Below are 288358 nucleotides of genomic sequence, written 5' to 3'. Positions count from 1 at the left end.
TATTAAGTCTAGACTGGACCTTGCAGAAGAGTAAACATATACCAGCCAACACATTCCCGGAAAGTAGAAAGCAAAACAAGGACCAGAAGCATGGATGCAAAAAAATTAGTAGAATTTAAGGCTTGAATTCAAGATTAAGTTTAAGGATAGAAGGGAGGAAAGACATATACTGTGTATGTGACAAGGTATTAAAAGATGTGGGGGAGGAACAAACTTTCTTCTACACTCAAGGTTCTTCTGGCTGGTCTAATAATCAGATAGACATGAGACAGATTAGCAAGAGAAAATAACCAAATTTAATCATACATATGTATGGGAACCTTACATATATAAGAGAGTCAGGGACCCCACATGCCTAAGAGGTTCAGAGATGGAAAGGGTGACTGAAATGGATAACACATTTGAGCTAGGGATGAGGTAATGCACCTGGAGGGGGACTGCTTAAGAGGGGCTTTGCAGGGTGATAAGAAGGGCAGATGTTTAGCAAATACAAGTTTTACCTGCCACATAGATGGGTTAAAAAGGTTATTGCTGATAATCACTTATTACAGGCAAGGCCCCTAATTCAAGTTGTCTAAGGAGTTAATGGGACAGGGAAAAGTTTCTCTTGAGCCTGTATTCCACTGAGGCACATCTTGGGGTGACTCATTCTGGACCCCACAAAGACAAAAAGAAGTGCTAACAGAACATGTCTCTGCAGAATAATACTCTTCTACGTGTCTTTCGTTACATGTGTAATCACTGCTCACTAAATTATACTTCTCTCTCTTATCAACCACACCTAATTGTTATGCCAAGTTTTGTTGATTTTATCTCTTTACTATTTCTACATCTCATCTATCTTTTTGTTGTGGATTTCTCCACGGCCACAACGCTAATCCAAGCTACTTGACACGCCTCATGGGAGTGACTACAGCAATTTCCTCTCCCCACTCTGGGTCTCTGCCTTCCACATGGGAGAAGGAGTGGCTTATTAAGTGGCATCCATGTCCATGCTACTCTTCTGTTTCAAACTGTAGGAGCATTTGTCTCTACTTGTAGGGTATTGAAAGTGTGGAAATAATGAACATGGTCATCAGTAGCAGAAAGAAAAAAAGACTGCTATATATTTTCACTATAGAGGCCTATGGAGCTGACATCACTGAAAAAACACCTACTTGCATCAATATGAAAAGATCATAAAAAAATAAATGGGACTAAAACTAAGTTGCTGAAGAACACATATCATATATATGTATACACACACACACAAATATATATATATATAATGTATCTATATATTTATAGTTTGAAAGTATATTTATTCATGAAAAAGGTTCAAGTCAAGTTGAGGAAGAATCAGAACTCATCATTTCCTGAAGAGTACTTTTATTCTTTTTAAAAGCTTTTCAATTAAAAAAAAAATAAAGTAAATGTGACAAAATGTTAACAGTCATTAAATATGAACATTAGATATATAGATGTCATTGTTTTCTATTGTTGTTTGAACTATTTAACAATTAAAAATAAAACAAGAACTGACAGACATAACTCTGAAATGTTATTTTCTTCTGTTGTTTCCACAAAATTTAATCAGTCCGGTAATATCAAATGAGGAGGGAAGGAAAAGAGAATTCCTTGTAGGAATATTAAAATAGTACAAATATTTTTGTGGGAACTTTGTCAATGTCATAAAACACATTTCTAAGTGTATATGCTTAGTTCAATAGTTCTCAGAAGTTTTGGTCTTGGAACCACTTTACAATCTTAAAAATTATTGAGTTCACCAAAACTCTTCTGTTGATGTCTTCCTAGAACTCATATACTGATATTTAACCCATCAGAAATTAAAACTGAGAAGTATTAAAAATAGAGGAATACACAAGCACACATTCTATTAGTCACCAGAATAATGATGTCAATGTAAGTTCATAGCCTCTGGAAGACTCCACTGGACACTGCTAAGAGCATAGAAGTGAAAAACAAATGCTGCCCCAGTGTGATTAGGAACACCTTTCACCTTGTGGAGTCCCTGAAAAGATCTGTGTCCCTAGGTATCTGTAGACTTCATATTGATATCCAGTGACCTTGAGAAAATCCGCCATTTGTGCATCATATTGAATGTACAGGGATATTACTAGAACATTCTTCACAGAAGGGGAAATATGAAAAAAGTGACTAAAATAGTCATCAATATGGGAACGGATCGATAAATGTTGGTATATTCCAATTAGAATCTTATGCAGCACTTAAAATGTGCACATTATAGCTTAATGTATCAGTATGAAGAATTTAAGAGTTTCGAGGAGATAATATCAAGATGAAAAATGTAAATTTCAGAAGAGTATTACTTGGACTAAAGGTTTGTGTCCCTCCAACATTTATATGTGAAATCCTCACCCCCACTGTGATGGTATTAGGAGGTGGGGCCTTTGGGAGTCATGAGGTCATGAGGTCATGAGGATGAATGTAATTAGTGTCTTATAAAAAAGACTACAGAGAGCTCCCTTGTGCCTTCTGTCTTGTCAAGACACGGCAAGAAAGTAACCATTTATAGCCCAGAAAGTGGTCTCTCATCAGACATGGAATCTGCCAGCATTTAATCTTGGACTTCCCAGACTCCAGAATGTGGGAAATAAATTTCTGTGTTTCGTGAGTCACCCACTCTATGGTATTGTTACAGCAGTCAAAATGGACTAAGACAGGCATCTACAATATGTTGCCTTTTATTTAAAATTGGACCACATAATCCTGTATATAGCATGTATTTATGGATATATATGCATATGTGTGTGTGTGTGTGTTTGAATGAAATCTTTGTGTATATATAAAACAGGACCGAAGGGGTCCATTTGCCTGCATGCATCAGAGCTCAATAAGACACACAAGAACTTGCAGCCAAGAAGGTAAGGGTTCATTATTTGAGAAGATGGTGCCAGGCTTAGAGTCACAGTTGAGCTAATGGCTTCCAGGGGATGGATTATATAGGGGAGAAAATCATTAATCATGGTGACTAAAGGAGTTAGGTTCTGGTCTCTACTAATTGGCTGATGCTAGCGTAGGGAGTAACTGATTATTGCATTTGGTCCAGATGTAAGCCATGGCTTCTTTCTGTCTGATTTTTCAAGGATTTGTCCTGTGGGATAGTTCTGCTTTCCTGGGTCCGAAGCTGAAACACAGCTGAAGCCAAGATGTTATTTTTAGTGGATTGAAAACTCTGTCTCTGTGGTCAATAGACCTGAGACCTTGTTTCTAAGACTGTTGGATGCTGACAAGAACTATATTGTTCTGAAGGCTTAACAATTAAGCAAGAGGGAGGGGGGTGAGTCAAGGTGTTGGGCGAGGCCAGTTTGAGTTGAAGGAAAAGAACAAAAAGAAAAGGTCAGACTGAAGAAAACAAGGTTTCTGCATGGTTACACACACACACACACACACACACACACACACACACACACGGATACATATAAATTAGCTTTGTGTTTACCAGGTTGGGAGAGAACAAACAATTGTAGAAAACAAACTAAACAAAAGGTTATTTAAAGATATTATTTTCTCTTCAAATTTTGAAAAGAGAAAAAAGAAAAACCTATGAATTTGCCAATAGGAACTGTGTATTTATTACTGGAAAAGAGTTTAAGAAAAAATTTTTGTGATAAAGAATTTTGTGGTGTCAGGTAAATACTTACTGTATCTCTTCATACTATCAGAACACATTTTTTCAATATATACATTATTATAGTGAAAAATTAATCCAAATTGTTTTCTAAAACTCATTTAAAATTTTAGTTCTGATGCAATAAATCTGTAACTCCTCATTTAAAAAAAAAAAAAAATCCATAGGATGCTTTTAGTGAGGTTGAATACCACTGATCAAGTTTACCATGTTATGCTGTTGATATTAACAACATTTACCTTAAAAGTAACCTTTGCCTGTTTAGCCAGTGAACTGCTAATCTGAGCAAATCCGATTAGTTCCATCCAGTGTTAGATTCAATTTGGGGAAGACAGCCATTGCTCTGAGTAGGCAGAACTGCTTCTCTCCTACACTTAACTTCTTTCAATCATTCTTTATAGGTTCAGGGGCAAACTTAATCATGTTAATGCAATCAATCTTAAAATTAATAGCAAGAGTGACCAGAGCCTCCACTGTAGAATAGGTCAGATCCCCTTATGCAACATTCATTTCACTGTTCATCAGTGCTCCTCACCTGTCACATGTTTAGACAAAGATGAATGTTACTGATACCATTACAATCCAGCAACAAAACTTCCAGCTAATGGAGGGGCATATGCATAAATAGCATCAGTCTAAAATATGCCTGATAGGAGAGGTAAAAGGTCAATCAGATATGAAAGACTTTCTAAACTCTTTGTGGTTTTTTTTTTCCGGCATGGGAAAAAACAAAAACAAAACCAAAAAAACAACAGCCCAAATCTCAGTTCTACATGAAAACCAATCTTTCTATTTGTCAGGAACACGGAGAGGAGTTGTAAGCATTTTTCAGACATCCATTTTAGGAACTCAGTCCATCTTTGACAGACTAATTGCTTGTTCACTGAGGAGAAATCCCAACAACAGATAATGATCCCCTCTAGTTAAACAATCCCTCTTCTGGTGATGTCATTTATGCTGGTGCTGAAAGTTGCTTCTGAAAAATGTTTTGCACTTAAAAGGCACTTCCTCTGTGATGGAAACATCGATTTGTCCCCCTAGTCCCCATTAAAAATAGTAAAATAAATACACAGTAAAAGACCTTTACGGAGTGAGTGGTACAATTTTCCTATCTATGCAGCTAGTCAATTTCAGAACCTTGGTTGCTTTATTTATATTTTCTGCTTGAACTGTGCATCATTAAACATCATGGCCTATCACTGCAACCAGAGAAATGTTTTTCTCGGGTTTTTGGCATTCTGTGTTGGGATATTTGCTTTCAAAAATATTATAAAACAAAAAACAAGTCAGCTTGCAGGACACAGTTAGGTAAGTAACCCATGTGGTTTCTGATACTTCCATGTGTTTAATGTAAAGAAAATCCATTAGTGTAACAGTGGTATAACTTCAGTAATTAATTGGAGTAAATATATGCTCCACTTTGTGGTCAGATTTCACTTAGAATTTCATGAAGTCACATTTTCAGAAAACTTCACATTGCAAACTTCTGGAAAGACAGTAACCAGGAAGACAAAGTGTCCAGAATCCATGTGCCATTTGGATCTCTTGAAAGATCTTGGGAAAGTTATTGTCAGGGAAGAGAAGACTAAGAATGGACAGGTTTGTTGGCGCCATGCAACTGAAACATGATCGTGTGTTGTTTCAGGTGGCAGAGCCAGCACCAGTGGATGCATATGACAGAAAAGTAATTTTTACATCAATGTAGCCAAGAACTTCCTTTATGTGAAAGATGGAATTATTGATGACATTGTGAACTCACTGCTCCTCATTTTTGTTATGAAGCTAGAAAAAGATCTTTGAGATATGCATTTGATGCCTTCATGCATTGGAATGTTGAACATTTTATCTATATCTATTTGGATTTTGAGGACTGATTTTTCCTACCTGTAACAGAGGCCAAGTGAAGTAGTCTTTGATACAATCTTCATAACAGTTTCCTAAGAGAAGGGTTTGGTGTGACCTGATGAGTAAAGACGCCTTTAGCCTTTCTCAGAGATCCAGTGGAAACACTGACATCACGTTGATCAAAATTGAATTCTTAACCTAAATGCCATGTAATGGCTATTACTAGATACCAAATGGTAGTTAGGGGTTATACTGAGTGACACCAATTTCAGCATCTTGGCTGTTTCATATATATCCACAAGAGTAAATACAGACAGACAAAAAGCAAGACAGTGATCCTAAAAGAGATTGTGAAAAAATTAATGCTTTAGTATTAATTACTAAATTAATTAATGCTTTAGTATTAACCTAGATATTTGTTTTCGGAAGAAATCCTCCCATTATATAGATAGGACTATAAATAGTATTAGACGAATTCACAACCGTAGTTTAATATTTTAACACCTTTCTCTTAGTAATTGATTTAACAACTAGTAGACCAAAAGTAAAATCATATAAGATTTGATCAATGCTATCAACTACCTTGATCAAACTGCAAAAACACATTCTTTTCATGTGCATGTGTACCATTCAAGACAGAACATATAAGAGCCACTAATTGTCTTATTAAATACAAATATTTATGCTTAGATTAGAAAAAAATAAATGTTTTGAATCAATTGTCTATGTTTACATCTTACAAAACTGGGTATAAAAAAGAAATTTAAACCCAAAGTACATATCTAAAAGTAATTAATTGAAATAGGAGTAGAATTAAATAAAATAGAAAACATGAAAAGTTAGAGAAAATTAATTAGGTTTTTGAAAAGATGGCATTGCTAAACTTGTAACAAGAGTTCTTAGGAAAATAAGAGACAAAAGCATATTAACCCATATCTGATATTTGAGATATGATGTCATTACAGATAATATAGATACTAAGACTATAATAAAGAATGCTATGAACAAATTTATTCCAATAAATTTGAAATCTTAGATGAGGTGGAAAAATTCCCTTAAAAGTCTTATTAAAGAAATTTTCAGGCAGAGATAGTTTCTACCTGTAAATTTTATCAAGCATTTAAGAAAAAAACAATGTCAATCTCACACAAATTCTTTCAGAAAGTAGAGAAAGAAAACCTTCCCAATTTGTTTGATAAAACCAGCATAACTCAGATGTCAAACCTTAACAAGGAAAAGAAAAAAGAAATCACAGACTACCACATTTTTGAACTGAGACCCAAGGCGTTCTTTAACAACATTAACAAATTAAACTGAGCGATATTCAAAAAGAATATACATAACCAAGTGGTTTAATTCAAGGTTATAAGAAATATAAGGTTATTTTAACATTTGAAAACTATGAACTTAATTCACCATATAAATAGTATATAGGAGAAAAAAATCATATTATCTTAATTGATGCAGAAAGAGCATTTGAAAAAATTTAATACCATTCATGGGTTTAAAAAGTAACCCAGCAAACAGAACAGAAGGGAACATTTTCAATCTGACAAAGGTCATAATCAAAACTCAAATGTAACATTGCACCTGAGGGTGAAATATTGAACATTTTCTTAGTGGAGATTGGGAATAATGAATGGATGTCTGGTCTTACCACATCTTTTTAACAATGTAATTGAGATTCTAGCCAGTGCAATAATATGAGAGAAATAAGTAAAAGATATTGGAAAGGAAAAGGTAAAATTTATTACTTAGATTTTAATGGTGGTTTATATAAAAAATATTGAAAATGTATAGAATAACTGCAAGACCTCTTATGAGAGTTTATCAAGGTCACAGTAGACAAGATTTTTATAAAAAAATTTATTTTTAATATCTGTATAGTAGTAGCAAGGAGTTGAAAAACAAAAATTTAAAAATCCACTTTCAGTCACATCAAAAATCATCAAATCCTTGGGAATAAATCTAACAATATGTACAACCTTTAAAAACAAATAAAGTAAAACATAACTGAAAAAAATGAGTGAAAGAGTAAACAAATGGAGACCTACATAAACTGTATGAATTGGAAGATATCCATTTTCAACAAAATTGATGTATATATTTATAATAATTCAATCAAAATTCAACAGTGTTTATTTGCAGGCTTTAGAAACCTAATTCTGAATTTTACATGGACATGCAAAGGAACTTGGATGGTCAAACAATTTTGTAGATAAAGGATAGGGTTGGTGGACACACACGTGATTTTGAAACTAATGATGAAGTTATTGTAATCAAGACTTTGTGATATTGACATATAAATATACAAATCAGTAGGGCAGACTAGAGAATCTAGAAATACTCCTACTTATATTAGGTCAATTGATTTTTAATCAAGACTCCAAGCCAATTCAATGAGGAAAGGAAACTTTTTCCCCCCCAAGACTGGATATCTGGAGGGGAGGCTGGAAAATATTCATGTGGGGAAAAATGATCTTTATCCCTGTCTTACTTGATGCACATGAGAATAATACAAACCAGATAATTGACTAACACATAACATCTAGTACTATACATTTCTAGAAAGAAACATAAAAGATTATCATCATGAACTTGAAGTTGACAATGACTTCTTGAACAATATACAAAAATAAAGGACTAACAGTGATAAGAGAAAAAAAGGCAAATTGGACCTCATCTAAATGAAAAACTTCTGTTTATCAAAAGATAACAGAGCCAATTACTTACTATAAGAAGATACTGGGAGAAGTATAGATTTTCTCAATAAATGTCTGACGAAGGACCTGAATACAAAATATATAAACACTTCTACAGATTAATAATACAAAAAGACAGGCAATACAATAAGAATAGCAAAATATGTGAATGGACACTTCTAAAACTGAAAATATATGTGATCAATAAATATATGAAAAGATCTGAAAGTAATTAGACAATTATAAATTAAAACTATAGTGAGATACTACTCTATTTAGCCACTTCTTTCGCCTTTATTTTTTTTAAATATGTTTTATTGATTTTTTTTTTTTTTTTTTTAGAGACAGAGGAAGAGAGAGCTATAGAAACGTCATCAATGTGAGAAACATCTATCGGCTGCCTCCTGCATGCCCCCTACTGGGGATGGAGCCCTCAACCCTGGCATGTACCTTGACCTGAAATCAAACTGGGACTTCTCAGTCCATGGGACTGATGCTCAATCCACTGAGCCACACTGGCTGGGCTTCTTTTGCTTTAGAAAGGCTAAAATTAAAATCAAGCAATACTAAATGTTTGGAGAGAATGTGGAACAACTGGAATTCTTAGAAATTGTTGGTGAGGTACAGCTATGTTAGAAAACAGTTTGGAGCCCTGGCCAGTTTGGCTCAGCGGTTAGAGCGTCGGCCTGCGGTCCGGAGAGACCCGGGTTCGGTTCCCGCTAAGGGCACGTACTTTGGTTGCAGTTTGTCCCCGGCCCTGGTTGGTCGTGCGGGTGGCAGCCACTCGATGTGTCCCTTTCACGTCGATGTTTCTCTCTCTCTCTCTTCCTCTCTCTCCCTCCCACTCTATCTGTACAAAAGATGGAAAAATGTCCTCGGGTGAGGATTAAAAAAAAAAGAAAACAGTTTGGAAATACACATTTCTCATATGATTCACCATTTTTAGTTGCAGATATTTACTCAAGAGAAATAAAAACGTATGTCTGCACTTAGACTTGTACCCGGGTTTGACGGTGCCGCTTCAAAATAGCACAAAACTGGAAACAGCCTAATGCTTTTCAGTGGGAGAATGAATACACAAGTTGTTGTCCGTTTACACAATGGAATTCTATTCAGCAGGAAAAATGTTTCTACATTCAATACATGTAAAAATATGAATGAAAGTCAGATATTACATTGACAGAAAGAAATCTGTACATTGATATAAAAAAGTACATACGGTGTGGTTACTTTTATATGTGCTCAGGAACCAGAAATAAGCCTATGGTGAGAGACACCAGAACCACAGTCATTTAAGGAGTGGGCTGGAGTTTGACTGAAAGTGTCATGAAGAGTGTAATAAAAATATTTGCTATCTTGATTAGGATGAGTATATATATTTATTGAAAATCTTCAAATTGTCTGCTTGAACTTAGTGCATTCCTACTGAATGTAAACAACCCCAGTGTTAATGGTTAGGTAGATGTGAATGAAAGCCAGAGGAGGTAAAAGGGCAAGAGATGGGGTTAGCTCAGACTAGGACATTAGGAATGGATCTGGGGTGCACTCAGGTCAGGGATGAAGTTTCAAGGTAAAACTGGCAGGGATTGTTCATAGATTTGGACAGAAGGTGTGAGCTATAAAGAGGGTTCAGTGATGCTTCTGTGATTTTGGTAAAGGCAACCAGGTGGATAGTATTACTTATTCTAGAGACTGAAGGCTAGGGAAAGAACACTGTTAGAGAGTGGCTGTGCATGCTAAATCATGCAAGGTGTGCAGAGTTCTGTTTTGTCCACGTTCGTTTTGCAATGCCTTTTGAAGGCGCAAGCAGAGAGATCAGGCAGGCACTTTCATATATCAATCTGGCCTTCATTGAAAAGATCAATGCACAGATCAGTGCTGGGTATATTCATTTGGAGTCATTAGCATAGAGATTGCATTTAAAGCCATGCACCTTTGAGATACAGAGGTATCAGTTATGCATTGTGTAGTTTGCAGAGGTATACGTTTAATTTCCTCAGTATAACTAGGTTGAAATTCTCTGAAAGTGGAGATAGTGGTTTTGTTTTTTTAAATCTTTACAGTGGAGTATCTTGCAAAGAAAAAGTATTCTCTAAATGCTTATTCAATGTATTGACAAGTTAACAAATAAATGAAAACAGGATATTTACTCTTGAATTAGAAAAATAAAAGACATATCAAAAACAAAATAATTGACTGGTATAGCACCAAACAAAACTTATGCAAAATATTTCCCAATATTTTATTGCAATATATGAAAGGTTATAGGAATTGTAATAACATCATGGTTTGGGTTCTGGCTGTGCCATTTGAAAAGGGTGACTCTGGGCAAATTGCTTAATGACCTAGTTTTCTCTTCTTTAAAATTAAGATAATCATCGTATGTATGTTGTGGTCATGAGAAATGTAAATGCTAGTCATTACTGACGTTTTAAAAAAAATTATTATCACAATGGAATACTCAATGTCCCATTTCTTTTTCTTTTCTTTTTTTTTTTTTTTTGGTACGTGCCCCTAGCGGGAACCGAACCCAGGACTCTCTGGTCTGCAGGCCGACGCTCAACCACTGAGCCAAACTGGACAGGGCACGATGTTCTATTTCTATCAGACTTTATTTTCACAGTAATCTTGTGAAGTCATTAATCTCAAACTGACTATCAGGCTGCCTTGAATTTTAATCTGTACTAGCAAATGGAAAAGCCCAGTAAGAGTGCATTTTAAGAGGAAGAATTTAACATGACCTCTGAGAGCCCATGTGGAGTTGATTCTAGAAGCCATTTCTCCTGTGAAACGCCACAAACCATGTTATGCAGGAGATTGTCTACCTGTCAGACTGGCCTTGGATTATAGACCGAATGCTCCAAGCATTGCATTGCATTCTCCTAAGAGTGGATCATAAAGGGATTTTTCATTTGCCTTTGTTCTTAGCTGAAGGTACAAAGGTAGCCTGGCAACACCTGCGACCTGTGTCTGCCAAAGTGGAAGACGAATGAAGCCGGAAAGCGGCCACGCCTGACTGCCTAGAGAGGCAGTCAGCAAGCCGGGTCTCAGCCAGGACTCCAGGCATGCATCCGTGATCCCTACTGAGTCACTTCCCCCAGCCCAGGTGGGAGATGGCTCTGGGTTTGTACAGCTGGCTTAGATCACACAGGCATGGGGCTACCATAGGATGAATCATGAAGACAGATGCCAAAGCAGCTGCTGCAGCCTGGTGGGCCAGACCACATCCCACCACCATGGGACTCCATGAAACACAGTTAGTTAGGGGTGACAGTTTCCCCTAGAACTTGTGTACCCTGTGTGCTTCTCAGAGATCTTTCAGCAACACACAGCTGAGTCAAGTAGAAATGCATGGGATTCATGTTAGTAGACCTGAATGGGAATCCTTGCTCTATGCTTTTTAAACTTCTGACCTTGTACAATGTTCTTTTCCTCCTGGTCCTGTTCAGTACCTTATTGTAAAATTGGAGAATATTATTACTTATTTGCCAGATAGAATTTGAAGATCATGTGAATCCAATTATAGAAGGTATAGCGTGCAGCTTGGCACACATTAGGCATTCACCATCAGTTAATCCCACTCTGCTCATCGTCGCTGTGGTCTAAATCAAAGCTGCCTAACAGACATACAGTATAAATTATATTTATATGTAATTTAAAATTTTCTCATAGTCACATTTACAAAGTACAATGAAACAAAATTAGTTTCAATAATATATTTTATTTAATATAACAAACATAATATTATTGTATCAAGCGTTAATATAGAATTATTACTAAATTTTCTGTTTTTGTTTATATTTAAATTAAATTATATTAAAATTCACGTTTCAGCCAAACTTGCCTCATTTTAGGAGCTAGCAGTCGCATGGGGCTGGGGTATTGGTCAATGAGAGCCTAGAGGAGTATTAGTTGTGAGGGACCAATGGGCAGAAGCAGAGAGAATAAACTTAGATTGGCTGAGACTTACAGCCACTAAGATAAGAAAAATGAAATGGACTTATCAAAAATGGTGTTGAATCTGGTACCTGGAGAATAAAGTTATCATTTTGTAGAAATAGGGAAGTAGGGAGAGATTTTGAGTGACAGATGGATTAGAGTAAAAGTTCAATCATATCCATGCTGAGCTGGAGATGCTATCGAGAGACCTCTGCAGAGATGCCTAGAAAGTAGATGATTATGTCCACAGGGAGCTCGGGCAAGAGGGATCCTTTTCAGTAAAGGTGTGGATGTCAAGGATGTGGATGAGTTCTCTTAGAGAGACGGTTAGAAGGACGAATACACAGTGGGAATTGAGGAACTCTGGTTGCCAGTAACAGTAATAGAACTCAGTCCAAAAGAGACATGAGTAGACAGAAAAGCAGGACCCAGCGGATGTAATTAACATCACTGAGTTGGTGACTTTCCGAGAGGTGGAGAAATGGTGGGTCCTTGCTCCTGGAAGGAGAGCAGAGGGAGTGCCGTGAGGAACCGCTCACAGTGTCTCCCACAGCAGCATCGCCTCCATCTGTCTCTGCTACCCTGTCCTCGTGCTCCCCAGCATCATCTCAGCTCTACTTCGGTCTGCTCCAGCTTCACATTCATCAAAAACAAAACAAAACAAAACCAAAAAAACGGCCCTGTCACTACTTTCCCTCTTGCTTGTCTTGCACATAATGTTAATGACCTGGTTTCTTCATCTGACTAGTTCATTCATTGCACTTACACTTATTCAGTCTCTTCTTCCTGGAGCTCAGTACTGGGGTACAGGAATAACCAAGGTCCCTCTTTTTTCTCTAGGAGGTGGAGGTGGTGGCTTAAGCAACATTACCTGTCACTGCCAATTCCAAACCAGTGTATGTAAAAGGCACAAACTTTACTTTAATTATGACAAAAGGGGTTCATTTTCTATCTGGGAAGTTGCCCGGAAGAGTAGAAGTTACTCTCTGTTTCTCACAGTGTGATACACTCCGGCACTTGCCTGCTCACTCTCTATGCAAGTTAACTGATACTGGCTCTTATACTTAGCAATGATGTTTCCTTTCAATATATTATTTTGCAATAAACATATTTTAAGTTAAAAATGTAAACTTATTGTTAAGAATAAAGTGCATAATAGTTCTGGCAATTTAAGAAGATGGCAAATATCATCATGTCTACAGTTTGAAAAGCCCTGAATTACAGAAAGACAAAAGAATATGTATCATCTGTATCAATGAAGCTTCATGATATAGATTAAATTCTGGCAGCATCCGTGTCAAGAACTGAGAAGTGAGATGTTACCTGACTAGCAAGTGAACAAGTCAGCCTCCCGGAGTCACAGTTGTGGGGAAGACAGTTCATTACTCACTCACAGCAGGAGACAGAGCATGGGTGTTTGCACCAGCTTCCCTAAACCCATTTCCCTTTGGGTGATGTGGAGAGGAACCAATGATATATGCAAATGTGGTGGGCTGCATTTTCAAGAAAGAGCCTAATGCTTGGCACTTAATCTTTAGTAATGGGCAGAAGGCATTCTTGCCTATGTTCTCGAGTGACATGTCAACTGTATTTTGCTGGACTTAAGCATGCTTGCTCTTTGCTTCAGAGGAAGACAGGTTATCTCTGTTCTCAGTAAACAGACGTTCATGCACAGATAGCCCAGAACAAAGGGCTGTGGGTGCCTTGCTTCACAAGACACAGAGAAATTTGGCAGCCCCATAGAGAATTGTCTCACAACAATCTTCATATATGAGGAAAAAAATGTCATAAAAAGCCATTTTGATCAATGTGATATATGGCATATTGCAGATACTGACACATTCGTTTACAAGCTGGAAAACCATTCAAAAACTCTCTTTTAGGGGCAGGGACACATATTTATGGAAACCAGCCATTAATTAGACTGGACATGAGTCCTTTTATTAAAATGAGCATGACTGGAACAACCAGAGGTGTACAAAGCTCATGAACAACGAGAGGTGAACAGAACTCATGCACTCAATGGCCACCCACTAACTAAGGCAACTTATTCCCAATAAGACTTGCCTATTTTCTAATATATACCGGGAAAAAACACAATCATAAATCTGATAGGTTTCTGAGTAACTATATATATGATGATGGCATTCTAGGGTTCTACTCTATGCTGTAATAGCACCATGTGCTGGCAAAGGTGGGAGTTTCGCAAGTTTGATAAAAACAATGTAAAGATGTCTCTAGCCAAGCACAGTCTAAAACGATTCTGCAAATCACCCTGAGAGTTTTGTCTTTTGTTTTTTCTTTAAATACGTGTTACATGTGCCACATGTGTCTGTAAAGTCTGTTTCTTTTGATGAACAACAACACCTCAGAACCTTTTGATTGATACATTTTATAATATTAAATAACTTTAGTATAGGTTGAAATCCTGTTTCATAATACAAAATTTATTAGTAGTGTACGTCTACGTTTTCAGGCCAAAATAGAACCTATCTTTGAAAACAGAAATCACTAGGTAGATTAAATACAGAGGGGCTAAGGTGGCAGAAATGCAATAAATACCACACATTTTATGTGACTTTACTTTTCCCATGTTAAACAAAGTCCTCACAGGCTAGTTTTGGGGGAACACTATCTACGAAAAACAAATATGAATGATCTATTTAACCAAGACTGGCTGGTTATAAATAGATGTAAGTTCTTTTTCAAGACAGTTGTTTTCTAGTGGTACTTTAGAATGGATGAGGCTTCAGCACTGGAGAAATGGAATTACCTCTCAGTACGAGAGCATAGAGCTGAGCACCTTTCAGCTCATCAGAGATGATGTATTTTTAGAATTTAAATTGTATATATTTAAATTACAAAATCATTTCACCTCAGTTTTATATAAATATTTTATTGCATTCACACCACACCTTCTGTTAAGTTTTGATACAGTATTTAAAAATTATTTTTTTGGTTTCCTGTTTTTCTCTACTTCTCACCTACTCACATTTTTCTCCTATCATGTAACTATCCTGAATGTACTCTTGTATTTTCATGGGTCAGTCAGATAATACTAAACATCCTTTTGAAGGGTCTTCTCATTATTTTATAGAAACATCACAATACATATTTTTAATGCATATTGTTAGGCTGCTTCCCATGGAGGTGATAGTCACATTTCCTTCAGCAATGAACTCCAGTAACATTTTCTCTTTTCTCCCATTAACTGGTAGTTTGTTTTCTCTGTGAGGCTGAATATTATCACAATGGCAACCAAATACACAGAAAAGAACTTACCACTTTCAGCATTAAGAGAGGGTTTTCACCTTTTATGATATTTGTCCGCAGCCTGAACACCAGCAACTATGATGACGACAATCTACACATAAATTATAACAAATAATACTAGATTGAACCACCTGAATTGCCCATATTCAATCATTTTTCACCTAGAGAATGGCCATTTCACATGGTTCAACCTCACACTTCTAGGGTATTTTCTAAGGCTTACCTTCATATCACCGAATTTTAATCTTGATAATAACTAGATTCACTGGTAATGTGCTCTGTGCCAGACACACTGCTTAATGCATTTTCTCATCTATTCTTTACAACAGTTCATTGACTCAGTTCAAAGGGAGACCTAGTGTCCTCACCGGCTTGATAGCAGGTTCTGTTCATGCCCCAGGCATGGCATCCATTTCTTCTGATCGTTATTTCATTTTCAAGTTCTATCTTGTTCCAGGTATTGTTTATTGTTTTGTCCCCTTCTCTCCTTTCTTCTTCATCTAGTCACATTATTCCCCTGCAACAGAAACTATCCCGCAGAAATGTTTTAGTCAAAAAAAGTGGTACCTCACTTCTCCCACATGGCAGGATTTCAGAAGTCATGATATGATGATGATCCATGTGTACTTGGAGGAAAAAAGAGTTTACCCACTGATAACACCAAACTTTGGGTTTGAAAACCATTGTCCAGGAAACTTACCCACTGTTGAAACTTCCATGCAAACTATGAAAAAGGTAAATGAGCACCACTAGCTATTTTCTGTTGAGATTAAACTCAATAGTAATGAGATTAAACTCATCTAAACAACAAAATATAATCAAGACAGATTTGAAAAATTCTTATTTAAATACAATTAAGGAAAGCAAATAAATGTCAAACGAATGGCATGTGAATAGCACAACCTGTCATGGGTGAATAGAAATAACTGAAAAGCAATAATAACATATAATCAGGATGTCAACAAAGATAAATGCCATTTCTACAGGTGAGAAGGAGCAAGATGACAGGTGGCAAGTATCCAAGTGCCTAAATGCCATTTGGCAATGAGTTCTTTTTGACGTCTTTACAGAGGATCAGGGTTAAATTCTGTTCAATGCATTTTATGAACTTTTAAAATAACATGGGTTAATCAGTGAGCATACTTTATCTTGTGTTCCAATTTTTTCTAAATATCATATATTCCCAAGTGATTTGCACTTTCTAAATTACTAGGGAAACCATGTAGTCTATTTTTTGTGTGTGTCTCATGATGAGAGATGCATAGCAATGATTAAGAAATGTTGATGCCACCGGGCCAGTGTGGCTCAGTGGATTGAGCATCCTCTCATGGACTGAGTGGTCCTGGTTCCATACCTGGTCAGGGCACATGCCTGGGTTGTGGGCTTGATCCCTGGTAGGTGGCATGCAGGAGTTAGCATATTGATGCTTCTCTCTAACATTGATGTTTCTATCTCTCTTTCTCCTTTTCTAAAAATCAATAAAATCATATTAAAAAGAAAAAGAAAGGTTGATGATGTTAGGCATTGTCACAGTGGACCTTGGAGAAAAAAAGGTATTATAGTGCAAAATGTGCATACTAACAGTCTGACTTTGCAGCTGAGAGCAGTATATACAATAATTACTTAGAAATTCAGTTTCTTGGCCCAGACTGCCTGGGTTTATAACCCTTTCACTAGCCCAATCATATTGAGCAGTAACTCAACTTCACCGCATCTCATTTCTCTGATCTAGAAAAGATAACTAATGATAATAACTTCTATGGTGAGATTTGAAGGCATTAACATTTATAAAAGACTTAGAAAAATCTTTGGTATGCAGTAAATACTCCATAAATGTTAATTGTTATAACTATTTTTTGTGATTATAATTGTTTAAATAAGAAACAACAACTCAAGATTTACCAACACACCCATATCCCAAGCCTAGATAGAAATTAGGGTAGTGATAAAGAGAGTAGACCTTTCTTTCATCAGACAGACTGGAGCTCAAACTCTGACTTCTCCCCTCTCATTCAGAGTTCTAGCAGGGAAAAGATGATCCATACACTCTAAGGATTGAGGAGTGTTTAATAAAGAGACTTTTAAAAAGATTAATCAGGCTTAGGGCAAGCCATAGACATAAAGTGAACTCCAGTGGGAACATTTAAGGTCCTAGCTGAAGGGGCAAATGGGAAAAGTGGTTATTGGAACCATAGATAGATAGTCAGATAGATAGATAGATAGATAGATAGATAGATAGATAGATAGATAGATAGATAGATGAATATCTGAAAACTTTCTTGCAAAAGCACTGCCAACTCTGTCTTAAGACCTCACTCTCCTCCCTACTCCAAACTCATGCTTCCCATTTCCTGTTATTGTCTCCCATCGAGAACCCAGCCATAATAAGCCAGAGAGCAAGGCAGCCCTTTCGTAAAGTCCATATAGATCCTCTTTCCAGAGCAGAGAACAAAACAGAAAAAGATGGAGAACTGACCAACAAGGATAGTCTACCAAAAACATTGTTTACCTCTCAAAACGTCACCTGCACGTATTCTGAGTTACATCAGCTGCATCAGCCTTGAAGTCCTGTCTCTGAGGATGACCACATGCTAGTCTAGACTATTAGTCTAGTCCTCGAACGTAGTCTTTGACCTTTTTTAGAGATTTTTTAGCTTCATTAGTGATTAGAATTAGAATCTTACTTTTTTTCCTCCCAATGATGGCTGCAGTAGATTTTAAACTTGTTTCTAATTTAGTGCCCCTCTTTAGACACATAAATGGGCTATGTGACTCTGTGCAGTTTCCCGCTTTGCACAGGGAAAAGGGCCTCTTTGGCTCTGTGTTCAGACATGTGACATGCTTTGGCCAAAGGGATATTATCCAATGGGATATACGCAGAGGCTTGAATGACTCTTGTGTAATTCTGCTTACTTGTTCTCCCTTGTGCCTCAGTCTCGAGTATGTGTCTGGGCTAACCACCTGAAGGATGAGCAACATGTGGAATGGGGTTGAACTGACCATGTCATCCAGCCGAGATTAACCTTGCTCAGTTACCTGCCATCTGATCCCCGCTATTTGAGTGCATCCAGCCCAAATCAGCAGAGATGCCTAGATAGCCACTCAGATGTGTGGACAATAAAGTCATATGGTTGTAGACGGCAAGGATTTTGTGGTTCGTTTTTATGCAGTGGTCGCTTGGTAATAGACACTTGACATTATGAATTATGCAAAGTAGATGTTCATTTGTTTATGCAAGTCATCCTAAACCATGTTGAACTATAGTGTCCCCAAAACACTTGGCATTTTGTAAACCTTAAAGGAAAGAGTTCTTGTTTTAGCTGATGGAGTTGCCTGTAGGATTCTTAATATCTTTGGCCTAATTGACCACACTGAAATAATATATGTTATTTCACAGTGCACACTGTGACAGTCTTTGTTTTCTAGGGCACAGACAAGAATACAAGGACCCCTAATGTCATGAATCTGTATAAAAAGCCATCATATTTTTAGAAGCTACAGTACTTAATTGTTAGGTATGTTTTGCGTATTTTGGTATCTGGAACAAATACACTGTTAATTATCAATTAATTACCCACATATTGTTAATAATCATGTAGGGAGTTAAGTCTTAGGTATAAAATACAAGCTGGAAAAACACAATTATATTCAACTTGTAGGTACCAAAAAACAACAACAACAATAGCAACAACAAAAACTAAGGACTGCAGGGTGTTTCTATAATTAAAGAATGTTTTCAATTAATGTTCTAAATAGACTTGTTTTGCTCAAGTGCCATTTTTGAAAGCGTGGTAAGATTACTCTTAAATATGGAATTTCAGTTTTATATAAAAACCTCACATCATGTTTATTCCTGGCCTGTGAAAAAGAGAAGCAATTCCTCTACTTTGTAGAAGAGGGCAAAGATAAAAGTTTTAAGGAAATAGTAAGAAAGATTGTCTTGTTATTTTCAAGAATGGTCATTCTTTGCATTAGTTGCTAACTTCCTTCCTCATGGAAATAGCCATCCCCGTGAGACAGTTTAAGCACAGGTATTTGCCAACCCCAGAAGAAAGACTTATTTTTTTCTTTACAGTCTTCCAGGGTTGTGCCTTGAAAGTGTCTGATCCTCTGCTCACTCTAGGCTTTTCAAGTCAAGAATTTAGGGAGGTCTCAGTTCAGTGATGCCGTCTTCTGCCCTGGCCCACCCTTCCTTGCGGTCAAATTAAATCAAACCTGAAAGAAGACAATTCCTTTCTCCTTCCACAGGTGCACAGGTGTGCCTATGGGAATCAAACTGCTTACTGAAGGCAGGGGAAATGACTCCAAGTCAGAGGCCGGGAATGATCGCTGCTGCTCCGTCCTGTGGTCCTCATGCTCAAGGATGAAACGAAACAATCACAATGAAAGCGGCTGCAGTCCCTGGAGTCGGAGTGCTCCCCCAAAACTCTGGCTACCAGAGTGCAGAGAGCAAGTTCTCTCCAACATCCACTCCAGGGGCTCACACTGCATTGGCTGCTGCTAATGGCCCCTTGGACAGGTGTCCTAACAAAGAGGTCAGGTATTTCTGAGACATGTTATTCTTCTCCCTAAAAATGTTATGTGCTGCAATTGACTTTTTATTTGGTTTCTACAACCATACTTCCTGGGTTTGAATTCTGGCTTTGTTACAACTGGACAGCAGGGGAGTCATTCCACCTGTCTGTGTGTTAGCTTCCTCATCTGCTAAATGAGAATAGTAAAAGCGCGGACCTCAAAGTGTCGTGAGGCTTAGAATTGTTACTGTGTTTAAAGCAACAAGGAGAGGGCCCGGTACCTCGTCAGTGTTACAGATATGGTAACTGTTATTACAATTAATTTTTTTAATCCTCACCTGAGGACATTTTTTTGCATTTATCTTCAGATAGAGTGGGAGGGAGAGAGGGAGAAACATCAACATGAGAGGGACACATCGAGTGTTTGCCACCCACATGACCCCAACCGGGGCCGGGGACAAACTGCAACCGAGGTACTTGCCCTTAGCGGGAACCACACCTGGGACTCGGGTCTGCGGGCCCTGCTCTAACCTCTGAGCCAAACCGGCCAGGGCTATTACAATTAATTTTAACAAATGGTTTTATTGTTGTTACATTTGTACTCATTTGCTGACAATAAATGAGAAAGTCATTGTGGATTTTGGAATCTATTTTCTCATCTTGAAGGTGAGGTGTGGTATCATATACAGCTTTGTCATTCTAAGATGTACAAATATACATAGAATGGTTTTATACTATATTTAACAGTTCCAAAGTATTTGTATAATATAACGTGCAATCATCAACTTAATTAGTTATAACTAATATATATATATATATATATATATATATATATATATATAGTATTTTAGTCAGCCACATATATTTGTTGAGTACCTATTACATGTCAGACATTGTGTTAGTTGCTGGGGATCCACAAATCAAAAAACAAGTACGTTTTACTTGTGGCAAGTTGATTCCAGTATTTTGTCCCCTTGGTCTACAGCTGTCTAAACTACTTCATATAATATTCAACAGGTAAATACGGCACTAGAAACCAGGGTCCCAATTCTAGCAGTATGCTTAAGTTATTTGGGGGTAATTTAATATGTGGCTTAATGAAGTTTTATAGACATTCCCAAATGCAAAACTCAGAGTCTTAGGTGTCCCATTAAATTGCTAAATATTGTTGTGGGTTTTTTTTTTTTTCTTTCTTTTTGGCTATAATGGCCACCCCACCCCCATAACTTCTAAACCAGGAGAGCCAAGTTTATGCTTGCCAAGAGCTCTTTAGAAATACTAAATCAAGAAGCAGAGAACTCCAGGTGCAAATATCCAACATGCAAGCCATTTTATAAAAAAGTCATGTTCCAACTTCAGGATATAGTTACTGTGATACAGAAAAAAATAATCCGTGGGCTTTTTTAAAGATAAATTTATAAACCTGAGTTGGAAATTACTCATATTATTTCTAGGTATAAAATGGAGAAAAGGCATAAGCCAAGTTTGAGCTTATTTTAATTCTTCGCTGGCTGCTTTGAGGGTAAGGAGAGTGCGAGGAAGTTTCTCTTTAAAACTGAGTGTAGTACTCTGATTTCTCTTCAGATCCTACAAATCTTTCACCTTTTAAAACTGAGTTTGAAGTATTACTGGTCTCTAAGAGGTATGTGGTTAAACTATACAGTATTGTTGATGTTTGATAGTTTTGGACTTCCCAAAAGAGCAATTTTATGTAGTTCAAGCTAATATTCTATGTTAATATTTTACAAGGAAAGTCTATTCAACGTCTATAGTCTTGGGTATGTTCTATATCTGCGCTGCTCAATATGCTAATCACTAGCCTGAAGTGAAATGTGGCCAGGGTAGGGTCAGGTAAATTTGTAATTCTATTTTATTTCAATGAATGGAAGTTTAAATACTTACACAAGACAGCAAAGTGTGAAGATATAAATCAGAGAACTATCCACTATGGACTAGAAAGTTTAGTCAAAACAATGAACTGAGGTATCTACTTCTTACAATAACCTTGTAAAAACTATTCCCATTTTATAGACAAGGAAACGAAGACAGAGAGGCAATTTGTCTCTTGCTCTGGCTTATCCACATGTGGGCAGTGGCATAGAGATATTCGGCTTCAGGTCAGCAGCAGTCAGGTCACTGAAGGTAAAGCAAGGAACAATCAGTTAACATGAGGGATGTGTCTTGATCTGAACCTTTGAGAAGTTACTGAAGTGGCAATTTCTGAAATGACTTTGAAGACATCATAGGCAGAATAAGGTCCGTAGGTCCCCCAAAGTGTCTGTATTTTAGTGCCCAGAATCTGTGAATATGTTGCCTTATTTATGGGAAAGGGACTTTGTAGAGGTGATTAAGTTAAGGATTTGACCTGGGAGATCATCCAGGTAGGCCCAATATAATCACAAGTCCTTATAAGTAGAAGAAGGAGGAGGAGTTAACCAAGGAGATGAAAGCAAGAGAAAGACTCATTCTTATGTCGCAGGTGTTGAAAATGGGGCCACAAAGGAAGGATATGGACAGCCTCTAGCGGCTGGAAAAGGCAGGCAATGGATCCTCTCCCAGGACCTCCAAGGTACATAGCCCTGCTCATACCTTGATGTTCTCTCAATGAGATAGTTCTGCTTCTGACCCCCATACCTATAAGGTAATACATTTGTGTTGTTTTAAGCCGTTAAGTTTGGCATAATTTGTTCCAACAGCCATAGGGAGCTAGTGCAGAAGGGAACTAGACTAGAAATGGGAAAATGAAGTATAGGTAGTTTTAATAAAAAGATAAAAGCTGCACATGGTCTGAACTTAACAGTGACAATGGAGAGAAAAAGATAAATATGAGACACAAGAAAATCCGAATCAATAGAAATGGAATCAACAGCAGGGTTTAGACAAAGAGATGGACCCAAGTCCTTAAGGCTTTTCTCTTAAAGAAACGTTCTTTCTTAAAAATAATCTCTATAATATGGTGATTTAATATGGCACAATATGTTGAGAGAGAAGCTGGGACTTAGATACCTGTCTGACATTAATTCATAAAGGTCTTTAAAATCTCAGAGAGCCCATACTTGGTCCATCTTACCCACTCTTGGCTTTATTCTGCATGCCCCAATATAAAGTAGCAGCTGCTGGCTGCATTGACATTGTTGTAGTATAAAAATTATGGGAGATGTAATTTTTTACATTACTTAGCAACACATTTCTGTCCAGGTGTTTTAGAAACTCAGGCCATAATTATTTTTACGCAAGAATAGGTGAGAAGTTCAGTCAAGGAAACCAGATTGCCTTTTGTTGAGTCTGTCAGGAGAGAGAGACTGGTGTGGTGGAAAGACCCCAAGCTTTGCAGAAAATGCTGAACTTGCATGCTGATTCCACTGTGTAGTTGTTATGAGACATTGTCAAAGAATTTTGAAGCTCCCTGAACCTCATTTTTGTCATTTGTCCAGATCAGGTAGAATTACACCCCTCTTGTAGGATTGTTACATGGAATAAATGAGTTGATAAATGCAATACGATGGCCTGGAGTGGATGCTTAGTAAATGTTATGTATATAAGGAGAATCTGGAAAAGGGTAAAATTAAGTTTCTGGTCAGATTTCTTTTCTATCATAAACAATGAAAATAGTTTTTATTAATCAAAATATATTTCAGACAATACACTTAAAATAAATAAAGCTTGTCATAAGATAGGTGGGCATTTCCTGGCTGGTGTGGCTCAATGGATTGAGCCTTGTCCCATGGCCTGAGAGGTCTTGGTTCGATTCCTGGGTCGTGGGCTCGATCCCCACTAGGAAGCATGCAGCAGGCATTCAATCATTCTCTCTCACATTGATGTTTCTGTCTCTCTCTCCCTTCTTGCTCTAAAAAAATCAATAAAACATACTTTTTAAAAAGGCAATCTCTTCTATTTAAAATAAAAATAAAAAAGATAGATGGGAATAATATCTAGAACGTAGAAATAATGATCAAAGTTGGGTTAATATATAGATGGCAAAAATAACTCATATCTAGCATTTCGTCTGTTTTCCCTACTAGGATAATATATTTGATATTTCATAATGTTACTGCCTTTTTATAAACTAATTAATTTATAGTAGAATATAGTGAGAATAATTGGAGAAAGGGGATTTAATACAGGATATAAGGAAGGAAAGAAGGAAGGAAGGAAGGAAGGAAGGAAGGAAGGGAGGGAGGGAGGGAGGAAGAGGGGAGGGAGGGAGGAAAGAAGGTTTTAAACAAGAGTAAAGAGAAGGGTGGGAGAAAGAAAGGAGAAAAGAAAAATAAAGAAGACAATGTAAGGAAGAGAAGTGGGAGGAAAAAAAACAAAGAATTCTGGCAGAAAGTAATGGAAAAGTTTATACAGGAAGAAATATTATAAAAAAACAGAGACAAGAAATTCATACTTATTTACAGCACCTCTTTACCATGCTTGGAATGAAATAACTCATATAATGTGCTAATTAATTAATCTGCTCATTTATTCATAGAATTGATATTTATTAGAAGTTCACTAGATGCCAGGAATATAGAAGTGAATAAGATGGACTTAATTTTCATAATCATAGACTTTACAGCAAAAAGAATCATCACAGACCTAAACTTAACTTATTTAATCCTCAGGACCACCTAATTATAAAGTTGGTATCACTATTATTAGTTTGATGTAAAAAATATTTTTTTTGCCTTTATTGATTTTAGAGAGAGAGGAAGGAAGAGGGAGAGAGAGATAACATTGATGAGAGAGAACATCGATTGGCTGCCTCCTGCATGCCCCCCACTGGGAATCGAACCAATGACCTCTTGGTGCATGGGTCAATGCTCAACCACTGAGCCACATCGACCAGGCTATTATTTGTTTTTTACAGATGTGGAACCGTGGTTGTGGTTACCTAGCAGTAACAGACCAAGAACCCAACCCTGGTGTGTTTGACTGCAGGTTCACATTCTGTTTTCATATGAGGCCATGTCAACTGGGAACAATAGGAACCAAGGAGGTGTGTGTGTGTGTGTAAGAGATTTTGAAAGTTTATCCTATTTTTTTATCCTCACCCGAGGACATTTTTGCATCTATCTTTAGATAGAGCAGGAGGGAAAGAGGGGGGAAGAGAGAGAGAGAAAAACATTGATGTGAGAGAGACACACCGACTGGCTGCCACCCACAGACCGCAACCATGGTACGTGCTCTTAGCGGGAACCAAACCCAGGACTCTCTGGTCTGTGGGCCAATGCTCTAACCGCTGAGCCAAACCAACCCGGTAGGTGAAAGTTTATTTATTTTTAAAAAATAATGTGAAAAAGCCATGTAGACATTTTTTATGATTCTTGCATTATTAGCTGCCATTTCTACTTTTCTTAAGGAAAGATATATCACAAGGACTGGTTTGAAGGGCACTCAGTATACATATGCTTAATTATATATATATATATATATATATATATATATATATATATATATATATATATATAATTGTATTATATATAGTAGTTTGTAAAATAAAATGTACTGCTCAAACCCAAATATTTGTCCTTCTTTCTACACTGGCTGCACTTACAGAATACTCAATTAATCACACACATATACACGGTGCACACACTCTGTACTAGTCATTATGCTGGATGAAACTAACACAAAAATTAAAAGGCTAAGAGACTAACTTCAAGGAGCTTCACAAAAGATGGCAGACAGGATGTAAAAACATGATTACAGGCAAATTTGTAGTTAATTCTAGCACAATATGCTATCAAGGAATCATAAGGACTACAAGGAGATTATTACCACAGATTTTTCTGCATTAAAGGAAGAACAACAGAGTAAGAAGAAAAAGCAAAGAAATGACAGAATGCCCACTCTGTCTGGCAGTGAGCCTCATTGAGGGGAGACAGTGAGAGCATGTGGATCCTGGTTTTGAAGAACCTGGCACGCAGTGCTAAGGATGGTGGGTTTCCTTCTGCAAAGCATGCAATGAGAATCCCTAGAATGCTTTAAATGGTGAGATGGCATGAACAATTCATATACTACTGATCATTTCCACTTAAAATATAGTGTATTGAGAACATGTGCTTTTTAGTTTCTGAAATCACACTAAAATTATAATAAAAATATTCCTTTAAAAAAGCAATACACACATCAAGTCAAAGAGGATAGGAAGGGAGCATCAAGAACAATATTTGGGGCACTGCAAAGTAGATGGGTCTGTAGTTACTGTCACAGCAGAATATAGCTATCTGACTGTGTGCACATCAGTGGAAGATCCACAGATCCCATTGACTGTCAGTGAGAGAGCTAAGAACTGGCTGATTTACATCACAACTCTCCCCATGACACTGGGATTAAGGAGGAAATTAGGACAAAAACAGGAGACTTGTTTGAAAGTCTGATCAAGAAGACATGTTCTTTCCCAAAGCTCCAAATTCAGCCCAGTATCCCTCCCCCTTTCTTGCAGAAAGCAGGACTTTTATTCTTGGGGGAGAATAAAGTAGCTGGCCCATGTACTAGGATACACCAGATACAGTTTTGGGTGGGACACGATACTGCATAGAGGGGATTTAAGTGAAAAGTTTATATGTACGCAATAACTTAAAGGCCCCCATATAAGGATTCTGGAATAGTCAGCAAGATTTATACCATCTAGTCAGAAAAATGGAATAGTTATTGTGTATATGGCCAGCCTAATAGAAAATTATAAGAATCCCAATCAACACAAAACAAAACAATAAACAAACACAAAGAGCCAGATAGTCCAACAGCTTCTTCACTCTGCAACCAAGACAGGAACTGAAAAATGCCACCATGTGCTCAGAGCTTCCTACAGCTGGATACTAGCCAACTCTCAAAGCCAAAAGGCAGACAAATGTCTCCAGATACTTTAGGAAAACTTCTGTGCAAAGTGGTCCTCAATTTCTGCTCTTTCCTTCTCCCATAGAAACAGAACTTAAATTCACAGACTATTTCCCTGGCAGCTAAGAGTAACCAGGTATTAAGTGAAATATACATTAAAGTGATGTATGTAGCATCTACCTAACTTGTTTCAAAGGAATGTGTCTCACTGGAATTTCTCTCACTTCCTTTTCTGCATGCTGGAGCTCAGATTGCCCTGGTGCATATGAAGAAGCTTCAAGTGTGCAGACAAGGGCAAGATCCAGGTAACAGCAAAGCAAAACAGTGGAAGGAACCAGGGTCACTGAGTGACTCCTTGGAACAAAGCTATGCCACCAACCCATATTTCTCACTTTACTATTATTTATTTCTATTCTTTGTTCTTTTAGCCACAGTCTTTTAGGGTTTTTGTGTTTTAGTGTCTGGTACTTTACCTTAGTTACTATAGTCTCAAATATAAAAGAAAGACAATCAATCAAATTTAAAGCAAGCAAGCAAGTAAGAAATAGAGTCTGTGAAGATTGGTGAAAAATACAACTAAACCTCTTCTTCATCCACAGAGAGATAAGAAATGACATTAAAGTGAGGAATATTCAGAGAACAGATATAAGCTATTAGAAATCAAATATATGAAAACTGAAATAATTAACTGAAAAGTTTAAAAAAAATGTACCCTTCCTTACCCACAAAGATTAATAGAGTTGGAATATAAAATTGAAGGAATCTCTTAGAAAGTATGGCAAGCAGAACTAATAATGAAAATAATTGAAGGAATAAAAAAAATCAGTTCAGAAAGTTCAACGTACAAATAACAGGAATTCTGAGAGAATAGAGGAAAAAAAAGGAGAGCAATTCATTAGAGAAATTATATCAAACCTAAAGAGCCCAGTCGGTGTCCTGAAAATGTATATATCAAGTCACAGCATTGCAAAAATTCAGAAATTAAATGCTTCAAGCATTCCAAATGAATTTTGCAGAGCAACTTTGCAAGCTAGAAGACAATGAAGGGATATGTTCATAGCGGAGGGGAAAAATTATTTCCTATCTTGAATTCTATACCCAGCCAAACAAGCAATGCACTCAAAGGATACAATTGAAACTCTTTATAATTTAATCTTTAACAATTAGCGTTCATGTGACTTTTCTGAAGAAGCTACAAGAGGAATTTGTTCACCAAAAAAATACAATAAATTAAAAAAGAGAAAGATATAAGCGAGAGTACATTAATGCAAGTGAGATATGGATACAAAGGGAAACTTAGAGAGAGTTATATAAAAGGAGATCTCACGAGAAGAGCTATTTAACTAGTTCTGATGGGAGAAAGTCAGAAAACTCCAGGTTAATCTTCTTCCAGAAGATCTAGTAGAATCTTTGATGTGTTTGAGTGTATTGTGAGGAGCATCAAATGAAAAAGAGAGAATTTAACTGCAAGTCCAAGAAAATATAAGCATATTATAAAATAAAGCATATTATAGCTTCAGGGATAACAAAAACACTGTGTAAGAAATGAAAATACGCTCATTAACTGCCTTGCTTCACTTTAAACACATATAATAATAATGTGAACAGTATTCAGTCAAGCAAGTTGTAGTGTGAGTTTACAGAGAATCTGTTGACATGAGGATGTATGTGCAGTGTGGGTGGAGAGGGCCATGCTATGCAGGGACTCTCTCTAAACTTCATGTTTCTTAGTGAAAAATAATGATGACAAAATAGAAAATCAAGAGGCACCACCATAACCATGTTATGAAAATATTTAGAAGTAGGCACCAAAGAATCAAAAAGAATTGAAAGGGATTATTCTTCACAAGATAGAAATGGATTAAAAGAGGTAAGATCGAGAAACAACTGTTTTGTTATTGTTGTTACTGTTTGCTTATTTTTAAAAACAAAGTTTGTTGGGATGTACAAGTTTAGCACTTTAATATGAATTAAACGTACAAAAAAGTAAATTATGAAAGAACTGTTGGTAAAGTAGATAGGAAGGTACTCCTGAGGAGACTGGACATTTAGACTTAGACTCAGTATAGGACACAGGGAGAGAGGAGGGTGTTTGATGTGCAGAAAGATGAAGGCATGCTATTACAAGATTTATGTGTATCACAGAACTACATAAGAAATATCAAGAAGGTTCAAATATACAAAAATATAGATTTTCAAAAAGTTGAACACACAGGGAATTGCTGGGACAATAAGAAAGAACCTACAACTTGAAATTTTATGTCATTTTTTATTTCCAAGCACTTTGAAAAAAGGGTTCTGAATTAATTTGTATAGAAACCCTGTAAGCCTGGCAGGGTTAGAATGATTACACCAATTTTACGTCTGAGCAAACTGTGGATAAGACAGCTGAAGTCATCATTGGGTTAGGCAGCACAGAATAGATCGTTAGTAGTATCTACGCTCATCACTAAGGATTCTGCTTACAGCATATGCTTTATATATAAAATTATTTTTTCTAAGCTTTTTCTTTGTTTGCATTGTGATGCTGTAATAAAATAAGAAACACACATTTGGTCTTTATCCCAAGTTCTTGGTACAAAATTCCTAAATCCCTTGGAATTTCCTGGGTGATAGGAGCATCTCTTGATCTAATGAGGTAACTCTTGGTGGGCTACTGGAGAGCTTCAGAATGGGACTGGACACAAGAATACAACCAACAATGAGAGAATTTCTTAACCTATCTGAATCTAAATTACCTCACTTATTAAATAGAACTATGGTCATGACCTCATTGATTGCTAAATAATTTAAAAATATAATGTATGGAGAGAATTTAGCAATGTCTGGCTCATTATAAAAACCCAGTTAATACTAGCTGTTGATAATTATAGAATTGAAATACATAAAATATATTTATGAGTAAATAATAAATAAATTGATTAATGAAAGGTAGTAGGCTTAGTACACTAGAATAGCATTAGGTGCAGTGACAGAAGAGAAATAATTCCTTGAGGAGAGCATGGCAATGCCTTACCTGTCTCGCATACGCCACAAGAAAGCATCCCACGAGCTCTGTAAGCAATTAATCACACTCTTCCGTACCAAAATCTTCATTCTGACATTGTATGACTTACCATATTAGCATCCTTATGTATGTGTCATATAATGTACGTATGTATATAATTATGCATGTGCCATAATTATGCATATACATAATTACACACATATATACATAATTATGTATATACCATAATCATGTGTTCCTTGACCCTCTAGAAGGCAGAGATTGAGTTGTTTCCATTTTCAGATTCTCAAACCTTGAGAAGTTTCTGACATCAAGTAGGCACTAATATTGTTAATATTTATTAGTGAATGAGTGAGGGACACATGCCAGGCTTTCTTATAATCTGTTTTTTATTTGACATGTATTAAATAGATACAAAACCCTGAGAGGATGGGTCAATATTCAACTTATATTTAATGGTGATGTTAGGTGAGACATTTCCAGTCTCACAGAGCTGATCATTGTAGATAAAACCAAGTAAATATAATAATCATTGTAATTCAAATATTTCTCAGTAGTGAGATAAAACGTGGCTGTTCTAATGGGAGTGGAATATGGTTAAGGTATGCTTAGCACCAAGTATCTTCATTGATTCTTTGTATCTAGGATACAGAACTACAACTTCCCTCACAGCAAGAGGGCAAATGTGCAACAAATACAACTTAACACTGAATTTTGTCACTTGTTCAAGAGAGCTGGTACAATGCCCAACTTTTTAAACAATAGTTTTACTTCCTTAAAACAAGATTCTGGCTATTTATTTATATTGGAAATTGATTAAGTCCTTGATTGTACTTGTGCCTAGAATACAGCTTATTTTTAGAATAGGCCAGGAAGGAACAATTTGAACACGTGCTTGCATTTTAAGTGTTTACTTTTCATAGAAACAGGTACAATCTATGATATTACATCTGGCAATGTAATAAAGCCAGAAAGATGCTATGGAAAATGACTAGGCTTTGTACTGATAAAAATATACCCAGTTGCACATGTCCCTATTATCACTAAATTAATCCGAATTTTCACTTAGAGCTATAGACAGAATAGTGCTAGAATTTAAGTGTGTCATAATTTAACTTCCCCACATCCAGACATATAGATTTAGTTCATAGAGTTTATATTAAATTTAGAAATTAGAAATCTGGTATAATTTTAGTTTCTTAAATACTGTTATGCAAACTAATATGTAAATATGTATAATATATATTTTATCCATTAATGTAGAAATAACTTCTTCCCCAAAATATGTATGAAGTCATATATATGTAGTTATAAGAAGCCAGTAACTTTTAATGTCTGAAGTAATTATAATGGGTAAACTATATTTTATACTACGTCAGAATTTTTACATACATTATCTTATTTAATCTCCTAAGAATCCCTCAAAAAAGTGGGCATTTTGAATTTTGTGAATGAGGTAACTGAAGCTCAGAGAAATGATTTTACTCAGCCAGCTTCAGTGACAGGACCCACATATCAATTTGTCTTATTCTTTTTTTTTTTTCTCTCCTTGATTGGTCTTTACTTCTTTAAATTTTTATATTTTTATTAATTTATTTTTGTTACAGATGTTTCTCCCTTTTTTCCCCATTGACACCCTCCTCCCCGTCCCTCCACCCCTTCTCCAGCTTTGCTGTCCGTATCCATTGGTTATGTGTACATGCATATAAGTTCTGTGGTTTATCTCTTCCCTCTCCCCACCATCCCCTCATCTGAGGGATGTCAGTCTGTACCCTAGTTCCACATCTCTGGATCTACCCTATTCCTCAGACTGTTATGTTCATTATATTCCACAAATAAGTGAGATCATGTGATATTTGTCTTTCTCTGCTTGGCTTGTTCAGCTTAGGATAATAATTTCCAGGTCCCTCCATGTCATCTCAAAGGATAAGAGATTTTTCTTACAGCTGCATAGTACTCCATTGGGTACATTAACCACAACTTTTTAATTTTTTATTTATTTATTTTTAATTAATTAATTTATTTTTGTTACAGATATTTCTCCTTTTTTGCCCACTGATGCCTCCCTCTCCAACACTCCGCACCCTGTCCCCAGCTTTGTTGTCCATGTCCATTGTTCATGCATACATGCATATAAGTTCTGTGATTTATCTATCCCCCCACCCTTTTCTGGGTATTGTCAGCCTGTACCCCACTTCCACATCTCTGGGACTACCCCATTCCTCAGACTGTTATGTTCATTATATTCCACAAATAAGTGAGATCATGTGACATTTGTCTTTCTCTGCTTGGTTTGTTTCACTTAGGATAATACTCTCCAGGTCCCTTTATGTCTTCTCAAAGGATAAGAGATCTTTTTTTCTTACAGCTGCATAGTACTCCATTGTGTATATGTACCACAGATTTTTTGTCCATTTGTCTACTGATGGACATTTGAGCTGTTTCTAGATCTTAGCTATTGTAAATGCTGCTGCTATGAACATGGGGTACATATATTCTTTCTGGTTGGTGTTTCAGGTTTCTTAGGGTATATTCCTAGAAGTGGGATCACTGGGTCAAATGGAAGTTCAATTTTTAATTTTTTGAGGAAACACTATATAGTTTTCCATAGGAGCTGCACCAGTCTGCATTCCCACCAGCAGTGTACTATAGTCCCCTTTTCTCCACACCCTCGCCAACACTTGTTTGCTGATTTGTTGAGGGCGGCCATTCTGACAGGTGTGAGGTGATACCTCATTGTTTTTTAATTTGATTCTCTCTGATGATTAGTGATGTTGAGCATTTCTTCATATGTCTTTTAGCCTTTTGTATGTCCTGTTTGGAGAGGTGTCTATTTAGTTTCTCTGCCCATTTTTTAATTGGGTTCTTTGTCTTCCTTTTGTTGAGCTCTATGAGCACTCTCTATATATTGCAAATTAACCCCTATCTGATATATCATTGGCAATGATGCTCTCCCATACAGTGGGTTGCATTTCCATTTTGATGGTTGTTTCTAGGAGATCTATCCAGTGATGTCAGTGGGTGTTGAAGTCCCCTGCTATGATTGTATTGCAGTCGATTTCTCTTTTGAAGTCCTCCAGAAAATTTTTAATATATTTTTGTGCTCCTATATTGGGTGCATATATGTTTACCAAGGTTATATCTTCCTGTTGAATAGATCCTTTCAATATTATGTAGTGGCCTTCTTTGTCTCTAGTTATGGCCTTCATTTTGAAGTCTATTTTATCATATATGAGTATTGCTACCCCAGCTTTTTTTTTCTTTCCGTTTGCTTGGAAAATTATTTTCCATCCCTTCATTTTCAACCTATGTGAGTCTTTCGTTGTGAGGTGGGTCTCTTGTAAACAAGAGATGAGTCATGCTTTCTTATCTGATCATCTACTCTGTGTCTTTTTATTGGAGCATTCAATCCATTTACATTTATGGTGATTATTGATATGTACTATTGCCATTTTTTTTTTTAGTGTGGTAATATTTTTCTTTCTATTTCTTCTACTAATGACAGCAGTTGTTTTAACATTTCTTGCAGCGCTGGTTTGGTGCTAATGTATTCCCTTAGCCTTTATTTTTGTCTGTGAAGCTCTTTTTTTTTTTTTCAAATCTTTATTGTTGGATGTAAAATGTATTACAGATGTTCCACATTTTTCCCCCATTGATCCCCTCCTCCCCACTCCCACCCCCCTCCCACCTTTTCCCACACTATTGTCTGTGTCCATTGGTTATGCATATAAGTTCTTTGATTTATTTCTTCCCATCCCCCCAATCCCTTTCCCTTTGAGGTTTGTCAGTCTAGCAATGAATTTTTGCTTCTTAATCCCTTCACCTTTTTCACCCATTCCCCCAACCCCCTTCCCAACTGGCAACCAACAAAATGTTCTCTGTATCTATGAGAATGTTTCTGTTCTTCCTGTTCATTTTGTTTGTAGATTCCATTGTTGATAGATATGTATTCATTGCCATTTTGTGTGTTCATATATTTTATCTTTTTCTTCAAAAAGACCCTTCATCATTTCATATAATAACGGTTTGGTAGTGATGAACTCCTTTAACTTTTTCTTGTCTGGGAAAGTTTTTATATGTCCATCAATTCTAAATGACAGCTTTGCAGGATAGAGTAATTTTGGTTGTAGGTTCTTGCTTTTCATCATTCTGAATATTTCTTGCCACTCCCTTCTGGCCTGCAAAGTTTCTTTTGAGAAATCAGCTGACAGCCTAATGGGAACTCCCTTGTAGGTAACTAGCTGCCTTTCTCTTGCTGCTTTTAATATTCTCTCTTTGTCTTGAGCCTTTTGCATTTTGATGATGATGTGTCTTGGTGTGGGCCTCTTGGGGTTCATCTTGTTTGGGACTCTCTGTGCTTCCTGGACTTGTATGTCTGTTTCCTTCACCAAGTTAGGAAAGTTTTCTGCCATTATTGTTTCAAACAGGTTTTCGATTTCTTGTTCTCTCTCTTCTCCTTCGGGCACCCCCAAGATGCGAATGTTGGCACGCTTGAAGTTGTCCCAGAGGCTCCTTACACTATCCTCATTTTTGGGGATTCTTTTTTCTTTTTGCTATTCTGATTGGGGATTTTTTGCTTCCTTATATTCCAAATCGATGGTTTGCTCCTTGGATTTACATACTCTATTATTGAAGCTGTGTAAATTATTCTTTATTTCAGTTAATGCCTCTTTTAATTCTAACTGTGTATCCATGATTTCTAACTGGTCCTTTTTTATGCTCTTGAGGCCCTCCCTAAGTTCACTGAGGTTCTCACTAAGTTCACTGAGCATCCTTATAAGCAGTATTTTGAATTCAGTGTCTGTTAGGTTGCTTATCTCCCTTTCACTTAGTTCTTTTATTGGGGTTTTGTTCTGTTCTTTCATTTGGGACCTGTTTCTTTGTATCCTCATTTTGGCTGCCTCCCTGTGTTTGTTTCTGTGTATTACTTAATGAGAGGTATGGGGCTCTCAGAGACCCGATGCTGCTCGTTTGAAAGAATTTAGGAAAAACCTGAAGCAGGATCCAAGACCGGCCAATCCTATGGTTAAGCAAGTGGCAACAGCTTGGGTGGGTTTGAAAGTTGTGTGGGGCGGGGCGGGGCCTCAGGGAGTCAGCAGGGCGGGGCTACCAGTGTGAGCCAGGTTGCTGGAGTCCCAGATATGGCTTCTGTCTGCCGCCCCCGGGAAGGGCTCACCAAAGGAACAAAGGCCTCTGACAGCACGTTTGTCCCCGAGGAAGCCCCCTCTCCAGCCCTCGCTCCAGTGCCAAACAGCTCAGTTCTTCCCTGTATGTCTCTGGTGCCCCTCGAGCTGCCTCCCCTCCGAGCTTACAGGGAGAGAGTCCGATAAGTCCGTGCGCGGGCCCTTTAGGGAGCTGCCTGGGGCTTCAGCCAGGTCAGCTTCCCTGAGCCTCAGTTTCCACTGGTTTTTCCAGCCAGAAGTGATGGGGATTCTCTTCCTGGCACTGGAACCCTGAACGGGGCACCTGGTGTGGGACGGGGACCCCTCAGTCCTCAGGAAGGACCTTCCCAACCGCGGGAGCCTCCTGATTTTTATCCACCATGCTTGGGTGTGGGACCAGCCCGTCTCGCCGCCGCCGCGCCGCCGCCGTGACTCCACCACCCCTCGCGCCGCCTGTCCTACCAGTCTGGATGTAGCTGCTTTTTTTTTTTTTTAATTCCGTAGTTGTACGACTTCCATTCAGCTTGATTTCAAGCGGTTTTGAATGGTGGTTGTTCTGTAGTTTAGTTGCAACTTTGATGTGGTTGTGGGAGGACGTGATACCGCGTTTACCTACGCCGCCATCTTGACCGGAAGTCTTGTCTGTGAAGCTCTTTATTTGACCTTCTATTTTGAATGATAGCTTTGCTGGGTAGAGTAGTCTTAGAGTTAGATTTTTGTTTTTCATGACCTCAATTACTTCATGCCATTTTCTTCTGGCCTGTATTGTTTCTGTTGAGAAGTCAGTTGAGAGCCTTAAGGGGTTTCCTTTGTAGGTAACCTGTTGCTTATCTCTTGCTGCCTTTAGGATTTTCTCTTTGTCTTTTATTTTGACATTTTATTCTTATTATGTTTTTGTACATACCCCTAGTGGGAACCAAACCCAGGACTCTGGTGCATAGTTCAATGCTCCAATTACTGAGCCAAACCAGCCAGGGAAGTTTTGGCATTTTAATTACTATGTGTCTTTGTGTGGGCCTGTTTGAGTTCTTCTTACTTAGAGCTCTATGTCCTTCTTGAACTTGAATGCCTCTTCCTTCACTAAATCAGGGAAATTTTCTGTCACTGTTTCTTCAAATATATTCTTTAACACTTGCTCATTTTCTTCTTCTTCGGGACTTTTGTGATGTAAATATTATTACATTTCCAGTTGTCCCACAGTTCTCTTAAGCTGTCTTCCTGTTTTTTAAATGTTTTTTCTTTTTGGTTTTCTGATGGGTTGATTTTTTTCTACCCTGTCTTCTAATTCACTGATCTGGTCCTCAGCTTCCTCTACTCTGCTGTTTAGTTCTTCCAATGTGTTCTTTATTTCTGCTATGTCATTCTTCATTTCATCTTGGTGGTTTTTAATTTCCAATTGGTTGATTTTCAATGTTTCTATGTCTTTACTCATGGTGTTGATGTGCTTACTCATGCTGTTGAGCTTCCTCAAGATCATGGCTCTGAATTCTAGCTCTGTTAACTTGCTTAATTGCATTTCATTTATCTCATTTTCGGTAGAAGTCTCTTGTTCTTTCATTTGGGATTTGTTTCTTTGTTTCACCATTTTGGCTATCTCAGTGGGTTTTGGAGCCTGCCAATTTTTTCCTGTGCTTGTTGTTGCTCTGCTATTTGTGGCTACCTCTATCAGGTTGGGATGAGTGTGGGCATACCCACGTTAAACACCAATGTCAAGTCTGCCTTTCCTGGGTAGAGTTGCAAGCCCAGGAATGGTTCAGTTATCCTCTAGCTTTTTGCCTGGAGGCTATTAGTTCAGGTTACTTGAAGAGTCTTGGGTTCTCAGTTGAATAAAAACTTCCTCAGGTGTTCAGTGTAAGGGAATTTTCCGAGGTTGGGGCAGATGCTGGTTGTTAATAAGCCTCAATTTGCATTTCAATGGCCCACAGGATGGGGTTAAATATCCAAGAAAGTGGCTGCTGCCTCTCCCCCAAAACCCTGGGAAGGAGAAAGTTGGCCACAGTCAACAGTCATTGCTGCAACTCAGCAAAAGCTCTTGGCACCTTTCAAATTTTGAATGTCCCCACACAGTTCCAGTCCAGTCTACCCTCCCTCTGCCAGAGCCCAAAGTGAATGGCTGTGGCTATTTTAGTGCTCTGTCCCAGCCCTCTGTGCTGTGCAGCGGGCTGTGGAGTTTAACCTCAAGGGTGCTGCTCACAGCTAAGACTGCTGCTGTCCATGGGCTCCCACCCCCCATCTCATGCCTCTGCAATCCTACCAGGATTGATTCAGTGCCCCTGGTTATATGGTCCTCACAAACTGCTTTACTGTTGCTTTTTCCTGATGATTTGTCTTTATTTTAGTTGTAATTTCAGTTTGGTCCTGGGAGGTGGTTTGTGTAGCTTCCATTCACTCTGCCGCCATTTTGGAATTTTCAATTTGTCTGATTTTTAAGCCAGTTTTAATGTTTTGTTTGCTTCTTTCTTTGTTTTCCCATTGTACTGTAGAGTTGGTGATAATACAGGTATTGAAATCCATAGATACCACTTTATGTATCTTCCTCTCACTTCTGAGCTTTACGTCTCCCCATTTCTTTTTCTTTATTGATTTTTAGAAAGAAAAAAAAGGGAGAAGGAGAGATAGATAGAAATATTGATGAGAGAGAATATCAACTGGCTGCCTCCTGTATGCCCCCCTCAGGGGCTCTTGCCCACAACCTGGGTATGTGCCCTGACTGGGAATAGAACCGGTGACCTCTTGGTCCATGGGTCACAACACTCAACCAGTGAGCCACACCGGCCAGGCATACCTCTCCCCATTTTTAGAGAAAACAAAACAAGAGGGATAGGAGAGGAGGGAAGAAGGGAGAAGAAAGACACCATATTTGCAGGTGTGACAGGAACAGGTTGAAGTTTGAGGTTTCATCTACTTTTTCTTTTCCTGGCCACCCTTTCTCAGTAGTGTCACTAGAGACATTAAACATGAAAAGAGTCAGAAGAGTGGAAAGATGAGAAAAAAGCTGGGAAAGAAGAAGAAGAATGAAAGTAGAATTAAGAAGTAAATAATAATTTGGAGTAATTAAGTACTTCAGATTAACAAAGTCTATTTTCTTCCTGATTTATATTTGCAGTGTCTTTTAGAATGTCAATAGATGCCATACTATGGACACCGAGTGAAAGATCTCCAAGGTCTCTACCTTTTGCAACAAATAAAATAAAGCAACAATTTTTGGCCCAAGTAAAGCTAAACTTTCTGACAGAAAATAGAATAGGGCATTTAGTTGATCTGCAGATAGTTGTTTCCAATAACAGTGTGCTGAGTTGTTTTATTTGTTAACGTAGTATAATCTTCTAATTACAGAATATATTACCCAGCAGCCTCAGAGACTTAGCATACTCGCTGAACCTAGCCTTGGTGTGAGCCAGTCTGTTCCTCCCCGCAAGCTGCTTCAGGTAATTTCCTTTCCAACCACAAGACACAAGTGTTAACTCTCACTCGGACTCTGGCCAGAACTTAGTTCTACCCTGAGTGCGTTTTGGAATAATTTTTCTCTGCACCCACTGAGACAAAACTTGGGTGCTCAGCTCCCATGATATTAACTGGAAGAATTTCAAGGTGTTGATGCTTTTCCATTTAGAAGAACAAGATACTCAGTCAAACAGAGAAAGACAAATACCATCCAACTTTACTTAGATGTGGAATCTAAAATACAAAATAAACAAACAAACAAAACAGACACACATTTGTTGATACCAACAGCAAACTGATGGTGGCCAGATGAGAGGTGGTTGGGGGAATGAGCAAAAAGGTAAAAGAGATTAAGAAATATAAATGACTAGTTATAAAATTAGACATGGGATGTAAAATACTTCATAGAGTCTATAGTCAGTAATATTGTAATAACTATGTGTGGTGTTGGGTGAATTATTGGGGTAATCATCTTATAAGGAATATTAATATCTAATTACTATGTTGTGTACTTGATACTAATATAATATTGTATGTTATCTATCATTAAAAAATAAATTTAAAAAATAAAATAAAGTGCAAAACACTTGGAAAAATCATAAATCATGAGTGAAATGTAGGAGTTGGATCAGGCAACACCAGGGATCTCAGGCCACCATTTCACTGAAAATCAGATGAATCTGAATGCAAATTGGTGGAGGTCAATCCAGAAGCTGATCTGGCAGGACAAAAACAATGTGATCCTGTCTCAAGTATTTAAAATTGTGAGGCATGAGAGGCGAATTGGACATGGCATAATACTTTTATTTGGGAGAAGTGGCAGAATGTCAAGGAAAGTCTGATCTTGTTAAGCATTTCCTTTGTCATTCTACAGCTGATGATTGTCCTCATTAAAATCATCAGTGTGATTATGTGTCTGCTCTTCTCTGAGATCCAACATTTTGCTCACTTGACCTCTGTAGAGAAGATTTAGAGATAGCATCTATTTAAAAAAACACACCAAAAAACATGGTTTTATTCATTTGCTGACTTGCAGGTTTAACCTTGGTCTACTCCCAAATGCTTACAAATATGTTTACTAATATCATGCTAGCATTAAAACTTGTTTTTAGAATATTATAGAAAATTAGATGATGATGATTAAATTAAAGAAAACAGAAACCTTGCCCTGGCCGGTTTGGCTCAGCGGTTAGAGCGTCGGCCTGCGGTCCTGAGAGACCCGGGTTCGGTTCCCGCTAAGGGCACGTACCTCGGTTGCAGTTTGTCCCCGGCCCTGGTCGGTTGTGTGGGTGGCAGCCACTCAATGTGTCCCTTTCACATCGATGTTTCTCTCTCTCTCTCTGTTCCTCTCTCTCCCCCCCAACTCTACCTGAACAAAAATTGGAAAAAATGTCCTCGGGTGAGGATAAAAAAAAATAGAAAACAGAAACCTGAAATGTACAGAACCTGCCCTGTGCGGTCTGTTTGCCCTGCCACTCCAATTGTGCCTCCCTGCAGCAAGCCTGGCCAGCCCTCGTGGCCGGTGTGCGGAACAAGCTGACCAGTGCCAGGCAAGGGCAAAGCTGCTGACTTGGTGATGGCCTGTCAGAGTTCTCTTTAGAAACTGCCCAGGGCGTGTGCTTAGATAAGAAACAAAACCCAATAATATATACTGTCCACTACTTTACAGTGTCCAAAGATATTTTCAGGGGTAATTTTAACCCAGTGGGTCACTGTTGGATAGCTATTTCATTTATTCTTACACAGAAAATCAGGTATTGGGGGGCAGATATTAATAAAATAATTGAAAATAGAAGAGTATCATCATATGTATTTTCTTCCTTTTTTTCCAATGCCTTTCTCACTAGGTTTTATATAGACATCTATCTACATATGTCTCTCTGTGTGTATAAATTAGATTTATTATACAAATTGGCTCCTGCAATCATGCAGGCAATCTGCAAGCTGGAGACCCAGGAGAGTCACTGGTGTCAATTTCGGCTCAAGTCCAGAAGCCTGAGAACCAGTTGCATCTATGGTGTAAGTCTGTCCAGAATTAATTTAAGCAACTACATGATATTGTTACTTCGGCATCCATTTTGATTGGCCAGGAAGCTTGCATTGACTTTAAACAGACAGTAGCCTTTTATGCAAGTGGAGGCCTTAGGTAGCAACCTGAAGAATCACAAACAAGTGTAAATTCCTGTTATGACTTCCCCAGTGGTCCTTGTGATAAACAGTCTTCTCTGCCTCCTAGCGCCTGCATGTCTATGTGCCCCTTAGATAAGACTCCTGTGGAGCTCACCAGAACCCCATTCTTTTGGTTTAATCTAACCATCCTTAGCCAGGGAACCCCAAAGCACTCCCATGAACCCTAATAAAGGTCTAGGTCCTGTGTTTATCTGTCTACACTCTGGGTTAACCTCCCCATGTGGCCCCTCAAAGCATGCAAGATACATCATCCTCTAGTACCTATGAGAATAAACTTTTCGATTTCAATTTCTCTTGAGGTCTGTTTTTGAACTGGCACTCACCATTCAGCACCCTGTACTCTACTTAACAAGTGTTACTTTGACAAATTCATAACAAGTCCCAATACAAAGGCAGAAGAAAATCTGAATCCAGCAAAAGGAATTAGGCGGAGAGAATTTAATCTAATTTTCCTATGTTTTTTGTTTGTTTGTTTGTTTGTTTTTAAATTAGGCCTTCCTACCTTGGAAGGACCACCTGCTTTATTCAATCCACCAATTTACAGGTTAATCTCTTCTAGAACACCCTCACAGAGAGACCCAGAAATAATGTTTAACTAGATCTGGGTACTCTGTAGGGCAGTCAACTTGGTATGTAAAATTAACAATCACAGAAGCTTTAGACAGGATTCTATCACATTTTAGGTAATCTCAGAGTTCTTCTATTAAACATTAGCAACTCAATAGACATCAAAGAGGATCAATACCAGCACCAAGGATAACCCTTCCTTTAACCTATACTACAGACCAATAGTTCTCAAACTTGTTCTCTTCAGTAACGAGATGATTTTGTCCACGGGAGGCCAGTGCTATATACATTGCCCATGAGGACTGAGGGTCCAGAGAAAGAAGGCACACGGTCATGCCCCTCAGTCATCTCACTCAAGCATGTGTATGAGCACACAGGGAGGGAAACTCTGCTAAAATCTATTATTATTATATTTAGAGTACATGAATATTAATAAACAGATTTTTTTCCTATTATTGGGAATTACGGTTCAGTCATACCTCACAACTTAACACCATTCTGTCTTGCAGCTAGGGTTGGGAATCACTGAATACTCTCAATTTTTATAAATTCATGGTGCAACTGCACCTTCATTATAGATACTGTAAGAGTGAATGGAAAAAACACAGCAGGGTTGGGTCATGTTTTAGAACAGTGAATACCAGGATTGAACCATTCCTAATCGATCAGTCCCTAGTGCTACAGCTGGGTATCATTCTACTGTGGTCAGATCTGCAGCATGACTCTGCACTCAATGTTAAGGTCCTCAAAGACATACCTACTAGCCGGCTTCATGAACTTAGCAAGTTATTGAAACATTCTCAACCTCAGTTTCCTGTTCTGAAAGTGAGGCTGCTTGGATCTTTAGAGAGATTGGTTAGCAAAAAAAGAGATGGTCTATGTAAAATCTTCACTGTGGTCCTTAGCATAGCTAGCTCTACTTTTGGCCTAGACATTTACCTGTAAGAATGTGTTCAGTGGCATGATATATAAGGTGTGATCAATGATGAATGATTGTAAGGAATTAGACTAGGAGGCTAGAAGGAAACATCTATGATGTGCCAACACTTGTGCAAGCTTACTTTACACATGTCATCAAATCTAGCCCTGATCACAACTCTCCCCAATAGATTTTCTTTTTTTATTTTATTTTGTAATGAAGACACTGAGGCCCAGGAAATTCAACTAACAAACAGGCCAGGCAAAAATGTGGCAGGGGTGGGATTTGAACCCAGATTTGTCCAATGTGCTCTCATCTTCATGGTAAGAAAATAAAGCAGTTTCATTTGGCTATTGCAAGGGACCTTCTGGCAATACACAGATGGGCTGCCATAAGAATGGATTATTATTATTATTATTATTATTATTATTTTCTACTCTGGACTTACATCCATGAAAAGCAGCAAAAAACTCTTAGGACAGAAGTCACAGAAGACGATTAGAATCACATATTTAATGAATATGGTTTTAAAGAAATGCTTACATTAGAAATGAATGCTAAAAGAAAGAACTTCCTGTTGCACACAGAAATGGCAATAATGCTGCAAATCGAGTACAGGTCAGTAGGAGAACCAGTGTTGACTTAAAACAGTTCACATAAATCAGCAGCTGGTGGTGTTACTCTGCCTTCGGAGCACAACACATGGGAGAAGGCAAGCCTTTCTTCATCCCTGAGTCCATAAAGGACCTTGATTAAGTGTGAGTAAAGGGAAGTACAATGCTAATGAAATGTAAACAGACGGACTATTTTTATTCTGTTTCGGTGAGGTGAGGTGGGATTGACAAGGCTCAATCCCAACCCCAATCTTGCTCCCTTTTTCCTGAAGGCTCAAGAAATGAAAAGATGGTTTTGTTGACACACCAACCTCCCCCCCCACCTCTGCAGTGGCTGGTGCAAGAAGGAAATGAGGGGTGGTGTGTACACCCAGTGTAAACACTCTGGTTCCCAGGAGTCCCTAGGGTTAGGAGTTAATGCATTTCTAACTTTAAAATAGACTTAGTCACCGTATTTCAAATGATCTGCATTGTGGTGCCTATAAAAACCTCATCTTCTTGGGTCTTCATCTCCTCTCTCATTAGCTTCCTGTAGTATATTTTAACTCCATACATGATTTAGGGAACATTTCTGATCAACACCATTTTCTGTCTAGGGAATTTTGTCAAATGGAATAGAAATCACATTTATTCCAGAAGAGTCATTGCAGGGGAGAGGCTCGAGTTGTAGATCGTCTTCTTCCTTACTCCACATTCTGGATGTTACATGGTAATGAGATACTGCACATTTGTTTGGATCAAATCCCATAAAATCTTCCATGTTCAATTATAGAATCCAGAGATGCTTTTAATTTGTAATGTGCTAAGAACAGTTTTTATAGCTTGATTAGCTTTGTACTTTTGATTTCACATTTCTTATTTTTCCTGCTTTGTGAGTATTAATTAAAACCATTCATTCCCATTGCAAATAAATACCAGAAAAGAGGCAGACTGAATGTCAGGGGTGCCGACTTAAACACTCTCTCCTTTTGTATGCTATGGAAAACTGCTAATTTCCATAAGAAATTTAATTATTTTCTCTACAGTCATCCAAAGAGGTGAAACTAGATGGAATAAAGTTCATTCAGATAATTTAGCTATTGTACTAATAATTCGATTAAAATGAACACAAAACAAAAATCTAGCTTTTAACTTACTGATGGTGAGATTTAATTTTTCTGTTTGAGAGCAATCATATTCAAGAGGCAGGTCTAACATACCTTTGTGACAGGAAAATTAAAGGCATGGAAAGCTCCCATAATTTTCTCCTTAGTTTTTAAAAGACCACTATAACTCAGAAAGCATCCACTTTATATTCAAGTAGAATGCTAATGGCTTATCGTTTCAGAGATTAAGAATGGTTCAAAGAAATATTACTCCCAGTTCTCCATTTGTGTGTCAAGGGAGACAGAAAAATAAATTTATTCTAAAATAAGCAAACTTACTTACATCTTTCCCCCATATGCCTCAGTCATGTAACATTTGCTTTAGAATAAAGGATGCTGTGTCACCAAATTGCTTACATCTTAAAATATTAAAATATTCTCTTCGGACTTACAAAAGACTGCAAAGTGTAAAATGCTTATTTATTGCCATTATGTTGTAGCCTAAGAATTAACATAAAACATCTTGGTGGGGGAGGAGAGATGGGGTTTGTGCTAGAATGTATACTCACTTGCATCAATACTCACTGCCCGATGATGTCATCCAGCTTCATGGCTTTAAATGGCATCTATATGATGACAACTCTCAAATTAATATCTCTAGCCTAGACCTTTTCCTTGAACTCCAGACTCATATATCCAACTGCCTACTCGACATCACCACTTGGATAACTAATAGGTATATCAAATTTAACATGTTGAAACTGATTTCACCCCTTAAACTTGCTTTTCCCACAGTTCTTTCCATCTCAATAAATGGGAACTCTAGCTCTCCAACTACACAGATAAAAAATCTTGGCTTCCTCAACTCTTTCTTTTCCTTCCGTCACCACACTTAATTTAGCAGCAAATCCTGCTGGCTATCTTGAAAGTAAATTCAGAACCCATCAATGTCTCAACACCTCCTCCATAACCACCTTACCTTGGTCCAAGACTTCATCATCTCTTGCATGCCTTACTGCAAAACCATCTTGCCTGTGTGTTCAGCTTTCACCCTTGGTTTATTCTCATAAAAAAAAGAGCCAACGTGGCTCTCTTAAAACATTTGCCTCTACTTAAGAGAACCAGGGTAAGTCTCCGACTTTACAAGGATAAGAGCTCAATGTGTAATAACATGCATGTAAAGCTCATGTATAACATGAATAGATCAAATGCACCATTGAACATTTCTGTTACTGTCTCCACAGGAGTTGTTTTCCATGAGCCATTGAGCTGAACATTTTGACCTCTTGGCAACATCATATTTCCCAAGCCACAGCACACCTAGAGAAAGAGTGTGAAGGATCTTTTATATTCATTGCTAAGAACTGTAGATCCCCTTGTAGTTCATCTAGAGTCACATCAGCAGCATAAATTAAATCAATGCCACTGAATTAGCACTGGTCTGTGTACAGGAAAGCTCTGCATGCTGATTCTGAAAACCTGGATTCTCCCTGCTCGCCCACTTAACGTCTGGGTACAGAACAAAGGTCACACAACTCACCTGCATCTTGAATTTCACACTAGAAAAATAGAGACAAAGTCTAAGATTCTAAGTATTGTTCTGAAACAAACAAACAAAATATATATATGTGTATATTGCTTGAGAAGATTAGGGAAGGCAAAGAGTGATTGGAGGTGATCTATATAGGACAATGTACCGTTTGAAATCATCTATATTTATTAGGAAAACCAAGTAAAGTCAAGACATTAAATTATTAAGGTTTACTGTTTATTATGTCTAAACTCAACTCATCAGCATAGTCACCTGGTTCTTTCTTTCTTTTTTTTTCTAGTGTATCTTTTTTATTATTTTATTTTTAAAATTAATTAATTTATTTTTGTTACAGGTGTTTCTCCTTTTCTCCCCACTGAGTCCCCCCTTTCCCTCCCTCCCCACCCTGTCCCCAACTTTGTTGTCCATGTCCATTGTTCATACATACATGCATATAAGTTCTGTGGTTTATCTCTCCCACCCACCCCCTCTTCAGGGGATTGTCAGTCTGTACCCCACTTCAACATCTCTGGGACTACCCCATTCCTCAACCAGTTTGGCTCAGCGGTTGGAGCATCAGCCTGTGGACTAGAGAGTCCTAGGTTCGGTTCCCGCTAGGGGCACATACCAAAAAAAAAAAAAAAAAAAAAAGACCCAGCCCCAAAACCTGGATCTTTCTTCATCTACCAATGTATCTTAAAACATTTTACTGCATTAGCAATAACTGATATTTATTTGCTTCTTAAAGCAAGGACTCAATGCCCATCTTATTTCCCAAAAAATGATCAGTGTCCACCTGTGGTCTTAGAAAAGATTTATATAAAAAAGGAGCATGTGTGTGCTTTTACAACTCTTGCCCTCTATGCCTTGGGATGCAGAAATCAGAAGATACTATGAAAGGCAGGACTCATTGTGTGGTACTTTGGGAACCTCTTGAGCCAAAAAGGCTCCAGACTACCATTCCTTTCCTTTTAGCCTTATGATTAATAGAACCTATCTCAAAATTTCAAAATCAACATAGTCTTAAGTGAATGTGCTGAGCAGTAAAAGACAATGATCTCCATGGCATTTTCTCATAAGAGAACTTAATAGCAAATGATTGAGTCACTTGAATTGTTGACCCAATTTCTACATCAGGGCTTGATAATCATGAGGAATTGCTCATTCACTTAATCCAGCCATTTGATATTATGGCTCTACTTTATCATTACTGTCAGTGCACATACATTTTATATAAAGTACCATAGAAAAGGGAACAGAAGTACAGGAAGAAGTCTGAGTGTTATAGCCAAGGGGCAGGGTCTTCTCATTACTTGTCCAATCCCTGAGAGATACAGTCAGCCCATCAGAGATACAAACGCAACATTACTGCACCGAAGGCCAGCCTGCTTCATCAACAATGCTTATGACAATGACAGGACTTTGCACTTGACCCCTCCCCCTAACTGGTCCCAGTTGGTCCACTGTGACGAACTCCATCAGGGCCAAAGTTCTTTGGTTATAACACACAGGTTCTTCCACAGTGATGACAAGGTGCGCTGAGAATCACGTTCTGAAGGAACCAGCATCTGGTGGTGGTTTTAGTGGTTTCGGTCTCCAGATAGAGCCATGATTTCTGCTTATAGGAGAATCCTGATCAAGACTGAATTGTATGACTATGCATCTTGGAGAATAAAATTGACTTGGGGAAGAAAAGGCTATTCGTGCTGAGTCTTGACAAAGCTGTTGAGTTGTGTTAGTTGGTAATGAAACGATACATGATTTAATATACACCCCAGACCAATAAAATAGAACATGTTAATTATGTTGCTGATCATTAGGTCTTTAAATCTTGTGGCCATGAAGTGTAAGAGCCTGACATTAATTTGGTGACTGATTATATTAAATAAAAGGCTAGATTCTGGAGCCTGAATACCTGAGTTCAAATGTTGCCTCCACCACCTACTAGCTTCATGACCTTGACCATATATTAAATCTCCTGTCTCTCTGTTCTCTCACCCCAAAAATGTGAAGAAATAATAGGCTGTAATTTCATAGACTTGTTGTGAAAACTAAAGAAGGTCATGAAAAATACTTAGAACTATGCGTGGGGTGTCCCTGATAACTGTTCATATTAGTATTATGTATGTGCATCTTTCATAAACAAAACATATATTTTAAAAGTGTAATTACATCTTAGAATTGCTATTGTACATTGACCTGCCTCTAAATCTGTCATCAGCAGAGAAGCACTGGCCAGCTGAGGATGAATTCCTGCTTAATGACAGATCCCTGCTCCACAGGATACACTTGCTCTTTACCAGAAGAGCAACTGGTGGCAGTGGCCTGGGTCAGCCAGGATCTGAAGTCCACACCATCTTGGGTTCTCAGGAGCAGAAGCAGGCACTCTTCTTGGTTGTTCTGGGCCCAGCATCTGTTCACGGAGAGGGAGTGATGTGTGAGATACATAACTCAGCACTGAGAGCAGATGAGAGATTCCCCAGAGAAGTTTTAAAAACCTATTTTTTTTGGAGTCAGGCCTTCTAAACCTGACTTCATTTTTCCAGCTGCATCGAAAAGGGTGTGTGCAGGTTTGTTTCTCTTCAGACCTTCGCCCTTTTCCTGGGCGTAGCAGTCGGGCCAGAGCTCACATTCTTCACCCTGCCTTGCAAAGGCGTGTTCGGGGGAGAATTATTTTTCTTTTCCTCTTTACTGGGTCTTTTCTTTCTATTTTTTATCAGTAAGTTCTCTTCCCAGGGCCTCCTTTAAGATGGCAAATTGAGTTAAATTTTAGGAGCCGTGATGACATGCTTTCAAAGGAGCAACAAAATGCCTGGGGCAGAATTTTGGTCAGACCTTACTAGAGAACACCAAATCAACTTACCAAGAGACTGGACATTTTACTCTGTTGTGTACATGTACCACAGCTTTTTAATCCATTCGTCTACTGATGGACATTTGGGCTGTTTCCAGATCTTAGCTATTGTAAATAGTGCTGCTATGAACATGGAGGTACATATATTCTTTCTGATTGGTGTTTCAGGCTTCTTAGGGTATATTCCTAGAAGTGGGATCACTGGTCAAACGCCAATTCAATTTCTAATTTTTTGAGGTAACACCATAGTGTTTTCCATAGTGGCTGCACCGGTCTGCATTCCCACCAGCAGTGTACTAGAAGTACTATGCAGCTGTAAGAAAGAAAGATCTCTTATCCTTTGTGACGACATGGAGGGATATGGAGAGTATTATCTTAAGCAAAACAAGCCAAGCTGAGAAAGACAAATATCACATGATCTCATTTATTTGTGGAATATAATGAACATAACAGTCTGAGGAACAGGGTAGACCCAGAGAGGTGGAAGTAGGGTACAGACTGACAACCCTCAGAAGGGGGATGGGAGGGAAGAGATAAACCACAGAACTTATATGCATGTACGCATAACCAATGGACATGGACAACAAAGTTCGGGATGGGGTAAAAGGGGATGGGGAGGAGGGTGTCAATGGGGAAAAAAGGAGAAACATCTGTAACAAAAATAAATTAAAAAAAACCAAAACTTGACATTAAAATTTTTCTAACATCAAGCTAGGAAAACCATCATAACTACAGAGGAAATCTACAGTCTTTTGAATGTAAAAATTAACCGTTAATTTCATGCAGTCAAGTTTCTAAGATCTTTCTTCAGCAATAAGAAAACACAAAACACATGGAAAGAGAATAAATACTGTGATAAGATAAATGGTAATTCTTTAATAAAAAACAACTCATAATCACCCTTTTTTCTTTAAAAAGCAAAACAAGAAGATAATATTTTAGGACTCTTTTTCAAAAAATCTCTTTGTTAAAAGGCCAATTTTGTGTAAATGTCTGTTAATATGAGCTTTTATCATGCAAAATCCCAAAGTGCCGTTGGTCCATTATCTACAAGCTAGAAATAAAAATCTCATGTCACTGATATCAAACATCTGTTTTTAGAGAACTGCACTGTAAAACTCCAAGATTTCTATTGCCTTGTATTTTAAACAATCTTAAAATCTCTTGTATGACATAACATTTATTCATTCTTCAAATGTTCCATGACTGACCATTAAGTACTCTTTAGTCAATGTCCTGCTTGGAGTTGGAGAAACACATGTTTGTGACCTTCAAAAATTGAGAGACTGAAAGAAAAGAACCATTCTCAGAACACTTTTAACTTAAATATTTAATAATCTCTGCTATATCAGTAACTTGTTGTAGGTGGGGTTAATATACAATTCCTTTTAGTCTCTTTGGTGCCTACTACAGTATTTGAAAATAACAAATGCTTACTTCATGTTGATTAGCACAGTGTTAAAGAAATTATTTGACAAACTTTATTCAGGCATCTGTGGAGCCAATTTTCCCTGCTTCAAAGTGAAAACTCCAGCAGATTCCATGAGTTTGTCTCAAAGCAGTAGTGAGACTGTCGAGTCAAAGGTAAGAATTAAAGCTTGAATTTAACAGAGGGTTAAGTATCTCTTTTCCCAGGTCAGAACGGATTCACTCTGAACCAGAGACCACAGGTGACAGACACCTCCATTTTCTTTTCTCTGTTCATTCCTGGTTTCCTTGCTAATTGCCATTTGCTCCTGCCGACATCTCTCTACGTAAGTGTCTGTGTTGAGGGAACAGAGCAGAGATGTAAGGGTGCTGAGCTCACCTGGCCATGTTACAACATCTGTGGGCCACGGCCATTTGTAATGCTGTCTGTCATCATTCCCCATGGCACTGTCTGGGACCTTTGGCAGTGTCTCTGCAAAGCACTTCTGTACTGTAGATTTCTTTTCAAGTCCTGACTTCTGAGGTACACCTCCAACTGCTTTCTGCTGCTTCTTCCTCATCTTCTTAGAGGATCCACAGACAAGATACAGAGATTTCCATAGCAGCTTCCTCAGGAGTGGAGCCTTCATCTGACATCAGATGAACAAGAAAGGCACTTCTGCCTTATCACTGTAGAGAAGGAAAGACTTTTTCTCTACCGTCTTCAGCTTTGTGGCTGGGGTCTGTGAATTAAACCAACCAAGGAGAGGTTAATAAGAGAAAAATAGCACTAAAATATTTTGATGTTGACATTTTTATGTGGTACAAGAGGTTTGGTAAGAAGAAGGAAACACTCCAAAGAAGAGATTATACCTGAGAGCTTACGTATTATTTTAATATAAAGACATGATAAGACAAAATAACGAGTTTGGACAAGAGTCAGAATATTATGGGTGACTAAGTAATATATGGGGAAAGCAAATAGAAGATAGGGACTAATTTGTAAGGTTTATTTGTAAAGACTCATGTCAGTAACCATTCCCTGTCTCTGATAATAAGAATGTTTTTCTCTTTCTGGTACAGTGAAGACACATATCTCATGGGAAATTTATACTCTGCTTTTAAGAAGTAACAGGGAAAGCAGAAAACCTTCTTACAGCTGCTATTTCTCACTTGCCTTCAACTCAAAATAATATGTCAAATTCATGTATTTTCGGGGAGTATGTTTTATTCCTGTTCAACAGACTCCCAAGGGGCAGGCATCCCAGAACCACAGCACTCTCTTGGGATGGCCTCCCAAACTGTGAATCTGTGTGTTTCTCTTGTGAATTTTCATTTCTGGGTGAATCTTGAGTTTATGAGTTAGAACTGTGTCCACAGTGTGTTTTAATTTTCTCATAAGATCCTTGCTATGACTTTGGTGTTTCCTCATACGGGAAATGCATTTTGGAGCTCTGATAGCTTCTTTAGAAATCTCCCCTCCCCAACAACTCCCCCCCCCATCTGGCACACACATATACACACACCGAGTGTGGAGTTAGAAAGTCACAGGAAGGCTCTTCTCCATTGCAAAGGGAAAGTGCTCACAAAACATCAATAGAAATTCCAAAGAAATCTCTCTGCTGATGGCCATATCCTTTTCATACCCTTTACCACTCTGAGGGGTGCAGAAGGTGGCAGGTCAGTTTCTGCCTCATACTCATTATCTTGTCAGGAGAACATCATTTTGTGCCCTGCACATACTGAGAGAGAAGGTTCAGAGCTAAGATTCCGGCTGTGGAACCAGAATTCACCAGTTCCCTGGTTGGCCTCCTCGATGTCCCTGTGCATGCAGTGAGCAGTTTGGCCTTGTATAACTGTAAGGAAGAGTTATCCTAAATAACAATTATTGCTTGCAACATGTTCTAGTGTGACAAGGGAGAATAATATCAATTAGTTGTTCATGCCCCTGAAAATAGTGATTATAAAAACTGTTTTGAGCTTGATGATAACAGTCTATGGAGGAACAATAGAAGCAGTCCGTCCCATCTGTTCATAGGCTGGCTAAGAATCTTTCATCCAGAACAGGGTAGACTAACCATAGTCTGTGAGCCAAATCTGACCTATCACCAGTATATGTAAATAAAGTTTCATTGGCACACACATACGCATGCTTATTTGTTTATCTATTGTCTACAGAGGCTTTAGTGCTAGAATTGCAGAATTGAGTAGTTGCAACGAAAATTATATGACCTAAAATATTTGCTATCTAGGCCTATGAAGGAAATGTTTGTAACCTCTGATTTTAAAGGACTCCCAAGTCAATTACTATGTTAAATACACAGAAAGCACATCCATATGAATGGTTCTGCTTCCAGATAATAAAATAAGAAAAAAAATCCCTATTTTAATTTTTTTGTTTGTTTGTTTAGATAGAGTTGGAGGGAGAGAGAGAGAGAGAGAAACATCGATGTGAAAGGGACACATCGAGTGGTCTCCACCCACACGACCCAATCAGGGGACAAACTGCAACCGAGGTAAGTGCCTTCGGCAGGAACCGAACCCGGGTCTCTCCAGACCACAGGCCAACGCTTTAACCTCTGAGCCAAACAGGCCAGGGCCCTGTTTTAATTTAACTGTATTTTTTTGCTGAGAAACATGGAATCTTGCTGCTGCTTCTGACCTGGAATCTGTTTCACTTGATTTTTCTTGGGTTGCAGTGTTTCTGGATTGCTTTGGGTAGTAACTCATTTTCTTTTAACTATGGGTATATTTTCCATTATTCATTTATTTAACAAATATTGTTTGAAGGCTTGTCACAGGGCAGACACCAAGCTAAGAGTTAGTGATATAGCATGAAGTGCACCAAGTGACTTGCTCAGTCATGTGTCTTGGGACCTGGTGGAGAGGAGATCAGTGATTGGGCAGTTACAGGACCCTGGTTACAGTTACAGATCCCAGGACAGAGTTAAGCACAGGATGTTACAGAGCTGATGGAAGTGGTACCTGATGCAATTGTGTGGGCCTGTAGGGGAGGCATCCAGAAAAGCCCACGAGAAGAAATGTGCCAAAGATGAGAACTGATGGCTTGGAAGAAGTCAGGAAGCTGTGGGGGAATTAGGAAAAGAAAAGCTATTTTCAGGCAGAAGAAACAGAAAAGCTCAGAACCTGAAGAAAGGTATGCCTTGTGAATTTGAAAACTAGAATAATCAGTGCTCCCCAAATATCCCATTTCATTTAATGGAACACACAGAAAATGATAACATTTATATGCCATTGTATTAATCAGGGTTCTTCAGAGAATCAGAACCAATAGAATGTGTATAGAGAGAGCAATATATTGTTATGAGGGAATTGACTCATGTGATTATGGAGTCTGGCAAGCCAGAAATGTGCAAGAGAGACCAGCAAACTGGAGACCCGGGAGAACTGGTATTCCAGCCTGAGTCTGAAGGCTGTCTTCTATAGGACCAGGAAGAGTTGATATTGCATTTGTTACTGCACTGAAGGGATCCATTTGCCTGAGCACATCAAAGCCCAACAAGACACAAATAGGATTTTACAGCCAAGAAAATAAGGATTTATTATGGCCCACACCTGGAGTCACAAGTGAGCTGATGCTCAAAGACCTGGATCTCTGATGGCCTCTAAGGGGTGGGTTATATACGGGGGAAACCATTAATCATGGTGACTAAGGGAGTTAGGGTCGTGGTCTCTACTGATTGGTAGGTGCCAGGGTAGAGGATATTTGATCAGGGCATCTGGTCCTTATGTCAGCCATGGCATCACTTCTTCTGGTTTTGCTGCTTTTCTGAGTCTGGAGTTGAATCACAACTGAAGCCTAGATATTATCTTTAGTTTAATTGCAATTCTATCTCTGTGGTCACTAGACTCAAGGCCCTCACTGTCTCAAAGGTTTAATGATGAAGAGATTGGACATTGAAGGGAGAAGAAAGGAGGTAAGTCAGGTGCTGGACGAGGCCACTTTAAATAGAATGGGAACAGGAGAAAAAGGTCAGATTACAAAAAAAGGGTTTCTATGCTGCTACACAAATAAGTCCAAAGGCACTCGCCTGGAGAGTTCTTTCTTACTAGGAAGAAGCCAGTACTTTGGTCTATGCAAACCTTCAACTGATTGGATGAGGCCCACCCACATTGTGGAGAGTAATCTGCTTTACTTAAATTTTAGTTATTCAAATGTTAATCTCATCTGAAAAACACCCTCACAGAAATACTCAGGGTGATATTTTACCAAATATCCGATTACCTTGTAGCCCAGCCAAGTTAACATTTAAAATTAACCATTGTAGTCAACATGAAGCAAATAAAAGAGATTGTTTGTAGCCCAATTTACTAGCCTGAGTATTAGATCACCCCATGTTGTGAGAGCATCTGTATTTCAGCACATCTGTAATTCTCTTGTCACATCACAAAAGGCCTTGTAAGCTGTGTTGAATGATCTGGACTATATTAAGAGAAAATTGAAGGCTCATTGAAGGGATTTGTTGTTTGAACTTTCCTGACCTGTTTAGTCTGAGGTTGAAGAGGGAAGTATGACTATAAGTACACTAAGTTAAAGAAAGACACACAACCACCAAGAAAAAGCATTTAAAAAAATATTTAGCACATCAGCCCTGGCCAGTTTGGCTCAGCAGTTGGAGCATTGGCCTGTGAACCAGAGAGTCCCAGGTTCAGTTCCCTCTAGGGGCACATACAAAAAAACAAAAAAAAAGATTTAGCACATCAGTAGAGTCGCTGTGTGCTTTGCCTATCTTATTTATGCTTCACCACACTGCCTTCCTAGAGATAAAAGGAAACAAAATTGTATTTATTGTCAACTGCATGCTTTCCACTTAGAAGTTATTATCTTATTAAACCTCAGTATCACCCAGTCATAGAGACATTCTGATTCCCATATTCAGAGATGAGAAAGAAGACTCAGAAAGTTCATTCTATTTCCAGAGCTACAAAGCTGGAAAGTTGCAGAACCAGAATCTAAAGGTGTGGCTGCGTTGACCAGGTAGAGAGGAAGGTGAGTGTCCAGGGATGGAAAGCAACACTATCCAGGACCAGTGGTGAAAGTCCAGGGAAGGGTGAAAAGTTGAACTTCAGATCGGTATGTTCTACACTGTAGACCAGGTATGGATAGGTATTGCATGATAGCTCGATTTCATGTTCAAATAAATTTGCAAAATGGGAAAAAGGGCGATTAAATTTACCTTTTTTAAAATTTTAAGACCCCTGTGAGAATCCTTATGCATCTTTGAGTCTTTAATAAATTCAGTTTATCGTGTTCTAAATACTGGTATAACCACTAAGTACTAGCGTAGCTCCTGATAAGGTAATGATTCCCTGGACACATTTGAAAGAAAAGCTGCTATGAAGCATAGAGAGACAATGCAGTCTGATCTGCCACTCAATGACCCTGGGGGTCAGGGAAAGTGAGACTTTGTTTGGTCACCTTATGATAGTTTTCTCATGAATAATAAAAAAGAAAGCATTGCATTTTTGTTTTTCACATTCTTTTTCTAGCATTTTAATATGACATTTTTCAAATATTTTAAATTATTATTTTAAAAAATGTCGTTACCCACAGTATCCACATTACCAACCCCTTAGATTCTACAATTATATTTTTCCACACTTGCTTTATTTTATAGCTGTCCATGTATCTGCCCCTCAATCTATTCATGAAAACTTTTATTTGCTTTCAGGGTTAGGAAAGGCAGAGATGACAATGTATTCCTGTTTGGTTATGTTAATTTTTTTCCTTTTTATTGAATTTATTAGGGTGACATTGGTTAACTGATTATGTTACATTTGAGGTGCTTGTAGAATACTCATATGTTGAAAATCAGATATGAAAAGGGTTGGTCTACATAGAGATAGAGACTAGGGGACTGCATTAGATAAAAACACTGAGAAGACAGTTGGAAACAGACCATAGGACAAGTCCAAGTTTACAGATGAGTACAGAGGAAAAGTTAAAGAATTAAATTAATCAAGTTAAGCTGGATGCTACTAATAAACCATTGGTGGTTTAACAATACGTGTAAAATTCTTATTCATGACATGCAGGCCACAGAGAGACTCTGCTTGACGAGGACTCTCAGCAAGATCTCCTTTCTGTGTGTGGACTTGTCCTCCTTTAAGTCATCAGTAAAATCTTCATTTGACTTTTAGAACACGAAAGATAGTAAGAATTGCAGATGAGTGATTTTTATTGACAAGGTCTGGAAGTGGCTGGCATAACTTCCACTCACTCCTAGTGTCAAGACTCAGTCACATGGCCTGCCACAGAAGGGCTGACAGTTGTGACTCATATGTGAGCCCAGGAAGAAGACATGCACTTGGATATTCTGGAGTTCAAGCAATATCTGTCACAAGAAAGAATGGTCAGAGAGGAAAGAGGACAAAAACTGGGTCACAGCACAATTCTGGCCCTGGAGGAAGTCATAGTTCAGTCTGGGAAGAAGACAGAAAAATGCCTGATGACCATACAGTGTGAGCCAGCAGTTACTGGGGTGCATCCAGGCTGCCAAGGCCTCCCAGAGGAGAGGGGCACACAGGGCTCTGGAAAGGGTAAGGTTTGAGCTTGGTCTTGAAATACAAGTAGAAGCTTCACTAGGCCTCCTATGCTCTTCAGAAAATAAAACAAACATGCAATCAGAGACCTAGTTCAGGAACTATATGTGTGCCATTTGTGCAAAGAGAATTTTTTTTAGAGAGTTTGTCCTTTACCAGAACTTACTGGAGAAGAGCAAGACTGATGTGAAGCAAGACAAGCAAAAAAGTCAGCCTTTCCTTACCTAATCCCCAACAGTAAACAAGCTGGGTGTTTGTGTTAGTTGCCTTCCAGCCACACAACCACCATAATTTGGGACCTTGGTCATGAATGTATAAAGCGGTCATGGTTTTGAAAGAGGGCTGCACAAATTCAGTCCAAAAGAAAAGACGCCCACACAGCATGCAGAGGAACAAAGAAAGTGCATGGTGATTGGCCGAAGCACTTTGTGGACAGAGGTCTCCATTGCTTAGAGGGGATGAAGTAACACAGGGGACTCAAGAGAAAACTGGGCATAAAAAAAAAAAAAAAAGACCAAAGTTATGGAAACAGTAGAAGAACCAGGAAAGCATTTGAAAGTGCTTTCTGAGTGAAATAGGAGAGGTGGTGGGATTGGAATCCTCGGGCTCTCCCTCCCCAAAGAGGTGATGAGAGGCGCTAAGGCAGGCCAGCCAGGACGCTGGGGCCACGTGCTCTGAACTGACTGCGTATAAGCCCACCTTTGACCTCTGTGCTGAGAATCAGGTGTCCCAAAGAGGGAGGCCTTCCTCATGATTGCTCTCAAATTCAAGGGGATTGAACAAATGGAAATTTTTCTTGGCATTCTCTAATATTTTCTCACTTTCTGGCAGATTTTTCCACCAGAGGAGCAGAGAGGGAAGAGAGCAGAGGAGGTTTTACATGCGTTTGGGTTTTGCAGATGCCTACTTACCCAGGACCTCTGCTCAAAAGTCATCCAGCACCGGAGCTACTGATGGGGTTACCTTTAAGTGAGGTTATTTTCACTGGGAAAGAGGAAGCTTCACATCTGGACCCAGATCTTTGTGTGTATGTGTGTGTGTTTAATTGTGTGTGTTCTCTAAATAGTTTATTAAATACAGATGAAGCCCAGCCAGTGTGGCTCAGTAGATTGAGTGATATCCGATGCACCTAGAGGTCACCAGTTGGATTCCTGGTCAGGGCACATGACCTGGTTGTGGCTCAATCCCCAGTAGGGAGCATGCAGGAGGCAGTGGATCAATGTTTTTCTCTCAGCCATTTCCTATCTCTCCCTCCCTTTCTAAAAATAAAAAATAAAAACACAGATGCTTCTCCAGTTATAGTGGGGTTACATCATGATAAACCCATCTTAAATGAAACATATCATATGTGGAAAAGCATTAAATGCACCTAACCTACCACATATCATAGCTTAGCCTAGACTATCTTGAGCATACTCAGAACAGTTACATTACATTGTGCAAAATCACCTAGTACAAGGAAAACACTGTACAGTATTTACCCTTGTGGTCGAGAGGCTGACTGGGAGCTGCTGCTGCCCAGCATCATGAGACTATCACACCAAATATCACTAGCCCGGGAAAAGATCAACACTCAAAATTCAAAGTACAGTTTCTACTGAATGCATATCACTTTCATGCCATCATAAAGTTCGACCATTGTGAGTGAGAGACTGTCATAGTTGGTGATGGAAAAAGAAATATTTGCTGATCATATTTATTGCCTAAGGGTTTTTCAGAGAAGAAATGAATATAGCTGCTAAACAAATATATACACAAACCGAATGTGACAGTTTTTTCCTCTTTAGTTTTAAAAACTGTGTTAGTCATCCAAACACAGAGCGACTCTGTCTTTTTTTCCTTCTTCCCATGAGAACCTTGAGGACTAAATCAAACATCTTGCTCCAAGAATTACGGTATATGGTCAAATAGCCCTCAGATAGAGGGGGTGGCAGTTATGAAACTTGATCCCCATTGGCATTAGGGTAACCGTTTGCAGAAATGCAAGGGATAAATCTTGGGCAGAACCAATGTGCTCAAGTCTGTACATCAGCAACAGAAGCCTAACCTCTGGAGCAGTAAAGGTTGATACTCTATGACTATGACGGATGTTACCAATTACCTTGGAAGGGTCCTGGCTTCTTTGGTTGGGAATCAGTGGTGCTTTTTATTTTCCAATGTGTTTCAGATCACTTCCTATAGAAAGACCACAAGTGGGATAATTATGGAAATAGACACTGTTTTAGAGCTGGAAGGGATCCTAGAAATAATGTGAGCTTTGTTTTTCACTTTACAGAAGGTCACTGAAGTCCAGAAAGGAGTTCTGCTCCACCCAGTATCACTGAGCTTGTTTATGGCCCAGCCAGGGACAAAGGGTATTGTACTGATGCCCAGTGCAGACCTGTTTCTATTGAGTATCTATTCTTGGACCAGTAATGACTCCTATTCACCAAAGGGAAAAAAGTCCAAATGTTGATACAGGGCTCTTTAAGGTCTGCTGAAATCTGTCTCCTTCTTTAACATTATTTCCCCTTGCTCTGCCTTCCCATTTCCACCGCCTCTTTCTCCAAGTACATTTAACTTCAGCCACTCCCAACTTCCCACAAACCCTATGAGTGAGTTGTTGCCCTGACCTGCAACACATACTGAATTCTTCTCTGTTCAGCTTTTAATACTCAGCTGACATCTTTCCTCCACCATGAAGCCTTCCTTACTTGCTTCCTGCTTCATGCTAAGTTACTTCTTTCCGTATTCTCGATTCATGGGTCTCAAAGCAGCTACTTGCTAGTAACAGTGAAATAATTTTTAAAAGTTGTTAGTCTCCCTCATCAAAGACCAAGGTCTTGTCTCACTCACTGTTTTATTTTCTCCTCAATCCTCCCGACCCCCAGAATTTGGCACAGGCCCTGATACACGACACCATCTCAGTAAATGCTAAAGGACAAAATGAATGCGCAAGCCAACTGGATCCTAAATTGACAAAGAAGGAGTGTTATTCCCTAAGACATTTTTATAACCTATAAGCCATAATGATCATAGAGGCAGTTCCTGTGGCCTGAGTAACTGATTGTACAAATCTTAGGCTAATACAACCAAATCATAAGTTTTGGTGTCTTATTTTGTGTTTAGGAGCATAGACTTTGGAACCAAACTTCCTTGGTTGAAAGCCCAGTTCTGCTGTGTACTAACTAGTGTGTGATACTTCACAGGTTATTTATCTTTTATGGGTCTCAGATGCCTTTCTGTAAATTGACAATTATAATAGTATCTAATTCTCAGTGTATAATATATATATATATATATATATATATATATATATATATACATTTACTTAGAACAAACAATTGCCAAGTGCTACATAAAAACTGAGTTTTTCTTCTTTTCCCCTTTCTTTCTTAATATAGCAAAACCTATTACTAAGTTTAATAAGTGAGAGGAAGAAGAAGCCAAAAATGCAAGAAAATACAAATGCCATAGACTAGTGATTAGGAAGTTTGTTATGGGTTGAGTGCAGAAACTGAAAGATGTACTCTTTTGGGGGCATCTTCAATATGGTCGTTACTGGACGCACCCATTCACGACACTTGGTAAGACCCTGAGAAGTAGACATTATTATTATCATTTCACAAATCATACAGTAGGATCGGAGAAGAAATTTGTCCAAGGTTATGTAGCTGGTAAAATTTAGAGCTGAGATTTATTACGGGGTTAATGGTGAAGATGTAGTCTCTGGAGCCAGACCCCTGAGTTCAAAGCTATGTCCAACACCCATGGCTATGTGACCCTGGGCAATTTACTTAATTTTTCAATCTCTGTTTTCTCCCCTGTATAATGGGTATAATAATAACCTGTGTATCGTGAGTTGTTAGGTGATTACATAAAATAATACATGCAAAGTGTTAGGAACAGAGACATTTCTGTATGGCTTTTTTCTACTCCAATACAGCAAGGCACCATTGTTCAAATGGATCTTTTGATGAGGTTACTCAGAGTTCCTGAGAAGCTGCCTTTTTGTATTTCTTCTCTATAAAGAGATGAACGATTATATGAAACTTATAAATAATAAAAAATAAATTAAATAAAGAAGAAAGGAGCCCTGGCCAGTTTGGCTCAGAGGTTAGAGCGTCGGCCTGCGGTCCGGAGGAACCCGGGTTCGGTTCCCGCTAAGGGCACGTACTTCGGTTGCAGTTTGTCCCCGGCCCTGGTTGGTCGTGCGGGTGGCAGCCACTCGATGTGTCCCTTCACATCGATGTTTCTCTCTCTCTCTCTCTCCCTTCCTCTCTCTCCCTCCCACTCTATCTGTACAAAAAATGGAAAAAATATCCTCGGGTGAGGATAAAAAATAAAATAAATTAAAAAAAAAAAGAAGAAAGGAAACAGATTTTCATCCCCTGGACTTAAAACAAAACTCAAAACCACCCCTTCTCAAAAAGCTGGGATTGGCTAAACTTGTGAATGTATTGATGACTCTCAGATATAACATTAAATGGGAATGTGTGTTTTGGAATACATGATTACTTAATGGCCAAAAAAAAGTCTTTTTGGTTTACATGGGACTCTGGTTCTCTTTGATGGACAGGAGAAGGCATTTTGAATTACTATGTAAAGGTTATTTGTTCTTAAAACCATGTCCATTTAATTTGCTAGATAGTGAAGATCAAAGGGTGGCTACCATATACAGGAGAGTCTTTCATGGGTCTGTTAAATGACCAGCATTTAACAATAACCTAAGCCACATGCTTATTATGCACATAGAGCAGCAACTGTTGAAATTGACTTTTACTAGGGGTAAGCCATCTGGCTCTATGGATCAACAGGTGCAGAAGAGAACACAGAGCCCAATTCCAATGTGCACATAACTGTCTCTGTAGTATACACTCAATTCAACCAAAGCAGAGGAAGGGCTTCAGGAACAGATCATTTCCATTCCCACTACCCACCTCACTGAACTTGATTTATGACACATACAGAACTCCAAAGCATTCTATAAAGGATAACATAATTGCTTTTAATTAGTGCTTATTAAGGCTTCTGCTTGGAACAACTTCAGCAACACAATAAATAACTATAGTATTAGATTATAACCCAAATAATGAAACATTTATAAATTCATATTGATATAAATTTGTAACTGACTAAATAAGTGAAGGAGAAGTGAAAACTCTGTCTTACAGGATATTTTTAATAAGTAACTATGGAAAGATTGAAAAGATTAGAAAATCACTATTAGAGTGCCAAAGTACTAATTTCCACAAACAAGAACCAAGAATAAACTCTGAAATGAATGCACAGAACTTTAAGCAGAAACAGGAATATTTGCATAATCTCAAAATCTCTCCTTCAACATATTTAGTAATTATAGTGGGAAAAGTGTATGTGCACAGTAGAGAATCCCAGCAGACACCATCCTAAGTAGCCAAGGTTAACATCATTTTGACTACATACCAACATCATTAACTTCTTATTATAATGCACTGAGAAGGACACATCACCTCTGCAGTATCCTTTTCAATAATATACAACCTCAATCAAATGATAAGAAAACAACAAATAAACCCATATTGAGGGACATTCCACAGCATAGCTTAATGGTGTTCTTCAAAAGTATCAGGTATTGAAAGACAAGAAGGACAAAGGACATGATGGCTTGCAGGGAATGTGACAACTAACACAATATTAGATCTTGGACTAGATCCTGGAAAAAAAAAAAGAGGACATAAGTTAAAAAAAGAAACAACTGATAAAATATAAATGAATGCTGTGCTTTAGTTCATAGTATTGTCCCAAATTAATTTCTTAGTTTTGATAAGTTCTATGGTCATGTAAGTTGTTAATATGAGAGGAACTGTGTGTAAAGTACATGGGATTCTCTATACTATTTTTGAAACTCTCCTGTAAAAATAAAGTGATCTAAAAAATAAGTTAAAATAAAAGTTTTCTGAGCGGGACTATTTTTTTATGTAAAGCACTTGTATTCCTTGTTGCTAGCCTGGATATCAGAGAGACCATAGTCTTAACTACTGTACAACTGCTATGGGAAGAATTATGCTGTGCCCTCCAAATTTATAATCACTGAAGTAAAAAACCATGTTGACTCCCAAAGCTGGCCAGGTGTTCTTTTGTACTGCCCTAGCGAAGATTGCTTTCTACACGAGGCAAAATATATTTTAGTCCGCTGGTTTTTTAGAGAAAGAACCCACTCAAGTAAATATTGGAGCTGTAGATAAAATGGAGTGGTATAGAGAACAGCTTCATGTTTGTAAATGCGCTCAAATTGGGCAATGGTAGAGGAAGACTTCAGAGTTCCCCGAGAACCGTGCCAGAGTTTGATTTAGCATTTCCCAGAGAACCTTCAACTTACAAGATGTCAAGAAGAAGGGGTTCCATGACAAATAAGTTTGTAAAACCCCTACAAATTATATTTGTATATTGGCATATTGGTAATGGCAAGCTATGGGGGGTTTTGCTCCCAAAAACACAAAGAGAAACACAAAACTATTTAACATTGCACAAACTACTAAATCCTAATCATCTGAAAGAATGAACTTTTCTTATGCTACTTGTTAACCTTGCGAAGGGCTGGTATTGCACAAAGTTTAAAGATGCTATTCTATTGCATAGGTTCTCTCTAAAAGCTCTACAGTCAAACAAATAACATTAAAAATGAAAAGGTCAGTGGTGAAGAGTACTGTCCTTTCTTTTTTCCTACTCCTTGGAATTAAAAAAAAAGTAAAGATTTTAATATCCTGTAGAAAAGGAAGCTGGAGATCAAGTATACAGGGAGATGGTAAGCAGCAAAATGAAATTTCATGGTCTGGGAGCATTTACTACACTGTTGAGAAATCTAACTTCTTTGTTTTTGCCCTAAGTAGTAAGCCTTATAACCCTCTTAACATTCTATAGTCACAAATTGGACAGGATAGTGCAATTTAGTACATGGGAACCATGTATGGATTGGAATATTTTACGAAGCTAACTAACCTGAAATTAATAGCTCTTCCCCTAAAATTTGGGGTTAAAATGTACCACTTTCAGGATTCTGAACACTGTCATTATTGCTGTTCTATTTTGCTTGTCTTTCCTTATTCAAAGTGACACAAAGTATGCACACTTCATATAGTTAATATACATGTAATATATATAGTGACCTAAACATAAACTACTATTTCATGTATATGTATGAGCACATTGCTTAGGCTAAAAACAGTATTTTGTCTAAAACAAAAGCCATGTGCACCTAAGCTGACAAAAGGAAGATTTTATTTGCTTTATTTCTAATCTTTTTCGAGTGGTGAAAATATGACTATTTATGATCCCAATGAAAGTCTCTAAGTTTTCTGGCATTTTAGAGTTTATTTTAAGCTTTTCTTAAATTTCATCCATTTGGAAAGCGTAGAAATAAATAAAAGTTATTAATAATGGGAGATTGTCATGGCAACAATTTTTTCCAGCTACCCTGCTCTTATACAACTATTAACCTGTAGTCTCTATTTATTATTCAAGAGAAATAAAGTTTTGGTAGGAAAAAATTGCCTGTCATCAAAAAGAACAAGATCCTCTATGTAAATTGAAATTACTTGACTAAGATGAAAATAGCTTTCCTGTCCCTAAAAGATTACAATTTGCATTTTTTATATTTTCTTCTTGGTTGTTTTATATTCTTATGGGGTATAAATCAATGAGAACAAAATTTACCATCTTGGCTGAGGGATTAGCTTGAGATTTGCAACAGAGTCAGTTTGTGCATCAAAATTTGTGCTTCTGCTTCCATAGTTTTTGCTGGAAAGTGGCCACACTATCAGGAGTGTTTCCCAGCCTGCAGTGCATTGAGGCGGGACCAAGTGTTTAATTCTTTTATATGGAATACGAGAGAGGGTAATGTGTTTCATTTCCATGCCAATGTATTATGCTTCCTCCATATTGCTTGTCTTTTCTCCAGGGGGATGCAAAGAACATTGAGGCTCCAAGAGATTGAGAGGGAGGCAGAGAATGAAGAGAACTTGCATCCTCAAAGCATCACTGGAGCACAGCCCCCACTGACCAAGAACACCTGCACAGGTGCGTACTTGGAGAGAAATACACCTTTGTTGAGTCAAGCCACTGACATTTTGATGCAAATGTTCCTGTAACAGGTATTATAACCCTTCCTGTTATATGATGTTTCACTAGTTAATTGGTCCACAAATCCATTAAACGCATTAGGAAATATTAGTCATAATTGCATATGTTTATCTATTAAAAACAAACAAGACAAACAACCCGGTTTTATTTCACATGGTGGATACCTAAAACCAATGAATGACTATGTTCTCCTCTGCCATTTTTAAGTTGAGGGCTTCTAATGCTCATGCGGTTTTAAGTCCAATGTTAGCTTTTGGTAGCAAATTAACTAAATTAATTAAAGTTTTGGTCCCAAATTAAGGCTAACAAGTTTTGCTTATCATGCACTAATTATTGTTCAGGGAACAAAAAAGTACCAGCTAAATTTTCTTATAAAGAGAAATAACTTGGAAAGTAAGCAATTTTTTAAAAAAATTTCTTGGCTCCCAAAGCAAGAATTTATGTCCATTTTATGAAATTCAGCCCACTTTTTAGCCTTTCTTCATCCTGATTACTTTGTAACTAATATCTGTCCTCTTGATCAGTTCACCTTAATGAGTCATTCCTTCCTGAGAGTTTAGGAGAAAGAACAGCGATGCAAGGCATGGGCATGCTCTGGCCAGAGCACAGCATGGGCACTTTGTCTCGAGGCTGTCTATCTTTCTTTAGCCAGGACGTATCTTAGGGGAGTTCTGAGGGGAGGGTCCTAACAGAATAGTCATTAGTTTTCCAGGTGTGTCCTTTAATATGATTCATGAAAATGTGCACATAAAGGGGTCAGGGTGATTTTCTGGTTATTTTAAATAAACATCATCAGCCCTGGCCGGTTTGGCTCAGCGGTTAGAGCGTCCGCCTGCGGTCCGGAGAGACCCGGGTTCGGTTCCCGTTAAGGGCATGTACCTCGGTTGCAGTTTGTCCCCGGCCCTGGTTGGTCGTGCGGGTGGCAGCCACTCGATGTGTCCCTTTCACATGGATTAAAAAAAAAAAAAATCATCAAAGAGGGACAGGACCAAGGCCAGTCTGTCCTGGGTTTGGAATGTGTAAATCACTTGCTCCTGAGTGGTTAGGGGGAATGTCAAACCTTGTGATTCATTAGCTGGTTGTAAATTGCTCAAATTGTTTGGCCTTTTTAATTATTTTGTCTCAGTTTTTCTTATTCCACTTGTCAAGGAATTTTCCTAGCTTACTGTCCTGCCTCATTTATCCTCTTTTTTGTGTTTCAAAATTGTATAATTTGTAATATGCTTTTTTGAGATCATTCTTAAACACCTGGGTTAATAGCACTGTTCTGACCATATAACAAGTATACAAACCGTAACTGCTGACTGTAATTCTAGACTCTGGTAATAGATATTTTGCCATATTTGCTGTCTTTGGAGCTTGCTTTGCATATATAACACTGTATTAGTTTGCTAAGGCTGCCATAACAAAATATCACAGACTGAGTGGCTTAAACAACAGAAATTGGTTGTTTAAATGGTCCTGGGGGCTGGAAACCTAAATCAAGATGTCAGCAGGTATGGTTTCTTCTGAGCTCTCTCCCCTGGCGTTGCAGGTAACCACCTTCTGGCTGTGTCTTCACATGATATTTGCTGGCATCCCCGATGTCTCTTTTTGTGGTCTAATCTCATCTTTTTATAAGGACACCACCAGTCGATTGGATTAGGGCCAACCCCTAAGAGCCTCATTTAATTTTAATTTTATTAATATTTTTTATTTATTGTTTTTAGAGAGAGGAAAAGAGAGAGAGAGAGAGATAGAAACATTGATGAGAGAGAACATTGATTGGCCGCCTCCTGCATGCCCCTCACTGGGGATTAGTCCCACAACCTGGGCATGCACCATGACTGGGACTTGAACTGATGACCTCTTGGTGCATGGGTCGATGCTCAACCAGTGAGCTACACCAGCTGGGCTAAGAGGCTCATTTTAACTTAATCACCTCTTTAAAGGCTCTACCTTCAAATTCAGTCACACTCTGAGGTACTGGGAGTTGTGGTTTCAACATATGAACCTTGGGGGAACATAATTCAACCCATAATAGATATCTTAAAGCTTAGGGTCTCCAATGAACACTTCTATAAAACAACATTTCCGCCCTGGCTGGTTTGGCTCAGTGGTTAAAGTGTCGGCCTGTGGTCTGGAGAGACCTGGGTTCGGTTCCCGCTAAGGGCACGTACCTCAGTTGCAGTTTGTCCCCAGCCCTGGTCTGGGTTGTGTGGGTGGCGACAACTCAATGTGTCCCTTTCACGTTAATGTTTCTCTCTCTCTCTCTCTCCCTCCCACTCTATCTGAACAAAATATCAAAAAATGTCCTCGGGCGAGGATAAAAAAAAAAGAATAGTTTAAAAAACAGTTTTCTCAATAAGTAGTTTTTAAATCATCTGTTTCAGAATCACATTTTAATATGTAAATTCCTAGGAGTCCATTCTAAATGCTGTGGCTAAAAATCACTCAGGATATGGCTAGGGAAACTTCATTTAAAAAAAAGTCAACAGTGATTCTTATGTATAATGTTTAAGTTGGAAAACAACTGGAAATAAACCATGAGATGTCTCTTTATGGTCTGAGCAAAGGGTGGGGCAGGGTAAATATTTAATTGTTTTTTTGGCTACTGAATTATTTACGCTCATGTCCAGCTATGGCTGGGATGACCACACACCATCTCTCAAGGTTAATTCTCTCTACCATTCTAACTGATAACTTTTGAGGGAAGAGGCAGGCTGTTGTTATGGTGACTCAGAGGGGCCTGCAAGCTGGGTACAGAGGATAGTGAACCCTGTCCTGGGTGACACCCAAAGAGACTGCCCGGCCTGCTAACAAGTCAGAGTAAGTCTTAGCACAAGTCCACCTCAGAGGTGAAAAGATTTTCAGGTAAACATTATTGTATCACCGTGCAAGGGAAAGAAGAGATACAGCGGTTCTCAACCTGTGCGTGGGTCAAGACCCCTTTGGGGTCGAACGGCCCTTTCACAGGGGTCGCCTAAGACATAACAGTAGCAAAATTACAGTTATGAAGTAGCAATGAAAATAATTTTATACTTGGGGTCACCACAACATGAGGAACTGTATTAAAGGGTCGCGGCAGTAGGAAGGTTGAGAACCACTGGATTACAGGGACATCAGAACACTCCTCACCCCCATTTCCACCAATTGCTCAGTAGCAAGCAGGGCTTCGCCAGTTCTTGATTTCCAGGACTTGAGGAACTTGTGGAAAGTGGTTTCTGATTATTTGGAAGATAGACTGGCTGACAGTGAGTTGCTTTAAGCTTGCCTACCTTGTGCCCTTCTTAAGGGTCGAAGGACTGGTTTCAGGGGGGATATTAAAAAAGGAAGCTTTGTGTATCCTACCTGCAGGAAGACTATTAGATAGCCTAACTTGGTGCCATTCATATGAAAAATAACCGGGTTCAAATCCTGACTTCTCACTTCCCATCTTATGACTTTGGGGTGGGTGCTCATCGTTTGAGGGGTAGTAACTTACTCTCATTGTTGGTAGTGGTAGAGAAGGGGTGGGGAGTGAATGATAGCTGGCTTAGATTTTTCACTCTTCTTTTTTTTTTTTATAAAGGTAATTGTTTTAGAGCCGCTTTTAGTTCACAACACTAAAAGTACACATCTCCCATGGGCCACCTGCCCCTACACATGTGCAGCCTCCCTTCTTATCAGCATCTCCCCCCAGAGTTGTTACAACTGATGAGCCTGCTCATCAGCATCACCCTAAGTCCATAGCTGACGTTAGGATTCACTCCTGGGGTTGTACATTCTTTGGGCTTGGACAAATGTGGAATGATGCACAGCCACCATTATAGTATCATAGAGTATATTCACAGCCTTTACATTCCTCTGCGATTCGTTGATTCTTCTTCCCCCAAACACTAACAATCCATGATCTTTTTACTGTCTCCACAGTTTTTCCTTTTCCATAGTGTCACACAGTTGGAATCATAGAGAATGCAGGCTTTTCAGATCGCTGTTTTGTTAAATGTGTAAAATTATGGAAAATGTAAGACCCGACTCATGACAAATTCTAGTCATCAGCACTAGATTTATCATCGTTATTATTACAAGTCATATGGAGAAAGCTGCCAGGGGCTGAGGAGCAAACAGCTCTTAGGCTGCAGTAGACATTAGGGAACCTTGCTTCAGGAAGTCACGTTGATGGGGTACCAGAATGGGAAGCCTGACTTTGAAGTTCTGAAACATCCTGCCACAGCCCTCATGGAGGTTGTCCCATGACAGGCATAGTCGGTCTTTATTTTGTGGGAGAGGAAGAATGAGGGTGGAGGTGAATAAACATTCGGATATTTCCAAGTTTCACTGAGATTTTATTTTTTAAACGAAGTACTGTTCTTATTCCTATAAAGGTTACAGGCAAAGCCCTGTGTTTCTACAGTGGAACAAGGTACATGCCACCATTTCATTGCATCTCAGTGGGCTGCCTACAGAAGCTCAGGCAACGCTTGGCAGGGTTGTTGACTGATTGATTGTCCCAACTCTGTGAGTTTTTAGGGCCATGCTTGTATGGTTTAGCACAATCTAAGCCTCAAGATAATATCTTATCAATCTCTTTAATATGTTTTTAGACCTGGTCTGAATTTCCCTAATGATCACCTGATATTCACTCTATAGCATGGTACAGATTCAGCATTGGAATTTAAAGACGTGAAATAGAGAAAAAGAAAGTTCAATGGACTTTGCTCAGGTCTAAGACACTCTGATGCCAAATACTGGCTGGAATCTTAGAGAGGGAGCCTCCACCAGGAATCCCTGAAGACAGAGGGAGTGAAACCGACAAGGAGCAAAGGACAAAGGAAGGTCTGTTTCCTTGGACTGCTGCGGCCTGATGCTGCCTGACCTGCTGAGAAGCCTTAGAAAATGCAGCTCAGAATGGTTCTCCCAGGAACAAAAGTGGAAACACTTGCCCACTTGCTCTCACTGCATCGGTTAAAATGTCTCATGGGCATTGGCTTACACACACATGCATACTGTCCACTGGCCTCAGGCAGAGGCTCTATCTGCCAGAAGAGAAGCCTTAGGAAGCCCGTGAGAAACTCGTCCCAAAAGAGAGAGCCAGATGAGTTTGAAGTGGTGCAGCAGAAGGGTTCCCTGTAAGGTGGTACCCATGTTTATCCTCATTTGTACCAGGTTCCCCCATTACACATGGTATTTGTGGACATGGCATAGAAGTGTTTTCTTAGAAACACTCCTTGACCTCAGTGAGCAAGTCAGGGAAAACGAGTGTATTTGCAGCCAATAGGGAAATGTTAAAGACATTACCATCTTCAGTGAGTTCCAGTGTCCGAAGTACTGACTTAAACGGAAGCAGTCAGGAAAGCCTCCTGCAAAGAGTGCACTCAACTGACCCTGGAAGGGTGAGTGTACCCCTCACTCCCTGATTTCTGCGATTCGTCTGGTAGCGATAACTATGGACTCACCTGCGCTTACATAGGAGTTTAGAGTTTAGCCACTGCTTTTGTACACACGAACACACTCCAAAGTTATAGTTACAGGGGGAACTGAGGCTTAATTAGATTAAGTGTCATGCTAATTTCGCCTTCAGCGAACAGAAGAGCCAGCACTAGAAAGAGGTCCTCTGACTTCTAGAGCAGTGATCTTCCTATGGCAGAATCACGGAGGACAGAACTGGGCACAAGAGCTGTAGGCACATCTGGAACATGGGCTTTGGCAATGCTCATGCAGTACAGTGTGCGCAATGAACTGGTGTAGTGAGACGTGCTCCAAGATCCACCCTAGTGTGCCTAGAACCAGTCACAGTGCTGAGAATGTAATAAATACTCAATATGAGTACATTTTCTTAACACTCAATTCAACCGTTGTCATTCCAGAGGTTTAAGCAAGTTCTCAATGCCTGGATAGCCTGGCTGGTGTGGCTCAGTGGACTGAGAGTCTTCCCATGGATTGAGAGGTTCCAGTTCAAATCTCTGTCCTGGTACATGCCCGGGCTGCGGGCTCGATTCCCAGTGAGGGGCATGCAGGAAGCAGCTGATCCATGTTTCTATCTCTCTAGAAAAATTAATAAAAACATATTTAAAATAAATAAATAATGATGAGGCATAAGGATAAAAATGAGGATTGGGCAATATGGACCCTTAATCGGCAAGAACGGACACGTCTTCCATTTTTGCACAGGCTGGAGAGGATGGATGGAGAGAATCCATCTAGTCCTACCGCATGACTAAATGTGAGTGTTCAAGATTTTAATCCCAGGTGCTAGGTTTTTTTTTGTTTTTTTTTTTGTTTTTTCCTGGTGGTAGTTTTTATCTCTGCAGTCTTTTCTACTATTTAACAGCCATTCATCGTTTCTAAGAAGCTCTAAACACTGTAGATTGCCTGGGAGGGGCACAGAGTCACTGTCTTTCAGTAGTGGTTGGCAATCTAGCTGAGGAGATCAGCCTTGAACACATGAGTTTCCAATGCAAGGCCCCAAACTGCTGGGAGAGACTGTGAGACAACGTGCTAACAGGAGGAGTGAAGTAAGATGATTAGCCGTTGATTTTCTTTTCCCTCTGGGATGTCTTTGGAAGCCTCCTGTGGTGACAACTGCTACTGGTCCCCTCAGCAAGCCTCTAGCAGGGCTTGCAGCGGTGCCCTGTCCAAGCACAAGGAATTTTGCATATTTGAAGAAATGCTACCTGGGCCATGACCAAGTTGGCCTTCTTTCCTCCAGGCATTGCTCCCGAGGAGCTCGGCTCAGGGTCCCACGCTGGCTCTTAAATCCAGAGGCAGAAGAGTGATGAAAGAACATTTTGCAAAAACTCGTATAAGGTCAGAGCTCTTGTCAAAATCCGAATTCACAGAGGCTTGGATATTTATGGCAAAGAGAAAAATCTGTGAACAAATACATGCGCACTATTTCAAAGGAGTGTTCTGAAACTCATGTCTTATTTAGTGGTTGTAAATACTAAGTATGATTCCGATTTTTAGGGAAAAATGGTAGAGAGGTAAAGAAGAGGCTTTTGTTACTGGCCAGAGAATATAGAATGGCAAAGGATGAATTACATACGACTCCACATTTATCTCAAGTGACAGACATAAATATATCCTAATGTTTAATTTCCATTCTTGCTTTTGAAAAATTTTACTAAAGGAGAACTAACAAAAATCCTATATAAATTTTATTAAAAGAATTGCCTAACCAAACTTGCAATTTTCTCATACCTCTTTTACTTTTCACTCATAAATCTTCATACCAACTAAAAATCTCACCTATCACTTAGAGAGAAATGAAGCAAAGTGATATTGACCAGACAGTCTTCTAAAACCCCAAGATTGTTAATTGTCAGGAAACATCTAATTCCTAAGTGAAGAGTGTAGGTGAGCCCGGCCGTCAGGGTTCCTTTTGGCCATGAATTTCACTGCCAGCCTATAGATGGCAGCAGACTTACACATCATTGCCAGTCTAACCTTTCATTTCTTACTTCCAATAGCTCTTTCCTGGTAGTTTTTGTTGTTGTTGTTATACAAACAAGCGGTTCATCATTATTAAATAACATAATGAAGAGAAAGTCATAGTTGGACTGGGTCATGATTTAAGAGACCATCTGAAAATTAGGGGAAAACAAAAACAGAAGGAAAAGAAAAATGCTTTGGATTAAGGTTGGCAAAAGAAAAAAAGTTGGTATTCTCACAATCAAAACCCCTTTTTTGTATTTACTGTTGCTGAGTGGGGACTTGGCTACTTTTTTTAATTAGACCATTTGGCACGATGTGTTGCTTAGCGTTGTCAAAGCTGAAAAATGGTGCCCTACTGTATAGTTTAATGATGTGTCACACTGCCAATAACGCCTTTCTCTTGGAGTGAGCTAGAACTGAGATATTTATGAGGAGACATAACCAATATGCCTAAAAGAATAGGTAGCTATGATCAATTAGCCATAATGTTAAGTGTCAGTGGGTAAGAATCATCATGGAGTGTTCTATGGCCATGGTCTTATTATTATCTGTTGCCCCATCTGAAGAATCATTACTACTAAAGAGAGATTTAATTCAATTTATTGATGGCAAGGCCATTAAACCTTTGATATCAGTTGCATTCTGTGTATCAGATTTCTTAGCTGAGAATGAATTTCTTATGGGGAATAATGGATGATGAAGATAGAAACAATTACTGAAAGTAGGGTCCAGTGATTATCAGCACATCAATATTTGCATTGTAGGCCCCAAAGAACTGCACAGAGGACATTTGCCTGATTAACAAGAATTCATGAGCCATAAAGGATTTTGTTTTGCATTATTCATTGTTTAACAAAATGTCACAGCAACTAGGCCCATTTGCCTTTTTAAGCCACCTGTCTCCTGGCAGAAACAGGTGTGCTGTGCAGGTAGTGCTCTCAGTGTGAAGAAGCCCTGACCAAAGAGAGGCCATGAGAGAAATATGCTTACAACGGAGTAGCTAAAACAATGACAGCTTGGCCATTAGCAGGTGCCTGTTGGTTATGTGACACCTCTTTGTGTTAGCACCTGTTGAGGCTAAGAATCTGAGCTCTAAGTGTGATGCTAGACTAGTCAGATAACAACCCCCTAAACTGGTATTCCTGAAAGATTTTCTATTAGATGATAATTATCATACTTTCATTATATCCAAGTGCAGATCTGCCATTGCTAGTATGTATGAGACTATTTTTTTAAAGTGAACTTTAAATTGACACGACCACCCCCATGTTTTATTCAATGCAAGAATATCAGGGCAATCCAATTCTCTTGGAATATGTATTGATTGAAACAAAAAAATTTTGGAAAGGAGACAGAGTTTACTTGTAAAGCAGTTCCTATGAATCAAGATACATGCAGGGTTCTTCACAGATTGTTATGTAATCAGAGAAATGACTGTATAGAATAGAATTGATCACATGTAGTTTACAAATGAAGTCTCTGAAGGTTAAATTTACTGTACTTTCATTAAAGCCACAGAGATGGAAAGTAAAGCAGCAAGTGTTCAATCCTTGGGTCTGTCTCGATGGCGTACTAAAATGTCTTGAAGAGAGGTCACCAACACAGAAGTCTTTGGGGACCAGGAAAGTGACACTGTAGTAAATTAGACCAGGTGGAGGAAAGTGCTTGGTGCTGCTGAACTCCAGTGTTGGGTAAATAATTAGGGAATGGGGGAGCCTTATGTGAATTGGAGTGCGGAGATCCCACCTAAATACTGTGCCTGCCACTTGGCTATCGAATGTTGATACAGAGTTGTTAGATCATCCCATTTCTCAAAAGAAGCCAGAAATTCAGGGTGGGATTTTTTTTTTTCTATGAAATTGCCTGGTTTTTAATTTTTGACAGCTAATTTGAAAGTGGCCAAAAAAAATGTAATTAAAATAAATGAAAAACATATGTAGTGGTCACAAAAACCACTGCATTTCAACTTCTGCTTTAGAGAGGACTCCTGACCCACTTTCATTTCCGAAGTAAAAGGAATGCTAAAATAAAACAAACAAGCAAACAAATAAACATGGACACAATTGGCAAACTTGGCCAAAAAGTGAATCTTTAAGGAGAAAAAGTAAAATAAGTATATATTGTGATAAAAAGTAAATAAAACAATATCTCTCCCGGGGCCCTCTTTCTTTTACTTCTTATTTCTTACTTTGAGTTATTTTTCTTTTTTTATCTACTCTTAGTTCTGAAAGAGTGATAAGTGTCATAACTTTTCTAGGTCAGAATTTAAACATCCTGTTGGCCAAAGAGCAAAGAACAGATTCCTGAAGTTTATACATTATGGAGAGCTGGGGCTAGAATACCAAAAATAATTTTTCTTTTAACTAGGAAGCCACTTTTCTTGTACAAATTTCTGTTTTTTCCTCATATAAAATGGAGACTGGGAATTCATTGGCTCAAATAAGAAGACCAATGAGATTGGTTAACAAGCCAGAGCTCATGTTCAGAAGTGATCATTTGAGTTAATTTACTTGGCTGGTTTTGAAGAAAGGCTCATATGGTCAGTGTCTAGATGATGATAATTAAGAACATGCCTGTGTCTGTTGTTCTCTGATTGATTTGGTCAATACTGAAGATCCACCCAATAATATCAATCAAACTTTGAGGACACAGGTAGTTTAAATGGTGAAGCACCCCCAAAAAGGATCTCTTGCTTAATTCAAATGTAATTTTCTACAATATATATATATATATATATATTCCGTATAATGATTATATCTAAGATGATCATTTACTATCACTTTACAAGTCCTTTTAGTACTTTCTTCAAGGCATTCTGTATTTAAAAGATTTTTCAAGCAAACAAATGTGTATAAAAAATACAAGTAACCATTAATTTTGCATTAATCAAACACAGATATAACTGAGTATGCAATACAAGCAGTAATTTAAAAATTATATTAAATTTTCTGCCTGGCTGGTGTGGCTCAGTGGTGTGTACAAGGAAGTTGCTGGTTCTATTCCCAGTCAGGGCACATGCCCAGATTGTGGGCCAAATCCCCAGTGGGGGGCATGCAGGAGGCGGCCAATTGATGTTCTCTTTCATCAATGTTTCTATCTCTCTCTCTCCCTTTCTCTTTCTCTAAAGTTAATAAAAACCTTTTTAATAAATAAAAATTATATTACATTTTTTTGTTTAATTAGGTATAGTTGACCCATGGGTATGAACTGCGCAGGTCCACTTATATGCACAGTTTTTCAATAAATACTGCCAATGTATTTTCTCCTCCTTAGGATTTTCTTAATAACATTTTCTTTTCTCTAGCTACTTAATTGTAAGAATGAAGAATGAAGTATATTATATATATATATATAATATACAAAATATGTATCAGTCAACTGTTTTGTAATTGGTAAGGTTTCATTCAACAGTACGTTATTAGTATATAATTTTTTGTTGAGTCAAAAGTTATACATGGATTTTCAACTGTGTGGGGAGTCAGTGCCCTTGATCCACTTGTTGTTTGAGAGTCGACTGTATTTGATATTTAGCTATTGAATGCTTTGTTGTTGTTGTTTTTCTTTTTAATAAGCACATGTTTTTCTTAGATAATAACTTGAAGACCACAGAATGAGAATAACTTCTGTGATCCATAATTTAGACATTAAACACTTTATATAATTATTTTGTATACTCAGAAATATTTTTGGATACCTTTGGTAAGTCTCATCCTTTAAGGATGCTGTGGTTGATTTGATCCTATATACTTCAATTTTATTTTATAAAATTTATTCTATTGTTGAGAATATTACAGATGTCTTCCATTTTCTTCCCTTATCCCCCCTATTTTTTTCTAATTTTTGATGGTCAGAATAAAAGGCTGCATTTCAAAGAGACATATCTTGGTGGATATGCAGGATTAGCTCTAGACTGTAGAAAGTAGATAAAGTGATTATATATCACTTTTTGTTCTGGCCCCAAATTCACATGAGTCTTTTTTCTCATTCTCTCTTTTCACTCTCTAGCTAGTCCAAGGCAGAAAAGTCATCACAGAACTTTGTGGTTCCAAAGACAACAATAACATTTTAAACAAAACCTCCCTTCCTCCCGATCTGTAGACTATTTTGGGTTGTTAGGTTTATGCCATACAACTGTATTGTGTTGAACTCCTGTGATTTCAGGATTTAGCTGTGTCAGTATCCGGTGTTACGCGTCCTGATTAATAAAGCTTCAGTCATCTTTTCACTCATTCTGCGGTCCTCATAATTATGAAGAGGAATCCAGTTATTTTTTAAATCAACCCTTGATGCAGTCGATATACACATGAGAATATTTCTAATGCTCTGAGTCTGAGACTGTGATCAAACAAATACTTGTATCATCCCCATTTTATAGACAAGAGATAGATCTAAGGCTTAAAGAGTTTAAATGACTTTTCCCAAAGTCATGAAGCTAATAATTGATGAAGTTGAAACCCCAATCCTGGTCTTTTGACTCAACCTTGGCCTTCTGCCCCCTGGATAATTTTATTTATTGCCAAAACTATATTGTGGAGATCTTGTATCCCAGACCTCAAGGTTGGCTGCGATAAACTAATTAATGCTTGTGGAAGAGAGTCACAATCTTCTACCAGCCACTGAAAAACAACTGCTTTGCCTTTTAACCTTCTAGACACATGCCCCATGCACTATCTCCTTTGTTGTTGAATCTAATGATAAATATTTTAGAGAACAACATATTGAGCACAGGAGCTGAATAAAGTGCTCATGACAAACACAAGTGCAGCAGAAGAGGTTTCTCATATCATGTTATTGTCCGTCTGATTTGGTTTTATGTGAAATTAACCTGACCCATACCTGCCTTCTCATCCATTTTCAGATAGTTTCAAATTTCAGTTTTGAAAAAATATTTGTGAACAAACACATTTTTCTTTTTAAATGGGATAAAGACATGAGACTTGAAAAATCCACTGCCCAGATTAGCAGTGTACACACACACACACAGATATATATATATACACACACACACACATATACACACACATACACACACATATACACACACATATATTATGTATATATATACACACACACATATATACACACACACATATATTATGTATATATATACACACACATATATTATGTATATATACACACACACACATATATATATATACACACACACATCCAGAATAAAAAATAATACTTTTCTTTTTGTGAGAATTAAATCTATTTCTATTAAGATTCATCTTTTAACAATTCTGTCTGAGTCTATGTTGACAAATACATCAAATACAGGGTGTATTATATCTCTATCTGGCACACAACACATGAGACATGCTCAAATATTATCCTACAAGTGAATGAATAGATGAATGAATGAATAACAGTTTTTCTCAGCTTGGAAACCCTCATTATAAACCAGCATAGAAAGTCAAGTGGTTTTCTTTCTTTAAAATATTTTTAGAACTCTGACAGAAAATAAATATTTTCCCACAATACTGTTGCTCTTGGTTAACTAAATCACCATGTTTCTTTCCTTCTGCCTGGAATCGGATAAGATCAATGGACCATATTGGATACCTCACACTGTATAAAAACTGATTGATCCTTATACATCTGATGAAAAAGGAGGAAATGGATTAGCTGTTACATAATCAATGTAGTTTAATAGACAATATTTTTCCAGACGTGATTGATGAAAGGAAACAGTAAACTATATAATTATTAATAGTTGAATACACAAGTGCATAAAACAAGAAACAATTAAGAAAAATAAGGAGTGTTTCACTGAACTGGTATCTGGTAATTGCTAAGAAAACTACTGAGTGTATATGCTTTAGACAATCGTACCACTAACAAGGCATGAAAGCAAGTAAATTTATGGTTAATCCCGGAGAACACATGCCCAGTTTGACTTAGTCCAAAACTTGAATCTAAATCTTTGTTAGCATTGCCAGGCATTGTTTGGTTCCATTTTCAAGAAACTTTCAACTGTTGTTGAGTTTAAAAGCAATCCTGTAAGACAATAAGAGGTTTTTTTCCACTAAAGGTAAAATAAGAAGTCACACTCCCAACCAGCCCCTAATTCAAACCAAATTAAGCATGCCAAGTGTTGTATCTTAGAGTTGGTCGACTCTCTCTATATACACATTTTTTTTTCTGAATTATGCATCCCTCTGGGATCTGTAAAGCTTGGTATAAATCTGGAAGTCTCACAAAAACAGAATCTCATGAAATTTTCGGGCCTCTACGCCTTGATCAGGTTGAAATATGCTGGCACAGTCAGCATCTGCTTCAGCCAAGTCATGGATGTGCAGAGGGGCCCGCAGTGTGGAATGCAAAGCAACTTTAGAAAGTAAGTTCAAAGTGTTTTCAAAACTTCCCAGAAATGGTGCCATACTTTCTGGGCAGTGGCTCAGGTATGAAAGTTTGTCCAGTAATTCCCGGCGCAGCAGTTCTAAGTGGAAAAGAAGCAAAGCTCTCTTTCTCCCCAAGGTCACCCAAGAATATTAGTCTCTCCAACGTAAATATTACCCTTCAGTTCTAGTTCCCTAGGAAATGAGGCACCAAAAATTAGATCTTACCTGTCTCTCTAACAAAGGAAATCAACGTTATGTGGGGCTTTGTTTTGTCATATTCTGTATGAGACAATTTATAAATGTTATCCTATTTAACCCTCATGAAAACCTTTTAATGTAAATATTATTATTCTTATGTCACTGCTGAGACTCAGAGAGATGGTGGAACTTACCCAAGGTCACACATCAGTGAGTGTTAGGATTGAGATGCAAACCTAACTCCAACATAAAATCCCAAACCCTCTTCAGTATACTAAGAATTTTCTTTGGAGACTGCATTTGAATTTTGAAAAGTAATATCCTTTTCAAAGATGGATGTTACTGTTTTTAGTTTATTTATAAAATATGCATGTAATTTATTTTTATCAGGAGAGATGACAAAGCCTCAAAATTTATTTCAACCAAGTTTACTGAATTCAAGGTGCTGGGTGTTAACAAAGTTGAATGACTATTTAAATCTTGTAATTTCTCAATGATTTTTATGAGTCGTATCAAAAGCAGAAAGGAAATAATTCACACAGTGATCATTGATCTCAAATGACATTTTTTTTTTTGTCTTTTCCTTTGCTTCTTGGCCACCTTTCAGGGCTTCTTGCAGTCCACTTAACTGAAAATGAAGCTCAAAGCCAATAAAAAAAGGGGAGAAGATGTTGGGCTCATGGATGCAGGTGGTAATTGGAGCTTGGGAGATTGTGATCAAATATGCCTGAGAGTTAATAATAGTCTACCTTCGTACTGCTCCCGTCCCTGACAAACTTGTCATCCTCACACCACCACCCTTTACCCTTTACCTCTGGGTAGTTAGGTTACTTCCAATTGCCCTTAGGTTTATTATGAGTGACTGTAAAAGTAGGGGTTCCATTTATGAAGCATGGAATTTTCTGGCATTGAGATTAATTTCTAAGGCAACACCATGATGCTGTGAGTTTCAATTAAATTGCTGAAGTTTCCTTGGGAGCCCAGCAGGACAAAGGGCCCACCTAAATTAAAACAACAACAACAACAACAACACATAATGGAGACTCAGAGTTGGACGAATCCTTAGGGACCATCTGGTCCAAATTCTATCCTTTAAAACTGAGACTAGATGGCTTAAAAGTAACTTTTCCACCTTCGCAGAGCTGATGAGTGGCTGAGCTAGTATGCAAATCCACGGCTATGACTTTATATGTGTGCGTTAATGACTAGCTACATTCTTTGGCTTTGAGCAATTAACTTCTCTAGGGTTCCATTTTGTTATCTGGAAAATGGGGATGATGACACCCAGCTCACATGCATTAGTGAAGAGATTATGACATGCATATGAAGTGTGGAGCTGAGCATCTGGGTCGTGGGGAGTGGGGAGATCTCTGTAAGTCGTTCCTGAGGTTCGCAGCAAGAAGTAGCAGCAAGAGTTCAAATGTGGTGCAATTTGGGAAAGAAACCGTGCCTGGAATTCAGGCATTAATGCTCAGCTCAGTGCCCTTTCCAATAAACCATGTTTTAATTTCCTCAAACAAAATTCATTATTTGTGGAAGATTGTTTGGATAGTTTGGCAATATGCAATTTGGGCTTACTGTTTTTATTAGAAACTTACATATAATGTGTTTTATGCATCATCTGTGACTGCCTTTTGGCGGGGAGAGAAAAAAAACAACACACATTTGGATTCAATTTCCATATCTTTAGATGACTAACCACGTTATCTTCTGGGAGTCACTTTGATCCTTTTGATTCTATGAACCTTAAATTCCTCATCTATAGGAAGGAGATGTGGTGCTTTCCACCCAACGGAAAAAAATCATTGTAAGAATTAACATTTTAAAAAGACTGTGAACATACCATTTAATCTTAATGTGCTTTACTTTCTGCTCCAAGTGCACAGGTTCTATCTGGCTAGCCGGCTGGAGGAGTGGCTAGTTCCAACAGCACTTTGCCTCTCATGGGGCCCTGTGCAACTTCTTTATAGGGTCGAAGCCACAATATTCACATAAACATCACAGGATTATTTTTGAAATCAAAATAGATAAAGTATATAAAGTGTCTGGCACATAATGCATTTAACAAATTATAGCTATCCTAATTATTTTTGGAGAACCTGAGAAGAAAGCATTGTTTTCCCGCTCTCAGAAGCATCAATCTACGTAAATCTGAATTTTAAGAGAACTGTGAAATATACCTTCAGAACATTTGCAAATTTATGACAATTAATAAGCTGGCTGGACTGATCTATGAGAAGCACTCTGCTTATTATAATAAAAATATAAATCAGGGGGCATTTTGTGCCCACTGGAGGAGGGCACAGGAGCTGTTCCAGCCTGCTAGTTCCTATGGTAATAGCTGGAAATGAGCAGCCGCCCCGGAGGCAGTTAGCCATCACTGTCACGTTGGCGAATAGTGGCAGGGTGACATCGATCCGCATGGACAGCTTTATTCATGTCTCCAGCCAAAAACTTAATCACTTTTCTGATCCTTCCTCAGTCTCACAGGTAGTGAATGACAGTCATTTAAAAACCTCAAAGTTTGAAAGTCAAGGTACTAGAGCCCAGAGAGAGATTGTGGGGCAATCTGAACAATGGAGGCTCGCTACCAATTAAGTTGCTCTGTGTGTGTGTGTGTGTGTGTGTGTGTGTGAGGCTCAGGGATATCCTCTTACTGCCCCTTCAGGGAAGGATTTGCTTCCTGGAGGCAGAGTGTATGGTCAACATGCATCTTCCAGCGCTCAGGTCTGCCTCAACTTCTGAGCACTGCCTTCATTAAGCTCACATCTTTCCAGGACAGTGGCAGTTCATGGTTGAACCAGACAGAGCTCTTAAGTCTTATCCTAGCGTTACCTGCTGGGCTGGCTGAGGTTTCCCCATGCTTTGTTAGGCCTTCAGTGGAGGTTAACGTTGTCCTCTGTCTCATCCTTCTTCCACTCGGTTACCGTCAGAGGGGTTGATTCTTAATCTTAAATTTCAGACTCCTTCTCATCATCTATTCCCTCAGAACTCAAGCTGCAGCATAGGGTGTTGAGGGTGGTCCAGCTTAGCAGGAGACAAAGTGGGGTTTTGACCTACATCACTCACAGCTCAGCTGGCAATGAGGCACCCATCATAGGTGGCAGGTGGTTCACATGCCCTGGCACAAGGTGGCTTTCCAATTGCTAAAATTCACTTGTGGTGAACTGAGAGGGCAGGTAAGTAGAAGGGAATGTGCTGCCGAACAGAAAGTATCAGGCAAGTGAGATGTGTGAAAAAAAAGAGCAGCTCTAAGGATAAGATATTCTATGTTATTGCCAAGACCTTTGCTGTTCTACATGAAGATATATGAAGAACTGAGGCAATATCATAGAATTGAAAGTATGGTGTAAAACAAAGGGCCTCTTTGGGTGCATACAGAAAAATCCTAATTTCCCATAGCAGGAAGGTACAAAAGCCAATGACCACGCTTAATGTTTAAAATCAATGTGGCTGAACTTCAAGGAAAGCTAAATGCCCAAATGAGACATGTTTTATCAAGATTAAGGCCTTCTTTGAAAACAAAAACCAAAAATCCTAGTTCTCTGATACTTGAAAACATCATGGATAAATTGACTTTCTAGACTTTGGGAAGAAACATGCTGAGCTTGCCATATAAAAAATTTGAAAGGCTCAGTGGTCAGAGGCATGCCAGGACAGCCTCTTCAAATACAAAACCAACCTTTGATTTGGTGCATCCTACCATGAAGAAAGAAGCAAAATATTTGGGAAGACCTCTTTGCATTTTGAAGGCAGCATACCTCACACCTAAGGAAGCTCACATACTTTGTGAATCTTTGCTTGGGGCCTCGAATAGGATATAGCTACTGCAGGTCTAAGCTATGGTGCAAGCAACCCTGCACTTAGACCATAAAATATGGCAGACCTTATGATGTTATAAAGAGCATTGGTAGAAAAAAGTTTCCATGTACAGGCAAAGTTGGGAAGACTGGGATCAAGAAGGTCTAGATTCAGACATGTGGATAAACATATGGGAGTAGACACAAAGTGTGCAGGTCTTTGTGTCACATGTTGATGCTTATCAGAGACCATAAACTATGGGAGAAACACTAAAACAATCAAATATAAATATATTGATGTCACTTAGTCTCTGTCATTAGCCTCTCCAGATCTAGAATAATAAACATATGAACAAGATGAACATGATGGAATATGGAAGCCCAGCAACCTAGAATTCCAACTTACAAAGGCTTATCTAGGTGTAGCAGATTCTGAATGTCCCATTCATTAACCATGTTGAGTAGCTAGTATGGTATCAGTTTGAGGAGACCAGCTGACCACTTGATGGCAAGTTGACCACACTGTGATTCTTCCATCCTGGAAAAGACAGTGGTTCATTCTCACCAAATAGATAAATATTTACCACACTTATGGGTTTGTCTTTCCTGCCCTCCTGATCTGATCCAGAATCATTCACTATTCAAAAATTGGCTGGAATCCATTGCAATGAGATCACATATGAGATTATGGCAGACAAGGGGATGGTTTTGAGAGTTGAGGAGGTCTGAGGATTTCCTCAGGGGTATCCTTTGCTGAAGAAACCATTAGAGTCATCTAAGGGAGAACTTTTTCCTTGGTTCTATATTTAAAAAAATATATTTGATAAATATGTCATTGTAGAAGAGGCATTCAATCAGAGAATTAACATTGTCTTCAAAGTGGCTTCAAAGAGAAAGCAAAGGTGATGTTTAAATGATTAATCCTTGGACTAAAGATCAGTAAAAATATATAGTATTAGAATACATAGTATTTTAATACACAGTATACATAGTATTAGGTATACATAGTATTAGAAATACATAGTATTATGTGACTTATTATATATATTTCTAAAAGGTTACCAAGCCATTGATGTGAGGCTGTTTATATCTAGCTGTTGCTGTTTGTATATATAGCCTCATGTTATTTTAGTTGACAAAGAATAAAATTAAATGTACTGTAGATAGGGATGTATTAGTATTTTACTTAAATGTTTATTATTGAGAGATAATTATCCAGGGGTATCTGTCATTGCCACACATCTTGTGAGCAGAGACATTGAATGCCCTTGCTCTGGTAATTTGATTAAGAAAACATATGCAACAAAGCATACTGTAAGATAGAAATTGGATCTTCCTTTGGAACAAAGAGAAGACATTTTTATGCCCATTATAAAAGCTCAGATTCCCTAAACTCTGAGTTTCTCTCCTGTAATACAACCCCTGCCACTTGTACCTCTGTTTGTCACTCGGTGGGAGCTGGGGCTCAGGAAACTAGAATAAGAATGTGGATACTCTGGTTAATGATACTGCTTTGAGTGAGCAAGTCTTATGTCTCTGGAGTCTCATGTCTTCTGTCAGCATCCATGAAAAACTGTGACAGATAAAGTGTTAGATTGAAAGTAGGGTGAAATCTCAGAGTCTACGTGGTTCTTGATATTTATTTACTTAGATATAGAGTTCTGAGTAGATAGTATATTTTTAGACATTTTATTTATCAATAATATTAATATAACATTCAACAAAAAGGAAAAATAAAATAAAACAGGAAAATAAATGTTAATATTTTTTCTTTCCTTATAGGCACTAAATAGCAATCCTGATTAATGTTCTGTCATGAAGTTGGAGAAAGTAGATATATCTTTTTTGTGTAAGCAAGTATTTTCTTTTAGTTACTTGTATGTTGGGCTAAGAAATACCTCAGAAAGCAATTTTGAACCCAAAGAAGACTCTAGAGTCTTAGGTACTCTATTAGGCAGGTTTCTTCAAATAAACATACTCAATAGATTATATATGTATATGTGTATGTGTGTATACATATGTACATAAGTATATATATAATATGTGTGTGTGCGTATATATATATATATATACGCACACACATATTATATATATATATATATATATATATATATATATATATATATATGGAGAGAGAGAGAGAGAGAGAGAGAGAGAATATTTTTAAGGAATTGGCTCATGAAATTATGGAGCTGGTAAAGTTAGGCCATCTGTCTAAAGACCCAAGGAAGTAATTCATGTCTGAAGGCTACTTGCCAGTAGAACTCCTTCTTGCTTAGAGGAAGTCAGTCTTTGTTCTATTAAAGCCTTCAGTTGACTGTATGAATACCTCCCATATTATAGAGTACGATCTGCTTTCCTCAAAGGCCACTGGTTTAATGTTATTATCACCCAAAAATGCTCCTCATAAAAACATTCAGAATAATATTTGAACAACTACCTAGGCACTGTGGCTGAGCCAAGTTGGCTTATAAAATTAACCATCGCAATACTACAGTGAGTATATACCAATATCTCATGACAGTCACTGCAAATTAAAAATAAAAATTTTCTTATCAAAAAATTTTATAACAGCCCTGGCCGGTTTGGTTCAGCGGTTAGAGCATCGGCCTGCGGTCCTGAGAGACCCGGGTTCGGTTCCCGCTAAGGGCGCATACCTCGGTTGCAGTTTGTCCCCGGCCCTGGTCGGTTGTGTGGGTGGCAGCCACTCGATGTGTTCCTTTCACATCGATGTCTCTCTCTCTCTCTCTCTGTTCCTCTCCCTCCCTCCCACTCTACCTGAACCAAAAATGGAAAAATGTCCTCGGGTGAGGATAAAAAAAAAAAAAAAAAATTATAACATATCCTATAGAAGTTTATCTTCCTTGATATGTATAATATTTATTAATATATTAATTGCTTTGAATAACTACAATAAGCCCATAAAACTGTGTCAACAGACTTGAAAAAAAATGTTTTAAAATATATAGCGCTTGTGTAAAACTTATTAACATGTTTGAGACTTTTATTCCATAAAATACTCTGTTAAATGGTCTTGTGGAATGTGGCAGAGATGATATTTTTAGACTATATAACCTAAGATATAAGTTTCATTAACCTTGATTCTCTAAAGAACTTTGAAATAAAAGTTATTGAATATTTATTTACTCATTCATCCAATATGTATGGCTCATCTATATCAGATTTATATTTCAATATTAGAAAGTGAAAGCAATTTTAGAAGAGAACTTTTATTGTGTAACATAATCTTACTCAAAATTCAGCTTCTCTGTATGTTTTACATTTTTCAAGCCTTTTTTTTTTTTTTTCTAAATAAGCATGTCCATTAGACTATTTGCAGATAATGTTACCTTTAGAAGCTTATAATCTAGGTGTCCCACAAATATTTTCTGGAAAGAATCAGAGAGCAAACATTTTAAAATTTGCAGACCATATGTCTCAACTACTCAATTCTGCCATCATAATGCAAACACAGCCACATATAATATGCAAATGAATAAAAATGGCTGTGTTCCAATGCAACTTTATTTATAAAAACAGGCAATTAGCTGTATTTGGTTCACACAGACCATGATTTGCTAACCCTTTGTCAAGAACAGCATTTTAGGCAAATAAAGTAATTCACAAATGCAAACTACACATGTAATTTTTAATTTTCTAGGAGCCACATTAAAAAGGGAATGTTAAATTAATTTTAGTAATATATTTACTTATTTAAACATATTAAAATATTGTCATTTCAACATATAATCAATATATACACTGTTAATGTGATATTCTTCATTCTTTATTTTGTACTAGGTCTTTGGAATATAGTGTATGTTTTGAAATTTCCATGTATCTCAACTCAGACTAGCTGCATTTCAAATGCTCAACCACATGGAGCTAAGTGGCCATCATATTGGACAGTATGTCTATCCAATTTCTACAACTCAGGGTGCTGTTTCCTTTTCAAATAAGGAATATTCCTATTATATTTCTCCTAAGACAGAAACAAAAAATAATCACATTTTTAAATATAATGAATAACTTCAGCTTCAGTAAATCTTATCCTATCCAGATGTAGTTTAAATACCTAAAAATATTGTAAATGTTGCCATTAACAATTGAAAATGCTCAGTTTATAACAAGGTAATGCATTCGCATGACTAAAAATATATGGGTATGACAGGTCATTTAGATTGGCTCATCCATTTAATTTTCTGGTCTATCCTTTCAAAAACATTTTTATTTATTTATTTTAAAAGCTTCAAATCTCATGTAAAGAACACCTTGTTATGCTTTCAGTTCTGATAGGAGATATGAAAACTTGTTTACATAAAAAAATCTATTTAGGACATTTCCATTTAGATCAAAATGAGAGTGTCCTAAATATTTTCTTACTTGAAGAAGTTTAAATTTAGTTTCTTTTGGGCTTCCATATATAAGCTCTTGCTTCCATGTGATTATGTGATAATTTTGGAATTGTAAACTAACAACAATATGCACCATACCTGCTTATGCTTACTTTTTAATAGTTTAAAGTAATTTAATATCAAATTTATTTTATTTATAATACTCGTGAGGTGCAAACAGTCTTGTGTGAATGCTTGTTTAAGGACAGTGGTTTGGAAATTGCAACACAGAGAAGACTAATGACAAGTAAGACTCATGCTGAGAATAAATGGTAGGATGCATTAGTTGTGGTTTAACACACAGGAAATCAGTTATTATAATTATTTGGTAGAAAAACAATGAGACAACTCTTAACCCAAAGACCAACACCCCCTTGCTTATTTGATATTTGATACTATATATATATATATATATATCCACACACATACGTATTTGTATGTGTATATATACATATACATTTATGTGTGTGTGTGTGTATATATATATCCCGAAGCTTATATTTTAACAAATTTTCTGAAGTCCTTATTTAATCTATCTGCTATACTAACTATAAATATGAACTAGCTATTAAATTCGCTAAGAGAAAGAACCTCATTGGAAAATTCTGCAATATATATTTTCTTCCGAACCTGACATCAGATTATACTTCATCCTTTCCACAAAACACAGTTGTACTTATTTACTGGAGAAGTAAATCTCTGTATTGCACATTTTTTTAACATCAAAATTGTATTCGAGACTAGCCTAACGAAACGCTCTAGTTGAGAGCATGTCAAAAAGACCATATTTATGCCTCTCGTGATAGCCATAACTAGGACAGAGTGCATGTAATTAGGGTATCAATTTAACAACCTGCACCATAACAGAGTTCTATAAACAGGTAGGAAAAAGTGAGTTACAACAGTTATGGGTCCTCCTTCCAGTGTTGAATTTCCTCTTCGTCAAGTAGTTGTATTCACAGCCAGGCGGTATATCCTTAAGGGAGGTGGAAGTGACAACTGTCTGCTGGGCTCCCCTTCTCTCCCTCGTCTCTCGTAACCCTTCTTCCCTGCATTCAAACCTCACTTCCCAGCACACAGCACTGCAACGCTCAACGGCTCACTTTGAAAGTGATCTCTGTGGCCCCTTGGGCTCTTTAGAGAAAAGGCAATGTATAGCTACCAAGCCACATGAAGGATTTTATTGAAAAAATAAGTCATTTGGTGCATGCACACAAGCACGTTTACTCAGCCTTTCTCTAGAGGGCTTCTGATTCTGAGCTGGAGTGTTTCCTCGTGAGAGTTAGAGTTACGGGGAAGGGAGATTGAAAGGCGGTATTGGGTAAACTGCCCATAACTAAACTTCAATAACAAAAAGAATGTGTCAACTTTTTGTGCAATAAGAACAGACTCAGTGCTGCACAGTTATTTATTTTAAAAATATTAGAATGAGCTCGCCTGGTGTGGCTCAGTGGTTGAATGTTGACCCATGCACCAAGAAGTCACCTGTTTGATTCCTGGTCAGGGCACGTGCCCAGGTTGTGAACCCAATCCCCAGTGAGGGACATGCAGGAGGTGGACAATCGATGTTCTCTCTCATCAACGTTGCTATCTCTCTCTTCTTCTCCCTTACTCTCTCTCTCTAAAATCAATAAAGACATTTTTTTTTTTTTTTAATATTAGAATGAGCCTGGCCAGTGTGGCTCAGTGGTTTAGCATCAACCCCTGCACCAAGAGGTCGCTTGGTTCAACTATCGGTCAGGGCACATGCCCAGGTTGTGAGTCCAATTCCCAGTGGGGGACATGCCGGAAGCGGCCAATTGATGTTCTCTCTCATCGATATTTCTGTCTCTCTCTCTCCTTTCCTCTTTCTCTAAAATCAAGTAAAAAATATTAAAATAAATAAATAAATAATAAATATTAGAATGAGAACAGCTAATGGAAAATGTAATCTCTTAGCACAGAAATGATTAGAACATTCTGGTTCAGTTGTGGAGATGCTGGTCTATCACTTGTTTTGTGTGTGGTGTGTGTGTATTTCCTTGCTTATCTGTGTGTGCTGCTTGGCAGACAGGGTGTTTATTTCTTTGTTAGGCTTTTACTTAATCTCTCTAGTGATTGAACTTGCCTCCACAGCACTTGGTTAATCTATGTTATCTTTCTCTCTGACCTGAACAATTTCTCCTAGGAAAGAACACCCAGCTTGATCTCATTTGTTTTGCTGCCTAAGAATCAGCATGGATAAAGTAAGGTGAGGAGAAAGTAGGGAGGAAGGACAGAGTAAAAAATTCAATTCTATCTTTGGCTTTTTGTCTGAAAGGGATCATCTTGGTGGCAAGCTAACATAAGAGAATCAGCAGCTCAGTTCTGTTCATTTTATTTGAGCTGTTTTGGGAATTCTCAGCTAAAGAAACTCTTGAGGATTTGGAAATGGATTTCTATTCAAAATCTATACCTAAAAATCTTATAACATCAAACAAAATGTGGGATTCAAGTCCCAAGACAGCCACTTGGACAGGGCGCTAAAGTGGGGTTTCAGTTTAAACATTTGTAAAAGTAACGGTGATAATAAAATCGATCTCACATTGTTCTTGTGAAAATTTAAGGAAATGTGTGTGAATAGAACACTGATCAATTTTCCCCTTATTATTAGTAATGTTAGTTGAAAATGATGGTATTCATTATTATTATTTGATGAGAGAATAGGACCAGTGAGCAACAGAGACAAAAATAAGATGTTTATATATTGGCGGTGTGTGAGCTGATATGGGTTAGGCTACCATGTGTCATAGAAGGCAATATTCACTTTATTCTCTAAAATGAAATCTTGCAGGTGTTTGGTATTTTAAAATTTTAGCTATTTAGGAATATGGGTTATTATAAGCTCTGTTTATTGGGTTGATTGTGCGGTCTTTTTTTCATTTGGAATCGCTCATATTTTGCCAACCGCCGTTTATAACAACGTGGGGTCAGGTCGGTTGCATATTAAATAGAGAAACAGCTTCTGTTTTATGCTGTGAGTTTAACCCAGAACAGAAGGAGAATTTAGCTCTCCTGGTCCTGTGACCAACATCAATCGACCCAGCTCTTCATGTTGTAGTGCTAAAAGCAGAACAAAGCCATTATTTGAAGTGTATACAGCTGGTTTGTAAGAAGAGCTCCAAACCATAAGTGAACTGAACTTCAACTTTAGAAAGTCCAAAGAAAAAGGTGTTGATATATAAAAAGGAGGCTCACCCTGATGCAAAGAGGGCTTCCCTCTGAGACAGGATGGATCATGCGCCAGGGCAAGGAGCTTCTGTTGCTGTGAAGTGCTGTGCAGTTGCTAAGATTGAATACTGAGGGCCCCTCTCCTTGGGATCATGAATAAAACCTTGTGGCACCTTTGATAAGACTGTTACCCTTGGAGCGGGACCAAATTCCATTTGGAGGCTGCATTTGCCATCTATTTTTCAATACTTCATATAATTCCATCTCGCTTTAAGTTTCTCTGCCATTAATCATTTACCTCATTTCCTCTCATACTTTAGAAACTATAATAATAAAAACTCATCCCGTAATGGCTAATACATTGTGCCAAGCTAAAACAAAATAAGGCAGTCATTAACAGTGGAAAGATCTTTTTAAAAATTCTCCCCTGCTCTTTGGGGTCATGCAGACAAAGAAACAAAAGAAAACAAAAAGAAAGAAAGAAAAAACAGTTGTTCTATTTACAAGAGAATTTACATGGAAAAATATGAGGTCAAAGACTAAAATTAACCTGGTTGCTGATCAATCCATAGCCTAATTAATTATTGACTATGTATCTACATAACTACTAATGTGTCTTTTGTAATTGATGGTGTAGACATTTTCCCACTTACAGCTGAGGATTTTTAAACATCTGCAAATCTACTTGTAGGGTTTTTCTTCTCATCTTTGTTGTGTCAGCACTGCTATTGATAAGGCAGAAGTGACTTTGGGTGTCATTTGTAACTCAAAAATACCTGCTAACATCAAATCCATAGCAAGAGCTGAGTCATCAGCCGCATAGAAATATTCCCTGGTTGTATTTCAGCTTGGGTTACTGTGCTCAGAGATGGATTTCACAGGACATCAGGGGCTCTTACTCATATTCTCTTTAGCACTGTTTTATTTGAACCTGCAGAATTGGAAAGCCTTGCACTTACCTGGTCTTAATAATCACAGATTGAGATTTAAGCATCCTTTAGCCAAGTAGCCCAGGCAAATAATATCACTGTTATCTGTCAGTGAATTAGGGTAATTTCTGAGAACAGCAAGGCATCATTGCATTTTTAAAACAGAAGAAATCAAGCTAGAATTTAGTCTGCCCCACCCCCCCACACGCACGCACACATACACTCACAGAGTTAGAGCAGTGGGTTATATCTCCATCTATAGCATTGTGTCCAGATTTCCTTCTTGCCTCTGCTGGATCATGTCCATTGAGTGCTCATAGCTCACATCTTTATTGCATAGACCAAGGGAGGCAGGGGAATACAGGAAAGAACATCTGCTATGGTGTCATGCTTTCTTATTTTGTCTCCAGAAATGCTGTGAGAATTTGAGGACTGGGTTGTTAGCCTCATTTGTTCTTAATTATCACAGAGTTCTTAGTCCGCATATGTAAAATGAACATTCCTTCAAGTATTTCAAGACACCTCTTTTTTCTCAAGGCAGCTCTCTTTTTTCCCCCTTTTGCTTAACTTTTTTTATTTTTATTTTTTGCAACTTTTATTAATTTATTTTTGTTACAGCTGTTTCTCCTTTATCCCCCATTGACACCCTCCTCCCGATGCCTCCCTGCCCCCAGTGTTGTTGTCTATGTCCATTGGTTACCCACACATGCATTTAAGTTCTTTGGTTTATCTCGTCCCTTCTCCCCCAACACTCTCCTCTGAGGTTTGTCAGTCTGTACCCCACTTCCATGTCTTTGGGTCTATTTTGTTCATCAGCTTGTATTATTCATTATATTCCACAAATAAGTGAGATCATGTGATATTTGTCTTTCTCTGATTGGCTTGTTTCGCTTAGCATTATACTCTCCAGGACCCTCCATGTCATTTCAAAGGATAAGAGATCTTTCTTTCTTACAGCTGCATAGTATTCCATTGTGTATATGCACAACAGTTTTTTTTATCTACTCATCTATGTGTGGACACTTGGGCTGTTTCCCGATCTTAACAATTATAAATAGTGCTGCTAGGAACACAGGGGTACATATATTCTTCCTGATTGGTGTTTCAGGCTTCTTAGGATATATTCCTAGAAGTGGAATCACTGGGTCAAATGGAAGTTCAATTTTTAATTTTTTGAGGTAACACCATATTGTTTTCCATAGTGGCTGCACCAGTCTGCATTCCCACCAGCAGTGTACTAGAGTCCCCTTTTCTACACACCCTCACCAACACTTGTTGTTTGATGATTTGTTCATGGCAGCCATTCTGACAGGTGTGAGGTGATAACTCATAGATGTTTTAATTTGCATCTCCCTAATGATTAGTGATGTTGAGCATTTTTTCATATGTCTCTTGGCCATTCGTATGTCCTCTTTAGAGAGGTATCTATTTAGGTCCTCTGCCCATTTATTTTTTATTTTTATTTTTAATTAATTAATTTATTTTTGTTACAGATGTTTCTCTTTCCCCCCAACTGATTCCCCTCCATCGCCCTCACCATCCTGTCCCCAGCTTTGTTGTCCATGTCCATTGTTCATGCATACATGCATGTAAGTTCTGTGGTTTATCTCTTCCCCACTAGCCCCTCTTCTGGAGATTGTCAGCCTGTACCCCGCTTCCACTCACTCTCTGGGACTACCCCATTCCTCAGACCGAAAGCATGACCCATTTTTAAATTGGATTATTTGTCTCCCTTATGTTGAGTTGTATGAGTACTCTATATATTTTGAAAATGAGCCCTTTATCTGATGTATCATTAGCAATTATCTTCTCCCATATACTGGGTTCTCTTTTCATTTTAATGCTTGTTTCTTTTGCTGTGCAGAAGCTTTTTAGTTTGATGTAGTCCCTTTTATTCATTTTTTCCTTTGTTTCTCTTGCCTTGGGCGTTGTATTAGTGAAAGTTCTGCTGTGTGTGATGTCTAAAATTGTGTTGCGTACATTTTTCTTCTAGGATTTTTAAGGATTCATGAGTCACTTTTAAGTTTTTTTCCCATTTTGAGTTTATTTTTGTGTATGGTGTAAGTTGGTGGTCTAACTTCATTTTTTTGCATGTAGCTATCCAATTTTTCCAACACCATTTATTAAAGAGGCTGTCTTTAGTCTACTGTATGCTCTTGCCACCTTTGTCAAATATTAATTGAGCATAATGTCTCGGGTCAATTTCTGGGTTCTCTGTTCTGTTCCATTGATCTATATGCCTGTTGTGCCAGTACCAGTTTTGATTACAATGGCTTTGTAGTATAACCTGATATTTGGCATTGTGATCCCTTCTGCTTTGTTCTTTTTCAAGATTACTGTGGCTATCTGGGGTCTATTTTAGGTCCATATAAACTTTTGGAGTATTCGGTGTAGTGTCATGAAATATGTCATTGGTATTTTAATGGTGATTGCATTGAATCTATAGATTGCTTTGGGTAGTATGGACATTTTAATGATGTTAATTCTTCCAATCCATGAACAAGGTATATGCTTCCACTTTTTTATATCTTCCTCTATTTCTTTTTTAAATGTCTTGTAGTTTTCTGTGAACATATCCTGTACTTCTTTGGTTAAGTTTATTCCTAGGTATATTAGGTTTTTTTGTGTGTGGTTTTTTTTTCCGCAATGGTACATGGGATTGTTTTTTAGTTTCTCATTTTGTGAGTTCATTATTGATGTATAAAAATGCTGTTGAGCCCTGGCCGATTTGGCTCAGCTATTGGAGTGTCGGCCTGCAGACCAGAGAGTCCCAGGTTCGGTTTGGTACTAGGTGCACGTACCAAAAATTTAAAAAAAACAAAATTAAAAAAAATAAAAGAATACTGTCAATTTATTGATGTTAATTTTGTATCCTGCTACTTTGCCAAATTCATTATTAGCTCTAGAAGATTTTTGATTGAGTCTTTAGTACTTTCTATGTATAATATGCCATTTGCAAATAATGACAGTTTCACTTCCTACTTTCCCATTTCTATTTCTTTTGTTTTCCCTTCTTGTCTAATTGCTGTGGTTAAAACTTCCAGTACTATGTTAAATAAGAGTGACAAAAGTGGGCATCTCTGTCTTGTTCCTGTTTTTAAGGGAAGTGCTTTTAGTTTTTTCCCATTGTGTATGATGTTCACTGTAGGTTTTTCATGTATTGCCTTTATTATATTGAGATATGATCCCTCTATCATTGCTGAGCATTTTTATCAGAAATGGGTGCTGGATTTTGTCAAATGCTTATTTCAACATTTATTCATATGACCCTATGGTTTTTATCTTTCATTTTATTTATGTGGTGTATCACATTTATTGATTTGCAAATTTTTTACCAGCCTTGCATCCCTGGGATGAATTTCACTTGGTCATGATGAATAATTTTTCTGATGTATTGCTGGATCCAATTTGCTAATATTTTGTCAAGGATTTTGGGATCTATGTTTATTAGGGATATTGGCTTGTAGTTTTCTTTCTTTGTAGTGTCTTTATCTGGTTGTAGAATTAGAATTATGCTGGCCTCATAAAAAGTCTGGAAATCTTCCTTCTTCTTATATTTTTTGGAATAGTTAGAGGAGAGTGGGTGTTAGTTCTTCTTTGACTATTTGGTAAAACTTCCCTGTGAAGCCATCTGGGCCTGGGCTTTTGTTTGCTGGTAACCCATTCATTGTTTAAAAACATGCTATTTAGCCGCCATGTGTTTGCATGTTTTTTTGTTGCAATTTATTTCTAGTTTCATGTCATTGTGATCTGAGAAGATGCTTGATATGATTTCAATCTTTTTGAACTTGTAGAGACTTAGTGTCCTAACATATAATCTGTCTTTGAGAATGTCCCATGTGTACTTGAGAAAAATGTGAATTCTGCAGTTTTGGGGTGTAATTCTCTGTAGATATCTATTAAATCCATTTGGTCTAGTGCATCATTTGGAGTGTTTGTTTTCTTGTTAATTTTTTGTCTAGAGGATCTATCCAGTGATGTCAGCGGGGTGTTGAAGTCCCCTCCTATGATTGTTGCTATGGATTTCTCTTTTGAAGTCCTCCAGAAGATTTTAAATGTATTTTGATGCTCCTATGTTAGGTGCATATATTTTTACCAAGGTTGTATCTTCCTGTTGGATAGATCCTTTCAATGTTACATAGTGGCCTTCTTTGTCTCTAGTTATGGCCTTCATCTTGAAGTCTATTTTATTGGATATGAGTATTGCTACCCCAGGTTTTTTTCCTTTCCATTTGCTTGAAAATTTTTTTTTATTCCTTCATTTTCAACCTTTTATTGTGAGGTGGGTCTCTTATAAACAACATATATATAAATCATGTTTTCTTATCCATTCAGCTAGTCTGTGTCTTTTGTTCAGATCATTTAACTCATTTACATTTAAGGTTATTATCGATATGTACTTATTTATTGCCATTTTGTTTATTATGATTATGTCTCTCGTCCTATTTCTTCTGTTTATTACAACAGTCCTTTTGACATTTCTTGGAGTGCTGGTTTGGTTCTCTTTATTTTACCTTCTATTTTGAGTGATAGCCTTGCTGGATAGAGTAGTCTTGCATTCAGTTCCTTGTTTTTCATGACCTTGATTACTTCATGCCATTCCCTTCTGACCTGTAGTGTTTCTGTTGAGAGGTCCGCTGATAGCCTTATGGGGGTCCCTTCATAGGTAACCTGTTGCTTATCTCTTGCTGCCTTTAGGATTCCCTTTCTCCTTAATTTTTGACATTTTAATTACTATGTGTCTTGGTGTGGGCCTCTTGGGTTCTTCTTGATTGGGGCTCTTTGTGCTTCTTGAACTTGTATGCCTTTTTCCTTCACCAAGTTAGGAAAGTTTTCTGTCACTATTTCTTTAAATATATTCTTTAATTCTTGCTCATATTCTTCTTCTTCTGGCACACCTATGATGCGGATGTTGTTACATTTCATATTGTCCCACAGTTTTCTTAAGCTTCTTCCTGTTTTTTAATTGCTTTTTTTCTTTTTGGTTTTCTGATTGGGTGATTTTTTTCTACCCTATCTTCTAATTCACTGTCCAGTCCTCAGCTTCCTCTACTCTGCTGGTTATTCCTTCCAACATGTCTTTATTTCTGTTATGCCATTTTACATGTGAGCTTAGAGTTGCAGCTGGAAGCAAGATCATATAAAGCCTTGCAAGCTATGGTGAGAAACTTGGTAAGGCCAATGAGATGGCAACCATTTGCAGAATTTTGAACAGGAGAAGGGTAGATCTGTGGTTTAGACTCTATGTTTACTCATGCTTTTGAACTTCCTCATGATTATTACTCTGACCTCTTCCTCTGAGATCTTGCTCAATTCCATTTTATTTATTTTTTCTGTCAAATTATCTTGTTCATTCATTTGAGGTTTGTGTCTTTGTTTCACCATTTTGGCTGTCTCAGTAGGTTTTGGAACCTGCTAAATCTTCCCTGTGGATGTTGGTGTTCCTCTGGTTGTGGCTCCCTCTACTGGGTTTGGATGAGTGTGGAAGTCTCATGTTAAACACCACTGTCAAGTCTTACTTTCCTGAGTAGATTTGCAAGCCAAGGAAAGGTTCAGTTATCCTCCATTGTTTTGCCTGGAGGCTATAAGTCTCAGCTACCTGATGAGCTTCAATTTGTAGCCCTCAGCTGAATGAACAATCCCTCTGTTGTAAGGGGATTTCCAGTGGGTGTGGCACTAGCTTGCTATGAGACTTTAGATGTTAATGAGCCTCAATTTGCATTTCTCTGGCCTGGCCTGATGGTATTGAATTTCTGATGGATGGGCCATTGATTCTCCCTTGGGCTCTGGGAAGGAGTTCTTTGAGTAATATGGCTACTGTCCTTTGAGGGAGTGATAGAGTACAAAACTCCCAGTGCCCTCCTGTCCAGCTCTCAGCTTTCCCCTGAGCCAGGATCCCCGGATATTTCCACACAGTTTGAATGCAGTTTTCCCTCTCTCTGCCAGAGCCAAAGGTGAGTGGCTATAGCTGATTTGGTCCTTTTAAAGCCCCTGCTTTCTCAGGGTGAATCATACAAAGCTAATACAGCCTTCATTGTTGTCCATGGGCTCCCAGCCCCACTCCACCCCAAAATTCTGCAGTTCCTATTGGGCTCAATTTGGCATCCTCTTTCTGTCCCTGGTTATACCGGCTTTATTCCAGATGCTCTTCAGCTGGTTTTTCCCGATAATTTCCCTTTATTTTAGCTGTAATTCCAGTTTGTAAAACCTGGGAGATGATCTGTGTAGCTTCCATTCATTCTGCCACCATCTCTGTTCTCTTGCTTAATTTTTAAAAAGTGTACTTATCAAGATCTTCTCCAGTCAATTTTCTGTAGTCTGAGAAGTAAATGGTCCAGAAGAAGAGCATTTTGTTTCTGGTCTAGACTGTGTTCTTAAATCATATCAGCAATTTTGGAAGTCAAGAACAAACAATTAACAACCAAAAGAAAAATAAAACTAATGAGGAAATCTTGGGATTCTTTTGTGGCCCTTGTGGGTCCATTGGAATAACTGTGCCGTGAATAAACCCTGATTAAACTTGTCCAGGAGTTAGCGATGGCACTGCCAGAGTGAAGAAGGATCCCGGGCAGTGAGTTGTGGTTATGAGCACTCTGGCTAAAGGACAAAGGCTTTCCATTGTCCCAGTTGGTATTAGTCTCTTCCAGTGCTGAGCACTAGGAACCTAGCAAGTTCATTCAGGTTAAAATGTGTTTCAGGTTAAAAATATATCCTGAAATACCACAAAGCAAAATAGATAATAAATGTCCTTCCTATTTTCTCTCATTAAGTATTAGATTTTATGCATTTCTGGAGAAAGATAAACCCAGTGTGCTTATGGATTTTTTTTTTCTTTAAGCAAGACATAAATAATTTTATAAGATCTGTCATTGGAAACCAAAATGAAGGAGTGAGAGAAAGAAATCGACCTGCTGCCACACGAGAGACCTGAAATATTAGATCGTTCTGGGAATGCCAGGACCACTGCCTATGAACCCACTCTCAGCTGAGCTCTGAGCAAGGCAAGAGTGACAGCTATTTATTAGGACAGAAAACAGGGTATGTACTTTAAAGATCAGCAACATGATGTAAATATTGACCCACTTCAATTTTTAAGCTGATGAAAGGGTGTTTGTAATGTTAACCCTCCTTCAGCAAATGGGTCCTGTCAACACAGGATGATGGGAGGGGTGGATATTGACAAGAAATGAGAAAGAATTTGCCAAGAGTATTTGTATTTTTTCTGATTTAAAATACATGGAGATACTTTGTAAGTCCCCACGGAGAAGGAGAGAGCCAGGCTCTGAATTTCTGGAGCGTCCTGACAGGCACATTTTTTTCCTTTCTCTTGGTTAAGGAAGGACCTGACTAAATCATGTTTTTCCCAGAGAAAGATCAGTTGCTGATATTTTAGCATTATGATTCCCATTTAATGTTTCCAAATGAAAAGATTTATCTTTATCTCTCTTTTGAGTCCCTCCTGGAAATGTTGAAATTTGATGTTGGAGGAAAGGGCTGGAAACTTAGAAGTTGACATCTGTGTTCTGCTTTTACAAAGCTGTCCCTCTGAAGGGCTAGGATAAAACCCTCAATCCCCATGGTTTCCGCTCGGGTCAGCAGAGGAAACCCATTTGTTTTCTTGGTTAATTTTACTGACTGGTGAGGGCATCAGGAGTCCATTTACCTCAGAGTCTCCACCTTCCTGTTTGTGGAAGTGCAAAGCATTTCCCTGACACCTGCCTTAAGTCATTGTTTAAGACTTGATTTAGAAGCACACGTGGCGTTTAGAAGACTTGAGAAGGAAATGCTGCTGCAAGCTTTAAGTTTTCACACACTCAGATTCCTCAGCCATTCTGCTCTGATGAATGCCACGGGGGCTGCAGGTCACATCCAAAGTGGTAGTGTTTCAGGTCAATTTTCAAGACGAATGAAGAGTGTAATACAATCGATCAAAGACATGCACTCTCTTTTGTCAAAAGGTACATAAAAATGAGACTTAGGTTATATACCTTAGAACACTTTGTGCTTCTACACACTTGGATGTCCCATGCGTGATTTCCAAGTATTTTCATAGTCAGGCAAATTCTGAGTCTAGAGGTAACAACCCCTCGCCCTTTAGAGCACTTACCAGCCCGGGACGCACCTCAGTTTCACAGGGGAAGGAGAACAATATCTTGAGGTAAAGACATGTGGCTGCAGGGTTGGCTAGGGCATTGGATCAGGTTAGCATTGGTAGTCAGTGGCTAAGGGCAGAATCACCAAAGCAGTCTTTTTGGGCAACTCCTACTTTTCTTGAACTGGTTAGTGAACTAATTGGGCTTCAGCTGGGACTCTGGACACACCTCTGGCAAATTAGTATTATTCCAGTTTGGGGCAGTTTAGAGGCTGGCAAAGAGGACATTTAAAAGACTGAGAGATGAGCACGGCCAGTGTGGCTCAGTGGATTGAGCACTGTCCCATGGACTGAGATCCCAGTTTGATTCTCAGTCAGGGCACATACCCAGGTTTCAGGCTCAATCCCCAGTAGGGGGTGTGCAGGAGGCAGCTGATGGATGTTTCTCTCTCACATCGATGTTTCTATCTCTCTTTCCCTTCCTCTCTCTATAAAAATTCAATAAAACAAAAGACTGAGAGATGAGAAAAGGTTTGCATGCAGTTATAAACACACCGCTGGTTAAATTCTGGCTGCCAGTTTATGACCTTGTTCAGGTTTTCTCGCTGATTTCAGCCTTACTTTAAACCTCTCTCTCTCATTCCCCTGTCTCTCTTGCTCTCTTCCCAGCCTCATTTTGCCTGCTGCTCATTCTGCTCCATGCTGAAGTCTTGGGGACGTTTGAGGAGCTCAGGGTCCAGCCTCTCCATCTGTGCTCCACAGTCATTCCCCTCGTGGGTCCGATCGTCGCGGCCCTTCCTGGGAGCGTGCATCTCTCCCAACACACCAAGAATCACCTGCCTCTTCCGCTTGAAATGAACCAGAAAGAAAAACACACAGCTTGTTTTCTTATTTTTAATTTAGTTACGCATTTTAATGATTATTGTTTTGGAGTGTCTGTCCCATTCACGAGGCTTAAGGCTTTGGGGCAACACATTCTTTTTGTTCTCCAAGCTACCAACACGGTGCCTGATACACAACTGAGTTTTTATTAATATGTGTTGACTGATTTAAGTTATTCTACCCCACTAAAGGCATCCTTACTAACCTAAATTTGCCAAAAAGAAAAAAACTGAATATAATTATTTGGTGTTTAACAAGTTCTTTTCAGCCAAAGAGCTGAAATCATCTTAAATAATGTAGCTGGTCTCGCTCACAACACCATGTGTGAGGGCTGTTACAAAGCATTTCTGAGGCAACAGCTGAAGTGTCATCATTTTGAGATAACTTTCTCTTTTCTTCCGAAGAAGATGTCAGGGTTTCTAAATCACACAGATAATGAAGTCTTTAGGTTATCTAGTTCCCAAGAAGACTGATTTATTTATTTTTTTTTACCTCTTTAAACAAAAATACCACTACACTGGTTTAAAAAAAAATGTGAAGGACACCAAAATAAAGTTTTGAAATCCTCGATTTATATTGAGTTTTCCATATAAGTGCAAACGATTAAAGGTACTGATTTTCTCTTCCCACAAATTGATGGCCTTAAAATGCTCATTAACTGGGAGGTAGATGGGTGTGTAGTGGTCAATAAAGGGCAGACTTGCGAGTGACAAGCAGAAAAGTTCACAGTTAGCATAAAGCCAATGAAATTGAACGGAGCATGCACTTGAGATCAGACTCTTGAGTTAGAACAGTTTTATATTTATTCATACTGTGGCATCGTTCAACTCAGAAAAATCACCTTTCCCACTTTAAGTGATCCAGAGAAGGCTGATATTTTATCAGTTTGCTTGTAGAATCTTGATTATGTGAGGGAGAAAAAAAATTTTTTTCCCCCAATTTTTATTAATTTATTTTTGTTACAGACGTTTCTCCTTTCCTCCCTAGAAGATACCCTCCTCCCCATCCCGCCCCCCCCCTCACCTCCCCTGCATTGTTGTCTATGTCCATTGGTTATGAATACATACATATAAGTTCTTTGGTTCATCTCAGAAAAATAATTTTTCCTCTCGTCTTTCTAAGGTTTTCAGGCTGGACTAATAATCAATTAGCATGAAACAGATTCACTGGGGAAAATAACCAAATTTATTGTATGTACATGCGGGAGTGTCACAAGCATATGGAACCCAAGGACTCACTGGGCAGGTGGAGCTAAGAAAAAGAGGATGGTGGGATTTGGGAATTTAAAGGGCAGGAAGGAATGTGCATGGAGACAGAAAAGCAAATGTTTAGTAACTAAATGTTTGCAGGACCTTCTTCAACAATGGAACACTGACAGGACTTTGATCCAAAGGACCTTGCTAGGTTCCTCTCTGTCTATCACACCTAGTTCATATTAAATTACAGTTGTCTATAATGATAGCTGCCTTTCTGGGGCAGGTCTTTTGTCTAAATTTTTTTAGGCAGTTAGGGGAAGGTCAAAGTTTCTTTCTCAGTCTTTATTTCTTAAAAATAAATAGCTTAAAATAATCAATACACCCAAAGGCATATTTTGGAGTGGCAGATTCTGCTTCCTCCCAATTGTCTGCTTTCTTCAGGCCCCAAAGCATTCATAGGCGTGTCTGCTACTACACCAACGTAATTATGTTTGGCTGTTCAACAGTCATCTATATTCACTTTTTTTTTTTTCTGTCATGGTCTCTATTTTATTAGCATGTAGCTACTGTTTTTTCCTGTAGACAAATGTGGTGTCAAGAAAGGGCAAGCACTTTGGATTTGGAAGAGTTCGTATTGCTGGCACAGAAAGCTGGGCAAATCTCCATGTCACTCAGGCTCAGCTTTCCCTGAAATAATTGCATTTGCTCTTGGGGTAGTTTTTAAGATCCAAAAATTCAAATGCAGTGGTCTGAAAATTAATTACTCTGGTCAGAGTGCTGATGATTCCCTGGAAGGAGGGGGTCCCTGAGGCCTCTTCCAGTCTCTGGAGGATATGTGTTGGTATAGCCTACATCTTTGTCTCAACTGGCTTGTCCCTACCATAGCATCTCTCACTTGGATCTGTTGTAAAACAGAATGGTCTTTTGTGTTATAGTTTGTGTAGAGCAAAATTCTGCTCTGAAAAAATATTTTTGAATATAACTAAATGAGTATATACAAAATATTTTATAAAGAGTAAGATATTATGCTGTTAGTTTTAATTGTGCTCTGAAGTAGATTCCACTATTAGTAATAAATAATACATTTTTAAAAGATTTTAAATGTGTAAGAGGGTTAGTTTCTTTCGACCTGGCTCCACACATTTATAATTCATACTTTTTCTTTTACGTTTTCAGCCATGTGGCTCAGTACTAATTGTTACGCTTAATCAAATGTGATTTATTCATGTATATGCTTCAGCACTGGTTTTTAAAGACTGATTAACACTATTCAAGAGGCTGGCTGGTCAGCCAGTTAGAGTATTGTCACTGCTTATGTAACTATGATCTGAAATACTCATTTAAGAAAAATAAACCTTGAAACCAATTGTGCATTACAAGAATAATTCTCAGTGTTCAGTGTAATATAACACTTGGCACATTTAATTGTCAAGATAAGTTTTATGTGAAGTGTGCAAAATCTGATGTTGTTCCAAGGTTGTATCTACATACCTTACAGTTTTAACACAACCCTATGATAACTCCAAAGTCCCAGATCTTATTTGTTTTAGAAAAATGACACTCGCCATTTGACACATCCATATTGACCTTAGAATCCCTGGAGTATTATTTCCATGACTGTGGGCTTTCAAAGAGAACATCATAGGTAATAAGGTATTAATGGACTAGAGTGTGCAGTTTTAATAAGAAAGGGACATCAGACAGACTTAATGTTTTAAATTGGGAGCTCGACAGTTCAAACACAAGAGCTGTTCTGCAAAGGAGACTGGCTTTTGAACAGGCCTTTTGTGTCCATATGAGGTAGATTGCATTGGCACTACAGTCGTTCTTTCATCCAAAGAGACTGGTATTACATGTAGACAATTAGTGAAGACACAGAACTAACTGCTGTTATAGTTTCTAGCTTGTTTCAGTCTCATCTTTTATTTCCTTAAATATAATTGAGGAAGAGTTACTCCAACCAAAACAGATTAAAAGAGACACCAGACAGATGTCTCTTCACTCCTATGGAAGAACACAAGTGGGACAAACGTTTCAGAATGTTTGTAATGTTGAACACCAGGCAAGAACGCAGATTCTAGAGTGTGGAGGATTCAACGGTGCAAAGAAAGGGACTCGGAAGACCAAGGAGGGGGAATGATGACTCTGACTCTTGAATCAGAATATACAATTTAATGTGAGGCCAATATATTGTCTTCATCTTTTTTTTTTTTAAGTGTTAAAATTATGTTTTATAGGAGAACTTGGTTCACTAGGAAACAATATGATGAAATCAAACAGAAGTAGAGTCCAGAGAAGAGAGCCAGAAGAGTGGAGTGAGTAGAAGCAGCAGGGAAAGAAAGGGCAGCTCTGTGAAACAGAGGCCATAACAAGAATAACAAGGTTTGGGGAAGAGAGCAGCAGCCATCAGGAATGCAGTGCAGTGTTTGCTTGGAGGCAATCTGGGAAACATTAAGGGACACAGAAAGACATTTCCATTTTGGGATACTGTGACAAATAAAAATAAAAAAAAAAACACACAAAAAAACATAAATCCATAATGTAGCTGCAGATTATATTCGTATATCCTTAGAGGAACTCCCAAGAATGAAAAGGGTAGTAGCTATCATTTTCCTCACTGTAAAGAAGAGAAAACTGAGGTTCCAGAAGTAAACTGTCTCTGGAGGTTCCATGACCAATACAAGCCAGAGCCAAACTTTCCGAATCCTATGTTATTTCTGCCTTTTTATCTAGTAGCTTGCAAGTGTTTTGATGCCCCAGTTTGTGTCCCTTCTCCTCTTAAATGAACCATGTTTAATTGCAGTGTGAAAAATGTAGAAAATATTTTGCCATTCTCCTCTACACACCATAATCAGAAAACATATTAACAACCCTGACAAAGACAGAGTATATTGGCACATTCCATCTGTAATGTGAGGAAGATGCTGTCTCCCTTCTCAGAATATAACATGCGTTGTGAAACAGTGCCTCAAGAGTATATCATCTTGCCCTGGATAGTGTAGCTCGGTGGTCAGAACACTGGCTTGCTCACCAAAAGGTCATGAGTTCAATTCCCGGTCAAGGGCATGTACCTGGGTTGCAGGTCCCATCCCCGGCCTTCAGTGGGGTGCACATGAGAGGTAACCAATCAGTGTGTCTCTTTCACATCAATGTCTCTCTCTCTCTCTCCCCACTTTTTCTTTCTCTTCCACTCTCTCTAAAATACAATGGAAAATATATCCTCAGGTGAGGATAAACAACAACAACAAAAAGCATATATCGTTTTGACAGTCAACTTCATATTACACAGTAATGGCTGATCATAAATTGGGGAGGCACTAGTTAGAGGGTCACATGACAGCTTTGTGAAGAACTAGATCAAAAACTGATGAATGGTCATTTCTCTAAACTATATGACTGTGTTTCACTTTGCATAAATATTGATTATGCAATGTATGTGTACTTCTGATTAGATGGACTGTGTGATAGCAGTTTCTAGAAAACTACACTAGACTAAAAAAAAATGCACTTTGAAATGAATTTTATTTGCTTTTCCCTTACCTAATGGGAATTCTCACCTTTTACCTTCAACTAGTTCAATGATGTTCTTACCAGAATATCGAATTTGGAAGAGCTTTCCTTAATTCTATCCTCTTCCTGGCATAACCAGATCCTAAGTTTATGAGTATCAAGAGCCTGTTTCTTTTCCATTTTGTATTTGGAAACTGAACAAGTGATAAATGTAGTCGGTTCTATTGGACGTGTATGTTCTTAATATTTCACAGCACATGCATGCCAAAAAGGGAAGAATAAGCTTACAATTAGTTGATATAATGGAGTGTTTTCTGACATAATAATTGCTTTATCTATGCATGTTGAGGCTTTAGAAACTCTCAAAAGCAGAAACTCCTATTATTATTATTAAATATTATTTCCTCTTCTTCAAGAAACACTTTTTCTTAATTGATTTTCTTAAAGCTTTGGTATTGATATCTCTATTTACAAAATCCTCTCTCATGTCACACATGTGTTTCTTTCAACTTTAAGGAAAATAATTGTTATATATATATCTCAATCACTCTGGAGCACTACAGTTCACATTATCCATGTTTCTAATCTTATATTAAATATCAAAATATTTTGTAATACAATTAGAAAGGGTATTTAGATAACTTCAGTCTTTTAACTCAAGTGCAACTCTTTATTTTGATCTGATGACAGGCTTCTATTTGCTTTGGTTTTAGAGATGAATATATATATATATATATATATATATATATATATAGCCTAACATTGTCCTTCCTACTGCTCATAACTCTCCCTTAATCCCAAACTCATAAATCAGGGCTTTCACCCTTCTCAGCTTCTGAAAACAAATCCAAAATTTCATAAATGCATTTTCTATTGATCCAGTGCTTATGAAAACCTTTACCTTTTTTACTAGGGTGTACCATTCATACCTAACTCTCAGATAAATCACAATTTCAAAATGAGATGAGCTAAACTGGTTCAAGCACATTTTGAAAATGGAATCTTCTTTTATGGAAAGAGTTTCGATCTGAAGGGATGATCAGTCTTGAGAAACAGCCCTATGTTTCCCCAAGATCATAAAGTGAGATTTTGCACTGTGTGTTTTCTGGGAGGTATGTAGTCAGAAAAGGGGATAAGAAGTCATTATAGTGGAATTGGATTGAGCTCACAAAAAGTAAAATCTTCAAAAGGATGATGCAAGAGCATGAGGAAAGTTTTGTCTGGCTGGAGCAAAGAGATGACATTGCTGAATGAGTAGAGGAGAGTGGAGGAAGGACAGGTGAAAAAGTCTTCAATTAAGTTGAGCAACAATGGGAGAGGTGACAACCATAGTTTCTTTAGAGGAATAATATCATGAAGTAGAATGTCATGAAGTTCTGTGCCAGAAGCCAGTGAAAGATGGACTGGGATAGGGAAAGCGACTACCTAACTCTTGCAAAAGCTACTGAATTTTGAGATAAGAACAAGAAAAAAGCAAACAGAAGGAATACAATCATGTAAGGCAACCATTGGTCATTGTCGTAACAATTAATAAACTTTTTCATGGAATATCCCTTTTTGATAGAGGAAAGCAAATAACAACACTGACCCTCAACCATGAGGCATTTATTTAAATGTATTTTATTTTATTATAGAGTATAGTAGAAGTTACGATGAAATTAGTATTTCCACCTAGATTCACAAAAGAACTAAGATATCCTCAAAGATCTTCATGAAAACAGGAATAGTGACTATCTTGCATGGGGATATATCTCTAGTGCCCAACAGAGTAGTCCACACATATTAGGTGTTCATAGTACCATGTGTTGAATGGATAGATGGATGGATGGATGGATGGATGGATGGATGGATGGATGGATGAGTATATACATTCTTGGTTAGGTAGAATAAGTTGAGAAACTCAGAATAGTTGTAGTGTTAATAGAACTTTTGTGGGAAGGCAATATCTAGCAAAAAAACAGTGCAGTGGACTTGTTTAGAGTCATTTGTCTTCTTGCATAGTTCAGAATATGACCAAGTGTAAAAAATTCAGATTGATATAGGGGAGTTCCTGTGTTCATTCCTGGAGAGCTGATATATGACCTGAAATTATTTCTCTAAATTGAAACTTGTGTTTTTCCCCATAGCTGGAGGTGGTGTGCCAGAGTGTTTTAAAGCACCTCAAGAAACTACTTCTTTCCAGCTCTAACATGAACCATATCAACAGAGAAACTGTCAAGACCATCAGCAACAGGCAAAGTCTTGTCTTTACCTATGACTTGTCCTCTTCCAAATGCAGAAACTGCGCATTTTAATAATATCTCCGTCAGAATTAAAACCTTTTGGAGAATCTGGTTGACTCTCCAAAATTATAATTGGACAACATGATAGTTTACTTCAATTAAGACAGCAAAACTATTAACACACACACACACACACACACACACACAGAATTCTTAAATATTTTTTTCTCTTGGGATAGCATTGCTATATTCTTTGTGTATTTCAGCTACTACTAGCAGTAACACTATACCTTTCAACTAGAAGCTATCTACTGAGGCAATCTGTACAGAGAACACCAACCCATCTAATCAACTATCTTTTGGTCAATTTACTGGTCATCTTTTTTAACAAATTATTTTTATTATTGAGAGTATTACAAATGTCCCCCATTGTCCTCTCTTTGACCCCCTCCACCTGGCCCCTCCCCACACAAGGCCTTCACCTCACTATTGTCTGTGTTCATAAGCTATGCATATATGCAATTGAATTCTTTGGTTCATCTCTTCCCCACCTCCTACCCCCTTCCTTCTGAGATCTGATGGTCTGTTCTATGCCTCATGTCTCTGGACTTATTTTTCATTTGCATTCAAGTGTATCATTCGTGTAATCTGAACTTCATAATTCCCAATTCCCAATACTGCCACAGTTTGCAAAAAAGTTTTTTTTCTTAATCTCTCTTTTTGTTCCTTGAATCTTATCATAATAGTTTTCATCTCAACATCTCTCTATATTCCCATTCAGAGGAGTCTGACTAAACCCCTAATTTCAAGCTGTGTTCTCTTCTATGCGGATCCAGTACTTCCTGTGTGAGATGTTGGAATGCTCATCAACTCAAAGGCAACTTTATAAACTTTATACATGAGGTGAGATCATTGTGGGGTTTTTTCTTATCTGGTAAGATTAAGCAGATGTCTCTCAATTTCTTTTCTATAACACGACATTGAAGACTGATATTGTTTCAGCTGAAGAAAGCTAAATTTCTTTGACAGCAATTATACAGTTTCTGAAGTATGCTGACTGGGATTGGAGCTGTCTCCAGGCTGAACTTTAAAGGAGGTTTTATGATGCTAACAAAGCCTCAGTTAATTTCCACTGCATTTCCCTTGTTACTTCCTGTCTCAGTATCTGTAACATTTTTTCAGAAAAAGAGAGTTGACAGTATTCTAAATTGGTAAATGGGAACTAGTGCAAACTTAGATGTTTCTAGGATATAAATAGAAGGTAGATAGATGATAAATAGAATGATAGCTAGTCATTTATATCATTCTAGGGATTTTTAAATAGATATTTTAAAAGTTAATTCAGTAAATAATTACAATGAATATTAAACTTTTTCTAAATATTATCTTCATTTTTTTTTCTCAACTGAGGATCAACCTATACTATACTTGATTCAATATCTTAATCATGTTTCAATCTAGCTAAATTAAAAACAAAATGGGAAATAATAAATAAATTATGTGCTAAAAAATATAACATCCTACAAGGAAAATAAAGAGAAACTATTTTTCAAATAGATTTTATATTCTCTGAGTAATATTCTTCTAAGTTGTTCCAAGAAGAAAGTAAAGCAAACACTGTTTCCTTATTTTTCATATGCCATTAAATATGAAGATTTTATTGTTCTGTTGGGCACAAAGTTACTGTGTATTGATAATAACTTTTTTAACATACCATTGTGCTTGTCAAAATTAACAATTTATTTGAGTGCAAGGAATTCTTCAAAAGTAAATATTAAGAGGTCTAAGATTTTGGTGAGAAAAGGAGCTGAGAATGTTAATACTCGTCTAATCCTTGTATAATTCTCATGTAGGCAATTTAATCTTTTTTACACAGTCTCCTTAATTCTGAGATTAACTATAAAAGGATAAAGAATAAGATGACATTTCTTTATAATTAACTCCTAGTATCTGGGGACTAGTAGAAAGGATTTCTCAGCATCTTCATTGCTCAGCTAATGGAACTTGGTCCCATATGAAGAAGTATCAGTAGATACTGACAGTAACACTTTAATGGTTCATAATCCTCAGAAGTGATAGAAAGCAAATTCAACACTGAACAAGGAGATACTCAGTCATTTAGTGGCATAACCTAGGACTTCACCTGATGTTTGGGTGTTACTACCTACCACATTGTTCTACATGGAGACTTGTAGACACCTTATCCTGAGGTCTTCTAGAATTACTATTTTCTAAGTTTCCCTGAAAAATATTACTGTTGTAAAATTTAGATATCTCATCTTATAATTTTAGGAGTTTAGAAATGCCCTTGTGGATTTCAGGTTCTAGGTAAACAGTTGAGAATGTGACTATTCACCCCTTCTCCACTGACTGTAGTTGGCATTGAATAAACTTTGGCCACCCCAGCAATTAGACAATCACTTAAATCTTTCACCAATGCCTCCAAGACTTCTACAAACACTGCTCAGTTTTTAGTCAGTTTTTAATAAATGTTTGTTGTGATGAACTGACAAAATTTCCTGAGATAAAATAATTTTAGATATTAAGAACATTTTCTGTTGCCTATATCCCTGGTGCAACCTTGCAATGGTATTATTTATTTACTACTGTAGTCTTTGGTCATGTGAACTCACAAGATTACTTAGATTAAAGCTTCTCTTGGGAAATGTTATTGAAACGAGACTATTATATGCCCTACAATGTCTTATATTCATAATCATGTCCAACATTTACATATCAGCCAAAGACAGTGAGTATTAGAGTTTAAAGAAAAAAAATTTAAAGAAAACTTAGAACAAAAACATTTAAAAAGAGATTATTTAAAACAGAATAAAACTATTAGGAGATTTAGAACTGACCAGTAATACCACTGTCTTCCATGTCCAGAAGCAAGCATTAAGAAAAATGCCACCCAATCCTGCTCTGAGTCAAATAGCCTAGGGTTATTAAAATGGGCTCTTCTGAATAAACAGAATCTTGCCCCTTTAATTCTCTGCTTTTCTATGATAAATAATTGAAGAACCATTCAGAACCAGGGGGCTCATTCCATACATTCACCTTCATTTCTCCTTCAGAAGTTTCCATGTACATGCAAGTTTACATAAGAGTAAATTATATATCTCTGGGTCCAAGAGGGGTAGTAGAGGGTTGAAGAAAAGCCTACACTCTATCCCTTACTTTAAGCTCTTCCTTCTTGTACGTGAGCTTCTTTTTCTAAAAGCTTGCATGCCAGTATGCCTAATTTAACCAACCTGCATCAGGTTGGTAAGGAAACTCGAAATTAGAATGCTGAACAGTATAAACTTTCTCTATGTGATAATAAAGTAGCACCAGATTCCCATTACAGTTTGTGAAGCTCTAGGCATAATCCCATTCCATTTCTTTGCAGAAAAGTTTGGCTATGCAGAACGTTTTGGAAATCCTAGGTCATATTGAAGGTAAATGAAGTATTTTCCCCAATTTCTAGGTATTCAGCACAGTTTATTTCATCTTCATAGTTTTGGCATAAAGAAAGAAAGAAAAAAAAATCTGCTTCCTTGATAGGTAAGTGACATCAGTCTTTGCTAGAGGTATTATAGTATCATGGCTGACAGCATGTGCATGTGTTGAAGACGACACCTGGTGTGTTATAATGGACCAAATACTTAAGACCTCTGAGACTCATTGTTCTAAAATAATAATAATAATAATAATAATAAATGTTTGTGGAGCTCAATAAGATATTATATATGGCACATAGGAAAGCAGCAGCCTCTATATTCAATATTTATCACTTTGCCTTTTCATTGCCTCTTCCTCCCAGTTAAGGTTAGAATAGGGAGCTAATATTTATTGGGGCTGTACTTCTCCAGTTCCCACCTGTTGGTTGCCATGTGATCCAAGAAAGTTGTTCATACTTAAAAATTAATCCACAGCTACTAGCAAGAAATAACTTAATTTTGCTATACTTGTTGAGTCAGTCATCATTGAATCTGTTGGAAGTCACTGTCCCATCAAATGCACAAGACCTACACACAGGGAAACCAAACTAAAACATGGGTAAGTGTGACTGGGAATAATGGGAAAGGCTTAATGATCATTTTAGTTTTGGGTTTTAAACTGAAGCTCGGACTACCTTTCGAATTACCTTTTATAGCATCTAATAAGTCTGCCCAGCCTCATTCCCTCATTGCTTTAGCTAATTACACTGGGGCTTTGTAGTAACTAACAGTTGACAGTTCTGACTAGTATAATTATCACCCACTAAGCATTTGGGGGCTTCTTTGGAACCCTACTGCAATCTTTAGCCACATTTGGGTATAATGAAAAGTATTTTGAAAAAAAAATATTTTCTTCTTTAATTGTCATTTTTCTTCATCATAGTTCAGATTTATTAGTGTAATGACAAAAAAAAAAAGAAAGAAAGAAAGAAAGAAAAGAGAGAATATAAATTTTTATCTATAAACTATATAAAGTGCTTTTTAAATAAGGTTTTAGATTATGTTATATGTTGCTCATCTCATGTGTGAGAAAAATTGTTATTTTTCAGTATACATGACCTAGTTAATGGGAAATATGATGCTTCCTGTTATATATCATAGTTTCTGGCAACTAACCAAGATTGGTATAAATAACTATTTTGTCACCAATTTGGAATTCTGGTACATCTAGCTAACCTCTTGAAACTTCAGTTTCCTATATTGTAAAATATGGAATTTAATCATACACAACTCCTAAACTTGTTATATGGAATAATTGAGAAATACATGTACATATATCAGCTGGTTTCTCATGTAGACAATGCCTTTAATAAATGGAAACTATTGCCATTGTTCTTCCAAAAAAATGTAAACCCATTCTGACTTTATCAACCCTCTCCTTATCTCTGTCTCTCTCTCTCCCCTTAACACGGATTTACTTCTCTGTTTTTGGGACTCGACCTGTGTTTATGTATACAAATTACTAAAAATTACATTCTGACTCTTTCTATGTGGTCACTTCTTAACTAGATCATCCGTGTCCGGTCTGGCTTGTTTATAATTTTAAGCTAGGTTTACTTGATCAAATGCTTCTAACTTAAGGTGGGTTTGAAAATGAAACTGAAGTCCGCTGTACTGATTTGGAGCCTACGAACATACTTATTTTTAGGAGACTCTGTAGAGGTTAACGTCATTATTTTGATTATGAATCATATATAGAACATTTTATTTCTTTAGCATCGTTTCATAATTTAAAGTCAGAAGTGACTCAGTGGGGATGTGTCACCCGTTACAGATGGGAAAAGTAAAGACAAAGAGAGTGGAATGCTTGCTGAGCAAGTTACCCATTAACCAGAGTATCTGGGCACAGATTCCCTGAGGACTGTGTGCACCTGAGAATGACTGAACCAGGGAAGTGAACATTCACACAACTGGGTATCATTAGGTTACTATCTCTCTTTTTACCCCAAAATAAACATTTTGGGGAGGTATTCAGTTAACAGAAACAATAGGTGGTGCTCTAAAAACATACTTGATAACAGTTCATTGGTTTAAGAAATCACAGAAACTAGGTCCTGTTGACTTAAAGACTATTTTAAACAATTTAAACTCATATTGTTTCAGGGTAGTAATCTTCATTCATAGTCAACCATAACTACCTTAGATTTACTTTAGAATTGCAGGGTTCTCTATTTATTCCTTGTCTGCCTATAACTACTATTAACTGACCATAGTAAGATCAGTTCTATATAAATTACAAAATCTCAGATATTATCTTGTTTTTTAAAAAAAATTTTTTTCTTTATTAATTTAAGAGAGAGTGAAAGGGTGAGGGAGAGAGAGATAGAAACATCAATGAGAGAGAACATCCATTGGCTGCCTCCAGCATGCCCCCATAGGGGATTTGGCCCACAATCTGGGCATGTGTCCTGACTGAGAATCGAACCAGCAAACTCTTGGTGCATGGGTTGACGCTCAACCACTGAGCCATACTGGCCGGGCTATTATCTTGTTTTATGATGCTCTATTTACTTGAGAGCCTCATAAAATTTAAAGGCCTAAACTTTTGAAGCCTGATGGTGATACATATGCAAGTTTAAGGTTAATCAGAAAGCTTTCCAAAAAGATCAAGAATTTTCTCTGAGGAGTTATAAGAATACTGCTCACAAGGAAAGCTTTCTTGAAGAATGAGAACTATTTGCTATTACTGTAACCTGAATACAGATGTACATTTTATTCATGAAATGGTATCAGCTGATAGATCCCATTTGTCAGGTGGCAGAAAATATTTATTTCAGCCTTACAAACAAAAGAAAACAAAATCCAAACTGTATTATGCAGAAAGAGTCACAATCCTAAAAAAAAAGAAAGAAAAAAGCTCATATGGAGGCTTCAGGATCGGTTTGATCAGGATTTCTAATGATATCATCAGGTTCTGACTTCTCCCCATTTTTTTGTTTCTTCACATGGTGAACCTAGCAGATTCAGGATTACACTTTCTTGGTACAAGTTAATCCAAAATAAATAAATCAATAAATAAAATGAAATAGAGCTTATATATCTCCAACCATTTACATATGAAGCCTTAAGCTTAATATTTGTTTTGTTGTTAATTTTTGGACTAAATTGAAACACATAGCTACCCCTGATCTTAGCGACTTGAACTATACTTGCTCTTTGGAACTGGAAATAAGTTACCCCACAAAAACCACATGGGAAGAGAGAAAAGAAGAGGAATTTCTCAAGGGAAGTTCAGCAAATACGAAAACAACAGACGTCTATTAAAATGAGGGACGGCACATTATTCTCATTATTATTCATGACTTTGCCTACTTTATACAACAGTTTACAAACAAATCATTCAATAATGATTCTATTTTGTACATGGACCTATTTATTTTAATAAACATTGTGTTCTAGAAAAAAGTCTGAGATCAAAGCATAGACACTTGGTTTGATAAAATTTCTATTAAAACTTTCAGTTATTTCTCAGTAGAAAAAAAAAAGGCTCCAACTAGCTTTGATTCTAGAACAAACAGCCCATAAAATATTTCAGCTGAAAAAAATGTATTCTAGAGGATGACTCCTCCATCTGGATAACTCTTTAAATGTTTTGTTTTCTCTTTGCATTTTTACTGTTTCTATAATGCTTCTTGGGATTTTATGTTATATAATATCTGAAAGACTATTTCTAGTACACCAAAACTTAATTCAAAGCAGCCAAACCATATCATCCCAGTGACTCAGTAATTTCCCACGAAGACCTTCAGACCTTAAATTAAAAGGAGTCAATTTCAGTGCTTAATTGTTTTTACAGATTTTTTTCCCCTCATTGATTTAATTAAAGTCTTTCTAATGTTGTGAACTTGGAGGACGTTCATTATCTATTGAAATTACTATTTGAATAGAGGTTGACCAACATATCACACAAACCTAATAATTTTGCAGAAGCCAGTTACTATAAAATATTGGCAAACAAGAATCCACCTTCCCTTGTCAGTGACAGTTAACGTACACATTGATTTTTGTTACCTGTCTTTTAAATATCTAAGAGGAGTTAGCAATTCTAGGGCACGTGGAATCTAAGGGCCCCAAGCTGTGGGCACAACCTTTGCGAAGCTGAGCTCTGAGTTTCTCGGTAAGAATGGATTTTGAAACTTTTTAAGTTAGTTCATTTTCCTTATGCTGGAGGAAGGTCTACAACCCTCACTGTTAGCTTTCCCAAAAGCAACAGAAATAACCAGTCTAGAGAATATGCCAGAGGCTAAGAATGTGTTCAATATAGTCTTCTGCTCCAATGTGGATGGCTTGCAGTTAGATAGATTGGGTGCTACCACCTTGGTCTGCTGCTCACCGGTGTGTAGCACTGAGCTTTGAATAATTACACAGAATTTCCAAATACCAGTGTTCACATCTGTGAAATTGGGAAAACAATATTATCTACCTTAAATTTGTTTATATAGAATCCTCGCCCAGCCAGTGTGGCTCAGTGGTTGAGCGTCGACCATGCATCAAGAGGTCACTGGTTCGATTCCCAGTCAGGGCACATGCCCAGGTTGTGGGCCAAATCCCCAGTGGGGGGCATGTAGGAAGTGGCCAATTGATGTTCTCTTCCATCGATGTTTCTATCTCTCTCTCTTTCTCCCTTCCTCTCTCTCTAAAAATCAATCAAGAAAAAGACATAAAAAATAAAGAATCTTTTTCATTTTCTTTTTTGAGGATTAAATGAGTATATACAATGCTTAATGATATATGAACATCATTGTGTAATATGTGTAATAATATAATTTTGTCCAAAATAATAAGGAGAAGGTGACTTTTTCCTCTCTCACATGGTGAGTGACCAGGGAAGCATGGCCAGGCATGGGGTGAGGGGAAAAAAGAGCATAAAGAAAATAGAGGACATAATTTAAAGGGAGATAAAAATAACTCCATAATGAAAATAAGTAATATTTAATATAATACTTTAAAAACTCAAAATTAATGCAACTATCTATGATGAACAAAAAAGAAAAATGTTTTAACAAAAATAAAGTTCAGAGTGGCATCCACATCATGATGGCATAATACATATCTTACATTTTTCTTCTTTTAACCTCTAAAGTTCAGCATGTGTCCACTGACAAAGGTGACTCTGTGGGTGCTGTGGAATCCATTACCATACACCAAAGGGCATGATGCATTGGGTAATAGGCAAGCAGACTCCAGTATAGGCTGTGGAACTGGCAGGAGCCTATGGACCAGCTCCAGATGCTCTCAGCCATGAACCGGGTGCACCTGGAAAATGCTGACTATGCAGATGCACACAGATGAGAGAGCCTTTGTGGAACTCCAGGTTTCAAGAGGAAAAGTTCCAGCATTCCATTAGAGCAATATCTATATAAAGTTTGGACACATTGGAGACCCTGCCAGCATCACCCCTCCTGCAGGGGAAAGGGGAGACAAGTGAATTAGTGCTCAGCTTCCCCAGCTGTGCCAGATGCTGTAAAAATTGCATCTCTCTCCTGCAGTACCCAGAGTATCAAAGCAAGAGCTCCATGACTGGGAGGAAGGAGGTTGCAGGGGAAAGGGCAGGTAAAATATCAGAGCATATTAAAGGGAAAAGATTCTTGACTAATTCATTTTATACTCCAGCAAGAAGCTCACCCATGAGCCATTGGGACAATCTCATGTGAGAGTCTCTCCAAGTGGCCAGTGGGCACCCCTAATACACTGAGGACCAAACCTACTTCTCCCACTCTGTGGTTGACTCCTTGTACATGCTCCTGAGGGTGTCAGTGACAACAAGTCTAAGTGAACAGGGAGTGAATCCAAATGTGACAAAGTCTGTGGTCAAGGGATAAATTATAATATTTAGTTATTTGGTAACTTTTAGGAACATGAGTTACCAATAGCAGGCCTGGTGCAGTGGAAGATTTTTAAAAAAGATATACAAGCTTAAGAATTTTGTCACAAAGGGAACAAGAAGCCCGGAGCATGAGTATCCACATAAGGTTGGACAAAAACCCCAAATAAGAGCAGGACAAAAAAAAAAAATACCTCTGACCTGAAGGTAGCTAGTAAAGATTGGAGGAGGTGACTGCTAAGTCAAATGTGAAAACGGCAATGCAAAATTTCAAGGAACATGAAGAATCAAGAAAACATGACATTACTAAAAGAATGTAATAATCCTCCAATACTTAAACTGAAAGACAGGGAGATCTGTGGTTAACCTGATAAAAACAAATTTAAATACCTGTTTTGAGTAACTTTAATGAGCCACAAGAAAACACAGGAAAACATTTTTCCTGTAAAAATATCAGGAAAACAAAAAGTGAACAAAATGAGAAATTCATCAAAGACATAGAATCATAAAAAGAACCAAGTATAAATTCTGGAACTGAATATTTTAATTAGTAAAGTAAAAATTGCAATAAAGCATATAGATATCAGAATAGACAGGCAGAAAACAGAATCAGTGAATTAGAAAACAGGAACTTGTAATAACTCCATCATGGGAGAACACAGAAAAACGAATTAAAAAGAGCAAAGAAAGTCAATATGATCTATGAGATATTATCAAAAGAACTAATATCAGAATCATTGAAATTCCAGAAGGTAAAAAGAGGGGAAAGGGGGCAGAAAGCTTATTTCATGAAATAATGGTTAAGAACTTTTCAAACCTGGAGATAGACTTGGACATCCAAGTCCATGAATCTAATAGGTCATTCCATTATTTCAATTCAGAACAATCTTCTCCAGGACACATTATAATGAAACTGTCAAAAATCAAAGACATAGAGAGAATACTAAAAAGAACAAGAGAAAAAGGATTAAAACGTACAAAGGAATCCTCATTTGGCTATCAGCAAATTTCTCAGCAGAAACCTTACAGGACAGGAGAAAGTGGAATATATATTAAAAATTCTGAAAGAAAAAAATAAACTGCCTACCAAGAATAGTCTATTGGCAAAGCTATGCTTCAGAAATAACAGATAAATAGACTCTCCCAGAAAAAAACAAAAGCAGAAGGAATTCAACACTAGACCTGCCTTACAAGAAATGCTGGAAAGGGTTCTTCTAACTGAAATGAAAATATGTTACTTAGGAATATAAAGCCATTCTAAAATATATAACATATTGGAAAAGGCAAATATATAGTCCAATTCAGAGAACTCTAATTCTGTAATATAATGATGTACTAACTACTGACTGTATTATAATATTTTAAAAAGAGTAGTTTTTTAAATTAATTTATTTATTTTTGTTACAGATGTTTCTCCTTTTCCCCCTACTGATTCCCCCTTCCTCTACCTCCCCTAGCCCTAACCCTAACCCTAACCCTAACCCTGTCCCCAGCTTTGTTGTCCATGTCCATTGTTCATTCTGCACACATGCATGTAAGTTCTGTGGTTTATCTCTCCTCCACTACCCCCTCTTCTGGGGATTGTCAGTCTGTACCCCACTTCCACTATATTATAGTTTCTTAATAAATAGCATAAAAAGAGACCTTAAAGAAGACATCGTGACATTAAAAACACAAATGGAGTGAGTAAATGAGTAGAGTCTCTTTGTCATTGAATTTAAGTTGCTTTCAGCCTTAAATGAATATTTTTTATAAGTTCAGGATAACCACAAAGCAAAAACCTATAGTAGATTGAAAAAAGATAACGAGATGAGAAGGAATTAAACATCACTATAGGTAATCACCAATTAACACTGGCAAGCAACAAATGGGGGTAAAAGAAACAATGGAACTACAAAGCAACCGGAAAAAAAAGTAAAACGTAAGTTCTTACAAACTGATAAATCGTCTAAATGTAAATGGATGGGATTTTCTAATAAAAAAAGTACAGAGTGGCCCGGCCAGTGTGGTTTAGTGGATTGAGCATCATCCCATGGTAGGGGGCATGCAGGAAGCAACTGAGCGATGTTTGTCTCTCACATCGATGTTCTATCTCTCCCTCTCTTCCTTTCTCTCTAAAATAAAATCAATTACAAAATTATTTTTTTAAAGCACAGAATGGATGAACAACAACAACAAAAATAAGACTCAATTGTATGTGCCTTCGAGAGACTCACTTCACATGGGCTCAAATTGAAAGAATGGAAAACGATGTTCTATGCAAGTAGAAACCAAAAGAAAGAGAGGATAGCTATACTGCTATTTGACAAAATATACTTTAAGCCAAGAATGGTAACAAGAAATAAAGAAAGTCATTATATAATGATACTGTGGTCAACTCATCAAGAACATAAAACAGTTATACATATATTCTAATCCAACTTTCGAGCACCCAAATATTTTCATCAAATACCTACAAATCTGAAGGGAGAAATATACAATACAGTATTAGAAGGAAAATTTAATACATCACTTTTAGCAATGGATAGAACAGCCAGACAGAAAACTCAACAAGAAACATTGGACTTGAACCATTTAACATTTTAAATTAAATAAATCTAACAAACATATATAGAACATTCTATCTGACAGAAGAATACATTCTTCTCAAGTGCACATAAAACATCCTGCAGAATAGATCATATAATGAGCCACACAATAAGTCTTAACAAATTTAAGAAGACTGAAGTCATACCAAGTTATCTTTTTCACCACAGTGGCATAAAACCAGAAAACAATAACAAGAGGAAAACTAGAACATATATAGACATGTGTAAACAAACCAACACATTCCTGGATTACCAATGGGTCAAAGAAAAAATAAAAAAATAAATTAAAAATATTGTGAAACAAATTAAAATAGAAACACAACATACTGAAACCTATGGGTTGTAGGGATGTAGCAAAAGTAATTCTTAGAGGGAAATTCATATAGGTGCATGCATATACTAAGAAAAAAAGAGAAAGATCTCAAATAAACAACCTACCTGTACACTTCAAGGAACTAGAAAAAGAAGCACAAATCTTTAGCTAGAGTAAGTAAAGAGAGAGAGAGAAAAAGAGAGAGACATACTCAAGACAGTCAGAAATGAAGAAAGCAAACATTACTACTGATACTACAGAAATATGTAAAATTATAATAAATAACTTTGTACAATTATATTCCACTAAATGGTACAAACCAGAAGAAATGGGTAAATTCCTAGAAGCATACAACTTGCCAAGATCAAATAATTGAAGAAATAGAAATCTGAATATATTAACACCAAGTAAGGAGATTGAATCAGTACTCAAAATTTTTCCAACACAGAAAAACTCAGGACCATATGGTCTTATTGGTGAATTCTACTAAGCATTTAAAGAGGAATTAATGCTAATCCTTCTCAAACTCTTTCCAAACATTATAAGGAAGGAAATACCCTCAAATTCATTTTGCAAGGCTAGCACAACTATGATACTAAAGGCAGACAAAAACACAAGGAAAGAAATGTGCAGACCAGTATCCCTGATGACTACAGATGAAAAATGCTCAACAAGATATTAGCAAATCAACCTCAGCAGTACCTTAGGAAGACCACAAGCCAAAATGAAATAGGATTTATCTGTGGGATGTAGACATGGTTCAACATATTCAAATCAAGAAGTGTGATATACCACATTAATATAAGAAAAAAGTATATGCTCATCTCAATAGATGCAAAAAAAAAAAAAAGCATTTGAAAAATACAACATCTTTTTATGATAAAATTCTCAACAAATTGGGTCCAAGAAGGAATATACCTCAACATAATAAAGGCCATATATGACAAATCCACAGCTAACATTCCACTCAGCAGTGAAAGATTTAAAGCTTTTACTTTAAGGTCAGGAACAAGACAATGCTCTTATTCAACATAGCACTAGAAATTTTTACTAGAGCAATCAGACAAAATAAGAAAGAAAAGAAATTGAAATCAGAAGGAAGAAGTAAATTTTCTTTGTTTGCAGATAATTTGATCTTATGTTTATAAAATTCTAAAGACTCAACAAATAAACTTTTAGAACTAATTAATAAATTCAGTATAGTTGCAAGATATAAAATCAACATAAATAATCCTGTACATTAACAATGAAATACCTGAAAAAGTAAAGAAAACAATCCTATTCACAATAATATAAAAAACAATACAACACTTAGAAATACAGTTAACCAAGGTAGTGAAAGATTTGTACCACAAAAACTACAAGACTTTGGTGAAAGAAATTAGACACATACAAATGGAAAGATATCACAATGTTCATGAATCAGAAGACGTAATACTGTTGAAATACTTATCCTAGCCAAGACCACATATAAAACCATTGCAATCACTATCAAAATTCCAGTGAGAATTTTCACAGAAATAGAAAAAAAATCTTAAAATTTGTATGGAATAAAGATCCCAAATAGCCAAAGCAATCCTGGAAAAAAAGAATAAATTTGGAGGCATCACTTTTTCTTATTTCAAAGTATACTATAAAGTGATAGTAATCAAAACAGTATCGTATGGACGTAAAAATAAACACATAGCACAATGTTACAGAATAGAAATCCTAGGAATAAACCCTGTATGGCCAAGTGATACATGACAACAGAGCCAAGAATATTCAATGGGGAAGAATAATCTCTTCAATAAATACTGTTGTGCAAACCGGATAACCACAAGGGGAAAATGAAATCAGACCCTTGTCTGACAATACTGAACACAAAATGAACTCAAAAGTTAAGCATAAGACTTGAAACTGTATGACTCCTAGAAGAAAACAGGGAACATGTTGTTTGGCATTGGTCTTGGCAAGTTTTTTTTTTTTTTTGGATAAGACACCAAACAGACAAGCAACAAAAGCAAAAAGTCAACAAGTGGGGCTACATCAAACTAAAATGTAACTGTGCTGCAAAAGAGATAATAAAAAGAAAAGGCTACCTGTGGGTGAAATATTTGTAAATCGTATCTGATAAGGGGTCATTATCAAAATATATAAAACACTCATCCACTTTAATAACAAAAAATCAAGCAATCAGGTTAAAAAATCATCAGAGAAAACTGAAAAGACTTTTTTTTTTTCCAAAGAAGACATGCAAATGGCCAACAAGTACATGAAAAAATACTCAACATTACTAATTTTCAGAAAATGCAAACCAAAATCACAATGAGATATCACTTCACACCTGTAAGAATGGTTATCATCAAAAAGACAAGAGATAGCAAATGCTGGGCAATTATGTGAAGCAAAGAGAACCCTTGTGCACTGTTGGAAGGAATGAAAATTGGTTCAGCCACTGTGGAAAATAGTATGAAGGTTCCTCAAATTATTAAAAATAGAGCTACTGCAAGGTCCAATAATCCTACTTCTGGGTATATATACAAAGGAAATAAAATAAGGACATTAAATACATGCCTGTACTCTTATGCTCATTTTAGCATTATTCACAATAGCCAAGATATGAAAACAACCTTAGTGTCTGTCAACAGATGAATGGGTAAAGAAAATGTGATTGATGTATATACACACACACACAGTGGAATAGTATCCATTTATGAAAAGAAGGAAATCCTGCTCTTTGTCACTGCACAACACATATGAATTTGAGGGCATTATGCTGTGACATTAGTCAAAGAAAAATACTGTATGAACTCAGTTATATGTGGAATCTATAAAGCAGAATTCACAAAAACAGAGTAGCATGATGATTGCCAGGAGCTGCAGGGTAGGAGAAAGATGTTGGCCAGTGGATATGAGTTCTGAAGATGTGATTATAGCTTGCAACACTCTATTTTATAATTCCTAAATTATTAAAAGACTAGATCTTAAATACTTTTACCACAAAAAATAAGCAATAATTGACATAATAAAAGTATTAGTTAATGCTACAGTGTAGCAATCATAATATGGTGTACAAATGTATCAAAGTAACATATATTACCTGAGACTTACACAATGTGATGTATAAATGACATCTCAATAAAAGCAAGGAAAAATAATATAAAGACGTCAGAAGGAAGAAAAGAAGATAGCGTCCAACCAATCCAGAGCTGGCCTGGTGTGAAGTCTCAGTTTCTTCATCTTCCTCCCAGTCATGTAGAAAGGGTTTCAGCGATGAAGCAAATGCTTACTCTGGTATTTGAAAAAAGGACAAAGGGGAGCTGGGAAGGTAGACAAAAGGGAAATGGAAAAGCATCCAGACACAGGGAATAGACTGTGCAAATGCACACTGTGCACACTAAGAATACTGTCAACAAAATAAAGACTTGTGAGCTGAATCATAACAATTAGAATCGCTGAGACAACACTGGAGGGAGGGACAAAGGGAAGATAATGCTGAGGGTTTTAATGCCATGCTGAGTATGAAGACTTCACTTGATAAGAGGTGAGATAAGCCACTGGTCTCCATTTTAGATGCTTTGATGTAATGTTATTCCTGAGACCCTTAGTGTTCTGATTATTAGAACAAAGATCCTGTTTGTTCATTTGTTGTTTTTAAATAACATAAAAAATGGAGTAACAGAACAGTACTTTCAAACAATTATCAATCAATAAATGCTAGTTATTGGAATCATCATCAATAGCACTATTATTATTATTTTCTCAGATCATCTTTTCTCTATTCCTCTCATATTAAGATAAGACAATCAGTTTGCATAAGTCATTCAGTAGGAGATACCAGGCTTTGGGAATTACTCCAGATGTTTTCCACTCCACAATCCTTGTCTTGAATTTTATGTTTTCAACAGAAACTCCCTCAGTCACATCAGACACACTCCAAAATCATCAATTACGAGAATATCAACTTACAAAACCCCTGCTCCAATTCTTTAAAGTTTTTTTTTCTTTATTGATTTTTAGAGAGAGAGGAAGGGAGAGGGAGAGATGGAAACATGGATGAGAGAGAGCATCGATTGGCTGCCTTCTGCATGCCCCCCATTGGGGATTTGGCCCACAACCTGGGCAGGTGCCCTAACCAGGAATAGAACCTCCTCATGCAGTGGGTCGATGCTCAACCACTGAGCCACACTGGCTGGTCTCTAATTTTCCTTGTATCCTGCAAACTGTTCTGGGCAGACACCCGAATCTTTATTTGCATAAATTTTTATATCTCTAAAAATGTTCATTTACTCTTCAATCCAGAGATCTTTACTTCATATTTTAAAACTGCTTTTGCATTTTAGACTAAAAGATGCATGTACAATTAAAATTTTATGACAATGAGAAATGCATACATATCTGTTGAAAGCAATGCTCAGGTAGATGGAAAAAAGACATCTCCTTCAGCCACTACTGCGTGGAAGGGAATTTTTAGAATATTCCATTTATGAAAATGTAAAACTCTCTTTAGTTGTCCAGCTGGCTCAACAGTTTCAGCCGCTGGAGGAACTGAGATACATATTATATAATGTGGGTGTAAGTGGTACTTTATTTTTATTCCTTTGTTCTGGGAGGTATGCTAAATGAAATCTTTAACTGCAGGGATTTGTCAGGTGACTCCTCTGAGCTGTACTTACCACCTCCTATGGAATATTGAACCAATCCAATAACATTTAACAGCTCATACTGAGATCATTTTCAAAGGTATAAATATGTACAGATAAAACCTCACAGTATGGTACAGCAGCCATAAACACAAAGAAAACAGGTACTGTCTCAGGTGGACAGGATGCAGTTCTCACAGAAAAGAGATCAGTTTATTCCATCAACAATAATGAAGTGGTAAAGGTAAAAATCTGGATCATTACATGCATCTTTAATTATTTTCCTTGAAGGTTTGACTTTTCATCAATTTATCTCAAAGCCATATCTTATTCAGTATTTGTAATTGCCTGATTCTGCAAAGATCGTTTCCCTAATAGGGGCACTGCGTTTCTGGACAGATTTCTTTATTTGTGTTAAAGATTGGGTAAGAAGACGAGAGATTAAATAACTCCCGTATGATCTCAAGACAAGTCTCTGAAGCTACAATTAAAACTTTCAACCTCTCATAGTAATTGTGTATCTCTGGAATCCATGTGCAAGAGACATATTTCAGTGAGAAAAAAAGAGAGAGAGAATTAGAAGCAAAAGAAGGACCCAGAAGGGACACATGCTCAAGAGTTCATTGCACTGTAGGGGGCAAAAATTCAACTATTTCACTCACTTGTGGTGGATTTCACCCCAAACTTTACAATACTGAGGATTAGCTTGTTAAGGGTCCTCAAAAGGGTTGAAAAAAACTAAGGAATCTGGCTTGATTTCTTGAATGGCTAAGGGTCTCTGTTATTAAATTTGCAGTAAGATGATAATAATAATCATAGCAAAAATAGTGCTAACTAGCAAGCAGTTAAGACTTATTTTCTAGACACTGTGCCAAAAAATCACAGGAAGTATGTCAGGTGACCCTCATGAGCACCATAGGATATACACAGTACATCACCATTTGACAGATGAAGAAACTGAGTCTTGGAAAGGTACATGACCTCAGCATGATTGAAAACAAACAAATGGAAGATGCCTTTTGAACTCCAATGGTTTGATGTGAAAATCCACACTTTGCCACACTTTTCCAAAGATTTTCTAGACCATTAAATATGGCTTGATTTCTGGGTTCATAATCAATTTATCCCTGTCAAAAAGTGGGCCTTAACAATTTGATGGCGCTTCCTCAAATTCTAAATTGAATTAATTCAATTCAATGTATTAAACCCATATAAAGTTGTAAGTGTTAGAAGTATGAGGGATGCTACAGCAGGATGTAGGAAGTTAGATAATGCCAGGATGTCCTGAATCCTAGGTCAGTATACAGAATTCTGCTCTTGACATAGAAACAGAAAACAAGCCAAAGAAGGTAGACAAAAAATTAAATTGACTTGAGTCCTAAACCCTTATAAAGGATTCTAATTGGCTAGTTTAGAGAGTAGAAGTATAAATATCTCGAAGTAATTTAAATTTGTGTTTCAGGATTTTGTTGCTTTAATTAAGTGTTTTTGAACTAACTAGTGGTTACAGATGCTAATTCTAAGATGATTACATAAAAATCAGTAAGGGTTTCTCTCACACACACACACACACACACACACACACACAATTAAGAATAGCCAAGATCTGGAAACAGCCCAAGTGTCCATCAGTAGATGACTGGATAAAAATGCGGTAGTGCATTTAAACGTTGGAATACTACTAGACCATACAAAAAAGAAAATCTTACCTTTTGCACCAGCATGGGTGGACCTGGAGAGTATTATGCTAAGTAAAATAAGGCAATCAGATAAAGACAAATACCATATGATCTCACTTATATGTGAAATCTAATAATCAAAATAATCTGAGGATCAAAATAAAAACAGAGGTATGGGTACATGGAAGAGACTGACAGCTGTCCGAGGGGCAGGGTGATGGAGGTCTGGATGAAAGAAGGTGAGATGATTAGCCAAAAAACACACATGGGTAACACACAGACACAGAAAACAGTGTGGAGAGTCAGAGGAAAAGGGGCGGGGGTATGTGGAGAAGGGCATAGGGCAGGATGGGGATGGAAAGAAACTTAGCTTAGCGTTAACGGGTGCACGATGCAGTTTGCAGATGATGTTTTATTGACTTGCACCCTTGAAATCCATATGGTTTTGCAAGCCAGTGTCACCCTAATGAATTAAAAAAAATAATTGCATGGCTAAACCTAGAAGGAGTAAAATTGAGAATTTCTAAGATAAGACCTAGGTAAGCTCTTTTTTTAAAGCTCCGTGGTAATTTTAATGTCTAGCTGGTTTTGGCCATCAGTGCTTAGAGACTTTAATCAGGTACAGTGACTCTATTCCTGGGATCAATGGCCTAATCAATGTAGCAGGACTGCAGTGGGTGATACACCCTGTTCTTGATCCTGTCCCATCCACATTCCTGTTCCGGGCTAAGAAATGTGTCAGTGTGTGTTTGCAGTTTGTGTTGTGGGATGGGTCCTCCTTCAATTCATTGACTCCTCCCAGAGGGGGGACACATATTTTGAGCAACATTATATGTTAAGATCCATCAACAGTGACAACAATAATTAAAATGCAAAGGTTCAAAAGAAATACCCTAAGTGAGAAATCCATGAAAACCTCTGGGGCTTCGAAGAGAAGAAGTGATTTTCATTTCGGAGACGAAATAAACGTTCATGTACAAAAGTGCTATTTTGCCATGCAATTGAGAAAGGAAGGGAAGCTAAATAAGAGACACGGACCCATGAGTTTAGTTCATTTTAGCAGGCAATGATCCTTTCAATAAGCAGGGTGTGCTTTAAGAACTTGTGAATTTCACCTTCAGACTTACACTGCAGGGAATTAACTGCTTAAGGGAGGAGGCAGCCTGCGAATCAGGCCTTTAAAGACGGTGTGTGTGAGAGAGAATGGAATTTATATTTAAGTTCTGAATTACAAATACAGAAACCGTAGATGGCTAAATGTTTTATCCACAAAATAGAATTTAAGTATTTAGCATTCTAAGCAATTTCTATTAATTCTATTGATGTTAGTATCAATCGTGTTTAATGCTGTTTTCTTTTAAAATAGAAATATTGAAGGGGAAAAATACGCTCTTTAATTGGTACCAAAAATGCGAAAGGTTTTGGAATACACACAAGTTTGCCCAGTATTAATTTCCCTTCATTGTCTAAAAATGAATAGTGGCTGCATTACTCACTTTCATTATGCAATCTTTAAAAAGAAAATGATGGTGTATTTTGTTTTTTAATTGTTAGATTCTAAAAAAAATATATGATTTGTTTTTTTAAATGAAGACATGCAAAAATACCCTAAAACATTTGTACCTTTGTTTACTACTTGAAGTGCAGGTGGCCTTTAGAAATCTCTTTGCAAAAACTCTTCACAGGAATCTCAGCCCTTTTGTCATAGGGGTTGGGCTTTGGAGGAAGAGAGCGGTGCTCTCCCAGCAACCATTTCACCACTCAGCAGTGACAGAGGCTCCCCTTAGAATTCTGACGTTTATATAAAGACTCTAGCAATCCCCCAAATCTTAGTTATTAATGTTATCATTCGTATTTTCTGCTCTCCAAGCTAATTTTTATTTTTGAAAGAGGATGCACTGAGACCTTTGTTTTGAGTTTTTGTTTTTTTTTCAAATTTGATTTTTAGAGAGCGAGAGAGAGTGAGACATTGATCAGCTGCCTCCAGCACACCGCACACCCCCTCCTGGGGATAGAGCAGGAAACCCAGGCGTGTGCCCGACCGGAAATTGAACCAGCAACCTTTCCCTGCAAGAGAGCATGCCCAGACAACTGAGCCACACCAGCCAGGGCTGTCCAAGTTAATTGGACTTTCGAATTTTCCCTCATATTTTCTGAAGTCTCCCTATTCAGCTTAATGATTTCTGGAACCCTTTACCTCCATCATCTTCCACTTTTCCATTTCATTTATACTTGACTTTCTATTCTCTCCCTTGCTAACTTTTTAGAACGTATATTCACCAAGCCAAAGATTGCATTTTAGCTTAATCTATCCTCTCTCCCATCCTTCACACACTTCCACATGAACTAAACCAGTAGCCATGGGAGAATGATGTTTGCTCATGCATTTTCCCTCCTCACATGAATCTGTCCTATGGTTAGATTCCTTAAGTGATTTATACAATGCCCAGCCCCTCCCTTCCACCTGCAAACACATAGTCCTCCCTATCACACGCCCCATGAGGACTCTGGCCTGAACTGCTCCTTCCGCAGTGTTTAGATTTCAGTGTTTCATTCATTTTATTAGACTTTGTGATTTCATTTTATACCATGCATTGATATCACTTTTTATAATTTAAAGCATATTATTATGATACATTGGTGAGACAGATATTATTTATCTTCCTCAATTTTCAGGAAGAAAACGGAGGCGAAGTGAGCTGCCTCGCGTTTTCAGGCTGATAAACGGAGCTGCGCCTTGTAGACTCGGTGTTCTAACTTCAAGTCCTGTGCATTCATTTTCAGCCAACATGTTCCCTCCTCCATTCAGTATCTTATTTTTGTTTTCTCTTACTTTCAGTCAGAATACAACTTCTCTGACAAGAGTTATCTTATCTCAATTATTCCAGAAAAACAAAAAACAAAACACAAGCACGTTTTTAACAACTACTTTCCAAATAACTGGTTGATGAATATAAATTATCCTTACACTTCACTTATATGGTATAGTCTCTATTTCATCTAATTGCCCATTAGATTTTTGATTTTATTCTTTAGTTTTAGAATAGAGAAAAAGGTACTTCTTTTCCCCAAATATAATAGGAAAGGTAAATAAATATATATTTTTTGGCTTGCGGTTTGGCCCTATAATTCCATTTTGCATGCTATTCCCCTATCTGTTCAGAAAACCACGTAGGAAGATAAGACCAGTAGGTGGCTCTCTAATTCCTGAATTATGAAGGAGAATGGTAGAATACATTCGACTTCTGGTGAACAGATTTGATTTGATTGCACCAATGACAGGAATAAACTTCATGCAGACTTGCTGAAATGGGACACTTGATGCTATTTTGTCATGTAGCTTAAAATGGGAAAGCTATTCCTGACCCTCCTTGTCCTTGACAAGTTCCAGAGATTGTTGAAGAAATCAGTACCAGCAAGAAAGACAATTTGTTCAGCTCTGGATGAAACACTGGCTTCATCAGAACAGAGCAAGTTTTTCTCCAGGATTTAAGTTGCCTGGGGAACCGGAACTAATAGCAAAAAATCGATACAGTTCTCTTGGTCAGGTGGCAGAATGTTGCCAGTCACACTGTGACATCTGATGTAACTGCAAAAATATGAGACCTGTTTATTTTTACTAAGGTGGAGATAGAAGATGGGGATTGCAGAAATACAAGATAGAGAAAAAAAAAAGTATTCCAGTTTATTCTTACCTAATGTCGTTTTGCTGTTTGTGTTTAAAGAAAAGAAATTGAAAGCAAAGAAAGTAATGTTTGTAAAGTGTAGGCCAAACTCTATTCTGGCACTAAAAGCAAAGGCAGAAAAATTACATTTATTAACATGCATCAACGTGTCTGTGTACACACACTTGTGTATACTTGTGTATATACACGTAGTCCCACGCCTTTAAAGGCATTTTGTTCCTTACATGTTGTACATTCAACTGCTCTTTTTCAGAAGCCAAGTTGTAAAGATCCTCTAAATAATCCTGGCAGAAGATAAGTATGTGTCCTGTCAGAACCTCCTCCTGTGTTTGGAGACATGGTTTATTTCAGCATCACTTCTTCCAGACGAGACAGGGAAAAGCCCAGGATGCTGTCTTCAGAAGAACCTGCCTCAGTAGGGAAAGAATTCCCGAGTCTGGTTTGCAGTGGTCCAAGCGTGAAGTTTTTCTGTAGCCTTGGCTTTCACAGTTAACTTCATGCTATATTGGAAGAGCTCTGAACCCATATGACTTGAATGAAAGTAGCATGATACATATTTGAGGTTTGGAGTGACACAGTGAACTAACCATTCACACAGATCATTTCAGTGGCTAGGACACAGCAGTGTTATTTCACATATCTCACCAACCTCATAGGTTTTGCATCTGATGTGAATGACCACAATAAGCCATCCTCAATTATCTCCATGCAGTTTGAGGTCCGTGAATGTGCCAGGGCTCTCTAGGATAAAGAATTCTGATGTTAAGCAGAAATGGACTCAGAAGGATATCAAAATACCTCATCTAAGCAGAGCTGGTGCAGTTCAGCCTCCCAGCCTGAAATTCCAAATGCCCAAGTCTTGCATTTGGCTTCTTCAACCGCTGAGATGATAACTGGAATAAGCCACTGTGCGCATCAATTTGTCAAATTTCAAGTCCATGAAATATGAAAACGAATAGTGCTTATCTCAAATGAAATATTCCATAAGAAGCACAATAACATTCAAAAAGCCTTTAATTCTTTGGAGCAAAGGGTATCTCTATTTTCATTCTCATGTGTTACTTTTTTACTATTGTCCTCTTGATCATAGTCACATACATGATTTGATAAACCCGAATTCTTCATTCTTCTGATTCTTTTTTTCTACAGCAGGAGATTTGATAAACACCCATTGTATTTCCAGAATGCTGGTGTCACATAGATAAAATGGACTTCATGTGTGATCTGTCCTAGTTACTCATGGGAGATGGGAAATACTTCAAACAAAATAAAATGAATTATTCTGCTTTAACTTGGAGTGTATATAGGAGAATAAAGAACTAAGTGTGGGTGATGAAAAAGATAAAACAAGAAAGAACCTGGCATTTGTTCACCTTCTATTTATAAAATAACTCAAAATTAGAACAATAGTTGCATTGTGCTTGCAATGTTTAACAGTATTTTTAGTTGGTTCCATTATTGAAAATTACTCCTTATATAAGTGATCATAGCATAACATCATTTTTAGAAATGCCTTTCTACAGATCCCAGAATCGAGGACGACAGCTTAGAGCCCAGAATAATTGGGCATAAAGTAACCTGTATGCTAAAAAGGGAGATGCCCAACTTGAGGGCGAGGAACCTCCCTCAGGGTTTGGTAAGAACTCACTCTGTGTCTTACCCCTCGCTCCAGCCTCTGCTCTCCCAGACTTTATAAGACGAAGAACAGAGGGAATCTTCAGACTGGAGAGGCACTGAAGTGAGGAGTGCTCGGGCTTATCCCTCTGATCTTCACAGGCAAGGGGATGCAAACTACTGACATATTTAGCAAGATGACACCCAAGAAAGTTGCCTGTAAATATGGAGGGTTTCAGCTAGAAGAGAAGAGAGCTGTGTGCATCCTACACTGGAAGTCAGTTTAGCTATTAGCTTTGTTTATTCTTTCTGCACTGACCTGATCTAGGAAAAAGAAGTCTAGGAAGAGGTCCCTGAACACACAGAGGGGATAGTAGTGAAGCCGACACTACTTCCATATTTTGTTTTGGCAAAGACGGCTGAGTCTCCCTTGGGATCCGGTGGACACAAACAGCTCAGCATCCACTCTCTGGCTGCTAACTCACCCGCAAGGCTGGCTCCCTGGTAAGCAGCCCAGATCACTAAAAGGCTGTGAGTGACCACTGAAGGACAGGAATTGCAGCTGGGTGGAGTTAGCGGGACTCTGCCACAGGAGCCTTACCCAAGAGCGTGCTTAAGAACACTCATTCTTAGGTACCAAAATAGAGCTGGCATTGGGCAGAACAGACAGGCTGGATATGTGAGTACTGAGTTCACTAGACATTGAATAGCTCCACAATGGAGGAAAACTATGAGATTGTCCAAAAGAAAAAGAAAAAGATAACATTGCTTTTTGTTTTAAACCAAGAAGGAAAGAGTTCTTATGACTAATTAAAGATAATATTGAAGAAAAAAAACAAATATTTCATGTTCCTCTCCTCAACATATTCAAGGTACATTATAAACAGCTGTGTGAGGAGCTACCTGTGGCCTTGACCCTTCTAAGCACATGAGCAATGGGGACAGTAACTCTTGCTTATTTATTTTGATGTCCCAATGTCCTGTTCTCTGCTCTCAATTCCAGTGTCTCCTTAAGGTACATGAGTGTTTTTAGATATTTAAAGAGATAAAATAACTGACTTACAAGACACCAATGAGCACACTGATTTTATAACCCATTTGGCTTAAATATTATTTTTGCTTCCAGGCAACTCAGAAATTGAGAACAGATTTTTGCCAAAGCAGTGACTGGGCCATAGTGATGTCACTCGCTCATCTGATGTCTATTACAACATTCAGAGATTTCACAGCTGAGTACTTGCCACCATCTTTCTCAGTGGTTATTTGAGTCCAAAATGTGTGTGCCCCTCTCTGTCTGTGGCAAACCAGTTTGAAAAGAATCAGGTCTCCAAGGGGCCATGGTGGCAGGATGGAAGGAGAGCTAAAGTGAGGATGCTGATTGTTATTAAGTGAACTAGAAACTGTTGAGAAAGGGAATTTTTTTTTTTTTTTTTACCACGATGTGATTATCCTCACCACTGGAATGTCTTTCAAGGGTATATTTAAGAACACATTTTCACTGCACATTCATGCCAAAAATCTGGCCTGTCCTCCATCACTATCAAGGGAGGAGAAAAACAGCAGGAGAGGAAAATAGCTGAGAAAGGTGTAAAATTAGTAGGCAGTGAGTACTTTAAAGACGTCTGCTTGTCTTCCCCAGTCAACCAGCAGAAGACAAGATGATGACCAAGAAAGGATGTCCGTACACAGAGTCTTTATGATGTGGCTCATGTCTACAAGCTTGCTGCTGCCAAAAAGTAAATAGGCCACCCTTTCACACGTGAATAATTTGATTAAACACGATCAGCCAAATAACTTGTTTTCTGCAAATAAGAGACATTTAATTCTCTCAGACTGCAACATTATTTTACTCGTTCCCTCTTCAAAAAGATAACAATAAGAAAAATGAATATGTTATTCATATGCTTCAAATATATTTTTGTTTACGGTACCCACATGTGCTATACATTATTTAAAACCCTCGTCCTCGAAACCTAGCCCTCTGAATATAATTTTTGACAGTAATATTGGGTGAGAAAGTAGTCATTTCCCATTTTGAGTGTTATGGCAATTTTTATAAGGAACATGTCTATTTGTGCAAATAAAACAAGATACCATTTTTGGAAACTGACTCTTCTTTATGACTGAGGAAATTAACCACAGATTGGGGAGTTCCCAAAAGAAGAGTGGGTTCGTGATAACCGAGCTGAATTGTGTGCAAATTATGTGATCTGTAGACAGATTCCACTGGAAAGATACCGTGAATATCAAGACGTTTGGCTAATTTGATAACACAAAGAAATCAGTATTTTTCATATGCAAGGATCTCAATATAATCACAGGGTTTTAGTCAAGCTTGGGCGACCTCCTCAAGGCTCACAGAATGCATAACGCTGCTGTCATGGCCTTCTGGTGTAATACGCAGAAACACTGGTCTGTTCCCTTGGGCCACACACTCTTCCCCTGATTTGTAAAGCAATTTCCACTAATGGCACCTCTGCTTTGAATGTGAGCGTAGACGGGAAATGGCACAGAGCGTCGGCTAGAATGTCTTCTGCAAGTGTTTATTACAGTTTCCAGCCCATGCTGTTACCAGGAACACGGGGAATGGAGACAGATCGGCCGAGAGCTTCACCCACCAAGGCTTTCATCTTCTGAAACCTGCAGCGATCAATGTTACGTGGAGGTGGGTGGTATGTGGATACTGAACTTTGCAAAATGCACGCATTTGAATTTCAAACTCAAAAAATAAAGTACAATGTAGTCTTCACATTAATGTTTCCCACCAAACATGCCTAGAGAGTAGCATTCCTGTGGCTAAGAGGCAGCGCAAAATTTTTCCTGTTTATTTGTCTAATCAACTGGGTCTGACTCTTAGGTCATTATATTTTTAAGGACATACATATTTTGTATATGACCCAAAGCATTATTTTTTCTTGTGAATTTTTAAAAATGTTGCTATAATTTTTTTCTTTTTCTTTTATTGTCCCATAACAAAAAATTGGCTCACTATCATACTTCTTCAGGGCTAAGTAATCAAGACAATTTCCTTAAACACTGAGAAACATATATTATGATGGTTAATGGCGTGAATTATAGGGTCAGGTTTCTGCTGCGTGCTCACGGATCATGGCTGTCTTTTAGCTTTGTTGTGCCTCAGTTTCCACAATTGCAAAACAGGATAATAATGAACCTATTGGTAAGAGGACTAAACAAATTAAATGCAATAAATAGGACTAATGGGCTGTTAAGAGAAACAAATAATTCACGTTTATTAAAAAAAAAAAAAAAAAACAGAAAAAAAAAACCTTAGAATAATTCTTGGCACATAGTAAATGCTATAAAAACACTTGCCAAATCATTAAATAATGTGTTCAGTAAATATTTGTTGAATAGTTACATTAACTTTTAAAATAAATATTCTCTTCAAAAGAGTGAACATGTTGTAGAATGTGCAGTGAGTACATTTTACCAGCACTTTCTCCCCTGTAGCATAACCTCCTGAGCCACAGAGGGAGGCACAAGCCCCTCCGAGCCGGGTCTGGCTGAGATGGTTCCTCAGAGAGCCCACCGTGGTCACTACCACAGAACGTTATTTAGCATCTTTATTGCAATGAGTCCTCTCTACTCAGCTTGTTGTCCATCGCACAGTCAGTGATTTGATGAACCCTAATCATCAAAGTATAATATTGCTATTTTCATCAATACATTATTTTTAATGGTCTGACACCAAAACATCATCTGAATGCATTTCTTCCATAGGAACACTGTAAAGTAAAAAACAAAACAAAAACACCCCCAAATATCTGTCCCTGCTGTTGTGATTGCTACGGGCACTGACTCACCCTAGCATGTATTTCCACTGTAAAAACGTAAGGCTCCCAACATATTCACCAAACAAAAAGTTCTCTTGTCTACATATTGAGCATTGGTTACTAGTTGATAATTCATTTCATTAGTTTTCCTGATTTCCACTAAAGTTCTCGTGGCCTAAAAATATACTAAGATGATGGTCATCAATGTAAAGAACTTTAAATGTAATAAAAATTACCTTACGTCATAAAGAACAAGGGTGAAGAGGAAGTTCTTTAGGAAGTTCAGGGGCAACTGACATAGGAAAGTAGGTGGAATTAATCACACTGGCTTTGGTAGCATGGCATTTTGGCCTTGAATTCCAGCATGACTAACTATGAGAGCTTGGGCTCTGTGCTTTTATTTCCCCATCTGTAAAATGGTAATAAAACATCCACCACATTGGACTATAAAAGGGATTGAGACCTGATTAGTTTAGGGATTGGCACACAGTACAAGAGAGTTCTTCATTTAGATAGATGTTAAATTAATCAAGACATCCAATATATGTTATAAGCCCCCTAAGGACAAGTACTATATACTCCACCAAACATACTGAGCACTCAATAAAATAACCATTGATTGGCAGGCAAGGCAAACATCTGATTTCAAAGAGATTACAGAACAAATCAACTGGATGTATAGATAGTTCAGGAAATACAGAGCTTACCTGAGCAATACCAACATTGAGGAGGTGAGCTGCTGGTTTTCAGTCTTACTCACGGGATGGAGTCATTTCCTTCTTCAATATCAGTACTTCAGTATTAATTCTACATGCTCTGGAAAGAAACAAAAAGTTATGGCTGTCAATTTGCAACAATATACAAATTGTGATAGAAAGATCAATACCTTGAAAACGCTTCCTAAATTGCCCAGTATCAACTAATAAAGCTTGTTTTAATATTCAAAGAACTTCCTAAGTTTCAGGTAGTATAAAAATTTTTATTAAAAATATTATTTGAGCCAACCTGGTGTGGCTTAGTTGGTTGAATGTCAACCCATGCACCAGACGGTCACTGGTTCAATTCCCAGTTAGTGTATATGCTCGGTTGCTGGCTCCATCCCCAGTAGGGGGCATGCAGGAGATGGCCAATCCATGTTTCTATCTCATCTATGCTTCTATCGCTCTCTTCCTCTCCCTTCCTCTCTCTGAAATCAATAAAATCATATTTTAAGAAAATTAAATGCCATATTGCAGAGTTAGGAGGACTGGGTTCCAGAAATCTCTGACACTTGGCTTATTTCATTTGCATGATGCTCTCATTGGTTGACCAGAGTCCTGATTTAAGAGGTGCCTCCTATACAGACAAATCTGTTTGGTTTATGTCAATAGAATACATTTTCTGTTTTCTGTCTCTTCCATTTGCTGAGCTGGATGTAACTTGAACATTATGTATATATTTCTAATTGCAATTCCATTTCTGATCTGTAACAAGCTATTGTAACAGAAAGTGCATCACAGTGAGAAGGTCTTGCTTACCCTGCAGGAACATTGAAAATCTAAGAGGCTTAGACCTAAGGATGGGAAGTGGTCAATTGTAATAAAAGTTCTCTTATTATGACATTGTACTTTATTAAAATTACCTGAAATAACATTTATAAATCTTAAAGAATGACTAAATGCAGGTATCAAATATTGTTAAAGTTTTTACTTTCCAGATATTTCTTGAGAGATTATAATGCTGGGAATAAAGCTGGGAAATGTGGGCTTTTTTTCACTCAGTGTTATTACACATTTTTGGTCTGGATCTTAGAATTAAATCCATACTGGTATATATTTAATTTTTAAAAAGTAAATTAAACAATGCTTTATAGTACTTTTTATTAGTCTATTTATTCATTTTTCTAGAAGTCTTGTTTTCTCCAGCATGTGAGAGTGCTGGATGCCTATACTTAGAATCTCTATTCAGTTTGACTCCTACTTAAACAATGATTGGCAATAAAATGGGAGTCTAGACAAAATTTTAGGTACAGATTGTAAATATTTAAATTTAAAATTATACTTAAGAGCCACTGATCAGTATCTCTGTTGTTGAGAAGTTTATTGATTATAATTTTGAATAATTTTTTTCAGATAAATCTCACACATTAAACAATGTAATTCAACAATAAAATAATGAGTAACTAGATTTTTTTTAAAAAATGGGCAAAAGACCGAATCAGACACTTAATCAAAGAAGATATACAGTTGTTAAATAAACCTATGAAAGTATATATGGCATATGTAATTAAGTAATTCCAAATTAAAACAATGAAATACCAGGATACACCTGTTAGACTGGCCAAAATTCAAAACTCTGGCAGCATCAAAAGCTGAGGAGGATCTGGAGCAACGAGAACTCTCATTCACTGCTGGTGGTGCAAAGTGATGCAGCCACTTTGGAAGACAGTTTGGCGACTGAACATACTCTTACCATATGATCCAGCAATTGTGTTTCCTTGCATCTACCCAAATGAGTTGAAAATTTATGTCCGCACAAAAACTGCTATAAACAGATGTTTATGTCAGCTTTAGTCATAAGTGCCAAAACTTGGAAGCAACCAAGATGCCCTTCAGAAAGTGAATGAATAAATAAATAGTGGCACATTCAGATAATGACATATTATTCAGTGCTAAGAAAGAAAAAAAAAGCTATTAAAATGTGAAAAGGCATGAAGGAGTCTTAAATGCATATTACTGAGTGAACAAAACTAATTTGAAAAGGCTACATACTATGTGATTCTAACTACATGACATTCTGGAAAAGGCAAAACTATGGAGACAGTAAGCAGATCGGTGGTTGCCAGGAGTCTGAGGAAAGGAAGGATGAATAGGCAGATCATGCAGGATTTTTAAGGTAGTGAAACTAATCTGCATGATACTATAAGGAAGGGTGCATGCCACTATACAGTTTTCAAAACCCAGAAGATGTACAACATCCAGAATGAAGCCTAAGGTAAACTACAGACTTCGGTGGATTACGATGTGTCGTAGGTTCATCAGTTCTCACCATGTGACATTCTGGTATGAAACATTCATAATGGGAGAGGCTGTCCATATGTGGGGAAATCTCTCTACCATCTACTCAATTTTTCTATAAACCTAGAACTGCTCTAGAAAGTAGTCTATTATAAAAATTATTAAGGCTCAATGTACAATAATTTATTTTTAAAAACATAGAAAGCATGAAAATGCTTAACATTTCACTTGATATTTGAAGATCCCAAAGCCCTTGCAAATAGATATAATAAATGACACCCCTGTATGATCAATACAACTTAAATATTCATTCACATCTTGATTTATTTGCAAAACATGTATTGATGCCTACTTGTGGTGAATCAAGACAGCTGGTCTGCCCTCTAGGACCTCAGTGCTGGGGGAGAAACAGACCATTAAGCAATCATGAAGGAGGGCCACCGGATTTATTTTAAATGCACATATTGTTATGAGAACACAATGGGGAAGTGTTCACCTCTGGATATATCAGGATTGGGAGGTCAAGGAAGCTTCCCCCGAGAATGTGCTGTAGCGGAGTCCTGCCTGGTGAGAAGCAGCAGTCAGAGAAGGAAAAGGTCAAATAGGACCTCACTTCTGATGGGGAGACTGTTCGCTAGTAGAGCCCCCTGAATTGGCTCTGAACTCTCAGTGCCGTTTCAGTGTTTTGTTTTTCATTTCTAGAATAAATCTTCACAGAGACAATGAGTGAGGGAGACATGAAATTAAGTGAGGGATTTTTGCACATTCTATACTGCACAACCGGGCGAGAAGGAGAGATTGCGTTTGGTCTCTCTCGGATGTTCTAGCGGGGCTTACAGTCATACATTCATCAGTGCGGAGCTTGCAGAGGGTTTGGATTAGCTGCATTAAAATCACCAGAACTTAGACACTGTTTCTTGGACCAATGTCTGGTATGAGCTTCAACTGGACAGTCAATGAGTGAACATCCAAAGTTGGACAAAGGCCGGATGGTTGCTTAGTGCCTCCTTTGATCTCTGGAAAGGGCCCTTTAGAATTATCTAAGTAATCTTTTCAAATATCTGGCCTAGATTATTCCCAGTAACAGAAATGATGTACCTGGGTGGGAGTGGGTGGATAATGCTGTGTCTTACTTGGCCCGATGTCACGCATGATCTAAACACTTCTTTGCTTCTAGAACGCCTGTCCCAAGATGCCCTTTAAAACATTTGGATCTAACACTGACATTTCCACTTCTCCATCTCCTGTTTTCTGGGAGACACGCTTCATCGGCTGATGTCAGAGTAACCAAGCCACACATTGTTTTCTCATAGCAAACCTGATCCTTTGTGAGTAATATACAAAAGGAGAACCTTCTGGTTTATTTGATTTGACTAGATTTTTAGTTCTTTTGAAATATGGAAACATTCTCTCCCCACTCCATTAGTTCCATCTTTTATGTGTGGAGCAAAAAGTGTTTGGATTATAATATACAATGGCAGATAAATATGCTATCATCCAAAGTTTTGCATAATTAGTTTAAGTAGAATACATTCACTTTTGAAAATGTCCATACTTAGTATAAGTGCATAAAGCTGCCAGGATATGTTCCCCCTCCCCTGCGGGGTTGAAGTTCTGCTTCGCATCTCATCTCAGACACATAATTAGTTGTAGCAGGTATATTATAGTGGTCTCACAGCCTACATCACCCAAATCTTCTTTAAACATCATTTTAGCAAAGTAAACCCAGGAAATTCTGTTCACCTTACTTAAACGCTTGTAACTTTAGTCGTTTTACAATTCTTTCAGGCTCAGCACAGATGGGATTTTTCAAATGAAAACCAGATGAAAGTAAACAGCAATCTCACCATCAAAACCTTAAGGTAGGAAGACGCAGGCCCAGCTCTGTGCTGTAATCAGATCCGCTTCTGCAGTGAAAGTATGTTTCCAATAACTGCACAGTTACCTTTCATTAGAGACTCAGATCAGCGTTTTCTTTTTTTTCTTTCATAATTTGACATGGTAAAGGGAGAAGTGGGCTTTCAAATCTCTAATCCGCGTCAGCCTGAGATGAAAGTTTTTAGCACTCTGCCTCCATGGGGGTATTTGGATTTGTAGTTCATTTTACAAATCCTGTTTAACATACAATTAAATAATAATGTAAATATGTGACATAATCTCCCCCAGCTACAAACTTTCACTGACCCTGGTGATTTCCTCCCCTTGGGGTTTTAAATTTGATTTCTATTGCCATACCTTACTGAAACTACACTCATGCCTTCTTCGGTTGCAATTGGCTAACTAGTCATTTAGTATGTATCCTTTTTAAAATTTATTTGCAGTAATTCTCTTTGGGGCAAAAAGAGGCCCTGATTAGAAAGGAGTCCTCTTAACTCTGTTGTCAATTTATTTTGGATTCATTTTTATTTTTTAACTGCACCCCTCGCTCGTCTGCAAAGTAGACTCTAAAACTGGTTGATGCACATTAACATCGTTTGCAAAGATTTAAGGCTTTAGCGCTTCTTTCCCAGATGATCCTATTTAACTGGTCCAGAGTTGGGACCTGAGCATTTGTAATGTTTAAACATTTCTTCATCTGTTCCCATATGCAGCCTACACTGAGAATCACTGCCCTGGCACCTGGATGCTCCCTTCTTGAAGGGATTTGTTTCTGTGTTGCAAATTTTGGGGTCTTTCTTACATGTCCAGAAAAGTAAAAGAATTTTGCAAAACTGGGAGGAATGTGAATTCTCTTGCAGACACACCCAATCCCGAGAGAAACCCTCAGCGGTAGTTAGTGACCTTAGCGTCATATCCCATTTCTAAGAAAAGACATGTGAGAGGAAGACCTGTCTCCTCTAAAACTACCTTAAATGTCTCTACCATGCACTTATCTGATCTCTCATCAGCATTTAGTACAAACTTTCTCAAAACCAGAGGCTTGTGTGCCTTGATTCTATTAGTCCTACATTTGTGGTACAGTTGGAGCTGCCCTTCAACATGGCAAATATTTAAAAAGAATAATGTGGTGAAATAACTTATTGGATACCTACAAAAAGGATGGTCTCACTGGGGTATTTGCATTTCTTCTGTGTCGGGTTCCCTTTCTTCCCACTGTAAATGGAGAAATCAAAGACACAGGTCTGAATCAGCTAGCTGGGCATGATTAGAATGGATGGTGCAAATTATATTTCATAGCATTGTAGAAAATTTAAGCAGAAAGAAAACATGCTTCTCAAATCTAGAAATGTTGTTTTACATTCCTGGGTTTTTTTGAATGGTTATTTTTCCACTCAGTGTTCTTTTACTCTTTTAATAGGAAAAGAAAGTGCCATGTTTTTTCATTAATAGGATGGCTAAATATTTTTATTACAAATAATAGGAAAGTCTTTGTTAACATATATAGATGCTATACATTTTTAAGACCACCACATGGAAAAATCAACTGTGGGGTATCTTAGATTTTTCGAAGGTCCTAATAAAATAATATGTAACTAAAGATCTCTTTGTATTTCTAGTAAGTCATTCTTCCTAATGTGTTTCTTCTCTCTTTCCCTCTATTACTTTTTTTTTTTTTTTGGTACATGCCCTTAGAGGGAACCGAACCCGGGACTATCTGGTCCGCAGGCCAATACTCCAACTGCTGAGCCAAACTGGCCAGGGCCCTCTATTACTTCTTAATCTCAAAGTAAAAATATTAACCCCAAAAATTTATTTTGGAGGACTTTGATATTCATTTTTTTTAAAGTCCTTTAAAAGAGCACAAAAATATTCTGCTACATTGATTCAGATGTAAGAAACTTGAGACTGGAAGCACTTGTGTACAATTCAATGACTGATACAAAGTTGGGGCTGAAAAGTTCAAGAAGGTTCTCAGGAACCAGTAAGTATGATTTAAAGGCAATGAATAGGTAGAGCAAAAATATAAAAATATAATGTGTTTAATGAACCATAGCTAAAGGACTGACTGTGGAAGAGATCTGAAACCGGTGGAGAAATCTCTCCATAACCTAGAGGAACTATGACAACTTCACCTTGAAAAGGTCCATGGTGGAGATTGAGAAGAAAAGTTACCATGGAGTCATATTTAAGGATATAAAACATGTCAAGAAAAATCTCAGGCAGAGAATGCAAAAAGTAATTGAAATAAGAGGATATTTAGAAAAGTTCCGATTATGGCCCTCTCTTAGATCTAAGGAGGAGATCTTCACAGGACATGTGTTCTACCAAGGAGAAATGGTCAGGGGGAAAGGACATAAGATTCAGAGTCACAGACCCCTCGTTTCAATTCTTGATCTATCATTTAGTAAACAACACAGCTATATTACATTCCCAATTATATATAACTGCATTTTGAATTTACTTTTTTTCATAGGTTTCATGGTAACAGAATGCTATTACCCTATGTTAAGTACTTTGCAAATTATAGAAATGCTTTCAAATACAATAGAACCTTACAACTCCAAGTGAGATTCTGGATTTTGACAAGATGCCCAGGTTTCATATGCATACTCAATTTCAAGGTGCACTGTTCTGAAAGGGGTGGGGATTGTGCAAAGCAAGACGTCTTTAATCTTGGAAATGGTCAGCTTTAATTTAGATGGATGATATTGGAGCAACCTGTTTAAAATCCCCAAATCTTCTTCTTCATCTGTAAACCTATTAGAAGGAACTATTTTGGAGGTTCTCTGAAGTGCTTTCATGACATTGATTTGTGTGTGTAAAAATCAGTTGTAATAGATATTTCAAATTCATTTTCACTGATAGGAGTTAACTTTTGCTAATGATTTATATTTCACTGTTTGTTTGCTTAGAGTATTTCTACAGAGTTACTCTAATTCTTCCGCCACATGGCACACTTCTTCAAAAGGTATAGAGATAGGAATTGTCTACACCCTGTAGCTTATTTGCATGTGTCCCATAAAATGTGAGTTGTACGAGCTACTAGCAGGAAAAAAAAAATTACAAGTGTACCAGCAGAAAAATTAACTGAGAATCTTTTGGAGTGGACTGTGTTTGAATCTTCCATAAACTCTGAAAAAAAAACACAAAACAAAACACACAAAAAAACTAATAAGTAGAACCAGAACTTACAAAATCATGTAGGAAGAACAAATATTTTAATTTTAACTGTTTTCTTTGTGAATATCAGTTTGATTAAATTCTCACTTGTTTTCTCTCTTGGGTTCCTTTCATTCTGTGACAAATATTTAATCAGAAGGGTTTTTCCTTTCACGAGAAGAGCTGCTAGCCATGCACACTTAGTAACATAAAGGAAAGAAGACCCTTATCAAATACCATCACTGGATAGCCATATTGCTGGCTGCCCCTATAATTCCACATGTTCTGTAGGGGTATGGTCTGTGAAGACACATTTAGACAATGTGTTCACTGCTGGAGGCGGCCGCTGAGTACTTACTAAGATTGAGACAAGGAAGTAAGAAAACTCTGAAGGGTGCTGGTAAAAATCCTGAGCACTCTTTGTTTGAAAGGCTCTCTTAGACTTCATACCACCAGGCAGGTAGATAATGTAGGGGACTATGTCTCATTGAGACATGCTCATCTGACTATGGCACTTAGTTGCTAAGATGACAAGTTAAATTGAACGTGTTCTCCTTGGTGCAATGTGTTGCTCCTTCCTGATTCAGCCTTCTTCCTCTCTTGTAATCCACCTCCTGATTTCTATGAGCTGCCTGGTACTGACACAAAGGATCTGAATACAGATTTTCAGTTGTGTGCCTTTCACCAATTTTTGTTTTTCACGCTATTCTGGACACCCCTAACCCAAGGCTGATGACTTTCATTCAAGTTTGCTGGAGCTTTCTAATCACTGAAAAGATGGAAATTCAGACAGTAATTTTTTAAAATTAATTTATTTTTGTTACAGATGTTTCTCCCTTCCTCCCCCACTGATTCCACCCTTCCCTACCCTCCCTTCACTGTCCCTAGCATTGTTGTCCATTGTTCATACATACATACATATAAATTTTGTGGTTTATTTCCCCCCACCCCCTCTTCTGGGGATTGTCAGTCTGTACCCCACTTCCACGTCTCTGGAACTACCCTGTTCCTCAGACTGTTATGTTCATTATATTCCACAAATAAGTGAGATCATATGATACTTGTGTTTCTCTGTTTGGTTGTTTTGCTTAGAATAATATTCTCCAGGTCTCTCCATGTCTTCTCAAAGGATAAGAGATCTTTCTTTCTTACAGCTGCATAGTCCTCCATTGTGTATATGTACCACTGCTTTTTTATCCATTCTTCTACTGATGGACATTTGGGCTGTTTCCAGATCTTAGCTATTGTAAATGGTGCTGCTACAAACATGGGAGTACATACATTCTTTCTGGTTGGTGTTTCAGGCTTCTTAGGGTATATTCCTAGAAGTGGGATCACTGGATCAAATGGAAGTTCAATTTTTAATTTTTTGAGGTAACACCATATTGTTTTCCATAGTGGCTGCACCAGTCTGCATTCCCACCAGCAGGGTACTAGAGTCCCCTTTTCTCCACACCCTCGCCAACACTCATTGTTTGATGATTTGTTGATGGTGGCCATTCTGACAGGTGTGAGGTTATACCTCATTGTTGTTTTAATTTGCATCTCCCTGATGATTAGTGATGTTGAACATTTCTTCATATGTCTCTTAGCCATTTGTACGTCCTGTTTGGAGAGGTGTCTATTCAGTTCCTCTGCCCATTTTTTAATTGGGTTCTTTGTCTTCCTTTTGTTGAGTTGTATGAGTACTCTATATATTTTGGAAATTAACTCCTTATCTGATGTATCATTGGCAATTATACTCTCCCATACAGTGGGTTCCCTTTCCATTTTTGTGGTTGTTTCTTTTTGCTGTGCAGAAGCTTTTTAGTTTGATGTAGTCCCATCTGTTCATTTTCTCCTTTGTTTCTGTTGCCTTAAGTAATGTATTAGTGAAAATTCTGCTGCGTATAATGTCTGAAATTTAGTTGCCTACATTTTCTTCTAGGATTTTTATCAATTAATGAGTCACATTTAAGTTTTTTTTGAGTTTATTCTTGTGTATGCTGTAAGTTGATGGTCTAGTTTCATTTTTTTTTGCATGTAGCTGTCCAATTTTCGCAACACCATTTATTAAAGAGGCTGTCTTTACTCCACTGTATGCTCTTGCTCCCTTTGTCAAATACAAATTGAGCATATTGCTTTGGGTCCATTTTTGGGTTCTCTATTCTGATCCATTGATCTATCTGTCTGTTCTTGTGCCAGGACCAGGCTGTTTTGATTACAGTGGCTTTGTAGTATAACCTGAAATCTGGTAATGTGATCCCTCCGACTTTGTTCTTCTTTTCAAGATTGCTGTGGCTATTTGAGGTCTTTTTTGTTCCATATGAACTTTTGAAGTGTTTATTCTAGTTCTGTGAAGTATGTCGTTGGTATTTTGATGGGGATTGCATTGAATCTATAGATTGTTTTGGGGAGTATGAACATTTTAATGATGTTAATTCTTCCAATCCATGAACAAGTTATGTGTTTCCACTTTTTATATCTTCCTCTATTTCTTTTCTCAATGACCTGTAGTTTTCTGTGAATAGGTCCTTTATTTCTTTGGTTAAGTTTATTCCTAGGTATCTTAATTTTTTGCTACAATGGTATATGGGATTGATATTTTTAGTTTCTCTTTCTGTGAGTTCATCATTGGTGTATAAGAATGCCATCGATTTCTTGATGTTAATTTTGTATCCTGCTACTTTTCCAAATTCATTTATTAAATCTAGTAAATTTTTGATGGAGTCTTTGGCATTTTCTATGTATAATATCATGTCATTTCGAATAATGACAGTTTCACTTCCTCTTTTCAATTTGGATCCATTTTATTTTTTCTTCCTGTCTGATTGCTGTGGCTAAGACTTCCAGTACTATGTTAAATAAGAGTGGCAAAAGTGGACATCCTTGTCTTGTTCTTGTTCTTAAGGAAAATGCTTTTAGTTTTTGCCCATTGAGTACAATGTTGGCTGTAGGTCTTTCATATATGGCCTTTATTATATGGAGATATGATCCCTCTATTTCCAGATTGCTGAGCATTTTTATCAGAAATGGGTGCTGGATTTTGTCAAATGATTTTTCAGCATCTATTGATATGATCGGTTTTCTTTCTTTATAGTGTCTTTTTCTGGTTTTGGAATTAGAATTATGCTGGCCTCATAAAACAAATTTGAAAGTCTTCCTTCTTGAATTTTTTGAAATAGTTTGAGGAGAATGGGTATTAGTTCTTTGAATATTCAGTAAAATTCCCCCATGAAGCACTCCTGACCTAGGCTTTTGTTTGCTAGGAGAGTCTTGATTATATCTTCAATTTCTTTTGTTGTTATTGGTCTGTTCAAGTTTTCTATCTCCTCCTGGTTCGTTTTGGGAGACTATGTCTTTCTAGAAATTTGTTCATTTCGCATAGATTGTCAAATTTGTTGCCATATAATTGTTCATAATATCTGTTAACGATCTTTTGTATTTCTGTGGTGTCAGTTATTATTTCTCCTCTTTCATTTCTGATTTTATGTATTTGGGTTCTCTCTCTTTGTTTCTTGGTGAGTCTAGCTAAGGGTCCATCAATCTTGTTTATCTTTTCAACGAACCAGCTCTTTGTTTCATTCATCCTTTGAATTGTTTTTTTGGTCTCCATGTCATTTATTTCTTCTCTGATTTTACTATTTCCTTCCTTCTACTTGCTCTGGGAATTTCTTTTTGTTTTCTTTCTAGTTCTTTAAGTTGTGAGCTTAGATAGTTTATTAGAAATTTTTCTTGCTTCTTGAGGTAGGCCTGTAGTGCTATGAGCTTCCCTCTCAGAACTGCTTTCGCTGCATCCCATAGATTTTCTGTTGTTTTGTGTTTATTTTCATTGGTTTCTAGGAAATGTTTAATTTCTTCCTTGATCTCCGTGGTAACCCATTCATTGTTGAATAACATGCTATTTAGCTGCCATGTTTTCAAATGTCTTTGCATGTTCTTGTTGCAATTGATTTCTAGTTTCATACCATTGTGATCTGAGAAGATGCTTGATATGATTTCAATAATCTTGAACTTGTAGACACTTAGTTTGTGCCCTAACATATGGTCTATCTTTGAGAATGTCCCATGTGCACTTGAAAAGAATGTGAATTCTGCAGCTTTGGGGTGTAATTCTCTGTATATATCTATTGAATCCATTTGATCTAGCGCTTCATTTAGAGTCTGTGTTTTCTTGTTAATTTGTTGTCTAGATGATATATCCAGTGATATCAGCGGGGTGTTGAAGTTGCAGCTGTGATTGTATTATTGTTGTTTTCTCCTTTGAAGTCCTCCAGAAGATTTTTAATATATGTTGGTGCTCTTATATTGGGTACACATATGTTTACCAAGGTTATATCTCTCTGTTGGGTAGATCCTTTCAATATTATGTAATGGCCTTTATTGTCTCTGGTTATGGCCTTAATTTTGAAATCTACTTTATCAGATATGAGTATTGCTACACCAGCTTTTTTTTCTTTCCGTTTGCTTGAAAGATTTGTTTTTCATCCCTTCACTTTCAACCTATGTGAGTCTTTTGTTGTGAGGTGGGTCTCTTTTAAACAACATATATGTGAGTCATGCTTTCTTATCCAGTCTGTTACTCTGTGTCTTTTTATTGGAGCATTCAAACCATTCACATTTAAGGTAATAATTGATATGTAGTTATTTATTGCCATTTTTGTTTAGTTTGGTTTTATTGTTTTTTTCTATTTCTTCTACTAATTACAGCAGTCCTTTTAGCATGTCTGGCAGTGCTGGTTTGGTGTTAATATATTCCCTTAGCCTTTTTTTGTCTGGAAAGCTCTTTATTTGACCTTCTATTTTGAATGATAGCCTTACTGGAGAGAGTAGTCTTGGGTTCAGATCCTTATTTTTCATGAACTTGATTACTTCATGCCACTCCCTTTGGCCTGTAGTGTTTCTTGTGAGAAGTCAGCTGAGAGCCTTATGGGTTTTTTGTTGTTGTTGGTAACCTGTTGCTTATCTCTTGCTGCCTTTAGGATTCTCTCTTTGTCTTTAATTTTTGGCATTTTAATTACTATGTGTCTTGGTGTGGGCCTGCTTGTGTTCTTCTTACTTGGGGCTCTCTGTGCTTCTTGAACTTGAATGCCTTTTTCCTTCACCAAGTTAGAAAAGTTTTCTGTCACTGTTTCTTCAAATATATTCTCTAACACTTGCCCATTTTCTTCCTCTTCGGGAACTTCTATGATGCGAATGTTATTATGTTTCTAGTTGTCCCACAGTTCTCTTAAGCTATCTTCCTCTTTTTTAAATTTTTTGTTTTGTTTTGTTTTCTAATTAGTTGATTTTTTCCACCCTGTCTTTTAATTCACTGATTCGATCCTCAGCTTCCTCTACTCTGCTGGTTAGTCCTTCCAATGTGTTCTTAATTTCTGCTATGTCATTCTTCATTTCTACTTGGTTTTCAATGTCTCTATAACTTTACTCATGGTGCTGACGCCCTTACTCATGCTGTTGAGCTTCCTGAAGATCATGGCACTGAACTCTACCTCTGATAATTTGCTTAGCTGCATTTCATTTATCTCATCTTTGATAGAGTTACTTGTTCCTTCATTTGGGATTTGTTTCTTTGTTTTATCATTTTGGCTATCTCAGTGGGCTTTTGAGCCTTCCAAATTTTCCCTGTGGATGTTGGTGTTCTGCTGTTTGTAGCTCCCTCTACTGGGTTTAGATGAGCCTGGGTGGGCCCACATTAAACACCACTGTCAAATCTTACTTTCCTGGGTAAAGTTGCAAGTCCAGGAAAGGTTCAGTTATCCTCTAGCTTTTTCCTAGAAGCTAGTAGTCTCAGTTACTCAGTGCCTTGGAATGTAGCCCTGGTGTTCTGCATAAGAGGATTTCCAGAGGGTGGGAGAGATGCTGGTTATTAATGAGCCTCAATTTGTACTTCTTTGCTTTACCTGTGAAAGGCTGAATCTCTGAAGGGGGAGGGGCTGCTGCTTTTCCCCACAGCTCTGGGAAGGAGCACACTGGCCACCGTCCTTTGTGGCCACAACTCAGCAAAAACTGAGTGCCCTCCAAATTTTGGGTGTCCCCACAGAGTTCCAGCCCAGTTTGACCTCCCTCTGCCATAGCCCCAAGGTTAGTGGCTGTGGCTATTTTAGCACTCTGTCCTGGCTCTCTGTGCTGTGGAGCAGGCTTGGTCTTTATTCTCCAACAGAGCTGCTCGCAGCCAAGACTGCTGCTGTCTCTGGGCTCCCAGCCCACCACCCTCTCATGCCTCTGCAGATCCTACCAGTGTCCCTGGTTATATGGTCCTGTCCTGCTGTTTTTCTGTTGCTTTTTTCTGAATATTTGTCTTAATTGTATTTGTAATTCCCGTTTGGTCCTGGGAGATTGTATGGGTAGCTTCCATTCCCTCCGCCTCCATTTTCTCATCCTCTATGCCTATTTTGTGGACAGCTGGGTCGCACAGGCCTCTCTGGTGCCCTAACACTCTGCATGTCCAGTGGGCAGGCAGCTGGATTGCACCAGTCCCGCTTGGGCTTGTGAGATGCTGGACTTTAAAGGCCTCTGCAGAGGTCCAGGTTCCACTACTGGTGGCTTGGGAGTGCTGCTGCCCTGTGGGGCTCAACTCCTGCTCAGCTTTTGCTATAGTTTTTGGGGATGGGTATCAGCTGCTGGTCTGTGCTTCTGTTGCCTGGGGATGGATGTCTCCTCCCCAGCCTCTGTTGCTGGGGGTAAATCTCGACTCTGATGGAGCTGCTACTATGGGGGATGGTGCTGGGCTCCAGGCTATTTGTGGCTTCTGTGACTGGCACCTTGGCAGCTCCACTTCTGTACACTGGTCTGTGTTGACACAGAGTGTCCACTGGTCCGATGGTGTCAGGTGCACTGGTGGGCTCAGGTTGCTGGGCCCTAGCCGCTCCCACTGCCTCCTCCCAGGGAAGACCTAGATCTTCCAAAATTATGGGACCTCCTCGCGGTGCAGAGAGAAACACCCTGAAGAACCGCTTATGTCGGTAGCCAGATGCTCCAGTCCACAGCATAGGAACCTTCTGATCTGTGTCTCTGCAGTGCACGAGTTTGGTCATCCACCTTCATGTCCACTCACACTCTCTCACGCTCCCTCACTCTCTCACACACTCACCCTCCCTCCGGTCCTGCCCACTGCCATCTTCCTCAAGAATTTTATCAGTTACAGATGTTTCTACTTCCTGCCCCCTAGACATCCTCCTCCCTATCCGGCCCCCCACCAAGCATTGTTGTCTATGTCCATTGGTTACACCTATATGCATCTAAGTTCTTTGGTTTATCTCATCCCTTCCCCCAACCCCTCTCCTCTGAGGTTTGTTAGTCTGGACTGTACTCCTTTCTGTGTCTCTAGGTCTGTTTTGTTCATCAGGCTTTTTTGTTCATTATATTCCACAAATAAGTGAGATCATGTTGTATTTGTCTTTCTCTGATTGGCTTATTTTGCTTATCATAATACTCTCCAGGACCCTCCATGCTGTCTCAAAGGATACGAGATCTTTCTTACAGCTGCATAGTGTTCCATTGTGTATATGTACCATAGCTTTTTTATCCACTCTTTTATTGATGGACACTTGGGCTGTTTCCAGATCTTAGTACACTGTTGATGGGAATGCAGATTGGTGTAGCCACTATGGAAAACAATATGGTGTTACCTCATAAAAGTAAATATTGAACTGCCTTTACCCAGTGATCCCACTTCTAGGAATATATCCTAAGAAGCCTGAAACACCAATCAGATAGAATATGTGCACCCTTATATTCATAACAGCACTACTTATAATTACTAAGATCAGACAGTAATTTTCAAAAATAGCTTACTGAGGGATAATTTACATACTATAAAGTTTACCTGTTTAAACTATGAAATTCAATGATTGTTAGTATATTTACAGAGTCCTGAATCATCATTGTAATCTTATTTTAGAACATTTCACCATCCCCAAAAGCAACCTTATGTCCATTAGCATCATTTTCCAATCACCTTCTCCCAGCCCAAGGCAACCACTAATGCACTTTTTGTCTCTATAGATTTGCTTATAATTTTTGAAAACTGACTTAAACAGTCCAGAAAAAAGCTCATTTTTCCCCCTTCAGATTGTTCACTGCATGATCTCTAACTTCTCAGTATGAAATTATTTACTTTCTATTAGGATCTGTAGTATTAGCAATTAGAAATTTATTTTGCAGTATATGTATATTTTTCAAAACCCAATTATTCATTATCAAATTATTTAGACAAGTTACATTTTGTTCTGCAATGTTCCCTTCTATCTTGTAACAGTAAGTGAAAGAACATGGTGGTGAGACCAAGAACATATGTGGTATCAATAGCTTCACTCTCTCTCATCTCATTTTTTATGCACCCCTGAAGAGCCAACCCTGGGTCTTTAATTGGCCAGGTTCATTTCTTACATCCCACCACGAGGACTGGTCACTGAGGAGACACCCCTCTCCAATCATACACACTTCCAACCTTAGTCAGATTATAATTATGTAGCTTTTTGCTTACCATGGATGGGAATCAATGTGATACAGAACAAAATATTGGAGTTTGAATGATCACAAACATACTTATTGGGGTGGGTCACTCTGCTGTAACTAAATTTTTGCACAACTAAGTAATTAATCTCAGTATAGAAGAACAATTTAGGACAGCGACTTCAGTTTTAATAATGAATTTTATGTATTGTGTACCTATTTTACAAATTTGGGGGTATGTGACTAAACGTAACAGAAACAGATTTGAGAAAACAAAGGAAATGGGGCCAATTTATTGAAAGGATAGAGTTTGGCTCTTAGAATTAAGGAATAAGCTGAAGAACTATGTCTCCAAGTGTGTGGACACTAAGGCGACCTTGGAAATCTTGCACTGAGGAGATCAGGAAAGTGTCTTTAGGGTGCACTAGTCAAGATGAATACATTTCAATACCCTCTGTGGTGTCTGCTTATGAGTCAAATTCCAGGGAGAACACATCTGATTAGCCGAGCTCAGGCTCATTCCTTCCTCTCAGCCAGAATTGGTGCAAACCCCTGGATCAACTGTGTCGCTAAAACTTTACTCAGAGACAGGTGGTGACATTTCTGAAAGCCAAAATAGAATGCTGTTTCTGATACTGGAGGAAAGAAATGAACTTCAGACTGTGAATAGCCAACATACTAGTTATTTTTCAGAACTTACTCTCTTCTGGGCATTGTTTCAACCTCTTTCAATTAGGTACTCATTAAATCCTCATAAAAATCCTCTATGGTAGGCATGATTATTATCAACTCCAATTTATAGGTCCAGGGTGGTAGAGTAACTCTCCTGAACTCACACAGCTAATAAGAGAACAAGGAGAGATTTGAACCTGCTCTAGATCCCAAATCCCTGCTCTCAATCAACACTATGCTTCCTCTTACTGAGCCTGAGGATTTGGAGATCTTCAGTTTCCTTTCCATGAGTCCCTATGTCAGAAATAAGAAACAGACACAGAGAGCTCATACTCTGACTAAGACTGAAATATCACAGCACCCATATTTTCCCCACCATCTTGTACTGCTTTTCTTTATTTTTTATACAGTGATGGGCATTTACATTCTATTAATAACTTAAAATGCCACCTAGGTATTTAAAGCCGACTTCAGATCTCTGTGTTGCATTTTCCCCTAAAAATATTTAAAGGCAGTCTGTTCCTTTTACAATTGTGTGCATTTCTTACGATAAGAAGACAAATATCAACCCTCCGAGGAATGCTGCGTGATCAAGACAGACTCCGAGAAAGCTGAATCAAGATGCCATTTGCGTCTCGTCTCTCATTTTCCCTTTTCCCAATCTGCCTGCAGTTCTACAAAGCAGCCTTTCTCTCCTCCTGAGCATCCCAGGGCTTAATTCCCACGCAGATCTGCCTAATCACTAGTGAATCTAAGACCGTTCTAGTGGCCCATCTGTTCAAGACCTAAGAGGTAAAGAATACCTTATTTCCCTGTGTAAATGCAAAAGTAACGGGCTAATTCTACACTTTGTTTACAGCATGTAAGTATAAAACCCAAATGTGGATATTAAGGTCTTTTCTAAATACATCAGTTTGGAGGCATTTTTATCAAACTTATTTCTCTGGAGATTTTTATATATATACTTTTTTTTTTTTTTTAATGACAGGATGGTGCAGGCTTTGGGGGGAGGATTTTTGCAATCTACCTTTTTTGGTCAGATTTAATCCACGGAGCAGAAAACCTGACTGGTGGTGACTGTGCTCTTAGCCTCCTTTTCTAGCAGATGCAATCTTTCCAGCAAGAATATAAAATAGCTGCCTTGACCACTCATTCTTCAGGGGCTGACACGACTCGTGACAGGTGGTATGCCATCCCAGGGAGAGACAGCCAAGGTTATGCACAATTCCATGGATACTAGCTACATGACTCCACTTTTCCCTCGGACTCAAGGTGGTACTGTACAGTGGTAAAGGGTGGCTTCTGGAGACAGACAGCTTGAGTTCACATTCTGGCTCTCCCACTGTCTAGCTGCATGACCTTGGGCAGGTCACCTGTCTCTCTGTGCTTCAGTGCCCATATAGATTTTTCTGAAAGTTAGATGGGACCGTGTATGCCTTGGAAACTGGAAAGCAATCACTACATCTTGCGTCACAAGTGTGTGGGGAGGAAAGGTGTGACGACCGACCGTGCACAGTGCAGAGCAGCTCTTGGAAACAGAGAGGAGTTTGATGTTTATACACTAAGCTGAGTTTCTTCCTAAATAAAGCATTGTACTTGGATCTGCACAAAAGCATCTCTAAAACAATTAATGCCATTTCTTTTTATGTTGTTAGTAAAGAACTATTGATCCAGAGCAGCAATGTTCAGTCTTTTTATATCTCATGGCACACATAAACTAATTACTAAAATTCTGCTGCGCACAAAAAACTATATATTTTTTGCCAATCTGAAAAGAGTATGTATACTTTTTTATTGATTTACAAAAAAATAATAATGGTAATTACCCTTTTTGCTTCAACATGACTTTTTTTTAAATCTTCACCATAGCATATTTTTAGAGAGAGTGGAAAGAAGGAGGGAGAAAGAGAGAAAGAGAGAGGCATTGATGTGAGAGAGACTCATCAATTGGTTGCGTCCCACACACACCCCAACCAACGCCAGAAATCAAACCTGCAACCCAGGTACATGCCCTTGACCGGAATCCATGACCCTTTGGTCTAAGGGCCAGTGTTCTAACCACTGAGCAATATCAGCCAGGATCAATGTGAGTTTTTATTTATTTTTATTTACTTATTTATTTTTTAAATCTTCACCCAAGGACATTTTTGCATTTAGATAGAGCAGGAGGGAGAGAGGGAGGAAGAGAGAGAAACATTGATGTGAGAGAGACACATCAAGTGGTTGCCACACACACAACCCCAACCAGGGCCGGGGACAAACTGCAACTGAGGTACGTGCCCTTAGCGAGAACCGAACCTAGGACTCTCCAGTCCATGGGCTGATGCTCTAACTGCTGAGCCAAACTGGCCAGGGCAGCAATGTGAGTTTTTTAAAAATCAGGTGTCTATACTTGTATATAGAGATTTCTTGTGCCAAGAATTAACCAGATACAACCTTATTATGTGATGTGACCAATAAGATGCAACTCTATTATATGACCTATATATTTATGGTTCAAGACAGGGCATTCACACCAAAAGCTATTATTATGTTGACTGTTGTCTTTTTTTTTTTTTTAATTTGTCAACCTAAAGGAAAAAAGTCAGTTCCCGTGACTACAGTCAGGCATTGCATGTTTTAAAAATTATTGTGACACCCCAGTTGAAAATCGCTAATCCAGAGGCCTGATGGAAGCAGTGGGTGATAGGATGAAAATAAAAAGTACGGCAGGGCCAGATGAATAAAAAGAATTCTGGTGTTAAGTGTATTTCTATCTTTCTGTAAAAATATATTTGGTTAGCCCATCTGTGAATCAAGGACTTGCTTGAAGTGGCCACTGAATAGGTGAGGTAATATACGAACTATATAGATGAGATCAGGGACTTTATATCGATGACTATAAAGCTCATATCCATATCTACATATTTTATTTATATTAAGGTCTTGGGTAGCGTATCTAAAAAATCAGTGAACAGGTAACGAATTCTAGACACAAGGGACTTGGATAGGCATTCAGAGGTCTGATTCTGGCAGTTATGGGCTTGGACACTGGTCAAGGAGGCAAAGCCATCGGAAGGACAGAGGACGGGATTTGGCTAAAGTCCAGGTTCAGGAGTAGGATGAGCATCTAACCAGTGGTGTGGTTAGGGGTAGCTTAGCTTTGTTGTGCAACTGCTGTGCTTTTACAGTGTACTGTCTTATTCGTTCTGGACAACAAACATTGGAATAAGATGTCATCATCCCGATGCTCAACATGATGCCATTGAGGCTGAGAAGTTATTTCCTGTGTTTTATGAACTGAACTGTGTGACCCCAAATTCATATTTTGAAGCCTATGTAACTATATTTGGAGATAGACCTTTTAGGAAATAATTAAGGTTAAATAAGTTCATAAGGGTGTGATGCTAGTCCAATGGGATTGGTGGTCTTACAAGAAGAGAAAGATTGCCCAGCCAGTGTGGCTCAGTGGTTGAGCACCAAGAGGTCGCCAGTTCAATTCCTAGTCAGGGCTCATGTCCAGGTTGTGGGCCTGATCCCCAGTGAGGGGCATGCAGGAGGCAGCCAATCAATGTTCGCTCTCATCAGTGTTTCTATCTCTTTCTCCTTCTCCCTTCCACTCTAAAAAAAGAAAAGAAAAGAAAAGAAAAGAAAAGAAAGAAAGAAAGAAAGAAAGAAAGAAAGAAAGAAAGAAAGAAAGAAAGAAAGAAAGAGAAAAATGTTTTTAAGAGAAGGGAAAGATTGTCTATCTCCCATGCAAGTCACAAAGAGGGCCCTCATCAGGAATCAAGCTGGCCAGCATCTCAACATTGAACTTTCCAGCCTCCAGATCTGTGAGAAAACCAATTTCTGTTGCTTAAGACATACGGCCTGTGATATTTTGTTAGGGCCTTATGATAGCCTGAGCTGATTGGTACAATCTAATTATAAATCACTAATGGGCCAGAATTTGTGGTTCAAACTAGATGTGAGATTTGAAAAAAAAATCAAATAGACTTAAAAAAGGAAGCTTCAGAATAGACTCATACTGGGAGCTTGGCTTACACAAAAGTGGGAAATAAAAAGGAAAATGCCCTTTGGCTGTAGGATAAGTTCTCTGTACCCCCTTGAAATAACTTTTTTTTCTAAACAGAGATGAGACCTGACATATACTATTCCCCAGAATGGAGCAAGGGTTTGGAAATACCAAAGATGATAACAGAGAACTCCAGTGAGAAGACCTCTAGGGAGATAGCCTACCCAAACATGGGCTCAACTTGACTTCATAAAGAACAAAGTGTTCTCATGTTTATCAAGGCTATTGAACTTTTAGGTGTAGTTCTGTTACTTAATGCTTAGGTTCTCTCAGTGGAATCAAACCAGAGATGTGCACAGTAAAAACATGACAGGATGTCTACATAAGATTAGAAGACAGACTGGTGGTTTTGCACAATCATCACTCAAGTTTTCCTACCCAGAAGAGCAAAAGACCTCAGTAATACTTAATGTAAATCCAAGTTTTTGGTTTATTTACTTCTTAATCTCTATTTTGAGCAGTTGGGTATTTCAAATTCATTTGAGATTTTGAGAATATTTACCAGTGTTGTTTTCTAGTTCTCTACTTCTCATTCTATTTTCTGAAATGTAATCAATGCAGTAATATTCCCTTGGTTCACTGTGATTTGGGGGTTTCTCATGAAAGACACAACTCCATTTATTATTCAGAGTAAGCACAAGTGTGCCCAGAAAGGAACTAAAGTGTCTTCCCAGCCTGATAAATTTAAATAATTTCCCTCTCAATCAGTCACTTAGAGGATGTACTGACACCTCATAATTCTTTGGTGATAGTGTAATATTACCATTTCTTTGATATCCCCTAAGTCATAACTAACTCTTTGTCAATCTGGTGCCTTGCTGTGCATAGGAATGCGATGCTATCTCCATAAAATCCCCTCAATGAAGCTCTAAGGATTTCTTCTACAGTATAATGAGTGAAATATTATTTTTATGGTTTCCAGCCAAAATTGAAAGCAGCGATGCTATAATGCCACAGAACAGTGCTTGCAAGATTTCCAGAGCAGTCTTGGCAACTAAGCTGCCTGGGAAACTTGGATATGAACTTGAATACCAGCTTGAATGTGTTTCCCTTAAACAAAGAAACACTTGGAGTTCTATACATCACCACAGTGATAAAACCTAGAGCTTCAAATTCTGTGACATATTAAATTGGGACGAAGGCAATGGTCAGTGGAAACAAGAATGACCAGACTGGTTGTCATGCAAAGACTGACAATAAAGTAAAAAATGCTACATCACAACAGGTATTTCCCATTGCTGTCTCTGCTCCCACCTAATTCTCTATTATACAGCTTCTAGATTGATTTTCCTATACCATGGCTGTGGTCATTCCCCTCACCTCTTTAAAATGCTTCAATTGCTTCCTGATGTCTACTAAATAAAACCAGCAATCCAGATCCTTTGCCATCTGGCCCTAAAGTACTTTCTAACTACCACATCTCGCCAAATTCTTTCATTCTTCCAACATCACCAAGCCTAAGACTGCTCATGAGTTTAAAATGATTTGTTTCAATAACTCTTTCTGAAATATCTCCCTTTTTCGTCAACCACAAGCTCATCTCAGACACTAAATTCAATGTCTCCTTTAGTGTATGGGGTTCCAAATGCAGAACCCTTCAGAATCCATGTAAAAAGCATGAAGGGAGGGGGACTGGAGGGATGGGTGGAAAAAGGTTGAAGGGATTAAGCTAAAACAAACAAAAAAATCATATAAATACAGACAACAGTATGGTGATTAGCAGAGGAAAAGGGTGTGGAGGGAGGTAGAAAAGGATAAAGGGGAGGAATGATGATAGAAGGAGACTTCACTTGTGATGGTGAAAACGCAATACAATGTACAGATGATGTATTATAGAATTGTACACCCGAATCCTATATACTTTTATTAACCAATATCACCTAAATAAATCCCATTAAAAATAAAATATCATTTAAAATAAAAAAGCATGATGATTATCTTAGCTTGAGCTGCTGTAACAAATATCACAAACTGAGTAGCTTAAGAGAAATCTATTTTTTACAGTATTGGAGGCTCAAAGTCTATAATCAGCGTGCCAGCAAGGTCAGGTTTTGGGAAGGGCATTCTTCTGGCCTTTAGACAGTCACATTCTTGCTATGTCCTCACACGGCAGAAAGAGAGAGACCTCTGGTTTCTTACTCCTCTTGCAAGGGCACCAATGCCATTATAAGGACTGCAAGTTCATGATCTCCTCTAACACTAATTACTTATCAAAAACCTCACCTCCAAATTCTATCATATTTGGAATTAGAGCGTCAGCATATGGGGAGGGGCACACATATCAAGTCCCCAGCATGTTCAGTGATTACTGACATGGCTTTGGTGACAGAGATTGATAGGAAACCATGGAACTGTGGCAAAGAGGCGAGCACAGGATTCATCCAATGGGGCAGCTGCTTTCAGCTGCAGTCATTTGTTGTCATGTATGAACGCCAGCCCAGTTGATCATTTTCTCTCTTTGTTTTTAAATTAAAACTTCACTTTTTAGGACAGGGCGGGGAGGGAGAGAGAGGGGGGGATCAGTGGGGGGAAAAGGAGAAACATCTGTAACAAAAATTAATTAATTAATAAAAATAAAAATAATAAAAAGTAATAAAAATAAAAGTTTACAACATTTAAAAAAACTTCACTTTTTAGATCAGTTTTAGGCTCACATCAACATTGAGAGAAAGCTGCAGAGATTTCCCATATAACCCTCCCACACACATGACAGTCTCTCCCTCTATCAACATCGCCCACCAGAGCTGTACGCTTGTTAAAACTGATGAACCTGCATCAACACATCGTTATGACCCAAAGTCCATAGTTTACATTGCAATTCACTCCTGGGGTTGGACAATCTATGAGTTTGGACAAATTCATAATAATAATTATATATATATATATATATATATATAATCACTAAAGTATTTTTGCTGCCCTAAAAGTCCTCTGTGCTTGCCTGTTTGTCCCCCCTTAACCCCAACTCCTGGTTACCATTGATCTGTTTACTGTCTCCATAATTTTACCTTTTCCAGAATATCATATAGTTGGAATCACATAGTGTGTAGACTTTGCAGATCAGCTTCTTTCACATATTAATATGCATTTGAGGTTTCTCCATGTCTTTTCATGACACGATAGTTTATTTCTTTTCTGCACTAAATAATATTCTATTGTATGGATATATCACAGTTCATTTGTTAATTCACATAATGAAGGCTATCTTGGTTGCTTCCATATTTTAATAATTGTGAATAAAGTTGACATATACATCTGTTTACGGAAGATTTATGTGCAGAGTTTTCAATCCATTTGAGTAACCATTTTGCATGCCCACCAGCAGTGAAAGAGAGTTCCTGTTCGCCATTCTAATTGGGATGTAATGCTATGTCATTGTTGTTTTAATTTGCATTTTCCTGATAACATGATGTACAGAGTCTTTTCATATGTTTCTTTGCCATCTCTATATCTTCTTCAGTGGACTGTCTGTTAAGGTTTTTGGCCCATATTTTAATTGAGTTGTTTGTTTTTGTGTTGTTGATTTTTAAGTCTTCATTCTATATTCTGGATAACAATCTTTTATCTGACTTGTCATTTGAAAATATTTTCTTCCATTCTGTGGCTTGTCTTATTCTCTTGACATTGTCTCTCACAGAGCAATTTTAATTTTAAAATAAAATTAAATTGATTTTTGAGAGGAAGGGAGAGAATAAATGAGAGAAAGAGAGAGAGAGAGAGAGAGAGAGAGAGAGAGAGAGAGAGAGAGAAACATCAATGTGAAGAAAAAACATCAATTGGTTGCCTCCTGCACATGCCCCAACCAGGTATAGAATCACAACCTGGGCATGTGTCCTGACTGGGAATTGAACCCACCACATTTCAGTGTCTGGAACATCATGCCAACCAACTGAGCCATACCAGCCAGGGCCAGACAAAATCAATTTTAATGATGTCTAGCTTATCAACTATTTCTTCATAAACCATGTATTTTTTTGTTTGTCTGTTTAAAAAATGTCATCTTCATACCCATAGTGATCTAGTTGTTTTCTCGTGCCTTCCTTTTTTTTTTTTTTTTGTTTGTTTGTTTTACAATTGTGATCTAAATTTTATGAAGGGTATAATTTTTCTCTGAGTTAATTTCTGTGAATGATATAAAAATATGTGTCTGAATTCTTTTTTGTTTGTTTTTGCATGTGGATGTCCAGTTGTTCCAGCATCGTTTGTTGAAAAGACTATCTTTGGTCCACTGTATTGGCTTTGCTCCTTTTGTCAAAGCTCAGTTGATCATATTTCTGTGGGTCGATTTCTGGGCTCTCTATTTTGTTCTCTTGGTCTGCTTATTTGGTCTTTCACCATTATTATGCTGTCTTAATTACTTTAGATTTATAGCAAAATCTCGAAGGCAGGTCGTATCACTCTTCTAACTCTGCTCTTCTCCAATATTCTGTTGGCTCTTCTGGGCCTTTGCCTCTTCATATAAACTTTACAATCACTTTGTCTATATCTACAAGATCATTTTCTTTCAGTGATCATAATTTTAATTAGCAATTTCTTTTAATGACCAAATATTTAGTCATTTATGTGAAATCTTTTAATGTTTAACTGCTATTAAGTGATGGTTCTAATAAGAAGGATATTAGATGCAGTGGCTTTGTCACTTATCTGAACTGCAACTATATTTCTCAGAATGCCCTTCTCTACATGGCTTTGCATTAGGGTTGGCCACAAGTGAAATGTGAGTGAACTTTGGAAGTTGAAAGTGAAGCAGTAGTAAGTTCTAGTTTCTAAACGTAAGTCTCCTAGCTTATCTGGCGTGATAACTATAACTTGTGAGCTCATGTGCTTGGCGTAGGACAATATCCAAAACTCTCCCTCCTCCAATGCACACTAGATTGTCTAAAGTTTCACTGAGTCTAGACCCAAGTGTATGTGCTAGTTTGTGGTCAAAGGTGCCAGCTGCCCTAGAAGATTGTCTATATGGATAATTCTGGGAGAGAGAGAGGCAGACACAAGTTTCAGTTTGCCCTTGTGCATTTCTGTTTATCAGCAATAATGCCAGTTTTTTCATTATTGTAGCACAATTCAGGTCCAACTTTCTTCAAATGCTCTCCTGACTGACTGCAACTTCAGATCCAACCCAAGATGCAGAGCCAAAAGCCTTGCATAGATCTTTCCACCACCTTCCATGATTGGGTAAGGTCTAATCTCTGTAACAAATTCCTTATTCTGTGTAACCATAGGGTTCTGCTTCTCAAATTGAACCCTGATCAGTATATAGACAGCACATCTGTGAGCTGCAACTTGCTTGGGAAAAAACAGAAAGCAAATGCCCTCTTGAATAATGTTTTCAAATACACCCTCAACTGGAAATCATCCCTCCTTCCTCTGAGAATTCTCAGTTTTGTGTAGCATTTCACACATTATAATGTTTACTAAATACTTTTGCATATGTATTTTATGTTTCTTAATATATTTCAGCTTATTTATATCTTCCTCCCTCATTTCTTCTTTCCCTCATTTCTATCATAAACCTTAATGAAGAGAACAACTACTACTTATCCAGTGCCTATTAACTATGTTCAAAGGTATTTTACTAATAGCATTTCATAAATTTCCACAAATTACACCAATACTATAGATTAGATGTTGTAGTAGTTATGATGCTTTTGACAACAAGAAACAAAATTCCTGACTAAAACGGGCTTAGGTGATAAAAATACTTGTTCTTTTACATGACCAGAAGACCGGAAGTTAGGCAGGCATTAGAAGCAGTGTGTCATTATCTTAGCTTGACTCCTTGGTGTTATCTTGGCTCCACAGTTCTATAGATCCTGTTCGTTGGCTTTGTCCTCAGACCAGGAGAGAAGTGGCTGCATCTGCTATTTGAGTTTTCCATTATCTACAAGGTGACCTTCTTGAACAGAATTAAAAACATGTCCAGACTGGTTCTTGCTACATGACCCACATCTGGTCCACAGGAACCCTTATGCCCTTTGACTTGTGTATGTCATAAGCAAGCACCTGGGCCTTATCTTCCCTAGGTGTCTACTAAACACCAATCTCCTGTGCCCATAACTGTAGAGGACATATATCAAATGTTTTCCAAGGTTGCTTTGAAGCCATTCTTGTTAGACATGTGGTGGGTATAACATTGCCCACCACTCTGCCACAGAGAAGGGGTGGCACCCACAGTATACCTCTTTCCAAGGAATTTTTTAAAAGTTTTTTCTTTATTGATTTTAGAGAGAGAGAGGAAGGGAGAGGAAGAGAGAGATAGCAATATCCATGAGAGAGAACATCAACTGGCTGCCTCTTACATACCCCCCACTGGGGATTTGGCCCACAACCTGGGCATGTGCCTTGACTGGGAATTGAATCCGCACCCTCTTGGTGCATGGGTCAACGCTCAACCTCTGAACCACATGGGCCAGGCAGGGATTCTCTCTTTAATTTCTTTCTACTTTCTCAACCTCTCTAACCACCTATAGCTAAAAGTGTGATTGATGGTCATCAAAGTATCACAGAACGGTTTTTTTCACAACTACTTTGCAAGTCCAGTGGAGGTGATCTGGCAACACATATGTGGACACTCTTATTCCCTTGGTCATGCACATGAACCTGAAACCCAGCAAATCATGTCTTAACATATGTACATGAAATATACATTTGACTCAAGATGACATGTTACAAATTTGTAACAACCAGAGCTTCTTTCTCTAATATGGTTAATCCAGGTAGAATTGTATCTGACATTAGGAGAGGAAAGGTTTATGTTTATTTACATTTAGGGTTCTCTTTCATTTGGTCAACAAATAGTCTTACATATAAAATCAACATGCAAATAGGGAAGTCATACAAGATTTCATGTATTGATTTGGTAATCAGATATTTTTGGACTCAAAATTATAATAGATATGATTTGTTTAGCAACCACTATATGATAGTTTGTTTCCTATGCATTATTTTATTTCTTGCAATAATCCTGTCATACTCTCTAACCTAACAAAAGAGAAAATTTAATCTCATTAGGCTTAAGTATCCTTCACATGATTACCTAGTCATTAAATGATTGATTCAGGATTTGATATGTGTTTGATTTCAAAGACAATATTTTTGACTGTATACACTGCTAAATCCTTTAAATTTCATGCATCAAAAATAATCATCTATAAATGATGCTATACTTTACATGATACATCAATTTTCAAAGTTCATTTATAAGTTTCACAGTTCCTCCATGAATTAAGCAAGGGAATGAATTAACTTTTTTATTTATCAGACATAAGTGACTGAAACACATGCCAAATAATGAACCTGTCCACGTGCCCAGCCGAGTCCACTGATAACTGGGTCTGGTGGTTCTCCGCGTGAGGAATTAGATAGACAGTATGGGTGTAGGCTGTGGGATCACATATGTACAGTTACTTCTGAGCTTTGTGACTTACCTCTTAATTACTCTCTTTGTGTTTCAAATTCTCATTCGTAAATAGAATGCCATTCATGCCTTCCAGCTAGGAATTGTTAAGGATCTGTCCTTTATAACACACTGGGCACAGAACTTGGCACACAGCAGTACTCAGAAACGGTTGGCTCTTATATCACTAACTTTGGTAAACACTCTGCTTTAGAAAAATTCATTGTTCTACTTCTTTCTAGTAATAAAAAATTTGTCATGGAGAAAGACATATGCAGTGTATCTATTTATTGAAGTTCATATTTTCAAATATTTATGTAATCAATTATAAGCATAGATCTGATTTTCTTCCTGTTTTATTGCCTATGTTTCAGGTATTTACAGTTTTCAATGCTTAATTTTAGGATATCTTACATCACTTTTATCTAATTGATATAGTTTGGGTAATCTATCAGAGGAGAAAAAACCATTTTACCTTCCATGACAGGTTTTGAAAGAGTTGGGGTGGGGTTCTGGCTAATCATTAACAAGAACTTAGAAATGTCTGACTCTAAGGATTTTCAACTTAATGTGTTTTACTTCCATAATAGTTTTGTCTAATATAATACACTTCTTGTTTTGTCTGTAAACCCATTATTCTCCAAAATTTATAGCACTTTTATGCATCTTTTTTTTTTATTGTTACAAAGGAACACTTTCTTTGCAGTAATTATACAATTTGTATTTTTTAAGAGTAAATTGCAATCAAGAAAAAATTATCATACAAATTGGTGCGTGTGTGTGTGTGTTGTGGTATCTGCAGAATATAGTGTTTGCTTTTCTGATATGCATACTAGATCTGTATCAGGAAAACAGAAGAAAGAGGGAAAACAGAACAGTTGCTGAAGATGTTAAGCCAACATAGTTTCCCTCATAGCTTTTTTTTTTGGTCTAAAATTTGAGGAGATAAAATATTTGTCCACATCATTGGGGAGAAATTCTTGCTTGCTTTCAGGTTTACATAGCCTCTCCTCTATTCTTTATTTTTGCTTGTTTATTTGCTTCTATTTTATTTATTTATTTATTTATTTATTTATTTATTTTTCCTCACCTGAGTACACCCCTCCATTTCTTGTTCAGATAGAGTGGGGTGGGAGAGAGAGAGAGAGAAACATCGACATGAAAGGGACACATAGTGGCTGCCACCCGCACGACCCTACCAGGGCCGGGGACAAACTGCAACTGAAGTACGTGTGCTCAGCGGGAACCGAACCCAGGTCTCTCTGGACCACAGGCCGACGCTCTAACCGCTGGGCCAAACTGGCCAGGGCTTTGCTTCTATTTTAAAGTATTCATGTGATTCACTATGTCAGAGAAATGTTCACATCATATATTTATTCCTGGAATCTTTAAGGGAGAACTGGAGAAAGAAAGAAGAAAACAGTGATGTTAGCCTCAGGACTAACATATAGGTAATCCAAGAGGTTAATAGACCTTACTTACAGTTAAGTAAAACCCAAACCACCAGAACAAAGCAAAATAAAAGAGCAACACCAAAACTCTGGTAAAACGAATAACCGTTAAAAACAACAAATCAGTCTTTAGGAAGTGGTTTTCTGTGCTTGCATGTGCCAATTTTGCATTTTCTTCATGCAGAAAATTGTATATGCTATTTAGTAGGCATAGACTGAGGCTGTTTATCCTACAAATGATGTATTTTGTGACTAAGTATTTTTGACCATCTGAATGACAAATTTTTACATAGCCAGTTGAATGAGTCCTGCATTTCTATTTAGTTGGTTATTTAAAATATCAAAAGCATCAGATTGAAATGTGAACTATTGTTTTTGCTTGAAGAAATCAAGTTTATATTTAGTTTGAAGTTAATGTATTTTGAATTATTTGCAAGCTGAACTCAAAAGTTTCATATACAATCTTAGACAATGCTGTTTCTTTGTGATCTGAAATTTATGATATAAGAACCCTTGAGTGTCATATTATTAAGTCTGATTTTAAACTCCAAGTTGACTTTAAAAGGTATACAGTGCACATGGGAAGAATTTTCCAAATGGTCATTTACCCTTTCAAGAACCAATTTAGTACCAGATTATGAACAGGGCTTTCTATAAGCATGTAATGGTGTTATTTGCACTCTATATTGGAATTAATTGCAGGGTAAAGATTTTACTATGAAAATTTTACTCATTAAAATAAACATTAAGTGTTGCTTCCTAGATTAGAAATGGAGGAATAAATTGGTATGGGAGTGAATATGATGAAAACAAATTCTGTGAAGACTGTATACTATGTTTTCTTTATGTTTGGGTTTGAGAACATGATGGTTGTAATTTTAACTTCCTGGTTCTTCACAGTCTCCATTTCCCGTTCTCATTAGGAGTTACAAGTAGAATGACGTGAAGGAAAAAGAATAACTATTAGGGAATTTTCAAGTGGATTTTAATACACAGTTTGATGCATATTTAATTCTGAAAAAAGAACACTGCCTATAGGGTATATGTGTAAAACGCTCACCATTTCATTGTGGCAATAATTTTGTTCATGCATGTATATGAGTTTCCCCAAATCAACTGGAATAAAATACCTACAAACTTAATTCGGTTTGCTGAAAATGTAAATGTTCAGTACTCTCAAAGCGCCTAGTTAACTCAGGTCTCACCCAGACTTCCACGCTACCTTTTTAACCACATTGCTTTCTAAGCTACAGTGTTCATTTATGAGTAACATCCTCTGAACCTTTTCAATATAATAACAGGTATTTGAGATGCATGGTCAGTCACCATCTAACATAAAATCTTAAGCCTCTGGTATTGAAAGAACAATGTGGATTAATGAGGGTTGTTTTTTTTTATAGAGCTGATACAATTACTTGTCAAAAGAGACAAAGGAGAGAATTACTGTTGGTATTCTGGTCAAAAACAGTGTTGATCTATCATGAAAATAGAAACTACTCTAGAGAATAGATGGATTTTGACTTGTTTGTGGTCTTAGTGAGGGGAATGAAGTCACAGAGAAGATGCATGGCTCATAAAGCAAAATCAATATGGATACTCAGTTAAAAGAAAAGCATTTTATATTTATCAATTGAAATGGAAAAGGGACTGTTCTTACAAAGAAAGATGAAGCTTTGCTGCTTATGAATTTTTATTTTACTTGTTATTTACTTTATTAATATGTCTTTAGTGTGTTCATTTTGAAAATTACAGAATCATAGAGTGCAAACATTTTTTTAACTTTATTATTTCATTAATATTTACCTAGATAGCTTATCTGATCCCAGAGCTTAGTACAATGTGTGCTCCAAAATCTGGATAGAAGAATAGGTTTCCTTTTGTTTTCTGATGTCATACTAAAATAAACAAATGCAAGATGAACAAGAGGTTCCTGCATCCACAGTATGAACTAAAACCTTGCCTAATAATCAAAATTTTAGCGGGAACTATCACAGTTAACCTGTGAAGTGACTTTAAGTGGCAACTCCAGAAAAAGTTCACCCAAAACATTAGCCTCTGTGTCCTTTTAAAGATGAATTCTGAAACAGTATGACATAGGTTGTCTTGAATTAGAGAAAATCAAAGCTGTGTATTGCCATTATGAAGGAGTGAACTGAAAGCAACATCTTTCCTGATGCCCAAAGTAAAAACCGTTTTCAGACTTTCATAGTCATCCAATCCAGGAAGAGAGAAGGAACATGAAACCAGTTACCAACAATTAGGCTTAATCATCACGGTCCTATAAATCATGAATATCCTAATGCTTAATTTCCAGGAAAACTTTCACACAACAAAGCTATCAAAATTGTAAGAGTGTATTTACAAGGGTCAATTGCATTAGTTTTCAGTTTGCCTCGAAGGCCATAATGTCACATGGTGGGAAAATTGTTTCTCAACCATATATTCTAGTTCGAACTTCTCCATTTATAAGCTTTGTGGTCATGACTATAATCTCTCTGTTGTGTTTTTTTTAATACATTTTATTTATTAAAAAATATTTTTTCTTGAATTTAGAGAGAGAGAGAGAAAGGGAGAGGGAGAGAGAGATAGAATCATTGATGAGAAAAAACATTGACTGGCCGCCTCTTGCATGCCCCCCACTGGGGATTTGGTCCACAACCTGGGCATGTGCTCTGACCAGGAATCACACTGGCGCCCTCTTGGTGCATGGGTCGACACTCAACCACTGAGCCACACTGGCTGGGCAAACACTCTGGTTGTATCTTTCTGAATGTCATTGGTTTACAACAACCTACTTACACCAATTTCTGTGTTAGATACATAGAATAGATCAGGGACTCAACAAAAGAATACTGGTAATTCAAAGTATTCCAGGAAATTGACAGAATCAGGCATGAAGAGTAAGAAGGGATAAGGTAGGCCTGGACCTCAGCAAAACCATGCCACAAACCAGTCTAGTTCGTCCTGAGGATGTTGATTGCTGGCTGCCAAAGCTGCACTGTTTTTTTATCACCCCACTGCTTCGGTATCTCTGATACTGTTGGTCCTAGGGTTTCAACGTCCCCGCTCCACCGTCTCTGCTCCGTAGCAAACATCGGTCGGAAATCTGCAGTGGAACACCTACTTGGTCAGAGTGGCTGGGTAAGGTAGTATCTGGCACTTTTCAATTCTATAGTTAAAGAGATTGTGTGACTGTCCATTGTTGCCCATATGGTTTATGGGCATACACAGATGGTTGCTAACTGAACACTCATTTCTCTCTCTTTTCCCGTGACCATCTCCTCTAAACATTTCAATCCAAGCTCCTTTTTGAGTTAAAAATGGCCATCTGAAATCCTTCTAGCCAATGAGACATATGTTGAATTATGTTGCTGAATTTCTGAGGGCATTTTTGCTTCTCCTGATAACACAGCTTCGACTGATGTCATCTCTCCCGCTGCCCCTTGCTCTGTATCAATGTGAGCCTAAGTCCTAAAGTCCTATCAGTCACCCTTGACTCTGAGGAGAATAGGAAAATTGCAGAGATGCAAACACTGATAACACTCTGGCCATTGACTCCATGCCAGCAAAAACAATATACAGACTCTGTGATGTAGAAAGAAAAAAACTGTTTATGTAGACATTTGAATCCAAGTTTTTTATTGCTTGAAACTGAACACATTCTTACCAGTACAATGAAGATTTCCACAGGTCCTTGGCAGCCAGAAACCTATTAATAAATTAAATAAATTAATTTAAAAATGGCAATTCTATTTTAAAGGCTAAAAAGTACTAAAAGAACATTGATTTACCCAAGTTCACATCTGAAATTGTTATTAGCAATATTCAGACCTGGCTGGTATGGCTCAGTGGTTGAGCATTGATCCATGCACCAAGAGGTCACCAGTTTGATTCCTGGTCAGGGCACATGCCCAGGTTGTGGGCCTGATCCCCAGTGCTTGGCATGCAGGAGGCAGCCAATCGATGTTCTCTCTCATCGATATTTCTATCTCTCTCTCACTCTCCCTTCTTCTCTCTCTAAAATCAATAAAGAAAAAAAAATATTTTAAACAAAGAATATTCAGAAATCTGGGCTAATGGTGTATAAGTTGATGACAACTTCTTCCAAATACCTTTGGAAGTCTGACCCTAAGTTACACATTCCTCCTATTAGACTCATGTTATATAGATAACAGTTTATATTTCTTAAATTTACTCTTCATTTCAAAAGGAAACACAACCACCATTTCATTTTCCCCCTAGCAGAGAAGTTTGTAGGACCAAACAGAATCAACAGATTTTTAAAAAGTAAACTAACTAATATGTAAAGGTAAGATCATCACAGCAATCCACCTCTCTGCAACTCTGGGAATTAAATCACAGGTTCAAGCACTCTACATGATGCTAAGTCTGTGTAAACGTTATAAAATTTAAATGCCACAAACCAAACTGAACATATTTAGTTTTATGACTAAACGTTCCAGTGTTTTTGCATCATTACCAAAATGGTGGTGATCCACATTCCTACTGAGACCAGACAGGTAACGTAAGTGAGGCGAGGTGTAAGGATGCTCGCAGAGGTGGGTGAGGGACTGCAACTCTGGGGGACTAGAAGACACCCTGCTGAAGGAGAAGCCCGTCCACTCCAGCTGACCATGGTCACACCGGAAGGACACACACATGTCAGATCTTCTGATTGTCAGCAGAAGATGAAAATCCCATTACTCCGTGAAGTTACTTGTCTTTCTATTTTACTCCATTAAACAATAATTAGAGTCTGTATCTGGATTTTGGGCCAATAACTTGTCAGTTTCACTTTAAGAAAAGATTAATCATTGAGTAATGACCTTGTCCTTTTAGACAAAACATACAAACAACCAAACAAAAAAAACCCAAAAAAACTGCATTATATAAAGCAACACACATACACACATAGGAAAATAAACATAAATACACATTTTAAGTATTTGATCAAAATGTTTTACTTTAAAATTTGTATTTTTTAAAAATATTTTTCTTTCTTGATTTTAGACAGAGAGCAAGGGAGAGGGAGATAGAAACATTGTTGAGAGAGAACATCCTGTACACCCCCCACTGGGGATCAGGCCCACAATCTGGGTATGTGCCCTGACTAAAAAATTTCTTAATAAAAATAATTGCTAATAAAGGTGGATGGGCTTTGTTAAGTGTCTAAGAATATAGCATATATATGTGTGTGTATATATATACACACACACACATACACATACATATACACAGACACACATATATATGTGTATATATATATTTATATATTTTTATCCTCACTCGAGGACATTTTTGCATTTATCTTCTAATAGAAAGGAAGGGAGAGAGGGAGGAAGAGAAAGAGAGAAATGTCGATGTGAGAGAGACACATCGACTGGCTGCCACCCACACAACCCCAACCGGGGCCAGGGACAAATTGCAACCGAGGTACACGCCCTTAGTGGGAACTGAACCCGGTCTCTCTGGGCTGCAGGCAGACGCTCTAACCACTGAGCAAAAACGGCCAGGGCAGGATTATGCTATATTTTTAAAGCAACTTCTTATTTATCTCCTATTAATAATAAAGCAATGGCTTTATATCTGTTTATTCTTTTTATTATTAATATAATGCTAGTAACAAATAAGCTCTCAAGTCCAGTGTCATAGATAACACAAGTTAACTTGTTTTTGCTCTGACATCTAATGGATGCAGAATTCAGGGATGAGGGCACTCTCTTTCGTGCTGTCCTCATGGGCCAAGTCTGACATAGCGCCCCCACCACCCCGCAAATTTCAACACGTGCTTTTCCTGGACATTAGTATCCACTCAAAAGGAGAGATAGATTTTTTATGGGCCAAGATTGGTTTTAGTATATATTGATTCACTCTATACTCCACTGTTTAGTACTGAGTCACAATGTTTCAATTGGGATACAAAGACCTTTAAATCTATTCAATCTGGGCTGTAGTTTTCAAGCTGCTAACAGTCTTACCACAAGGAAGGCGACACAAATGTCTAGCTGTCACTGTTGTAGGTTTCTAGGTTTCATTTACTAGAATCTTTACTTCCAGGGGCTTTCTTATTCCATATATTTTGGCTATCTTAGCAGTTAATTTATATAATTTAAGGAAACATATATTGTTTACAAGTGATTCTATAGTAGTTTTACTAAATTCTAATGTTTAGTCACATTAGTTACATATTATTTTCCAAACTGTGTTTCATTCAATTCCCTTTCATAAGTATTTTAGTAATTACCAATTATGTGCCAAGCATTGTGATGGTTTCATGAGAAAAAGAAGTATGCAAAAATACGTGGGGCACTTGTAGTTAATTGTGGTGGACGGATTATATGGATTGACCTCTAAGATCTCTTTAAACACTACTAAAATGAGAGCGCATAAGAGTAAAACATGCATGTTCACTAGGCTGTAAAAAATGGAAGGAGGAAACACCATCAATGAGAAATGTGAATTTATTGAGTGATAAACATGTAGGAGCCTAATAACTGACAATACACCCGAAAGGCTGAAACAGAGGTCCCTGAACAACGTGGGATTCTCTGTCATAAATGTTGGCTCAAGTCACTAGATCAGGAAGACCTAGACTTTGAAAGTACAAGTACTTTAGAAGCTGAGGAAGACACATCAAGGTAACAACAGAAGACAATGTAAGAATGTATGAGAAATAGATGCTCCACAAGGTAACTCTCACTTTGTTCCCCCTTCTCCCCATTTAGTGAATGTATTTATTCACTTAAAAAAAAGAACTCCAGAGCTTTCAAATTCAGAGACACAAGCAAACTAGGAGGGGTGAAAATTGAGCCTTTACACAGAAAATGAGTACCAGTGAAAACCTAGAAACCATAAAATAATGACAGCTCATATCCTTTTCTCCTGTTCTCACACCCCCCCAACAAGACGGTAGCAGATCTGTTCTTGAAGAGGATGAAGAATCAATGGAGAAAAATCTTAGGTAGCTTTGAATGGGGTAAGGGGGCTTCCCTGTGAAAAGCCTGCATCTCCCTACACTGAAGCCCACCTGTTAGCAAGTCCTACACATGACAAAGAGTTCCAGTCAACGGTCAAGCCTCAGAGAACATGAAAAGAAAAATCAAACATAAACAAACATGGAAAAGTGTCCTCATGGGAAACAGAGAGAATCCAGGGAGCAGGAAAAAATGCAATACAAATATAATTGATATTCTGAGAGATATATGATTATACTTCTGTTGTTTTAATAAGAAACTATCACTTAATCTCTTTATGTCTCATTTGTAAAATGATGCCTCATAGTATGGCCATAAAGATTTCATTAATGAATATATGTGTCATATTTAGGACAATGCCAGACATGTAATAAATGATACATAAGTTGTTAACTGTTACATTTAAATTAAAAAATTGTGAATTATATGTTTATAACTACTTCATTATTTTAGGACTGAGCACAGTGTTCATATTAAATTAATTTACAATCTGAAAAGCAAATCAAGATCCATTTAAAGTAGTATTAAAATATTTGCAAATAAATTTAACAGCAGATGTGTAGGACTTATATACTGTAAAGCACAAATCATTAATGAAGGAAATTAAAGGATTAAAGAAATAAATGGAAAAGACACCTCTTGTTAATAGATTGAATGATTTAATTTTGTTAGGATTGCAAGATTCCTCAAATTGATCAACAGATAAAATGTAATTCATATCAAAATCCTGGCTGCTTTTCTCAGAAAGGTAATTACATCCTAAAATGTCAAACAGAAATGAAAGGGGTTCAGAACAGCCAAATAATCTTGAAAAAACAAACAAACAAACAAACAAACAAACAAACAAACAAAAGTTGGATGATTCAAACTTCCTGATTTCAAAACGTGTTACAAATCTGCAGTAATCAAGACAGTGCAGTACTGGCATACGTATAAACAAAAAGATCCTTGGACTAGAATTGGCAATACATACAAACCCTAAACTTATGACTAATTGATTTTTTGATAGGGTTGCTAAGACAATTCAATGAAAAAATGATCTTTTCAGCAAAGATTGCCAGAAAAACTGATATCCGCAAATAAAAGAATAAAATTGGACCCTTACTTAAATTAATATTTAAAAAACTACCTCAAAATGCATCATAAGTCTAAATACACACCAACACTGTAAAACTCTCAGGAGAAAGCATAGTAAATCTTTCTGACCCTGGCTTAGGCCGTGGTTTTTGCGAAAACAACAAGAATTAGTAAATTAAAATCCATTAAAAATTTAAAATTTTTGTGCTTCTAAAGACATCCTTAAAAATTAGATAATAACTTATAAAAATACAGAGAAAATTTTCAAAATACATATCTTATCTGCAAACTAGTACCAGAACATATAAAGAACACATAACTCAACAGTAAGACATCCTAATTAAAAAAAAAAACCCGAAATATTACATAGATATTTCTCCAAAAAGTATTTTCAAATGACCAATAAGCTCTTAAAAAAAAGTACCCAAAGGCATTAGTCATTGGAAAATGCAAGTCAAAACCATGGGTTACCACATCACACCCACTGCAACAGCCAGACATAGCAAACGGAGTGCAGGATGTGAAGGAATCACAACATTGTAGCAGGTGAGACTGTAAAATGTTACAGCAACTATGGAGAACATGAATCTGTTAATCATATATTTCCCATATGATTCAGAACTTAGGCTCCTAAGTTTATACCCAAGAGAATAAAAACATATTTCCACAGAAAAGTATACATTAATGTTCATAGTAGAACATCAACTTGATTCATGAGTAAATTGAATATATTTTGGTATATCCAATTAATGGAATGTTATTCAGCAATGAGAAGAAATAAAGGATACACGCTATAACATGAATGAACCTTGACAACAGTAGGTTAAGTAAAAGGAGCCATTCAGAAAAGGTCACATGGTATGATATCATTCATATAAAATCATCACAGTAGGCAAGTCAATACAGAAAGAGAACAGATTGTTTTTGCGGGGGCCTTGGGTCAGAGGATATTGGGGAGTGACTGTTAGTGAGTACGGGGTTTCTTTTCGGAGTGATGAGAATGTTTTAAAATCAAATAGTGGTGTTGGTTGCACAAAATTGTAAATATAAAAAAAAACACTGAAGTGTACACATTGAAGGATGCATTTTATGATATACAAACTAAAATAAAGTTAATATAAAATAAACATTAATCTCATCGGAAGGAAGAACAGGAATACCATGACTTCTTGTAGAAATATATATATATATATATTTTTAGAAGGAAGAATCCAGAGCCACATAAGGAGATGTGGGTGATTGATAAATTGAGGTGACTATATCTCAATGTCCTTTTTGGACTTGAACCTCATATCATGTAGGGCCAGTTATCTTATATGTATCTACCATGGACTGTGAAATGAGACTGATGATGAAAGAGTGGCTATAGATGCTAGAACTTAAGGGATGGGTGAAAACTTATGAGCCATATAGCACAATCAGATCCAAAAAATATCTTTGATATAATCATATTTACATATCTCATGAGTGTACAGCCCAGAGGAACCCAAGTGATTCATATTCTGGTTCCAAGTTTGCACATGAATGCATTAGAGTGTGACTATTTTACCAACATGTTATATTTGTTCTTTCTTTTCATTCCCGTGTCTCACACAAACTATATGTATCAGCAATAAGGCAGAAACTAATCACTTGCTCCGAATAATATATTAAAATTATAACATATTTAGGCAACCACAAAGGCTTTCTTGAATGCAAAATGCTTTCCTTTTATTTATTTTTTCTTATTGATTTTAGAGAGAAAGGAAGGAAGAGGGAGAGAGAGATAGAAACATCAATGAAAAAGGACATCAACTGGCTGCCTCTTGCATGCCACACACTGGGGATTTGGCCCACAACCTGGGCATGTGCCCTGACCAGGAATCGAACTGGTGACCTCTTGGTGCATGGGTTGATGCTCAACTGCTGAGCCACACCTGCCAGGCAAAATGCTTTCTTAAACACAAAAATCACATGCAATATTAACACTGTTCCTTGTTATCTTATTAATTTCAGCAGCATTGTGAATTTGGTATAACATGATTTATTAGCTATATACTCTTGTGCTGCTTGTTTTCCATGATTCCATTATCTTCTTTCTGAATTATAACTTTATTCATTATTTTTATGTCATTTTAATAAATAATTAGATTTATTTCACTGCTACTTTGTAGGGTCATACATTCCCAGTGAATTCTTCAAAAGATTATATATACATCATTTTTTCCTAATATACATTATTAATCTACCTTCTTCCTACATAAACAAAGACTTCAAAAAATGTCATGGATATTTACAGTACCTATCATTTATTATTTTATATTTTAAAAGATATTTGTACTTATTTGGCTATTTCTAATTCTAGTTCTCCAAGAAACTTTCTCTTTAAATTAGATCTAGAATTCTAATCTGGGGGGAAAAAAAGTGACTTCAGGTAACTGACATGATGGGACCTGGAGAGTATTATCCTAAGTGAAGCAAACCAGTCAGAGAAAGATAAATATCACATGATCTCACTTTTTTTGTGAAATATAATGAACAAAACAAGCTGATGAACAAAATAGACCCAACACATAGAAGTAGGGTACAGACTGACAAACCTCTGAAGAGGAGGATGAAACACGGGGGTGGGGGGGAGGGCAGAGATAAACCACAGAGTTTATATGCATATGTGTGTGACCATGGACATAGACAACAATGTAGGGGGGCAGGATAGGGTGGAGGGTGTCAATGGGGGAGAAAAGAGAAACATCTGTAACAAAAATGAAATTAAAAAAGCCATGGTACATTTACACCAAGGCATATTACTTAGCCATAAAAAATAAAAAAAAATTACATATGTAACTTCTTCTCCTTCTCCTCCTCTTCTTTTTTTCTTCTTCAACTATATATTTAAACCAGATAAACTGGGTCCAGAATTTATCTGTGAAACCATTTCTAAGCATTATCTTAGTATTAGTCTCTTAATTTGAATCTTAGTTTTCTCTAAGAAATATATATTGGCATGCTTTTCGCAAAATGCCATCAGTTCTACTGTGATGCTAATGGTGTTGTTAGTGTTTTTGTGGGTGCTATCACACCTCTCTGTAGTACATTCCTAAATATGACACAGCTAGATTAATCAGAGAATTTTTTTAAAAAAACCAAACATTCAGCTGGTATTTACTCTCTGGATTCAATAACTTATTTATTTTTTTCCTTTATTGATTTTAGAGAGAAAGGCAGGGAGAGGGAGAGAGAGATAGTAACACTGATGAGAGCGAACATAGATTGACTGCCTCCTGCATGCCCCCCACTGGGAATTTGGCCCACAACCTGGGCATGTGCCCTGACCGGGCATCAAACTGGTGACCTCTTGGTGCATGGGTCAATGCTCAACCACTGAGCCACACCAGCCAGGCTCAGTAATTTACTTTTAAAAAACACAGACCAACATGAAGAATAAAGTGCTTCTGAAATATATTCAGGTGACTTTTCTCTTATGTGGTGGACACTATTTAACACAAACACTTACATAGGCCTTGTTATGTGTCAGACATTGTTCTAATAATTTTATAAGCTTTTGCTCAGATAATCCTCAAAATAAGACAGTTATTAATATTACCATAAAACGTTTGGCTTATGAAGAAACTGAGGCCCATAGGAGAAAAGTTAAATAGCTGTGAAATAGCTGAGTCATGCTATATGCTGCCTCTCAGATGGACAACAGGTGCCTCTGCTGATGGATGCCAGCATTGTCTCTCCAGAAGGGCTGCCCAGTTATACACTTTGCCTATATTGGGAATGGATTTAATTATCAGAATTGATGGAAAAAGGACTGGGGACTTTATACTAGGCATAGACACATCTTCTAGTAGAAGGTTTCTCAGATAAGCGTTCTCTTACCTTCAGTTCAGGCTAACCTAATTGAGCTTTTCCAAGTCCTTCACTAAACTCAATGATGATTATATTAATAGGTAGCAAAACTACAGAAAGACTTTGCTCTTGAACAATTTAGTTATAAGCCTAAAAATGCTGAACAATAAAAAAAAAACACAGTGATTTCACAATATCTAGCACATAGACTGAGATTCTCAAGTGTAAAGATGATTGATTTATTAATATTTGTGTCTTAAGGACATAATCAAGTGACTAATCCGTAATAGATATTAGATAAATATTGCTTGATGCAAGGAAATTAAATAGAGGAAGGAAAGGAGGAAGGGAGGGAGGGAAGAAGGAAGGTGGAAGAAAGGAAGGACGGAGTTACTAATATTTTTGGTAAAAGGGTTTGTGTTTTATCATCTCCCAAATTGAAGGGGAAAGTTATTTTCCAATTTTCTTTAAAAAATTTTTAGAATTCCTTTTTATACGATTAACATTTTTATATATACAACTTACCATACAGGTTTTAACAGGTATTTTTAGATCTCATAGTCTTGTCTAGATTCTGTATTACCAAAGCATTTCAAGTTGACTTCATGCATTTTAATTGCATAACATTTCCTGCTTTAATGTTTGCTATATCGGAATGCCCTCCTATTAGCCATGGTGGGAATTGCATAAAAGTAACAGAATATCATCAGCTAGCTCTACTGTTTTACTCGAGGGAGAAGAGGGAGATAAATTCTTGGAGCTTTATTAACTGCCTTCCAGGGGAAAAACAAAAAAGATAAGGAATAAAAGCAGCAGAAAACACCCTCAGAAAAAGAGCAAACATGTGAGGATTTTTACTCTTTTCAATCTTCATAAATGTGTAGATGAGGCAGTTCATTTGTGGTCTCGATGTTTTGGTCTGACTCCCTGTATTTGCATCTCTGGCAGCCCAACAGCATTGCCCACTGAGTAACCTCAGCATAACCACAAGGCCACAGGCTGCCTGCACACTCAGCAGAATGTAAAAGCTACCCCAGGCATCCTGTCCCTGAGGCTGGGAGCACATTTACCTCATGCTCTTAAGAAACTCATCATTTCATTATTTGCATCATGTTTTTTTTTTTTTTTTTTTTACTATTGTGTACTATCCCTCAGCCTAAGGGATATTCATTCACAATTTACAGTGATTCTTGTCACCTGTGACTTTTCATATTAAAGTCCAGTAATGGCAAAACCTATCCAGTTGAGCCATTAAGTTTACACACACACATCATCATGTATGCATGGCCAAAAGAAACATAGACCCAAAAGATAAGAATTTAGGCTAGCTGGCGTTACTAATTTTCTAGTAACAAAAATGCTTATCATTTCATTGACCATTATCTACATCAGTCTAGAAAGCACTTTACAATCACATTTCTTCCTTTTTATTACTTTGTCTCTTCCCTTTGTGTTCAGTCCAGTTCCTTGTATCTCTCCCAGCTCAACCCTTGCTTGTTAACTACTGAGTTACTTGGAGAAGAAGAAAATAAAACAGTTAAGCTGTAGTTAATTTTTCAAGAGTAGGCATTATGCAATAATCTAGAAGTTCAATTCTTCAACTATGCTTTAGATATCATACGTGAGATCAACACAACATTCTATCTGCATTTTGAACAAAATAATGACATTTATCTGCACAAATGGCTGTGCTGTAATTTATTTGTAGAGGGCACCTGGGGCATGGCAGCATCACTTTTTGTACAGTATTTTTTCATATGCATCAAGCCACATTTATGGTACCCGACAGAGAAAATATTCAAACCTATTCCAAGCTTTAAACAAAGTCCAACAGTTTCATAAAAATCACAATTGAGTCTCGTTAAAGATTAGTAAAAAACGTCATGAAACTTTCCTCTATCCTTCTCTCCTTACTTCCTAGATGTCTTGTGCCAGGGGCTAAGTTAATCAAGAAGAATGTCATAAGGAACAATATAGACAGGGTTTAACTTCCTTATGGCTCATGTCTAATGAGAATGAGACAGAAGTCAATGTATAATTGCAGGAGGGTGCTAGCAAGCTGGTGCTCTTGTGAGCAAAGGCAGATGATAAGAACAGGCATGATAAGACTAACAGAAAGGTCCTCAGACATCCTTCCTACTACTCAGTGGCCTGAACACCTAGCACCTGAGCAGTCAGAAAATAACTTCATAGGCATCATTGACTGCAGAGCTGAAATTGTCATCTAGTTTCACCATCCATCATCCCAGGCCATGTTGCTGTCATGTACATCACCATGGGAATCATTGTTTTACTAAGTAGTCAGCATCTGATCACAGATGAGAAGAAGTCAAAGAAAGTGGTTTGTCAATTATTGGCTTGACTTTTCCTTGACCTGACGAACTCCCTGGAGTGACAGGATTTGGCCGCCTGTGACCGGCAAGGGGAAGCATAAAGCATCTGTGGTCAAGGAATAGGGAAAGAAAGTAAGAGGCCTGATGAATGATTATGCAAAGACAGCTGGGCAAGCATTTACTACATCATATTCAATCCTATCTGTGCATGAAGTCTCAGGAATTACCACCATTTAACATGAACAGGACATAAAACAGCTTTAGAACGTGGTACAAAACTAAACCCCAAACAGTTTCCAAGGATGTCATAGAGAACCGAGTAACACAGTCCTTCCATCAGGCCCCATCCAAGGCATTTGAGCAGGGACACAATGACTAAGCCAGTTATACAAATAAAATAGCTGAGGCAATAATATTCAGGTTTATGTTGTTAACTCAGATGAAGCCAATACATACACAGCAGCTAAGTTTTAACAAGAGAACTGCTGTTTTTGAAACACTCACCCCTGAAAACATAAAGCACTTAATACGCATTAAATTATTAAATCCCTAAACAGCTCCATAGAACAGGCATTTTATTTTTGTTTTTCAAATGTGGAGGCTAGAAGCTCAGAGAGTTTTTGTTTTCAAATAACACAGCTAGCAGGTAATAGACCTAGGGTGTAAACTCACATTGGTGAATTCCAGGGCCCCTTTTCTTATTACTACATAAAGCTGCCTCCCTGAAGAGATATTTAAGATATGGCTTCTCTCTCAAGGAAATTATGATCTTGCTACAGAAATAAGAGCTACACAATGTAAATCAGCATGTATTTACTGCATGTCTTTATGGATATCGTACTATGAGGTTTATAAAAATAATTACAGGATAGTCCCTGCCCTTAAGTAAAGCTCCTTAAAAGCAAAACCACAATGAAAAGTCACTTCACACATGTTAAGATGTTTGCTATCCAAAGACCAGATAATAAATAAATGCTGGTGTGGACATAGATAAAGGAAATCCTTGTACACCATTGGTGGGAATGTAAACTTGTGCAGCCACTATGGAGGAAAAATATCTATCTATCTATCTATCTATCTATCTATCTATCTATCTATCATCTATCTATCTATTATCTTTCTATCATCTATCTATCTAATCTAATCTAATCTATCTATTTATCTATAATGGAATATTAGCCAGTCATTAAAAAGGAAACCCTGCCATTTGCAGCAACAAGGATAAACTTTGAGGGCATTATGCTAAGTGAAGTAAGTTGGACACAGAGTGACAAGTACTGTATAATCTCACTTATATGTGGAATCTACAAAAGTTGAACTCCTAGAATTCGAGAGACAATTGGTGGTTACCAGGGGCTGGGATTGGCAAGGTGGGGAAGAGGTCAGTCAAAGAGTACAAACATTCAGTATTAAGATTAGTGAGTTCTGGAGATTTAATGCACAGCATGGAGACTATATTAATACTATGGTATTTTGTACTTGAAATTTGCTAAGAGATTAAATCTTAATTGTTCTCACCACACACAATAAAATGGTAACTATGTGAGGTGATGGATATATTAACTAACCTTGTTGTGCTAATTATTTCACAATATATATGCACATCAAACCATCACCTTATATACCTTAAATTTACACAATGTTACATGTGAATTATATCTCAATAAGAGTGGAAAAAAAGAAATTAACAAGGAAAAGAAAAGCTTAGGAAAAATGAGAACCAAGACACCATCTAACCCTTCATTTTACTGATGAGGCTAGATCATAAGCACATGCCTTGCCCAAACTCTTGTGACTCCCTGTTGGCAGAGCAGGGTCAGATCCGACAGGAGGGGTGGTGGTCACAGGAGAGGCTCAGCATCATGGGTGTGTGACCAGCACACAGGCCCTGCTCTCAAGACACCACACTGGGGATTTAATGTTCTGTGACTGATGTCTTCAAATACTCAGAGATTTATCTTTAAATGCTTGAAATACTTTGTAAGTGATATCCTAAGGGGCGAGGGAACGTGTGCTGGGAGTTAGAAGCAGACCCCGCCTCTCCAGGACCTGTTCTCCGTTGCCGTGGACTGCCCCACGGGTCCCTGAGGATGAGCCAGCCTGCGCCCTTCCTCTCCTTCATCTCCTCGGCCCAGCTGCTGCCTTGCATTTCATTGGGTGGAGACAAGATGAGGGTCAAGGAAGGTGTGTACCCCATACTGGGTTTTTGGCCAGGGTGTGGGGGCTGCCTTGTCCATCCCAGGCTGACATGTGTATTCAACAGGTAGTTTAGCAGGAACAAGCCTCATGCCCACCCTCACCTCCACCCCACCCCCATGCCCATCCCAATGCAGAAACTGAATCTCTTGAGGTTCACAGGCCTCCCATGCATTGGGGCAGCAGACCTCTGGGAAGAGACTTTTTGGTGTGTCAGCTGGCAGAAAGGGACCTCGTGGGAGATCGAAGCCTGTGCTTTGCTAATGAGTTGTGGGGGTCACTCTCGGGCACCTGGGAGCTTTTGCACTTGCTTGGTGAGTATCCAGGTGACTGAAAGAGTATGACATTAAATAGCAAATAAACAACAACAGGACATGCTGTTGCAGAAACCTCAGAAATAAAAAAAAAAAAACAAACTTCTTTTTTTAAATTTTAGTAGTTTAAGCACCCTATTTCCCCCTGTGTTTGGAACAAAAGACTCCACGTTTCCATTTTGCACTGGGCCTGGTGAATTAGGTAGCCAGATCTGGTTACTATTCATTGATTGCTTAGTATGTGCTAAGTACTGGTGCTAAATATTCTACATGAATTAATGAATTAACAGCATTCAACCATTAAAATAACTTTGTCAAAACACTATTATTAACCAAATTTTATGAATAAAGAAACATGCTAGATGCAGTAAGATCTCACAGCTAGTGAATACACCTTCAGCTTTGGTCCATGGGACCCTCTAGTTCATATTTTTAAGAACTAAGTATTATTGCTTCTTTTTTTTTTTTTTTTTTTTTTTTTGTACAGATAGAGTGGGAGGGAGAGAGAGGAAGGGAGAGAGAGAGAGAAACATCGATGTGAAGGGACATATTGAGTGGCTGCCACCCGCACGACCAACCAAGGCCGGGGACAAACTGCAACCGAAGTACGTGCCCTTAGCGGGAACCGAACCCGGGTCTCTCCGGACCGCAGGCCGACGCTCTAACCGCTGAGCCAAACTGGCCAGGGCAATATTATTGCTTCTATCTTGGCCTCTGATTCCCCCCCCCCACACACACACACACAGAGCCCCCCTGGCTCCACCACGCCAGACTCCATGGTGCCATGGGCAGAATGAAACCAGGCTGAATACACAGAGTAGATAAAATGTTCCTCGTGTCCACAGGGAGGTGGTGGGGGAGGCAGGGGAGACAGAGCTCTTATCCATAGAAACAGAAATGCAGAGTCTCTGCATTTTTTCCATGTAAGATTTATAAGGCAGTAACTCTGTGTTGGATGACCCTTGTGTGGTGGTGGTTGATATTTTTTCTCTTAGAAAAACTGTATTTAGGGTCAGCAATCCTACTATGCATCTTGTACTCCTGAGCACAGAAGACTAATTTGAATGATGCCATAGAAAAGTGTCTTTAGCCCTGGCCAGTTTGGCTCAGCGGTTGAACGTCGGCCTGTGGATCAGAGAGTCCAGGGTTCGGTTCCTGATAGGGGCACGTACCACCAAAATAAATAAATAGCACATACTTAAAAAAAAAGTGTCTTTAATCATAAAACCTACAAACCACATATGAATAGATGTATGAGAATCCTTCTTTGATTAAAAGTTGAATAAATTTTTCATATCCTTACTAAGAATGCCTTCATCATATCCTCAGAACACGCCTGCAAATAGATGGACCACAGTGTATGAACACAGTGGAAGTGACAGGCAGCTTGAAAAAATCACCAATGTGACCAGACATCTGTTGGCCCTCAGTGTCTCATGGTGTTTGCTTTTTTGGCTGAAAGTAAGTCTTCCTGCCTCCACACCCAACCACGCCTGTTCCCCAATGACCAGGATGCTTGCAGATATCTGGCTTCTCATCTCAGTTATTGAAATTTTATTTGTTCCAAGAATATACATGCAACCCATGCATGAACTTCCCCTTTCTACTTCTGTCCCCCCAAAATACTCATTTATGGAGAAACAGGTTTCGGTCTCTAAATAATTACTCTATGCTTGGCAGGTGGAGATTGCAGCACCAGTTACATTAATGATTTCTGAGGTGATGCTGGGGCCTCAAAGGCTGCTTGGCTGAACTAATGAGCATCCTAGTCCAGCCCTGGACTATTAAAAAGGGGGTGTCATGAAGACGGGGGAGAGAAATAAATTAGAGACCTCTGCCTCTGGTAAAATTATCAGTGAAGGCCCTTAATGGAGTCTAGAGAAGAAAATTAATCACCCATAATGATTGGGGTGGGTGCAAATATTTGATTTAATTCAACAGTTTTCCACAGAATGATGCATGGCTTCGGAGAGGGTCGAGAAGCACTACTTGAGCTTGACTTCATCACAAGATGAGCAGAGACCATGACAGGAGTAGGTGCTCAGAAACGACTTTCTTCCTCTAATGCACTTGTGTATTCTTGGCTGAAATAGCATAAAATTCTGTTGTGAAGACAGTCCCTTGAAATCCATGATCTTAAGTCCTGGAGATACTCAATGATCAATTGGCAAATTAAAATATATTTATGTAAGCACTAATCTAATGTTGAATTTTTGGTAAAAAAAAGAATAATTGGAACATGTAATTATATAGTCACTGGGCTCTGATATGTAATGGTAATCAACCGAGTAAAATAGTATTTTAAATACTGAATAATAAAGCTAATTGAAAAAGAGCATTTTCCAAAGAAATTAGGTTTATTTCCTCTATAAGATTTAACAGGAGAAAAAGACCTTAGGAAAAAAAGTATGCATATAATTTATAGGAAATATGAACAAACAAAAAGCGTGGGACTTGTTTATGAGACATCGTAAGTTAAAGTACTCATTCTTTAGTTAAATATCTTCCTGACCCTTTATACAGTCAGTTAATCTCTTTTTCCTCAGTGGTCTCATCCTTAACCTGAGCCTCTATTTCCCAGTGCCTCATATGAAAAATTAATCAAGATTAATGCTCAAAAATCTACAAGTATTAATTTGCTATAGACCTTATACAGAATAACAGGTGGGAAATTACACAGAAGAGCTGCTTCCGGAACAGCTCACCAAGCAAGGATTCTGGTACCTTCTCACTTATCCAGACTATTTCAGCAAAAAGCCAGGCGCTGTTTAGGGGGAGAACTGAACCCTGCCCCCTACCGTGCTGCCTCTTCAGAGCCATGTGGTCCCGGGAAGCCAATTAAATTCTCTGTGCTTTATTTCTACCTGTTCTTTAAAAAGGTGAGGATGAGTTGCATTAGTCTGAACTACTATAAAATGGAGGAGAATTTGTTAACTAAAACATACTTAGCAATAAAATTATTTTACCAAGAAAGGGCACGAAAATAAGTTGTGCAAAGTCAAGGAAACAATAGTTTAAAAATAAGAAAGGACATAGGTGGGATTGGAGGGGCCCCTTTCAGGGAGCACAGTGGGACAGCTCACTCCTCAGAGGCACTTCTTCAGGTGCGGACTTGCCATCACTGACACAGGTATCTCTTCTGCTCTGGGCTGCTGACTGGCACCAAACCACGTTGGCGTGTAGCATTGATCCCGAAATGCAACTTCAGAAGTTAGGATCCAGAGGGGACGATCTGCCTCTGTACTCCCTCTGTCTGACAAAAGTTGGTGAACAGGAGGGGACTGGAACCCAGAGATAACTGCCAGCAAATGCTGCCTGAGCATACCATCCCTTTGCAGGAACATACCTCAGGTGGACAGGTTGTCAGAGAAACCTCTTCCAGGTGACTTCCAAAGACAGTTGGATAACATGGAATTCACCTAAAAGCTGATCCGTCTTGATGTCATGCCAGCTGATACCGAGTCATTTAAATGGCCATATTTGTCTCAAATACTTTGCATACCATTTCACTAAATGTGTATACCTTTGGTCTCAGAAGATACTATTTTTCCAATTAACCTGAACATAAGAATTACCCAGGATGCTTGGTAAAATACAGATCCCTGGATGCCTTCCCAGAGATTAAGATGCAGTCAGCATCAACTTCAAACAAGCATTTTTATTAAATTGTATTTATTTTTCTAATATTTTTTCTTTACTGATTTTAGAGAGAGAGGAAGGGAGAGGGAGAGAAAGATAGAAACATCGGTGAAAGAGAACATCGATTGGCCGCCTCCTGGGTGTCCCCCACTGGGGATTGGGCCCACAACCTGGGCATGTGCCTTGACTGGGAATTGAACTGACAACCTCTTGGTGCATGAGTCGATGCTCAACCACTGAGCATCAGCTGGGCTCAAATATGTAATTTGAACAAGCAACTCAGAGTATTCCTTTGACTAGACAAGTTGGGATACACTTCTGCTAAGTACTGGGAAACAGACAAATAATATTGGATCCGATCCTTACAAGATCTCACTAAATGTGGAGACTGGACATATAAATTGTGTTTACTGGATTTTGTCTGAAACTAGGGTAGAGGTTCAGGTCCATCTCCTCAGAGCACAGGGGGCAGAAGGCAGGTCTTTCACACAGGAAAAGATCATTTCAGTTGTGATCATTTTAACTTCTCTTAGATTGCTCTTGACTTTGCTTCTCAGATTCGTGATTTGATTCCTCCTACTTCTGCACATTTCAGCTGCATCTTTATTGTATGTTCTGTTTATCTAATAAACTGCATCTCACTAAGAAATTATCAATCATGTAACTTTTGTATATACTTGTTCTTTATGAATGTTTGTCTGTTACATGTATTTGTGAGTTTATAGATCTATTTAATGAAATCAACATGTATCCAAATCCATTACCATTTAGTGGGATAATTTTTAAGGGTGAGATATGCCTATTTTCTATATCCTCAAAATTGCCTATTTTAATGCCTTACTTTTGTCCAAAACCAAAAAAAATCATATTTTTTAGTTTATCTCATAATGCAGGTCTTTAAGCAGTAGAAGGAATACATTTTGCATATTCATTTGGCCATCTGTGTTCTTTATTTTATATTCGTGACTATTGGACTTTTTGAAATAGGAAGAATAGCTAGAAGATTTTATGATTTAGTTTGAGAACCTATAGAATTCTGCAAAACTTTAGGTTGGGGACTATGACCCTGTGGCTTCAAATGCATGACCTTTGTGTATGTGGAAGCAGAGACTTCACTCCACTTGTCATGTAAGAAAAAATTATAACAGCCTAATAAAATGTAAACATTTTTCTTATTCTTCTCTTGGTTTTCATGTCCTTGCATTGGACTATGTTGTAGGGTCCATAGTAATGGTGTGATTTAATTATACATTGGTCTGAGAACCCCCTCTAAGTTTTTAACCTGTCAGCTTAGGCTTTGACTGCTGATAACATGACCTTGTAATACTTCTAAAGTCTGGTCACAGATGAACGCAGACATCTATAACATTAGGTTCAGGAAATGGAGCCTTTGATGAGTAAAAGAGAGAAAGGGCTTAAAGTCTCAGAGGAACTGCACAAAGCAGAAGCTGTTAATGCCTGGAATGCACAAGGGGTGTTTACCTCCCTTTGCCGTGTATCTAACACCTCCTTCCGCAGTGATAAATCATGGGCTCGGTCCATTGCAGTGGTTGTGATCTACCTAAGACAAGACAAGAATTCAGCTCTGGAACCAGGAATGTTTGGGGCCTAAATGGTCTGCCATTTATGAAAAACAGAGTATGTGTAAAGAATCCCAAAATACAGAACAGATGATGAGGTGATGATGAGATAATATTTGTAATGATAATGTCAATATTTATAATGGTTTTATTATTTATGATATTTGCAGTACATTGAAACTTCTGTACTAAAAAAGTTTTTTTCAGCTGATGACATAGAAAAACCACAAATTTTTTGAGAAGTAAGGGAGCTGCGAGTTTATGTTGCTTACTTCTCTTATTTTAAAACATAAGATAACCATGGTTCTAATATAGGGGATGATTGTCCAGGGTGACACAGAAAGATAGACCCAGACCCAGTATTGGCACAAAGAATTCTGATTCCCAAGACAGTGCCATTACTACCCCTTCATATTTACACTGTTTCTGCCACCCACATGTAAAAATATTCAATATTACTAAGCAACTATTATGTGATTAAAAAGAATGAATAAGGCACCATTTTATTTTGTTTGTTTTGGCTCTCCAAAAACGTGTAACCTCTACAACCAACATCATCAGGCAGTGAAATATGTCCTGCTGAAAGCTAACTAAGTTACAAAGTAATCACTGAGGGGAAAAAATTGTACCCTTTCCTGAACTGCTTTTGTGGTCTACAATGTAGACTATTTTTGCACAGAATGCTAATGTAATATAGATTGGACACCATTCATTTCTAGAGTGTCAACCCATTTCTTTCTGTCACAGAAACTTTAAGCCATCTTCTATAATCCAGACACTTCATAAGTAAGCAACTAATTTTCCTACAGGGGATTTAGTCACCTTTCTGTTTATGTCATCTAGATGGGACCCCAGTTACCAGTGCCTACCCAAAAAGACCATCTGGCACCTCCATTTCCAAGTCTACGTGTGGAAGGGCCATTACATACTTCCTCTTAATGGAAGTGACCGAACTGAATACAGAGAACTCCCCAAGCTCCAGGGGACTTTACAGGAAAGAACTGCCCACTCATAACTCAGGCTGGCTTAGGAAGCTGACCTCACCTTCCATCACTATGAGCTTCCAGTCCTCTGTGCAATGAAGTGTGACAACAGCTTTAATAGCATGTGAAATATATTTTATTATGGGGCTGTTAATTTGTTCTGCTGGCTCTGTGATGTTCTCCATATGCTCCATGGGAAAGTGCCCTTCAGCTCTGATGTCTTTCCTCATGAGCATTCCTGCTCTTACAGGGTGGAGCTCCAATGCACACCCCTTTCCCTGCTCTGTCCTTGGCGGAGACCAGCATCATTCCATCATTTTGTTTATGCATGGAAGACTGGGATGTCATGAAATTATAGCCTCATCCTACAGTTGCTACCCAGAGATATCTGCCACACTTTGACTTTTGATTGCCTAGTCAATGAATTAAGAATATTAGTATCAAGAGATCCATTTTTAGAATATAGAAATAAAGAAGAAAAAGGCTCCATTAATTTTATAAAAGGGTCTTTGAGAATATGCATGAGCTAAAAGGGCATATGACTATATAACTTGCTATTTATTATCCTTATCAGACAAATAAAATGTGCATACTCATGCAGTGACCTGAAGGAAAAAATAAATTAATTAATATCACCCAAACCTAAATTTAAAAAACATATATCTTGTGTATATTAATATACAAAGATTTTATTTCAGTATATTTTGAGTCTCAGAGGTCTCAGTTTTTGTGACTATTCCAATCTTACATCTCATTTGTTCAACCAAATATTAATAAATAGCATATTATGTTCTAGGGTTTACACTAGACAGAGAGTAAGAAATACATATGGTTTCTACTTTCAGTAGCTCCCTGTCCGGCATATTGAACCTTAATAAATATATGATGAATAAATGCACATTACAGATAGTTGAAACAAATATGTATATTATTCTCTAGTTATTTGTGCAAGTGCAATAATACAAGCATTTGCATGGAGGCAATGAAACAAAGGGGCATGGGGTATTCAGAGGATGGAGGATGAGCCTCCCTGAGAGGCAAGTTTTGTGATAATGCTTGAAAGAGTAGTAAGAATTTTAAAAGGAAGGAAAAGAGGTGCATGAAGATGATAATACTAGTTTTTTTATGAGATAAAGAGATGATCAAGGTATTTTCCAAGGTCAATTTCTTGGTTCTAGTGATTCAACTATAGTTCTGTAAGATGCTTTGAGGGAGGCTGGATGAGTGACATGTGGAGTATAGAATATTTGGGTTAGTTTTCTATAAGTTTAAAAGTATCTCCAAATATGTGTTTAATAAAAGTTGAATAAGATGGGATTATGCGTTATTCGTTGTGGTCGGCAGAATCCTAAAATGACCCCCAGGATTTTCCACTTCTAGTACAGGACCTGCATTATCCATGGGACTCTAACCATGATGCATTTTACTCCCATAATTATGTTATATTATTTGAAATAGTTGACCTTAATTTTTTTTTTTTTTTTTTTTTTTTAGAGGGAGAGAGACAAACATCCATGTGAGAGAGAAACATCTATCATTTGCCTCCCACCCTGACTGGGAATTGAACTGGAGACCTCTCATTTCATGGGACAACATCTCAACCAACTGAGCCATATGGGCCAGGGCAGCACAGTTGACCTTAAGATAAGGAGATTATCTGGGATCCTGGAGTTCTTTTATCTGGCCTATCATAGTGTTTCTCCCTCACTGTCAATTGCATGTGTCAACAGATGCCATTGTAGCTAATGCTTGTCCCGCCCTAGCATGGTGTGTGTTTCAGCAGAGACAACAAGATCTTTGGCTCAGTTTCATGTATTCCTCACGAAATGTGGCTGTGCTGTGGCTGAGCAGAGCCTGGAGAGCAACCATCTGCCACCGAGTGTCCTCATCCACAACGCGTAGTAATGATACCTGCCTCTTCCATTGGTAGTTAAAAGCAAAAGCAATTCCATGTGAAATGTACCTCAAAAGTGGTTAGTTCTTTTTTTGGCATTCTGCTGACCAAATTGGAATCAGCAAGCAGGGCCGTCCATCTACAATCCATGTATTTCTACCACCAACTTGACCTTGGAAGCTTTACCTATTTAGTGCTGAAATTACAAGGCTTAATTCAATTAATTGATTCAATCATTTGTCAGCTCAATTTGTTGCCAGATCAATATATAGGTTTCATATATATATATATATATATATATATATATATATATATATTTAAATGTCAATTTCATGATTTGGTTGATTTTTCTATTTTTCATTGCATTCACTTTCTAGTGCAACAGAATCACCTGGTAAATTTAACATGTATAGGCTAAGTTCAGACATGCTTTAGTAGACTATTTTGTAGTTATTTTGTTTTGGTATTCATAGTTCAATTCAAAAACATGTGATAAGCATGCTTTTCATTTTATTTTACAAAATAAACATATTTCCTATAAAATGCCTTTTAGAATGGCAGAATTATTTTCACTAAGTATTATCCTCACACTGTATATTTTTATATCTGGCATATACTTATGAGAACCTGCCTTTAAGTGCATTTGTCTTCAAGGATTGCATTTCATGGTAAGAACAGATCCTTTAGGAAATGCTTGATGATTCATTATTCAACCATGTAATCCCCTGAACTCATGTGGCATTGTTATTTATTGTTATGGACCTAATTGTGTACCCCCAAATTCATGTGCTGAAGCTCTAAAATATTACAGTGATTGAAGATGGGGCCTTTAGAGAGCTAATTAAGGTTAAATGCAGTCATAAGGGTGGTATTTAATATGATAAGACTGGTGTTATAAGAAGAGGAGATATCAGATCTCTCTCTCTGTGAAGAACACAATGAGAAGGAGTCAATCTGTAACCCAGGAATAGGGCGTTTACCAAACTAAACTTGCTGGCATCTTGATTTTGGACTTACAGCCCCCAGAAATGTGGGGAAAAAATGTTCAGTCTGCAGTATTTTGTCGTGGCAACCTGAACTGACTAATCTCCCCATGAGATAGTGAACTCCTCTAAGGTGGGGACAGCTCTTTTTCTCTGGTATCTGAAATGCCTACCTTGTAATTGATACGTAGTAGGCATTCAAATACTTTTTGAATGTGTTGATTGAATATGGTACCCAGTTCTTCTTTTAGAGGTTTTTATTTTGTTGTTCTACTTTGAATCATGAATAGACTGCTCCAGACACAGTTTGCGTCTTTCTTTTCTTGTGTTCTTCTGGGCTCCTTCACTGACAGGGGACACACACCTTCACTTACGGAAACCAGATACTGAGTGCATATTGCCTTAGATAATAAAGGAAAAGTTAGTTATAAACTTTGCAAACCGAGACAGAGCTGAATTCAATTGATCAAATATCAAATGATGTTGACAGGCCTATCTCTTTATCTCTTAGCTATACTATTCCTTTCTGTGGAATTTATTCTTTAGTGGATATTTATGGCAAAATGTCTATTAGCAGCTCCATATTCATGTCCTACCAGCTTCGAAAATGTCAGTAAGAGAATAATGATAAAACAAACACCTATTCCAAGCATTTTAGACACAATAACTCATTAATTTTACAAATACTTATGAAGAAGACACTATTTAAACCCACATTTTTCAGGTCAGAAATTGATACACATAAATGTTAAATAACTTGCTTATTATGAGATATGTTTTCAAGACAGACAACCTGGCTCCAGAGTCTGTGGTCATAGCAGCTAGTGTATGCTTTTTCTTTCTCATTCCTCTACCCATCACTTTCTAAATATTTCCAATACAAAAAAAAATTGCATCTTATTTGCCTAGTTCCAGACACAAGGCAATTGCTGAGCCAATCACTCAGTAACTGGTATGCACTGATCGGCCAGAATAAAGTTGAGTAGCCTTCCTGGGAACCAGAGATGGTACAGGTCTCCTTACAAAACATTGATAATAAAGGAGGGGGTTTCTAAAGCAAAGCAGAGGTCCTATTCTTTTTTAAAAAGGAATAAATGTTGGAGCTGAGAAAACAATAGTTTTCCACTACATCTTCTATTGTGCTTCACCTCCTTCCCCACAGAAAGGAAACACCATCAGGAATTAAGAGAGAAGTAATTTCAATTATAGTCTGTTTATGTGGCATCTTCTAGTAGTAAAAGAGGCATTCTCAGCAAACATGAACAATTTACAGATTATATTTGGAACAGAATAACATATTACATACCATCCCTTATCATAATCTAAGCAATGTGCAAAATATATCACTGTTTTTTCTTGCTTTCTTTGGCTAACTTTTCTGGTTCTTCCAAACAACTGAGAAACACAAATTTAGTTAATGCAAATTCACTATTTATAAAATAATAACAAATGATACCATGCTATAGAGAAAATATGCATTTATGTATAAATGTGTACATATAAAATAAAGACTATGTTTATGAAGGAGACTACTAGAGGGATATGCTCTCTACCCCCATGTCATCTTGAAAGGGCTAAATCTTCACCATCTTCCACAAGAAGCACTGGCCATTTTTTTAGTTTTGAATCTTATAAACATATTTAGGTAGTGAATTACTTTAAAATAAACTCCTAATGATAATAATTCCCCGCATTTCAATACAGATGTTTTTAACTTTTCTAAGTACATTCACATATACCTCATAAAACAACTAGTTTAAAAAGGGATTAGCAGAATATAAGGTTTCCAGAGCTGTGATTTAATAATCAAAACAAAACCATTTCAGTGCTTGGCTGAGGGTAGACAAGAAAGTGCTTTGGAAAGAACATAACAAGGACTATGTTAGGCAGATGTCAGTGTTTATTAAAAGCTGAATTAACTCAACGAGTGACCCAATTTGGTCAAGAGTAAGTCAAAACTCAAAAGGCCCAGAGGTCAAGAAGAAAGGGCTAAGTCTGTGAGATCAGGAAATATAATAAACAGTTGAGTTCAGAAATCTGGTTCAGCATTTGACAACAGATAATAACCCTTTGCTTTCCATCCTATGAGGCCTCATCACTTAAGGTAGTTTGTATCTGAGTTTCTTAAATCCAGCAGTGGCTGATGGTGGGATTTATAGTGAAAAGAAGCTAAAGACTGAGATTGTGTCTAACCCAGCATTAGAGTTTTTCTATCAGGCAAGATTTGGCTCAATTAGATACAACATAAAAAGCAGAAATGGAAGACAAGATGTAGGAGAAAAGCATCAGAAAAGTAAACAAGAACAAATAAACAGTAAATAGGAGGTACCCAGGGTAAAAGCTTGGTTATTCTGGAAAATAATAGCAGCAGAGTTTACATACATTTAGAATATGAGTGGGAGAAGAAGATGCCATCTCTTTCAGATGGGAGAGCAATTGAACTGAGGTAAAAAATGTGAACTAGAAGGTCAGGTAGAGATCTAGTGAACCATATTGTTGAAAGTGGGGACACTAGAAAATAGCAAATACATTTTGTGGAGACCAGGGTGACTTTTGTACATGAGTCACATTGTTTTGTTTTTAAGTGAAGGGGAAGGTCTCACTTCTTGGAAGACATGGCAGACATTCTATTTTTTATTCTTTCCTGCTAAGGCTACAACGAAAAACTCTGGACATTATTTGTAAAACAAGCATAAGAAAATTTGGAAAAGTGGAGAGAAGGAGGCAGACCATCTAAGGCCCTTAGGACCCAAGGAAGGACATGATATTGAGTTTTATTTTTGCTTTATATTCCCCAGGCTTAGGGCTGAAAGAACTGACATCCTGGAAATACAAATGAATGATGCCAAAAACATTCCCTTAAAAGCCTGCTCTCTGTAACAAAGAACCAGGGAAGAGGTAGCCTAGCAAGAAAAAACATCTTAGATGATAACCACTGTACTCTAGCCAAATACCACAGCAAATGTTCTGATCCTCTCACTAGTCATATCGGCAAGGTTCAAATGTCCACCTGCATGAGTTCTAACATGGTGCTTCAGTTTCTCTGATTAGGTGGTATCAGAAAAGGCCAAACAAGGAGCCACAACTCTCACTCCCACCAGCCAGTGACAGGTCCCCACTCTGCTGAGTGTCTGTGCAGAGCACACGCAAAGCCTGGATTTCACCTGCGCTTGACAGTGAGGAGTCTTTTCTTACCCTCCTCATTGGATGGTGGTCAGAGGAGGCCTAGTGAAGAGTCCGAATTTTTACTATCGGCCAGTCGTAATAAGCCACCCAGCTACAGTGTCAGTAAAGGCTTTGTGGGGGACAGCACTGATACAGTCCAATCCTTCGCAGCCAGGGAGTAAATAGTAGAGATTTAGAGGGACTGCCAGTCCTACTCAACATAAGGAGTAGGTAAAACAGAAATCCCGCCTGCATTTGGCAGTAAAGAGACAGGCCCGTCTTTCCCTGGAGAATGCTGTTAGGGGAAGCCAGCCAGAACAGAAAGTTTAAATGAAATCTAATGTTTTAAAACATAATACAAAAATGTCCATTCCTCAATAGAACATCGCTATTCAGGTGAAGAACCAGGAACAGCTCAAACTGGATAAAGAAAAACAATCAACTAATAACAAAAATGAGGTGACAGAGATTTAGAATTATCCAAAAAAATGTATCAAAGCAGTCATCATAAAAAATGTTTAAAGGAGTGATTACAAACATACTTGAAACACATTTTAAAAAGTAAAAACAATCAGCAAAGAAATATAATGTATAAAGAAGCAATAGAAATACTAGAATTAAAACAATCCAATAATAGAAAAAAATTTTTTCAAACTTTGTTGTATTAGTTTCAGGTGTACAGTTTAGTGGTCAGGCAATTACATACCTTATTTACATAGTGTTTCTCTCAGTACTTCCAGTACCCAATAGGGACCGTACATATTTGTTGCAATATTATTGACTATATTTCCTACACTTTACTTGCTTCCCCATGACTATTTTGTAGCTATCAACTTGTGTTTCTTAGTCCCTTCACCTCTTTCACCCAGCACCCCGACTCTCCCCCTCCGCCCAGCAACCACCAGTTTATTCTCTTGTGTCTATGAGTCTGTTTCAACTTTGTTCATTTATTCTGTTCTTTAGATTCCACATATAAGTGAAATCATATGTTTTTGTCATAAAAAAAAAAACAATGAAGTCATACTATTTGCAAGAGTATGGATGAATCTAGATCGAATTTTGCACAATAGTAGAAATATTTTAAAAACTCAATTGAGGTGTTCAACAGAAAACTGGAGGAAGAAGAGGAAAGAATCAATGAAATAAAAGATAAAATAATAGAAATTGGGCAACTGAACAAAAGAGATAAAATAGACTGGGGAAAAAAAGAGAGTCTTAAAGATGTGTGAGACTAATAAAAATTTAACATGTATAACATCAAAATGCTTGGTGGGGTAGGGAAATAAAGAGGGTGGGGAGAGAAATGTACTAAAAGATAGTGACTAAAAACTTCCCAAATTTAGAAAAATAAATAATTTACAGATTCAAAAAGCTGAGTGAGTGCCAAGCAGAAAATGTTGAAGAAATCAGAGAAGCTCTAAACAGAGATGTTCAGGATTCAAAGCCTTAAGATACTAAAGATGTCACCTCTCCCTAAGTTGTTATACAGGATTCATTTATTTTTTATCAAAAATCTAAGTCATATTTTACACACACATACACTCAATAAGAAAAGGCAAAGTAGAATAGTTAAATTATTTTTTAAGGAATAGAAAATTGGAAGGAAACAGTCTACCCAAATTTAAGTCTTACTGTACAGCTACAGTAATCAAGCATGGTGTTGGAGGAAGGATAGGCACATAGATCAACAGGAGAGAACAGAGCACACAGAAAGAGACATACACTAACACACACTACTAAATATTGATAGAGATACTAAAGTAAGTCAATAATAACCGATTTTCACCAAATAATGCTAAACAAGTTAGACATTCACAAGCAAAAGGAATGTTTATCAAAATGAAAACATTGTGAAATGCAAAAGACCACATTGGGAGTATGAAAATCTAAGGTAAAACACTGGGAGGAAAATATTTGCAAATCATAAATTCAGCAAAGGACTCATAACTAGAAAATATAAAGGATCATCAAAATTAAACAATAAAAAAATAAATACAATGAGAAAATAGGAAAAGTAAATGAAAAGATATCTTAGTCAAGCCTGGCTGGTGTGGTTCAGTGGTTGAGCGTCATTGAAACATGCACCATGAGGTTGTCGGTTTGATTCCAGATCAGGGTCAATGCCCAGGTTGTGGGCCCAGTCCTCAATGGGGGGCATGCAGGAAACAGCCAGTTGATGTTCTCTCTCATCTATGTTTCTATCTCTCTCTCTCCCTCTCCTCTCTAAAAATCAATAAAAACATATTTTAAAAAACAAATAAAAAAAAAAACCCTTATTCATACTTGCCCAAACATGGAACTAAGTCAGCTGTCCTTCAGTGGGTGAACAATAAAAGTAATTATGTGGTACATTCATACCCTAGAATACTTCTCAACAATAGAAAAGGGAGTTCACAATTAATACACACAACAATCTGAATGAACTTCCTGAGCTGTACACACAGACAAAGCCAATACGAATGGTTATATACTCTACGATTTCATTTATAGAACAATCTTTAAGTGACAGACATAAAATATGAAGACAAGTTTGTATTGCCAGAAGGTAAGGGAAGTGGGACAAAGGTGGAAGGAGAGTGCGTGTGGCTATAAAAGGGCCACCACGAGGGACCCTGCATGGAAATAGTCTATACCTTGACTTCATCAAACCAGTATTCTGGTTTGGATATTGTACTATATAATTTTGTAATTTATTGCCATTCGGGAGAACTGGGTAAAGACGAAGTTATATTTCTATGTATTATTTCTTACAGCTGTGTGTGAAACTACAATTATCTCAAAATAAAACCCGTATGGTTTTGTTGACCAGTGTCACCCCAATAAATTCAATAAAAAGGAAAAAAATAAAGAAATGAACGAAGGGGGAAAGCATGTTGACATCTTGCTTACTTGTTATTTTACCTGATTTTCATGGATGTGGCTAAGCACAAAATTATTGTAACAAACATTTCATTTTTATGGTATTTTCTGAGAATTCACAGTATTTGTTAGCCTCCCGTTGACTTGTATTATTTTTATTATAATGTTAGTTAAATAAGCACAAACATAAACTGTGTCTAACCTTGTTTACTTATAGCTTATACGAAGCTATAAAGTCGAAATAATTTATAAATTAAATGCTAACAAAACTAAACAAACAATAGAATCCAAACTAACATCGTTAGTTTACCGTGACAAATGTTCGTTTGTTGACACTGAATCAGCAATTACAATGGGAATATGACTCTGACTGTTAAAGGGCCATTTATTTGACTGTATTTTAGCATTGCTTCTCCCACACACTGCACGGCGGTTCAGCTTTTCTACCATTTGTCTCCTAGTATACTGAGTCTTATTTCAGTTTGGATTTACCATTTATGTATTGTTTGCCTCTGTTTCCTTTTTTCAAGTTAGCATGAATATTTGAGAGAGTCTTTTTTTTTTTTTTTTAATTTATTTTAGAGAGAGAGGAAGGGAGAGGGAGAGAGAGAAACATCAATGACAGAGAACATCGATTGGCCGCCTCCTGCATGCCCCCTACTGCACAGCCTGGGCATGTGCTCTGACTAGGAATCAAACCAGCCACCGCCTGGTGCATGGGTCGATGCTCAACCACTGAGCCATACCGGCTGGGCAGAAAGTGATTATTTTGTGCCAACACTACCATACATACAAGTCTTTGGGAAGCTTCTGAAATTTGGTGGAAGCTGTGCAGATATATGAGAAGTCATATTTGGTGTCCTAGCTTTCTGGACCTTCTATTTAAGAAACTGTTTTGTGCTTCAATTAACTCAAAAGTACCTCACAAATGCTTGCAGCTTTTAATTAGCTTCAGGTTTCTTTGTTACTTAATCAAAAGATGATAAAATGTTACTGCTAAAGAGAAAAAAGTGAGAGAGAAAAACACATAAAATGTGAGTCAGTACAAATTCACTAAACTACGTATATTAGCTGCCAAAGTAAGTAATGCATAAAAAACTATAACAATTCAAGACAGAAAATGAGGCATCATTTACTTTGGTACAATGCTAAGTTTCCTTCCAATAGTTATATTTTTATCACTATAGGCTACAAAACTACTGAGAAACAAATACGTTTTACCGTTGAGATGAATACCATTCTGCATAACTTTCAAAAACATTTCTTCTGAAACTTCTGTATCTTATTACAGAAAATTTAATTAAATGGTTATTTTGAGATATATGCAAAGTTTGAAACCAGCTTCTTCACTATCTTGAAAGTTTTCTCTAGTGGGAGTTAGGTTACTATATGTTGAGTTAATGGCAATTTCTTACTTACACATATTCTAATATTTTGCAGGAATCGTCAGTAAATCTATACAAGTCCATCTTGTTCAAACAGAAATAGTTGGAAACCATTGGATCAAAATGATAATAGTAGCTATATTTGAGTTTTGGCCTTTGGTAATTTTTAAAATTATCTTTATTATTATATAATTTTTATATGAAAACTTTCTTCAATAAGAAAGAAAACACTTTGCATTAAAAATAAAATGGACTTCATAATTTTCTCCTTGATATAAAGACTGATATAGATATTAAAATATATGTCGACATAATACATATGTATATAAATTTATTTGCTGCGCATTAACATTTTAACCATATAGCATTGTCTTTAGTAGAATAGAAATGTGCTTCATTAATTTGCTGTGTTTTTAAGTTTATTTCTCTGTATCCTTTTCCTATTTATTTATTTCCGTATTTGGTAAATTTTGTACCTACACATGGATAACTATGAAAACTTATAAAATTTGTGTTTCAAAACTGTTTCTGTGAAAACTATTATTCTTGGACACTCTAACAGTAATTTAGGTAATTTTTATCTTTCAATTATAGTACAGACACATTTCCATTTCCATAAAATATTTCAAAATATTTACTAGAAAAGCAAATATGTTATTATAAACAGAAGAAGTTAGACAGGGAAAAGAATATTAAAAAACTTTCAGGCAAGAAGTGGCTAGGTATGCTTGTAATAATTTTTTTTTTAGATTTTATCCTCACTTGAGGACATTGCTCCCTTTTTGTTCAGAGAGTGGGAGGGAGAGAGAGGAACACAGAGAGAGAGAGAGAGAGAGAGAGAGAGAGAGACATGGACGGGAAAGGGACACATCAAGTGGCTGACTCCCGCACGACCACAACCAGAACCGGGGATGAACCACAACCGAGGCACATGCCCTCAGTTGAAATCCAACTCACTGGCTCCTTGGTCTGTGGGCTGATACTCTACCGCTGAGCCAAACTGGCCAGGGCTGCTCGTAGTCATTTTTAAAAATACAAAACTCTATTACTCTCCGGATGAACCTCATAGAAAGGAGAATAAGATCAAGTTGCTGACTTGGTAGATGGCCACAGTACATACCAGAATTGCAAGACATGTTAAAAAAGCTTTCATTTTATTCTAAACATCAGTGTGAAGTCATTGAAAAGCAAATGATTGCTATGTTGGAAATTCATTTTTGCTGCCGTGGAGCTCCAGAAGGCAGTAAGGAAAGAGCCTTCAAGGCCGATTAGAAGGCTACTGCTGCCATCCAAGTAAGAAGCGATGCTGGCTCGGACTAGAGTGACGGGAGAAAAGGAGACACTGGGTAGGTTTGAAATATTTTAAATATAATTTGGAGGTCTACAGGAGTTCTCACAGATTGAATGTGAATCAAAAGTTAACCAAAGATGATGATGAGAATGATGGTGATGATGATGATGACGAAGATGACAAAATCAGCAATAATGATTAAGGCACCATTGATGATAATGCGTGGGGGTGTGGACAGGTAGTACGTATTATGTATTTTCTGTGCAAAACACTTTTAGTAAAGTCATTGGTTTTATCCTTAAAATATCCTCAACATACAGAAATTAAACCATAATCTCCATTTTATAAGTTGTTATGGACTGAATGTTTGTGTCCTCCCAAAATTAATATGTTGAGGTTCTATTCCCCAATGTGCTGATACTTAGAGGTGGGGCTTTTGGGACATGATTTGATCAAGAGAGTGAAGTCCTCATGAGTAGGACTAGTGTCCTTATAAGAAGAGACACAACACAGTCATCTGCAAACTAGAAAGAAGACTTTCACCAGAACTTGACCTTGCTGGCATCTGAACTTTCTAGCTTTTAGAATTATATTTATTGGGGGCAGGGAGAGAAACATCAATTTGTTATCCATCTTATTTATGCATACATTGGTTGATTCTTGTATGTGCCCCGACCAGAGGTTCAACCCGCAACCTTGGCATATTGAGACAATGCTCTAAACCACTGAGCTACCTGGCCAGAACCTGAAATTAATTTTTATATGTTCTACCTAGACTATGGTATTTTGTTAAAGTAACCCAAATTGACGAAAGCACCAGTGATGAAGCTGTGAAATGAAAAGTTACTCTACTATGGACTGAATGTTTGTATGCCTCCCAAATTCACATAATAAAACCTAATCTCCAATGTGATAGCATTTAGAAGTGGGATCCTCAGGAGAGAATTCAGTCAAGAAGATGGATCCTTCATCAATGCAATTAGCGTCCTTATAAAAGAGACCCCAGAGACCTTCCCTGCCCTGTCTTCCCTACGAGTATACAGCAAGATGACCATCTATACACTATGAAGCAGGTCTCACCAGACACCAAAATCTCCTTGTGACTACCTTGGAATTTCAGCCTTCAGAACAGTGAAAAACAATTTTCTGTTAAGTCACCCAGTCTCTGACATTTTGTTACAGCAGCCTGGATGAACTAAGATAATCACCTAGCATAACATGGCAAGGCCAAAATTTAAACCACGGGGACCATGTTCTGGGTCACTGTACCTTACTGATATCTAAGTTTTCTGGTCCGAGCAATCAAACAATGGGAAGCCATTTAGGATGATGCAGAAAACAAGGAATTGAAATAGAAGTGAAATATAAGTGATTCAAGAGCATAATCTTTGGGCAAGAAAACTCTATTTTCAACTTGTTGATTTGACATGAAGAGGAGCTTTCTGACCTGGAAACAAGCATATAATTTCTTTTTCTCCTCAATGTATACATATTATTTAAAGCCATAGGAATAATGGCACTACATAGTAGATACACAGAAAATCGAGACGTTACTGAAACTGAGAAATATCTTTATTTAGAAGCAAGCCTTGTAAGGCTGAGAAAGAAAGGCCAGCATGGTAGACAGAACACTTGGAAACAGGTGTGTGAGCAAGACAAGGGAAGAGTGTTTTAAGAAGTGAGGATTGGTCGATTATGCTTAATGCTGCCAAATAATATGAGTGTACAGAAATACCCAAGAGATTTGATATTAAGAGAGAACATGGAAGCAACATCTTGAGTGGGATAGGGTTGAAGAGAGAAAGGTGAACCAATGGAAACTGTTAGGTTCACTTCAAGTTTACCTCAGAATAACAGAGAACCTGGCTGCTGTGTGGGTGAAGGGAGCTGCGGAATTAAAGCAGGCTGTATTTTCACCTTTGTATAGTCACATGATAAAGAAAGAGGGGAACAAGTCAGAAACAATAACCAGTCATTATTTGTTCTGCCTAAATTCTGTGTCTTGCAGTATGGTGGGTGGCTTAAAAAACGTGCCAGCTCCAGGCCCCACATCAGCCTAGTGAGGCAACATTGTATTATTCATTTTCTACAGATGGGGACTCTGAGATTGAGCTGGGATAATTAGCAGGTTGATGCCCACCCAGCAAGTGAGGAATGGATGTGTAATGATGTATGTTAATTCAGGACCAGGGTGAAGATGACAGATCTCTTTCTGTTGTTCCGATCTCTGTCTTAGCTTTCTGTGCTTAGCTGATTTGTGGAGGCTTGGTAGAACACGGAATATCTGCTAACCGTAAGCCCTTTGCCAAGTTAAAATTCCATCTGCTGCCAAAAAAAAAGAGGGAAAAGAAATCAGGTCTGAGGACAATAAAAATGAAGATATACTGTGGACTACAGATTTTTGAAAGACTGCTTCATAAACGTATTACATACGTATAACTGTAACTAAATTGTCCAGATCTGGCCTCAATTGCACATGAGAAGCTTTTAATGTCCAGTCTGTTGAGTTCTGCTGTAATAAAAATTTTCTTCCTATTTTCTTCTCATCCCCTACACACTGAGTTTTAGGGTAAATAGCTTCCTAAACACAGGGACCATCATACCACTCAGTTGTCTCTGCACACTACAAAAGAAAAGGATTCAAAACCATTTTCATTACTTGACTGTTAAAACATAGGTATTTTTAAACGTTATTTCATACAGCTGACAAAAAAGGAATAATGATACAATACACATACAGCTCATCTTATAATCCCCCCCACACACACAAAAGAGTTTTTAAGGAAATTCCATTTTATTGACTTTCAAAACTAAAAGGTCATCTTTCTCATAATCTCAAAACTAGACTCTTTCAATGCATTACTCCATACGACAAGAAAATTGTGCTCCTATGATTTTAAAAATAGCAGAATTCCTCTTGCTCTGGTTGCTTTTAATAGGTCATTTTCGCTTTGTGCAACGTAGACGTTATATGTTCCTATAAATAACGGAGGGGAAGGCAGCAAAAGGATTCTTCTCAGTTCTTCTATTACATGAATCACTGGAAAGAAGTGTTGTCTTCCCATAGGAAGGGCGTCTGTAGATTATACATATATAGTTCTGCCTTGCTAGGCAGTTTTTTGTAAGGTTCTAGTTGAAGAAGTAAGAACTCCAGTGACAAAGGCATCCGTCAGATGCTGCTGATTTGATGGAAAGCCAAAAACACCTTATGCAATGGAAGAAAAGCAAATTTCTCATGGCTAAGCCTTCAAGTTCAGTTTCTATAGTCCCAAGCACAGCAGTGAGGAGCTCTTAAGGGTGCTGTTGGAAAGGCTGGAACCTTTGAAACTACTGTTTAACACCAACTCTCCTCTTAGAAACGGTGGGGCTCTTATGTGTTGCAAACGGGAAGCCCAAACCAACTCAATTTCCCCACTGAGCCAATACAAAATGGAACACTTTCATGTTCTTTTGATCCTGAAGTCTAACTTATACCTCGATCCCAAGATTTCCTTTTTTTATTTTTAGAAAGGATTTGACTTTAGATTTCCACGAAGCCTGTGGAGAAATCATGTTGGTGGGTTAATATTATTAACGAAGGGATGCATTTCAACTCTGTAGCTCTGTACCATCCTTCATTAGCTTATTCACATTTCTGTTTGGTCCACCCTTCAACAACCAAGCCCATATAATAGGACCCAGAAGCCATTGGTTTTATAATATACCTACATTTGAATATAAATTACATAGAAAACAATTACTCTATTGTACATTTATGAAATCATCCCTATTGTAAATCAAGACTTGTGGAGGAGAAGATCAAGTCACATATTTAATTCTACAATTATCAGTTCTTTGAATATGTTCCTAGGAGATAATTTTTATGTATATTTAACACAATTTTTCTACATACAACAACCATCATGTATGTATGTGTGTATATATATATATATATATACACACATATATATACATATACATATATATACACACACACATATGTACACATGCACATATATATCCTTTTATTTTCCATAAAAAGTGAGATTTTCTGCAACTTTATTCTGAAAACATTAATAAGCCTGTTGCTAATTAACTCATTTCTTTACCTCCTTCCAGCTAAAATAATTGGTTCAGCAGGATATTTAAGGAAAAATAAAACAACAGAATTGGGTTTCCAGTGGATATTCAATACTATAATTCATTAACTCACATTTTGATGGAATCTATAAATTAGCTGGGGAGAGAACTGGTGAATTTGGCTTGGAAAAAGGAATTACCTTCATTCCTTGATCATTCTTATATCTGTTCATACAAGTTTTATGGCAAAGTAGAAGCCTGGCATATTTAATGTGCTCACAAGAAATATTCTTTGTCCTTTTCTAGGCCTTTTCAAGATTTAATATTCCCTTTGTGTAGAAATTAAAGCTGGCTGAGATGAAGTAAAAACAGAGCTATATCTCTAGAATTTTATATCCTACATAGAGTTCTAAAGGTACATTTAACAGCTCCCCTAGTTCAAACCATACCACTTTTTTTAGCTCACAAATGCATTCCTACTGGCTGGTGGAGAGAGAGAGAGAGAGAGAGAGATGTTTGGTGGGTTGGTTAACTCTCTTCTCATTTTCATTCCCCCTACATATGCAGAACCCCTGAGGGTAAAAAAGTGCCAAAAACATTTACATGTGTATGATCATGAACTAAGAAGTGATGAAAAAGAGAAAAGGGGTTTTATTTCCTGGAAAAGTAAATGATTCGATGCTAATACTGTTAGAAATGGTACATAACTTAGTACAGATGTTTAAAATGCAAGCAATTCAAAGAGACACCTGATAAAATGAAACCACTAAAAAATTTATCCGAAAATCTCCTTTGTACTGTTTGATTGCTGATAACTGGAACTTGCTTGCTGTCATTATAATTATAAAAATAAAATAAAATATTATTTGGAGAAATGCAGACACACAAATGCACAACAAACAACTCACTTCCAAGAAATAGATATTATTTGAAACAGAGTTCTTTAAATAAACCTAACTTCTTCCAAGCCCGGTATAGGGAAAGTTGTTAAGAACAATGACTCTGGCAGGAAAGTAATAAAAATTGGGGTTTTGAGATGCATTAGAAACCTGTGAGAAAATTTCTTCCTTCCTAGCAAAAGACTTTTCATCAGAATAGGATGCTAATTCAGAAATCATCAATAATCTACTCTACTTAATATTTATGTCAATCATAAAATATTTTTGAGCCCAGGCCGGTGTGGCTCAGTTGGTTGGGCATTGTCCCTTGCACCGAAAGCTTGCTAGTTCAATTACTGGTCAGGACATATGCCTGGGTTGCAGGCTTTCGCCCCGGTAGGGGGCGTGCAGGAAGCACTGGATCAATGATTTTCTCTCACATAGATGTCTCTTTTTCTCTCTCTCTCCCTCTCCCTTCCTCTCTCTCTAAAAATGTCAAGAAAAAAATTGTTTGCTTTCATAGGTAGTCAAAATGTTAAAAAGAAAAAAAAAAAGAAATATTTTTCCACAAATACTTGAACGATAACCTAAATCTGTCTCGGGAACCATTTCCCAATGACTTTAGGACACCAATATGTGTGCTGCTCTCAGAGGAAATTTCTGATTCCGGTTTAGCTCATGAAGCATGACAATCAATACTCATTCTCTTTTGCAGACTTCATGCTGCTGCGCAATGGGCAGTTAACCTTGTAGAGCTGATGGCGGGTCTCAAATGAACATGAATGTAAAAATGACAGCCTGTGATCTGTATCCCTTATGAGAGCCGAGCACATTAAGAGGGCAAGCCCGTGACCTCTGGAGCTCAGCTGCCATCCCCATTCACTGCAGTGAGGTTTTGATGTCCACACCGCAGTGTTCAATTTGTCTGTCTGTACTTGGCAGACAGGGCCAGGTGCCGATTTGTTACACTTTCACTGGTCTGAAGGATAGCTATCAATGTCTTGGTTTGAATTTTAGTGGCTAAATCTTGTTTTGCAGATATTTTTACAAGCGACTTGTAAAACCCTGCTGCCGTAGGGCAGAGTCTATTTTCAAGGAGGCAGGTGTTCGACGGATCTTTGTTTCCCTGCACACCCGGGCCTTCTGCTCACTGCCTTCTTTCTCCCAGGAATGTCACCCTGCTGCTCCTCCCCACCTGTCCAGTTGCTCCTCAGATTTCCAAACCCAGTGAAAAGTTGCCTCTGAGAAACGTCTCTGACTCTCCCAGGCTGAATCAGTGGCTCCCTGTCTTTTAGGAATTTTCTTCATGGTCACACTTTTATTTTAGCACAAACTGTATTTTATGAAATATAGGAGCGAGAGCAGATGCTTTGGAGTCGGAGAGAGTTTGACTTTAATTCTAGCTCATCCGTCTACTAGCTGGCTGGCTGAACATTGATCTATTTATTTATTTATTTATTTATTTTCTTTATTGATTTTAGAGAGAGAAGAAAGGAGAGGGAGAGAGAGACATCGATGAGAGAGAACATTGATTGGCTGCCCCCGCATGCTCCCAAGGGGATCGGACCCAAAACCTGGGCATGTGCCCTGTCCAGGAATTAAACTGGTGACCTTTTGGTACATGAGTCAATGCTCAACCATTGAGCCACACAGCCCAGGCTGATCTTTTTTTTTTTTTTTAATCCTCATCCGAGGACATTTTTCAATATTTTGTTCAGATAGAGTAGGAGGGAGAGAGAGAGAGAGAAACATCCACGTGAAAGCGACAGATCGAGTGGTTGCCACCCACACGAACCAACCAGGGCTGGGGACAAACTGCAACCAAGGTACGTGCCCTTAGCGGGAACAGAACCCCGGTCTCTCCAGACCACAGGCCGACCCTCTAACCGCTGAGCCAAACCAGCCAGGGCCGACCTATTTTTTATTTTATTTTTATTTTTAACTTCTCAGTCTCAGTTTTCTCATTGTCAACTGGGGAAAATAAGATTTCTCTACATGCATTAGTTTGGTACTGGCAAGTTTTCGTTCTTATAAAAGTGCATTTGGTTCAGCATCTAGGAGGTCACTCAGCAAACAATCATTGGAAAAGTGAATGTATCATCTTTTTATCTCTTCCAGGCTCCGCTCTATGCTAAAGGACCAGAGCTCTTGACCTCCTGATGCTTACATTCCAGTGGAAAATATTCTCAATAATTATTCAGCAGACATATGTGCACTATCATTTCAGATGCTAAGCACACTGAAGGAAATACTATGGGCTAGAAAGTGGACGAAACTTTTGGTTGTGAGGGTAAAGAGCTATGGAATTCTAAAGTGGCAAAGCCAAATGCCCACATTTGATCTGAGACAATAAGGAGGTAAAGGACTATTGGAAAAATATGGAAAATCTTGTTTTAGGAACAGGAAAGAGCAAGTGTAAAGGCCCAGAGTGGGAAGGTTTAGGGAGGGTTATTTGAGGAGGCAAGAAAATCCAGTGGGCTGGATTATCAAGAGCCAGTGGAGGGTTTTTCAAGGGGAGGAGCTTGAAGCAGAAGGTAAGGGTCAGGCCACAGGAGGGGCTCAGGCCTAAAAACAGAAGCCACAAAGGAACTCAACTCACAATGAAGCCCAGGATGACACCACACCTTTTTCTGTTAACTGGTGAAATGCTATCAGGATTTGGTTTGTGAACCAGAGAATTTCCCTTGAAAGTCTAGAAATGATCTATTGTCTATTGTTTTCTCAAAAGAAACATGATTGGCCAAGAAGGAGTCTACATTGTGTGTTGCCTTTGCTGTGAATTCACTCCCACAGTGCTACTCTCGAGAGATGCTCATTCAGGGTTTAAGATTAGCCACATTCATAGGGTGACCTTGGGCAAATAACTAGATGTCTCCAGACCTCAGTTCCTTCATTTGTAAAAGGGAGATAATAATAGTATTGTCTCATATGACATCCAGGAGCGCTGGGTGGCATGGTCTAGGGAAGGTACGTGACTAAGGACTGCTATATGGTAGTCACCTGATAGGACTTAACCGTGGTATTTATTATTCACTGAGAATTTTGCAATAAGTGTGAGTGCTGTCTATTTCCCAACCAGAAACAATGTATCACAGTTCAGTTCTTCACTGAGGCATCCCCTGTGATCCCACTACCTCTGGGCAATTTCATTTTATTCTGTGCAGTTGCCAGCGTAGTGCCTGTTACTCTGCTCTACTTGCTTTTGTACATGCCTATTCCTTAGCCATCCCACAGCAAGGCATCGTTTGATTGGGGACCCCGTTTCATTCATTCTTTTATTTCCCATATCGAAACACAGCGGCTGGTGTATAGAAGGCCCGTAATTCTTACTTTTTAAATTGTTTCCTGAATGGGGGGGGGGGGGGCGCGTTAAGCTATCTTATTATTTTCACATAACACAATAAGAGTAGAACTTGGGGGAGTCAAATTTGGGATTAACATAAATAAGTTTATTCTCACTGTACAAGTGTGCCCAGCTGCAGTCAGTGATATCCATAGGAGGGAATATACAAGCCTGCCTGGCATGCCTTGTCTGTGATATTCTAGAGGCGAAGTGAGCTTCATAGAGATACTTGAATAAGTTTCCTTAAAGGTTACTTTCAACCTTGATATTCTTTTATTCAAATGTTTCCATGGCAGCCTACACTAACTAAAGGACTGAATTTAGAATTCGGGGTTAGTATGGCCTGTGGGAATAACAAATTAATGTTATATGCCATGATTTCTAAAGCAAAAGTAGCCCCTATAATTTTTTTTTGTGATGGGATGTCTTATAGTTGTTTTTGAGAATTGCTTCAAGTGTTTTCTTACATTTTTTTTTCAATATGTTTCAGAGAGAGAGAGAGAGAGAAAGAGAGAGAGAGAGGAAGGATGAGGAAGAGAAAGAACCAACGATCGGCTGCACTCCCCCTTAACTGGGGGTCGAACCCGCAACTGCGCATGTACCCTGACCAGGAATCAAACTGGGGATCTCTGGGTGCATGGGACAATGCTCAACCAACTGAGCCACCAGCACTCTTACATGATTTTTGATATTGCAGTAAGTACTTGGCAAAACTTGGCTTAATAAATGCTATTTTTCAACCCCCCTGGTAATAACTGAGTCAAAGAACAGTAAGGATAACTGCATCACCATTGACCAGTTCAGCGGCCGAGAGCAGAAGCATATTGACTGACAGACAGGTACAGAGCAAATCAATGATGACATGACAGAAACATCTGCTGCTCCTCCAGCGTCCTGCTCTATCAAATATATAAAACTTCGCTTTATTGATGTCATGTTTATGTTTGGGAAAGCCTGCACGTGACGTCGCCTGATGTTAGCTTCTACAAATATTATTAAAAAATAACCAGCTGTGTTTGGAATCTGATGAAGCTATTTATTATTTTAACTTCCTGGAAGGAAGGTGAGATGCTTGCCTGTTTGGTCCGTGTGGTACCACCTCACTAAAACACATTGTGGGTCTATATCAAAACTCAGTATGCGAGGGAAATTCCTTCCCACTTCCAATGTTGATGAACCCTTTTGCTTATTTCTAATACTAATCCGTTGGGTTAACACAGCCTAAATGATTTCTAAAACATTACTTCAGCGGAGTTTGGTCAATGCGCTCTTTTATGTCTGCCCACCTTTTAAACACTGAGTTTACATTCACTTTCCCCTGGTTAACTTCACCTAGCAGATAGGAAAACTTTGTCTCAAAAAGCAGTAAAATGAACCTTACTGTTTAAACAATTAACTGATAGACAGAGCATATTTAAGACTGTGTTTAAGCCAGTCTGCCTAAGGTATTACAGAAATAATTTTCTTATAATTAAAATGTCTTTCGTTCATTAGCTTACTTGGCTTGCACTGCATATTAAATGTTATTTACAGAAAGGCACCTAATTACATGCATTTATGCACGTTTCATTGCTGCTGGGAATGCCTTATGTAGGGGCCAGCATATAGTTCTAGCTCAGCGTTCTGTCCATGTTCTTAAATTTTTCTTATCTTCTAACCCTCTTTTATTGGAGAGCAAATACCTAAATGTGGAACACACATTTCAGTCCTCTGAAGGTGTTTTGAGGACTTGTCTAATTATACCTTTTCTTCATTACAGTCAGTGAATAATTTGTTTTGCTGCAAGTGCTCACTTTATTTAGGCATTTAATAAAACATTTTAGTAAAACCTGGACATGATAACTAATGAAAAGCTGGTTAAGAAACAGGGAGAACTAATCTTTCTCCTTTATTTATTGGCATCAGGGTCTTAATAATAAGATTTTATTTAATCTTCAGAACACCTGTAAGAAGAAGATTCAAATAATTTAATACACATAGAAGACAATTAAGAGGTGAACTAACATGTCCAATCATGCATCTTGTAAGTTGCAGAGGTGAGATTTTGGTGGAGCTTGGGCTGCCTTAAATGTGTGCCCTTTGTATTATTTTACACTGCATCTTTTCTGCAGGAATTAACATTTTGGGCAGGCAGTTTAAGTTAAATATAATCTGAAGAAATTACCTCTACAAACATAAAGAGCAAGAAGGAATGCCATTTTAGGAATATCTATGGGGGAAAAAATGCAAGACACAAACACTACTTAGGAAAGAGGGCTTAACAATTAATTAAAATGAAAACAAAAACAATTTATTTTCTTTCAGACTGAAAAAATGAATTCTGAATTTGAAACAAATGGATTGGTTTTAAATCACTGGAAATAGTTATTGATTTTTTATTATCATCTGTTTCACTGTTGGGATGAATGGAGGTATGCCGTTGATTACTATTACAGTGAAAATTGAGATTTGAACACAGCACAAGAGTCCTCGGATGCTAAAAGATATTTCAATATCTCTGCCTTTTGAAATATCAGCAAGTGAATTTAAATGTTTTTGTTCACTTACAAGCTGTAGCACATGTTTTCAGAATGTTAAAAATTGATGCAAACATAGAATTTCAATAAAAAATAAGATTCATAAGGAAGCTTACTGAGAAAGATGATAGCGAGTTTCTAGTTCTTTCATGTGCATTGGCAGAAACTATCAAAGCTCTGAGTTAAAGAGCTCAGAAGGATGTGCACAGGTGTAAGAATTAGGACTAACCTGAATATAGACTCTAATAATATCAAGTGATGCTTATGTCTCATAATTGAGGAACGATGTTTCCCAAAGCCTTCTTCCCAAATGCGTTCCCTGCCATGCCTAACATACCTCCATCATCAGAGTATGGCTGCATATTAAGCATCACCCTCTTCCATGGAGTTTTCTTTAAAATGTTTCCATTCCAACAATGGAGATTATATATTAGATAGCCTTCTTCCTTGACAGGGCATCTTCAGCCAATGTAGGAAGAAAACAAAGTATTTTGTGATGACAGACAGAAGATGCCAAGGGCACACTCTGTCTTCCCCTCCTCTGTATCTAGACCCAGTCTCAAACTCAGCTGGACTTCACATGCTTGCATCCAGTGTTCCAGTTTATTCAATACTTTTCATGTAAATTCCCATTGAAAGACATATTATGAATAGAACAGGAGTCCTTGATTCAGAGTGTAACTAAGAAATTTTAATTCCCTGTCAATCAACATTTAACCATCTCATAGGTCCCCCCTTAGGTGCCATTCTGTCTCTTAGTGGATACCACTTACGTTTTCTCTCCTGTTGTTAAAGTCAGTTTATATCTTTCTTTTCTTGGTTTCACACAGCAAACTTTCATTGGCCATCTACCTACTATAAGCTAGGTTATTTCTAGGTGTGGGGATCACAACAATGGATTTATTATTTATTCTGCTTTTAAGAACTTCAAAGATCTAAGAGGAATTTTCTACACTATTGTACCTTAAAAGTAAGATATATTAAAAACATTTTTTTAGTTTTTTTTTTTTTTAATTTTAGAGGGTAAGAAACCTAGAAGGTGGGGAAAATTTTACACTAAAAATTCATAATTTATACAGCAAATGCTTATGTTGAAACTCTTTTAAAGTAGCTCTCTTCTCCTTGGAAGTGGATTTATCTGGATGAAAGCAATAGGTATCTTTGTTCTGTAAAATCCACCAAAAGAAATCTTACTATGTGAGTCAAAAACACTTACTTACTTACCATTATACTCCTGGAGCACTTAAGTCATCATTTATCTTATGTAGCTGTCTTAGGTTTACAAATGAATTGTTCTGTTAGGTAAATTAAATTGGATTTGTCTTATAGCAGAAAATAAGAGCAATTCTTTTCATGTATCTTTGGGAAAAACTATTAATGTTTTCTATTTGATTTAGAACACATTTTTTGTCTTTGTAAGTTTTGGATGTTTCTTGTGAATATATATGTAGCTTTCTTTGAGCAGCTGTTTGTAAATGAGAAGGTACTAGCAGATATCTCAGGAACATAATGAGGTCGTTCTTTATTTCAAGTATGGAAAGACCACATGGAAAAGAACAAGAATGGTTGAACATTGAAGTTGGACCCTTGTGTTCTGATGAGATTGTGTCCCTCTGGTCACGAGGCAATAGCTCAACACCACTAGTGGGAGTTGAGTTCCTTCTATAGGAAATGACATTTCTTATAGTCTTAATAAACATGGGAAGAGTTCAAATATGGGACAGGGAATAAGGGACTAAAAACTGAGGACTAGAATCTTAAACTACAAGGCAGGAGGAACACACTCTCTTTTGCTCCTACCCCTATTCAAGGTTCAGTAAGCCCAATCTTGACATGATAATGATGATGCCTAGGTTGTGAATAAAAAGATTAGGAATTTCAATAATTAAAAAGAATAAATTATTAAACCCATCAAGAAATGGCTAACTTGTGATTGAAAAATCTTATAGATGAAGAGCTTTATTTATCAAATGATAATGGCCAAATCAATATTTAATGCAATTGTGAATATGTAGTCAAATAAAATGCCTTAGTTTCTAGATTTTTCCTCTGTGTATCATGTTGGTGTCACCAATGCATACTTCTGCCACAAAAGAAAAAAGACCACCGAGATTTTGTGACCCAACAATTTGTCACTAGGGGGCAGCAGGAGTTTATTTAACCTGAAGTAAAACCACGGTTGTGTCTAAGGTCCCAAATGCAAGGAGTAACATAACAAAGGTGTAGCAATTAGTTCTCATTTGCAGCTCTTTTTCCCATGAATACCATTCTGAACTTATCTTTTAGAAGACTATAAGCAATCCAAATAGGACTTACTTAAAAAAAAAAAAAAATGAGGCTTGAGAAAACATTGACTTTTAAAAATAAATTGGTGATAGGAGATATTTGGGATAGCTCAATACTTTAAACACACCCCAAACTGTGCTGAAGATGATGCATTTTCATGGTTTTATTTTGTCCTGGGTTCTAAGAGCAGCTACCAATCCAACATTTCTATAAAACTATGTTCTACCCTATTTCTTAATTTTTCGAATGATTCCGTCTTCAGTTAAGAGAACCATTTGACCATAAAACCTTAAATCCCTAATCTGTGAAGAAAATAATTAATAAATAAAGTCTTTGGTAATAACTCTATATCATGTAGGTGACACATCCTATTAGTTTTCTCCTCGGTGAACCACTACTAATTCCCTCCTTTTCTCATTGCTACTCTCAAAATTTAAGACTGTCATCTTTCTCCTACATTACTGCTAAAATCTCCTTATTTATCTCTTTGCTACTGGGACCTCTCTCATCTGACTCTACTCCTTTCTTCTGCTAGAGTTTTTCTCAGTGCAGTGAGATGATGGCACTGCCTGCTGTCTTTTAATTTCTTTGCTGATCCTTCCTCTTCTTTCTGACCTCAAAATCTCTCTTTTCAGCTCTAGTCTTTCTATTTATTTTCATTCCCTAAGTGACACCAGACTGTCCAGTGGCTTTACACACCATATAAATGCTTTTGATTCTCTATAGTCCCTGAGTTGTAATAGGTAATTACTAAGTTTTAAATCCATTGGAATGTTGAGTAAGCATTTATGACTCAGCAAGTCCAAAATAGATCACTTGATTTCTCACGCTCCCACCACACAGTTACTCCAGTCTTCTCCATATCTGCAAATATCTACACAACTCTATTTTTGTATGCTGAAATCATGCCCTTGTTTGCCCAACAATACATACCATATTTATTATCAAGACCTATGCGTCTGCCATCAAAATATTTCCAGAATCCATCTACCTCTTATTCCTCCATCACTACCAGGTCCAGTTTTTGTACTGTTCTCCTATGGAAGGCTGCAACCCCTTCCTCACTCTCTTCTTCATTGCCACTCTCGTCCCAGTAAGTCGATTCACTCTGAAAGCAAGTTATTTTTAAGCATCAGATTGTGTCACGTGTCTGGCCGATACTCTCTAATGATTTTTTATAGAAAAATGATGACAATGCAAGTTTCTGGCCTTGATATTTAATGCCCAAAGTGATATGATTTTGCATGGTTCTTGTTTGCATGGCCATAGAACTCTTTGTGACAGATACTCTTCCATGTAATGCCAAAATATAAATCAGGAAACGTAGATATGCTCTGGAAACGATTTCTTTCTCCCTTCCCCCAAGATTTTCAGAAGTGCTTCTTCAAAAACCTAAGGCACTAAGAAATAGAGTCAGAAAACCACTGATCTCTTTTCAAACACTACTTTGATAAGGGAGGAAATAAGGAACAAGAAGATGATATGGTGAGATGAAGCAGAGAGTGCAAGTTAGGGTTAGAATCAGCTTGATTCAGCTCCTTTCACTTTGGTCACAGTCTTTCTCAAGAGCGTTCCCTTCTGACAGGACTTGGATTGCGAGTAGAAGACAGACAGATTTAAACCATGTATTTAAAGTAGAGCTAATTAAATGAATGAAAGAGTACCTCATTGAGATTATTAGGATTTAATCAATCGATGCACGAATTAGCTTGGCATGCCTGTGGCATGTGATGTGTCCAGCAATCAGACAGGTGACCAAATCTCCGTCATTAATCTCTGCAACACAGAAAGATTTAGAGAGCCATTTGGACCAGGCTAAGAGCATAAAAATACAACTAAAAAGGTAACACCAGCTTGAATTGGCATATCCAAAAATAGCCACAGGTATTATCAAAAGATATGCATAAATAATGACCAATTATAAATAAGAAAAAATATAGTAAAGGAGAAAAAATATTTAGTATAATACATTTGTTATTAATGTTTACATTTTACTATGGCTTTTGTAATAGTTTCATTGTTTCTAGAAAATCCAAGGCTCATCGAAACATCCTCTTAACACAATATATTAATTTTTATGTTTTTTTAACCTGAATAAAATTTGTAAGTCATTTTTAAAAAATCTTTCTTGTAACTATGTATATTTAAAATAAAATTCTCTTCACCTGAATTTTCAAATTCTGGTATTTTAAAGAGCAAGGAGGTACTTTTTTAAAAAATGTTTTTATTGATTTTTTTCAGAGAAAGGAAGGGAGAGAGAGATAAAAACATTGACATGAGAGACAAACATCAATTGACTGCCTCCTGCATGCCCCCTACTGGGGAGTGAGCCTGCAACCTGGACATGTGCCCTGACTAGGAATTGAACTGGGACCTCTCACTCCATGGGACGATGCTCAATCCACTGAGCCATACCAGCCAGTGGAATGCAATACTTTCTTATTGATTAATTGATTTGAGCCAGAAATTATACAGAGACAGAAATTTGCAAGGTAGGTTTAAATGATACTACAGATTTGTGACTTAAATTCGTTGCCCTTCCTAGCAGTTAAATAACTGGTAGTGCTGGCTTTGAGCTCATGCCTGGCTTCAAATTCCAACCTGTTTTTCTTAAACAAAGCTGTAGCCCTGAACATAAAGGGCCACTAAAATCCTTCAACTTTTATTGTTTAACTTTTTATATGAGAAACTAAGATCTAATGATTTACCTAATATAAATAGGAACATTTAAGCTAAGTGGGGAGAGAGAATTCAGCTAATTTCTTTCAAGTAGTGAAAATTACTAATAGCACCGTATCCGTGAAGGAGACATTACCACGAAGGGCTAGATCTGTTTGACCACAGCTTGCCCGTTAGGAAGAACCCAGTGACTTAGGCGGTGGATAAGAGGTTCAGAGGCAATGTTGACATGCCAGGGACTGGGGGTCCCCTAGAGATCAGGGATTTTTAGTGAGGAAAGTGCTAGGAATCAAAAGATCCAAGTAAAGAGTTTAGCTTATGAGTTGGTTCAGAAGCAGGTTAGATATCTGATACCCAGGCATCAAGACTGACATAAAGTGGTCTGCCAGAGGCACACCACTGGGGCCAGTACTACTTCTTCAATGTTTTATAAAAAATGAGGATGCATTTTGGGTTGCCACAGTAACAGAGGGGTGTTACTGACGTTTACTGGATTGGGATGAAGGATGCCCGATACACTGCAAAAGCACAGGGCAGTTCTACACGATAAAGGATTGTTTTGCCCTAAATGCCAAGAGCAGAGCACATCTTTGGTGAAATGCCACGAGTCAGCAGGCTCCTTGAGGACAAGGTATGTATCTTGTTCCACTGGGTTTTCCAGCAGCAAGTACAATACTTGATCTTCAGTGAATGCATGTTGGTAATGAACTTCGTTTCTTGCAATTGAGCTAGATGGGAATATAGTAATGCATAAACGTATGACCTTATCTTGATTGAATGAAGTAGTGATTAGACACTCTTGCTCTGAGCAGAGGTGGAAAGGGCAGTCCATCTTCAGTTGTCAAAAAATAAAAATAAAAAAGACAGAAGAATCAAAATTGCTAAATCATGGAGAGCAAGAGTAGTACCTTAATCAGAAAGCCACAGTGAAAACTGAGATTGAGGTAGCTTTTAACATTAAAGTCTTTCCAGTTACCGCGACTGGAAGTGGATTCAGTGGGTAAGTCCACCCTCCAGGCCTCTGCTAGGAAGGGCAGCAATGTAGATGGATCCTGAGAAAGTGGAGATTTTCCACATGCATTGTGGAAAGAGCTGGGAGGTTAGAAAACACGGGAGAAGGAGACATTCGTTCACAGAGATTTTCCAAAAGACCCGCAAACCCACCACTGCCCTCTGAGATGGAGACATTCTTTGTGTCTGACTCGGTGTATCAGATCTGAAGCAGCAAGGGTAATTGTATTGATTTTGAAGTAATGTCTGGTTAATTTTTCACAAGGCGTAGATCCCTCAGAAATCGATAACTTTCTGCTGTATCTTTATTCTTCCGAATAAACTGTGTCTGTCAGAGAAACTTGATTCTTAGGCTCAATTGGATTTATAAAACATTCACAGACACACAGCACAAAAGAAATGTAAGCTTTCCCTAGGAGTGATAAGTGTTTAACCTCAACTTAGGACAAAGACTCCTTCTCTTTCGATTTATTCTTGTCCTTGGACAGGCTTTAGGAGGGACTGTGATTTCTGTGATGCAAATGCTTCCTTTAAGAATTGGTTCCCATCCCCAAGGAAAAGGTGCTTCAGTAGAAGATACAAAAGCAGAATTAAAGCAACATCTATTTAAAAAATCTGGGATTATGGAAGAGGCTGTTAGAAATATATTCATTTTACTGTTTTTTTTCTTCACTCAGATGAGTATGCAGCAATAAATATGTTTGGAAGAAATATAAACATGCTTTGGAAGCAGTATTAAAATGATATCCAATAAAAGGACTTAAGGAAATTGCTGAGTGATCCCTATCTCTCATTTAGATTTACACAACAAAAAGCTGATGCCCAGAGAGGTTAAGTGTTCTTCCTAAGGTCACACAGTGAATGTCTCATTTATTAAATTGGAAATGCCACTTTGAAGAGAAATCGATGAACCCTCATTTATCAAGTTTGGGGAATGTGCAAGGTTGAAAATCTTGGAACAAACACACAATACAAGAACTCAAATCATAAAAACAGAAGAAAGAACATAGAGGGATAATTCAAAACAATGTATTTGCAATACTGGAAAAGCTTCCCACATTTGGCTAAATATCATTAATGAATCATTTACTTACATAGCAGTTATATCACTTGAAATATAAGACCAGTCATTGCTACTCAGGTGATTTGTAGGTCATGGTTGTTTTTTATTTTTTTATCCTCACCCGAGGACATTTTTCCATTTTTTGTACAGATAGAGTGGGAGGGAGAGAGAGGAAGAGAGAGAGAGAGAGAAACATCGACATGAAAGGGACACATTGAGTGGCTGCCACCCGCACCACCAACCAGGGCTGGGGACAAACTGCAACTGAGGCACATGCCCTTAGCGGGAACCGAACCCGGGTCTCTCCGGACCGCAGGCCGACGCTCTAACCACTGAGCCAAACTGGCCAGGGCGGTCATGGTTTTTTAACCCTTTGGAACACTAAAATCCACCTATAGTAACACCTGCATAGGCTGTTTATTAGCTAGGCAAATAGGTGTCATTTCCAAGCAAATCCAGTGATTAACTAAACCACTTTCCTGGGAACATGAACACTTAAGACACCGCACCCTCCTGAGCCTTTTGCTTTTATCCCAAACCCATGTCTGTGCACACACAAGGAGCATGAGCACATGTCTACCTGCCTGTGGTTAGCCGTGTCTTAAAGAACAGAAATACGCAAGATCCCATCAAATGATGCCAAATTTTGTTTGGATACTCTTAGTTTCCTTTGCTTTGTTAATAACATCAAAAGCAAAGAGATAGGAAAAGGTACTGAAACTGGTTATGTTTTAGGCTGGTTTTCAACTGGAACGCTCTGCCTTGCTAAACAAACGTAGCCATCTCTTTACAGTCTGAAACGTTATCAAGAACAAACTCTGCGTTCCCAGTAACACTGTCCAGCATCCTTCACTTGGCTTTGAGGGCTATTTCAGGAGTCAGAGGGAACACTGAAGAGTCAATCCCAGTAGTCCAAACAGCTGCAGGTTAAACCCCAAAAGCAAGCCCTGTCTAGCTTCTGATGCTTAGCCAAGCCAGCTCTAAAATAATCTTCATCTAATTCTAGCAGGAGATGACTTTTCATCTTCAACCAGGATGAGGCTTTATTTTTTGTGCAGTTCATTAAAAAACAAACAAACCTTCTTTTATGGGTGTATGAATGGATACTTAAGACCTAGACCACTTAGAATTCTACTTCATTTAAAATGCACTAGGAATAAAACTTCCTGGTTTCCAGATTATATCCTATATAGATAAAAACCACAGGATGGATGAACTTTCTGTTGAGGGCTTGATTGTATCTACTGGGTCTTAATGTAATGGGTCCTGCAGGTAGACAGGAATGAGCTTGGAGAAGCAGCATTCATTAAGAAGGGAGACCTACCAGATTATCTGGAATGTCCATTCTGCTCGTAAGACTGTTTTCAGCTATTAATTGAGACTCGCATAATTAGTGTCTTGACTTTAAAATGTATCCAGAATGGGATCTTCCTGTAAATTTTTTTTGCAATTTGCTTTGATTCCATAATTATTTCTAAGTCTAAAATTTAACTAAAATTTTAAAATATCCATAAGAATTCTAAATCAGGGATTTAAAGAAAAGATGCATTAAAGACCACTAAATCCACAAATGAAATAAAAACTCCTAATCTTATTACTAAAAAAGTAATTGAAATACACACACATGCATGCACACACACACACACACACACACACACGGACAACAAAATAGAATACCCAAAGTGTGCTGGAGAATTAACTTCTACTTTTTGTTTTTAGAACTTAGCAACATTATTATCCAGATATCCTTTAAGGAAAAAGAAAATGATTACTTCAACTCTTTTCTTTTGTGGACCTTTGTACAAATCCCCTGGTGTCATTATCCTAAGGAAGTGTGCAAAGGGAAGGCTGGGAACGTTCCTTCTGTTCACATTTAAAACTCATCGGAGTGAAGATCTCTCCATCGTACAACCCTTCACTGATTGAACTGCAAAATGTCATTTCAGAGACGTTTCTGCTATTATGTTTAAATCTCTATTTGTATTGTTAATTACAAACATTTGAAGTCTTCAGTCTTCTATTCAACAACTCAAAATATCTTTCAATGGTTGATCATTTCTATGTCTCTGACTGGCACCGTCGCATTCTGTTGGGAGTCTCAGTTTTTTTATGACCTGAACTTTTTACACGATGCACAATAGAGGAAATGCGATTCTATGCTCTGGAGGCTGGTGGGAATAAGGGGTTTCCAGGTTGCATCTGAACTCTAGGGATCCCATCCATACAAAAGTTCTAAGACCCTTAACGTGCTCTATAGCTGCAATGTTGCTGTTGAATCCATTTATGGTAAAAATCAGGAAGATCAAATCACATCCAAAAATCACTTTCTGTTTCTTTCTTTCTTTTTTCTTTTTCTTTCATTTTTTTTTTGGTAAGTGCCCCTAGCAGGAACTGAACCCAGGACTCTCTGGTCCGCAGGCCGACACTCCAACAGCTGAGCCAAACTGACCAGGGCTCACTTCCTATTTCTTGAAAGTAATGAGTTATATGTATTAAAATCTTTAAAGCTAGGTGCTGAAGTAGACCGACCCCTGACAATTCAGTGGTTTAACTTCATATTGCCATCTTCTCACTCGTGTGTCTGTCTGATGCAGATCTGACCATCCTCCTCCATCTTGAAATTATACAATTTGGAGCATGCAGTGGGTCATGGAAAAGGAATGTGCATCACCCTTTTAACTGTGTTGATCAGAAGTAACACATGTCAATTTGGCTCTATTTCACTGGCCATAAATAATTATATGGTTGTAATCTTACTTCAGGGGAGATTGCAAAAGGCAGAGGAACCCCTGAATAGTTGGTGAGTGCTAAATGACTCTGCTATGTATCTGGGTTTGGGCTACAATATAAAAAAAGGAAGGGCACAGTGGTTTCTGTTCTCAATTCAAGAATTGTCCTAATCCCAACCCTATTTGGACACTAGCAACCTTTAGTTGACTATCATAAGATGCAATTTAGAATGAGTTGGAGCATATATTTAACAGGTGGTAGTGAACTGTGCGGCATCACTTGGCTCGAAAGCCTGAGGAGTTGAATGTTGACAGCCTAGGACTGCAGCTCAAGCTTGACTTTGATCATTTGGATGCGTCATTGTGTTCTAGTATCTTCATCTAAAAACATAGCTCACCAAAGCACTTACTGTAACTTGTTTCACAGAGATTTGTGAGGAGCCAATAAAATCAAGATTTAACAAAACCTCTGGAATCTGTGAATTGCTAGATAAATATAAAATACTATATTTTGATGACACTATGAGCATTCTCTCACTTAACCTTTCACTATTGTTTATAGCCTCTTGACCAAAGTAAGAAGAATGCTCTCTGCTGGAGCTATGGTTTAGATGCCAAACACCCTTAAGCTGAAATCCACTATATTTTTATGGAGAAAAGACAATTCTCAGTTTTTAATTTATATTCTATTATTTATAAATTACTGAAAGAAGTGTAATGATTCATAATAAAACTTCTGATTTTGAAAACCAGTGAGTTAAAAATTATGTCTGTTCTGCTAAAACATATATTTTCTATACATAATCATGTTAGTAAGCAAATAGATCATTTTACAGGACTCTTCATGTTGGGAAGAGAACTCATTTAAAGTACATAACTCATTAATTTATTTCATTACAAGATGACTTATATGGCTATCTTCTGAAATGAATTCTTTCCTACTGTGATCTCTCTCTGTGTGTCTCTGTCTCTCTGTCCACCCGCCCCACCCCCCGCCCCCCGCCAATAGCATACTTAGGGAAGGTAAAGCTGATGTTATAAGGATCTGGATACGTAAAAAAAAATCACTCCATTTAAGATACCCAAGCTGTTTTGACTTTTTATTTTTACACTCTCGCTTCTGAAAATTCAAAAAGAGGCCTAAAAAAATCAATCTTTCTTCACTACACATTTAATTCCTCATGAAAATACAAAATCTTCAGTCAATATTGAAAAGAGGATCTGGGTAGTGAAGAAATAATCTTGCTCTGGTGCTTTTAGAGTGAAAACAATTCTGGAGGTTTTGCTTTCCGAATGTAGGAAGATGTTTATTCCTAACATTGTAAAGCTTCTACTCTGAGACTGTGTTAATGACATTTGCCTCACATATGACTACCGATTGGACATAGAAACACTCTCCTCCCAGAAGTTCCTGTACAGATATGGGCTGGTTTTTAAAGTACATCAGTGGACTCATGAATAGTTTGTATACTTCTCTACTAACCTTTGACATGTATGTCCAACCAGTATCTCTTCCACAGCATGACTTCACATCATTAAACAGTGGAATGGGGACCTAATACAATATTACAATCATTTTGTCTTCAATAACCACAAAATGGTTCCTCTTTTCCACAAGAGACCAAGGGGACAATATCTGTGTCATGCTTCACACTCACTCTATGGCAGGGTCGCTGTGCATGGGCATTCTGCTTGCTTGATGTTTTAAGGTGATCTCCTCCTTATTCCATTCTCTACAGACTACGTTATAAGAGAACATAAGGAGATATGAGTTATCTGGAGCCAGAGGAGATCTTGAACATGAAGTCCCTCATTTTTTGTTGATGATGGTGGTAGTCTTTGCCTTTTCAGAAACACTTCCTTTAATGAGCAGAGCATTAAGTGGAATGAATTTAAGGCTCAGGTTTCCTAAGTCTTTGTCCATATTTGGATTGGCAAAGCAAATATTTTGTCACTTAAACTGTTACATAGGCTTTCCAGATATACTTGGCAGAAGAAAATGATCTTATCAACCACCTCCTAGCCTGCTAGCAACTCTCTCCTCAGTCACAGTAATGCGTTGTGTTAATATAATTTCTCCATTAAAAGATTAGCAGATGTAGCAGATTGTAAATGGCCACTGATTTTTTTTTTTTTTTTTTTTGCCACACAACCCACTGAGAATTGTCATCTATGTACCATTCACTTAACTCTAGGAATAGCATGTGACTTTTTTCACCAAAATAATATAATGAAAGTGATGAGCTAGTTTCCTGCCTGAGGATTAAGAGACTTCTTTTCTACTCTCTTTTTCTTAAGTCATTTATTCTTGGACTCCTGGATCATGATGTAAGAAGTTCTTCTACCCTTGTGGAGAAAGTGTGGAAAGAGTCTGAGAAAATGTGAAGAGGAAGGACCCAGTTGAATATAGTTTCAGCTTCCAACTATCCTCCCAGGTCATGGCATTAGTAATTTGAGTAAAGCTGTTTGGACCCTTCTAGACCAACGTAGACTCCATTTGAATATGAGCAAGTGATCAGACTGTAACAGATGCAAGATAAGAATTGCACAGCTGAGCCCCGTACACTTTCCTGACCCATAAAATGATGAGATATAGTAAAATGGTTGCTCTTTAAAATCACTAAATGTGGGGAGAACTGGTCTCAGAACAATAGGTCACATAACAGCAGAAACAGAGAATACCTTGCCTTTATTTTCTGGGAATCTCTAGGATTCAAAGTCTAGCTGAGGTTGGGGGCTTAGGAGTCGCAGAGTGGATATATAAACAAAAGATAAATAAATAGGTTCTTGAATGATGGAAAGATGCACATATAAGCATGAAGGTTTGACTGATTTGTTGGATCACTGAATGAAATATGTGGTTAAGCCAGCTCAGTTTCAGAGTTTGACTAATGAGGAAGTTTGAAATATAGAAACATTCCCCTTATCTAGAATTAGGTAAAAGCTGGTACATGCTTTACATTATCAAAAATTATTCTTTTTTTTTCTTTTATTGATTTTAGAGAGAGAAAAAGTGAGAGAGAGTAAGATAGAAACCTTGATGAAAGAGAACATCAATTGGTCGCATGCTCCCCACTGGGAATCTGGTCCACAAAGTGGGCATATGTCCTGACCGGGAATCGAACAGGCAACCTCTTGGTGCATGGGTCACTGCTCAGCCCCTGAGTCACACTGGCCGGACTCAAAAATCATTCTTAATGAAGTTTTAAATGCTTGTAATAACACAGAATATGTGGTTTTGTGCATTCCCAAAAAAGTTGGATTCAACTGACAAAGCCTTTGAAAAGTGCACTTATTGAAACTGGTGAACCCCTTTTTGAGTTAAGAAATGCTCAACCATGAGAAACATGGACATTGAGACTCAAACTACAGTAGACTAGGTCTCCCAATCCATACCAGTCTGAAGCACAGCCACCATGTACAGTAATTCTAGATTTAATCTGTAGGACTTTGGATGGTGCCTTTCAGATACATAGATACCGTAGGTGCCTTCATAGATACACTGTCATGTGAACAATGGCTTCAGGATGTACACAGTGCACCACTTGGACACTGTCTTCCTTCTGCAGAGAGTAGTCTCAGAAGATGTGATGAAAGCAATCCTTCAGCTATTTGCATTTGTCTCTTTCCTCCTAGGAATACAACCCAGCCACTTCCCTCTCTATTATTGTTTGTTTGCCAATGTTATTTCTCACAAAACAATTTGGTGACATATGCACAGTTTGTTACTTCATTGAACTAGAGAGCACTCGGGAGCAACACCAAAGGTGTGAACAAAACACTGATAAGATTCGATACTTCCCAGAGCATTAATGAAATAATAACAGAAACAGACTACAAGCATGCTTTGCCTTTACCCCTTCATTTAACAGCGTGGCCAGAGTCACCAATAACCTCACTGCTGACTGAGACGGTTGCTTTCCAGTCCTCGTCTCACTAGTTCTCATTTGAACACTTTTACTCCTCTCTCCTCTTTAAAACAACACATATTTCCCTGGTTTTCTTCATTCGTGGCTAGTGTTTCATAGTGCACTATGCTGGTCCTTCAACTGCGCTCATCTCCGCATAAGACAGGAGCCAGTCCTTGGATCGCCTCTCATTTAATCGCAGGGCTTTAAATATCACCTGTGTGTCTCAAGTTAACCTTCGTTTTGTATCTCTTCTCTGAACTCCAGACTCATAGAACACTGTCTACTAGATATTCCCACTTAAATGTCTAAAATGCAGCTCAACTTCACAACAATCAAAACCAGATTTCTGACATGTTCGTGTTCCTGAAACAACTTTCACTGCATTTAGTATGATTTCATTTCTTCATTGTTCAGGACAAGTTTACTTATAGATAGAGACCCTTGACTTGTCTCTTTTTTGTCGCCCTCACATTCATTTAAAAAAAAAAATTCCATTTGTTCTCCTTTCAAAGAATATCCAAAGTTTTACTACTTACTCATCACCCCACTGCTATAATCATCATGGTTCCAGCAATCTCTGGGTTAGATTATTGCTTTCATGCCCTAACGGGTCTTGTGGCTTCTGCCCTAAAGTCTGTTGTCGACATAATAGCCCCAGTGATTCTGTTAAGCCCAATTATGTAACCCGTCTGTTCCAAACCTTTTACGACCTCCTATTTTCTCATTGCTTTTCAATTCCCATTTCTAATAATCTTCCCTCTCTTGCTCTATTCTAGACACAGTAGTAACCTCTTTGCCTCACCTAAATGGTGCAAATGTGTTGCTGCCCAAGTTCATGTGCACAGCTTACGCTCTGCTGTGTAATCTTCACAGAATCTGCATGGCTCCCACGTCACTGCTTGATTGGTGTCTGCACAGCCTGCACTGACCATCCCCCTTGGGGTTCAGGCACCGCCCTGCTTTTGCTCTCCTGCGACTCTACTGAAATCTTCCTTATTTAATAACACGGGTCACTTTCTGATAAATAATGTAATTTTCATATTTGTTTTGCTTATTGTCTATTTCTTCCTTTTAGAACACAAACTTTATAAGAAGGAGGGTTTTTATCAGTTTTTCAGCTACCGTATCTTTGGCCTCTAGAACAGTACTTGAAACATAGATACTTTCTGTACATATTAATTCAATTAATTAATAGACAAGGTAGGGTGCTAAGAGTTCGGAAAAAAAAAATCAAATAAAGGTGGTATTAGTAGCCCTAGATCCTAAGAAAATAATCAGGAACTAAAAGCAGGTATTACATCAAGTAGTAGTACAGGAGTTTGAGTGCATATCCATAAAATTGCTGCAGAATAATATTTTGTGGGTTTTTCAAATTATTCCCATAAGAGGTAGTCCCTTTAGAACCAAAGTAAAATCTATAGATGAGAATAGACCATTTTAAATACCTAAGTCGAGGCATTCAGAATTAAAGAATTAACAGTGACTTCTCTATTGTGTGGGAAGTTAGATATATAGGTAACATTCTGCTAAGTTATAATGTTGATTTTAAGTCAGAAACTCACTAGGATTTGTTCATATCAATCAGTTACTTACTGAACATCTAAGGGGTACCCAGTACAGTGCAAGGAATTGACTATTCTGTGGTAAACACAGCATTTTCTAAAGCTGAACAAGGGAGAGAGACACACACATAAAACAGTCAAATAAAACACAAGTGCTGTAGCATACACAAAATGCGACGGTGGCACAAAGGACAGAGCTGCTCTGATCGACAGGGAAGGTTTCATGGTTGGGATGCTGTTTGCACTGAGTCTCAAAGGACGAGTAGGCATTCCCCAGGCAGAGACAAGTGGGAGACCATGTGTCGCATACATGTGAAATTAGAGAAGAGGGGACTCCTCCTCCGACCACAGTCATGCCTTCACTTAAGTACTGGGACTTCCTAGGCATCATTTGAGACTGGGTCAACAATTACAGAAAGCCGGTGCAGACCTGCCCTAACGTTGCTCCTGGGCTGACGGAGTCATCACGCTGGATTACACGTGCAGATCGTTAGGATAGCCCGGGATGATGACTGCTGAAAGGAAACACTGCAACATGTCAGGAGCAGCAATGACAACCAAACTTACTGCAGGATATTATTTGTGAGCTGCATGGAAGTTATTCAGATGAGGGTAGTTGTGAGTGTGTGTGTGCATGTGTGTGTGTAGGACACAAGAAGTGGACACAGCATGTGCACACCTTGGACCCAGAGCTGAAAGGAAGCAGTTGGAGAAGAATGAGAGAGGAGATGGATGACGCTGGATAGTGAAACCCCTGCTGTACCACCTTGAACACTTAGGGGTCTCCTTCTGTTGATGGGAATCATGGGACGGTTTTAGTAAGAGGCTGGCAGGGCCAGACATACTGGTTGTAGTTTCTCTCTGTAGAAGAGAAATTGACTTGGAGAGAGTAGTTAACTGAGCTCTAGGTGACAGAAAAGTAGTAAGATAAAGATTGGAATGTTTCTGTGGTATTTCAGGAAAATGTTTGGGGACAAATTGTGGAGGATTACAACTTGTGTCTTATAGGAAAGGGGACAAGATATTAGATTTATACAGGAACCGAGGTCATAAAATGATCAGCTGTCTTAGGAAATCCGCTGGGAGGAGTCTGTGTCAGTGGGGTGAGGGGCTGGCGAGTGCCAATGGATTGCACTGCAGACACCAGCCCGGGGATGAACAGATGGGATACGGAGCCGTTGCTGTGCCGTTACACACATAATAAGAAACTTCCTGGCTTTTTTTTTTTATCCTCACCCAAGGACATTTTTCCATTTTTTTGTTCAGATAGAGTGGGAGGGAGAGAGAGGAAGAGAGAGAGAGAGAGAAACATCGACGTGAAAGGGACACATCGAACGGCTGCCACCCGCACGACCAACCAGGGCCGGCTTTGTGCCTGAAGAGGGGAGATAGCCAAATACAAATGTCCAAAAACGTTAAAAGTTACTCCAGCTCTCAGGGTCAAATCATTTGGTTTGTTTGTGTGTTCAGTTAGAAAGCACAAATAATAGGAAAAAAAATTTAAATAATAGAAGTGCATGATATAGAAAAGAAATACAATAATAAGGTTACATTAAATCTTCAACAATAAAAATGGAAGAAATGGACATGATTTTGAGACTGATGTGGGTACTGAAAAAAACGAAGTTTTTCCTGATAGATTTTACAAAGTTTCATCAAACATAAAACGAGCCCTGGCCGGTTTGGCTCAGCGGTTAGAGCGTCGGCCTGCGGTCCCGAGAGACCCGGGTTCGGTTCCCACTAAGGGTGCGTACCTCGGTTGCAGTTTGTCCCCGGCCCTGGTAGGTCGTGCGGGTGGCAGCCACTCGATGTGTGTCTTTCACGTCAATGTTTCTTTCTCTCTCTCTTCCTCTCTCTCTCTCCCACTCTATATGAACAAAAAAATGGAAAAATGTCTCGGGTGAAGATTAAAAAAAAAAAAGCGAGAAGGATATTAAGGCCCCGAGTCGACATTCTGACACCTTAAGATGGCATTCAATAGACAGACACATCGCCATCCAAGGTCTATAACTCTGGGGGCAAGAAATGCACAGAGAAAGATTTGCAGACTTGTCATTCAAGAGGTTGACAACCGGAGTGGCCGTGAGCATGGGTAGGCAGTGACATTGCTAACACCCTTGCAAGTATAAGGTGCAAGATAACAGGAGAACCATGTCCCTCAGTGACACTCGGCCAACTCAGGGGTCAGTCTCTGCCACCAGGAGGGCTGGGCCTGACAGCTGCACTCAGGGGATAAACCAGTATTAAAAAGTTAGAATGTTCCAAATAGCGCAACCTTGAAGCTGGGCAAATGGGTCAGGAAGATAGCTACTAAAGCGTAGAAATAAATAGCCCCAAAGGTGTTCACCACAAAACACAGCTCAAATAATTGTATTTTATTCATGAAAGAAATACTCAGCCATTAACCCTTTAATGCTCCTTGGAACAGTTCTAACCTAGAAGGAGCTAGAAAGACACGGAAAATCACATTTATTGACGATAAAAAATCCAGGCTGGACATGCGAGGACAGGAATCCAGCAGAACTGTGTTTGATTAGAGTCTGTGACACTAGGTGCAGCCTGGACAAGCCAAGGACTTCACTGACCCAGTTCTCTCATCCTTGAGGTGGGAAACTTATCTAAACTGTGAGTCGGTTGTGAGAATTGTGCACAGTGCCGGAGAGTGAGAGAGAAGGGCATGGTCAATCACAGTGAAAGCAAGAGGAAATTTTGTTTGTCCTCGATAGAGGAAATAAAAGGAGAGTTGTGATATCAGATGAAGAAGTGGAAGGCATGATTTATGTTTCATGGCTACTTCTGGTCAACACTAAAGCGTATGGAGACACCTCTAGTCTGGCCTCTTGGTTGTATCAATAATTTGTTAAAATGGATATCATCTCCTTGAATGATCATTATTGAATAAATGTAAAGACTGCTGTTGTGTAGAATTGGCACAGGGACCTAATTATTAACAATTATAGGGATAACAAATAATGATTGTATTATTACAATGTAATGATGTATTAGTACATATGTAATGATGATTTATGCAATCACATTAAATGATTTTAAAATATTCATTATTATTCAAAAATAAATAAAACATATATACTTTTAAACGGGAAAATATATGAGACCTAGCATCACTGTGACTGAAAATTTCTTAAAGATTATTTCTTAAACATCCATCTCATGTTATTCTTTGTTTATATTGAAATCTGATTTATAATAATTTTAGTTACTTGTAATGGTGCTTTTAAAAAAAAAAAAGGTGAAATTTTAAATGCCATGAACGTATTTGCATGATCACAGTGGGTTTGAATTTGGAAATGATCGAATTCACGCTCAAATTAGAGTGACTTATTTTTAAGACACAGGAAGTATGAGATGAAAATAGATACCGATATAGCACACACTCTCTCTCATATACATTTAGATACATATACATATAATTGTGTGTCTCCATTATACCTCTCCATGCCTCTGGAATTCTGCAAACCATTTTCTCCTGAAGATTTCTGGCCAGAACATGTACTAACTACATAGTCAGTAGTATTTTTCATGGTTTGGTAAATAATCTAGGTTCCCATAAAGAATGTTCCAAGGGTTGAAAACACTGGAAAGTATTTTCCACAAGCTCGCACAGGTGAAGGATTAAGTGACAATATCACTAGACAGCTCTAATCTCTGTCTTTATCTATTTTTGAACATCTGCCTCTTTCTTTCTCTTTTATCCCAGACTTGTTGGTCACATACTGCTCTCCCCAGGCATGTAAATAAACACTGAATTACTTTGTAAACAGTTTGCCTTTAGTCCACATAAAGTTAAATTGCTTCTCAGAGTACTTGTATGGTATTAAAAAACCTCTGCATGCATGGTGAATTCTAAAATTATCTAGAACTTGGAGTAAGAAAGTATTTATAAGTTTTATTTATTTTCTAAATTATAATTCATTTTAAGCACTATTATACAATTGAGCTCAAATTTCAGTAGGATGAATACATTTGAATTCGCTCTGATAGTGTGCATTAAATGCAGAAAATTTTAGAGATTACACTTTTTATGCTTGTTTCAAAATGTGCTACTACAGTCCGACCTGGAGGTTGCCAGTTCATTTCCCCGTCAGGGCACATGCCCAGACTGCGGGCCAAATCCCCAGAGAGGGGTACTCAGGAGGCGGCCAGTCAATGTTCTCTCTTACTGATGTTTCTATCTCTCTGTACCTCTCCATTTCTCTCTCTCTAAAATCAATAAAGAAGAAAATATTTTGACAAAATGTGCTACTACAGCCCTGGCCAGTTTGGCTCAGGGGTTAGAGCGTCGGGCCGCGGAACAGAGAGACCCAGGTTCAGTTCCTGCTAAGGGCACATACCTTGGTTGCAGTTTGTCCCTGGCCCTGGTTGGGGTCATATGGGTGGCAACCACTCGATGTGCCTCTCTCACTTCGATGTTTCTCTCTCTCTCTTCCTCCCTCTCTCTCTCTTGCTCTGTCTGAAAATAAATGCAAAAATGTCCTCTGGTGAGGATAAAAAAAAAGATAAATAAATTTTAAAAAATGTGCTACTATAAATAATAGCCAGATGAGTTTTTATTTAAGAAATATATATACAATATATTTAATATAATTATATTATATTATATTAAAAGAAACATACATATGGGGGGATAGGGAGGAGGGTGTTTAGGAGGGGGAAAGGATAAACATCTGTGACAAAAATAAATTAATAAAAAATATCTTAGAACTAAAAAAAAACAACAACAAAGAAATGTACATGCAACAGTTAAAATTTTGCAGCAAACCTAATCCATTTCTTGTTGCCTAAAATAGATGTGTATTTTATCTTCAAGATTTTTGTTTCTCATTCTGAATGTATATTTAATGCTCTTAGAAATATTATACTAAATGAAGAAGGCTGTCAAATTTGAGTAAGGAAAGAATTAAAAAGATACTTTGAAGCAGAACAGTTGGAAAATTGATTTGCATAAAACTCTTGAAGAGTTCATGTATAGAGCACTTCATTTTTCCAAGTATCAGTCAGCTAATATAGGATAAAGCCGTAAGAACCAACATCCAATTTTATGTCCTGGAATAGAGGTCAGATTTTCGCTTGACTCTATGACTGGAGGTCTCTAGAGAGATTATACTGAAATTACTGTCACTGATGAACTAGGGTATATTTCTCTTGTATGACTTTGAAGAAAGTTAACATTTTGATTACTTAAGTAGTTAAAATATAAATAGGAAAATGTGGCATAAAGTTGGTTGTTCTTTTATTTTTCAACTTTTATTATTTTTGTTACAGATGTTTCTCCTTTATCCCCCATAGACACCCTCCTTCCCATCCCATCCCCTAACCCCCCAGCATTGTTGTCTATGTCCATTGGTTACGCTCACATGAGTGTTGTTCTTAGTATGATCCTATGAGAACACTTTTATCCATGTAACTCTCAAATATTTCTGGAGGACTGATCCATCCTTGCTACACTGAAAAATTCATAACATGAAGGAGAGCATTCAATGAATGATAAAATCCATCATGACGAAGTCTCAGGGATCACAGAAATGCATGCTTGGGGAAAAAAACAAAGAGGTGTGACCATGAACCTTGGCTGTAATTAAATCCCGGGTGGCACAGCTTCCCTTCATTTATCATGGAAAATTTTCTTAGGATTCATTATAATTTGTCTTTTATTTATGGATAGGTTCTTTCCTCTGGTATTGTTCATTAACTTTGCACTTAACAATGTCATAAAATGTTCACCAAGACATGCTAATCTTCCATCTGGAATACCTCAGTTGATTGCACAGCCTTTATAATACATGTATATAATACTCAACTCAGGGAGTTCATTCCCAGTGAATAAGCACCAGATTAGGGCCACAGCTAAATGCATCAACAGTCATCATTCACTTCTCTTATTGTCTTAACTTTCAGAACGAAATAACAGTGCATTTGACAATGACATTTCTGACTTCTACTTATGCATACATTTTAATTTGATGTCAGGAGAGGCAGCTCCCCTTTTTGCACAAAACAGTAGACAGTTGACCTTCTTCTGTGAAGTGAAAAAAAAATACCACCTTTTAGCTCAAAATATGTGAGGATAAGGATGTCATAGAGGGTAAAGATAGTATTTTGTTCTCTACTCTAACAGAGCCAGAAACATTTCCCTTGACCCTCTACATTTGTTCTTAGATATTTTAAATACACTTAATGCAGAAGTATGGAAATTTTACTATGTAGGTGATAAAATATTTACCCTGGGTTGTGAACAAGTGTGTCTTCAAGTATCACGCAACATTAAGAATCACAACATCCAGGTAAAAGGTTTAGGATCGTGACATTCACACTTTTAAGAAAATAGCAAAGCACTTGCAATTGAAGCAGCAGGCAGTTGGGGAAATGACCATGGCTATTGCTATTATATCATTTCCCTTACCTAAAATAAGATCTAAACATATATGCTGAAACATTTTATTGCATATTTGTACAGAAATAAGTTTAATATACATATTTTTGGTATTTGTTGAATGTAATTGTATTTCAGTGAGCTTTTCATTTTTGAATTCTAATTTGTCCCAAATGCATGCAGTCACAAAACACATTATCACAGAATTCTATTATACAGAAAAGAATAATTGGAAAAATTCTTATTTTTTCTACCTTAAAAAAGGGAAGAGTATACACAATAAGATAATCAATATTGGGTTTCATATATTAATAGTTGATAGAGATAATCTTAAAAGACATTGGCATAATCAGTAGGAGAACACCTTTTATTCTCATCATTGGCTTTAAAACCTGTACCTGAATATCTAAAGCTGCTTGTCAATGAAGAAGCCGAACTGCTTTCATTACATACAGAACCACCAGGCTGTCATTTTCAGATCGAATCAATGGGAAATTACATTTTAACAATCCCAATGTCTTATGTCAAGCTTATAATAGTTACAAGATCATCGTAGCATTATAAAGTTTGGAAAGGAAAAAAGAGCCTACCTCAGGAGCTCTGTTCTACACTAATGCAGAACGGTTTTTCACTCTATGACTTTCAACATTTCAATTATTTTCTCAGTGGAATTATCTTTTACCATCTCCCTCACATTGATATGCCACAGGATACAGACTTCACCATCTGATGGTGCTGTTTGTTTCTTTGTCTCAGTAGTCCTATAGATGGAATTCCAGAGTTGAAACGTCTAAGCCACTCCTGCACCCTAGACCTCAGTTCTCTGACCCTCTGACCTCTTAGACATCATCACTGTTTGGATGCCACAACTCTGAGATCTAATGTGGTGTATAATAGACGGCATTCCTCTTCCACTTGACACCAATCCTGCTTTAGCTTTGTGTTTGCTATCTCAGGAAATGGTACCATCCTCTTCCCAGTGGTTCAAGTCAACCCTAACCTGCATCTATCACTTCCACTTACATCCTTCATATCAACAATTTCTCCATCTTTTAAATTCCAAATACTTCCTGTATTCCTTTTCTTCTATTTATTGATTCACTGCTATTCTCTTAGTTATGGCTCTTACACTTGAATCTTTGCAACAGTATTTTATATATTCTCTCTGTCTTCATCCGTGCATCTCTGAGATCCATTCTTCATTCTTCAGCCATAGTGAACGCAAAATCAGTTGTAAGCAAACTATTTCCATGGGCCAAATCTAGCCATCAGTCAGTTTGGGTAAATAAGGTCCTATTGTGACACAGCCATGCTCATTTGTTTACATCTTATCTATGCTGCATTGGTGGTACAAAGGTAGAGTTCAGACAATGGTCCAAGGAGCCTAAATAGTTGCAGAGCTCAAGTGTGTGACCTCGGTTCCAAATCATCTGGTTTCCCAGCATAAAAGCTTTGAATGACCTTCCACTGTCCTCAGGATAGAAGTCTCACAGCAGCCTTCAGACTCATCTCTCAACAGCTTCTTACTCAAATTTTGTGCTCCAACCACACAAACATCCAATAGTCCTTGACTTAGAGCCTCCAGTCACCAGCCATTAGGGATTCAGTAAACTACTTCTCATTTTGCAGAGCTTGTTATCAGTATTTCCTTTTATGGACAATTCCTTTGACCCTGGAAGTTTAGGGTAAAAATTCAATACATAAACCAGAGCTTTCTGTATTTTTCCCCACCAAAACAAATATATGCTGTAATATATTTACCCATTACTTTTACTGTCCTGTTAAACTGCTTCTCTCTCTCTCTCTCCCTCTCTCTCTCTCTCTCTTTCTCTCTCTCTCTCTCTCTTAAATTGACCTGGTCCATAGCAAGAGTTCAGCATTGTTTGTTAAATAAATTAATAAATACTATTTGTGTCTTTCTATTCTCAATATTATCCTGTAATAAAGCTTACTGGTACTTATTAGAATGTTCTTAGTTTCAGTGTGTTGAAACTTGTGTTAGGAAGTAAATTTGCCTTGGGCCTGCCTGTTAAGCAAATGCAACAACAAATAGTATTGTATAATTGAAAGATACCTAACAGTTTATAAAGTGTTTTTCTACATATTTTCTCATTACATTGGTTCTTAGAAACAGTTCTGTGGTGACAATCTTCTATACCCATTCAGATGCAACCTCTAGCTTTGTGGAATGATATAAAAATGACTAGGAAAACTGATATCATGAATTCTTGCAATATATGAACTCAGAGCATGGAGTACAATCAAAATATATTGTAGTGAAAGTTAGTTTTCAAATTCAGTAGCATTTGATGCTCATATTTGCTGAAAGTTTATCCCAGGTCCATTTTCTTGTAGTTCTACCTCTGTTTCAATCTCCTGCTGTTCTTAGATATGCTTCACTCTTTTGTTTAAAGGGTGGAAAACAAAACACAATGAAACATTGCTTTACTCAATTGTTTTCCTTGAATACTAAAGCCTATCAGTACATTTTTTTTTCACTAAGTCCTGACTCTGCAAATAAAAACTTTTATTCTGCTTTTGAGGGTATCCATTATGCTTAATTTTCCCCCTTGAACCAGATATGACATATTTTGCTTTCAGTTAAAAATCATGTATAGTACATGCAAAGGAAGATATTTGCTTTGGATGATTATCTAATAATGCCTACTGCTAAACTGTAATTTAAATAAATTTCAGTTTAAGATATGTTATGGAAACACAGTAGGTTTCTATCACACTAGACCACTGGCTTATTAAATTTGGAGAATATAAAAGTCATCCATGTGTCTTAGAAATCCTTATTTCAATACCCGACACCAAATATTTTGATTTTGTTTAATTTAGGATCTAGTAACTTCAATATTTAACAAGTACTATAGTAATTATGATGTTATTGGTCCAGGGCCACACTTTAAGAAACATTGACTAAAACATATTATATGTTTGCATTAAATTAGGGTTTAGAATGAATATGGAAAATTATTTGAATTTCTAACCTCTGAAATTAATGCAGGTAGCCTCAACAATAGGAAAGAGATGTACCAGGCACCTGGGAGAGCTAACCTTACCAAAAAGAGAGCTAAATAATCTACTAGGAGGTGCTTCATTGCCCACCAGACCAATCAAGGGTCTCGTACAAGAATAATGACAACTTCAGCTCAGTTTTTACTCCTCCCTTGCCAACTTCAATGTACATTTTTATTGTTGTATATTTTAGTCAAGATGTGTTTCCAATACACAAATAATTTATGTTTGTTTTAGACCAAAAAAGAAAAGAAAGATAATTCCAATAAACAACAAAAAGATACGTCACTTAAAATCCCTCTGAGTTAGCAAGTTCTATTTTATATGTCTCCTGGTGTGCATAGATGCACTGAAATTATCTGGAAAAATATATTTATGGATCATTCCTGTTCATCTGAGTAACAACCCTTTTCCCAATCTCAGTTTATGGTTTTAGACAAGATATGCTTAGATGGAAGTGACAGAATGGCAACTGAAACAAGTTTAAGCTGAAGGAAAATTATTGGATGACAATATAGGGAAATTCATGGTGTGAAACTAGTTGTTAAGAGCTGTAGATCCAAGGCCTCGGGGAGTTCCAGATCTCACTCTCTCCACAGCCTTCTATTGGGAGGACAGGGTGCTTTTCTCCCCAGTGGCTTGAGTCCCAGGCAGGCTCCTCTTTCCAGGCACTGCTTCCTAGTTCTGGAGAAAAGCATGTGATGAGCTCTCTTCCGTGATGGTCCCCTGGGGCTCTTATTGAAGCTGTTAGAAAAGAGACACAAGATTTCAAGTACAGTCACTAAGTTAGTTGAGTGGAGGATCGCAGTTGCTACCCAATAACCTTGCAACCTCAGCGAAGGCAGAGCAGACCAAAAGCGGGGAAGAGGAATGGGGAGCTGGAGTAGTTATTTATAAAGCCTGGAACCCACCGGACCTGAAGCAAGATTTATACCATGAGGTATGATCCATGAAATTTTCTAGTAACTAAATCGAATTTAAATTGACATATTGCATCACTTCCATCCATCAAAGTCTTTACTAGTGCATGTATGAATCCTGTATTTACTTACAGATATGTTTACTTATTTAACACGATGTGAAGATACTTTTATGTAAGTGACCATATTTCTGTATCATCAAATCAGTGACTGCATAACATTATATTGTACTCCGTTGAAGAATGATTTTATATTAATATCATGTCTCCCTAAATTAGCTACCAAAGTGTATTCCAATATATTTTTATTAAGAAGTCTTTTTTACTCATCCACAAACAGATTGTTTTTTCTAGGAAAATTCCTAGAAGTGGACATGCAGGGTCAAAGTATACAATACTTTTGCTGTATATTAAAAATTTTAAATATACATTAATATATATTTATATGTATAGATTCAAAATAATTGTGATAACTCAATCAATATTCTGCATTGTTATTCTCTCTTTTTCTTTTTTTGTTAAGTGGGTTGGGAAAATCTCTTGCCTTGTTTCACTTTACACATCATTGACAATGTTAAATAATTCTAATGTAAGAATATATGTTGCATTTGAGAGTTTGCATGTGATTTTCTGAGTGCACATTTGTGTACATGTGTCCTTGTAAATCATTATGAGTGTCAGAAGCTAATATATTTCTTTTTCACTAAAGTACACATCTTCTGCTTGCTGAGACCAACTGTCTTTTAGATAGCTTTTCTTTTGCTTGCTGACTAGTAAGAGGCTTTATATATAAAGAAAATGAATCCTTTGTCATACAAGTTGCACATATTCTCTGAGTTACTTATTTGTCCTCTACCATGGCTTATATTTTCCTAGCATTAAATAATTTTCAATATGTATTCAATCAAATATATTAATATTTACCTTTATTTCCACCTTTGAGACTGTTACATTACCATCCTTCAAATCCATGGGTTTTAGTATTTATTCCTGTTCTCCAGAGCTATTACTAATGTACATCTTCTTATGCATTTTCTGCTGCATCGATGGGATTTGGAGAGCAAGGAAAGATTCATTCCTGTGCTTAATCTGACATCTTGGACAGCAAGTCCAAGTCTCGTCTAACTTAAGAATTGATGACTAATGTTACTGTTTTCTCATTATTGAAACATTGCATTCCTGGAATATGCACAAAATTCACAATGGCATTATTTTAATATTGTGCTCGATGCAATTTGCTCATTTGATTTAGTGTTTTTACAATGACGTTTATGTAAGACTGTACACAAACACATACACGTTGAGACACTGAGTGTCTGCTGGGAGCTGGGATTTTCTGTTTCTTACCTTTTTGAAATGTGTCACCTGTACTGTTATCCAAACCTAGTGTTTTTCTAGGGAGTGCTTTTAAAAGATACATAGCTATTTCATAAATCCTAGTCCAGTAAAGTTTTCTAAATTCATTTTTGTATACATTATAAGATTTTTAAAAATGAAATACACAATGGAGTACTATGCAGCGGTAAGAAAGAAAGATCTCTTATCCTTTGAGACGACATGGAGGGACCTTGAAAGTATCATCCTAAGTGAAACAAGCCAAACAGAGAAAGACAAGTTTCATATGATCTCACTTATTTGTGGAATATAATGAACATAACAGTTTGAGGAATGGGGTAATCCCAGAGACGCGGAAGGGGGGTACAGACTGACAATCCCCTAAAGAGGGGGGTGGTGGGGGAGGGATGAACCACAGAACTTATATGCATGTATGCATGAACAGTGGACATGGACAACAATCTGGGGAAAGGGCAGGGAGGGAGGGGGAGGGGGGAATGAGTGGGGGAAAAAGGAGAAACATCTGTAACAAAAATTAATCAATAAAAAAGAAAAAAATGAAATATTCTATTAATATGTATGCTTATTAGAGCTGCCTTTCTCATTTAATTTTTAACAACTATTTTCAGATTAACAGCTTAAACTTTCATTCACAGTCATGATTTTATTTATTTATGTTTAAATATATTTTATTGATTTTTTTTTTTTTAATAGAGAGAGGAAGGGAGAGAGAGACAGAAACATCGATGAGAGAGAGAAACATCAATCAGCTGCCCCCTGTACGCCTGCCACTGGGGATGGAGCCTGCAACCTGGGTAGGTGCTCTGACCAGGAGTCGAACCCGGACCTCCCAGTCCACAGGACGACACCCAATTCACTGAGCCACACCAGCCAGGCCACAGTCATGTTTTAAAAATTATTTCTAAATTTGTAGGTCTTTATTATCAATGCAATTTTCTTTAACGATCACGTAACACGTGTGTGCCAAAGTGTTTAAACGCTTAATATCATTTCTTTTAATTCTCACTACAAGCCTATGAGATCATTTTTCTGATCCGCGTTTTACAGATGAAAAACTGAGGCACTGAAGAGACTAAGCAACTTGTTTAAACTCCCACAGCTGGAAAGTGAAGAGCCAGGAAGATCAAGCTGCTTGTCACTGGAGTGCTTTATGCTTTAACCACTTACTATGCTAAAAGGAAGAACAGCCTTTGGAGGAGAATTGGAAGCACACATAGATATATAAAATCTATTTCTATAATCTGCAATGGAAGTTTTCTGCTTTAAACCTCTTCCAGAAATCGTTTTGCTTACCTAAGTTTCTGAGATAGTCCCGCTTGTTCAATGAAACAGTCTGTTTCCAAATGGTGGAAATTTCATAGTGACAGAAATTAAAATAAAATTTAAAAACAAACAGGAGGAAAAGAATTAAACAGAGAAACTGCTTCATTTATACAGAGATAATTGCTTTTATTGGCAACACCCTAGGCAGCAGCAGTTAGGAGCCCAGTGACCTTAAGTGCCACAGAGCCATTAAAAGTAATGAGGTGTGAGCTCAAGCCAATGACTGATGAAAAGGCAATGTCTTCTCAGGGACTCATGCTGTAACATCCAACATTAATGTATTAGTACCAGTAGATGAAACATGAAGAATACTACACCTTATTTGCATAATGGATGAAGCTGGGGACGCAGTTCCAGATGGCTGATGAGCATCCTGAGCCAAGAGGACCATTTTTGTAAAGCTCTGGTGTACATAGGTGTAACATATTAAGGTACAAAGTAACTAACATTATATACATTTCAGATGTACACTTTTGTAACACAACTTCTGCATACTCTATTTTGTACTTATCAACCAATATCATCCCAATAAAAGGAACAGTGAATAAAAAGGTACAAGCAATTAAAAAATTTAGAACCAATGTAGGAGACTATGGACTTCCAAATGATGTACTTCTCTCAAATTTGAAACAAAATGAGGTAAAACTTCTCTACAGAATCCAAATATGCTGTACAAGGGTGTTGTCTGAACGGATGGGCTCCATCTCTCAAATCATCCTCATCTCCTAAGAAAAATAATAATAAATTGGTTCTGTAAACTCTGAGTAAACTTATTCAAGTCTCAATTCAGATGTCGAAATGACTTATTCGACTATGTTTCCTGCAATTCTCAAGCGTGCCAGTATTTGAATAAAAATCATACAGTGTATTCAATTTACTATACACAGTCTGGCTTGGGGTGGGAGGAGGGATCTTTTCTTGGAAGTAAATGTGGCTTGATTTAATTCTTATATAACTTTCTGTTTCAATTTCTCTCTAGGCAAATGGAATTATCAAACATCAGTTGTGTGTGGGAACATATGTGTGTATAGTTTGTTAGGTCTCTTTTTATGATTCATTTTTGTTGCTGTTGTTAAACTCTCAATATTAAAAACACACATGTTTTGAGTATAATTACTCTAATGCAAAGTGTTATGCAAATTCAGGAGTTACCAGTGGACAAAGTCACAGAATTTGTAGTGCCATCCTCTCTCTGGACCCTGTCTACTGTGGTGTCCTGCCCAGATGAACCCTCACCACCCTTTACCTTCTGCTGCATTCAACTCATCGAAGGAATGCTACATCAAATAACACCTGCTTTGCCTCTAAAGGTTTGCCTCATCCAGGCGTCTCAGTCAATTTATGACATTGACATCCTGATATTTACCTAAATATTATGATTAAGATGCCCCTGCAGCTCTTACATAGAAAATTACAAGGGTTTTGGGAGTTGTGTGCCAGGCACTGTGGTTGAAGACCAAATAATATGTTTTTTATTTTATCACAATGTTGCAATGATGAATACTAAATTATAGTGAACTTCATTTTTAAACTACCATATGTAGCACCTGAAGACTAAATGATTGGACCAGAATTCATTGCTCATGAGTTACAAACCTGGGACCAGAACTCATTCCTCACCCTAAGAGCAATGACTTATCCACACTTGTGACATAGCACCACACCCAGCGGTTCTCAACCTGTGGTCGCGACCCCTTTGGGGGTTGAACGACCCTTTCACAGGGGTCACCTAAGACATAACAGTAGCAAAGTTATAGTTATAAAGTAGCAACAAAAATAATTTTATGATTGGGGGTCATCACAACATGAGAAACTGTATTCAAGAGTCGCGGCATTAGGAAGGTTGAGAATCATTGCTGTAGAGAGTTAAAAGGGGGGAAGAAATAGCTACATCACCTGCAGAATTCTTTAGATGATAGATACACAAACGGGGTTAATACACATAATATGAGTTTTTTCTCTTCCTGTATAGAGAGAACATGCTATGTTAAAACTTGCAGATAAGTCTAAACATGCAGTTAGATTTTTTTTTTTAATTTTCTAATTATTTTCATCAATAACATTGTAAGAAAAAATACTCTTCTGTTTTTTCTTTATTTTTTTTAATCTTTATTGTTGAGAATATTACAGATGTTTTTTCATTTTTCCCCCATTGACCCTCTCCACCCTGCTCCCATGCCCCTCCTGCCTTCCTCACACTATTGTCTGTGTCCATTGATACTGCATATAAGTTCTTTGCTTTATCTCTCCCTCTCCCCCAACTCCATTCCCTCTGAGGTTTATCAGTCTGTTCCCTACTTCTGTGTTCCTGGATCTGTTTGGATTGTCAGCTTATTTTGTTCATTATATTCTATAAATAAGTGAGATCATGTAGTATTTGTATTTCTTTTACTGGCTTATTTCACTCAGCATAATTCTCTCCAGGTCCCTCCATGTCATCTCAAAGGATAAGCAATCTCTCTTTCTTACAGCTGCATAGTATTCCGTTGTGTATATGTACCACAGTTTTTTTATCCACTCATCTACTGATGGACATTTGGGCTGTCTCCACTTCTTAGCAATTGTAAATAGTGCTTCTATGAACATACGGGTACATATATTCTTTCTGACTGGTGTTTCAGTCTTCTTAGGATATATTCCAAGAAGTGGGATCACTGGGTCAAATGGCAGTTCCATTTTTAATTTTTTGAGGTAACACCATATTGTTTTCCATAGTGGTTCCACCAGTCTGCATTCCCACCAGCAGTGTACTAGAGTCCCCTTTTTTCTGCACGCTCGCCAACACTTGTTGTTTAATGATTTGTTGATGGCGACCATTCTGACAGGTGTGAGGTGATAACTCATAGTTGTTTTAATTTGCATCTCTCTGATGACTAGTAATGGTGAGCATTTCTTCCTATGTCTCTTGGCCATTTGTATGTCCTGTTTGGAGAAATGTCTATTCAGGTCCTTCACCCATTTTTTAATCAGATTGTTTGTCTTCCTTTTGTTGAGCTGTATGAGTACTTTATATATACTATTCTTCACTTCTGACATCAGATATGTGAGTTTTTCACCCCATCAGGCATTTCTGTGACACCAGCTGAGTGTCCAAGAATTTACCTTAATTGTCTCTAAGTACCTGAAGCTAGCATCAGATCCTGATCCCACAGGTTAAGGGTTCAATCCCAAGACTGCCCACAAAAGCAAGTCCAAGATGTTATCTGTGCTTCTGACCGATTGGCTATAAATTGGGCATTTCCAGACCACCTGCTTGGGTTTGATAAATTTGCTGGAATGGATCACAGAACTCAGAAAAACAATTTACTTCCTCGATTACTGCTTTATTACAAAGAACATCAAAGTATATCAATGAACAGCCAGATGAAAAGATACACAGATCAAGGGCTGTAAGGGTCCTGAGCACAGGAGGTTCTTTGTCTCCAGAATTTGGGGAATGTCACTCTCCTGGCATATGAATGCATTCTTGCTCGTCAACCTGGAAGCTGTCTAAACCTCACCCATTTTTGTTTTCTGTGGAGGCTTTATTACATAGGCATATTTGGTTAAATTTTTTGTCATTGGTGATTAAGTCAGTCTCCAGGCCCTCTCCCTTCCTAGGAGTTCAGGGTGGGGTTAGAAATCTCAACCCTCTGATTATGTATTTGGTTTCCCTGGCAACCCATTCTTATCCTTACTAGTTATCCAAAAATCACCTCAATTACATAAACTCACATGTCATTGAAAGGGACTTGTTATGAAGCAAAATTCAGTCATTTCAACTTCATCGCTCTGCAGCTTTGTTCAAGAACTGAGAACAAAACTAAGTATTATAACGAAAGATGCCCCTACAGCTCTTACATAGAAAATTACAAGGGTTTTGGGAGCTGTGTGCCAAGAACTGTGGATGAAAACCAAAACGTAGATTTCTTATTTTATCACATGTTGCAGTGATGAATACTAAATAAAAAACCTAATTTTTATAATGAGGCATGTATGAAAAATTTGGCATGACATTTATAACTCCTGTCCTTATGATTACTGCTCTTCTAAAGGAAATATATATATTCTAGGTCATTTCTTCTTGATTATAACTTACCATTTTATTTTCTTCTTATAGTATCTATAATATATGTACCATTTTGTTTAAAAAGAATATATATAAAAAATTAAATAGCAATAATAAGAAGGTAACACTGCCTGAAGATAGTCATTTTGGAATCTGTAGAATGGTAGTCTTGTTCTTACAGACAAGGTCGTAATACTATATAAAAAGTTTTATAACCTGCTTTTTAATTTATCACTATTGTCTACAAGCTGTTAATGGTGAAACATATCCATTTATGTGTGTTGCCTGATTAACATTACCCATAGTGAAATAATCTGATAAAATGATGAGTTGAATCAGATTTGACTGTTTTTTTTGTTGTTGTTGTTTGTTTGTTTGTTTTTATTACAGAACTTCTAAGAACTCTGTGTGCTGACATGCACAGTGCTTGGACATTAGGCTCCATCCAGAAACAATGTATTTCTCTTTTACGTAATACTAACTAGATATCACTGTGTGCACACATGTATGCATATTTATTTATTTATATTGCTTTTTTTTTTTAAACAAAGTGGTTATGGTCCAAGGCTGAAGCAAACTGCCAGAGCATAAAAGCAGTTGCCATAAAATTCCACTTACGAAACTATACTGGCGGATCACGGAGCCTGGGTTTCAGAAAAATAAAATGTAATGGCAAAACTCTAAAGTTAAAGATAAAGTTTATTTGTTCACTTGTATGGTTGTGTGGGTCTCAATGAAATTGAGCTGGTAATTTATCTTACAAGGCTGTCTACTCATACCAATACCTGCACTTTGATACCTGAGGAGGATTCTTTGCAAATCAGAACCAATGTCATTAAAATGTTAATCTAAACTTTAATGAGTAATTATTAATAGTTTAGATAGATCGTCACATACTAGCTAAAGCTTGTTTTTTATGTCAAAACTTTATTTTTAGTTATAAAAGGCATTCTGTTCTTATTTTATCTTTTTTATTTTTTCCCAAACCATTTGTCCCCTCTATGCTCACTTTCACCTCAACCCAGCCCCTCACCCCCATCAAAACACTGTTGTCCATGCCCATGAGTTTGCTCTCTCTCTTTTTTTTCTTTTTTGCTCAATACTTCCATACCCCCTCCCCAATACCCTCACTACCACCACCATTAGAGCTGACTGCCTGCTCTCTATCTGTGGGTCTTTCTCTATTTTGCTAGGTTGTTCAGTTTGTTCATTAAATTCCACATATGAGCTAAATCATATGGTAATTGTCTTTCTTTGACTGGTTTATTTCACTTAGCATATTGTTCTCCAGGTCCATCTATTTGTCACAAAGGATACATTTTTCTTCCTTTTTATGGTAGAGTAGTATTCCATTGTGTAAATGTACCACAGCTTATTTTATCCACTCATTTACTGATGGACACATGGGCTGCTTCCAAATCTTGGCTATTGTCAATACTGCTGCAATGAACATAAGTGTTCATGTATTCTTTCGAATTAGTGTTTCGGGTTTTTTTTCCGGATAAATTCCCAGAAGTGGAATTGCTGAGTCATACGGCAGTTTCATTTTTCATTGTTTGAGATAATGCCATATTGCTTTCCACAGTGGCTGCACCAATCTGCATTCCCAGCAACCGCACGTCCTCACTAACACCTGCTGTTTGTTGATTTATTGATGATAGCCATACTGAAGGGTGTGAAGTAATATTTTATTGTTGTTTTAATGTGCCCTACTCTGATAATTAGTGATGTTGGGCATCTTTTCATAGGTCTGTTAGCGATCTGTATGTCTTCTTTTGAGAAGTGTGCATTCCTGTCTCTTCCCTATTTTAATTTGCTATTTGGTGTTGAGTTTTACAAGTTCTTTATTAATTTTGAATATTAACCCTTATTAAATGTATCATTGGTGAATATGTTCTTCTGTTCAGTGGGTTGTCTTTTCATTTTGTCAATGGTTTCCTTTATTGTGCAAACCTCTTTCGTCTGATGTAGTCCTATTTGTTTATTTTTTCTTTTGTTTCCACCAGCCAAGAAGAGATCAGAAAAAACATTGCTATAAGAAATGTCTGAGATTTTACTGCCTATGTTTTTTTCAAGGATTTTTATGGGTTCGAGTCTAACATTTTAAGTCTTTAATCCAATTTGAGTTTAATATTTGACAAAGGGGGCAAAAAGATAAAATGGACTAAAGATAGTCTATTCAATAAGTGGCATTGGAAAATATTGGACAGATACATGAAAACAAAAATAAAACTGTGTGTTGGCTTTTTTAGTTATGTGTGTGCCTTATTGTCCTCATTTGTAAAGTTCAAGCAGAATGTTATTATTGCCTTGATATTTGGTTATATTTCCTGCCGCTAACTGAAGTTCATTAATGGTCTATAAGCTGAACCAAAGAAAAAAGAGGAAAAGAAGTCATATTTGTCTATACCTGTTTATTGATCCATAATAAACATGAAAGATGTGAAGAATGTAAAATTGACAAGATAATATCCCTGTCCTCAGTTTGCTTTCAATTGAGTAATAGCCAAGTTGTAAGAACAGAGGTGGGTGAGGACGTTTGTGGCTGTAATTGACATTTCCATTATTTTGCTTTTGCAAGGAGGCTACTCAGTGATTCGAAGAGGGAACAAGCTGGTGGAAAGGGGTGAAGGGGGGTCGCTTATGTTGACATTCATGCCAAAGCAGACAGGAGGCTCATGTACTTGCAGTCATATCAGAGCATTTTTCCTACTTTGCCTATCCAGTCCCAGATAAGAGAAAAAATGTCGTCACCGTTCTTGTCTTCTGCTTTGCTTTGTAAGAATACTTGCCAGGAATTTTAGTTTTATTTCTCAGTGTGTTACTGGGAGATGGGTAACCAGAATTATAAAGTGTGATTTTCTATAATTTATGTAATTCTTATAGTTTAGGAATTATATTAGTGAAAGTAGAATAGTACTTTATTAAACATAAGGAGACTATCTGTACGTAATGTGATAACCAAATAAAATGCCTAAAACAACCTTATATCCAACAACAGCTACATAGGCAGATTTTATCTTATAGAATAGGTCCTTTAGTTTTTTAGGGAGAGTGAAAGGGAAGGGGGAGGGAGAGAAGGAGGGGGAGAGAGAGAGAGAGAGAGAGAGAGAGGTGAGAGAGACATATTGATTGGTTGCCTGCTGCACGACCTGGACTGGGGCACAAACCCACAACCCAGGTATGTGCCCTTCACCCTTCCATCCAAGGGCCAAGGCTCCAACTGCTGAGTCAAACCACCAGGGCTAGAATAGTTCTTTTAAAAAACCTGCAACTGATTTTACTTGATTAACAATATTGAAGACATTCACTAAGAAAGATTCATGTTAAATAATTATGTTTAAGATTAAGTTTAAAAGAGAATAATTCCACTGAAAATGGTATAAAAATGATAGCACCATTTGGTCTATATTTAAGGAAAGAAGTATAAGACCTGTACAATAAAAGTTATAAAATATTACCAAGGGAAATAGTCTCCCACAAGAATTATGCAGCCCCAAATGTCAGTAGTTGAGAAACTGAGGCCAAGAAACATCGCTCCACAGGGTGATATTTGAGCTAAGACCTGAATGAGAAGGAGCTAGTCATGCAAAGATCTGGAAGAAGAGTCATTTGAAGAAAGAACAAAAATGAGAAGTGTTCTGAGATGGGAAAGGAGCCCAGTATCACACAGGGATAGAAAACATTGCTAGTCTTGCTGGCAAGCAACAAGCACTGGGAATAAGGACCAGAGAATAACAAGGAAGAAGATACGGAGCAGATTCCAAATATCTGAGAGTCCTGTAGGAAGTGTCGACGTGGTTGAGCAGAATTTCAGCTGGTGGAATGAAATTCAAATACGGCAGTCCCAACTTGGAGGGCTGCCTGCTGCATTGCTCTTTCCTTGGCTTCGTCCCCTTCGTATTTTTGTCATTGACTTGGATGAGGACAAAGAAGGCCTGTTATCAAATCTGTGGCTGACAACAGGCTCAGGGAGATAACTAATACAGGGGATGACAGAATCAGGATTCAAAAGCATCTTGACAGGCTGAAACAGTAAGTTGGGTCTAAGAAGATGACATTTAATAAAGATAAATGTGATATCCTGCGCTTAGGTCAGAAAGCATATGGTTCAAAGGAGTAAGGGAGAGGCAAGTCTGAACAGCAAATGGGGTTCAAATGTCAGAGGCACATTAGCCAACTCCAAGATTAATGTGAGTCCGTAGGGTGATTGAGTCACCACTGAAGTTAACATGGACCTCAGATGCATTCATCAAAATGCAGAATCCACAACCAAGAAGACCTTGCTCCACATCTGGAACCCTACTGATAGATCATACTTACAGAGAAAAAGCTGACAAACCCAGGTATATGTGACAAAAGGTCAGGAAAAAAAGGAGGACAAAGGCTTTTTAAATGAATGCATATTTCACTTATAAAAAGATGACCCATGATTCACATATCGGACTGTCAGTAGTCTTGATGAGGTATCAGATTTATTTGGAGACAATAAGTTTGAACTTAGCTCAGTTAAAGGTAAATCTGAGTAGAGATGGAGAGTGAATATTTAAAAAAAAAAAAAAAAGAAAGAATTTCTTACAATAATAGTTGCCCCTAAATTCAGCGGGGTGCTTTTCAAGATGGTGAGTTTGTCCTCACTGGAAATTTACAAGCGGAGGTTGGGGAATGTGCTTCAAGGAAAACTTCTTGGGAGTCCTTGTCTGAGATTCCTTTTAATGTCTAAGATTTTATTTATTTATTATTATTATTTTTTATCCTCGCCCAAGGACATTTTTGCATTTATCTTTAGATAGAGCAGGGGGGAGAGAGGGAGGAAGAGAGAGAGAGAAATATCGATGTGAGAGAGACACATCGAGTGGCTGCCATCCACATGACCCCAACTGAGGCTGGGAACAAACAGCAACTGAGGTACATGCCCTTAGCAGGAACCGAACCCAGGACTCTCCGGTCTGTGGGCTGATGCTCTAACCACTGGGCAACTTGCCAGGGCTAATGTCTAAGATTTTATTATTCAATAACTGACTTATATATGTTGAACTGCTTTTCTAAAAAATTATTCAAAGTTCAGTCTTTTTACCCATGTACAAGCAAAATGCATTTTGTAAAAAAGATTAAATGCAAACAAATAGGAACCAGGGTTCAGCAAATAAACATCTAAAAAATTAAACATTGTTTTATTGCAAGCACATTTTATGTTGTGGTACTGTGTTGTTTTGCTCACGTCTATTTTGGTGTGGACAGACAAAGATGTCTATTTTCAGAGACCTTTCTTTTAAGTGGGCTAATGCATGTCGTCCACATTCTCCGTCCTATTCCAACCAGTTACGTGTTAATTACTCGATTTGAAACCAGTGCTGAGCATTACAGAATCCAACATCTGAGCCGAAAAAAATGAGTTTGTTTCTTTCACTGGTGGAAAAGACCTTCATAGGTCACTTGAGACAAATCACCTGGGAGCCACAATTCTTTCTAACTTCCAGGGAAATGCCAGGGCCACGGGTGTGAATTAAACATCCAAGCTTTTCCGGTCACCTATCAGCAATTACAGCTACCCGTGTGTCTTTGTAGAAGGTTAAAAACTGTAGAGTTGAAATTAGCTTCGAGAGAATGTGGTCTTGTTTTATTTTACTTTCATTATTGTACCCATCAAGAGTTTAAGCTTACGGGGGTCAGAAAAGATGACAGAGTGAATTCAATAGGTACAGAAGACTGATTCATGATAATATTCTTCTCACTTAAAGGAAAGTAAGGCAGGTCAATGGAAGTCCTTCACTGTAGTTTATTTAACCTGACACTGTGTCTTTACCCAGGATTTACTTAAATTTCTATTGCTTCAGCACATATTTTTTATTGGTCTTCTAGGATTTTTCCATCTGTGGATTTTGTTTTTAAATGAGTGAATCTTTCTTATAAGTTTTGATACTTGGTTGGAATTTAGAAACTTTTTGCTTATTTTTAAACCAATAAACATCTTATCTTAATAAATTCCTTGGGTAAAATTAGGTTTCATGCACATAGTAAATACAAATAATAAATGAGCTAGATAAAAAAAAAAAAAAAAAAAGCATGGCATGAAGGCTGCCCCATCTTACCACACATTTTGCAACTATCATCCAATGGCTTTAATTAATATGTTTGTATTTAATTCTGTGTCTCTTCTCATTTCTTCTTTCGAAAACAAACAACAACAACAAAAACCTTAGGTGTTGTGCTAAAATAAGTCTAAATCAGGATTTTATCACATAATTGAATTCATGGTTGCAACATTTTCACCTTTCCAAAGTTGTGCATGCATGCTCCTGATCCTTCCACCTACCTCAGCAAACGCTCTTCCTGGTGCAGCCTCGGTGCAGAGATGATGGAGTGCGTGGCATCGTCAGGCCCCGTGCTCCAGGACCGTGAGCATGCCGCAGAACAACTATGCAAAATAGAATTATTCCCGTGAACAAAAATTACAGTTAGAACTAAAAATCTACACAAATAAATCCATTGGAACCTTGCTAAATGTAGTTCCAGGCTTTTGATGGCTCTGCCTTTAATTTCAGATCTTTAAAAGTATCATTGAATATGGATCAGTTATCTGCACTAATTATCTAAGTTAGAGGAAATGTTACCAACCACACTGAAGTAAAACCATGTCGTTTTTACATGTTCTGAATGTATTCCTTTTTTGGAGCTGCCATAACAGAGTCCCACACGCTGGCTCAGAAGGGCAGACATTGATTGGCTCACAGTTCTGAAGGTCAGAAGTCTGCAGTGAAGATGTCAGCACGGCCATCCATCCCCTCTCTGAAAGCCGTAAGGACGGATCCGTCCCGGGCCTTCTCCTAGATCCTGGTGGTTCCTTGGTTTATGGCAACGGAACTCCAATCTGCACATGGCATTCTTTCTCGCAAGAACACCAGTCACACTGGATTAGGAGCCCACCCCAGTGCAGTCTGACCTCATCTTAACTTACTAATTATATCTGCAACGATGTTGTTTCCAAATAAAGTCATTCTGAGGTACCGGGGGCTAGGATTTCAACCTATAAATTCCAAGTGGACACAATTCATCCTATAACACTGAATTTCCACTCTATGTAAGAACAGATGCTTGCTCAGCCTCTGGAAGCCGACTTGAGCAAGTAGACAGCAGAGTCTGGAAAGGATTTTTCTTCTTGGTGTAAAATGAGAACCGCATAACGAAAGTCTTAGTCTGTCTCTTGTTTTAATTCTTTGTACTTCGAGGACACAGTGCTTGAAGCGGCCACACCTGTCTTACCACCATGACGAGGGCTGTCAGGACAAAGGCTAGGCAAAATAACGGTGAGGACTACGAGCCAACATGTAGCCACTGAACCGAACCTGGTGTGCCCAAAGTTCAGGCTTTTGTTTTGTGGGCAATTATGCATAGCATTCCAGCCCCTTTTATTTGAGCACTGGAAATATATCAAATAATAGATGTTGGTATAGGTTTCTACGTCCCTTTTCCCGGGACTATTAACCTTTCTCAGCTCCCTTTAGATATAGTTGCCCTTCCTGACATGGACCCCACAGATAAGCTCTCATTAAGGTTCTGCACCTTCATTTCTGTTTTAGGCTGAACTCACCCTCATCATCTGTATTCCATTTCCTACCTTTGAATTATAGAGCATACCAGAGCTGAGCACAGGAGAGCCGCAAAGAATCCATTGCATCTAATGTCACAGCAGTGTCATAATTGGCCTCTTACTTTATTTCTTCAATCATTCTATAATTAAAGTGTGGCAGAGTGCTTATTGGCTTCAAAATGAATAACAAGTTCCTAAGTTTCAACCAAGTAACAAAACTTATGTGAAGGTTTTACTCATTAAAAAATAATAATCTATAATAGAGTGTTACCTGCTACTCAAATTTACTTTCTTCCCAGCACGTATATTTATATAACACAATTTAGAATTTCATTATATGGAATACTGGGCTTTGTTTTATAATTATATGTATGAATATATACATACATCTCGCCAGTTAGATAATCATCTTCTTGATCTTAGGAACTATGTCTTATGTTTCTCACCCATAGTTTCCAACTTAAAATGGGATAGATTTAAAGTAAATAAAAGGTTCATGGGGATTTTAAAAACAATTATCACAAGGCACTGCTTTCTAATATCTTTTTTTTTTTTTGAGCTAAGTAAAATCTACCTAACACAAATAATGTCATAATTGGAATTCAAAGACTGAACTGAAAATCACCTGTTGTTGCCTTTCTCCTAAGTACAGACATTTTAAAGACTATATTTATTTTAAGCTTCTACATTGAACACAAAGTGAGATTCTTCTGTTTCCATCACCATGGTAACAAAGTGAAATCACTTATATAATAATTATTTACTCCTGGTCTTGGACCATAAATTTGATCAAGCTTATTAAAATCCAGGAAATCTGATTGCTAAATACAGATATCCAACTGTAGACTGCCAACACAATGACCAATCTGGTTGAAAGGAGTTTAATAATTGCTTATATTTATGCTGAGGAGAGAAGAAGTTGTTTGGAAACTTCTGAACTTTCTACAAGCTAATAGGGCCATTTTCAGACATTTCATCATGAGATAATGGGGAGCCCAGTGGATTTGAAGGCTGTATATTCCATTAAGAAAATGCCAAAGTGAATTAAATCTTAAGCAGACAATACACAAAGCACAAGTCAGAAATATATTAAGATTAAAGTGTATGAAAATTTGAAGTATCAATGTGATCCTCAATGATAATGAAAGAAACAAAAAGTTATAAAACATAACTTTGAATAGACATGAATTTTTAATATATTTATTTTAAGTAAAAATGAAATATGAACTCAATGAAAATAATTTAAAGAAAACCAAAGTTTATGAGTCCTTCCCCCTCATCACTTTCACACTCCCATTCTGCCTAAGGAATAACTGCTAACATTATATTTATGTTCTTCCAAATTTATTCTCTTGAAAAATGATGACATAGATATATGTACATCCGTACATTGACACATATACTATGTAGAGGGTGCGCATTTGTGGGGATGTGTCTGTACATGTGTTTATATGGGTGTGAGAAACAGAGATTGAGAAAATTTGAGAGAGAGAACAAGGACCCATTTGTATAGAATAGGATACAAGATAATATTTTAAAAATAATTGACAAATGCGTATTTGTAGAACACATTTCTGGAGTCTATTGCCCACATTATGAGAAAGCACTTATGAGCCTTGATAGGAATTTTGGTTGAGAAAGTGCTGTTGGCATAAACAGAAAATGACAAGGCAAGTACAGAACTAGATTGTCCTGTAGAAGAACGTCCCTGGCTCTTCAGGTTCTGACTTTCTCCCAATCAACCTCATGCACATCCATGAATGGATGATTTAGGGTGGCATATACATACAATAAAATAATATCAGTCTTGCCCAGCTGGTGTAGCTCAGTGGATTGAGCATTGTGCCATGGACTGAGAAGTCCCGGTTAGATTCCCTGTCAGGGCATATGCCCAGGTTGTGAGCCTGATCCACAGTAGGGGGCGTGCAGGAGGCAGCCGATCTATGTATCTCTTTATTTATTTATTTTTTTATCCTCACCCGAGAACATTTTTTTTTTTTTTTTTTTGATATTTTGTTCAGATAGAGTGGGAGGGAGAGAGCGAGAGAAACATCAACATGAAAGGGACACATCAACTGGTTGCCACCCACACGACCCAACCAGGGCCGGGGACAAACCGCAACTGAGGTACGTGCTCTTAGCAGGAACCGAACCTGGATCTCTCTAGACCGCAGGCCAGCGTTCTAACCGCTGAGGCAAACTGGCCAGGGCTATGTATCTCTTTTACATCAATGTTTCTCTCTCTCCTTTCCTCTCTCTCTAAAAAAAAATTATTAAAAAAACATATTTAAAAAATATTATTCAGTCTTAAAAAAGGACATCATGTCGTATGTAACAATATGAATGAGCCTGAAGAAAATCACACTAAGTAAAATAATCTAGACAGAGAAGAACAAACCCTGCATGATGCCACATATGTAAAATCTCTAGAACAGAGACCTCAAACTCGTGGAAACAGAGAGAGTAGAATGTTTGCTGCCAGGAGCTTGGGGGTGGGCTGTTCAACAAAGTACAAAATTCAGTTATGGCGAGATGAAGATCTTCTAGAGATCGGCTGTACAACATTGTGCTTTAATTAACAATATTGGATTGCACACTTAAAAATCTGTTAAAAGGGCAAGTGTCATGTTAAGTGAACAATAGTAATACTAAAAAAATAATGATAAATATAACCGGAATTCCATCGAGATTGCAGACTGGGAGGCAGAGATGGGTGGAGAGGATTGTCAATGAGGAAAAAGGGAACCAAAACAATGGCAAACTGGGGCTCACACCAAGGAGGCTTCCCGTGTGGAAGGATTTGGATGACGGCTTGCTGTGCTCAGCCTTCAGCTGTCACTCCCACCAAGTTTGGTTGAGTTCTTTCTCTATAACCCCGAGATGTTAGAGATAAAAATGAAGAAACCGTGCAGTGGCCATCGTGTGGTCAAAGGGTGCACATATATGAGTCAAGGTTGGTGATCAACAGATTTTGGTTTAAACAGAGCATCATTGCAAGAAGCACCTCGATGCGAGAGAGTGATGACTATTACCCAAACTCATTCACATTTCTCTCCTTCCTCCCTCCTCACTGACTCTGGGTTTTCGCCAAAGACCATTTATTTTTGAAACAGAAAAGAAAACTACAGCGCGCCAGATCAACAGAGCCAAAATGAACAGACCTCTAGCCCTACTGATGAAGGAATAAGAGAGAGGTACACATTAAAATATCAGAAACAAAAATGGGAAAATTACAACAGAAGCAGCAGACATTAAGAAGATACTACAAATATATTTATTAAGAAAAATGACACAACAAATACTGACAATTCGGATGAAAATATAATTCTTGCAAAATGTAGTTTGCCATTTATTACATGAAATTGACTTCCAATTGAGGCCAGGGAGTTACAAGGACTAACGTCTTCTCTCACAGTAAAACAACTCGAAAATTGGACGAAAGTATTTGAAATGACTCATTTTCAGATCTGAGCCAACAACTAAGATCTTCACTAAGTTTGGTGTAGGACTGTGATTCTGAGAGAGAAGAACCAAACAAGGTACGCATGGTAGAAACTCTGGCTTTCTGTCTAAATGTATATTCAGAATCCACGTACAAATGAAAGAGACCCAGAGCCCCCCAAGAGAGAAACAGGAGATTTAGTGATAAGTCTTACAACCCTGCAGAGGAGATTAAAGGCCTGTTGCTACAGCCGGTAACTCTTCTGCTCCTCTCTTTTATGGGTGCTGTTGCTGAGGTCACCAGAGAAACTGTAAAAGACCAGACATCTCCTCAATGGTTCTTGGGAACTTGGCTCTCAAAACTCCAGGTGAAGTCACTCACTCACATTAGCATGTCCACAAGCACCTTTTTGTGTGCACCTCGAGGTGATCCAAGAGCTTAGAGAAAATTCAAATATTCCTTCTGTTTCCCTTCTCTGCCACCAGCTCTCTAGTTGTACTAGACAGTTATAAAAGACTATTCCATTTTCTTTTTCATTTCATTTGTTGTATTATTTTAATGAAAGTCATATACTCACATACCTTGCAGGATGAATGAAAATGAAATAAATAACATATGGGAATGAGCAGAAATTAAACAGCAGCGTGTGAATTGCTTTGAGGTACTAGCTTTGAGCTGTAAATGCAAATTATTATTATTGCTGGACAATATTCTTCCAAGTGTTTTTACTGTAATATGTATATTAATATAGAATTTAATACACTGTCACTAAATGTACAGCAACTAAACATTTTGAAATGTTCATTATAAAAACCAAATCCCATTATGGTATTATCACTAAACTTTGTTATGAAAATGCACATTTTAACAATCTTTTCCCTGATTTATAACCTCAAATTACATCTTTAAAAAATTCCCAATTGAGTATTATTCCAATGATAATAAAAACAAAGGTTGAGGACATTTTTTCCCCCCAAGATCCTGAATATTTTCTTTCCCAATCGTATTAACCTTCTGCCACTCTGTGTGTGTGTGTGTGTGTGTGTGTGTGTGTGTGTGTGTGTGTGAGACAGATTGAGAGACACAGATGGATGACTATGGCTACACACCTGGAGAAGCTTACCTGGCCTAAGGTGATAGAAATTTCTCAAAGAGGGTATCAAGGGGAGAGTGTCAGGGGGCAAATAGGCACCACATGAGATACAAAGCAACCAAAGCAAAAAACAACCTTGTCAAGACTTTTAGGATCTCATGGTTTTCAGGATCTTACGTCTTCTCAAATCTCAAGGCATAATGGGCAGATCAGCCTGTAGGCAAACAACCTCAGTTGACTGTAAAGAAGTGTCTACTACAGTCATGGACTGGGAGTACAGAAAACCTAGTGACCATTATGAAAGGCTTCACCAGAGGGTGGCGTGAAGCTAGATCTTGAAGAAAATACTAAGAAGAGAAGACCCAGAAAGGGAACAGAATATGCACAAACTCCCTTGTAGGCTCAGGAAATTGCAGGGATTTTTATAGGCCCAGAGAAAATGTTTTCATGACCTTAAACATTAGAGAGCCTTTAATGTCTATTTATGTTATGTAGGCTTTATCTTGAGGAGCTGTTAAAGAGCTTTTGAATAAGAATCAAAATAATTCACCTTAATTTTTTAGAAGGAATACGGCGGAGGGGGGGGGGGGCACTGGGGTGGGGGAGGAGAGGCGGAAAAACAGAAAATGTCCAGGCTTCTGAGGAGGCTTATTTTCTTCGTAGAGAGAGCAACTTGGTCCTTGAGGCCCCAGAAACTTCACTGGCAGCGATGCTGATCAACCAAGCAGAAGGAATCAGTGATTGCATATGTACTGAGACAGATTTTGTCGACTCACCAAGAAACAGATCCTACATGGACACGTGGTGACCTGTGTGGACACCATTGCCCTGGAGCTGAAGGAACCTGCCATTGAGTGAGCAAGATTATGGCTCCATGCACATCAGTGTCTTGGACAGGCCATTTAATTTTCTTTTGATCACCTAGACTTACCATTCCCCTTTTAGTTCAAATTTCTATATTATGTACTAGCCATTAGCCATAAACAAGAGAACATATTTTTTTAAAATCTTTGCATGTTTTTATTTTGTTCTCTGATTGTGGAAATACAGAACCCATATAATCGCACTGTGAGACAGATTGCACACCATAAATCACAAGAACTGACCATTGGAAACGGTCACAAAGCCAATTCTGTGATTTTTGTCTTGGAGCACTGGCCTTCAAAGGTGTTAAAAATATAAATATTGCAAGTGTGGAACTTCTTCTAATATTTGAAATTATTAAATGTCATTGTTAAAAAGAAAGAAAGATGATGGCTTCGCTATGGGGACTATATCAGTGGTTGGTAGTTTGGAGTCAGGGAGATTGACTAAGACTGGACATGAAACTGCCACCATGATAACGTTTCTTAATTCTGCTTATGAAATGATTAACATTGGCAAAAGGAGAAATAGCGCCAAAATAATTGAGTTATATTTCATCTCTTTCTGACACATCTTCATGAGTGTTAGTTAATGAAACATTATTTAACAGAAGTTATCAAGTAGTCCTACGTTCTGTTGGGGAGATGGATTTATATTGTCTCCTGACACCTGGAACCAGAATTTAGGTATTATTCATGGTAATAGAGAAATGCATTCATAATAATATTTCATGAATATGTGATTTTACATGGAACATTTCTATCTAGGTAAGGTTATGTTTTCAAATGATAGTTTCAAAATACATTCATTGCAGCTGGGTTTGAGAGTTACTGGGATTGGATTTGAAGGAACTAAGGGCATAAAACTATCTTTTTTTAATTCACTTTTTAGAGGGAGAGAGACAAAAACATCAATGTGAGAGAGACATTGTTCGGCTGCCTCCCACATGCCCCCTACTGGGGATGGAGCCCACAACCCGGGCATGTGCCATGATCGGGAATTGAACTGGGACCTCTCAGTCCATAGGAGGACATTCAATCCACTGAGCCACAGCAGTCCGGTCATACAAGTCTTTTAAGCTTTGGTGGGTTAATACTGATTAATAGCTGCTGGTAACATGCATTTTACTTTGCTTTGTGAATAAAGGATAAGTGAATCTCCCTCAACATAGTTTCCTTAGATGTTTTAAAGAAAACTTTTGCCAGAAAGGATCAACAACATTGGAGAGATTTTAACAACAGGAACTGGAGACATAAAGAGATAGACTGATGGTAGAATAGTAATAAAGTCTATATAATCTGGCAAAATAAATTTTTTCTCTGTGGAAGTCTGTACTTCAAGCAAAGAGAGACCAAACTAATTAGCCTTCTAGCTCTGCTAAAGAGGAAAGAGAAAAGGATCCTAACATGAATTAGGGAGTGCATACAGAGAACAAGGAGAAAACCTTGGCCAACAACACATCAACCTAACCTGCACCCCTCCACCTACCCCTAAGGATTTTCCCATACTCTAATGCCGAGGAATTTCCAATTACAACTAGACTTACACAATACTTATAGTATAATATACTCATGATTATTTCATGGTGTTTTTTGTTGTTATTGTTGTTGTGACTTGTTTTTTAGTGAGAAACTGTTACCCTTTATTTTGGAAAATGCAATATTTGTCTGCTCATTGCCATTAAGTATGATGTTTATTGAGATATTATTGACACTATTTTGATTATGTCAAGTTTATGTCATGTCCAGCCGTTGCAAATTTATTGCATCATCTTATCTATGCCCTACCTCTATTTATGCAATTACTGCATTGTCTTTTCCTTGACTAGTATATTATCGTCTTAAAAACTATGCCAGTTTATCATCTCTGATTCTAATATTTAAAAAAGTATTTAGCAATAATGAAAACTCAGCAAATATTTATGAGTGACCAAATCAGCATATGTGTTAAATTTTGAATAAAATGTTAATTTGGCATTCCAATTTCATACTGAACATCAAAACCAAGGTACTTTCTATGTGCCACACACTGTAATAGGTGTTTTTAAAATGTTATATAAACCCTCTTAATAACCCATTCTAGTGATAAATGAATTCAGGCTGAGAGGTGAAGCCCATTATATAAATGTATTGAAGTCTAAACCTATGGACACATCACATGCATTTCATTGTTCTTTAATTTTTTTTTTATTAAATAAATTTTTTGTACTAAGAAGACCAGTTATTATTGGGTGATATAGTGTTTCTTCACTGAGATTAACAAATCAGATGGGTAGTTTTTATCTTTGTATCTCAGGTTCATAGACCAAGTTAAGATGCCTGTTAGGAAGTGTTGTCTGGCTAGGAGCAGTATTAATATACCCTGGGTACATTAATCTGTTTAGAATTGCTTCATTACTGCTACAAACATTCACCTATAGCCAGGACTATCTAATCTCCTCTGAGACACTGAGTTGGGGCTTTAAAGTATGTCTATATTCCTAACAGGATTGACAATTCCAGCTTCGGAGTTAGCCACAGTCTGTCCTCTAGCAACATTTCTTCTGTTTATTATTTTTGATTATTTGAATGACTCTCTGTTTCCACTCAATAAGTACTATAAAGGTTATTTCAGTACTGGGAATATCTCCATAATACATAACACCATAGTTTGTATACAATAGGTGCTTAGTAAAGGGCTACTATTTTTGGAGCTATGTCTTGTAGAACCTCGCTCAGCCCCTTGCCTTGGGGCAGATACACCTTTAGTTCATTGATAATTGCTAGTAGGAACCCTACCTACTCACACTGGAATATACTGGTGAGTTCAGAGTAATTGCCGGAATTGCACAGAGTAGTTATAGGGTTTAATGTCAAGCATCACTGCCTCACATTACTTCTCTGTTCAGCTTTCTCGGCCAGTATTTCCCTCCTATGTAGTTATCAGATTTTCTGTAGGCTGACAGAATGACCACGTGCCAAGAGAAGATGAGGTCAGAATAATTAGATGGGCTTATTCAACCACAAATATGTGCAATGATATCATTATAATCATTGTATTATCTAATATTATTGCCCTTATTTTCAAACATTTGTATTTTTACTTTTGTTCTGCATTACCATGTTTAGTGACACTGCTGTTTAATCTTTTTTAGTTTAAAAGGTCCCAGAAGTTATAGATTAGCAAAGGGGAATATTTCTCTTTGAAGGAATACTTTTCTCCAGCTAAACTAATAGTCCCCAAAACAATGACCATTTAAAGCTTTTGACTTAGACATCTGCCCAAGATAAAATTATAGACCTTTAAGATAGAATTTTCTTTAAATCAATACCAATATCTTATCGGGGTTTCAAAACCACAGTGACCCATCAACTGCTGAAAATTCAGTCCCTGCTGACTTGAAAGACTGCATTAACCCTACAAAGAAAGAGGCCCGCTGCCACCTCCTGCCTTGAAGAGCCTCAGATTCTCTTTGGAAAGACCCTTCCTTTTACAAAATGTTCATCTTAAAGTGAAGGCTATGACAAAATATTGTGCCACAATTGTCTGTGATATGCATGCATGCCAAGTTGTTATAAATAAGAAACAAAATACTAAAGTCTAAGGAACATTTATTTTTCTTTTGTCAATTTCTGTATTTAATAGAAAGCTAAAACAGGTTCTCTGTCTTCATTTCTTTGGCTGAGACCCCAAAGGACAGTAATAAAATATTTGTGCTAAAATACTGTGAATCCCTAAGTGAAGAATTAGCCCATCCATGGAGGGTTTACTAAGATGAACACAATTTGGTTCTGTGACCCTCGGCACAGGAGAAGGTCAACGAACTGAAAGATAAAGAAATCAAGGGAAAAATGTTTTATAGTCAGCTGTTGGGTACTGGCCTCCCCTCATCCTTGGGAAGAAGAAGAGAGAGCTTCCTCCCAATCCCAAGCTTGATGAAGGGGCCTTCAAGACCACTTGGAGAACTTAATATGTGTCACCTAAAATTTGTTAGACACAATGGTCTACCTAACTCCAGCCTGAGAGTTATAAAGGCGGGAGACTGTCTTTGTTACATTAGCCAAACACAGAGAAGGAGCCTGCACAGAGACTAACTTTGCACTGCTACTAAGGTCAGGACAAGGACAAATACGTCTGGGGACCAGAGATGGCCCATGTTGGAGAGATTGGGCTTGGAACCATCTTCATAGACCTTTGTTCAAAGAGGACTTCTGAAGTAACAGTGGAACTGACAGAGATCGTCTGTACGAAAGTACTGCCAGATGCTTAGACACTGAGCTCTGAAGTTTTAAGTAGCCAGCTGATAGTTTCATGGAAATTGCAACTAGAGATTTCCAGTGTGATAATCTATTTACACCCGGAGTCTTGCTCAATCAACGAAAAAGGTTTTGGTGAATAGAAATCTGCCTATATAGCAATGTCAACTCAGTATGCATGAGTCCTTTCTGGTGAGGAGAAAAGAGGAGTGTTACACACAATCTAAAACCTTATCTTCACCACAGCCATTAGCAAGTATCTCTAACATTTGTGAGGATAACAAATGATGTTGGTTTTCTACATCTAATAAAAACTGCACCCACATCAGATCTATTCAAGGTATATGTGGTATTTAGAAAAGAGGTGTCAGCTGAATGTTCTGCCCTGATGCTTGAAGGAGAGATCTTTGGAGGTCCTACAGGCTTTGTGACTCATGGTTACTGACAGTGCAACAGCAGGGGAGCCCCTTCTTACAAGTGTTGCTCTCTCCGATATCTAGGGCTTTCTTCGTAAAGTGGCTCTAGGAGGCTTGTCATATTACAAGTCAACTTCCCCAGTTTCTCTTCCTTTTCAAATTCAAGTACATTTTACTTGCTGCTGATAATAGAAAGAATGCATGTTCCTTAAAAATCTTTAATTAAATGCAGGAAGTGCAAGAATAACTTAAAATATCTTACAACTCTACTACCTAGCACTAGCCACCACTACTTTTAGGTTGAACCATATAAAATTCTCAGTATTTGAGTGTTTTGACCTACATATACCTAGAATATTATTAAACCATTTTTGTATGGTTTAATTTAATTTTCATGCTTAGATGCACAAACAATTTTACAAATGAGTTCATACAGTATGCACATATATATTATAATAATGTGTAATAGATAGCATACTTTACACATTATATGTATATATATGTGTATATATATATATATATATATATATATATAATACCTTTGTTGATATTATAAGGCTATTATGTTTGAAGTTTTATGCATGCACACACATACATCTCTCTGTAAGATTCATATAGTGTGGAGCAAAAGAAGGTTTACAGTTCTTCATATGGAAAATACTACAATAATTAATTAATGATAACACACACACACACAAAAACTGTGTTTTGCATACTCACAACTGTAAATCTACATTTGCCACACCTTGTATATTCCAGACAGCCATGAAGTATTAGAGTTGGAAGGAAGCTTAGAGATTCCACCTTAAATTTTCAAATTTGAGTTATACTGGTCATCACTTTATGTTTAAGTTTAAAAACATGTATAAGTCCACATACATATTCAAAAGTGATGATCTTTAGCACCCTGTGTTTAAGAAAAATCCATTTAATCTAAAGCATTAAACTTGGTGTTTTCAAATCCCACCACTGAAACACAAAACCAATAATATTCTAGGTATCTGTAATTTGCAGCTGACAAAATAAACAAGGATTTGAGGGATTTCAGTCCAAAGGTCTCATTTCCATTTCCAATTTTGTGCGCTTAAGGTATTTGTTCTTAAAACTACATATATACAATTGCAAGTATGAATGGGTTCCAAATAAATGCCAATCAATAGAGTTTCATTTGTTGCAGTATCAAATGAAAGAGTGTTCCGTTGAATTTATTCTCCAGTGTACTTAAGTAGAATGCCAAAAAAAGAAAAAAAATAGCATTTTAATAGTAGCTCTTCTACTAAATTCTGCATTTTTGAGCAGGTGTCTCAATCTCATTGGCTCCTAGTCTCTATTCTTAGTACAACAGAAAATTTCCTTTAAGCAATTTCTTTTCTTTTTAAAAATTTACCTTTATTGTTGAAAGTATTACTTTTTTCCTTATTGACCCCCTTCTCCCCATGGTGTCTCTTCTACCCCCAACCTTCAGATAAGTTTGGCTTTAAAAATAATTTAGACTTTGAGGCAAACATATTTGGATCACTGTTTTTTTACATCGTGGGGGTGTTTTGAGAGAAGTGAGGTGATATGGACCCAGTGTTTAGAAAAGGCCTTTTAAACTATAAGAGCTACAGGATAGAAATTTTTAGTTTAATTCTAAATAATATATTTCCTAGGAAAATCTCTAAATCCAATTTAAAATAAATATGAGCCCCCCCAACACTCCCAAAGATTTAAATCTTTGTGAAAATTGCTCATTCTATAGCTTACAGACATTTGATGGTTTTATTTAACTTCTCACAACTACTAGAAACTTTGTTCATCTTCAACTAACACCAGTTTACATGCCTCTTTCAGCTTCTATTGAAGTCTTTCATGATATTTCAAACAATTTGGAATATTGCTTATGAGATTCTGAAGACCATTGCATGTATCACCAAAGACTGTGGCGATGGTGCATGCAAAGGCATGGATCATCTTAAGAAGAGAAGAGAAGGAACTGAAGCCCAGCTAGTGTGACTCCGTGAATTGAGCCATGGACTGAGAGGTTCCAGTTTGATTCCCCATTAGGGCACATGCTCAAGTAGTGGGCTTGATCCCCAGTAGGGGGCATGCAGGAGGCAGCCAATCAATGTTTCTCACATGGATGTTTCTATTTCTCCCTTCCTCTCTCTCTAAAGAATCAATAAAAACATATTTTGAAAGACAAAAAAAGAACTGAAAACATTCTTGGAAAATAATAGAATACTAACAATATTTATTAGACAAGTTCTGGGTGCTTTTGAGCCATGTTAATTTCTCTCTGCATGCCGGAAGTCACAGATGAATGGGAGGGAAGTGAATTTTAAAGCAATGTTCTAAGTTGGACTTTCCAAATTTTTTAGAAAAGGTCATTTTTCTAACTCTTAGAGAACAAATTAAATATTCCAACAAAACTATCCAAATGTTCATTATGTCTGGTTGGGTTGGATTGGGTTGGATTTGTTATAGGAGGTCCCTTCTATGTGTACTTTAAAATTGAGATACGCAAATAAAAAACTTAATGTCCTCTTATTTTTTTTCCCAAAAAATAAATATGAAAAGCTTTGTTGTTTTTATATTTGTGTTTGCCAGCCTCCAAGATGGTTCCTTATGATCTACACCAACTGCTATTCACACCCCGTGTAGTCTCCATGATTTTAACATTTATGAAAATGCCTTTGTCCTCTCAGTACCTTACCTCTTCTTCCTCCATCCTGCCTTAAAAAGTAACTCAAACATTTACCTTCTAGGCATTGGAACCACCAACAAAGCTATTACCTCAGAAATTTTTATTTTAAATATTCTGCCATCTGACTTCCTTGATACATCCAATTCATGGATTCAAATGCTTTTTGCTAGTCTATGAACCCAACAGGTTCTCACTTTCTTATTTGTCCAGTTTAGAATTCATGGTTCTAAAGAATAGTTGCTCCCTGCCTAATACCTTCATTTGCCCATTCTCTCTCTGTGTTGTGCTCTTCTGGCAAACCTCCAGTTCTGGTTAAAACCAATTCTCACTTTAACTTTTTACATGCATCCAAGTAGCTGGATGTTATTGGGAAAAATTTATGTAACAACCATTCTGCCTGAGCTCACTTAAAATTTACAATCCTAACTCTCTACTGCCAGGCAATCCCTTTCCTTGTGAATTTATCTTTACATTTGTGGAAACAACTATTTTATCCTTTTTTCATCTTTTCTCCAAGTCTTCAAAACCTCTTCTTCCTCTCACTCTCTGCACATTACTTACCCACTGTTAAAATACAAATTAAAACATATTTTAGCCCTGGCCGGTTTGGCTCAGCGGTTAGAGCATCGGCCTGCGGTCCGGAGAGACCCAGGTTCGGTTCCCGCTAAGGGCACGTACTTCGGTTGCAGTTTGTCCCCGGCCCTGGTTGGTCGTGCGGGTGGCAGCCACTCGATGTGTCCCTTCACGTCGATGTTTCTCTCTCTCTCTCCCTTCCTCTCTCTCCCTCCCACTCTATCTGTACAAAAAAATGGGAAAATGTCCTCGGGTGAGGATAAAAAAAACAAACAAACAAAAAAACATATTTTAAAAGTCTAAAAGTTAATTTGAGCAAAAATTTATTCTAATCTAGCACCAACAAACCAGAAGTAGTTAGCAGCACTTTGCCAACAGGACCTAAGAGAAAAACATATGGAGAAAACCATATGGAAAAACATATGAAGGTGCAGAAACAAAGAAAGATTAGCTGATGGGGTACAATTTAAATCCTAGGATTGACTGGTTGTCCTTTTCATTTTGATTTTCATTACCATGTTAGAATTTGGTTTGCTTACACAGGCTGCCAAAGCATTAGAACCACCCCAGTCTAATGGCCTCTTTGTTTAATTAATTTAACACCACATACTTAACAGAAATATTAAATCAAATCAGAAAAGAATAATTTTACCTTGAGTCAAAAAAAAACAAAAAGAAAGAAAGACAGACACAGAGCTTTTTGTTTGTTGGTTTGTTTTCTTATTAAAAACAGTAACCAAATTCCTTCTTTTGTCTTTGGATCCTATCCCCACTCTTGAAGGACTTACTTCTTGAATTCATCTTTTGTCTTTCTTTAACCGTCTATTTCTCCTTCTCTAGCAGATCATTCTCACTGACATACAAACACAAGCCTTCATACCAGGCACAGGTACAACGAAACACCAACCTCCCTGTTCTCTATGCCCACCTCACTCCCATCATACTATCTATGTCTTTGTACTTGTAATTATTTTACACGACCTTACTGGCTGTAAGCTCTCCAGAGCTCTGCCCCTCCAGCTCTTCTCTCTGTCCGTACTCCTCAGAGGACCTCGGCCTGCCCAGGGCTTTAGATATCAACTATTTATTAATGACCCTCAAACTTCCAACTCTAGCCTGGACATCTTACACTGAGTGCATGACTCACATTTAACTTTCTACTTATTTCTGCTATTGAGCAGGCATCTGATTGTTAATACGACCAAATCAGTCCTCCCATTCCCACTCCCATGCAAAGCCTTTAAATCCCAACAAATGGCACCACATGAAGTAATAGAGAGTCACACTTGTCCTACTTGATGCTCACTCTTTCCTTTAGGTCCCAACTCCCAGGCTCTTGTTTAGCCCAGCTGCCATCTCCAAAATGCAACCTGAGTCCAAACACTTCTCATCATCTCCACTGCAGTATTCTTCCTGCAAGCCATTTATTTTCTCATCTTCCAGATGACCCTAATTGTCCAAAAGACTGTAGTCTACACTCCAGCTATAAAAGTGATAGTTCTAAAACACACATCAGATCATTTCATCTCTGTTTTAGTCCTCCACTTTTTTTTTACTCTAAACAAACTAGAATACATTCCTTTCTCCAATCTTATCCTTGAAGCATTCCTCTGAATGCATTATTTTTCTGTCTTTCTCCCCACATTAAGTAAAGGAATACTAATAAGTAAATTTAATGCCCATCTAAACACTTAGACTGATCAGACAATTTGTAGCAGTTCTGCATTATAATTCAAATTTCCTATTTCCAACTTTATTCCATTTAAACCATTCATCTTTCAGTTCACAGTTGGAAATTCCACAATCTAGGAGGCAAACACCACCCACCCACACAGTTTGTGTTTTCTTCAGAATTCATTCGCAATCACACATCCATTTGTTTGCAAGGGTCTTTTGCTGCGTATTTCATATTTGAATTTGGTATATCTAAACTTTGATGGAAAACTAAGCAACAGGAAGAAAACAAAATCATTCTCATCTAAACTATCCATTTTTGTTTTTATAAAATGCACTTTCAAAGTTGCTCTATTCCAGATAAATTGTAGCTATTATTATTTTCCCTTTACAATGGCTTAGCACCTCCTGTAGGTCACGGAACTTAAAAGCAATGGCTCTGGTTCAAAGTGCAGCATCTCTATTAGATACTTAACTGCTTGTAACAATACAGCTGCAGAAGAGATCTCATCCTTAATGACTGTAACATGAAAACAGCTTGGCTTCTCAATAGAGGACACGGACGTTAATTGTGATGACTGTGTACACTTCACTGTATTGACACTCTTCTTATCGTGATTTATTGGGTACTAATTGCACATTTGTGAAATACTAATTTCTATTTGAAAGGATGTTCTCTTACAGTTCAATGGCATTTTTATAATTGCATTTATTCTATGTTAGTGATTATATTCCACTTTCAAAACTTTTCTGTTGGTCCAATATTTCCTCTTTTTGTTGGTTGAATATTGCACCTTTTAAAAAGGAAACATAAGGTATCTTGAAGAACTGAATGAAGCTGACTTTTAGATTGAGTCTCCTGAGATGTTTAAGATTTAAAATTCTTTAAATAAAATTTTAAGAATTATCAAATTTGAGTTTCAGGTTTTCCCAAGGAATTTTACATCAGACTTCATTGAATAACATTATTTTATAGTAGACAAATGACAAATGGTGTTTGATGGTTTTTTACTCCATTTCTGAATGCTTTTATAGAGAAAGCAATATTGATGGCAGAATATTTAAAGCATTAAATAGAGCCTATTCTGGAAAACTGCTTAGGGCTTCTCTGTGAATGACTGCAAACCAAAGATGCAGGAAAATGTGAGGAGGGGCAGCACAGAGGGTACTAAGTTGAAGGAAACTAAGTTAGTCTGCAAGGCTGAAGGCAATATGCAAGGCTTAGAAAAAGAACCAAACCCATGGTCTTAGTATATTTCTATTTAGTGGGCATCTGTGTTGCTCTTACATAAAATCAATCCCTTCCCAAGGGAGAGTGAAAATCAGGAAAACAGATCTTAAAACTGGATATAAAGACATCATCAAGCCATGCCCAAATCAACTTAATAGATTCTTTCTTTTTTTTATTTACTTTTTATTGATTAATTTTTGTTACAGATGATTCTCCTTTTTTCCCCCACTGATTCCCCCTACCCCTCCCCTCCCTGCCCCTTCCCCAGATTGTTGTCCATGTCCACTGTTCACTGTTCATGCATACATGCGTATAAGTTCTGTGGTTCATCCCTCCCCCACCTCCCCACTTCTTAGGGGATTGTCAGTCTGCACCCCGCTTCTGCGTCTCTGGGACTACCCCATTCCTCAAACTGTTATGTTCATTATATTCCACAAATAAGCGAGATCATATGAAACTTGTCTTTCTCTGTTTGGCTTGATTCACTTAGGATGATACTTTCCAGGTCCCTCCATGTAGTCTCAAAGGATAAGAGATCTTTCTTTCTTACCGCTGCGTAGTACTCCATTGTGTATATGTACCACAGCTTTTTGATCCATTCGTCTACTGATGGGCACTTGGGCTGTTTCCAGATTCTTAAAACATTCTTGATCTCACCTTGCACCGAAAGAATAAAGTTTATACTTACTAGTTTAGAATACATTGGGAAGATTCACCAAGGAGGAAAAAAGTAAATTTTATCCAGGAGATTTGAATTCATCCTGTAGAAGAGATCCATGAGGAGAGAAAGATCTCAAACAATATATATAGTGATTGAACTTTGGAGGAAAGGACAAAGCAGGAAATAAAACAAAGCAAGAGAGTGTGATGCTATGGACCTAAATTATATATTCATTCTCTACAAAACCTTGTTTGCTTAGCTCTAACTTCATGCAACCAACACTGTCATTGCCTATGCTTTCAAGTGAAAAGGATTATGACAGTGAACTCTTTCCCTATCCAGACTCCTGAGGGACAGCCGCTTAAAATAGAATTGGAGTTCCTAATACTAAGGTTTCCCTTCAGTGGATTATCACCATTATTCAAGTCATTTGTTCACATGCAGAAACATTTTCTCTATATTCAGTTACAATGCTTTGCGGGATTCGTTTCTGCTTTAGTCTCTAAAATGTTGGAAGTTAAGGATCGTGTGTAATTCCTCTGCATAGTAGCCATGCACAACGCCTGATACATCCTTCTTAGCATCAATCCAAGGCAATAACAGCTTCTTTAGAGAGCTAACAGAAACTTCACATAAGGCCAAATGCATATCCTATAGGGAGAGTGAGCTTTCCTCTTTTACAATGTGTTAGAGCCGGTGTGGTGAAGCTTGTAAGCTCCCACGTAAATTGAACATGCACCTTGTTTATTGGCTGCCAAGAGGATGCCAAGATTGAGGGTTTGTTGAGCTTTCCTTTTGGGATTGGTAAATTGTAGCACTTGTGAACATTAATGCCTTGCCTTTACGTAACATTGTTTGCTGTTGTTGTGAATCCTCACCAGAGGATATTGTTTTTATTATTATTGATTTTTAGATAGAGTGGAAAGGAAGGATGAGGCAGAGAAAGAGAGAGAGAAACATTGATGTGAGAGAGACACATCAATTGGTTGCCTCCTGCACAACCGAGACGAGGGCTGGGGATGGAAACTGAAACCCAGGTATGTGCTCTTGTCTGGGAATTGATCCCAAGACCCTGTGGTCTGTAGGCAAATGCTCTAACCACTGAGTCAAACTGGCCAGGAAAACATTTTTACTTCTAAAGTGTTTTCATAACTATCACTGTTATGTCATTCATCAAACCTTAGAAAGACACAGAACTAAGAATAAAGTAGTTCTTAAAAATACCACCTAGTACACCCCTACTAGGTCACCTACTACTAATAGTATTTATTTAAGGCCTACTAGGTGCCAGGTGCTGTGCTAAGACATCCCAAGAATTCGCTCATTGTTCATGCAATAGTCCCAAAGAGACCAAGGAGAGGCCCTCCCTCTAATTGGGTGGACTAACACAGTGTTTACAGCGCAAAATAGGAACTAGATCAATATGTTAAAGAATGAATAAACACCTTTCTTTATTATCTGTGCTTAAATTCAGATTACAAATGGAAATTTGAGGTTTAGAGACATTAAATAATTTACTGCAGTCTACTTAGCTAGTAAGCAGGTTAGCCAAGAATTGAATTTATGTCCATCAAATTTCATGAATCATTCCCTTAAACATCAAGATTTTACCTCAAGTTTATAAAATCTGCTGACAAAAGTTAGACGAGTACCCATATAAATTGTCGCTCATCCTCATGCTTCCCTCTGTATCTTGTCTCCCATGACCAGGTCACTTATCAAAGCAAGATCAGAAACCTTGTCTCGCAGCTCTCAGAACAAAAGATTTTTTTCCTACTTTCGTGTCATAGAAATTGTAAAAAACCTCATCAATATCCAAGAGATTAAGAGGAGGCTGATATAAAAATGGACATTTTGAATGAAAAATCATTGAATGATTAAAAAGAAAATTGTTTTCTTTCTACAATATGTGAAATAGCACCCAGTCAGTGCTCCCTGAGAAAGCCCTTTTTGCTGGTTCAGATATGAAGATTAGACTCTTTTGCATTTAGAAGCATTTTGGCATCAGAGACAGATAAATGGCAAGTTGCTGATTATCCCACTGATACTTGTCTGTAAGGAGCAAAGAAATACCACAGATATAAATCAGAAACTTAAATCCAGTCAACTTCAGTGTGCGCTACAAGCTCTTCTAATTGATGAAACATTAGTTCTACTTCAACTGTTTAAATATAACCCTTTAATACATATTATTTTAATATCAGAGTCAACTTATGTGTGTGGAGAAGATTTTTGGTGGTCTGACCATTTGTACAGTACAGACCCACAGCTGCATGCCTGACATGATCAGCTGACTGCCTCCTGAAATTGGTAGTTAGAGCAGTTGACATTGTGATCAAATAAAACGTGTCATAGTATTGACTACTGGGAATAAGTGGCACATTTCATTATCTGTATTTTAAAGTCTTAAATGGAAATAAGGTCTTTATTTTAAAAGATCTCATTCAGTCATTCAACAAATTGATATTGCTCGTGAGCTACATGTATGGTGTTGCATGCCAGTTGATGAGAAAAAATACAATCCTATCAGAGAATCATTGACACCTCACTAAATACATGAAACAATGTGTAAGAATCATTGATATGAAAAATGATCAAGTTATTTTCCTTTCAAGGTGATCCACATTTCTTAATCTAGCCTAGGTTCACATTTATTTTATCTTATTTTTAGTAATTTTTCTTTATTGATTTTAGAAAGAGAGGAAGGAAGAAGGAGAGATAGAAACATGGATGAGGGAGAACATTGATTGGCCCCCACTGGGGATTGGGCCCACAACCTGAGCAGGTGCCTGACTGGGAATAGAGCCAGTGACCTCTTGGTGCATGAGGTCAACGCTCAATGACTGAGCCACACAGGCCGGGCCCATAATCATATTTCAACTATTAATATTTTTAAGCATTCAGAACATGATGAGTCTGTAAAAAACAGTCTATGAAGAAGTACATTTGCTTCTTATTTCTGCTATAACAAGTTACCACAAACTTAGTGGCTTAAAACAACACACATTTATGATCTTATAATTCTGGAAGTCATAGGTCCAAAATTAGATTCACTGGTTTAAAGTCAACATGTCAGCAGGGCTGGTTCCTTTTGGAAACTTGAAGAGGAGAATCTGTGTCCTTATCTTTCAAGCTCCTAGAGGCTGTGCTCATTCTTTGGTGTGTGGCTCCTTCCTCTCATCACTCCAGTCTCTGGTTTCTGTCATCCTATCTGCTGCATCTAACTAACCCTCCTGCCTTCCTCTTATTTCACATGGGTTCCATCTGGATAATCCAGGATAATCTCCCCTTCTGGAAATTGTGAGTAATATCTACAAAATCCTTTTGTCATAGAAGGTACCATTTCTTTCTTTCTTTTTTTTATCCTCACCCAAGGACATTTTACCATTTCTGTTCAGATAGAGAGGGAAGGAGAGAGAGAGAGAAACATCAACGTGAAAGAGGCACATCGAGTGGCTGCCTCCCGCACAAACCCAACCGGGGCCAGGGACAAACTGCAACCGAGGTATGTGCCTTTAGTGAGAACCGAACCCTGGTCTCTCTGGACTGCGGGCCGATGCTCCAACCACTGAGCCAAACTGGCCAGGGCAGAAGGTTAACATTTCTAAGGATTGAAAAGAGGGCATCTTTTTTTTTTTTTTTTTTTTTTTTTTTATCATTATTCAGTCTCCACAACGAGTATATTTGTCATGGGGCTGCCAATATTAAGAAGTGAGGCAGAAAGAAGGGATTAAGGATACTAAAAATGAATATACTTTTTAAGATTACCAGAAAGGAGCAGGGGACTGGGGTTATTAAAGCAGTAGGCTTTGTGACAGAAAGGAAGGGGAGCTAAAGTGACATACTTCTTTTTATTAATTAATTAATTTATTTATTTTTGTTACAGATGTTTCTCCTTTTCCCCCCACTGATTCCCCCCCCCTTCCTTCCTGCCCTGTCCCCAGCTTTGTTGTCCATGTTCATTGTTCATGCATACATGCATATGAGTTCTGTGGTTCATCTCTCCCCCACCACCTCCTCTTCTGGGGATTGCCAGTCTGTACCTCACTTCCACTTCTCTGGGACTACCCCATTCCTCAGACTGTTATGTTCATTATATTCCAAAAATAAGTGAGATCATATGATACTTGTCTTTCTCTGTTTGGATTGTTTTGCTTAGGATAATACTTTCCAGGTCCCTCGGTGTCATCTCAAAGGATAAAAGATCTTTCTTTCTTACAGCTGCATAGTACTCCATTGTGTATATGTACCACTGCTTTTTTATCCATTTGTCTACTGATGGACACTTAGACTGTTTCCAGATCTTAGCTATTGTAAATAGTGCTGCTATGAACATGGGGGTACATATATTCTTTCTGATTGGTGTTTCAGGCTTCTTAAGGTATATTCCTAGAAGTCAGATCACCGGGTCAAATGGAAGTTCAATTTTTAATTTTTTGAGGAAACACTATATTGTTTTCCATAGTGGCTGCACCAGTCTGCATTCCCACCAGAAGTGTACTAGAGTCCCCTTTTCTCCACACCCTCGCCAACACTTGTTTGATGATTTGTTGATGACGGCCATTCTGACAGATGTGAGGTGATACCTCATTGTTGTTAAAGTGACATATTTCAAAGTTAGTAACACAATTGGGCCAAGTTGAGGACAACCAGGACTAGAGTGCTTATTTACTCAACAAGCAGCATGATACCGGAAGGACTGAGGCACAAGCCAAACTCACATGAGCAAATGAGATTTCAACCGTACTCCTGAAAAAAAAAGGTGATGTGTTTCTCATGAGAGCTGTAATAAGTTTCAAAGGCTCCAGGGCATCTATTAGTAAAAACGTCACTCCTACTGACAGCTTGCTATTGGAAGAAAACTTAATTGTTGTTATTGTTGTTTTACATAGGTACAAGGGAAGTTGGATAATAATAATGGATATCTCTATATATTAAAACTTAGTGTCTGGCTTGTGAATATCAAATGAAGTAATATGTATGTTTATAACATAGTGACAGACTTTGGATGAGTGCTTGTTATGAACTGAATGCTTGTGTCATCCCCCAAAATTGTATATTGAAGTCCTAACCCACAGTGTGATGATATTTGGAGGTAGGGCCTTAGGTAGATAATTAGATTTAGATGAGATCATGAGAGTGGGGTTCCTATAATGGGCTTAATATTCTTATATGAAGTAGAAGAGAGACCAGAACATTCTCTTCACCACTGAGGACACAGCCAGAAGACAGCTGTCCACAAGCCAAGAAAAAGGTTGTCATCAAAGACCAAATTAACCAGCACACTGATCTTGGACTTTCCTGCCTCCAGAACTATGAGAAATAAATTTCTATTGTTTAAACCACCCCATCTCCTATATTTTGTTATGACATTAGAGCTGACTAGAATGTTCAATAAGCAGCAGTTATTATTAATAGAAAGAAACCCCAATGTCACTTGAACACTTTCCTATAAACCAGAGGTCACAGAGTGCTCCTTTTGGCTGTGCCTTGGTATTGCTGCTCTCCAGGGTATAGGACAGCTCCAAAGTCATCAGAAATTCTTCATTTCACAAACACCATTCTCTACCCCAAACATGGCCAAGGATCTCTCCTCGAGCCCTCATAAAAATAATTATTTGTTGGCTTATAGTCCTGTCTTTCCTAGAAATGTTCTCAACTCTAGTCCAGGTTCCCTCCCTTACTGAAGAAAGGAGGATAGACTAATTCAAACTTTATTCATTCTTTCTACCTTTAAGATGGCATAATCATTTAATCTATTTTGTTAGTTCTTTAGCCCAGTCTTTCTGTGGAGATTCAAAAAAGTAGGGGAAGGTCCTTGCAACAAACAAAGGTTGACGTCCTACCAGCAAAGTGTAAGAAATATATGCAAACTATCATTACGGGTCACTCTGCCTGTGGCCTGAAACAATGAAGAAAACATGCAACTGGACTATGAGAAACCTGGATATAAACCCTGATCCAGGCAGTAATGAGCTCTGTGTGATTGTAGACCTTCTTCTTATACCTTCCCTTTCCTCAACTGTCAAATAAGAACAATAGCCATTTGCTGAAAGTTTTTGAGATCAAAAGAGATAGTATGGTGATAAAACTCAGCCTAGTATTAGAAATAATAGGCTTGTAATAGAAAGTCTAAGTCCTCTTTCTCTTTCCTGGCTTTACTTGAGTGGATGTTCATGCTAGAATCTTTCCACGAATGAGGTGGGTGGACACATGTTTCTATTAGACACTGAGAAGGAATGGTGGTAAGACGTGAAGCTCTTACAGACCACATGAAAGAGTCTGCCCTTTACCAAAAGTCAACAGAAAGCAGTGAGTGAGTTTTATTTTAAGCAAGGACTGACATGACCAGGTGGGCACTTGGAAATCTGACCTGGTATTTATGGGGAAACCCAATAGGAAGGGAGTAGGATAGAAAATGGGGAGACCAGTAGGCCATTGTTTAATAATGAAACTGAGCTGATGTTGGCCTGAACAAGAATATTGGCAGTGGAAATTAAGATAAGATGCACATTCAGAGATATTTAGAACATAAAATATTGGTAAGTAAATACTTGAGTGGTTTTAGAGGGATTAATGAATGGTCACACCCAGTTTTGTGTCTTGGGTAATCCAATTATTGGTTAGATTGATTGATGTAGGAAGTACAAAAGGGATAGGAGCAGGTAAGAAGATAAATGGAATACATAAAATTTTTAAAGAATTAAACATGTTGATTTTGAGATATCTGCATGATATCCAAGGAGGCAGGCTTATCTAAAAGTAAGAGGACTTACCGGATCCATTAGTTTCAGAGGAAGTCAGTCTTCACAGGGCCAAAGGGGATAGGTTGTAGGTGATGCTATGACCAGACATCTAGCTCACAGCCACCCTTGCACTAGCCCTTTATGTCTGGAGAAAGAGAAAGATAAACAAAGAAGTCAAAACAATTTCTTAGATTTATTATTCAAGGAAAAGAGAATGGATATGTGGACAACCTAAACCAATACTATTATCCCACTGGTATGGAGTACAATCATGTATAGCTCATGTTTCTCTTAGCAAGGTAGGTTCTGCCACTGTTAAATAAAATGAGACAGTGAATGATGGTGACATCACAGAGCATAGATGCGTATCAGGATTTCTCATCATTTTTAACAGGTAGCACTGCATAGTTACAGTGGATTTCTCGAAAATTAAGACTTGCCTCATACAAGTAGAGGTTTCTGATTCCTTCACAAAGCTCGGCCACTCTCTCCTCATTAGGCTCCGTAATTATTCGCATCCAGGGCCATCGATCTTCATCAGATGCCTGCTGTTACTCTCTTAAGATTTTCATGGTCCCACACTCCCACTCAAGTTCTCAAGACCCTCTCGTTTCAGGTTTAAAAGTTTGTACCAAGTGATTCTTCTACAACTATGACTAGAAAGTTCAATAATGTGGTTTTCCTTAGCCATTGGGAGAAAAATACATTTTTCTTTTCAAAGGGGGATTCCTTTGTTACCATTTTCTGCTCTGCAATGTAAAAACAAATCTACAGTTGTTTTCTTTTTTCCTTCTCATACTCATATTCCCTTTTCATAGAGTGAGGCATAGAAAAATATGAATAATATTGTAATCCCTTCTGGAACCAGAAGAGAAACATGGTTTCTATTAGAGTTTATTGCATTTTTATTCCTTTCTTTAAAAAATAAATGTTAAACAAAGTAACCCCTGGAGGCTCGAACCTCTGTACTATTTATAATTGGAGGCAACCTGAGTTGGAGGACCAGTTTTCCTGACATCAGGCTTCTTTTTGATTGAGTCTGTGTTTTGCTTCTCGAGAATATGTGCATGAGGGTTGTTTTTGTGTTGGAAAATACTTTATGTGTGAGAGCATGGGTGTGTGTTTTAGTCTGTACAGATATCTCTAAAAGTCATAAAGTCTCTTGTAAACCCTGAATACATCCCTTTTATGTGGTGCAGTAATTAATAGCAATTCTATAGGACCTCTTAACCGATGAATCTTCTTTTTAAGGTCTTGAAATATCACATAATATTAGTCAAAGTGATTAAGCCTTTCTCTAGTAAATACACACCAGTTTATTAATGTATTTATTGACTCGTCTACTAATTTACTTACTTTTCTATTAACATATTTATTCTAAATTGTGTATGCTTACCCCCTTTTTCATTTATAATTAATGCTACTAATAATCGGGAGATCACATTTGTAGAATATATTTTGCCACTGGTTAGTAATAGGACATCGGCAGGGAAAAAAAAAAAAAAAAACAACATTTGCCATTTCTTTCGCTCAGCTGTTCAGTGGGTTTAATTAATCCATGAACATGTAATTCTTTGAGTTGTGCTGATAGTAGACTTCAATCTTAAAACAATCTGAAGAAGGTAAGGGATCAGAGGGTAGGGGAGTTGTCATCTTTATATTTACAATAGCCCAGAAGGGGCATGAAGAGGTGTACACATATTCATTTATTCCCCAAATAATCACACAAAGTGGGTACTGTACTATTCATGCTCTGATCACAAAGTGAGACTTGGACAATTTCTTGGACAATTTAAGTAACTTGTCTGTAATATGTCAGTTAGTAACCGAGAAATTTATAAATCCAGAGCTCAGGCACTTTCCACACCACATACCAGTAGTAGAACTGTGATTTTATAAGTACTGTGCTGGTGCTCAGACAGTGTATCTCAGTGGCTGGGCATCGACCCATGCATTGAGAGGTCGCTGGTTTGATTCCTGGTCAAGGCACATGCCCAGGTTGTGGGTCCAATCCCCAGTAGGGGGCATGCAGGAGGAAGCCAGTCAATGTTCTCTCTCATTGATGTTTTTATTTCTCTCTCCCTCTCCCTTCCTCTCTTTCTAATACCAATAAAGAAAAAAAAATTTTTTTTAAGTACTGTGCTGGTTAATTTGCTGGGTTCCCTGCCAGGTCTGCAGGTGGTGACATCACGGTGGATCGGCTGAATCACAGGGTATTATTCTTTGGAGAGGTCTAATTGTGCCACTGACTGGGACCACTGCAAACTCTCTGAGTCTTTAGGCTACGTTTGAGGCTAGATCGTAGCCTCTCCTTCACCTGGAGCAGAAGGACACGGAAGACTACCTGTCCTGATAACCCATCGTGAGGCAGATGAAGCTAAATTTGTTCCTTGCTTAAATCTTGTCTCTACTGGTTTAAAGCACTGGAAAGGCAGAGATTATGTTCATCAGGGTACACACTGTGCTCCCAAAGCCCAGAGCAGTAGCCAGAACCATGATTACTGTTAACCAAATGTTGTGAACTAAATATCTTTTCAGTAGCTGGCTTCTTTTCTTCCTCCTTTCTTATATTTTAGCCTCTGGTACAAACACAACGCTGCCTACCCACAATTGCTTTTGTTTACAATCTATTTCTTCTCATTAGGTTGTAAATTATCTAAGAGCCGAGATGGTGTCTTACTCATTTTTTATCTGAAGTATCCAGCAGTGCCTGTAATAAATATTTGTTTTCCATAACTATTTGTAGAATGAATTTTAAAATAAATGAATCATTTCAATTCAGCCAAGACTCATTTTGATAGACACTGGAGAGAGCCTCTGCTTCCAAGGAGTTTGTCATTGCATTTCTCATCTAATACACCATCATTTGCCGATTATTAGGGCATTATTTCTCAGCTTCGTTTTGGCTCTTCTGTGAGCTGCTTTGTCACGCTGGGAGGAGGACTTCAGAAAACAAAATGATTTTGTCCCCTGATTTTCTGGTTCGCTCTGCCCCAGGTTTTATTAGAAGGAGTGGAAGGCAGGAAGAAGAGGACAGAAAACACTGAAGCTTTCTCTTGCGCCCTGCCTGTCACTTGTGAGGGCGCTGTCCCAGCAGAGCACGTTGCATCGCCCCAGAACTTGGCTCCAGCTTCGTCTCTGCCAGCACACAGGCAGGTCCCGTCACAATTGTTCCTGTTTCTCCGGAGCCTGCGCTGTGCTTTGCAGGGCTCCTCCTCTGAGCTTCGAACTGCGGTTCACCCCGGGTTCAATCCAGTCAGTAGGTGGTTTCAATCCAGTCAGTAGCTTTTTGGACGGCTGTGGAAAGAAGACGCAGCCATGATTGATGTCGGTGCAGGGAAGAGAAACAGAGTCGGTAGGGCTGTATTCGTGTGCGCTTTGTTCAAGAAGCCTGTATCTGATCTATGTGCCTGTGCCAATAACCAAAGATATGGCAAACAGGATTTTGGTAATAGCCCTCCGGGAACTCTCATTCTGGTAGAACATTCAGAAGTGAAGAAGGTAACTTAGAGAGTACCGAGCCCTGGCCCGGCGGCGCATTTGGTAGGAGCATCATCCCATACACCAAAAGGTTGCAGGTTTGATCCCAGATTGAGGCATGTATAGGAGGCAATCGATCGATATTTCTCTCTCACATTGATGTTTCTCTCTCTCTCTCTCTCTCTTTTTCCCTTCCTCTCTCTAAAATCAATAAAAATTTTTTTAAAAAACCATATCCTTGGGTGAGGATAGAAAGGGAAACCACAACGTTGACAATCACAACGTGACAAAATGGCAGATTTTGTTAGGAAAATCCATACAATCCCCCAGTTTCTCCAAATTTGTTTCATAGTACTTCTGAAGTGAAATTCTCTGTTAAAATAATGGCTATAAGAACGGCAAAGCTACTATCGACCCTATTTATGAAGTCCATGCTATTAAAGATGACAAACCTCTTTCTGAAAATGTCCCAGTCTAAATTTTAGTGATTTAACATGTAATATTTTAGGAACGTACTTTATGGACAAGATAAACATTCATCTTTAGACATTAGAAAAAAAATGTGCTGATGCATTTATTTCACTCTGCCTAGCACCTTTCCCACCAACTTAAAGAACAATTAAAAATATATCTGACTGTTGCTTTCTGACACAAGGGAGATCATTTTCCAGTGTTTTGCTAAAGAATTTAGTTCTTTCCTGTGACCTCAATGTCAAGAGGCATAATTCCTCATTTTGCATTATATCCTGGAGACTTGACCAAAACCCAGAGTCCCTCAGAGGTCAATAAGATCTCCACGCTTAGCTGAGCAATGCCGTCTTGGTCAGGAGAAGGATGAAAAATGGGTAGAAAACATAGGATCATTTTTAATGTTCTAATTTTTTTTAGACAGGTTATTAGTAAAGAAAATAATCTAGTAGAAATTTATATTACAAATACCAGATCCTGATGATTCTACAAATTTGCTTACTTTTAATAATCTGCATGAAACTGGTTGTTATTTTTCAGTGAAATCCAACAAGAAGTCTTTCTAATGAACTGTTTATATCTTATCTTAAGTAGCAACTTGCATATATAAATTTATCTTCTAAGATTTCATAATTTTGTCCGGTATTAAGACTAATTTCCAAAGGTTTCTTTCCTGGAGATTTTAGAGCACATTTAAATATTAATTTGTAAATGCATTTAATCTGCATTCATATGGCACAGATAGAAATTGTCATGGTCATTTATTTAAAAAATATGTAGAATTGTGCCCCTGAAACCTGGATGATTTTGTTAACCAGTGTCACGCCAATGAATTCAATAAAAAGGAAAAAAAATAGATAATAAACTAAAATACCATTCACTCTTAAATGCTTTATGAATATTTTCTTACAAATTCCTCATTACAAATGTGGATACACATGCAAAACAGTATATGGAAACGTATATTGGAGGCTGTGCAAAGCTTCAAGTATAAACATGAGTATCTCCACTGAGGAATCAAATATCTAGTTACTGTTCAGGTCAGTTTTTTTATCAACAAACACGCTGTCTTGGAGCAGGGTGCACGTTTCAGGTGCCGGTGAAGTGCTGCAGGTACGAAGATAAATAGGTATGGCTCGTGACTTAGAGAAAGCCAAGGCCAGCTGGGGAGACAGACGTGGAAGAATGATGATACCGCCATACTGAAGGTTACCTGAGTTACCTGACACAGTATGATAGACTTCAGTATGCTTCTATGTTTATTATTCATTTATATACAAATGTATATCAGATGTTTGTTCTGTATACTCTGTAGGTACTGGAGATACAGCGAAGAACAAGACACATGGATCCTTCATCCACAGGACACACAAACTAGGAGAAGAGAGAACTTTGACAACAAGTTATAGAACTATCCATTTATTTAAAAAAAAAAAAAAAAAAACATTCTTTTTAGAATAGTTTCACATTTACAGAAACCTGGTAAAGGCAGTACAGAGTGTTCCTATAAACTTAGCCAGTTTCTTTTACTTTTAGTCTTTTATATTAGGATAATGCATTTGTTATAATAAATGAAACAATATTGATACATTCTAATTACCTAAAGTCCATTACTTTATGCTAACTACTTATTTGTTAACAATGACTATAAAATTAATAAAATTCAGAGTGATTTGAGAAAGTGGAGGAGATCCTTACTTCATATCAGAAAAATCAAGGACAAAGTCATCATTGACTAGAAATGTATGCTAAGCTCTAAGAGATGAGGAGGAATTGGCTAGAGACAAGTGAGGGGATAAGATCACTCCAGGAACAAGGAACAACATACCCAAGGCTCCTGGGAATAGAAACAGAATGCCTCATTCATGAAATAGAAAGAAAGCTGTTGTGATATGAAGACATATAATGACTGGGAAGCAATATAAGATGATGATACAGAGACCAAGGCTAGATCCCACAGGGCCTAGGACAATCACATTAAGGATTTTGGTCTTCAATCTAAAAGTGCTGGAAAATTGTTGAAGAGTTTAAAGTACCAGGCTGACGTAATAGTATTGCTGTTTTTAAGAGGACAGTTTAAAAGAGTTGTAGTTACCAAGCGGGTAGGTTTCTCTAAACCCTGGCATCCACTTCATAAACATTAAGTTGGCTTCTAAGAACTCAGGGATTGTGGGTCATGGTTCACCACTCCCAAAGTGGTGTGGTTTCCAAAGTAGGTGAGGAACATCAACTGAAGACCCTGCTGAGAGTGTGCATGCCAGTCCCAGAGCACTCTGCAAACATCTAACATTTTTAAGCAGTTGAATGTTCATCAACAAGGATTGCAAACACACAATGAGTAGTAAAAATTATAAAGCTCTTTCTCCTCCTCTCTTTCGCTCTCCCACACACACAAATATATACAGAAAGAACACAATATAACACAAAATTGATTTCAAACTACAGGTTGTTTTGCAAACTTCGTCATCCCAGTGACTCTCGATTTTTTTTACACGTATTTAGGTGTAAAATCTTCCATATATTTAGGTGGAAGACAATTTAATCCTTGGCTTATCTAGATCACCAGCCCCCAATGAAGGGTCTTGGAAGCTGCACATTTTAGGAGGGATTTTATGCACAAATTAACAGAGTTATCAGTGATTTTATGTTTAATATACATCTATCCACACATATTAATATACCATATTTGGAAAAGCACAAGATAAAAATACTATTTAGAGAGTCATGCACCAGTACTCATTGTAGATACCATAAGAAACTAAAGTATATGCCTCCAGTAACTAATTATTGAAAAGGAAGAGAAGGAGCAATTAAAAATGTGCAACTCAAGCCCAGCCAGTGTGGCTCAGGGGATTGAGCATCGTCCCAAGGACTGAGAGGTCACGGTTTGATTCCCTGTCAGGGCACATGCCCGGGTTGTGGGCTCGATCCCCAGTAGGGGGCGTGCAGGAGGCAGCTGATAGATGTTTCTATCTTTCCCTTCTTCTTTCTCTGAAAAAAATCAGTAAAAATATATAAAACAATGTGCAATTCAAGATATTACTGATGTTTCTGGAAAACCCACTATGCCCAAACCCAGAGAAAGGATTTATAATATTTTCCATCTTTATGTGGCAGTCAGACTTTTTAGTAAAATGTTTATTGTTCTCAATAAATTCTTTGAACTTGTGAATTCCAAATCTTAATACTGTTTAATATATTTTATCAATAAGTAGTTCTTATTTACTTATAAAAACATAATCTGTGAAATTGAGTGTCCTGGACCAATAAGAATAGCATAAAGACTGACTTTTTTTTTTTTTTTAAACCAATTTTATTATCCACTGGAAGGAATTTCATGACCTAACAATAGACTAAAGATTGTACATTGGAAAAAATGACTTTATCTTAATTCATGATTGAAAACAATATCCACTTTTTTCACTCTATTACTTCTTTAGGTAAAAATATATATGTACCTCTATGTTCATAGAAGCATTATTTACAATAGACAAGATTTGGAAACAACCCAAGTGGCCATCAGTAGATGAATGGATTAAAAAAGCTGTGGTACATTTACGTAATGGAATATTACACAGGTGTAAAAAAAGAAGTAACTCTTGCCCTCTGTGACAGCATGAATTGACCTGGAGATTATTATGCTAAGTTAAATAAGCCAGTCAGAGAAAGACAGATATGATATGATTTCACTTATATATGAAATATCATGAATAAAATAAACTTATGAACAGAGTACAAAAAGAGGCATGGATATATGGAACAGACTAATAGCTGTCAGAGAAGAGGAGGGTTGAGGTCACTGGATGAAAGAATGTGAAGATATTAACCAAAGAAGATATATACCTAACTAATAGACACAGAACAGTGTGGTGATGGACAGAGGGAAGGGGGGCTGGGTGGAGGGGGGCAAAGGGGGTAAAATAAGGACATCTGTAATAGTATTAGCAACAAAAATAAAGTTTAAAAAATAGGTTGAATCCTCTTTATTTCCCCTACATTGCATATAAAACTGCATTCTTGGATGAACGTGGAGACACAATCAGAACTTAGAGTAGAAAAGAAAAAAAATAACCTTTCTGTAAGCTCATCATGATTTTTTGGGTAACACAATATAGAAACAGGATCAGTTTGTTTTCCAGAGTCCAAGGTTATATGCTCAACTTTTTGCTGTTGTTGTTGTTCTAAGCAAAAAAGTTTCAACCCATCTGTAGACTGGAAATAATAAAAAAAAAAAAAATGCTGTCTCCTTTCTTTGTTGTGTGTTCCCATGTTTACATGAGTGTTCTTCGTTAAAATGCCACATCTAACTTAATTACCCATATATCAGCCAACTAGTAAGATTGAGATGTTTTATTCAGAAGTGATTATTTCAATTAGGTCTTAACAATGTGTAGCATTTCAGATAAGGATGGATTGGCCAGTATTGTTGGAAAACAAACACATTTCTATTGTTAATCAATTAGTTGACCTTTTCTCTGCAGAGAATGGCTATAATGGATTCAGAGCCTGAATCCCAGAGGTGTGAGTCTTACCTCACTACCATTAAAACCCGGGGTTGCTTCAGTCTGTGTGCATAATGGATATGTGTGGTCCTTCACAGGCATGTATAAACTTCTGTAAAAGGAGACAGGACACTGACTGGAGCTTGCGCAAGAGAACAATGAGCAAGTACATCAATGGAATTTACATTTTTATTTTTCAAGCAAACCTTAAATTAGTTTAAGAAAGATGCTTTGCCTTTATTGTAGTTGTACTACTTATAAGACTCTTAACTAAATGGGAGACTCTTTTGGTGAAGTCAATAATTATTGTGTTCTTGAGCATTTGTATTTACTCCTGTGCACTCCTGATGACAGAATGTCTTACTTATATAAACAAATAATTAATTTTCACAATTGGTGTGTAAACATAGTCTTCACTGGTGCAGACAGCTGGAGTTTGATATTTAACTGTGCAATATCACCTTTCTCAGGTATATACTTTGTACGGATACAAATATGTGTGAATATGAATTTATTCTATAAACGTGCTTATTATAATAATATAGGAGAGGATGATACTTTAAATAAAAGTAAAATAAAATATACACACACTGATAACACAGGATTCCATATAGAAGTTCCTCAGATCAATCACTTCAAAGGTAAGAGCACAATATATAATATAATATAATATAATATAATATAATATAATATAATATAATATAATTTGATATGATATGATGTAATGTAATGTCATATCATATCATATCATATCATCACATAATATCATATAGGTAGGAAAACATGAATTCTGGAGTCACCAAAACTTGGGGTTGAATTTCAGGTCAACCTCTTATGAATAGTGTGACATTGAGAAAGTTACTTAACTTTTCTGTGCTTCAGTTAATCAAGTATAAAAATTGAAAAATCTTTCATCTCTTAAAAGGTTTTATAAAGATGAAATCAAATAACATATGCCAAGAATTCAACATTGTTCCTGGCTCATAGTAGTTGTGCTACAAATATTAATTTTACTGCCAATAAAATGTCCACCCTGTCTCCAAACACCTAATGTGAGGAACAAATGATGTATGGATTGCATGGTACCAGTAGCTCATGTGTTATAATGTGATGACTAAAAAATTATTATAAGATCTGCTTCTTTTTTTATTCTTACCTGAAGACATTTTTGCATTTATCATCAGACAGAGCGGGAGAAAGAGAGGGAGGAAGAGAGAGAGAAACATCAATGTGAGAGAGACATAGATGTGCTTCTTTACCCTTTATAGGTAGATAGATATAGATTGATAGCTTTTATATGTATATATATAGATATTTTATATAGAGAGACATTATATGTATATATGTGTATGTTATATATAGTTTCATATAAATCTTAGTATTTTTATATATGTATCTTTTTATTTTTATTTATTTATTTTCTAATTTTTTTATTCTTTATTGATTTTAGGGAGAAAGGAAGAGAGAGGGAGAGAGAGAGAGAAATATCGATGAGAGAGAACATTGATTGGTGCCTCCTACACGCCCCCCACTGAGGATCAGGCCCACAACCTGGGCATGTGCCCTGACCAGGAAGTAAAAATATTGTTACTTTACAAATGATATAGTAAAAAGAACATTAAACATCAAAGCAGAAATAAAACATCAAAAAATAAATACCTTTACTGAGTTATAATTGACATAGCTATATATTTAAACTCTACAATTTGATGCATTTTGACAGAACACTATACTCCTGACACCATCACCACAATCAAGATAAAGAGGATACCCATCACCCTCAAAGTCGCCTGCTGCCGCTTTGCAATCTTTCCTACCCATTCTTCCCTTTCTCCTCGTCCTCAGGTAACCATTGATTAACTAGATGTGTTTGTATTTTCTAAAGTTTTATATAAATAGTATCACACAGAATGCACCCTTATTCACCCACTTCTTTTCACTCTGAATGATCACTTTTAGTTTTATCAATGTTGTACTGAGTAGCAGCAGTTCATTCCTTTTTGCTGCTGGATTGAATTCCATTTTAGGATATTCCAGAGTTTGTTTATTCATTCATCTGTTGATGGACATTTGTTTGTTTGTTTTTTCCCATTTGGGGACTAATGTGAATAAAGCTTCTGTGAACATTCCATTCACATACAAATCTTTCTATGGACATAAGATTTCATTAAACGTGGGAAAATAGGTGTTGAATGGTTGAATCATACGGTAGGTGATGTTTAACTATTAAAGAAAATCCCAATTATTTTCCCAACTTGTACTATTTTACATTTCCATCACCAGTAAAGGAGAGTTCCAGTTCCTCCACATCCTTTAAATTTTAGTCATAGTCATAGGCGAGCTCTGTCATTGTATTGTGGTTTTAATTTCCATTTCCCCAATAATTAACAATGTTGATCATCTTTTCATTTGCTAATTTGCTATCCATATATCCTTTTGTCCATGTATCTTGTCAAATAACATGCTCATTTTCATTTATTTCTGTTGTTGTTACTGAGTTTTATGGTCCTTGTTTTTCAGGAAACTGGATACAAGGCTTTTATCCATACAGTCAGTTCTCATTCTCGCGGTAGTTGTGTTCTGTTGAGTCACCACACACACTGAATTAGCGATGCTGTGCCGCTGTCCTAAGGAAAGTACAGGGCTTGAGTACAGTACGTTTCTAGGTGTATTTTTTTCAGCGGATTAGTACATCAATCTGTTTTACATCTATTTCTGTTTAAAAGCTCCTCATTAAAAATATATTGTTGATTCATTAACAGTGACCTTAGGAGCAATAGCACTATACTTCATGTTGAAATGAAACGCCTTTCAGATACACAGTTTCTGCCGGGGGGCATATCACAGTTTTCCGCGCATAGAGACACCAGAAAGAATATCAGCGCTATACTGGGAGGCCACTTGAAACCAAAAAATCACCACCAAAGAACACAGACTTGTGGAAAATGTGGCACTGAATATACCACCAAAAGAACACTGGTTTACAGCATAACACTAAATAAGAAGACGTGGGGTCCCCATGTTTCTTCTCAGCTAAAATCATCTCTTGGAGCAACTCAAAGGGAAAAGATGAAAAGGGCAGGTTGCCTTCCATGTGACTTATTGAGCGTAACAGAAGGACTGGAAGCTGGAGAGCCATGGGCCATGTTCCTGGGGGCTGTGAACAACTGTGCCAAGGGCTCTGCTGGGATAGAGTTGTGCCCAACGATTTCTTCACGTCATGCTACCTTGTTAAATTCACTGATTAGTCTAATCGGGTTTTTTTTTTTTTCTTGGTTCTATCAGATATTCTACACGAATAATCATGTAATCTGAGACAAATCGGTTTAAATTCTTCTTTTAAATTTTTTATTTATTAATTTGTTTTTGTTACAGATGTTTCTCATCTTTCCCCCATTGACACCCTGCTCCCCTTCCCCCCCCACCCCATCCCCAGTTTTGTTGTCTATGTTCATTGGTCATGAATACATGCATGTAAGTTCTGTGGTTTGTCTCTTCCCCCACAAAACCCCCCTCCTCTGAGAATTGTCAGCCTGTACCCCACCTCCATGTCTCTGTGTTAATTTTGTTCAGCAGTTATCATTTTACTGTCTGCAGAGTGTGTGGTGATGTCACCGCTCTCATTCCTGATTTTAGGAATTTGTATTCCCTCTTTTCTTCCTGACAATTTTGACTAGAAGCTTGTTGGTTTTTTGTTTGACTCAAAGAGTCAGCTTTTTGTTTTACTAACTTTCTTTATTGTTTCTGGCATCTATTCCATTGATTTCTGTGTTGATCTTCATTAGTTTCTTTCTTATACTTACTCTGTACTTCATTTTATTTGCATATTTTAGTTTTGTTGTTGTTATTATTGAGTTGACATCACTAAATTGAAACTTTTCCACTTCCCTAATATAGACAGAAAACATTACGTTTATGTCTTACCGATAAAATGTTAGCTCTGCAATCTTTTTAAAAATTACTTAACTCTTATGATTTTCATTTTCTCTGTCAAGTAGGCATAACAATTTTTGTCTGATTATACTCACCAAATGTGCCTGATAAAACTCTCAAGAATCAAATAATAATAACAAGTGAAAAAATAGGTAGATTAAATTTATAAATTAAGTTGAGAATAATATGTTCTAGTTTTTTTTATTGTTGACAGTATTACAGATGTCCTCCAGTCTCCCCCCACCCCTTTTATCTCTTTTCTCCCAGCCCCTGCCCCACCCTAGGCTTCACCAACCCTTGTCAGTGTCCATTGGTTATGCATATACATATATAAATTATGTGGTTAAACTCCTCCTATCTTCACTCTCTTCCCTCTGAACTCTGTCAGTCTGTTCCATGCCTTCATGCCTCTGGACCTATTTTGTTTGTCAGTGTATGTTCATTATATCCCACTTATACATGAGATCATATGATATTTGTCTTTCTATGATTGCCTTCTTTCACTCACCATAATATTCTCCAGGACTATCCACGCTGTCTCAAAGAGTGAAAATCCTTTTTCACGGCTGCATAATATTTCACTGGGTAAATGTACCTGGACTTTTTTTTTTTTTCAAATCTTTATTTTTGGATGTAAAATGTATTACAGATGTTCCACATTTTTCCCCCATTGACCCCTCCTCCCCACTCCCGGCCCCCTCCCACCTTTTCCCACACTATTGTCTGTGTCCATTGGTTATGCATATAAGTTTTTTGGTTTATTTCTTCCCACCCCCCCAACCCCTTTCCCTTTGAGGTTTGTCAGTCTAGCAATGAATTTGTGCTTCTTAATCCCTGCACCTTTTTCACCCATTCCCTCAACCCCCTTCCCAACTGGCAACCAACAAAATGTTCTCTGTATCTATGAGAATGTTTCTGTTCTTCCTGTTCATTTTGTTTGTAGATTCCATTGTTGATAGATATGCATTCATTGCCATTTTGTTTGTTCACACATTTTATCTTTTTTTTCAAAAAGACCCTTCATCATTTCATATAATAACGGTTTGGTAGTGATGAACTCCTTTAACTTTTTCTTGTCTGGGAACGTTTTTATATGTCCATCAATTCTAAATGACAGCTTTGCAGGATAGAGTAATTTTGGTTGTAGGTTCTTGGTTTTCATCACTCTGAATATTTCTTGCCACTCCCTTCTGGCCTGCAAAGTTTCTTTTGAGAAATCAGCTGACAGCCTAATGGGTACTCCCTTGTAGGTAACTAGCTGCCTTTCTCTTGCTGCTTTTAATATTCTCTCTTTGTCTTGAACCTTTTGCATTTTGATGATGATGTGTCTTGGTGTGTGCCTCTTGGGGTTCATCTTGTTTGGGACTCTTTGTGCTTCCTGGACTTGTATGTCTGTTTCCTTCACCAAGTTAGGAAAGTTTTCTACCATTATTGTTTCAAACAGGTTTTCGATTTCTTGTTCTCTCTCTTCTCCTTCGGGCACCCCCAAGATGCGAATGTTGGCACGCTTGAAGTTGTCCCAGAGGCTCCTTACACTATCCTCATTTTTGGGGATTCTTTTTTCTTTTTGCTGTTCTGATTGGGGATTTTTTGCTTCCTTATATTCCAAATCGATGGTTTGCTCCTTGGATTTACATACTCTATTATTGAAGCTGTGTAAATTATTCTTTATTTCAGTTAATGCCTCCTTCAATTCTAACTGTGTATCCATGATTTCTAACTGGTCCTTTTTTATGCTCTTGAGGCCCTCCCTAAGTTCACTGAGGCCCTCACTGAGTTCATTGAGCATCTATATAAGCAGTATTTTGAACTCAGTATCTGTTAGGTTGCTTATCTCCCTTTCGCTTAGTTCTTTTATTGGGGTTTTGTTCTGTTCTTTCATTTGAGACCTGTTTCTTTGTCTCCTCATTTTAGCTGCCTCCCTGTGTTTGTGTCTGTGTATTACTTAATGAGAGGTATGGGGCTCGCTGAGACTAGATGCTGCTCGTTTGAAAGAATTTAGGAAAAACCTGAAGCAGGATCCAAGACCGGCCAATCCTATGGTTAAGCAAGTGGCAACAGCTTGGGTGGGCTTGAAAGTTGTGTGGGGCGGGGCGGGGCCTCAGGGAGTCAACAGGGCGGGGCTACCAGTGTGAGCCAGGTTGCTGGAGTCCCAGATATGGCTTCTGTCTGCCGCCCACGGGAAGGGCTCACCAAAGGAACAAAGGCCTCTGACAGCACGTTTGTCCCCGAGGAAGCCCCCTCTCCAGCCCTCACTCCAGTGCCAAACAGCTCAGTTCTTCCCTGTATGTCTCTGGCGCCCCTCGAGCTGCCTCCCCTCCAAGCTTAGAGGGAGAGAGTCGGATAAGTCCGTGCGCGGGCCCTTTAAGGAGCTGCCTGGGGCTCCAGCCGCCTCAGCCTCCCTGAGCCTCAGTTCCTGCTGGTTTTACAGCCAGAAGTGATGGGGATTCTCTTCCTGGCACTGGAACCCTGAATGGGGCACCTGGTGTGGGACGGGGACCCCTCAGTCCTCAGGAAGGACCTTCCCAGCCGCGGGAGCCTCCTGATTTTTATCCACCAACCTTGGGTGTGGGACCAGCCCGTCTCGCCGCAGCGCGCCACCTCTGCGCCACCTCCGCCCCCCTCGCGCCGCCGCCCGTCCTACCAGTCTGGATGTAGCTGCTTTTTTTTTTTTAATTCCGTAGTTGTACGACTTCCATTCAGCTTGATTTCAGGCGGTTTTGAATGATGGTTGTTCTGTAGTTTAGTTGTAACTTTGATGTGGTTGTGGGAGGATGCGATACCGCGTTTACCTACCCGCCATCTTGACCGGAAGTCTGAACTTTTTTATCTGCTCATCTACTGATAGACACTTGAACTGTTTCCAGACCTTGGCTATTATAAATGATGCTGCTATGAGCATAAGGATGCATATATTCTTTCTGACTGGTGTTGTAGGATTCTTAGAATATATTCCTAGAAGTGGGATCCCTGGGTCAAGTAGTATATCCATTTTTAAGCTTTGAGTCAATTTCAGACTGTTTTCCATAGTGGCACCAATCTGCTTTTCCACTGGATATCAGGTTATACTACAAAGCCACTGTAATCAAAACATCGTGGTACTAGCACAAGAACAGGCATATAGATCAGTGGAACAAAACAGAGACCCAAAAATCAACCCACATTA

Source organism: Molossus molossus, unplaced genomic scaffold, assembly GCF_014108415.1.
Source record: "Molossus molossus isolate mMolMol1 unplaced genomic scaffold, mMolMol1.p scaffold_m16_p_1, whole genome shotgun sequence".
Taxonomy (NCBI): domain Eukaryota; kingdom Metazoa; phylum Chordata; class Mammalia; order Chiroptera; family Molossidae; genus Molossus; species Molossus molossus.
The sequence above is the reverse complement of the archived record's forward strand: the minus strand, read 5'-3'. Positions refer to the sequence as shown.